This window comes from Crinia signifera, chromosome 5, assembly GCF_055691185.1.
Source record: "Crinia signifera chromosome 5, ASM5569118v1, whole genome shotgun sequence".
Lineage (NCBI taxonomy): Eukaryota > Metazoa > Chordata > Amphibia > Anura > Myobatrachidae > Crinia > Crinia signifera.
In genome coordinates this window covers 125,749,555-126,037,912 of record NC_139221.1, presented here as the reverse complement: position 1 = coordinate 126,037,912, position 288,358 = coordinate 125,749,555, and the positions used below count along the sequence as shown (strand labels likewise).

The window sequence follows — 288,358 nt, the reverse complement described above, 5'->3', positions numbered from 1 at the left end:
TGACCAGAGGGAAGAAGGCGAGGGTGTGCGAGGGGCCCTCCTAAGGCTGCGCCAGCACCTGCTCATCCTGGCAGCGGATGTGCAGGACCTCTGTGACCTGCTGCTTTAATTTTTTTAATTATTTTTATGTTGTATTTCAATAAATGTTTATATGAAAGTTAGAAGTGGTCTGTGTGTTTTTGTATAATTTTACAGTATAGGTATAAATAATGATGTTTATTTATGTAAGATGCAAAAGGTATATACAGTATATAGATGGGTTTATAGCATACAAGTGCTTGAAAGTGAAGGGTAATGTAAAGATGTACATAGTGTGTTGATGTGTACAGTATGTGTGTGTTTGCATTTGAAGAATAATTTTTGATGTAATATGCATACATAACACATGGGCGTAAAGGGGCAAGAAAGAATGTTTTGAACTTTGCATGACGTAAGGGTTAATCTAAAGTGGTAGTAAAGTGTTTAATTATCAATTTAAGAATTAATAGATGACCATTAAAAACAATCCCTTTTTAATGAGGTAGCCTAATTGCATAAGTGTGTCATGTGTGTGATGTATGAGTTCCGATGATAGTAGTATGTTTTGCGGAAATACACCGCATCGGTGCGTACGGGCAGGTTCCCATCCGTTCTGACGCGGTAAGACCGTGCAGACGCTGTAAGACCGTGCAGAATATGTGTGTGTCCACCGCACACGCAAGGTTTGGATGTCGTCCGTAAACACGCCCTCTTCTTAAAGTGTGAGTCCGTCCGAATGTGGAGGACCGGTCGGCGTTTCTTCGTACCATGTCCGCACAGCGTGGCGTGCGGACCGCTCCGAAAGAATTCGGACATTTATGCACCAACCAGAATAACCTCCTTGGGGTGGCAGTAGATGGATAATAAGCCACTGGAGGAGAATCAAGGACAGAGTTCCACTCGATGTGCTGATAGGTCCTCTCTAGTTTGCGATGTAAAGAAAGGCAATATCCAAATAGATATTGGTTAGTTCAACAGTATTCAAATTCAATGGTCCTGGGGGGAGGCAATAGCAACCTAACGTGCTTGACTACTGGCTGTAGCTTTCTCAAATGTAAATCCTTAAAAAACCTGTAAACAAAAGAAAAATAATTTTATGGACTGTGTCTTGTATGAGGTTTTATTTGGGAGGATCTAAAACATCCACAAAGAAAAAAGAAGTATTACCGCCGGGCAGGGCCGGCAACAGAAATCTTGGGGCCCTGTACAATGATATTTCTGGGGCCCTCCACCTAATCCCAAATCCACACAACACTCTTCTGCATGAGCCGCATTTAACCTTTTGCTGCTCCAGATCCTGCTTTCAGGTGCGGACTTCCCTCATTCTCAGTCCTGCTGGCATGGCTCCTGGCTGCTGCTTCCTGCTGGCTCTTGCTGCTGCTGACTGTCACTTTCACAAAAGAATGCTGAGCACTGAGCAGGGCAGGTCTTTCGCAGAGTGCGGAACAGACGATCTGTGCATGCGCAGTAAAAGTACTGGAGCCAGAGACTGAGGCGACAGTACCAGTGGCAGGTACGGCTGTGCGCCTGCGGCCGCAGGCCGTGCACACACACAGAGTAGATGGCTCTAAGCGCCAAGCTGCAGGATGCACACTCAGTAGACGGCAGTGGCACACCGTGAGTCAGTCAGACTCAGTCAAAAACAGATGTTGCACAGTAGACGGCCAGGCTGCAAGGGTCACTGACAGGCCAGCTAGTACAGGCAGTGGCCGTGCCGGGGTATGGAAACTCTGGGGCCCTTCAGATCTCTGGGGCCTGTCACACTTGTCCCCCTTGACCCCCCCCCTGTCGCCTGCCCTGCCGCCGGGACTGCTATGGCTATACCTTTAATAAGGTTCCTTTTAAATATCCATAGTCACATACTTGGTAGTGTTAAGATATCTATCCACTGAAGGATGTGATGGGTGCTTGATAAACTACAGAAATTAATCACGGTAGTCTCGGCGGTGAACCGCTTAATTCCGGGTATAGCAATAGGGAAACCTGTGTATGGATAGTACTATGACACTGTACTAGTACAAGTCATAGTATGTTGGTCGCACGTATATATAGACCTAATAAAGGCTGATTAACATAAAGATATAGCCATAGCAGTCCCGGCGGTAATACCGCTTATTTTCGGGCAGCAAGCTCTGGATTAGCAGATATGAGCTGTTATGTATCAGACCTTTAATAAATGGAAATAGTCCGAGAATATTTTTGTATGACTTACTAACCCTGCATTGTGAACGTAGCAGGGATCTGAATGTTTGGACGCATGAGAGTGATCTGTACGCATCCGGCGGATATACCGCTCAATTACGGATATACTACATACGTACAGGTCACTGAGTACACAAGAAAAATACATAATACTATATTAACAGAATACTCGCAGGGATATCGCTAAATGTTATATAGCGTGGATGAATACTGATTCTTTTTTGATACCTATAAAGTGTGGACCGTAGTAGATCTGCTGCGCATTTTAGGATACGTGTTGAAGCATATATTATTGAACCTGCCTGACTTTCACTACTCTTATAAGCACATCATACCAATGTGTGAAATTACTGGCACGCATCCAAGCATCTAAAAAGATTCTTATAAGGGCTAAGGCAACAGTGTAACATTTTAGTGGCACTGATACAGTTATAACAACTTTTCTTTTGAAAGCCACAAGGGAATTGCAATAATAGAACGCCCTCAATAATAGGCCTGAGAACCCCTTTGGATAAAAGCTGCCATTAAATCAATGACATTGAGGCAGCAGCTTTAGCAAACTTATTATAAAGGGCAACATTTGCCCACGACAATGTAAAATAAACTAAGCGAATACACACACATCTGTCCTTCTCTCTTTTTTAATACAATCACACAAATTTATTTCTCTTAATTCACATAACTATCATTTTAATTAATTAAGGTAGTTAGGTCTCTTGGTTGTGATAATAAGAGAGAAGGTCTCTTGGTTGTGATAATAAGGACAGCGCTGTCCCTGCTGTTTAGATAGGGCTTCGCCAGCCTACTGCTGGCAAAGCCAAAACCGGCAGCGGCTTCCGATCATTTAGATAGCAGCGCCGATATGGACAGGGGCGCATAGTGCCCTTCTCATTTACCACACGCTGGCTCCTTCTTACATGGGGGAGAAGCGGTATCAGTGCACATCACGTGCGCTGATACCCCTTCTCCCCCATAACAACACTTCCTACATCTGCCCCTGTGCCCCAAGGAGTAATCCTGCTTCAAATGGAAGGTAAACAATACCCAGGGGTGCCAGATGACTCACCGTCAGTCAGTATTCCGAAACAGTCATTTATCCAACATTGGAATCCCAACTGTCAGGGGCCGACAGTTGGAATCCTGATATACACAGGCTATTGTCCCTTGTGGTGGACCACAACCCCCATAGAGGGAGAATAGAATAAGTGGCAAACCCGCAGCATGTTGAGCGCAGCAAGTACGCAAGGGGCTTGAATGTGCTCCCCCCTGTTGAGCTCCTGACAGTAAGAATTCTGTGATGTCAGAGAAATGACCATTGAAATTCCGACTGTCGGTAAGTTAAACCACACCTGTACCCAAATAGCTTGTGTTACAGTATCTTGCAGACTGAAGTGTATTAGAAATGTCACACATAGACAGGAGAGGTGTTCATTCAGTAACTAGTGTTTCCTGAAAACAAGTGTTAACCCCTGCTCCTATAGGGCCTGGTAGTTTGAATCGGTCCCCGGTGTATTTGTCCGTTGGTGGGCAGCATTTATGGGCTGGCTAAGCAGCGAACAATTGCTGCTTAGGAAGCCATGCTAAATCAGGCCTATAGTTCCTGATTCAGCTTTTTAGCAAAAAATAGTAGCACACAAATGGGCAAAAACCATGTAGCACTGTAGTCGAGGCTGATGTAACATATGCTCACTAGGGTACACAACAAACATACTAAGAAATGCAATCTACTTCAAAAAACATAGCTGCAAAAAAAAAAGCCTCATGTGCAAATCTCCAGAGTGAACAACAGCTGCACCATGTGATGCATGAGACGAGAATGTTTGGAATCTGTAAAACTACAAGGAGAAAGAATGACTCTTTCAGAACACCTCCACATACTTGTGTTTGTAATGATCTGGTGTCTGAGAAACACATTCTTACCTTCTAAGTGTTTACTAGGCTTCCTCTGAAGTGCTATAGAAGATTGGTGCAGTAAACGGACTCTCAAAGCCTTAGTATCTGGCCGGCATCTCCTGCTGTTATCCAGGAACTTTGATTATGTCACGCTGGCATATGCCAATCTGCTGCATTTCACTGTCTCCTATAGCACTAACCATGTCACACAAGCACATGACATTTTTCCACATCCCTCTGTCACATCACCAACAGAGAGGACCATGTCATACTGGCACATAGTGCTACATTGCATATGGTTATTTTTGACAGTCCTCTGCAGGCTTAATCTCCATTGTAATAGTCACAAGCAACAGCATTGCAGCCAGCATGCCGCCTTTCCTGCCAATTCCCAAACATGGGCGCCACCATCAACCCTCCGGTCACATGTAGCTCTGCAGCCAACCTGGGAAACCCTTTGCTGATATCACTTTTCTCCAGACAATAAGCAACACCTTGTCCCTATATGGATGCTGAGAGAAAAATCTTCTGATAAGCAACAATGGGGACATTCTTTCTAACATAACCATAAGGGAGACATTATGGAACAGTGATCACAATATGATCATGTTTTATTTAAATTTTAACAAAAGTAATTATATTGGAGCAACTAGTTCCTTACATGTCAGAAAAGTAAACTTTGATAAGTAATTATTTAGAGGTATGGGTACTGTTAAAAGGAGGGCACTGATACATTTATTCCTAGGGTAAACAAAAGAACAAATGTCAAAAGGAAGCAGATGTGGCTTAACAGCAGTCAAATTTGAAATGGCAAAAAAAAGGGAAGGCATTCAAAGTGTATAAACAAGATGGAACACCCGAATCATTTGCCACATATAAAGAATGTAATAACAAAAGTAAATGCAAAAATACAATCAAGATGGCTAAATTAAAAACATAATAAAAAACTGCTGCAGATAGCAAATCTAATCCCCAAAAAAGGTTATATAAACAGGAAACTATTTTAATATTGGCCCAATAAAAAATGGAAGAATATTCAGAGATTTTCCCACAAATTGTATGCTCAGCTCTTGATTGCCCCCAAACTGTATGTTTGAGTGAGGAAATGGTCAAAATAGATTACAGGATCTCAATAAAGGTTGTTAATAAAACTCGGTAACTTAGGGATAGGAGATACAATTTGTAATTAAATTAAAAACAGGTTGCACAATCTGGGACAGAGTGGTGGTAAATGGCATACATTCCAGCTGAGGTAAGTTCCAAAGTGGAGTCCCGCAAGGTTCAATTTTGACACCCACCTTGTTTTATTTATTCATTAATGATATAGGTAGTGACATAGGGCCTTATTCTAGTTCACTCTTTCTGACAAAATCCTTCTTAGATGGACAAAACCATGTGCACTGCAGGGGGGCAGATATAACATGTGCAGAGAGAATTAGATTTGGGTGGGGTTTTACTTCAAAGTGAGCACTATATTGCAGTGTAAAAATAAAGCAGTCAGTATTTACCCTGCACAGAAACAAAATAACTCACCCAAATCTTATTCTCTCTGCACATATTACATCTGCCCCCCTGCAGTGAACATGGTTTTGTCCATCTAAGAAGGATTTTGTCAGAAAGAGTGAACTAGAATAAGGCCCATAGAGAGTAAGATTGCAATATATGCAGACGACACAAAATCGAGTAAGGAAATTAACACAGGACAGGATGTGGATACACTACAAAGCTAATTAAACTGGAAAGGTGGGCAGAAAGGTGGAAAATGTGGTTTAACGTTAAAACGTATTAAGTAATTCATAATGGGAACAAAAATGAACAAACTACTTATAGACTAAATGGAGTTAATATCGTCAATTCTGCAGTGGAGAAGGACTTAGGGGTCATCATAGATAATAAATTGAGTATTAGTGCACACTGCATGTACTGAGGCTCAAGGAAAATAAATTCCGTACTGAATTAAGAAGAGGATTCTTCACCATTAGGGGGAAGATAACAAGTTATCATTTGGGGTGCTGTATTGTGAGCTGTTTGGCCAAGCTGCAGCAAAAAAGGGTGGAGGGTCAGAAAGACCCACATACCATATAAAAGAATACAGAAAAAGGAGGGATATATAAATGAACAGTGTGCAGTGCTAAATTAAAAAATATATATTTATTTAAATAAAAGAAAAAAAGAAAAAATATACATCATGGCAATGGAAGTAGTGGAAGTAGTGTCCATTCCAAAGGTGCTTCTTAATAAGGTGGGGAGATTTTGTTATTCCACTTTGAGTAGATGGGGTACCTGAATAAGTTTCCAGTTTTAGAGAGGTGGCATTTCTCCCAAGATGGTAAGTTTCCAGGTAAGTTCCCTTGAATCCAATGGGGATTGATGAAATGTCCTCATCCAAACCCATGTCCTCCTCCTCCCACTATCACCCTGACCAGAAAGCTTAACAATTGTGGCCAAACCAGCTTCTTATTATCAATTTGGAGGAGGACATTTCATCAATCCCCATTGGATTCAAGGGATCTTATCCGGATACTGTTCTTACAGTGTACAGGGTACAGCTCTCACTCAGGCTTCTGTGCAATCTCCTGGCGCTGATGGTGCTCTGCAGTATGCTACCCTCACTCTGGGGGTTATTCTGGTTGAATCAGTCCGATACGTGCGTGGACGGAACGAGGTGTCAACACTCACACTTGCACAAAAACATACACTTCACATCATTAGATTACACACCTCTATAAGGTCTAACAACACCACTAATGTGTTTCTAACCCTCTTTTCCTTTTATTGTTTTAGAAATACAGTAGGTGCTTTTAATCTGTCCTACACATTATGGGACACAAGTACCAAGCTTACAAATTGTTCACTTGGACACTGATATTCAACCAGGCAATCTGCTCCTAACTGTCTTTTTCAGACTCTGTTTGTAACATGGCAGTTAGGACCTGATTGCCACCTCCTATCTCTGGTAAAGGCTTCCTACATCTGCCCACCACTCTGTAACATAGAATTTGGTAGTTTTTTAGCTGACTGTTTACCACTCTCCATTTTTACACTTTTGGAGGAAACACACATCTGGCCCTCTACCACTCACTCTCACCATCAATCACTGCTGTTTGCGAACTATGCACACATCTTTATTCCTCTCTTACAAATGTCACATAAATCCATCACTTCATCCACTTCAAGACCGTACACAATATGTGTGTGACACATACACACAAATAATTAATACATGTTCAACACTGCACACAAAATATTTCACAACAAACTGAGGAAGACCTGGCAAGGTTGAAACGCGTTGGTGGAGAGTCTGGGACATATTTGGAGACCTGTACTGCTGCATGCTCCTACTTCTATTTCAGGGGTATCAGTCCGGACCTGATCCCCTGAACAAAGTTAAGTGTTCATTTTTTCATCTGTACTGTGCAGTTTTGTACTGGCCCATTGTGATCCACATTTTAATTGTTCTTTCGAATAAATTGGTTATCTGTATTATACCGGCATTTTTTTACCTTCTTCTTTTGATATATAACTATTGACATAAGAAAAGGAGTTTGAATCAGAAGGAGATTATATTAAAGAAACCGAGATAGGATTGAAGTCGCACTGTGTTGTGTAAGTGGGGTACGTCCCCAGTCTTATTCTTTTTGACCTGCACCGGGTGGAGATTCATTCTGATCTTGGGGAAGGAGAGGAACTGATAGAAAAAAAAAGCCTTACCCATAGGCATGAAAAGAAACCTTTATGTGAGGAGCACATCCTTTTCTTGGTGTGAGTAGGGTACGCTACCCTTCTGGACTTATATATATATAAAAAACTTCCCACTTCTATTTAGGGTGGCGGCTACAAAATAATCCATTACCAGTTCTAGAATATACTACACTATATTCCTTCTTCTTTTTTGCTTCTCTTTCATACTCCCGCCACGGAGAGAGGAGGGGGGAAAGAAGGGAGAGAAAAGTAAAGAAAGAAGAAAAGACACTTCTTGGAAGAGGATTACATTATCCACCGAGGACTATCTCTTAGATACTAACACTAGTTTGTGAGCGCGGTGTGCGACAGGGGAAATTTTTCTTTGTATCACTTGGATAGGAGGAGACTTGGTGTGGAATTGTAGGTGTTGTAGTCTATCCAACGCATTTCGGCCATATGTCCTTTGTCAAGAAAGATCACATGTCGGCCGGAGACCATCACACCCACAGCCGGAGACCATCGCAACCGCGGCGGGCTCCCCACATGAACTGGACCTCCTCCATCCACCAGGCAGCAGCGGACCACAGGACAAGGGTAAGAGGTGAGCATTGGGACACCACTGCTTGCCCCATCACATACCCCACCAGCACTGCATGCACCCCACACCCCAGATGGCATCACCAACAGTGTGACCCACTCCGTAGAGGGCCTCCATTCCCACACCAGCTGCACACAGGGAGGACACATAAGTTGAAATCAACTTATGGTACAAGGGGATCTGTGGATACACCCATCCTTAACAAGGGCTCCCCCTGCACACAGCATAGGTTAAACATAGAGGGAATACCTCCAGGCACACACTTTGAACCACACAGAGAAGGACCCGTCCCCCACGGGGCCTATATTGTACCCAGCTGCACACAGGGAGGATACATAAGTTGACAGTTTGACTTCCCCAACTACAGATCAGGACCCCCGCCTCATACCCCAGCCCCCCAGTGAGCGACGTGGAGGTGTACTATTGCAGCCATCAGACCTACCCCACCCACCGACCCACAGGTACCCCACCACCAGTGGCAAACATCCTCTCATCACCCACATTCCCCACCATTGTATTCAAATAAAGGTATTCATCACCACTTTTGACATCTGCCATTATTCCAGCATCCCACGCATACAGCTATCACTATTTAACAAATATTACATTTGAGTGTGCAGTCCATCCCCCTCTATCTAGAACAAAATGTGCCATTAACTCAAACATCTGAGACACAACAATTGCGTGCTAAAATGAAAGTCCACCCCAACATAGGAGGGGGTGGACTCCACCCACTCCCCTGCCTCCATCCACTCCTCTACCCACCCCCACTCCTCTACCCACACCCACTCCCCTGCCCCCACCCACTCCCCTGCCCCCACCCACTCCCCACCCACCCCATTTCCAACCCCCCTACTACTCCCCACCACCCACCCCCAACCCCTACCAATCCCCATCACACCCCACAACCTTGATCCCACCTCCCATCTCTGCCTCATCCTTCCTTGGTCCCCCATCCCCAACCACCCCACCTCCAGGACCTGAAATGATGGATGTCGATGGCAGACATAAGTAAACAATGTGCCTAATGTTGACATACACATTTACATTCACAACACCCACATATGTGAACTCTAAAACATTGTTAGTTCCTCCACAACACTCCAGTCCCACCATGACCGGTGTCCTTCTCTAGGAACAATGGGTCCCATGGTGTAGTTTAATTTGGTTTGGAGTGTGGCCATGAATCACCCCTTCAGTGATTGACACACCTTACATCCATTGCAAGATCCTAGAGCAGTGGTGTTAAACTCATGGGCCTCCAGCTGTTGTGGAACTACACTTCCCAGCATGACCGGGCGTGCATTTCCACAACAGCTGGAGGCACATGAGTTTGACACCACTGTCCTACAGTTTGAGAAGGATAAACAGGTAAAGCATGAACAATGTATTGATCCTTACACTGCATACCTAAGTCCAGAGGTTTGACCTGTTTTCCACAGCACAAACCTCACCAATATAATGCTGCATACATTCAGCAAATTAGGCAAAGGGCAGTTATTTGAAGTCATGTCATATGTTTGCAGTGGTAAATGCAGGGGGGGTTTCTGAGTACACAGAAACCTCCGCAGGAGTCTAATGACCCTAGCCTGAAAGCTGAGGGTCCCCTATTTCCATGGGTACAAGAATTTTAAAAATCGGCCCTTGGGAACCGGAGATATCTGACTTCAAAACAGTGGTCTCCATCCAAGACTGTTAATTGCGCTTCCCAGTCAGATATTTCAGGTTCTGTCTGACTTAGAGTTTTTCTTAATATTCTAAAAGCTGAGACTCTCCTCCTTTGATGGACACTAGTAGCTTGTCTCTACTGTTCCCAGAACCAGAGATATCAGCCTTCCAGCAGCTGGTTACTGCTCCAGCTCCACACACCTGCTATGTAGTTTTATATAATCGTTGGCAGGTTGCTCTGCCCTGAACTCTGATCCCCTAGTACCATTTGGTAGGTGGGATTCTCTAGTTTTTAATTCCATTAAAATCTAAGAAATCTATTTCTGGGAACTGGAGATATCTGCAGTCAAGCAAGCTGTCCTCCCACCAGAAAATGATGAATAATAAGCCCACTCCACTATACACCCCTCCTCTGCGTATTAAACATCCTCTACCACCCTGCAAGTTATGTATCAGGGACCCTTTATTCAACCCAATGCCCCTTTCTCCCACCCCATCTCCCACCACCTGTGCAGTAAAGGAGTAATTAGTGGAAATTACTGATCTAGGCCCTACATGCTGAGCGGTTGATATAATACCCCCTACCACCCGCGGGACATCAAAGCTTCCCCCACCCCTACCGCTGGAGGATCGGTAGGGGCCCCAATCATAGGTGCTGATTCTTTGGGTGCTTGAGGGCCCGAGCACCCACGGAAATTGATGAGCACCCACCCGCTCAGCAGCGGCCCACTCGCCCATGTCCCACTGCACTCCCCCTCCCTCGTCGTTGGCACAGGTACTGTGTGGGCATTTATGTACGTGCACTGTGGGGGGCATTTCCGTATTTGGCACTGTGGGGGGGATTTTTGTACCTGCACTGTGTGGGCATTTATGTATTTGGCACTGTTAATTTGAATATTGGAGACAACTGTGCTGCGTAATATAAATCAGTATTATTTTGTGGCCACGCCTCTTTCCCATGAAGCCACTTCCCTATATTTTTGGCTTGAGCACCCAACAGCAAAAACATAAGTCGGCACCTATGGCCCCAATACATTGCTATGCCCAGGGAACCAATCCACTCCAGCATGAATACCAGCTCACCGCAACAACCAATCATTGTACACTGGCTGCTATAAAGCTGTTCAGAAAATTCCTGTCATGTTGACAGTGTTTTGTTGTTTTCAGACTAGCTGCATCTTTATTGTGAAGATCATGTGGATTTCACTCTTCTCTGAGTTAGGTGCATTCCATCCTGCTCCACCACCTGGCTTCCATTCAGCTCTAGTTGCACTATTGGTGTACCATTGTATCCTGACATCAATTTTCCAACATCGATACTCAAATTTTCAAGGTGCATCATTACTTTCCATCAGCTGAAGGGCTCACACTGATATGCTCATCTAGTGGTGTCGATGTTCACAATAAATTTTTGAGTCTTCCCATCACTCCTCAGTACATTCCTATTGGGATATCTCCTCAAGCATTGTGCTACAGTTCCCATTGCCGATCCTGCACATTATTGATTGTCTCTATAATTTGCTACCATATATATTCGTATTCTCCATTAGTTCTAGTGGACTCCAGAATTCTCTATAGGTTTCAGCATACTACAGAATTTTCCATCGGTCCAGCCAACTACAGCATTCTTTATCGATTCTAGACAACTGTACTGTCACTGCATTCTCCATTGTATCTTTTATTCCTGTATTCCTTTGTTTTTAAGGTGCCCATACACTAGGGCGATATACATACGATTTGGTCACTTTTTATGCAATTGTGGTGATCATTCACATAGAAAGCATCCAAATCTCATGTATTTGACAGCAGGTCCGATGCAATGCATGGACCCGGTTGCATCGCATTGGAGCCTGCGAGTAGCTCTGCCGACAAGAGAGAGAGATATATCGGATCGCTGGGATCACATGCAATATACAGTATGATATGCGATTCTGCCACCTGGGAAGGTCCCGGGAGACTCAAGGACTGATGGCAGATGACTTCTCTGTTCAGAGAAGTCACACCAGTGTATGGCCAGTTTTAACCACACCTTCAATTATTGTCCATTTACCCTCTGTGTGCATACCTGTATATGTGTAAGAACCCAATTAAACCTTCATATTTTCTTTACACTCCAGTCTCAGTGTCTGTTACCAGGCTCAACTCTCACTGCACTAGAAGACATTGTGTCAGGGAAAGCATAGTTTCACTGGAAGTTAATGTGGAACAGCAGGACTGATTAGGTCCAGTCCATGCTTTCTTAAGATCTGACGTGAATCATGGTTTGGCTAATTGACAACACCTGTGGTTTCCTGTTAATGTCTGTCCAGAGAAGAGGGTGAGGGTTCTCAATGCCAGTTAGTGGTTGGGCAATAGACTTGGGGTGTGGGGACTATGCTAGGGACCTCTGGGTTGTTGTACCCAACATTGGGCCTTATTCTGGTCTGTGCGTACTTTCGCGCACTCTTTCGGATGGCGTTTTTTAGCCGTCTGCGCATGCATGGGCAACACTATGCGCATGTGCCACGCATGGTCTCCGTACTTGTTCTCACTAATACCGTACAGAAATGTGCACCGCAATCACTCGGGAAATATGGGCGTCTTATGGGCGTCATTCGGAACTACACAGGGGCGTAGTTTAAAAGTGGGCTAAACTGGGTGTAAACATGGGTGTACACGAGGGAGTGCACTAATTCTGGTACGCGTACATTCGGACAGCACACCGAATGCACGCGAACCAAAAGGCTAGAAATATGCGGTGTCCATAAGCAAGTATTTCTTTGCGGACACCACTCGGTCATGCGCTAGGCAATCGGAACGCCCAATCACTACGGGCGCACCTCAACCAATGTCAGCTGAACACAATACAATCCACTCCTTTACTCATTACTCATTAATTACACGCTTGTCAGTGCTTCAATTGGAACCATTGCAGCTTAAATGGACCATTACTAAACACACAAATATATGCTGCAGTTTTGACACACATTTACACTGCAACCAATGGACAGAACTTACTATCACTAATATAAATAGACATGTCACTTCTACATTTACCAATTAAACCACACATTTGGGGATCAAAATATAAATTTATTACAATAACTTCAAACAGAAAATGGAAAAAGCATGTTTTTTGACACATGTAACAAATTAAAAGGTACCATGCCAGGAATGTACAAAAATAAAACAAAATAAAACAATGTATTTTTGACATACATAGCCACAGCAGCATCATTAGGAACACATCAGGTGGCTTCACAACAAAAGTATAGCACCAACACTTCAAGTACAGCAGACAGTAAAGGTAGCCGAAAGAGGGCAACAGGGGAACCAAACAAGACATTCGAACCGAGGGCAAATGTGGGTACCCTCGGGATTGGACACAGGAAGCTGACACACACAGCTAAATGAAAGATTTGGGAAGACATAAGGGTGGAGATTAATGCGGACACAAGGTCATTTTCGGGCACGTTTGGCCCTGGTAGGCTCCTTGCCATGTGCAGCAGCTCTTCGGCCACGTTGGGATGGTGGCCCAGGTGGAGCAGATGCTGGTGAAGGGAGGGATGGTGTTCCCCCTCTGCCAGCAGGGAGTGCTGGTGGTGGAAATGCACCAGAAACGGATGACAATCGGGCCCTATTGCTGGAAACTAGCTCCACCATAAGCTCATTATGGTGGAGGAGGAGTTCATTTTGGCGCAGGGCTTGATCTGCCAGCACCTGCAGGCTTGCAGCTATTGACTGCTGGGTGCCAGCCATGGCCTGCTGGGCCTCAGCAATAGCCTGCTGGCTCCCAGCTATTGCCTGCTGGGTGCTGACCAAACCCTGCATGACCTCCTCGGTCCTACGCATCCGCTCTGATGCTAACTCTCCCTGCTGGTGAATCTGCCCAAGCACCTGCACCCACCTGTGGTAATCCGGTTCGGCCGGTGGCTGCTGCTGCTGCACATGGCTGCCACTGGTGGCAGGTGGCACAGACTCCTCCACCTCCTCAAGAGATTCTTGACCAAGCGGTGGGGATGCTGGTGAAAGATCAAATTAAAATTACAACACATTCTAAGCAAATTAGTACCAACTACTTATGCCATGCCAAATAATTACCTTCAACAAAAGCAGCAAAGACTTCCGCTGGGGCCTCGCTATCCATGTTGCTGGACCTCCTCTACTGCAATACAGCACTCGGCCATCTCCTCTAGGGGGGTGAGCTTCAGGCGGCCTGGCATGGGGCCAGCCCCAGAGGTGTGGCTGTGTTCCCACCGTTTGGTCAGTTTCTTCTTGAGGTTGGTTTTGAAGTCGTGCCACCTGCAATCAAAGTTTACATATTACTACATGTCACTCCTGATGTTTGCTGTAGCAGCCATAGCAATCTGCAACAGATTACAACATGTGCTTCATTCAACATAACTTACATTATATTAAACTATAAAACCAACCCTTAGAAGATACATTCACACTCACCGTACAATAATTATCGACTAAATGACATGGCAATCATGTCTGTGGCTCCTAGCAATGTGACCAACCATTTACCAACTCCATCTAACATCTAATTAAAACATTACTGGTCTTGTACTGCTCAAATGTAACACACATGAACTTGCCTCTTCTTGACGTGCTCCGCCTCACGAACTTGTGGAGCTACCGCATTAATCTCCGCAGTTATGTCCTCCCAAATCTTCCATCTCCTTGTGTGTGTCAACCTGTCCTGTGGACACTCGAACCAATCCCGTGCACGGGGTACCAGTATGGCAAGCTCCTGCGGTTCGAATGCCATGTTCCTGCTGCTTGGTTCCTCTGTTGGCCTCTTTCGGCCACGGCCAACTGTCCCTGTACTTGAAGTGCTGGCCAGGCTACTCTCTTGGGAAGCCACCTGTTGTGTTCCCAATGATTCTGCTGAGGCAGAAGATGGCCCAGCTGCAGATTGGGCTGATGTTGATGGGCCAGCTGCCTGCTCTTCTCCCACTGGCTGGTCTGTGGTGAGGGGCACATAGGAGGTGCTGGAGTCCAGGCGATCAAAGAGTTCCTGGCACTCCTGGTCTCCCTCAGATTGAGATCCAGCCATGTTTGCAACAACTTTTTGGTTTTCTAGCACACCTTTATATACTATTTCTGTAATTGGCGTACATCAGCGACACCCTGTGTTCCGTGCGGCAGCGTTCCGTACGGCAGCGTAGACCGTGCGGCGCATAGGCCACGCCCATACCAGCGGACAAACAAAAGTCAGGCATACTTTCAAAGTCTGATTTTGTACTTATTGGCAGATTTTAACACCAAAAAACACCTAAAACTGTGGCCAGACATGAAATCTATATGTGAATGTTTATTTGTACTGTGCACTTGTTTGGTATGTACAACAAATGACACTAACCCATTCCATATGTTAATCCAGTCCACCACTCAGGCAATAGTAATTAGTGCTTGCATCCAAATCACATCTGAAAGGTCTCTCAATACTGCCTTGATGCTAGGTACATTTCATTCCACATCTCTAGTGTGGCCCGGTAGAAGGTAAGTGTTTACATGGCACTATGGCCTAATATTGGGAAAAGGTCTTGCACTATTTGCTATGTTTCTGGTGTATAGCTTTCACCTTAATATAGCTGTCTATTTTAGTACCTTGATGCACACTATTTCACCTGTTGTTTCCAGCCATGTTTGGTGAGTACAATGGTTTCCCAAATTCTTTCACCCTGTCTGTTTTGGAGATACTAAGTAATGCCAAGGTCAGCTCAGCGATGCGAAGCTACAGCAAGTGTTTGCGATGCAATGGTTTAGCCGTCTGTTGTGGCGCATACACGCTGTTAATGTAAAAATGAACAATAAAGTTAATACCACATATCACTCAGAACAACCAATTACAGGACATGATTGCTTGAATTGTGCCATTGCTAAGATGGCGGCCTATGGGAGAGCAGCCCCATTTTCGCCCGCGGAGCTCAGGGCACTGGTCTCCGTTATGGAGACCAGGCTGGGGCGTGCGGGCCCATTTATTACCAACCGCCAGAAGCGGCATGCTTATGCGGCGGCCCGCCGCCGCATATTCGCTCTCACCCAGGTGCGGAGGACCATCGCTCAGCTGGAGCGGCGATGGTCAGATCTGAGGCGACGACAGCCAGATTTGCTCCAGCAAATCAGGGCCAGCATTGCGCGATGTGAGTGTTTACACATTAAATGGCCAATTGTACATTATTGTTTACATGACCTTTTTTTAAGCCAATAAGGTAACCTGGCTGATCATGAGTTAAACATGGCATACACTATATGTGTGCTTCTTCCTGTTTGACATCCTGTAATGGGGATAAAATATGTAATTGTGTAGGATTATTGTTTGTGATGCATACAATGGGCCAAATGTCACATCATAACTGCCATGTTACAGGCTGTGTTTGTTAAAAGCCAGTAAGGAGCTGATTGGCTGGACATTTATCTCTACTTATCACCTTTGCATTTATTGCTTGTTAAGGCTTAATACATCTGTCCCAATGACCCCTAATTGGCACTAATGTTTTTTTTTCTCCAACACAGCACGGGATCGAGCACGACAGGCACGGGAGGAGGCAGAGGTGGCCCAGGCCCAGGAGGAGGGCACAGATGAGATGGCCGAGGAGGTGGTGCCAGAGGAAGGGGAGCAAGTGGAGGAGGAGGTGGTGGCAGCTGAGGAGGAGGTGGTGGCAGCTGAGGAGGAGGTGGTGGCAGCTGAGGAGGAGGTGGTGACAGCTGAGGAGGGCAGGGAAGAAGAGGAGGATGAGGAGGCCTGTGAGGTGGTGCAGGCGGCCGAAAGTGGTATGTATACATAAAGAATCATTATTCCTTTTGTCATTTACTATTTGCTATGTAGCACTGGTGATTCTATTGTGTTTTAAAATACTATAAAGTCATAAAACAAACTGGGTAGCAACAGACACACTTAGGGGTTAGATAGGGTGCCCAAACCATCCCTTTCATCCTGGACACATATTAATGACACAGGTTGTGGGGATGGCTTTCAGGTCGATTTTAAGTGCCACTGAACCTGTGTAGTTAATCAGTATCCTGGAAGAAAGGGATGACGTGCTCATCTAAGGGTTACATGTCCCTGCTGCAAGCGTACAATCTGTAGCCTTATATAGGTGAATAGAGTTTACAGGTGATTGATATTTCTAAACTAGATTAAGTATGGCATAAATGGAATATGGACAGGCGTGGCTTAGAATGGAGTCACAAGTGGTCAGTGCCCCTGGGCCCTCCTCTAGCTAACCACCCCCTGCGGTCTGCATGTATTGTTGCCACCATAATTGTTGGTTGATTTTGTCTTAATAATGATTTTGTGCATGGGAGTGGGTTAGTGCTGCAGCTTCACCTACCTGGCATTATGACAATGATTTATGGAGCAGACCATCAGCAGGCAAGCTATGCTTGATTGCACAAATGTACTGTGCATTCCTGAGAGTTGACTAAGTCCCATGCCACGTTGCATCATAGAACAGACACTGAGTGCTTTTTGATGAGTTGCTATTAGTGGAGCTTATGACATGCTTCTCAGAGCTTAGTCATGGGTGGGTTTGGATTCAGAAGGAGCACTATGACTGTGAGGTGTTCTACAGAGTAAAGGGTAGAGGGAAAAAAACAGGCTTTCCATCTAGTATGTATGCATGTATGTATAGATGTATGTGTCATATATATAGTTATATATGTCTCTATATACATATATATATATATATATATACACACACCTGTCACCTTGCATTTATTTAATGTATGTATGACTATGTTAAATGTATTCATGAATATCATTACTAATTGTACCCTTTTTAACATGCCCACAGATGAGCCAACCCAAGCAGATGAGGGTGTCCGTGGGGCCCTCCTGCGATTAAGGGCCCACATCCAGCTGGTCGTGGCAGATCTCCAGGACCTGACGTACCTGCTAATGTAATTTATTTTATTTTTTTTCATTTTCATTTTAAAAAAATTGTTAAATATTTAATAAATAGTTGTAAACAGTTAGAAGTTGTCTGTGTGTTTTTTTGACATTAAACAGTATATGTGTAAATTGTTTAGAATATTTTTAATTAGCAAAAGGTACATACTGTATATAGATGTATGTTATGTTCACATGATGTAAGGGTTAATGTCTGTAATGAATGTAGTAGTAATGTGTTTAAGTATGTATTAGGATTTAATTGATTCCAATAGGAAACAAGCACTTTTTAATGAGGTTGCCTAATTACATAAGTGGGTCATGTGATCGATTTCTGTGTTCAGATAATAGTGTTGAATTGTGCGTAAATACACCGCATCAGTGCGTACGGCCAGGTTCCCGTCCGTTCTGACGCGGTAAAACCGTGCAGACGCTGTTATGGGCCCCATACATCAGCAACCACAATTTATGGATTTTCAGATATAGGGATATTTTGGCCAGATAAATGGATTTTACAATCTATCTGACTTTGCCCACACATTACAGATTTATTTCAGTGATCGGCAGATTTATTGCATCTTCATATCTGGAAATTGCATCTTCATATCTGGAAATTGCCCCAATCGATTGTCATTTCAGCTGTTCTTAATGTAAATACATGAAGACGACGAATTGGGAATGCCCACACATATAAAAAAGACCCGCAGATAATACCAGATTATTAAGCATGTTTAAAAACCTGATTAAGCAATCGATTGGCGATTTTGATTGGGATTGCCAAAAGGGGGAGCCCACACATCTAAAATTAATTGTGGCAATCATCTCCATATCTGAAAATTGTCACAATTAATTGCTGATGTATGGGGCCCTTAAGATCGTGCAGAATATGTGTGTGTCCACCGCACACGCAAGGTTTGGATGTCGTCCGTAAACACGCCCTGTTCTTCCAGTGTGAGTCCGTCCGTATGCGGAGGTCCGGTGGGCGTTTCTTCGGACGATGTCCGCACAGCGTGGCGTGCGGCCCGCTCCGAAAGAATTCGGAAATGTACGCACCGACCAGAATAACCTCCATTGTGAAGCCTGTGTATTGCCTGCTGAAAAACCTTCTATGCTGTAACTTGTGAATTGCCAAGCTATCAACCTTGCATGCTTTCTAAATGCAACAAATAACTTATGTTCATCCAGTGTATCTGTCACAATATAAATATATACAAAATATAATATACTGTATAGATGTAGGCAGCACATTCGTCAAACATACAACAGCTCCCGGTGCCCTCCATAACTAACCCAAGCCAGGACCTCCAACATGACGATAAAATAAATAACCTACTGTACCTGTAGACTTTTTTCTTTTATTACCTGTGTTTTGTTGCATTAGAAATATGTGTGTGTATGTGAATGATGGGCAGCACTGCAGGACTTCAAGAGTTAATCAGTTTCTTTATTTCCTGTAACAACAATGCCAACATGCTCATCCCACTGTACCCCCATTACCAGTCCTCTGTGCCCACTCCGCATCATCTGTGTCTATGTCCCCTCAATACTTCTTAATACTAGACCTTATGTGGCCTCAATACGAGTCTTTGTGCCCTCTAAGAGACAGTTCCCTTTGCCCCTCAGTATCATTTACCTATGACCCTTTGGATCAGTCCCCTGTACCGGTCGACCTAAGAGAGCTGTGTGAGGCAAGATTGGCTGTGTGGCTGCGAGCAGGGAGAGCAGTGTGAGGAGGGGAGTGCTACAGTAAATTAGGGAAGAAAGTTGTGTAAGTGGGGGTAACTGCAATGCCTGAGGGTTTTGTCTGACCTGTTCTCACATGAGTGTATAGAGGAGATATTCTGGTTCACAAGCACTGCTGCAAATTTGACAGCGCTGCGTTTGGTTTTAACGTCGCTCACCACTTGCAATAGAGCTGCCCAACCCTTCGCTTTTCCAGGACCCCACAAGGCTGTGAATGGATGTTTTGCATAAACATCCATTCGCAGCCATGGGTGGGTGCATTAAATCATTTCATGGTCCATCAAATGACCATCAAATGATTTTGCGCGTACACGTTTTTAGTGTGCCCTGTACAGGAACAAGGCACCCGCTTCACTGCCTCATTTCCATGGGAACGCCCAGCGTTTTCATGGGAGCACCCATGAAACGCTGGGGGTTCCCATGGGCGTGTCCAACCGCCACGCCCTGTGTCCGCACTGGTGGGTGCAAATAATGCGAATTTGCAGTTCACCATGCCGATTCGCACCCGGCATCTTAACATGCGTAGAAATGTGCATGTGTAGACGCCAAACATTGCTCCCCCATGCAATAGCAGTGAGCGGACCTGAATAAGGCCCAGAATGTAAGCTCTCACAAGCAGGGCCCTCTTCCCTCATGTGCTTTTCCTTCTATTACTTAAACCATTTTTGATGGCACCAAAACCTCCAGTTTTCTGCCATGCTGATACAGTATGTATTCCAGTGTCATTTACTGATGTAGATATGTTTATGTACCCTGTCCATGTCCTCTAGTCTATTCAACTGTAAGTCACTGTTTTGCTTATGTACTCTGTAATTGGGCACTGCAGATCTCTTCTTGCACCATAAAAATAAAGGATAATAATAATAATGAGACTAGACAGCAAAGAGTTCAGTAGAGGGCAGGGAGGCCCACAGCAGGAGGTCACAGTGAGTGAGCAAAGTCCAATGGTCCACAAGGACTAGGGCTGAGTCTTTGAATCGTCTGGAACTGAAGAAAATACTGGAATCGGCTGGAAGCAAAGGTGATATTGGAATCTGCTGGAACCAATGGATATACTGGAATAGGATGGAACCAAAGGAAGTGAGTATATGATGTGTCCGATGATGACCATCAATGGCGAAACAGTACCAGTAGTGGAAGATGAGGCACTGATCACTTTCACCGTGCTGAGAAGAAGCTGTAATAAGTATTGCAGACACTGTAGGAGGACACCAGTGAAAACAGGTACCAATGGTGCACACCTATGGTGGCTGGAATCGAGGGTGATACACATATGATGAGTGGTAATGCAGAGGGAACACTAATAATGTATGGTGAGAGAGTACCTAGATGGTGATTGATAGTAATCGATGGTGGTTGATGATGACTGATGGTATTCAATTATAATTGATGGTGGTGTTCTTGAAATCACTGGGAACCGAAGGGACACAGAAATCAGCTAGGACTGAAGGGAGCCAGGCGATGTAGCAGGATGGAGACTTGCACCAGGATTCTCAGATGCAGAGAGAGATTTCCACAGGAGCTAGACTACAGTATGCAGATAGGCAGAGCAGGCCCGGTGACAGGGGGGGTCAAGGGGGACACCCGTGACGGGCCTCGAGGGTGAGAGGGGCCCCGGGGATTAGGCGTAGATTTAAAGGGAGTCAAATATAGTTCCTCGAAGTCTGCCTCCGGCAGCGGCACCACTGAACTGGGAGAAGGGGAGGTCCATGGCCGGAGGTGTATAACTATATACCTCCGCAATTGCGGCTGGGAGGAGGAGAGCCGGGGAGGTCCGGGGCGCGGGCTGGGCGTGATGCAGGGACGTTTGCGGCAGCCTCTTAAATTGGGTGGGAGGGAGGTGCGTGGTGGCTGTTGGGAGGGAGCAGCAGTTCTCAGCCGCCACTTACAAAGGAAATTAAGGTCACAGTGTTTGCTTTAGTTGTGTTTGCCCACAGCCTCCATATTACATCTAAGGATAGCCTTACTCCAGGATTTGGGGGATATCTCTGGACTCATAACCTGATACTAGCGGTGCAAATTTTCAAGCTACTGGCTCTTCCTCCTGACCATCCAGCATCTACAACTGGTTCACTGCAGTCACATCTGGGTGTACAAAATCCCACAGTCATTACAGATTGCATGATACATGTATTTATAATGATTCTTTACTAGAGGAGAATTCTTTTTTGCCAGATTATGGTTTAGTCTATGGGCGGTATTCAATGAGAATACCTGCGAGGTGCAGCGAATCCTTTTTAGGATTCGCTGCACATTCGCCACGTTCCGGAGCCGGCGGGCTCCGGTATTCAACGTGTCAGGGGCTCGCTGCCCCTGACTGGTGAATATGAGCTCCTGCGGCGTATGCCACAGGGAGCCTGAGGACGGTGCCAGGCAGAGAGATGGTAGTCTCTCTGCCTGCCCCAGAACTTTGTGGGGGGTAGGTGGGCTCCCCGGGTGCCAGGCAGCACAGGCTGCCCCCAGGGGGTGCCAGCAGGGGAGCGTATATTCATTACACACGATCGTAACGATCGGGTGCAGTGAATATATGAATATGTAATGAGCGGCTTGGCTCCGGCGCCCCCTGCTGGCTGCTGTGTAAAAAAAAATATATATATATTTTTTTTAAATTAAATATATATTCATGTGCTTACAGCACATGAATAAAAATAGCATGCCCCTCCTCAGAATAAAATTCCTGATTTTTTTACACCAAATGTAAAAAACAAAACACTTTATTTTAAAAGTTCACATTCCACTTCACCATAAAAAGATAGCGATTGCTACTCGGTGAATCATGGTGAAAAAATCCTTGAAATGTATTCGCCATGTGGTCATTGAATAGGGTGATTCACCGTTTTAGTCAGAAATTCGCCAAACAGCACAAATTCGCCATAAAAACATGGCGAATCAGGCTCATTGAATACCGCCCTATATATCTATGATCATGAGAATCCTCTCCTCTGGAACAATCGCAGGCTATATTGCATCATAACAAATGCCTGGATGCATATAAAACTGGTTTTCTTCCATTATTTCATAACCTAGAGTTCCAATGAGCCTTGCTGTGAATCCTTCTTTACTGTGGTCAGCTAGGAATATCAAATCTATTGGTTGTTTAGTTATTATAAACTTTAGGAGGCCACTGACATTCCGTCAGGTGGTCAAGTATGAAGTTTGGTCCCCTTTTCCTTTCAATTACTAACAGGCTCAGCATTACATACTGTAGGTCAAAATATTTCAAATGTCTCTAAACAAGATTTTGGCAGTACTCAGGATACATTTTTGTCTTATCCTCAGGTGCGGATTGGCAATAAAATCAATCGTAAAGAATCCCAGTGGGTCAGCGCACACGTAGGGTCACCAGTGGACAGGATAAGGTAGAAGGTGGCTTTTGGTGTATCCAGTTGTAGAAGGTGGCAAGCTGGTGATGAGGATGTTTAAGAGGACTTTAAGAGGACTTTTTAGACGCAGCAGCACTGTGAAAAATATGTTGATGCCACAAGAGGCACCTAAGAGAAAAATACACCTCCTGCCAACATCTCAGATCCAAGTGCTGCATCCTAAGAAGCAGCATTGGATTACTTGCAAGACTCTGAGAATACACAGATTGGTCCTCGCAGCTTTACACCTAAGGCCAGAAAGATGAAGGCCTGGTCTTGGTTCACCAATAAAAATGGAGTGACTCAGATCCGGGCACGCGGGCAAAACGTCATTGCCCAGCGTCGGATTCTCGTGAGATCACAGAACCTTTAAATTCCGCAACCCCACGCCGCCATCTTCACTCCGGGCTCAGAGCAGGGTGGCAAAGGGTGTGCTGCTGCTGTTGTGTATACTGTCTCTGCTGGGGCCTCTCTCCTCTATGCTCAGTGGGATCATCATCACCATTGCAAGGATGACTGCTGTGTACTGTCTCTCCTAGTCCTTTGTGCTAGGGCCTGCCTCTGCTCCTGTATAGTCCACTGGTGCTGCTAGTGCCTGCCCTGCACTGCCTAGTGGCTGCTGCCAGTACCACCTACCTACTTAACTACCTACTGCAGACTTCCAGTCTGCTGGTGCCCTGCCAACCAGTACCTTATACCTATTGCATGCAGTATACATAATATCAGTCTGCTCTTTGACAAAGCTGCATACCTCCTACCAGTACCTATTGCAGTATATAATTCCAGTGTGCTGTTGCCCTTGGCGACCAGTACCTAATGCAGTATTTTAAAATTCTTGTCTGCTGGTGCCCTGCCAACCATTACCTATTGCAGACAGTACATACTGTAATATACTATATAATTCCAGTCTTCTCTGCTGTTGCCACTGGCTACCAGTACCTATCGCAGTATATAATTCCAGTTTGCTGTTGTCACTGGCTAGTGGCTACCCATACCTATCGCAGTATATAATTCCAGTTTGCTGTTGCCCCTGGCGACCAGTACCTAACGCAGTATTTTATAATTCCAGTTTGCTGTTGCCACTGGCTAGTGGCTACCAGTACCTAACGCAGTATTTTATAATACCAGTCAGCTGCTGTCACTGGCTACCTGTACCTAACGCAGTATATAATTCCAGCTTGCTGTTGCCCCTGGCGACCAGTACCTAACGCAGTATTTTATAATTCCAGTCTGCTGGTGCCCTGACAACCAGTACCTATTGCAGACAGTATATAATATATTATATAATTCCAGTCTGCTCTGCTGTTGCCACTGGCTACCAGTACCTATCACAGTATATTATTCCAGTTTGCTGTTATCACTGGCTAGTGGCTACCAGTACCTATCGCAGTATATAATTCCAGCTTGCTGTTGCACCTGGCGACCAGTACCTAACGCAGTATTTTATCATTCCAGTCAGCTGTTGTCACTGGCTACCCGTACCTATCGCAGTATATAATTTCAGTTTGCTGTTACGATAACTCGCATATATCCAGAGAGCGCCACACACCGCTGCTTACTGACATAGCGGAGAAACGCGTCAAGCAATTAGACCAGCTTGCACTACTTACAGCTGACCCAGAGCAACCGCTAAAACAATCTGCCTTTAAAACCTCCAAGCCGTTCCTTCCTTTGCTGCTCCACAGTGACCTCCCCAGTGTTTTGCCATCTACAACAAACAGCCGGCTTCCGACTGGTAATTCAAGCTACTGCAACCTGGGTGAGTTTTGCACTGTGTTTAAACATCCGTGATTCCCGGCATTACAGCAACTTCCATCTGCGCTGCTTGACGGATATATATATATGATATACCCCCTACCACCCACGGGACATCAAAGCTTCCCCCACCCCTACTGCTGGAGGATCGGTAGGGGTCCCAATACATTGCTATGCCCAGGGGTCTACACTGCTGTTGACGCCCCTGTATGTTTATATATGTATATATATTGTAAGACTGTAGGGGAATTTGGATGCCTTTTCCTGGGGTAGAAGGCAGCCAAAAGCAGCTGAGTAATCACACCAGTCCAGTTTTTTTGGTACAACTGGCCGCAACCAGTTTTATTTCAGCAGAAAACAAAATAAACATAAAAAGAAAATACCTTGCCTGTCCGGCACTAACTATACACAGGATGCTCCTAACTGACACTAAAGAAAAATACCAAGTTTCCCAGTCAACACTGGGGACTCACTTGTAAAAGGCAGGTTTGCTTCTCACACAGAGACTCTGCAATCTCCCAGGCAATCCTCTCACACTGTTCACTCTGGCAGCCTTTTTACAGCTTGCTTGCTGATTAGCCCTCTGTGAGGCAAAACACCTGTTTCTAAAAGGTGTAGGACAAGAACCTGGGACAAATATACCTGCCCTCAAACACTACTCCAGTGTTCTTGTCCCCCTCCCCTGTTTTGACCTAGGGGCCGGAACACTTGTAGCCCCCAAACAGAAGGTGCGGGACAATGCATCTGCATTGGCCAACTGTGAACCTGGTCTATGTTCGACCTTAAACTTGAAATCCTGTAATGCTAGAAACCATCTGGTTACCCGAGCATTCTGACCTCTGTTTACATGCATCCAGTTTAAAGGGGCGTGATCTGTCACTAGCCTGAACTGTCTTCCTAAGAGGTAATACCTCAAGGTATCTAATGCCCATTTAATGACCAAAGCCTCCTTTTCCACAATGGCATACCTTTTTTCATGCTCATTGAGTTTCCTACTCAAATAGATGATAGGGTGTTCATCCCCATCTCTGGTTTGGGACAACACAGCCCCTATCCCTACCTCTGAGGCATCTGTCTGTACAACAAATTCTTTTGAAAAATCTGGCGTTATCAGTATAGGTTGTGAACACAAAGCCACTTTTAACGCTTGGAACGCTTTTTCTGCATCAGGGTTCCATTTCACCGTATTTGACTGCTTCCCCTTGGTAAGGTCTGACAACGGCCCTGCTGTGTCTGCAAAATTAGGAATAAATCGTCTGTAATACCCAGTTATTCACAAAAAAGCCCTGTTACTCACCGCCGTCCGGGATCTGCGGCACCCGGACGGACGGCAGCTGCGGCACGGAGGCTGGAGGCGGGGGGCGTTGCTAGGCAGCGTCCCAAGCCTCGCTCTAAGGACGGGCGTCGGGGCGTTGCCTAGCAACGTCCCAGAACTTCCGCCCGGCAGACGGGGAACACGCGCGCGCCTGAGTGACGTCAGGCGGCGCGATTTTCGGATAAATAGCCGGCGTCTGCTGGGCACAGACGCCGGTTATACAGGTTGCTTCCCCAGAAGCTTTCTCTGACCCGGTCCCTGGAGCTGTTTAATCAGCTCTGTTCTCACAGTCTGCTCTGCTCTCCTGGTTCCCTGCTGCTCAGCTAGCTCCAGTGGATTCCTGGCCTGAGCTAGTGCCTGCGTCTGATCCACAGTCTTCCATCTGCTTGTGGGTCATGTAAGTGCTCCGTTGGAGCCCGGTGTTTGCTATCTTTTGCTATTCTGTTGCCCTCCGTGGCATTCCCCCTCCGTGGGGCCCGTCTTTATTCTATTGTGTTATTTTCTCAGTTGCCCTTTCTGTCCAGTTATTCTCTGTCACCCTAGCTCCCCTCAGGCAGGGGTGTACCCCTCTTTGTCTGCACCCGGCTTTGGGGAATCACTTGCCTTGGTGTGCCCCCATTCTGAGATTCCCCTTTCGTATCTCTTGTGTCTGCGACTGGGTCGCGATCCCCGTCCTTGACCGGGTGTCGGTTAGTTAGGGGTCTCTCCCAGCTAGGCCCATTAGCCAGTCATCCTTTTGAGATACTCCCTGGCGATCGCTCACCCCTTGTCTTTACGTAACACCTGGCTGCATCGGGGTCAGAGCCGGCTTAACTGGCTCTGTCGAACGCGGCGGCTACAGGCGAAGCCTAGCACTTGCAGGGGTATTCCATCTGCCCGGGGGACTCAACAGAGTCAGTGTAGGTTTTGCTGTGGCCGTTCTAAACAGCGGTCCCAGCTGCGGGCTCACGCCTGACCTATTGTCTCTTGCCAGCTGTCATACTCCCCATTGCCCTGCCGAGTCCCGTAACATTATAACCGGCCATAACAGACAGCCTGGTAGGGTCATCTTTGTGTATTTGCATCCCTCCTGTTGTTTTTTGTAGTGGATATGAATCCGTCAGCACAAACTTTTGCTGATCAGGTCCAGGGGTTAACCCAGATGGTGCGAGAGCTCTCGTTGAAGGTGGCTTTTCAAGAGCAAAGGTCACGTCCTCTGGAGCCAGGGGTTTCCGAACCCAAGGTGAATTTGCCGGATCGGTTTTCAGGAGACCGCAAGACCTTCTATAACTTTCGTGAAAGCTGTAAGTTATATTTCCGGCTTCGCCCACGGTCGTCCGGGTCTGAGTCCCAGCGAGTAGGCCTGGTCATCTCGCTACTTCAGGGGGATCCTCAAACTTGGGCCTTTGGGTTACCCGCCGATAGTCCGGCTTTGTCCTCAGTGGACAATTTTTTCAGTTCCCTGGGTCTGTTATATGACGACCCTGATAGGGAGGCTTCCGCAGAGACTCATCTCCGGGCCCTTAAACAAGGGAAGGACCCGGCGGAGGTCTACTGCACAGAATTCCGTCGCTGGTCCAATGACTGCGGATGGAACGACCCTGCGTTACGCAGTCAATTCCGCTGCGGGTTGGCGGATGAGATTAAAGACTGCCTAATTCAGTACCCTGCTCCTACCTCCCTCGATAAGTTAATGGAGTTATCCATCCGGATTGACCGCCGTCTCCGTGAACGGAGGTCGGAGCGGAGTTCTATAACTCGGGCGGTTCCCTATGTCCCATCTGTTCCCGAGGAATGCGAGGAACGGATGCAGCTTGGAGCAGCCCGCATTTCTCCAGAGGAGAGAGCCCGGCGACTTGGCTCTGGCTTATGTCTGTACTGTGGCAACAAGGGGCATATTCTCCGTAACTGTCCCAACAGACCAGTAAAAGCCCGGGCCAAGTGAACGAGGAGAGGGTTCACTTAGGCCTCCAGCTTTTTTCCTCTCTTAACTCGTTATTAGTGTTGGGGTGTATTTCTTTTCGGGGCGCCAACTTTTCGGGGTCTGTCTTCGTTGATAGTGGCGCGGCCGGGAATTTTTTAGATTTCACGATAGCCCAGACCTTGGGCATTCCCCATATCAAACTTCCTGTACCTGTTACTTTACGTGGTTTAGACGGTAATGTCCTCTCCAACGGGGCTATTTCATTCCAAACTCCTCCCCTGCAGCTGTCTATCGGTCTATTTCATCAAGAAGAGATCTCCTTTCTGTTAACATCTTGTCCTGCAGTTCCCATTGTGCTGGGGTTCCCATGGCTGAAAAAACACAACCCCATCATTGATTGGAATCAAGGGGAGATTGCTCGGTGGAGTTCCACCTGTACTGAGCATTGTTTCAACACCTCACTCCCGCTTGCTTCTGTCTCCCTTTCCAAGATTCCGTATCCCTATCAGGACTTCTCAGATGTTTTTTCTAAGGGGAAAGCGGACGCTTTACCACCTCACCGTCCGTACGACTGTGCCATTCAATTAGTCCCGAATGCCCCCTTGCCCAAGGGGAGACTGTATGCCTTGTCCGTTCCGGAAACTAAAGCCATGGACGACTATATCCAAGAGAGTCTTTCTAAGGGGTTCATCAGGCCGTCCAAATCTCCTCTCAGTGCCGGATTCTTTTTCGTGGCCAAGAAGGACGGTTCATTGAGACCCTGTATCGATTTCCGGGCTCTCAACAAGATCACGGTAAAGAACACCTATCCTCTCCCCTTGATTGCGGTACTGTTTGACCAGCTATGGTCCGCAACCGTTCTTTTCAAGATTGACCTTCGGGGTGCATACAACCTCATAAGGATAAAAGAAGGAGATGAGTGGAAGACGGCTTTCAGTACACAGACAGGGCACTATGAGTACCTGGTAATGCCCTTTGGCCTCTCTAACGCCCCAGCCGTCTTTCAGGATTTGATTAACGATGTCCTCCGTGATTTCCTCGGCAAATTCGTGGTTGTCTATTTGGACGATATTTTAATTTTTTCTCAAGACTTAGACTCACATAGATCTCAAGTTCGTCATGTTCTGCAGAAGTTGCGAGAAAATCAGCTATTCGCTAAACTGGAGAAATGTGAGTTTGAAGTAACTCAGGTATCCTTTTTAGGGTACATTATTTCCTCCCAAGGATTCCAAATGGATCCTAAGAAACTGCAAGCCGTGGTGGATTGGGTCCGTCCCACTAATTTCAAAGCGGTCCAACGGTTTCTTGGTTTCGCCAACTATTATAGGCGGTTTATCCACTCATTTTCTTCCATTGTGGCACCTTTGGTGGCCTTGACCAAAAAGGGTGCTGACCCCTCGGTATGGACGCCTCCAGTGGAACAAGCTTTTAAAACACTCAAGCAAGCCTTTATCTCGGCCCCGGTCCTCAGGCATCTTAATCCTGATCTGCCTTTCATTGTTGAGGTAGACGCCTCCGAAGTTGGAGCCGGGGCCGTCCTGTCCCAAACGGATCCTGAGTCATTGGAGTTACACCCATGTGCCTATATGTCCAGGAAGTTTTCCCAGGCTAAGTCCAACTATGATGTTGGCAATAGAGAATTACTCGCAGTCAAGTAAGCGTTTGACGAATGGCGACATTGGTTGGAAGGAGCCTCACACCAGATTCTTGTCCTCACTGACCATAAGAATCTTCAGTATATTGAATCGGCCAAGAGGTTGAATACCCGACAAGCTCGGTGGGCCCTCTTTTTCACGCGCTTCAATTTTATCATTTCTTATAGACCAGGTTCGAAGAACATCAGAGCAGATGCTCTTTCTAGATGTTTCCTTCCTCAACATATCAATAGGTTCAGTAAAGGACCCATTGTCCCGGCATCGTGTATTCATGCGGGAGTAAGTCTAACTCTGGAAGGCCTCCTTCGCCAGGCTCAGGGTCAAGCTCCGGTCCAGACTCCCGAGAACAGGTTATTTGTGCCCCTGTCTCTTAGACGCAGAGTCCTTGCGGAGTCTCATGACTCCAAGATTGCTGGTCATCCTGGAGTAGGTAAAACCCTGGCGCTTCTCACTCGTGTTGTCTGGTGGCCGGGAATGTCTCGTGACACCAAGGATTTTGTCTTATCCTGTCCGGACTGTGCCAGGCATAAAGTTCCGCGGACACGACCGGTAGGGGAATTGATGCCTTTATCTATTCCTGGTAGACCTTGGTCTCACTTGGCCATGGACTTTGTCGTTGGACTACCTGTCTCGTCCCATTGTTAGGTCATCTGGGTGGTCATCGATAGGTTTTCTAAGATGGCACACTTTGTGGCCCTTAGACAATTACCTTCAGCCAGGGAGTTGGTTACCTTGTTTTTGCAGCATATTTTTAGACTGCATGGTTTACCCAGCGATATTGTTTCAGATCGTGGTCCACAATTTGTGGCACAATTTTGGAGATTGTTCTGTTCTGCGCTGAAAGTAAAGACCATTCTCACGTCTGCGTTTCATCCGCAGGCCAATGGGCAAACTGAACGGTTGAACCAATCCCTCAAGCAATATCTTAGGGTTTTTGTGTCCAAATTACAGGATGATTGGGTGAACCTTTTGCCACTCGCCGAATTTGCGTATAACAATGCATGTCATTCGGCTTCCAAGACCTCTCCCTTTTTCGCGGTCTATGGATTTCATCCGCGGGCCAACTCTTTGGGACCGGAAGCCCCCAGATCTACGTCTTCTGCTGCCTCCCGACTCAGGGTGATTTGGCGGAGTATCCACACGGCTCTCAAGGAAGCTTCTTTTAGAGAAAAGGTATTTTCAGACAAATTCAGACGTCCTTGCCGTTTTAAAGTGGGTGACTGGGTGTGGCTTTCTGCCCGGAATATCAAGCTTCACCAACCCTCGGCAAGGTTAGGACCTCGGTTCATCGGTCCGTTTCGAATTGTTAAGAGGGTTAATCCGGTAGCCTTTCGTGTCTCTCTACCTAAGTCCCTCAAGATCAATAATACCTTCCACGCTTCGCTTCTTAAACCTGTGTTTTTTTCGCGGAAATTTCCGCGTAAGGTTAGAAGTGGCTCCGCTCCGGTGATGGTGCAGGGTCAACAGGAATTCCGTGTGGAGAAGATTCTTGACTCCAAATTCGTGGGAAGGTCTCTGCAGTTTCTTGTGCATTGGAGAGGGTTTGGTCCCGAGGAGAGGTCTTGGGTTCCTGATCGGGACTTGCATTCACCCAACCTCAAGAGGTTGTTTTTCCGACGGTTCCCTGATAAACCTGGGGGTAAAGGGTTGTTAACCCTTCCTCAAGGGGGGGTACTGTTACTCACCGCCGTCCGGGATCTGCGGCACCCGGACGGACGGCAGCTGCGGCACGGAGGCTGGAGGCGGGGGGCGTTGCTAGGCAGCGTCCCAAGCCTCGCTCTAAGGACGGGCGTCGGGGCGTTGCCTAGCAACGTCCCCGAACTTCCGCCCGGCAGACGGGGAACACACGCGCGCCTGAGTGACGTCAGGCGGCGCGATTTTCGGATAAATAGCCAGCGTCTGCTGGGCACAGACGCCGGTTATACAGGTTGCTTCCCCAGAAGCTTTCTCTGACCCGGTCCCTGGAGCTGTTTAATCAGCTCTGTTCTCACAGTCTGCTCTGCTCTCCTGGTTCCCTGCTGCTCAGCTAGCTCCAGTGGATTCCTGGCCTGAGCTAGTGCCTGCGTCTGATCCACAGTCTTCCATCTGCTTGTGGGTCACGTAAGTGCTCCGTTGGAGCCCGGTGTTTGCTATCTTTTGCTATTCTGTTGCCCTCCGTGGCATTCCCCCTCCGTGGGGCCCGTCTTTATTCTATTGTGTTATTTTCTCAGTTGCCCTTTCTGTCCAGTTATTCTCTGTCGCCCTAGCTCCCCTCAGGCAGGGGTGTACCCCTCTTTGTCTGCACCCAACTTTGGGGAATCACTTGCCTTGGTGTGCCCCCATTCTGAGATTCCCCTTTCGTATCTCTTGTGTCTGCGACTGGGTCACGATCCCCGTCCTTGACCGGGTGTCGGTTAGTTAGGGGTCTCTCCCAGCTAGGCCCATTAGCCAGTCATCCTTTTGAGATACTCCCTGGCGATCGCTCACCCCTTGTCTTTACGTAACACCTGGCTGCATCGGGGTCAGAGCCGGCTTAACTGGCTCTGTCGAACGCGGCGGCTACAGGCGAAGCCTAGCACTTGCAGGGGTATTCCATCTGCCCGGGGGACTCAACAGAGTCAGTGTAGGTTTTGCTGTGGCCGTTCTAAACAGCGGTCCCAGCTGCGGGCTCACGCCTGACCTATTGTCTCTTGCCAGCTGTCATACTCCCCATTGCCCTGCCGAGTCCCGTAACAAGCCCTTACTTGTTTTTTATTCACTGGCCGAGGCCAGTTTTGAATAGCATCGATTTTATTTAATTGGGGCTTAATCAGACCTCTACCAATGGTGAAGCCCAAGTACTTAACCTCCTCCATTGCAAGGCAGCACTTATTTGGGTTAGCAGTAAACCCTGCTTCTCTGATTGAGTCCAGTACTGCTTGTACTTTAACCAAATGGGACCCCCAGTCCGTACTGTGAATTACCACATCATCCAAATATACAGCTGCATATTTTCTATGGGGCCTCAAAATTTTATCAATCGTCCGTTGAAAGGTTGCTGGAGCCCCATGCAACCCAAAAGGTAACATCTTATACTGAAACAGCCCCTCTGGAACCAAAAAGGCTGTTTTTTCTTTTGCGCTATCAGTTAGGGGTATCTGCCAGTAACCTTTAGTCAGGTCCAATGTGGTGAGAAACCTGGCTGTTCCCAGCCTTTCTATAAGCTCATCCACACAAGGCATGGGGTATGCGTCAAATTTGGACACCTCATTTAATTTACGAAAATCATTACAAAAGCGTATGCTACCATCTGGCTTCAGGATGAGAACTATAGGACTGGACCACTCACTGTTGGATTCCTCTATGACTCCTAGTTCTAACATGTTTTTAACTTCTTAAGAGACATCTTCTCTCTGAGCTTCAGGAATCCTATATGGCTTTAAATGAACCCTGACCCCTGGTTCAGTGACAATGTCATGTTTTATTATGGTCATTTGGCCAGGCAGCTCTGAAAATATCTCCCTATTTCGGTTGAGAAATTCTTTAACCTGATTGTTCTGTTCAGCTGACAATGTCTCTGACACCTTCACCGCCGGAAGCAAAAGAGGTGAAGACGCCAAAGAGCAAGGCTCCGCTGACAGAGACAACCTATCTTTCCAGGGTTTGATTAAGTTAACATGGTAGATTTGTTCAGGTTTTCTCTTACCTGGTTGGTATACTTTATAATTGACCTTATTAACTTTTTCCAAAATCTCAAATGGTCCCTGCCATTTAGCTAGGAACTTGCTTTCCACAGTGGGCACCAACACAAGAACTCTATCCCCAGAAGCAAATTCCCGTATCTTGGCACTCCGGTTATATACCCTCTGTTGAGCACTTTGGGCTTGTTCCATGTGCTCTCTGACAATAGGTACCATGGTTGCAATCCTATCCTGCATTTGTGATACATGTTCAACAACGCTTTTATAAGGGGTGGGTTGTCCTTCCCACGTCTCCTTAGCAATGTCCAACAGCCTTCTGGGGTATCTACCATACAACAAATCAATCGGGGAAAACCCAGTAGAGGACTGCGGAACTTCTCTGATGGCCATCAACAAGTAGGGCAACAAACAATCCCAATTTTTCCCATCTATGTCAACAACCTTTTTTAACATACTTTTTAACGTTTTATTAAATCTTTCACCAACCCATCAGTTTGGGGATGGTAGATAGACGTCCTGAGGTGGGTGACCTTAAACAATTTGCACAATTCTTTCATGACCCTTGACATAAATGGAGTACCTTGGTCAGTCAAAATTTCTTTTGGTATTCCCACTCTACTGAAAACCTGCACCAGTTCCCTAGCTATCGCTTTGGTTGTCATATTGCGTAAAGGGACAGCCTCAGGATATCGAGTGGCGTAGTCCATTATTACCAAAATATACTGATGGCCCGAGCGGATTTTAACAAGGGCCCCACGAGATCCATGGCTATTCTGTCAAATGGGACCTCTATAATAGGCATGGGAACTAGTGGGCTCCTGAAATGAGGTCTAGGGGCATGATACTGGCATTCAGGACAGGAAGAACAATATTCAGACACTTCTTTATACACCCCTGGCCAAAAGAACCTTTGTAAAACTCTTTCAGTGGTCTTTTCTGCCCCTAAATGTCCTGCTGTAACATGACTATGGGCTAAATCTAGTAACTTTCTCCTATAAGGTTGGGGAACTACCAGATGATCCACCACTTCCTCACCCTTTTTGACAACGTGGTACAAAAGCTCATTACAAATAGCCATGTGGGGATAAGAAATCTTGGCACCTGGTACCACGGGTTCCCCATTAACAACCTTAACATTTTCTCTAGCCTTCAATAAAGTAGGGTCCTTTAACTGTTCAGACATAAACAAATCCTTCTTTACCTCCAGATCGGGCACTACTACCTCTCCGTTTCCAGCAAGAGGGTCCTCACTCCATCTGTCCCCTCTCCAGTCAAACTAGCAAAAGGTAAAGGGTCAGAAGGTTCAAAGGACCCACATACATTCACAAAATCATTGGCATTAACTACTGGCTCTTCACTTCTCCCATCTGTGGCTAAACGTGATTCCCACAGCTTCCAAAATGAGGAAAATCCCTCCCTATTATGGCCTCATGCACCATAGAGGGGACCAGTCCTACTTTCACAATTGCTTACCCACAACAAGTTTCTATATGTACTTCAGCAGTGGCATAATGTTGGGTATCCCCATGTATACAAGTAACCCGAATAGGTATTTGCTGGACCTTTAAGGGATTCATTAATCCAGCTTTCACAAGGGTAACCAAACTTCCTGAGTCCAGCAAAGCCTCTACCCGGTTACCCTCTAAGAACACATCACACATTTGTCTTTCGAGTTTAGGAAAAGGCACCACAGTACAGGCTAATCTAGCAAAGAAAGACATTCTGCGATTTTCAAAGGCAGCACCACATTGCATGGGTTCCTGCGTAACTGGGCAATTAGCAATAATATGACCTGGCATACCACACCTGAAACATTTAATCACCCAATTATCAACCCGTTTGGGCAGCATAGACCTTTCTAGTCCCATTGGCCTGTCTCCAGGGCCACTGTTTACAGTCTCTCCAGCCTTGCGCTCTCTTAACCGCCCAGCAACATTTTCCCATGGAACAGTCTTACCAGTCTTCACTGAAGGGCGCTGTCGGGGATCTGTGGGGTGCTGGGTGGTCATCAGTAATTCCTCTGCCGCCAGATACCTCTCTACCATGTCCACTAACCGGTCAGCAGTATCCGGATTTCCATGGCTCACCCACTTGCGCAGGACCACAGGCAAGGATCTCAAATAGCGGTCCATGACGACTCTTTCCACCATCTGGGGACCAGTTAATGTCTCTGGCTGTAACCATTTTTTGGTTAGCTGAATAAGGTCGTGCATCTGTGAGCGAGGAGGCTTCTCCAGGGCATATACCCAGCGGTGCACCCGTTGGGCTCTTACAGACAGTGTGACTCCCAGGCGGGTTAGGATCTCAGTTTTTAACTTGTCATAGTCCAGAGCATCTGCAGGGCTTAAATCAAAGTATGCTTTTTGGGGCTCACCCGAGAGAAAAGGTGCTAGCAGACTGGCCCATTGTGCTTCCGGCCAGTTCTCACGCTCAGCAGTCCTTTCAAACGTGGTCAGATAGGCCTCCACATCATCAGTCTCTGTCATTTTATGCAGGAAGAGACTGGCCCGGATAGAACTAGAGCTGGCTGGAGCACTGACGGCCACATCACCGGTCCGTGTTGCCAAGCTTCGCACCACTGCAGTTAAGGCCTCTCTATCCTGATGCTGTTGCCTGCAAAGTTCATCCATTGCCACCTGCTGCTGCCTGGTGGCCTCCTGCTGAGCTGCTGTGGCCTCCCGCTGTACCGCTGTAGCTTGCAGCAAGGCTTTAAGCAGTTCCTCCATATTTAAAGATTTTTCAGGTGGCTTTGTAGCTGCTTTCACCCAGTACATATATAAAATCCTCAGGCAATTCTCAGCAACTTCACACTGGGCTGTATCTGCATAAACCACTGTTTTCTTCAGGGCTCACACAGCTGCGGCTCTCACTTATGCACAGAACGGAGTGCTAGCATTCTCCACCAAGTTGTAACACTGTAGGGGAATTTGGATGCCTTTTCCTGGGGTAGAAGGCAGCCAACAGCAGCTGAGTAATCACACCAGTCCAGTCTTTGTGGTACAACTGGCCGCAACCAGTTTTATTTCAGCAGAAAACAAAATAAACATAAAAAGAAAATACCTTGCCTGTCCGGCACTAACTATACACAGGATGCTCCTAACTGTCACTAAAGAAAAATACCAAGTTTCCCAGTCAACACTGGGGATTCATTTGTAAAAGGCAGGTTTGCTTCTCACACAGAGACTCTGCAATCTCCCAGGCAATCCTTCACACTGTTATAATTCCAGTAGGCTGTTGTCACTGGCTACCTGCACCTAACGCAGTATATAATTCCAGCTTGCGACCAGTATTTTATAATTCCAGTCTGCTGGTGCCCTGCCAACCAGTACCTATTGCAAACAGTATATAATATATTATATAATTCCAGTCTGCTCTGCTGTTGCCACTACCAGTACCTATCGCAGTATATTATTCCAGTTTGCTGTTATCACTGGCTAGTGGCTACCAGTACCTATCGCAGTATATAATTCCAGCTTGCTGTTGCCCCTGGCGACCAGTACCTAACACAGTATTTCTCATTCCAGTCAGCTGTTGTCACTGGCTAGTGGCTACCAGTACCTATCGCAGTATATAATTCCAGTTTGCTGTTGCCCCTGGCGACCAGTACCTATCGTAGTATATAATTCCAGTTTGCTGTTATCACTGGCTAGTGGCTACCCGTACCTAACGCAGTATATAATTCCAGTTTGCTGTTGCCCCTGGTGACCAGTACCTAATGCAGTATTTTATCATTCCAGTCGGCTGTTGTCACTGGCTACCTGTACCTATCGCAGTATATAATTCCAGTTTGCTGTTGCCCCTGGCGACCAGTACCTAACGCAGTATTTTATAATTCCAGTTTGCTGTTGCCACTGGCTAGTGGCTACCAGTACCTAACGCAGTATTTTATAATTCCAGTCGGCTATTGTCACTGGCTAGTGGCTACCAGTACCTATCGCAGTATATAATTCCAGTTTGCTGTTGCCCCTGGCGACCAGTACCTATCGCATTATATAATTCCAGTTTGCTGTTGTCACTGGCTAGTGGCTACCAGTACCTATCGCAGTATATAATTCCAGTTTGCTGTTGCCCCTGGCGACCAGTACCTATCGCATTATATAATTCCAGTTTGCTGTTATCACTGGCTAGTGGCTACCAGTACCTAACGCAGTATATAATTACAGTTTGCTGTTGCCCCTGGTGACCAGTACCTAATGCAGTATTTTATCATTCCAGTCGGCTGTTGTCACTGGCTACCTGTACCTATCGCAGTATATAATTCCAGTTTGCTGTTGCCCCTGGCGACCAGTACCTAACGCAGTATTTTATAATTCCAGTTTGCTGTTGCCACTGGCTAGTGGCTACCAGTACCTAACGCAGTATTTTATAATTCCAGTCGGCTATTGTCACTGGCTAGTGGCTACCAGTACCTATCGCAGTATATAATTCCAGTTTGCTGTTGCCCCTGGCGACCAGTACCTATCGCATTATATAATTCCAGTTTGCTGTTGTCACTGGCTAGTGGCTACCAGTACCTATCGCAGTATATAATTCCAGTTTGCTGTTGTCCCTGGCGACCAGTACCTATCTCAGTATATAATTCCAGTCGGCTGGAGCCTACCTACTAGTGGTGCTGTTCTGTGGCATAACTTCACAAAAATAATGGAGATCCAAAATATGGAGGATAAAAAAATAGGGAAAGATGAAGAGCCGCTTTCTCGTAGTTCTGAAGCTGCTGCCACTTGTCATGATGACATAGACGATGAAATGCCATCGACGTCGTCTGCCAAGGCCGATGCCCAGTGTCAAAGCAGGTGGCATGTAAAATCGAACCCAAAGTTCGGGAAAAGGATTTGAAAAAGTAAATGTAAATCGTTACAAGAGAAACATAAACTTGTCAATATGCAATTTACGACACAGAGTGGCAAGGAACGGCTAAGGCCATGGCCTAAGTGCATGACTAGTGGTTCAGCTTCACATGACGATCAAAGTACTCCTCCTCTCCGACAAAAACACAGCAAACAACTATGCCTTCTAAAGACATATCACAAATCCCCAAGGAGAGTCCAAGGGTGTCAGTGGTTGTGATGCCGGACCTTCCCGTTAGGAGATGGCTCCTTCCACCAATTGCAGTACGCCCTCTGCATATGCTGGAAGGATCACCCACAGTCTAGTTCCAGATTTTAATAATGAAGGTGATGTTGTGCACCAGGAGGAGGATTTTGATATAGCTGGTGCTGAGGAGGAACTTGACGAGGAGGATACTGACGTGGTTTGCTTAAATGAGGCATCAGGGGGAAATGAAGCACCAGGGAGGGAAACAATTGTTGTCCATGGTATGAAAAAGCCCATCGTCATGCCTGGGCAGAGGACCAATAAATCCACCTCTACGGTCTGGAATTTTTTTTATCTGAATCCGGACATTATATGTATTGCCATATGTAGCTTATGTAAAGCTCCAATAAGCAGGGGTAAGGATCTTGCCCACCTAGGGACATCCCCGCTTATACGTCACCTGAAGACCCTTCATAAATCAGTGTTTAGTTCAGGAACTGCGGCTAGCAGTCCAGGGACACCTAAATCCCTTGGTCCTCCTTTTGGAGCCAAGCACCTGAAAAGCACACCACCAATTCCCTCCTTGGTCCGGATCGGGGGGAGTCCTGTAGGCCATTTCACCAGCCTGACTGACTCCCCTTCTATCCGAGATTCCTCTGGAGGATCCTGCAGCGCTACGCCTACTACTGCTGCTGGGAGTCGATCATCATCCCAGAGGGGGAGTTGTAAGACCGCTAAGTCTTTCACTAAGCAATTGACCGTCCAACAGTCATTTTCCATGAGGACAAAATATGACAGCAGTCATCCTATGGCAAAGCGGATAACTGTGGCCTTCACAGATATGATGGTGTTAGATGTGTCTCCGGTGTCCGCCATCAGTGGAGTGGGATTTAGACGGTTGATGGAGGTATTGTGTCCCCGGTACCAAATCCCATCTAGATTCCTCTTCACTAGGCAGGCGATACCCGTGATGTACAGGGACGTCTGAAAAAGTGTCCTCAGTGCCCTGAAAAATGCAGCTGTACCCACTGTCCACTTAACTACGGACATGTGGACAAGTGAATCAGGGCAAACTAAGGACTATATGACTGTGACAGCCCACAGGGTAGATGTATCGCCTTCCATAGCAGCAGCATCTCCTGCACGCCAGCTCCTTCCAAGGCAGGCTACGCTGTGTATCACCGGTTTCAGGAAGAGGCACAATGCCGACAACCTCTTAGAGAAACTGAGGGAAATCATCTCCCAGTGGTTTATCCCCCTTAGACTCTCCTGGGGATTTGTGGTGTCGGACAATGCCAGTAACATTGTGCGGTCATTAAACATGGGCATTTCCAGCACGTGCCATGTTTTGCCCACACAATAAATTTTGTGGTGCAGCATTTCATCAGAAGTGACAGGAGCGTGCAGGAGATGCTTGCGGTGGCCCGAAAAATTTGATGACACCTTTTTGCCACTGCCTGCCGAAGGCTGGAGTGGCAGCAAAAACTCCTCAACCTGCACTGCCATCAGATTAAACAAGAGGTGGTGACGGGCTGGAACTCCACCCTCTATATGTTGCAGAGGATGGAGGAGCAGCAAAAGCCCATTCAAGCCTACATGGCCACCTACGACATAGGCAGAGGAGCGGGGCTGCACCTGACTCAAGCGCAGTGGAGGCTGATTTCCGTGTTGTGCAAGGTTATCCAGCCTTTTGATGTAGCCACACGTGAAGTCAGTTCCAACATAGCCAGCATTAGTCAGGTGATTCACCTGATCAGGCTGTTGCAGAAGCAGCTAGAGAAAGTGAAGGAGGAGCTAAAGCATGTCACTCTTGTGGATGAAGCCCTCCATACGCTTTGCCAGGATATGAGGGTGGTCAGTCTGTTAAAGTCAAAGGAATATATTCTGGCCACCGTGCTCGATCCTTGGTTTTAAAGCATATGTTGTGTCTCTGTTTCCGGAGGACACAAGTCTACAAAGGTGCAAAGACCCACTGGTCAAAAGATTGTCATCTGAAGGGGACCGTGACATGGCCCCAGCTCCTCCGGCATTTTCTCCAACACCTGTACCTGCGAGGAAACAGCTGCGATTTCCCACACAACCCGCTGGCGGGGATGCAGGGCAGGCATGAGGGAGTTTGGACATCTGGACCGGACTAAAGGACCTGGCAACAATTGCTGACATGTCTACTGTCGGTGCATTGGATGCTGTCACCATTGAAAAAATGGTGGAGGATTACTTTGGTGACAGCATCCAAGTAGACATGTCAGACAGTCCTTACCTGTACTGGCAGGGGAAAAAAAGGCAGTTTGGAAGCCTCTGTACAAACTGGCTCTATTTTACCTGAGTTGTCCCCCCTCCAGTGTGTACTCCGAAATAGTTTTTAGTGCAGTGGGGAACCTGGTCAGTGAGCGGCAAAGGAGGTTGCTTCCGCAAAATGTGGAGAAGATGATGTTTCTAAAAATTAATTATCAATTATTCAATGAAGACCAGGAATTGCCTCCAGAGATTATAACGGGACCTGTGATTGTGGAGTCCAGCGGGGACAAATTGATAATCTGTGAGGATGAGGAAGTACACACTGTAGGGGGTGAGGAATCAGAGGAGGAGGCGAGTGACGATGACATCTTGTTGCTGTAGAGTGAGTTTATATAGGGAGATCTTATGAATTGTTTTTTTTGTGTGGGGGCCCAAACAAACCAATCATTTCAGCAACAGTTTTGTAGGCCCTGTCGCTGAAATGTTTGGTTTGTTAAAGTGTGCATGTCCTATTTTCGCAACATAAGGGTGGGTGCGAGGGCCCAAGGACAATTCCATCTTGCTTCACCATTCATTAATGAGAGTCATTCATATGTGGGTCTTGTCTTGACAGTGATAAGTGGACTTGTCTTTAAATGCATACAACTGTTTGCATTCCACTAATGAGAGTAATTGTTTCCTGCACCAATCGCCCACTGCTCCTCGGCTGGTTGCCGCCTGTGCTCAGATAGGGTGTTACAGGTGTCTCTGGGAAGCCATTCTGCAGTGTCGTTAATGTAGGCACTGTACCTTAATCACAGATAACTGATACATGACTGTGTCACAGACACTGTAATGCAGATGGTATCCCCTATATTATTCTGGGAGTCTGCCACTGCCGCTCTCACCCTGCATTATTTCGGGAGTCTGCCACTGCCACTCTCACCCTGCATTATTCTGGGAGTCTGCCACTGCCGCTTTCACCCTGCATTATTCTTTGAGTCTGCCACTGCCGCTCTTACCCTGCATTATTCTGGGAGTCTGCCACTGCCGCTCTCATCCTGCATTATTCTGGGAGTCTGCCACTGCCGCTCTCACCCTGCATTATTCTTGGCGTCTGCCACTGCCGCTCTCACCCTGCATTATTCTGGGAGTCTGCCACTGCCACTCTCACCCTGCATTATTTCGGGAGTCTGCCACTGCCGCTCTCACCCTGCATTATTCTGGGAGTCTGCCACTGCCACTTTCAGTTTGCATTATTTTGGGAGTCTGCCACTGCCGCTCTCACCCTGCATTATTCTGGGAGTCTGCCACTGCCGCTCTCACCCTGCATTATTCTGGGAGTCCGTCGATGCCGCTCTCCCCCTGCATCACACAACCAGATGCCGTCGGAAGACGTCCTGAGTGACAGGAGCGTTTCAGCCACTGCCTGTAGAATGCTCCCAAATCACCCACTGCTCCTTGGCTGGTGGTAAACAACACGATCAAGCCAGATAGTGGTCTTATTAGATATTAAACTGATAAAAACAGATACACAGCACAGCACACTCGCAGACCAACTCAGTGCTGCAGGAAACGCCCACTGCTCCTTGGCTGCACATCGTAAACACGATCAAGCCATATAGGGGTCTTATTGGGTGTTAAACTGAACACATACTATTAGCCCCTGGTTTCTGAACAGGTATACAGCTCCAACCCAGGGGTAAAAGTGGTCCTAGAGAGGTGGGGCAACTCTTTTCCATCTGCCACCTAGTAATTACCCCCCTCCCCTCCACTCATTAGGCAATGTTTTGAGAGACGACTGGCAATAATCCAACAGTTGAGCAATCACATTATTATATGGATCACTTTTCATTATCATATGAATGATGCACTATTTTTTTTTTATCATTGCTTCTTTTATTGTGGGTGGACCCAGTGGCAATTCCATCTTGCACCTCTTTTGCCATTACTGTATGTGCTTTTTGGGGCCTAGATTAATATTTTTTAGCTGGCTCATTCGGTATTAAACTGATAAAAACAGTTACACACTTGCAGAACAAGTCAGTGCTGCACGAAACGCCCACTTCTCCTCGGCTGCACATCATAAACACGATCAAGCCAGATAGGGGTCTTATTGGGTGTTAAACTGAACATGTACGATTAGGAAGGAAGCCCCCGGTTTCTGAACAGGTATAGAGCTCCAACCCAGGGGTAAAAGTGGTCCTAGAGAGGTGGGGCAACTCCTTTCCATCTGCCACCTAGTAATTTACCTCCTCCCCTCCACCCATTAGGCAATGTTTTGAGAGACGACTGGTAATAATCCCACAGTTGAGCAATCATCTTATTATATGGATCGCTTTTCATTATTATATGAATGATGCACTATTTTTGGTACTTGTGTATTTTGGCAGCGCCCATCGCATTGCATACCATAACGCATACGATGGTATGCGATGCGACGCTATATCGTACGATAGTGCACGATGGCATACAATTTTCAAATTGTATGCCATTGTACATGGCATACAATGCCATACGATGCTATGCGATGCGATTAAACATTGTATAAGCACCCTAATGGGTGCTTATACAATGTTAAGCACCCTAATGGGTGCTTACAATGTTAAATGCACCCCCACGCCACCCCCCCACTATAAACGTGAACCCGAAGCGTGGTGAGCGCAGCGAGCCCGCGAGGGGCGGCGGTACGCGTCCTACGACCTTTTCATACCCCCTCTATACACGTCGGCGTGGAGTTGAGAATAGAAGCGTGGCGAGCGGACGCGGATACCTGTGAAGCCCGCGAAGGGACGCGTTTACCTGTGAAAGTATCCGCGTCCGCTCGCCACGCTTCGGGGCTCGGTGGCTCGCTGCGCTCGCCACACTATTCTATTCTAAACTCCACGCCGACGTGGATAGTGGGGGTATGAAAAGGTCGTAGGACGCGTACCACCGCCGCTCGCCATGCTTCGGGTTCACGTTTATAGTGGGGGGGTGGCGTGGGGGTGCATTTAACATTGTAAGCACCCATTAGGGTGCTCAAAAGCACCCTTTAGGGTGCTTATACGATTTTTTATCGTATAGGGGGTCAAAATCGCGTTGCATCGCATCGCATGCCATCGGGTACATGGCATGCGATGCGGTGCGATACGTTCATCGTACGATGGACATCGGGGGCGCCGCCAAAATACACAAGTACCCTATTTTTTTTTACCATTGCTTCTTTTATTGTGGGTGGGCCCAGTGGCTATTCCATCTTGCACCTCTTTTGCCATTATGTGCTTTTTGGGGCCTAGTTTATTTTTTTTAAGCTGGTTTATTGGGTATTAAACTGATAAAAACAGTTACACACTTGCAGAACAAGTCAGTGCTGCACGAAACGCACACTTCTCCTCGGCTGCACATTGTAAACACGATCAAGCCAGATAGTGGTCTTTTGTCTGCCGCTCTGTCTGCCGCTGCAGTGCCACTCCTAGATGAGCCACGTTTTTATGCCGCACACTTAGCAAAGTTATCCAGCTACCTCGATGCAACCTTTTGCCCTAAAAACAATATTGTGAGGTGTTCATAATACACTGGAAATTAGTGGAAATTTATGTTATTGAGGTTAATAATAGCTTAGGAGCAAAAAAAAAAAAAAAAATCAGAACCCAAAACGTTTAGGGGGTGTTTTGGCAAAACCCATGAGAACCCGAAACCTGAAGGTAATCAGAACCCAAAATGTGAAAAGTGGCCGGTGCACATCTCTAGCTATAATATACTTCCAGAAGTGCAATTTGACAAATAAACATAGGGCCCATCTAGTCTGCCTATGTACACACCCTTACACAATAGGGTTAATTTATGTCAACTTCTTGAATTGTGGGATAAAACCGGAGTACCTGGAATAAAGGGGTTATTCTGATTCACTCGGAAAGGCACAATCACTCTCTAATGGACAAAACCATATGCACTGCAGATGGGGCTGATGTAACACAGGCAGATAGAGTTAGATTTGGGTGTTTTATTGTTTCTGTGCAGGGTAAATGCTGGCTACTTTATTTTTACACTGCAATATAGATATCAGTTTGAAGTACACCCCCACCCAAATCTAACCCTCTCTGCACGTTACATCAGCCACACCTGCAGTGCATTGTTTTTTTCCATTAGAGAGAATAAGAATAACCCCCTAAATCCACACTAATACAAACACACATTTAGGACTATGGTGAGAATTGAACCCATGACCTCAGTGCTGTGAGGCAGTAATGCTAACCATTACACCACCTGTACTGTCCAAAAGTCATTCCAAAGTGATTCCTGCTCAAAAACAAGGCTTTGCAGAACACTCTTTTAGAATGACTGTTTTTGGATCAGTTAAGAAAAAAAAATCAAATGAAACTATTGAGTTTTTTTTTTATATAGGAGCAGAATTTCAAATGTAGAGTGTTTCAGGCCCTAAAAAAAACAACTAATTTCTGGACTAGAAGAAGCTTAGTAAATTTGGCGCCAGAACAGATAATTATGCAGATGAGAGACCAGTGGCGGTTTTTACCTATGGGCTGCAGGACTGCAGCCCCCCCAGGTAAAATCTGCCACTGTAGTGAAGCCAGATGCAGTCTGCGAGACTGCACTGGCTTCACTGTGACTAGCAGTGACTTGCCAGTCACAAAGGCAGTCCCATTGGGAGGTGTTCCCTCCCTCCGGGATGCCTTTGTGCAGGCTGCCATGCAAAAACGGTGATTGCACATGCGCAGTACCTATATCGGTACTGCACACACTCTGGTCCCGGTGCCTGTCATTTGTATTGTACAGGCGCCGGGACCAAGATGCTTCTATGGGCTGTTGCCCAAGCAGTTCATAGAAGCTGGTCGCATGCGCAGTACAGTGTCATCAAAGCACAGGCGCCGGGGACGGGAGGAGAGGAGGCAGCAGTGACAGGTGGAGGGGGTGCCTGAATTGCGGTACCCCCGCTGTGGCCAAAGACAGCCCCCTCCCCAATAAAGTACAAGCCACCACTGTGAGAGACCATCAAGAAATGCAACCTTCAAGTTCCTTGGCCTGCTGCGCAATTTGGTTACAGTGGTGCTAGGAATACCAACACCAAAATGAGACACATATTCTATGGCACATATTTATACATTTTGACAGTGGTAGACCTAGATTTTTGGGACCCTGAAGCCTGAACCCATTGCAACCAGTAACAATAGGGCAGGGGTGGCCAACCCGCGGCTTGCGAGCCGCATGCGGCTTGCCTCCTGTTGATCTGTGGCTCAGTGGCTCCAGCGTACACAGCACTGCAGGGACACATAAGTAGTCACCGGGCGCATGTGCTGTCCCTTTAGGAGGCCACAGTCAGCCGCGTCTCTGCACCAGCACCGTTCCATAGTTACTGCAGTGAGTGTACTCTGCTTCTGCCTCCCGCTTCCGTTCCTGCACCGCCTCCACCTCCCGCACTGCCTGTGCCTACCATGCTGAATTCAGTGGGGGACACCAAAGAGGCACATCGCACACCCCTCCTGGCCGCACCCTCGCCATTAGCATCCACACCATACCCCCCAGTCAGCTGTGTACGCATCTGCACCTCACCTCCCTGCCACTGGCAGCTTCTGCCAAAAGGGGGATGACAGAAGGCAGCACTATGGAGAAAGCTGGGGACAGTGAGAGTACCAAGTGGTGAGTCCTACAGGGGGCATTATACACACTGGGGGCACCACAGTGGCATTATATGTATTAGCACCACCACAGAGGGCATTGTTTGTATGACTGGCACCATGTATTACATGTGTAAAGGGCACCATGAGTATTATATGTATAAGTGGCACCATGAGGGCATAATATGTATTAGCAGCACCACAGGGGGCATTGTTTGTATCACCCCAGTAACACGAGGGGGGGGGGGGGTATTATATGTGTAAAGGGCACCATGAGTATTATATTTATAAGTAGCACCATGGGGGCATAATATGTATAAGCAGCACCACAGGGGGCATTATGGGCCTGATTCATGATCAATCATCTGTGATTGAGGTGTCAGAGGTTTCAAATGGTCCTTTATGAGATAAAAAAATAGATGAATTCACAGTAACATGCAGGTCAGCGTTTCAATGTCCGCAAGCCTTTTCGTAGGGACAGCAGCCTGTGTGAGTAGGAAAGTGTGGTCTTTTTTGCACTACACTTTCCTGCGCACACAGGCTGCTGTCCTGACAAAAAGGACTGCGGGCCCTGAAACGTTGACCATTTGAAAAATCAGTGTAGTGCCGCCTCTAAGTTCCTTGGGATGCTGGTAATTATATATATTTATCCAGAGTGCCAAGCTAATTGGATAAATTGTGTCTTTTTACTGTGCTTGTCTAGCCCCCATCTTAACTAAAAATAGGTTTGACACAAGGTCATTCTACAAATGTCATTCCAAAGGTGTGAACACAAAAATGAGACATGGCCTTGTGCCAGCAAGGCCAAAACCCATTTAAAAATTGGGTGTAGCCTTTTGGGATCTAGGCCATGCCCATTTTTGCATGGTGTCGACTCTTTGTCTTACCAGAACATACTTTTGCCTCTGATTGGTTGGCCACCCCTGCAATAGGGCAACATCCAACATGGTCCAAACGGCCTTTCTACCCTTACATGGACCTTGAGGCCCATATGGGGTGGTGAGGTGAAGTACTTAAAAATAGGCTATACAGTAAACCTCTTCCCACCATCAATGAGATCTGGTTAACCAATAGGGCTTGTTCCCTTACATTACTACATCTCAGAGTTTGATTGAAATTGATGTATTGGCCCCTTTAAGGTATACACAGTACTCCTTTCTTCAATAATTACCTAACAGCACCCCCTCAGTAATCCCCTCAAAGACCCCCCCCCCTTTAATAATCACCTCACAAAACTCCATTAATCATCTCACAGCACTATCTTTAGTAAACACCTGACAGCACACACTGCTCAGCACCAGCACTATTTACCTTAATACTATAGTTACCTCCTTGTCCTTGGCTCCTTCTTACCTTTCATTGCTCCCAGCCTCCTTTTATAGAACGAGCCCTCACAGAATCTACCATTCCCAAAAATGTCACAAAGATAAGTTCTGCAGGCTGTTGGATACACACTCCTGTGGCACTAAGTGACATGTATCCAAGTTATAATAGCAGCTATGCTGTACTAGAAGCATGGTCAGAGGCAGAACTACCAGTGTTGCAGCAGCTGAGGGGCCCCTGAGGACTAAGTGACCCACTGCTGTGTGGCATATAGTGAACTTGGCTTTGAGTGGAGGAGGGAGGCCCAATTCTATTTTTACATCTGGGCCTACCACTCAAGTTCCGCCACTGGTTGTCATTGTGTTAAGTGACAAGCTTTGACTATATTGTACATAAAAACGGGAAATGAAAAACTGATTTTTGGTGTTAAATAAAAAGGTAGAGATGGTTCTATCACTAGTATCACCTTATTTTAATAACACACAAATAACTCCATTGATTTTGTTTAGTTGAAAAATTCACATAATACTTCAGGGCCCCTCCTGGATAGGTGCCCTGTAGCTTATGCTTCAATAGTTTCATAGTAAAGCCATACCTTCATTTTTTTTTTGCCAGGAGTCCAAATGATTTAAAAGGAAATTCCAGAATAAATCATTATTATAATTCAATGAAGGTTTACTGCAATTCCACAAATGGATGCAGACAACATGTTGACATTCAAAATGTCAACAGCCATTGTTGACATATAGACATGGAACATGTTGACATCTGCAGAACATGACATTCTGCAGTAAGTGTTAAAAATAGATTAGGGATAGGCTGTGGGAGGGGAGAGTTATAGTTAGACACTAGGGCAATGGTTCCCAAACTGTGCGCCTAGGCTCCCTGGGGTGCCTCGGAGCACTTGCAGGGGTGCCTCAGGTTGGTGGTCCAGAACCAATTCAAATTATGTGTGTCCAATGAAATAGGCAAAATCAGTGCTTGTGGCTTCCAATTAAGAATATGTAGGTAAACAGCAATGAATCATGTTTCTCACAACATAACTGGACCTAAGGAAAACATTTTAATCACAATTTATGTAATATTTTTCCCTGAAATGAGTAATCAACTTTTGGCCTAGGGGTGCCGTGAAAAGTATTCTGATACTTTAGGGTGCCGTGATTCAAAAAGTTTGGGAACCCCTGCACTAGGGGGTAAATGTGGTTTGGGATTAGGGGTTAGTATTATTCACAGCCTAAACTGCTGGATGGCAGGCCACTGGAGACCTTCTACCACTACCTGCTAGCGAGATACTGTTTTGTCAACATTTTAACATTCTAATCGTGTTGATATTTCATCAGGTTTGACATGGTAAATTTTTACATTATTCCCATGTCAACAAAATATACCTACTCCTTCCATCAAATTCATTAGGATAGGTGAAGAATTACACATTTTTCCTGGTTTATCACTAATACCAAGAATTCTCAGTAAAAAAAAATTAAAAGAGAAACCAATATGATACAGAAGTAAGTCCTTCTGGCACACTAGTTTCAAAACTAAACAATATGTCAAAGGAAGAAATGTGCATCCTAAAGTAATGAAATCAGTAATATAGATGATGAATGGTTCAAGTGGAGAATGAACATTTTTATCTTCTTATGAATCTCTATTTACTGCAAGTGAGCAAATATAAAATCATCTATATATATTTGTCTAGTGTCCACATGACTCCGAAACACTGCCATCTGTTGAGAGCGAGTGAAACTACATATCCTAGCTTTCAAAGTATTTGCTTTGAGTGGGTTTACTAGTATAGAAATATATTGTTACAGAAATAGCAGGTGTACATAAACAATTCTTAACATTGTGACAAAAGAAAAAAATTGCAATTATTAGCTAGGTAAGGAAAAGTATAATAGGTTAGACTAAAAGAAAATGAATACACTCATATAAAGTTTAAAAATTTTTTTTTACAGAAAATCTGGAAAAAAATATACATTTTAATGGTCAATGGTGCCATACATAGTGATGTTCTGTATTTTCATAAAAATGCAAGCATTTCCACCATCTTAAGATGGTGGTAGCCCATTGCAGCCTATGGGCTACAGATTGTGGCTGTAGTTAGGATCCCTGGGACCCTCCTTTGAAAATGGCACAGCCCCGACACCCCACTGAGCATATCACAGGGATGGACTCCTTTCCGAGCCTGCGTCCTAACTGTGTTGGGTGATACATTCACCCAATGTGATTGCATTTTGCAATGTATTTGGGGGCAATACTGGCAAACATGATCAATGATAAATGGCTGCCTACGCCTGAGAAGTTAAATTTTGACTCTGGGATCTCAAGTGGCTACTGAATGGTATTACACACCATCCATTTGAACATTTGGAAGAAATATCAATAAGACATTCCAAAAGCAATTAACATCTTGCAAGACAGCACAGGAGACAATTGTTATATAAATAAAAGAGCCGCTTCTTTCCACTTCTTTTAATGAAAGAGGGTAAAGTTATTCTTTAACCTAGTACCGCCCTATCAGTTTAATTCAGTCTTACTGCATTATAGACAAGTAGACTTACCTTTTATTTAGTCTTACCCATGGAGATAAAGTTTACCACTGACTGACTGCCAATAGTTGTCTGATCCAGTAACTCAATTTTAACAAATTTCAGAAGGATGATTATTTAATGGTTCTCTTCCAAAGTATCACAGAATCTAAATACATTATTTCTAAATACAATAAATAGGCTATTGAATCTAGACAGATTTACTTATAAGACAATGAACATTCAACTAGTGCTTGGTTGGTGTCCTTTACTGAGAAAGTAAATACTGTATCAGCATAAAGATCTACTGAGGAGCCACCTGGTTGTAAATATACTGTAAATATGTAGAACTACTGAGTAAATGAATGAAGTACAGTACCTTAAAATCTGGCATTCAGTTACAAAAGTATCCAGGCTTTTATCCCCGATTAATGTTCGTTTGCCTTTTCTCTTGGCTTTGCTCTCTGGAGGTGACATTCCATAAATCTTTTAGGACAGTGGCCTATAAATATCTTAATCTAATAAATACATTGTTTCAAACAGTATTGAGTGTTGATTGCTCTGTGTGACTAAACTTATACCATGCAAATGTATTGGAGGCGTTTGTAATGAATGCTACTGTATAAATAGTTAGGAGTCTCTATTTATGTTATGGATGCTGCCTTGGAGGATTTATGGAAATAACATGATCAGTTTTTCTTTAAATGTATTTTGGACAGGTCATAAGATCTGTAAAATCTTACATATAGCTAAAATTTTGGGGGGAGATATTGTTTGTCAGTCTTCCATCCCCAAACCCAAGAAGCTCAGGTACTGTATTAGTAGTCATCCATTGTAAAAAGGTACATTATGTGAACATGATCAATTTATAACCATTTTATAATTAAACAGCAAATAGGTGACAAAATAGTTATAATGAGTTGACATATTTGAATGTTGAGAACTAACTCATAACAGCATATTGCTTCAATTGACACAGTTCCCTGCATATACTAAGATTAACTGTAAACACTTGCAAAAGCTGGGATTGACAGCTAAAATTGAGAGGTCTTTGAAAATACTTTCTCCACTTCTAAATGGAAAATGGTCCTTGTTACCATGTTTTAGCAATTTACAAAACACCTACTGTACTACTATATTGTAATCCGGAAATCAAAGTTCAGCTGCCATAGTGTACATTTGTTGAATGGTTTTGGAATAAGTGCCAGGATGGGAGCTGTCCTACTGCTAGCTTATGGCAGCACCACGGGCAACTCTGTAACAGGAGGTTTTAGGGTGTGTTTGGTGTGACAGACAAGGTCGCCCTCTGATTCACATCCTATGAGTTTCAATGTGTTCAGCAAGTCATTAGGCTGAGTGAGCAGTGTGCCAGTGGAGACAGTGTGGGCTTGGGGTGGCCACAGAAGAGTCCCCAACACTCATGCCAGCTCCCCAGCGGAGGGGAGGTGTGTATTAGACACGGGGGTGGGTGAGAGTTGGAAGGACAATGGGAGGGGTAGAAGGAGTGGAGTAACCAGCGACCTAGCGACTCCGACGAAGAGAGGAAGGAGGGAGGGGTGTAATAATGGAGGTGGGCGGTTCGGTGCTTGGTGCTGAAGGATACACTGAAGAAGAAGAAGCTCCCTGAGCTCGGATCGCGCTTCTACACCCGCCCTCTCCCCCCCTCCTCCTCCCTATCTGCGCTCGATTGTGGATCCTGTGGAGCGCCGGGGATCCGCCGCTGCTGTAGAACTGAGTGTGTGTACACGGACACATAGAGGCAGCAGCAGCAGCAGCAGCCGCGGCTCGGTGTGCCCGTGTGAGTGTGCCCGAGTGAGTGTGCGAGGCGGCTGCGCAGCTCCTGTGCGCACTCTACCACACTGGCATTCAGAGGAGGAGGCCAGGCACACAACTGAAAGAAAGTACTCTGCCCAGCCCGGCAGCGGCTCCCAGACCCCCGGCCCCCGCCAGCATGGCTTCGGAGGAACTCTATGAGGTACTGTAACCCGGGGAGACCGGCCGGGAGGACACCCCGCCGGGGGCGGTTGGGAGAAGGGTGGGGAGACACTGACCCCCTCCAGCCAGCTCCTCTTCCCCTTTCCTCCTCACTGCCCCCCCTCCTCTTGTTGTGCCCCCATATCCCGGGCGGCAGTTGTGTGTGCGGGTAAAAGCTCCCCAGTGCGGAGTTACTCCCGTCTCTGCTTCCTCCCACCGGCAGCTGCACCTTCATCTTCCTCCTCCTCCTCCTCTTCCTCATAGTAGTACTAGGCTGTAATAGCCCGTGTGCGGCTCATCAGCAAGCAGTTTGCTGGACAGAAATCCTAAGAGCAGCTAAGTGGTGGCCCGGCCTTCCTCTTCTTCCTCCTCTTCCTCCTCTTGTGCAGCCGTGATGAGGAAGATGAGGGGGAGTACAGGCAGCCGTGACAGTGACTTTGCTGTGTGTACTGGGGTGTCTGTGGGGAAAAGTGCTGTCAGAAGTCACAGCAGCTACTTGGTTATATTAGTACTTTTATAAACTCCTTCCCCAACGTAATGGCTGCAGGGACCGACTACAGTCCCAGATTGTGAGTAAAAGTCATCTTGGTGAATGTGCTGAGGCAGCAAGGCACGTAGCGTGTGGAGGGAGGGGGGAGACACGTGTGATGGGGCAGAGGGGCATGGACACGTGTGATGGGGCAGGGGGGCATCGAGAAGATTGGCAAACTATTTATCTCTTATAACTGTAGCTGATGACTTTTGGTGGACGTAGTTCATCTTGATTCTCTTGTCCCAACTCTCCCATGCTCAATCACCCACAGAGATATTCAGCACTGTAATTGGAAATATTTATCACCTTGGCTTTGCTTTAGAAAAGTATCATTCAAACGTGACAATGTAACAGAACGATGAACATATTGTGGTCAAGTAAACCCACTACTTAATGGGCATATATCTGGCAAGCCTTATTGAGGTAACTTTTTTGTTCAAAGTACCTACTTTTGGCTACGGTAGAGAGTTGGACAAGTCATGTCTGGGTGATGGCCAGTGGTGAAGGCTAGTTAATGAAATATAGTCTTATTTTTGTTTTGTTTATGTTTGCTTCACTAAGGAATAGTATAATTTCTTGTTTTTACATAATGACAGTGGTTAATACACCACATAATGGAAGAGTATATCAACTTATATACACAATAACTTCAAAGATTGTTTTACGATATATACTTGTGTGACGCACAAAAAAATAAAGTAACAATCTCTTACATTATTGTTAGCTTTTATAAATGGCAAGCTTTAAACTTGCTGTTTTTGCATCCTTAAGGTTTATGTTTTACTAAACTCTTATGTGAAGTGTTCTTTATTTTAGCAATAGTTTTGCTTTCCCTTCAAACACAAAGCAATTGTGCCATTTTCTAGGATTTTGTATAGAATGTAAATGAGTCACCTATGAGTATATTTCCCTTCATGGCTGTCAAAGACTGCAGTTACAAAGTAAATATTGTTAGTGGTGAAAAAAGTGTATAATTTGTTGATTAAATGGGCATTGTGCCACTGAGTTTGACCACTATGCGCCATACTGTACATTAAGTCTACTGATGTCTAGTATTGTGCAGGAGGGATGAGCAACATTCTCCCACTAAAAAGTAACTGAACCCAATGCTTTTTTTTTTGATGATGATGGAAAATGCAGAGGGCATTAATCCAGAATAATCCTTAAATGTTGTTTTTAATGCATATTTCTGATTTAAGTCATCATATTTGACTCTGCCCATCATACCGTTGGACATCAACACGTGCTTTGTAGATGGGGTATATTGATCCTGGAAGATTAGTCTCCTGAAAATAAATGCTACTACATTGGGTAAAAATGAATATCCCATGACATTAAGTGGAGATTGACAGAACCCTTTGCTATTGGAATCTAGCTTTTTCTTTTAAGATTGGTGCCATGTGTGCACTCATCTTTTGTCTAAAAGCCAATATCATTAATGATATCGCCGTTAAGCCTGCCCCACAGCTGCTGCATGCCTTGTTGGGTATATTGTCAACGTTAAGCTTAAGAAGGACAAAAATGAGCGCTATCGTTTAAAAAGTTGTCTAGTGTGTGTGTCTGTGGCTTAAAACCTGTTGAAAGATGATTTCAAGTATCTGACCAGTTACCTACCTCCAATGTTTGGTAATACATTGCCTGTGGTCCTCACCCCTATGAAGTCCAAAAAATACTTAATTGCTGTGATAACTGCATTGCAACCTATGATGTCCTGCTATGTGAAGATTTCTTTAGATAACTTTTGATGGAACTGGCTGCTCACACTCTCTTAAATTTGTTCATCTGAAGTTTCTACCCTGCTTTGCCTTGAGCTTAGAATTCATGGATGTTAAAATCTAGAGACAATGTTGCTCTTTCTCCCTAGAAGTTTTTATGCTATTAGACACAACATTGCTTATAAAATATTAGTAAGCTGAGCTTTCTTGGTTTATTAAAGCATTCCATGTGCTTCTCAACAACCCTTCCTTTTCAAAGTCTGAGATCTCTTCTTGCAGCTAGGCTAACAATAATTATAGGCAACCACTCAGTTCAGTAGATATCTATATGTCCCTTTATCATGCCTCTGTGTTATTTATTAAGTACATTAGTACACGAGCCATACCTGCATGGCACATCTTGTTGTATAATATGCATGGTTTTCTTAATTTATCTAGGCGTTTCCATTTGTATTTCTTTTGCCTTCTACTTATAGCTTAAGTACCATATATACTCGAGTATAAGTCAACCCGAATATAAGCCGAGGCACCTAATTTCACAACAAAAAACTGGGAAAAAACTTATTGACTCAAGTGGGACCCTCACTCGAGTATAAGCCGAGAGGGGCTTTTTCAGCATAAAAAATGTTCGGAAAAAGTTTTCTTATACTCAAGTATATAGTGTATATCCAGAAATTATACTGTAAAATCTAGAACATGTATTTATTTATAGAGTGATTACTTATTATCTAGTGCTGTACCTTGTGGTGGGCTTTGGACACAAAATAAAAGTTAAAGATGACCCTACCTGTATGAGCTTACAATATAAGATGTGAGGATAACTCATGAAACACAAGGTAGAAGAATAACATTGTATTTTCTGGTGGCCTTCAGCTGTGTACACATTAGGTGATACAGTGGGCCTTATACAATTGTCATCACACCTGATGTCCCGTCTAAAGTGACAAAAGATTGTGGGGCAATATGCAATTGATGTTTGTCTCGTTGATCACACTAATTAAGGTTGGGTTTATCCACGCATAGCAGCTAAAGCAGACCAAACAAATGGGTGGGTTGGCAAAAGTCCCATTTGACTGCTCAAACATGTGACTTCACAGAAATGTCAGCATCCGGACATGGCCTAATGGAGCTACATTTGAATAGTTTCATTGGGCGTTCTCTAGTGGCAAACAGATTAAGGCTTTAAAATTGTTTATATTGTCCAGTGTGTATGCACTGTGTGCTTCCATGGATTGTTCATTGTGTCTTCAGGTAAGTACTGAATGCAGATCAATCTGATGATCCCATTAGCAATTTTTAGCACATCACGCAGTGTGTTCGGTCTATCTACAAATTGAACCTAATCTCTCAAAAGCCAGAACGAAGCCCAATATATGGCTAGGTCAATTTGTCTGGCAGTTCAAGGACAATTGATGACATTGCGGCCTTTGCACATCATGTGATAGGTACCCACCTTTAGAGTTTGTTATAATAAGTGAACATTTACTCTAGACCTCTTACAACACTAAGCTGTTAGCACCATACATTTCCTTCACTATTTTTCATAAATGACCCTGTTGTAAGTATCTCCGTTTGAAGATTTTGTGCGTTACCCTTATGTTACTTGGTACCATGGTCTGCTGGAAAAATAGTGGAGATCACCAAAGGAGGAACAAAGTTGTCAACAACAATGAGAGTAGAACTCGCTGGCACTGAGATGGTATTCATTAGCTCTTATAATCAACAGTGGTTTTCAGTTCTGCCACTAGGAATTTTGGGACCCGTGACTGATTTCCAGTCTGGGTCCCACCTCCCTTCATCTCCCGACCTTAATGCAGCACCGGCTGGTGAGCCAATCAGAGCTTGTGTACCGGCAGCCGCTCTGATTGACTCAAAAGCCAGTGCAGCATTTTAATTGGCCACCGGCGTCCTGCATTGAAGAAGCCTGTGCTTCCTTCGGTGCACCGAGTGCAGTACAGCGGAGGGTTGCGGTGGGCACTGCCCAGGCCCTTCCAGAGGCCGGGGCCTGGGACAGCTGTACCCTCAGCACCCCCCTGTTGGCAGCCCTGGTGGTTTTGGTGTGATGATAATTGTTCACATCACCACATTTTGCCTCTGTCTTTTTAAAAAAATATATATTTTATGTTTGTGAGCAGATTATTTTGTAAGAGGTAGAGAAATCCATCTCTAACTGCAATTCACATGCCAACTATGCTATATGCCTCTTGCATTTTATATTTTGAAGAGCTTGTCTTGATGCGGACGTTCTAAAAATTCTAATTTTATTTTCTTAAAAATACTTAAAATACTTTCTTCTTAAACCTTAAATACTATAACTTCTTCTTATGCTGTAAAATACTCTGTTGGCTTTTCCTGAAGTTGAATTACATTACTGTACATCTTTATCTTACAATGTGACGCTACAGTAACATTGTTTTTGTGGTGTGTTGTAGACTGTTGCAACTACAAATGTTCTGAGTTTGCACCTTATTCTGGTCCACACGCAATGCTGGCAATTTCGCAGCATTGCTTGTTGACCAAACGCCACCCACCCCCCCTCGCACTGGCCGATCCCCAGCACGGCTGCAAATAGATGATTTACATAATTATTTACGGAGCTGTTACTGTGAACTGATCACTTAATGAACCTATAGAATCTCATGATGTTATTTGCTTAGGCTATGCTACATACCTCTACTACGGTGAACTGGTCTTTGTTTATTATGCGTTAATTTTGTGTCTCTTGCTGAATCTGTCTTTGATTGATCCCTGTGTTACTATGAACTGGTTCTTGTTTGTTGTACACCTCCATCATTGCATTGGTGCTCACTGTTTTTGGGGCTCTCGCTTTGTTTAATTATTGCATAGGACTATCAGTATTATAGAGGGTACACATTGTGAGATGTGCACTATTTTTATATTTGATTTTGCTTAGAAGCAAAATCGAATTGGAATCAAATGGTTTTTCTTCATTCTATGCAGATTAGATCCCAATGCGCACTCCCGAGTAGTGTAGATCGAATAGAAAAATAGTCTTGGCAGACAAGCCTATATAGTACAGATATGTACTACCTCACCGTGTGTATGCACCTTTAAGAAATCTTAAAGAGTCTAAATTTGCAATTGGTCCTGCTTGGCTGGTAACCTGTTGCATAATAACCTAGGCAAGCCTGGAAACAACCAGAAAAAAGGTTTCAGTTGTCCAAGAGATTTAAGTCCACTTTTCCCTTTGACCTGGTCAGTAGAAAAGTGTGGGAGGGGCCTTCAGTAGTGGATGCCTTGGTATCCAGATTATCCAAGAAGGTGGTACTCCCAGTTTCGGGGTCCGCCACTCTGAAAGATAGTTCAGATAAAAAGCTGGATACTACCCTAAAAGCCATATATACGGCCAGCGGGGCATCTTTGAGGCCAGTCCTCACCAGTTGCTGGGTGGCCATTCATACTTGGGCATCACAGATCCAGGAAGGCATGTTGGCAGATATGTCAACGGCACAAATTGCAGAAAAAATTACGCCATATACAAGACACTGCAAAAGTGCTTTGCGAGGCGCAAAAGGAGCTGGGGGCCATTATCGCCCGCTCATCAGACATGGCGGTATCGGGGTGCAGGTCCCTGTGGTTACGCCAGTGGGTGGCAGACGCTGATTCCAAGCGTTATGTGGAAAGCCTTCCCTTCCAGGGAGATAAGTGGTTTGGCAGTAAGTTAGATGACCTCATCTCAAAGGCAACGGCGGGGAAATCCTCATTTCTTCCGACCACGGCCACACAAACCAGACGGCCCTTTACTGGACCGTTGAATCAATCCTTTAGGCCTTCCAAGCCTAAACAGAGGATGAGAGGGGCTTCCTCTGTGGCCAGAGGTGGCAGAGGCAAATTCAGGAGGGCTCCAGCATCACAGGAGCGCGCCTCCAGTTCGGCTACTTTAAAGCCTGACTCTGGGTCCCCCACGCGAGACAGCCTCGAGGTGGGGGGTCGTTTGGCGCAGTTCAGCCAAGTATGGGATTCCTCTCACTTGGATTCATGGGTGAGGGATCTTATTTCCAACGGCTACAGGCTGGAGTTTGCCGGACTGCCCCCTCACAGGTTCTTTCAATCAGGATTACCAGCAGCTGCGGAGGATCAGGTAATACAATGCAAGCAGTGCACAAGCTGGTAAAATCACTGGTCATAGTCCCAGTCCCAGTGGTGGAACAGGGAAGGGGTTATTACTCCAACCTGTTCGTAGTGCCGAAACTGGATGGTTCGGTACGTCCCATACTGAAACTAAAGACTCTGAACCCTTATTTAAAGGTTTGCAAGTTCAGAATGGAGTCTTTAAGGGCAGTGATAGCAAGCCTGGAGGAGGGGGAATTCCTTGCGTCATTAGACGTGAAGGACACCTATCTCCACATTCCTATTTGGGGCCCGCACCAGGCGTTTCTGAGATTTGCTCTGAAAAATTAGCATTTCCAGTTCAGAGCCTTGCCATTCTGCCTATCGACGGCCCTGTGCATCTTTACCAAAGTAATGGCAGAGATGATGCTACTGCTAGGAAGGAAGGGGGTAAACATCATCCCTTACCTAGACGACCTGCTGATCAAGGCAGGATCAGAGCAGGTATTCTTACAGGATATTGTCACGACCAAACAAGTCCTGACATCCCATGGATGGATTCTCAATTTACAGAAATCCTCCTTGACACTGACAAGACGTCTTCTCTTTCTGGGAATGATACTGGACACAGAAAACCTAAAGGTGTTTCTTCCCCAGGAAGGGGGAGGCCATTCAGACTCTGGTCCTGGAGGTCCTAGCCAGGACTCGAGTGTCTGTTCACTAATGCATCCAGTTGCTGGGGAAAATGGTAGCCACATTTGAGGCAATCCAATTTGGGAGGTTTCACTCCAGACTTTCTAATTAAATGGTCAGTCTCCCACCTCCTGATGCACAAAAAGATATTCTTGTCACGTCAAGCTTGACAATCACTCCTCTGGTGGACCCATGCTCCAAACCTGTTGGCAGGAAGGAGATTCGGGATCCAGGATTGGATACTCCTGACAACAGACGCTAGTCTGTTGGGATGGGGAGAGGTGACAGAAGGCAGGTCCTTTCAGGGCCGATGGAACTTGTGGGAGTCAAAGCTGCACATCAATGTCTTGGAATTGAGGCAGTGTATTATATGATCCTGCAAGCTCAACCCCTACTCCATCACCAGGCTGTCCAGATACAGTCCGACAATGCCACAACTGTGGCATACATCAACCGCCAGGGAGGAACAAAGAGCAGGTCATGCATGAGGGAGGCCACAAAGATTCTGCTTTGGGCGGAGCTGAATGGATCAGCAATATCGGCCATCTTTATCCCGGGTGTGGACAATTGGGAGGCAGACTTTCTCAGTCGTCACGACCTCCATCCTGGGGAATGGAGCCTCAACCCCCAAGTCTTTGCAAGTATTGTGGTTCAATGAGGCTGCCTGCAAATCGACCTGATGGCATCCAAGTTCAACCACAAGGTGCCCAGGTATTGCTCGAGAACCAGGGATCCTCTAGCAGAAGCAGTGGATGCCCTGATGACTGCCTGTTCATACAACCTAGTGTACTTGTTCCCTCCTCTTCCGCTACTCAAAAGAGTATTATTCCATGTTTACCCCCAAGAGATCCCAACCGAGAAGAGATTGGTTATGGGTCATATACTCATAGCCGCACGAGCTAACGTAGCTCAAAAATGGAAGCAGCCTACCCCCCCCATCCCTCCTACAGGTGATTCTGAAGATGAACCATTACTTCCTGATGGAGAATGGCCCCCCATTTAACATGACACCATCCTCGCCTATCTCCTATCGCTGGCTATTATGTCACGCATATGTGACAGAAGGTGAGGGAGCCAGATTCTTCCCCCGCGCATCCACATCAGACCCCCGCCAGTTTAGCTTAAACGAGCCTGAAGAGTCATGATAGGGACAGCGACCGGAGGACACTACCTTCTCCCCCCCCCCAGCCTGTAAAACTGATATTATGCTCAGCAAAGATTAATCGGAAACCCTATTGCTCATTTACTATGCACATATGTTATGCCTGTACTACATTACTCGCTCTGCGTAGCGAAGTGTTTGATTTTCTATTTGTCTGCTACCCCCTCCCCTTCCCCACCCCCCCTGATAATGTCTCCCCTTTTCTAATTTCTGTACCCCATATTCTGAATATACTACAATAAAAATTTATTGAAGTAAAAAAAAAAAAAAAAGAGTAAGAAACCAAAGGGTGGAAGCCATAAGCCATCCTCGTAGCACCAGACTGGCCAAGACGGGCATGGTATGCAAATCTTCAGGCCCTTTTATTGAAGGAGCCGTGGGGTCTTCCTCTCACAAGCGATCTTCTCACTTAAGGTCCCTGCATTTACCAGGACTTACCAGGGCGGCTTCATTTAACGGTCTGGAGGTTGAGCGGCAAATCTTAGCCCACGAGGGCTTATATGCCTCAGTCATTTCCACCATGACTCAAGCCAGAAAACCAGTCACTACAACCATATTTGGAGGAAATATGTAGGGTGGTGGGAAAAATATGATTTTCTGCCTGCAAAATTTAACCTGAACAGTTTTTTCAGATTTTTACAGGAAGGACTGGATTTAGGCCTACGTTTGGATTCCTTAGAAGTCCAAATTTCAGCTCTATTGATATTTTTCCAAAATAAGTTGGCTGTATTACCAGAGGTACAGATGTTTTTACAGGGAGTTCTTCATATGCAGCCTCCTTGTGTGCCACCAACAGCACAATGGAGCTTGGATGGGGTCCTATTGTTTTTACAATCCTCTTGGTTTGAACCTTTGTCATCAGTGGACATGAAGTATCTCACGTGGAAGAATGGATACGTGCAACTGTACAACAGGCTTATGCGGTGGCTGGATTGGATACGCCTTCAAGATTGAAGGCACATTCTACTAGGTCAGTGGGCGCATCCTGGGCGGCTGCTCGGTGTGTCAGCTTTGCAGCTTTGTAGAGCTGCTACCTGGTCGGGCAGCATACATTTGTAAGATTTTACAAGTTTGACGCCCTGGCCAAAAAGGATACCCAGTTTGGGCGGGCGGTACTGCAGCAGTCTCCGCACATTCCCACCCATTATGGAAGCTTTGGGACTTCCCCAATGTCTTAAGACGATTCCCAGTATCCCATAAGGATGATAGTGAAAATAGGATTTTAATACCTACCGGTAAATCCTTTTCACGAGATTCTTATGGGATACTGGCCACCCCCTCAGTGTGGGGGTCTTGCTGCAGTTGGTTACTCCGTTGAGTATTCCATCCTGTTCCACTACGGAGGCTTTCTTGTTGTTGTTGTATGAACGGTGTGCTGTGCTGGTACAAATCTCACCACGTTTTACACATGTTTGGTTAAAAAAAAAAATAATATTTATATATATATATATATATATATATATATATATATATATATATATATATCTCCTCTCATATGTTTCATCCTCCTTCGGGCACAGTTTTTCCTTAACTGGTTCGTGGGAGGGGTTTCAGAGGGGAGGAGCCAGTACACCCAGATACCCTCTAATACCCCAATGTCTTAAGACAAATCTCAGTATCCCATAAGGACTTTGTGAAAAGGATTTACCAGTAGGTATTAAAATCCTATTTTAAACTTTACATACAACTAACTGTGGTTCTCAGTATACCATTAGCTTAGAATGTATAATCCCACAATTATCTGGTCTATGAAATAAATTTAATTTGCCTCAATATATTGTAGAAGCCCTGCAATTCTCAATCCATATGACATGTTTTCTGACATTTTGAAAAATAAAAATATATAAAGGTCCTGTTGATTGTATGCCTGGAGCCTTATAGTATTTACTTTTTATCTGAGCCTGAACTGTCCCCATTCAGAGGGAGGTTCAATTATCTGAGCCACCGGCAGCCAGTAGATGTATGCAAAAATAGCTATTCAATTGTTGCTCCATTTGGGCATGTTCAGCTGCTGGCACCAGCATTTCAACTCACACCCCATGGCTTTGGAAACCTGAGATGAGCAAAGAGCGACAAGCTTGCACTAATTTCTTTGGTCACATTTAGTTGCTTTACACTGTTAAACGGATTTAAAAATACTTAACGTTAGATAGGAGATTGAGTGTGATAACATTTGCCCAGAGTGTCTATTAAAACAAACCTTCTACCTTGCCTTAATTGATGAGTGCTAAATTATATTGCTATATTCAATAAGTGTCCTTGACCTTTAATTCCGTAGCTGTTTATGAATCTCCACCAAGATTAGTTTATGAAGGGTACAACTTATTGTGAATTCATCTGGGTGATGAAAGGAAGACTGCTTTACACGCCACATTAGTTATGGGCATTTTTAGGAGTTAGTACAGGTTGAGTATCCCTTATCCCTGGTTTGACAGCAGTCTTAATGAGCTAAAGAAAAGGGGCCGTCGAATTGAAAGACAATGGAGGAAGACTAACCTTTTGGAGGACAAGATAAAACTAACAAAGCATATTGAGGAATATCAATCAACAATAACCCATTAAGAAGTCAGAGTTCTGTCAACTGAGATCATGGCAGCAAACAATAGGCCTGCTCAACTTTTCCGCACAGTGGAAATGCTTTGCAAGCCAGCATGCCTGCAGCCTGATGAAACACTCTCCCAGGCAAGATGTAATGAGTTTGCAAAATTCTTCTCAGATAAAATATCCACCATCAGGGCTGGGATCTCCACCGTTCCTTCAGATGAGTGCCAAACTACCAAGCCTGACAATGTAAGCCACCTATCCTCATGGACCAGCTTTGACCCAATGGATGTAAAGGACATTGCTGAAATTGTCTAGATTTTTGCGTCCCACTACCTGTGATCTGGACCCTGCCCCAACCAAGCTCCTAATAGGGTGCATGGATATAATTGGCCCTATATTTGCAAAAATTGTTCAGTGCTCTTTGCAGACAGGAATTTTTCCTCAACCTCTAAAGAAAGCAATTGTTAGACCTCTTCTTAAAAAACCTAATTTAGATCCAGACTGCATGAGCAACTACAGACCAGTATCAAACCTTCCTTTTCTATTAGAAACCTGCCTGATATCTCATGATATGTATGATCCATTCCAATCAGGATTCAGGAGAAGACATAGCACTGAAACAGCCCTGGTATATGTTCTAAACGATCTAATGGCAAGAGACAGAGGTGACTGTTCAATCTTAATCCTTCTGGATCTCTCTGCAGCATTTGATACTGTGGACCATGGGCTTCTGATTGAGCGCCTAAAAAATTTCTGTGGACTGGATGGCACAGTACTAAGCTGGTTTAAATCATTTCTTGCTGGCAGGTCACAGAGTTTCATCTGGAGTATACTCCTCTTCATCCGTGCCATTGCCATGCGGTGTCCCACAAGGTTCTATATTATCCCCCATGCTTTTTGCAGTGTACATGCTGCCACTGGGTGAAATAATTAGGCGCCATAGCCTTGTCTACCACTGCTATGCAGATGACACACAGCTGTACTTGTCCTTTGCTCCCGGCACTGTAAACCCAATAGCAACCCTAAATGGCTGTCTAGCTGAGCTCCAGGAATGGATGAGTGCCAGTTGGCTGAGACTGAATCCTGATAATACAGAGGTCCTTATGATTGGACCTCAACATCAAAGGACAAGACTGCAGCACAGCCACCCAACTGGACTGACAGTTGGGGGTACAGAATTACAAAACTCTGATCATGTGCGGAATCTTGGTGTAGTACTAGATGGTGGATTGACACTTAAACATCAGATATCAGCCACAATCAAATCCTCATTCTTTCATCTGAGGAACATAGCCAGAATCAAACATTTAGGCCCTTATTCTGATCTGTGCGGCCAGATCAGAATATGCGGCCAGGACCGTGCAGGCGAATCCCCGCCTTCCATACGGATCGCCACCTCCGTCCGTACGCGGATATGTGGCGGTCCGCATGAAAGTGGACGGGGATACGCCTCCTCCATCTTGGGAGCAGCCCCTGCATTCGATGGTCGCCGAACATCGAATGCAGGGCCGCACGCTCCACCAGCGCCCGCCACCCTAGACCACACGGACACTTGTCCGTATGAAATCATGTATGGGGGCGGGCAGCTGACATCCGGCGATGTCAGATGCCCGCCCCCTACACATGCGTCACGGCTTCATTACCATGCATACGCCCTGCGTTTGCATGGGAACGCCCATGAAACGCGGGGCGTATGCATAGGGTAATGAGGCTAAGTAGCCCTTCACGCCCCTCTCCGCCCCCTGTGCGGCGTCTAAAGAATACGTACGGCGAAACCGCTTGCACATGCGCAGAGTGACCTCTGCACATGCGCAGTCGAAAACCATCGGCGGTACGACCGCATGCGGAAAAATCCGCACCGATCAGAATAAGGGCCTTAATCCCATCTGAAGACCTGCCAAAAGTCATACATGCATTTGTATCATCTCGTTTGGATTACTGCAATGCCCTTTACCTTGGTCTACCAGCAAAAGAACTGCACCGATAGCTGCCAGGCTGTTAACTAAACAGCCCCGCTCTAGCCACATTACTCCCATTCTCTACTCCCTTCACTGGCTGCCAATATAATGGCGAATAATTTTCAAGATCAATCCTATTGAGTTTCAAAGCCCTAAATGACCAAGGCCCAAGGTACCTGAAGCAGCTTCTGATTCCATACTGTCCCACCCGATTACTGCGGTCTGTAGATGAAGGAATTTTAGCAGTACCTTGGATCTCCCGTAATTCATCTGGGGGTCGAGCTTTTAGCCATTCAGCTCTGACTTTATGAAACTCACTTCCCCGCACAGTTCGAGAGACCCCCACTCTAGAATGCTTCAAAAACAGACTCAAGACTTTCCTATTTACTCAAGCGTTTCCTTCAGTCCCTTAAGTATTGTTTATGAAAAGCTTTTCTCTACTGTATTACATTCATTCTGTCTGTTAAGCGCCTTGAGTCCTATTGGAGAAAGAGCGCTATATAAATAAAATTATTATTATTATTATTATTATTATTATTGTTGTTCAAATATCCGTTATCCAAATTATTCCAAAAACCAAAGTCTCCAAAATGTACTTTGTTTTTTGCTGAAAACCTACTGGGCTCATATGTAACTGGCACTACTGGGGACATGATAATGTAACTAGCACTAAATATGTGCAAGAAAATAACTGCTTGCCATTCAAATTCAGTGTCTAAAATAGTACACAAACTTTGTTTGATACAATGTAAATGAAAGCTACCTAATTCAAATATAAAAATATTCCAAAATACGGGCTAATTTGTTATAAAAAATGCTTCTGGTCCCGAGTATTATGGATAAGGGATACTTAACCTGAATTGCATTTTGTCCTTCTAAATGCACTTGCCATCCATCATCATCATCAATCCTTGCCAGCATTTTTTTGCAATACACTTTGTGAGACACGTTACACCAGTGTTTGGACAAATAAGTCAAGAGCGCTAGGGATAGCTGTTGTGTGCAGTGTAAACCAGCGGCCACTGCGGTGGAGGGGCGCCACCCTCCAGAAGCAGAAAGAGAGAGTGGTACCCTCAGGCGCTCAGTGTATACACCAGAAACCATTAATAAAAATGGTATTCATTACAACAAATCAATTACTAATGATCAGACAGCATTAATATTTATAGTTGCATACATACAGATATCAAACATAAAGGCAAATAAAAAATATAAAAAGATTAATAGAAATGAAACAATGAACACCATCCTGTGGCTCTCCAGCTTTTGTGATACTACAAGTCCCTGCACACCTTGCCACAGTTTTGTTATTATAGCATGCTAAAACTGTGATAATGCATGCTGAGATGTGTAGTTTCACAACAGTTGGAAAACCACAGGTTGGCCAGGCCTGAACTAGTTGGTTGGACTGAAAATCTGTTATGTAACTGTATGACCATCACAGTTCACCTAGTGTAGGGCCAGCATAAGAAAAGTGTACCTTTTGGATTTGAGTCAGTTGACTTTATTGATTGATCGCATCATATTTGTCACTGGCATAAGACAGGATCTTGTAAGAAATGGACTATGACGATTGGCCTTTACGTAAAAATATCAGTGCTGTTCAATGCCTCATAGGTATATATGTGTGTGTGTGTATGTATGTATATATATATATATATATATATATATATATATATATATATATATATATATATATATATATATATATATATATATATATATATATATATATATATATATATATATAGATATAGATATCTATATCACAAAAGAATGACCCCACGTGCGCCCTGAAATTGTAAGCAGATACTCTATGGCCCCCCCTGTTAGTGGGAGGCGATGCTAGAAATGGGAAAAAAAGAGGTATACTGTAGAGAGCGCTTTTCACCACCAAATAGGAATTCCACCAGTTGTAGTCAAATAAATATAAAACAGTACAGGTATTTTATAAAACCAGAGTGCTTTTTATTAAATAATTTTTGAGAATCACATCTGGAAGTTACCCTTTTCGGAGATAAGAGTAACTCGACGCGTTTCGTCTTGAAAAATACTTCATCAGGGGTTTAATACTGCAGGTGGTAAAAATAATAATGATGGTACATTACATACTGATATTTCCAAAACATATACAGAAAATATACACATTTTATACATACATTTTATAAAAGCAAAGTTTTCTAAGCAGTGTTTGTTTAAAAGTTAATTATTAAGAACATGCGGACCTATTGGTCCTTAAAAATATATATGTAACTAAGAGAACGAGCACAGAAAATAGATGAAGTAGAGTGCATGACTGCATAAGGAGAGAACTTGATAGAAACTGTAATAGAGGATAATTTGGAGGGTATTGGACGTACCAATTGTAATCTTAAAGCGCTTATACCAGCGTGTATTTCCTCAAAATTGCGTAGATTGTAATGACCTCCCTCAGTGGGGCAGACTCCAGATATCTGAAGGAGGACCGTGTGAAACAATTTTTTTTACAAAAAATACGTTTCATACTTTATATATTAATGAAGTAGTAGTATAAATGGATAACATACCCAAAATATAGTGTCAAACACATATACTGACGTATAGTTTCTTTTATGGTGTGCGGGCTGTAGAAGCCTTCTCTTCAAAGGAATGATTTCCTAATAATTGTAGGAGAATTGCATAATGAGCAAGGTTTTAAGACAATTTTGGGTGGAAAATAAGAAATAAAGTATTTTAATTCACATACCAGAATTATCCCCTTATGGGGTCAAGGTAAATAAGGTGTGTCTCCAATCTTTATGAGTCACTCCCTTTAGGAGGAGATAGTGGGGGCCTTGATAAAGGTCTGGTGGCGGACCGAAACGTTGGCCCTTGGCCCACGGTCATGCACTTTGCACTTTATTCTGGTGAGATGGACTAAATAAAGAAAAAATTGTCTATTTTCAAGAAGACCGGTGAGTGTCCTCATTCTTTGTGGCTATATATATATATATTCCTAGGAGACATGGAATACAGGTGACCTGTACCCACTATAATGCATTAATATACTGGTGAGATTAAAATAAGCTTCAAGCAAGTCCGGTGAGTGTCTCCATTTTTCTCTGCATATGTTTGGAAGTGCCTGAATTTTTGGATGATGGCACCCCGGCAGATGTCGACACATTTGGAGAGTGCTATCTCCAATATATGGAATATATATATTCTAGTTTTCCCGATAGGCTGTTTTAGCGGGGCGTTGGGCCTTCCCGATTTTTAAAGAACAAAATGCGCCCTGCCCCTCTCGCAGCGCCCCGTTAAAACAGCCTCACGGGGAAGCCCAGCGTCGCCATAGACGGCGATGCCTGGCACTTCCCCGGCAGCACAGTGGCTTCGGAGGGGCCGGGCCCGCCCCCTCCCCCTTTGACGGTGGCAGCCGGGCCCGCCCCCTTTGATGACAATAGCGGCCCAAGCACGCCTCTTTCATGACAGCGGTGGCCCGGGCATGCCCCCTTCATGACGTCGGCGGCCCGGGCACGCCCCCAGCTGTGACGTCGGCGTGCTGGGTCCGCCCCCCAGCACCCTGCCCGCTGTCACTCCTAGAGTGAACACTATATATCTATATCCATTTTTATTGGTCTGCAGTTGTACAGGATGCAATATCTACCTGTTAAAAAAGTTGCCAATGGTGTTCTATTTCGATTCAACGGTTTTATACTGGAAGGGTATTCCTCTGCAACAGCTTGTTCTTCCTTTATCTTCAGAGTGTTATGTCAAGCAAAACAGGCTTATTTCTTTGGTGGTCGTAAACTTTTGATAGTCCTCCTGGATATAAGACCATAGCAACAAAGGCTAGAGGGTTTTTGAACTCTGCAGTAATCGATGAAATCTTGAATATTTAAGATCTGCCAACTGACTCGTCTTCCATCAGACAATTTGGGTTTTCTTTTTTTCTTCTTTTCTTTTGATTGTCCTGTATAGGCAATTATATTGCCTTATCCAATAACAACATCAGAATTAATAGCTGTTATTAATGTCACTTTGCAATAAGATATCAATTGCTACTAAGATATCTTATTGTGGGACAAGTTTAGTTAGTCATTGAATTAACCACTTCATCCTGGGTAAAGTGCCTAAGACCTGTTCAATGACAGAGCTGCATTTAGCACAAAGAACAATTTCATGCTCATTTCTGCTCATGCCTTTTTGTGAATTCAACATTTTATGCTATGGTCCTCTTCTATCCTGCTTATGGTAATCCTCTCTTTCACTTATCACACTTACTACCAAGACCTTTCCTGTGCGTCTCACCTTTGTATAAAGTTTACTGCCCTGTCCTAGAAGATTCTTCAGTTTGCAGATTTTCAATAATGCTCGTTCCTTTGATTTATAACACTGTTGTCTTCTGCCCTTTTAACCAAACCTTTATCAATTATACTATGTTACAGTACATTTTAAGCATTTACATTTTCTGGCTTAATATGTTGTTGTGTAATGTTATAAACCGCTTTGCTAAAACCTTAATATGTTATAACTAACGATCCATCCCAGCCTATCACTTTAGTGGCCAAGTAAAACAAAAAGAAAAGTACACTTACTTTGACAACTACAAGGAACACGTGTTTGTTTACTGAACTCTTGCATTTTTCTTTAACTCTAGCAGTCAACACATTTTAATCAAGCAGTCAACAATTTTTTGTGTATCAATTGATTTGCATGCCATTTATGTGATCCTCCCAAGTCTAATGTGGGCAAATTATTACCAAATTGATATTAAGGTGCATGTACCAATCCATTATATTTAGGATCAAGGGTTAAGGGTCTGTGGAAAAGCCATTGGCATTCTCCTTTACCTTAGAATGTCCAATATCTGCAGTGACTGGTTAAATATTTGGTTTATTGCACAACAAAAATTGTTATGATTTCTCTACAAATTAGCAGAGAAGCGATCAGGTGTAACTAATGGGCCCCATACATCAGCAATTTAATTGTGACAATCCTGAGATCTGGAGATGATTGCAACAATTAATTTTAGATGTGTGGACTCCCCATTTTGGCAATCCCAATCAAAAATTAATAGGGATCGCCAATCGATTGCTTAATCAGATTTTTAAGCATGCTTAATAATCTGGTATTATCTGCGGATCTTTTTTATATGTGTGGGCATTCTTAATTCGTCTTCTTCATCTATTTACATTATGAACAGCTGAAATGACAATCAATTGGGCAATTTCCAGATATGAAGATGCAATCTTTAGATGGAAAAATCTGCCGATCATCTGTAATGTGTGGGCAAGTTAGATAGATTGTAGAAACCATTTATCTGACCAAAAAATCACTGGATCTGGAAATCCATTAATTGTGATTGCTGATGTATGAGGCCCATTACTCTGTAAACTAAATGACTTTTTATACTAATTTTGAGAGCTTTAGCCACACCTCTTCATGGGGATTATTCCAGTGCATTAGAGTATTTCTTTCCAATCTTCAATTATTTGCTTTATCTTCTTTTCACTTATTTAACTAATATGTGTTCATCTTTTTTTATGGATAGTGCAGTCTTTTGTTATACTTGTGCTTTAGCATCATGTTCTAGTTATTAACAGAAAGGTGTTTAGTTTGCTGCCCTGAGGAGAGATGGGGGAAGGTCTGTAAAATAAGTATTGTTATGAATTCATTCTTTGTGTTAATTAGGCCAACTGGTGTTCATTTAAAGAGGCATTCACACATTTACACTGGCTTTTCTTTTTTTCCCATTACATGGTCCGAATAATCACACCTAGGTGTGCTTTCTGAAGGGCAGCTTGTGTATTTTCCTTAAAAATCAGTCAGTACATCTATTGTACACTGTCATCAACAAAGTACCTTTTTAAATGAGCTGAACACATTTCCATGGGAATGATTTTCAGTCTTCTTGATCCGTCAGGAATGTTATCAGTGTTGAAAAAATATTTAGTTTTTTTTTGCTTAAATTATAATCAATGCCCATGCATAGTTATCCCTTACATTTGTGCTACATTATTGTAGCACAAATGTATCCTATTTTCATCTGTTGCATATGAAATGTGTATACACAATTGTATTTTGTATTTTTAGTTAACAAAAAGTTTTATTTTTTCCTTTGTAACCTTTTTCATTGTTTCTCTCCAGTTGAAATATAAAATTGGCTTTCGCGATATATCACAGATTCATTAGAATGCTTGATTTCAGATAATGCACTAACTTTTATAATATGTCTTGGCTTAAAAAATCCCAAACAATAATAAATTAAAATGAAGGTGCATTAAGCAAACAATCTAATTAAGATCATAGGTTCAGGGACTTGGAAACCTGAAAAAAGAGGGTATTTCCAGTGTAGAGGAACATCCACAATTGAATTTAAAGAGATCTAGAGCAGTACCATTTGAGCCTGTTACAGAGTGAATTTGCCATTTAGTGCAACGTATCTTAAGTGAAACTCCATTTGCACCCGTGTGTTTGGGCACTATTGCCGGCTGCTTCGCATCAACTATTATTTATTTTTATTGAATAACTTCATGTCATCCTAGACTAATATATTAAATCCTACTTCATAACATAGGGCCTGATTCAGACCCCTTTGCTGATCTCTTTAAAATCACTCCTGGGCAATTTCTGAAGAGATCTGTGCATGCGTGAGCACTTGACCGCAGTTTAAGTTGTGAAAGGGTGAGCCGACGACTGACCATGTGGGTGGGTTCTGGCGATGGACTGTTTAGTGGGAGAGTCCTAGATGATGCAAGTGTGTCTGGACTGCTCAGGGGGAGGGCCGTGGTGGATGCTTGATGTCACATGCTGCCGCTGCATCGCAAAACATGGCTGGACTGCGCCTAGCTTCGCAGCCATGGGGCAGCCGGTACTTGCAGATTAGTAATGTGCCGGCAAAATGTTGCTCTCACATCTCTGGGTGAGACACAGCACATGGGGCAGCCTTGCCCTGTGCTAGGTGGCCACTTGCAGCATGCCACCACAGGCTATAGCAGGGCTGGGCAACACCGGCCCTCCAGATGTTAATGAACTACACATCCCAGGATGCTTTGCATTAGTTTTGCTATGTGGCCATGCTGAAACTGATGCAAGGCATGCTGGGATGTGTAGTTCATCAACATCTGGAGGGCCGGTGTTGCCCAGCCCTGGGCTATAGTTTAGCGAGTCACAAATTAGATCCCATTTTGAATCAGGCCCATAGCTTGGGGCTAAAAATTAAAATGCCCCAAGCTGCCTATGAAAAATATAAACACAAGTTCATCAAAGTAAAGGAATTATAAGGCAAAACTATGTTTCTAATGTTTCAGACTCCATGACAGGCCAGACTAATGGCATGCAACAAAACGTAAGCGTAAGAATCAAGTGTGCACTGAACATACCGGTGTCTTCATTATTTCTTATCTAAAGGCTTGAACAATCTTTTTTAAATATTGTGTATCTCAAGAATCCAACATGCAGCTATCTTAGGGCGGTATTCAATGTGGATTTTGGCGATGTGCAGCGAATCCTGTTTAGGATTCGCTGCACATTCGCCACTGCTCGCTGCGTTCTGGAGCCTCGCCGGCTCCGGTATTCAACGAGTCAGGGGCTCGCTGCCCCTGACCGTCGAATTTGAGCTCCTGCGGGGAACGCCGCAGGGAGCCTGAGGACGGTGGCAGGCAGGGAGATGGAAGTCTCCCTGCCTGCCCCAGAATGTTTGTGGGGGGGAGGTGGGCTCCCCGGGTGCCATGCAGCACAGGCTGCCCCCCGGGGGTGCCAGCAGGGGACCGGGTATATTCACTACACCCGATCATGCATATGTAATGATCGGGTGAAGTGAATATATGAATATCTAATGAGCGGCTCGGTTCCCGGCCCCCTGCTGGCTGCTCTGTGTAAAAAAAAAAATAATAATATTTTTTTTTTTTATTAAATATATATTCATGTGCTTACAGCACATGAATAAAAATAGCATGCCCCTCCTCAGAATAAAAATCCTGATTTTTTTTTTACACCAAATGTAAAAAACAAAACATGGTACTTATGTAGTAACTGGGCTGCCGATTTTGAAATCGGGTCCATCGCATCGCATCGCACCCGACCATATCGCATGCGATGCGATGGACCCGATTTTTCCATAGGATTCAATGTTAAAATGGACTGAGTCCATTTCAACATGGAATTCAATGGGAAAAGGGGTCCTTTTCATACCACTACTATCCAAGTGGGCATGGAGTTGGATATAAACCTGTGGCGAACGTAGCGAGCCACCGAGCCCGAAGCGTGGCGAGCGTAGCGAGCCCCGCGAGGGGACACAGAATACCGTCCCCTCGCTTCGCTCGCCACGCTTCGGGCTCGGTGGCTCGCTACGCTCGCCACAGGTTTATATCCAACTCCATGCCCACTTGGATAGTAGGGGTATGAAAAGGACCCCTTTTTCCCATTGAATTCCATGTTAAAATGGACTCAGTCCATTTTAACATTTAATCCTATGGAAAAATCGGGTCATCGCATCGCATCCGATGGTCGCATGCGATGCGATATCGCATCGCATCGCATCTGATTGTATGCCTTAACTTAAGGCATACAATCAAAAAATCGGCAGCCCAGATACTACATAAGTACCCAAAACACTTTATTTTAAAAGTTCACCTTCCACTTCACCATAAAAAGATAGCGATTGCTACTCCGTGAATCATGGCGAAAAAAACCTTGAAATGTATTCGCCATCTGGTCATTGAATAGGGTGATTCACCGTTTGTCAGAAATTCGCCTTACAGCACAAAATCGCCATAAAAACCTGGCAAATCAGCCTCGATGAATACCGCCCTTATTATCAAACCGTGGCAAAAAGTCCCCTTTGGCAAGCCATCCAACATTTTCTTGAAATATGCAAATTAATCTGTTACTTTATGCCAATACTCTTGCAAGTACTTAGCTCTATACTTATAAACATAGTGAAACAGCTACTGGAAAATATTACAATACTGTTTATCATATTGATGTTCTTACTAATATGTTGTACCCATTCAGGAAAGCTTAATTGTCCAGCAATGCAATCTGACAAATGATCCCTCAGCGATTCTAGCGTGGCGAGCGTAGCGAGCCCCGTGAGGGGACGCGCAACACGCTCCCGAAGCGTGGCGAGCCCCGCGAGGGGACACGGATTACTTAACATGTATTCCATGTCCGCTCACCACGCTTCGGGCTCGGTGGCTCGCTGCGCTTGCCACACTTTCTATTCTCAGCTCCACGCCGACGTGGATAGTGGGGGTATGAAAAGGTCGGAGGACACGTACTGCCGCCTTAATCACTTCTCCTCCCTTGTCACTGCTTCATAAATCTGCCCCATAATGCTTTGAAAAATTATGACTAGAAAATCCAACTATTGCCTTGCATATGTCTTCAGTTTGGACCCAAGATGTTGCGAATGATCTTGTTGAATGAATCTTCTTTTGGATCTTCAATGTCTTTCCTCACGCAGGCCTGAGCAATGATTTCTCTTTTACCATCTTCCAAGGTTACTTTTGCTTTCATTCAGTGGCAAATTTTTCACAAGGCACGTAAGGCACTTCAATGCTTGTTTTGATACTGTTAGCCCTAAAGGTACCAGTAACTGCAAAGTGTTTTCCACTCTACTGTGCCATATGCCATTTTGCATGGAGTGAAAATATGTGCACAATAAAGTGGCCATGGGTACTTTAAAATGAAATGAAAATGAATGCACCTCATATATATTGAAACACCACATCTACCACAGTGTCTGTTCCTATGTTGCCACTGAACCATTTAGGATGTATATAGGAAGTATTGGGCAGCGTGGACGGTGTAATGGTTTAGCGTTACTGCCTCACAGTACTGAGGTCATGGGTTTAATTTCCACCATGGCCCTAACTGTGCAGAGTTTGTATATTCTCCCCATGCTCTCATGGGTTTACTCAGGGTAATCCGGTTTCCCCCACTATCCAAAAATATACTGGTACGTTAATTGGACCCAACAAAATAAACCATAGGATTCTGTGTATGCGTGTACATGTGGTAGGGAATATAGATTGTAAGCTCCACTGGGGCAGGGACTGATGTGAATGTTCAAATATTTTCTGTAAAGTGCTGCAGAATATGTGTGAACTATTAAATTAACTGCTAATAAGTATTCTCAATATGTGGCTAATTTATCAGAATCTGATGATCATAGTAAAAGCCTGCTTGAGGGATACAGAGAGAGTGGAATCCGGTCTATATAGTCCTCTGTCAATATGCAGGATGGGCTGAAGAAGAAATCCCTTTCTCCAACATGGGTGTCACGTTTCGTGAAGCACCAGCTGGAGTGTAACGGAGGCTGGGTGCTTTGACATAAGATTGTTGCATTAACGACAGAAGGGAGTGAAGCAATGAGATGAAGTAAAACCTTATTTAATGAAGATACTACGATACAGGTTGTAAATGGTGGCACAATAATATACTGTAGGTTATGGAATGATAAAAGTCAATAATACAATACTTTATTGAAGAGGATGGAGATGCTTGATTATTTGGAAGAAGTATTGGAGGATTGGTTGAAGAATTGGATGATTGGTTTTAGGATTGGATGATTAGATGAAGAATTGGATGATTGAATGAAGAGTTGAATGCTTGAATGAGGATTGGATGAAGTATTGGATGATTGAAAGAACACTTGGATGATTGGATGAAGAATTGGATGATTGAAAGAACAATTGGATGAGGATGGGATGGTTGGAAGAACAATTGGTTGAAGGTGAAGTTTGAATGTCCTTGCTGGATTGGATCGTGGCTGCAGAACCGGGAGTGACCATGGAGAATAACCGTCAGGAGTGAGGAGAAAGATAGAACCCCTTTGGGGGGCTAACCTTGTCCAGTCCGTATTGGCGGCAGCAGGTTCCGTGGTACCCAGGTGTAGTAGTGAGACGATCAGCAGGAATAGGAAGGGAACTTCACCAAAGGCGCAAGAACTGTAGTAACCACTACAGACAGCCACTGCAGAGGCCTTTTTGTCTATTTAGACTTATGGCAGCTACATTTGAGGGCGTGGCTGTTGAGAGAGCAAGGTTACGGAAAGATGGAATCCGAAAGTAGTTGTTCAAACTATGATTCACGTTCATCTTCTGCAATCTAGTGTTGGAGGTTTTGCAGTCCTTATTGTTCGAACCATTGGAGTCAACGGATCTCAAATATCTGAATTTCAAGACTGTTTTGGGCCCTATCTTTTGGCTAGTTGCTTGTCTGAGTTGGGAGCTATCTCCTGTTGCTCTCCATATCTCGTCTTCCAATGCTGACGGAGCAGAACTTGGTACTCTTGTGGCCTTTTTGAAAAAAGTGATTTTTGCATTCCACAGAAAACAACCTATTGTGTTTCAGCTTTCCCTGGAGATTCTCCAGTTTTCCAGTCCTTGGATATGGTATGGGTGCTTAGCATTTATGTAGAGGGAATGGCTGCCATGTGGAATTTGGACACCCCGTTTGTCCTGTATGATGCGCGTAAGCAAGGTTGGCCTGCTTCCAAACCATCCTTGGCTCACTGGATTTGCTTGGCTTTCCACCAGGCATATTTGGATTCTGCTTGGACAATACCATCTTCTGTTTCAGCTCATTTCACCCATCTGGAGGGTTTTTGGGTGACTGCTATGGGATATCTGCTTTGCAATTATGAAATGCCGCTACATGGCCGAGTTGACATACTTTTTGTTTTATAGTTATGATATGTTTGCAACCTCTGAGAGTCAGTTTGGCTGTGCTGTTTTGCAGGGATCAAAGTGCTCACCCACAGTGATGAGAGCTCTGAGACCTAGCCAATGTAAATGGTTCTTCCAGTGTCCCCTATAAATGAAAAAGAACTGGATTTTGGTACACACCAATAAATCCCTTTCTCTGATTCCATTAGGGGACACTGGGCTCCCATCTTTGCAAAGTTCTCTGCATCCAGGTTTTCTGTGTGCATTTTGTTTTTGGCTACAACATTATTGCCTTTGTTTGAGTGGCTAATTTTCAGTTTTGCTGTTCTGTTGCTTTTCTGTGTACTTTATCTACTCTTATGTAGTGTGTGTGATTTTTCCATCTCCTCGAGAACAGTTTCTTAACTGTTCTGGGCAAGGGGCATAGAGGGGTAGGAGCCAGTCACACTTTCACATTTAAAGTGCCGGCTCAACTTAGTACCCATCTATACCCTAATGGGAATGGCTCTTCCAGTGTCCCCTATGGAATCAAAGAAAACTATCTGGTAAGTACCAAAATTTTAGTTTTAATAGGATCCTGACTTGTCGACCATCAGGAAACTTTTTATCTAATGTGCTTAGTCTTTGATAGAGATACTGTATAGGAATTGTCCTTACTAATTTCAGAGTGAGTGAACATGAAAATCTGGTAGGACAATTTACCCTTTTAAAAGAAATTGAGGGCTTGTAGCATTCTTTATAAATATTTAAAAAAAAGTATTTTTTTTTTTATGCCTAGGGTTCGTAGCTCTCCTATTGTTCTGGCAGACATTATTGTGACTAGCAAAAGTATTGTACCTTCATTGTAAGAATTTTAAAACCATCCATTGCGAGGTTTTTCTGTTAGGTCCTCAATTATGAGGTCCCCTAGCCATACAAATGGCTTCACATATGAATTCTTGCAACATGAAAGAAATATATTTATTACATCAGCAGAGACTTTTTTTTCACTTCAAGGAATATACATAAAGCCGACACCTGTACATTCAGTGATTGGACTTTTTGTAATCCATCTTGCAGCGCAAAGTGCCTTTTTATGTAGGTTTTTAATTCACATGAACGTGTGAACTTTCTCAATTGTTTGATGATGTTTTGACTCTTGTCTGTGCAGCATGATGTAAATGATAAACTTTCACATGCACTTTCAAATGACACGCTTTCAGTACGTTTTTTTTAGACACAGATGTATTATGAGCCCTTGGTGTAAAATCTCAGAATACATAGAGGCCATGACTTTACTGACTCATAAGCTTCGCTATTACAAACTATGGTCTTCAAGATCAAAATAGCAGAATTGCTGTGACTGGAGATCCCTTCTGATGTTTTTTTTTTTTTTTTTTTTTATAGCATTCTTGCGATCAGAGAAAATTGTGTAAATAAATATCCATGCTTATTACCCATTTTATTGGCATATATTCAATGCCGTGGGCGAGCGGTGACTGCGAGCAGGACTTTTTGCTCGCAGTCACCGCTCACCCTGTCAGTATTCAACTGACCCCCCCTCATATGCAAATTCCCCCTCGCTCCGTTTTTTGAGCGAGGGAGAATTGGCGCATGTGCCTCCAAAAGCTGCGATAATTGAGGCTAATTACAGCGAGTTTGCTGCACTAGCCTCGGCTCTCGCAGTTTAGGGGAATCCTCCCCGTTCTGTGACGGCGAGGATTCCCCCGGAACGTTGCATAGTACGTGCGGCCGGCGCGGGGGTTAAACTGCGAGGATCACTGGTTTTCTGTGATCCTGGCAGTTTAACCCCCTCGCCGGCCGCTCGCACAGGCATTGAATACATGCCTTTGAGTTATAAGGATGTGTATTTGCCTATTCTGTGAAGTATTAATAATAGGAGTATTTCACTTAATTTTTTTTATTATTGCACCAGATCTATCTATGGGTTTCCAAATTTTAGAAAATTTGCTGAAATTCTTCTTCATTCAGCTCCCACTCATCTTGGTTAGTTATTTTGTGAATGGGGAAAGTCTGCAGAGCTGCAGTTTTTGCTTGCCACATGAAGTACTTTCTCCTTTTTGATCCTCCCTGTTTATTCAATAGTATTATCACTCTACAGGTGTCTGAAAAAAACATTTAGATGGTTCATTGTTACCAGTGGTACAAACTTTCAGATTGTTGCCTAGTTGGGCTTCCCAGCTGTATAGGTTTGAATCTGAAGTCAGTACTCTCCACTATGGTTCTAATATCCTAATTCCCTCCTAGTGCAATTTTCGAAGTTGCTTCCAGGTATTCCATGATTACTGTATCACATGATCCAGGCTTCATTGTTTGTTATATCAAAGTTTGAGCATTTCTTTCTGCATTTCCTTAGATGCCAGCCTACCTACAGTAGGGCCACATGCTAGTTTTTCTAGATTTCTCTAAGGAAAGTGCCTACTAATAGATTTTTAGACCCAACTGGCTTTGGTGAAGATTGGTTATCCACCAATGGTTATGTAGAAAAATATCACCTACTGAGTGTTGATTCTTAAAGGTTTATCTGGAGTTTGCTATTATAATGTCCAAACATGGCCAGGTGGCCATTCCCTATTTCTTCCAATGCTGCAATCAAGATGACTAATTTTTTTGTAAATGTGGAATCTGGCGAGGAGCAATCGGTATATGCAGATGTGTCATTGAAGAATAATGGATGTTATGCAATCTCTTTTCTCTATCACCTTCGAGATTGGTTGCTGCCTCCATTATGAAATGCTGTCTATTAAAAATTGTAAGGCTTATGACATCTAAGAGGCAGATGTACTAAGATTTGGAGAGTGATAAAGTACTAATCAATCAGATTATCTCTACACTTTGACACCATGGCATAGTACATCTGCCCTACCTATTATCTTACTAAGAAGAGTCTTAACATCCGATAAGCAAGATGTTTAATTTATTTAACCATTGATATCACCTATTTGTGTTGATTCCCTTTTTCAATAGTTTTTGATTTTCCAAATCAATTTTGGTTTGGAATTGAAATAAATTATAGCTTGTAACTTATGATAACCTGCACCTGCTGCTCTTGAGTGGAAAGCCCTATATCCGTAAATATTCTGATTTTGTCATCTACAGGAATAGTGGGATGCTGTATCTTTAGATATTAATTTTTATGTTCCCTCTCTTTGTAAAGGACAAAAAGGTAATTGAGCTACGTTGCTATGGTATGTTCTGGTTCCTTGTCTTGCAAGGCTTTATACTGTATATTAGCCTCTTTAATTTATGTTCTTGAAGAGTAAAATGAAGGACATTTTTGAATGTTGCTGTTACTTTTTTCTAAATCCCCTTTTTTCCCCCGTCTGGTTCATCTCTTCTAGTGTTTCCCCAAAATACCATCCATCCTGAAAAGAACTCAGACTATGCATGACGTGTTTAGCTACTAGAATTCTTGTATCTTTGAATGTCTTACTCTTGATTGATTGCCCCCACTAATGATTTCCATGTCTTTGTCTTCTTACAGTTTTTGTTTGTCAAAATATATTTTCATACAGATCAAACTGCAGTGGAAACAGTGGTTTTTGTTGTATTTTTTTTTAAATACTGCAGAACCTATGTAATTATATGGTAATGTAAAGCCGTGCAGCTGTTTAAAGTATTTCTCCATTTTCATCAGTCCGCCATCCTCTAATGGAACACCTTTTATTAGATAATAAATCAGCAAAAGTTGAATTAACTGATGGAAAGCTGATAACTCCACTTTTTAGCCAACAGTTTCTTCAAAGATAATTATTTTATGGGACTTTTCAACAGAATCTTCCATTGCCTCCAAACGTTGGCAGATCCTGAATCCCCCATAGTGTTATTAATGAGTTTATTAATGAGGTTTTCCCACATTATTGGGGTTAAACTCTGTAATATTTTCCTTGATTTCACCAACCTGACTTTGTGAGATTCATAGTCAAAATGCGAAGACACTTGAAGAAATCTGAGGAGAACCTCTTCTAAATCCTAGCCATATAGGACAGTGACCAAACCCAGTGGGCTGCCTCAGGGATAGTGAAATTGGGAGAAGTCAGGACTTGATATCTTGATTAATGAGCAGACTAATTGAAGACAAGAAAAGTAGGCAGGAGTGTTAGACACTTTTCATGTGGAAGGGTGTGTGTGTGAATGTTTTGTTTAAATTACAGTTAATCTCTGTAGGTAAGCTTAACCCTAAAGTCTGAGTTACATGGTATCTAAAAAGGAAATTGATCTTCCATATCTCCTGATGGTTTAGGAATCTATAAACAAATTGAATAAAATCAGAAAAGCATGCTTAAAATCCTGATTAGCAGCCTCTTAGTGGCTTCCATTGAAGAAGCAAGGTTGATGAAAAATTTCTCTGAACCAATTTGAGTTTCTCCTTCATCCTCTGGGGACACTGAAGTACTACGCTGGGGATAGTGTGGTGTTATGGAGGAGTTGGCACTTTAAGAACTTGAAGTGTGGTGTGGCTCCTCCCCCTCTATCCCCCCCTCAGACTCCAGTCTTAGTTTAGTGCCCGGAGGAGTAGGATCCCTGGGCAAGAGGCTCCCGCAGGGGTCTCTGGTTGTCCGTTTTTTGTTTTATATAGAAGTGTGCAGGCAGCCTGAGTGTTAGACTGGCTGCCTGCAGTGTGTATAAAGCTCTCTGGGAGGTCAGAGCGGCACTGCGTGCGGTGCACGCTGCTGACCTCAGCCGCCTGCACTCTAGGTGTGGGGAAGCAGCCACAGCCGCTCGCGGCTTGTGTTACTGCTCCGTTGGCTAGTCACCCGCCGGAGAGATCAGGACTGGGGCGCTGGGCGCCGGGTGACTGCTGGATCAGAGTCACGCGCTGGTCCAGCTGAGGGGCAGACTGTGTCTCAGCGTCGCTGTCCTCAGCGCGCGCTGGGACGGAGGAAGGAGGAGGCGTGTCATGGGCGTCTCCTCCAGGTTAAAAATCCTCAGTGCGGCAAACGCTGCCTTCCTAAAGCCCACGCTGCCTTCCTCTGTTTGTTGTGCCTCTTCAGAGCCCTTCTGCTTCAGGACAGCAAAGCGTTTTTCATCCCAGACTGGACAGACTGTGTCACTGCGCTGGGTGAGTGAAGGGGTTCTCCTTTTTAGGAGTCCCCGCTTGGAGTATTCAGGTGGGCTAATTCGGGGAAGGTGAGCTCCTCTCCCCCTATTGTATTTCCTTCTTTTACACTGCTGGGTTTACACTGCTATCTGTGTGGCTGTGTTAGAGTGTGCTGAGTGAAGGAAGTGTTTGTATTGGATTGCATTATGGCAACAAAAGCTTCTGGCTCTAAGGCTTCTCAGAAGCTGTTCACCTGCACTCAGTGTAATCAGCAATTTACACAACATGTGAAAGGTGTGTCACTGTGTAAGGATTGCTATAAAGGAGGGGCTGTTCAACAGCAAGCTGCTCTCCTTAATGCTGAAGGGGTTACAAGTGTGTTAGCTACCTTAGCTTCTGAGCTGGCAGCGTCTCGTAGGGACAGGGAGATTTTACATTCTCATCTGTCTACTATGTCTTCTGCTGAGCCTTCATGGGCCAGAGAGTTGATTAGGTCAGTGGATTCGCTGGTACAATCCACCGTTATGCCTACACAGTCCAGCGCCCCCCCTCCACCTAAAAAAAGGGGTGCTCCTTTGGTTTTGAGGATTGATACCTCTGATGAGGAGGAAGTTAACCCTCTAGAGGAGGGGGAGTGTCTGGTGTTGGATGATACCTTTGCACCTGTGGATGAAGAGCAGGGTGTTCAGGATGAGGCTCAAGGTTTAGAGGCCTTGATTCAGGCTATTAAGGTGACTCTTAATGTTGCTGAGCAAGAACCTCCTGCTCCGGTTTCTATTTTTGGCCGTCCTGTTAAAGCTGCGGTAACTTTTCCTGAGTCCATAGAGTTGGAGAAGCCTCTGTTGGACATTTGGAAAGTGCCTGAGAAAAAGTTTCAGTTATCCAGGCGCTTTAAGGCGTCTTACCCTTTTGCCCCGGAAGCCAGGGCGAAATGGGAGAACCCGCCGTTAGCGGACGCTTCCGTCTCTAAGCTTTCAAAGAAGGCAGCGCTTCCCATTCCGGGAGCGGTGGCCCTGAAGGAGGCGCCAGATAGGCGTTTGGAGCCGGGGCTTAAGCACATCTTTTCTACGGCTGGGGTCTCTTTGCGTCCTATTTTTGTTATCTCCTGGGTCAGCAGGGCCATGGAGAAATGGGCAGAGGATTTGTCCAGGGGCTTGGAGGAGCAGAGGCCTCCTGAGGAGTTAGCTCAGTTGGCTGATCAAATGCGGGAATCCGCGGCATATATTGGAGAGGCGGCCAGGGATTCGGCTTCACTGGTGGCAAGGATCTCGGCTCTGTCTATTACAGCCAGACGGTCTTTGTGGCTTAAGTCTTGGCAGGCGGAGGCGGATATAAAAAAAGCAGTGGAAGCTCTTCCCTTTACGGGGGATGTTCTTTTTGGCCCAGAGCTGGATAGATTAATTGCTCAGGCGACAGGGGGTAAATCTACCTTCCTCCCTTCCTCAGCGCCTCCTCCGAAAAAACCTTACCAGGGTCCGGCTTTTCGCTCCTTTCGAGGGGCCCCGAAATTTAGAGGTAAGTCCAGAGGTTCCTTTACCTCGGGCCGTGGTAGAGGTAGAGGCTTTGGCGCTGCCACCTCCGCCGCGAACCCTGGCTCCCGGCGTGCAGACGCCAAGCAGCCAGAAAAGCCCGCGGCATGACGCCCTCCCCTCCTACCTGGGGGATCCCAGAGTAGGAGCGCGGCTTCTGGATTTCCGGCAGGTCTGGGAAGAATCCTGCAAGGACAAGTGGGTTCTCTCAGTCGTGTCTCGGGGATAAAAACTAGAGTTTGCCGGTTCTCCTCCTCAACAGTTTTTTACGATGGGTCTTCCGCATGCGGAAAAAGACTCCCAGTTACTACTCCAAGCAGTTCAGCGGTTGTTATCAGCCGGCGTGGTAATGCATGTCCCAACCGATCAACGCAAAGAGGGGTTTTATTCTCCTCTTTTCCTGGTTCCAAAACCAGACGGGTCGGTAAGGCCGATCTTAAATTTAAAGAAGCTGAACGAGTACATTATGTACCACAGATTCAAAATGGAGTCGCTTCGCTCGGTGGTGGCAGGTCTGGAACCGGGGGAATATTTGGCATCCTTGGACGTCAAGGATGCCTATCTACATATTCCCATTTACGACTTACACCAGAGGTTCCTTCGGTTCGCAATCAAGGACCAACATTTTCAATTTCGGGCTCTGCCCTTTGGCCTGTCATCGGCGCCTCGCCTTTTCACCAAGGTAATGGCAGTCATGGTTGCCTTTCTCCACACACTAGGAGTCAAGATTGTTCCGTATCTGGACGATTTGTTGATAAAAGCCGGATCCAGGAGTCAGCTGGAACAGGATCTTCACGTGACTTGTCAGACCTTGATTCGGCATGGCTGGATTCTAAACTATGGCAAATCCCAGATGGTACCTTCCCAAAGGATTTTGTTTCTTGGACTGATTCTGGACACAGAAGTACAGCGGGTCTTCCTTCCCTTGGAGAAAATTGCCTCGATTCAGGACTTGGTGAAGCAGGTGCTTCGTCCTCGGAGGGTGTCGGTGCACCTTTGCATTCGGTTGCTTGGCAAGATGGTCGCCTCCTTCGAGGCTCTGCCTTTCGGCCGTTTCCACTCCAGGACTTTTCAACTCGATCTGTTGAGACAGTGGTCGGGTTCGCATGTCCACATGCACAGGATGGTAATTCTTTCACCCTGCAGTCGGCTGTCCCTTCACTGGTGGCTTCACACGGCCAATCTGTTGGAGGGGCGTCGGTTCGGAGTCTGGGAGTGGACTATCATCACGACGGATGCCAGCCTGAGGGGCTGGGGGGCGGTTGTGATGGGACGTCACTTTCAGGGCCGTTGGTCTCCGCAGGAATCAAGGCTGCCGATAAATATTCTGGAGATTCGGGCTATCCGTCTGGCTCTTCTCAAGGCGGACCTGTTCATCAGAGGGAAGCCGATCCGAATTCAGTCGGACAATGCCACGGCTGTGGCATATATCAACAGACAGGGTGGAACGCGCAGTCGGGCAGCTATGCAGGAGGTACGCCCGATCCTTCAATGCGCGGAGAGGAATTCTCTGGCCTTCTCGGCGGTGTTCATTCCAGGGGTGGACAATTGGGAAGCGGACTACTTAAGTCGCCAGGATGTGCACCCAGGGGAGTGGGCACTGCATCCGGAGGTGTTTGGCCAGATTGTCAATCGTTGGGGGTTACCTCAGATAGACATGATGGCATCCAAACGGAATTGCAAGGTGGCTCAGTATTGTTCCAGGTCACGAGATCCGGAGGCAGTGGCGACGGATGCTCTGACCGCAGAGTGGAATTACCATCTAATCTATGTGTTCCCTCCGTTACCCTTGATTCAGTTAGTACTCAAACGGATCAAGCGCGAGAAGGCAACGGTGATTTTCATAGCTCCAAATTGGCCTCGTCGGCCTTGGTTTGCCGATCTTCAGGGGCTCCTGATAGATCAACCCTGGCTACTGCCTCAAAGAGAGGATCTATTGCAACAGGGACCATTCGTCTACCAAGAATTAAGGCAGCTGCGTTTGACGGCGTGGCTGTTGAGGCCGAGCTGCTGAGTAGCCGTGGGGTACCTAAAGAGGTCATTCCCACAATGATGAGAGCCAGGAAGGAGGTTACTTCCCGGCATTATTACAGGATTTGGAAGGCTTATGTGTCGTGGTGTGAACGACACAAGTGCCCTACAGCTGTTTTTTCTTTGTCCCGATTGTTGAGGTTTCTGCAATCAGGGTTTGAGGCGGGCCTTCGTTTAGGGTCCCTTAAGGTCCAGGTGTCCGCCTTGTCGGTTTTCTTTCATAGGCGATTAGCCTTGATGCCGGAAATACAAACATTTTTGAATGGGGTTCTAAGGCTGCAGCCTCCGGTAAGACCTCCGGAAGAACCTTGGGATCTTCCTTTGGTGCTGGACTATCTCAAGTCGGAGGTGTTTGAGCCTTTAGAATCTATTGATTTACGTTTACTTACCTGGAAGACGGTGATCTTACTGGCTTTGGCATCGGCTAGACGAGTGTCTGACCTCAGTGCTCTCTCATGTCGTTCTCCGTATTTGGTGTTCCACTCAGATAGGGCGGAACTCCGGACTAGATTGGATTACTTGCCAAAGGTGGTGACGGCTTATCATCTTAATCAGCCAATCGTGGTTCCGGCCTTGACAGGAGAGTTCGCTTCACTGGATGTGGTCAGAACTTTGCAGGTTTATGTGGACAGAACCAAGGATCTCAGGAAGTCGGATTCTCTGTTTGTCCTATACTGTTCCGCAAAACGTGGTTGGCCGGCTACCAAGCAAACTTTGGCCAGGTGGATTTGTCTAACCATTAAACAAGCTTATGTTCAGGCCTCCCGGCCTCCGCCTACTAGAGTTTCGGCTCATTCCACCCGTTCGGTGGGACCTTCTTGGGCGGCGGCCAGGGGGGTGTCTCTTTCTCAGGTATGTAGGGCAGCCACTTGGTCTGGGCCCAATACCTTTATTAAGTTTTATAGGTTTGACACCTTCGCGGCATCCTCTACTAGGTTTGGCCGCACGGTGCTTCAGGATGCCCAGCGCCTTCCCGCCCGTGGGGATGGCTTTGGGACGTCCCCAGCGTAGTACTTCAGTGTCCCCAGAGGATGAAGGAGAAAATAGGAATTTGGTACTCACCGATAATTCCCTTTCTCCGAATCCGAAGGGGACACTGAGCGCCCTCCCGGCACTGGTCTTCTGGTAAGGGAGGGGTTTTTACAGGTCGCATGTGGCCAGGTTGTGTTGCATGCGATGGTCTGTATGTAAGTTCTTTTGACTTATTTTTGTTTCGGTGTCTTGTTTTCATTCTCTCTCTCTCTCTCTCTGTCAGAGGTTTCCTGGTCTCTTTTCTCCTCTCGGGCACAGTAACTAAGACTGGAGTCTGAGGGGGGGATAGAGGGGGAGGAGCCACACCACACTTCAAGTTCTTAAAGTGCCAACTCCTCCATAACACCACACTATCCCCAGCGTAGTACTTCAGTGTCCCCTTCGGATTCGGAGAAAGGGAATTATCGGTGAGTACCAAATTCCTATTTTCATCTGATATACACAATAAAGATATTTGAAACAAAGCAACCTAGCTGACTCAGGTCCTTGATTTGTAAAGGTGCATATTTCAATTCGTACTTGCAAGTTCTTTTTGGCACTTGTTTCCTAGCACGGCGCCTGCGATTTTGATTGTATCCATCGGGTCCCAAAAAATTGTGTTGATCGCATCGCATGCAACCAAATCGCATGCGATTTTTACATCGGAACCAATGTAAAATGGTCCCTGAGACCCGATTTTACATTGGGCCCAATGTTAAATGCCCCCCAGACCCCAATTTTCATTGTATACCCACCCTGATGGGTCAAATGCCCCCCATTGTTAACGCCACCCCACGATGAACACCAACCCGAAGCGTGGCGAGCGGCGGTGGTACGCGTCCTCCGACCTTTTCATACCCCCACTATCCACGTCGGCGTGGAGTTGATTTTATATAGTGTGGCGAGCCACCGAGCCCGAAGCATGGCGAGGGGACGCGTATTACTTCACAGGTATTATGCGTACCCTCACTGCGCTCGCCACGCTCCGGGCTCGGTGGGTCGCTGCACTTGCCGCACTATATAAAATCAACTCCACACCGACGTGGATAGTGGGGGTATGAAAAGGTCGGAGGACGCGTACCGCCGCCCCTCGTGGGCTCGCTGCGCTCTCCACGCTTCAGGTTGGCGTTCATCGTGGGGTGGCGTTAACAATGGGGGGGGGGGGGGAATTTCACCTGTAAAATACCCATAAGGGTGGGTATACAATGAAAAATCGGGTCCATTGGCCCATTTAACATTGTTCCCTATGTAAAATTGCGTCCATCGCATCGGTCGCATCGCATGCCTTAACTTCACGCATGCGATGGACGCGATTTTTTAATTGTCGGGGAAAAGGCTAAAAATAGCTCTGAAATCGCGACGGTCGTGTCCATCGCATACCTTAAGTTAAGGTATGCGATCACCTGCGACGGGCGCCATGCTAGGAAACAGGTACCTTCTTTTTATCAAAGGAAAGGATGGGTAGGTACACTGTCAAGCATAAGAGTTCCTTAAACAGTCATGCCAATCAAAAAAAAAATGATGGATAAATTAGGTGTTCTATATCAGTAAAGATCATGTGGTATTCTGGAATATAATGAAGCAAAAATTGCAGTTTTTCAGACTTTGCTATCGGAATCCAAAAAGACAGAGCTAAATATGCAGTGGTTAAAAAAAGATTATGTGAAAAAGGTGTAATATATTCCATGTTATACCCCACTAAATTGAAAGTTGTGGTAGAGGGTAAAACAATCTTTTTTTCAGAAACCTAACTATGCAGCAATTTGGATAGGTAAGTTAGCTCCAAAGACTGGTCAGCTCGCAGTTAACGAGGCATAAAAGAAAATATGTATGGATGACTTTGGTGGGTCAAAGTAAAAGCTCCACTCAATTGGGTTTAAGGGAAGGGAATTAAGGTTGGGAGGAGGGGGTTATCTTTGTATGTTGGTATTTGTTCAGAAGTGCCCGGTAACTATCAATGGTTAGATAAGGTAAGAATGTGGTTATATAGCGTGTTGGTTCAGTACTCAATGAAAAAAAGGCCTGTAAAATGGTGGTAGTTATGTCCTGTAGGGGCATAAATGATAAAATTAAGAGGTCATTCTGGGCAATAAATAGAGGCTCAGCCTCAGGCGCAGTTGTGTGGGATACTTTTAAAGCATTTGTGTGGGGTGTATAAAACAAGGGCATTAGTGAGCTAAAAAAGTTATAAAATAATAAAAAAAAATAAGTAGAGGAAAAGTAATCGTGTTAGAAAATTAAATGTGGACTACTGGAAAAATTATATATAGAAATTATATATAGAAATGAACTCTGCGTCTAGAGACGCAGAAAAGTTGGCTTGCCTGTATAAACCAAGAGAACTCCAAAGTGATGCTACATAACTCACATACTAGATATGCGTCCCTACCTCCAGAAAGTATCCTGGATATGGAGGCACCACTTAACCTACAAGAAATAAGAGAAGCCATAAGTTCTCTCCCAGGTGGTAAGTCACCAGGATTGGATGGTATACCAGGCAAAATCTATAAAAGGTACTCTGACATTTTAGCACCTATGCGATTGGAGACATTCAATGCTAGTTTTGAGGATAATGCCATCCCCCGATATATGCTGGAGGCAAAAGTTATTTGAAAATCGGAGAAAAAAACCTTTTATTACTAGTCTTCTAGACCAGTGGTTCCCAACCTTTTTTCTCTCCTGAATTGCTGGTTGGGCAAAAAGCACGAGGAGACGCTGATGACGCTGCAGATGGAACTGGAAATGACACAACGTGGCTTGTTTCCATGTCAATGGTAGACTTCTTTTGCCACTGGGAGACTTTTTCTTCTTTCGCCATTACCAATATTATTTCCAAGTACCCCCAACTGGTCTGCAGAGTACCCCAGGTTGGGAACCACTGTTCTAGATGAATCTCTTAAATTTCCTCTGAAGCTAAGATCATAGTTAAGGTTCTAACATTCAGATTAAATATGCATATAGGGAAGATAATCTATATGGACCAGACTGACTTTATGCCAGGGAAATCCACCTCAATACACCTGCATAAACTACATACACACACGCACTTACTGATTCTTCGTACTGATGACCCATTCCAAGTGGTGATGACGCTCAACGCTGTGAAGGCGCCTGACGCCGACGAGTGGCATTACCTCTGGGAAGCGAAGAGACTATTTGGAATAGGACCAATGTTCATCAAATGGATCCAATTGTTGCAGCCCCCAGTACCAGGATGGCCATAAATGGGAGGGTCTCCCAACCATTTCCCCTTTTACAGGGGAACGAGGCAAGGCTGTCCCCTCCCACCTAGCCTGTTTGCAATGGCAATAAATCCACTAGTGTGTATTCTACGTGAGCACCCAGAAATAAGTGGACTTAAGTTGGGCCCAGGATTGGATGTAGTGGCACTATATGCTGATGACCTTCTAATATTTTATCCAATGGTACTAAAATGGCCCCTATAGTGTTAAGAGATCGAGAGATTTGGCGATTACTCTGGATTTAAAGTCAATTGGAAAAAATCAAATATCTTCTTAATCATGCCTAAAGACCTAGGGACTCCCCAAGTGGATACACCTATTAAATGGATGAAACCTTTAAGTATCTTTGGCATATGGATCTCTCGATCCTACATTATATTAAATATGCATCGACTAGTGATTATATTTAAGCTACAAAAAAAAATTATGGCGTAAAATACCTTTGACTAAAATGGGTAGAGTCAATTTGCTAAATATGATAGTTCTTCCCAAGTTTTTATATGTGCTACAACAATCTCCATATTACATACTGAACCAGACATCATCTTTAGGAAGATTAACAATATGTTCTCTTTGTTTGTATGGAACAATGTGCGCCCTAAATTCCAACTTCAGGTTTCTTTTTTTTTTTTTAAACATCAATACATTTTAATTGAGAATTATCATAGAAATGGGGTACAGAAAAAAAGAAATAGGGAAACAAAACATAGGAGGAAAAAGGAGTCACACAAAGTCAATCAGTTTACATGAAAAGGTAAGTTAACACATCAGGCATTATACATTGTATCTTAACAGGGATATCCCAATATAACAACTATAGTTATGAACCATCTGGGATAGTAATAGCAGTTTAAGAAACAGTATCCATCTCAATTAGACAAAATTGTGAAGGGCTTACTCGAGAGGGATCGGGAAAGTACTGCGCTCCCTTGCCCTTAGTGACATGTGTGCCAGTAAGACCATTGTACTATTGTTGAAGATGCTGAACAAGCATAGAGCATAAATTCTGTCTCCATAATAAAGTTGAAATTAGTTTTAGGGGGGGACAGCCTGTTTCTAAAGTTGGGGTAGGGCTGCCCGAGCTGCAATTAATATATGTCCCGAAACATAACGTTTGTAGGTAGGGATAGAGTCGGGGATTACGTTCAGCAGCGCTAAGGAGGGGGAAGGGGATAGTTGTAGAGCTAATACATTATTAAGTAGATCAAAAACGTCTGACCAATATTTGGATAGTGCTGGGCATGTCCAAAACACATGACATATGTTTCCCATCTCCCCACATAGGGGACAACAAAATTTGGAGCATGATGGCCAAAATGTGTGCAACCTGTCTGGTGTTAAGTAGAGTCAATTTGATATGTGTTTCGGTATGGTTTAAGCATTTGGACATAGTATGATGAGAGGAATATTTTGCTCCATTGTGCTGCAGTTAAATCCATGCCTAATTCAGCTTCCCATTTCCTCTGGGCATTTGATTTAGTGGGGGGCATCAAGTCTTGTAGGGACTCAAACCAGAAGGAACTGTCATGTTTAGAAATAAACTACAACAATCTGGAGATAACAGCCGATAGTAGTGGTGTGGCAGGTTTGCTGTCCTTAGGGATGGACTGCTACCAATCTGGAAATAGTGTAAAAGTTTGTTATTTGGGAGAGAGAAAATTTCTGGTGGAGACTTGAAAAATACATTAGTGTAGGGCATGCTCCATCTTTGCAGGCTGGTGATTCTATCGCCAGCTGTTGCCAGGGGGCACGCGCATGAGACGCTTGTGAGTGCCCAGTAGATACGGAGCTCGCCATCCGCCGCCTTCTCCGACTCCATCGCTGGTCCCCACCGCCGCCCCGAACCCCCCCTAACCCTACCCAGCTGCCGAGAGACTGGTGTGTGTGCATCCCAGTCTGATGGAGTCCCTCTCTTCTGGCTCTTGCCAGCGGGGCGGTCTGGCGAGAGCCAGGCAAAGAAGAGAGGGGCATCTGTAGGTCTGCCAGCCTTGCCACTCCACATGCAGACCATCTTGCTAGACTTAAATTCGGGATAAGAGTTGACAGGGTTTGAAGGGAGATATTAGTGTGTGGAAAGAAAGAGGAAGTCTAGATATTAACCTGTCCCAAACCATTAAGGAGGCCTTCATGGATGGCAGAATAGAGGTGGGGGTGGGTCTTAGGTGGTTAGGGAGTAATAAAGCGTCTTTAAAAGGGTACTGAGTGCTTGCGGAGTGCTTGCGGAGGTTTCAAGGAGAGCCCAGCTAATATTGGAGTCTGCTCGATAATAGTTCTTTACTTGAGCTAGAATAGATGCTTCATGGTAAAGAGTCAGATCAGGCAGATTGAATCCGCCTTTGACTTTAGGGGGAGTCATTTTAGAATGGGCTAGTTTAGGGGGGTTAGAGGACCAAACATTTAGTCATAACCTTTGTGCATTCTTTCAGGATCTTCTTTGGGATAACATATGGAATTATACGGAATAGGTACATCAACTTTGGTAACCAAGTAATTTTAAAAGAAGCAGGCCTAGCCAGGAAATATCAAATGAGAGCAAGGATTTAGTTAAAGCGGTAATGGACGCAATAAGGGGAGGGAAATTTTACTTAAAGACATTAGAAGGGTCAGCTGGAATATTTATACCTACAGACCGCCAATTATATGGATATATAGAGCAGTGAGTCGAGAGGGAATCCGAGAGATTGATCAGAAGTGCGTCTGTCTTTTGTAGTGTTCAATTTGTAATCTGAAGCCGCACTACTATTGATTTAAAATCTCAAGTAGAGTTAGGAGAGTCTCCTTGGGGTTCGTGATAAAGAGGAGGACATCTTACGCAAAAAAAGCATAGTTTGTGGGTAGAAGCACCAATCGTCAGACCTGGGAGTTGGTCAGTATTGCGTATTTTCGCAGCTAGGAGCTCAATAGCCAGTACAAAAATCAGTTGGGAAAGGGGACACCCTTGTCTTGTTCCGTTGGATATAACCAACTTCAGGTTTTGATGAGATATGCCCAACCTTTAATTGTCTTTTTCAAGCCAATTAGCATTAATGGCGGATTATATGGGCAGCGTCATCGGCAATGAGGGGGCGAAGGAACTGGTAGCAAGATTGCGATTACCCCACTGCAGATATTTTGAAGGGACAGATTGTTAGAAAAGATATCCCTTTGGTAGCTCAAGCATTAAGAATTTGGAAAGAAACTAGAGCTGCGGTTCTCAACCTCCGTACTCAAGTCCCCCGAACAGTGCCCCCTCCCCCCATTCTAAAATTTGAGTGGATCTGGAACATGACCTCGTTCAAGGTTTCCCCCTACTTTAACATTATAGGTTCTTAAGCATCTGACTAATTTTGATTTTAGAAGAAAAGGGAATTGTTTCTTAGTGCGCACAGAATAATTTAAAGGCAGCTATATATACAACACCCACAGAGAATGCAGAGGTAAAATGGTATACACAGATATTCATCGATTTGAGGGTTCCAAAATAGTACTTAAATACCACCACTTGTGGGAGCAGAAATAAATAGTGCCACTAAGTTCCACAGAATGATGGTCACAGTAGATATAATCCTGATGTATATAAAATTCATAGTCAATGTACGCCTTTCTCCTCCTCCAATGCTCAATGTCATTTACATAAAGAGGGAATATAAAGAAATGGGACATAGTGCATCACTTTAAAAAGACTGTTTTAATAAAGATTTGCACTTACAATAAAAGGTAGATAACAAGCATGTATCAAGTAGACCCAGGGAAAAATGGGTAACGTGGATGTCCAAATAGCCGGGGTAAGCAGCTCCAGTTCTGGATTTGGTCATAGTCATCCACTAGTTCCACCAGCCTGGAGTTGTGTCAGTTCCAAAAACCAATAGCAAGACATGCTTAAATCATTTCGTATCGTAGATCCTTCATCAATTTTGATTTTACCCTTCCCACTTGGAATGTTTTTCTACAGGCATTAGAAAGATCAGTGCTTCATCTCCACATGTCTTATTGGGTACGCTTAGGTATTGAGTATCTAGCAGATATCTTTTTTCTCAATTTTAATTTAGGTCCCCCAGCTTGGTTCTATTATACTTAAACATTGAGTTAACAGATATATGCTAGTCCGTTCGCATTTTTTACTTCCCACGGTTCATATTTTATAAGGTAGATTAACTAGATCCTCCCACCATCTTTTGTGGTATTGTTGACTACCACCTCCCAGCTTGACAAATAAGTCTTCTGCCCAGCTTAACTGGAAGACTGAACTTCGATGTACAGGGGTGTACACACGGAGAACTTTTTAACAGGAGATTTTGACTAGTAGTCAAAATCTCCTAGAAGGTTAGCCAAAATCTTCCTATTTTTCTCCTGCTTAGTCAATATTGTCTAGCAGAAATTTCTTAGCATAGATTGACTGTTAAACTGCGAGGGTCTCTAGTTTTTGCAATCTCTGCCGTTTTACCCCCTCATCGTCTGCGTTAAATACGGCCCTTTGTCCCGTGTCAAGATGCTTTTGGGAGTATCATTTAGAGTGAAAAGTTTGAAGTATGTCTAAGAGATCCTACCCGTCACAGTGTAAAGTGTCAGTTAGTGCTAAAATATCTGAGCTGGTTCTGCCTCCATGCCATTAGTTAGACAAAAGTTTACAATTTTTGTTTCCTTGGTTTTTTTTTTTTTTTACATTTTTAGAGGATGCCAAAGATGAAAAAAACCCCACAATTTATAGTTTCCCATATAAACTGTAGAAATCAGTAGTGATTAATACCCCTTTCACACCAGAAAATGGAGGCACCCACTTAGGAATATGGCCAAGGGATCATGCCGGGACATTTCTGGGTTGGCCCCTTTCTCACCAGAAAATTCCCTGCATTTTCTGGTGTAAGGAGGAGGCGGGGAGGAAGCGGGCAGGTGGCGGGATAATTGTGGGAGAGGCGGGCAGGAGGTGGAGAGTACTCACCCCGGGTTGCTGCTTCTTGGTGTAGGCCCGGAATCCACAACGGCAGCTAGCCGGCTGAGGGTGCCAAAGAGCGGTGTCATCTACATACGCCGCCTGTCCTGTCATCTGCGCGAGCCTCCTTCGTGGATCCCCGGCCTGACAACAGGCACCGAGGCAACCGGGGTGAGTACCCCTTTCATACCAGCCAGGACCCCGGGTTGAACTCTGGAACAACCCTGCTCCATATAACAAAAAAATCTGACCATTCACTCTGACTTCTGAAAGGCCTGCTTTTAAAACTTTGATAAAATACTGTTAAATGTTTCATTGATCTGTTGTGCTCATTATTTGTAATGGTCATTGGGGGGGGGGGGATGTTTCAGTGATTTTGGGCACTATCTGAGCAACAGCTTATCTGCCTGGAGCCTATTTAATTAGGACCTTAATAAACAAATTTGGTGTCTTAAGGCCCCCATACATTTGACAAGTCGGACCCAATTCTCCTGCGAGCCGCCCGGCAGCTCCCCGGGAGGCTCACATACAATTTGACACTTGATGAGCCAATTTTTACATGTGATAAATCGCTTGCGATTTATCACATGTAAAACAAATGGGGAGCAGCAGTGGGGCGGGCAGCGGCGATGCCAATGAGGAGCAAGGCAACGGCAGTAGTGGGGGTGGGCGGCGGCTCTCAAATGAGTTCCCGGCGGGTGCCGGGTGTGGCGAGTGCTGCTGACCTGGCCGGGCATGTGATCACAAATAGCAGCGCTGCGGGACGGGCAGTGCAGTGGCAGCTAATAGATTTTCAAAATACCTGTCAAATGACCGGCCGGCTAGAGAGCTCTCAGCCAATCAGAGAACGGCCTGTCATTTGACAGGTATTATAAAAATCTAATAGCCGCCACTGCACTGCCCGTCCCGCAGCGCTGCTATTTGTGATCACATGCCCGGCCAGGTAAGTGTGTGCTAGTGCTCAGGGACCTGCTGCCTGCCGTGCTGCTCCCGGTCAGTCTGCATGCATATATGCCTGTCAGGTGGGCAGGCATATGCATAGCATACAGGGAGGTCGGACGTGATCTTATGTGCTGACCGTCCGACCTCCCTGATCTGGTCCGATTCGCATGGGACCGCGCATCGGATCGGATCAGATGTCACACAACTGCGATTTTAGGCAGATTTCACCCGGTTATCGGCCCAAAGTCGCATAGTGTATGGGGGCCTTTAAACTGACGTAATATGAGAACATGCAGCTTTCCTGGAGAAGAACCATTAAGAACATGCAGTGAAAACTGCATGTTTCTCCTGTTTGATATGATATGCTGCTGGCATTTTGTGACATTTCTGCATTATGCAGAGGAGGTCATGTGGAAGTTGGCTGCTTAATAATAATAATAATAATAATACTAATAATGTGAATATTAAAATGAGCGTCCCTCTTGTTTTATGATTTGCCATGCTTCATCTACTGGCCCAGCTTTTATTGAGTGAAGTTCAACTTGGTGGGTCATAAGACAGAAATTAACCTTTGGTTAATATAGAACAGGGGTCCTCAAAACTATTTTGCTCTGGGACCCCATCAGACAATAAAAATAATTATAGGACCCCAGCAAGGTCCTGCCAAAGGTCATCACATCATGCAGACAGCCCATACATGGCAGCATTGTGGAGGCACAAAATTATGGGAGGAGTCTAACATAATAACAGACAATTCAAAAGAAACTGTTTGTTAAATATTATTAGATCTGGGAGGGCTTATCAGTTGAGGAATAGGCCAAATACCACCTCCTTAAGATTCAAATTTCTTGGGAGAAATTCTCAATGCAGAGAACTAAATATTATTATTGCTTAATTTGCATTTCTGTATGCTACTGGGTCTATGAATCTACATATCTCCACATATTTTTTTTTCCTATGTAAGGGCTGTTCTGCTCCATATGCAGACTCTTTTTCTAACAAATTCTACAAGCGTAATATATCCAATTAATCAGCACAACTTGTGCATTTTTGGCAGACAGAGATGTCTGAGGTTAGCAAAGTTGCACTCTTAACATGTCATGCTTCATGGCATATTGATGCTATGTATATGTGGGCACATCTGAATTACTTTTTTCTCAAATACAGTAGTCGCAGAAACAGGAAAATTGTGGAAGCAGTGGTAATTATGGTGTTGCAGGAAGCAGCCCTCAATGGTTGGGATAAATGGACCAATCCATATATTTGTCTTGGCAGGACAAACGTTGACTGTAGATATTCAATGTAAAGCTAGCTGTCCCCAAAACTTCATAAAAGTGATTCTGGTTGATAGGTCAAAAGTCATTAGGCCAGTGGTTCCCAAACATTTTCAGTCCTTTGTCACCATTTGGGTCTTACATTACTTCAAGGCACCCTTAAGCCTAAATAATTACCGAACTGTCCCTTTCACACCAAAGAAATACCTGTGTTAAGGGGCCTAGTGTTGCCATAGTGTTGCTGAAGCATTCTGATTGATGCTAGATCACTCAGAATGCTTGAGCATGATCGCTCAAGCACACAGCGATCTGTCAGTTATACCCCTTTTACATTGCAAAAGTCAGGTTGCACCTGGGATTTGGACGCTGGTCTGTACCAGGAGTGACCCAGCATTTGCAATATTTGGGGCTCACAGTGACCCGGCTTATTGCCGGGAAAGGCGGAGCGGCAGTGCATCAGGCGGGGGAGGCAACACAGAGGTGACGCTGCTGCCTCCTCCTTTGAAGTGAACGGGACCCATGTAGCTCAACCCAGGTTACCTGTTCAGACTGCCAAGCAACCCGCGTTCGACCCGAAAATAACACTGCTTATACCCTGGGTCAGATTGCTGGGTTGCTGGACATACAACATGGCCCTTTCACAACGCAGGTCCACCCCTCCTACAGATTTCTCTATGGAGCATCTCACACATAACACACATTTTTTACGCACTTTCACAGCCAGCTCCTCTGTGACAGTGGCCAGGACTTCAATCCGCTGTCAGGATCCTTGCCCAGCACATTAATTGGCCACTCCAGCGCACTTCAGCCTGCTTGTTACCCTGCTCTAGTCCCAGGTTACAACCCCTGCACTGTCCCACGCAACATCCAACCCTGCTGGCTGATTACCGTCCACGGGAACATCTCGCACCACCCTTGCATCCGAGACTCGGCACAGGTTACTGCCGCAAGCCAGGTGTACTCACATCCCACAGCGCCAACTAGCGCTGTGCACACTGCCCAGCAAGCCGATCTGCTCCCAATAGTCACCCTGCATGGCGCCGGCTAGTGCCGCACAAACTGCCCAGCGAGACGCTCTGTACAGACTGCCCGGCCTGCTCGCATTAAAAAAAGACAACACCCCAGGGAGCCGCAGCACACCGTTTGGGAACCACTGCAATAGGCCAACCACTATTGGTTGACAGGCCGTAGGTCGACAAATTAATGACAATTAGCTGCAGGCTGTAAAAATTTCACATTTGAAGTGCATATCCGAGAGACTAGAGAGGAGGAACATGTATATCAAAGACCCTATGAAGTTACAGAAAGTAATACAAAATGATGATATGGGTAATATGCATGGCCTGTTCAATAAATTAGAAAATTTATGTATTGACGAAACTAAGCACTGGTGGGACCAGATTACACTGCAAAAGTACCTAGATCTTAACCTCATACCGAGGGGTCTCAGGATCCTCAAAACCTCCACATTTAAGGACGATAAAAGCTTTACAGAAGAGTGGGACACTTTGTTAGATAACTTCTCCAAAAACCTGATGAGGCTACTCATCAGGTTCAGGGAGAAAAAAGTACAAGAAATACAAAAGGAAATAGAATCTGCTTAAGAAGCCTTAAAGAAACATACTGGGGATCCAGATTTCTTTAAACGAGACCAACAGGTCAATAAAAATGTGGAGGATTTTGAGAACTCTCTGATCCACCGTAAAAATAATAAAATGGACAGAGATAGAGTAGATTATGAACAGGGTAATGTACACTCATATAATAGACCAAGAGGGAGGGGATGGGATACAAGATACCCCCCTAAAAATGACTACGATAGGAGACCCTATGGTAATAACCAGGAGCCTAGAAATAGGAAGTCTAATGGTCAAAAATTCCAACAGAGAAATAGAGGAGAAGAGAGGGAGAAGTACCCCCTTGTGACCAGAAATCGATACGAACCCCTGTCAGACTATGAAACACCAAAGAGTCAGGAAAAGGGATACAACCATAGGGGATTAGAAAGATCCTATGAGGAGAGTAGGGGAGGAGCTAGGAATAAAGAGGGAACAAATTATACCCCATACAGAAGAGGTGAACCAGTTTTTTTAGGAGGGACCCCAAGATCAAAATATGCACAGTACAGAATAGAAGGGCAAACGGGACCCCTAAAAAGAGCAAGAGAATACGATCAAGGGGAAAACGAGGAGGAAGGAAACGGAAGAGGAAAGAGACAATAAAAGGGAAAGGAATTTTTAATTTATCCAATAAAGTATTGACAGAGGAGGAGATAAGCTTGCTACAGAAAGGGCTAAACTTTGCCCCTGCTAGCAAGCCAAACCTGTTTGAACTATTTATAGATTTAAATAGGTTTGTAAGAACATTAAGTCAAAAAAGATACTTTGCCCTTAAGAAAGAGAAATATACAGTGAATGACGACCTGTCGATAACTCTAAATCAGGAAGATGCAGAAATAATTGAGATTTTAGAATCACTTTCAGAGGAAAATAATGGTCCAGAAGTGATTAGTGTTCAGAAATTATATAGCCTCAATGAGGGTACCTTGAGGATGAGGTTTAAAAAGAAATCTGAGTTCTATCCTCTACAGAGGGCCCTTCATAGAAAGCGTCTACAAAAATACCTTGGAGGAGCTTAGAGAATTATGTATTAAAACAGATAAGATCAAAGTAAAAGATAATCTCACTAAACAAGAGAGGGAGGCAATGAAGGCAATGTGTGATGATCCGAACCTGACAATAAAACAAGCAGATAAAGGAGGGGGGGTAGTCCTAATGGAAACAGAGGACTACCTGAAGGAGGCCCACAGACAATTGAACAATGAAAGTTATTATATAAAATTATCAGAGAACCCTACGACCAAATTTCAGGAACAATATAAACATCTGTTGGATGAAGGTATGACAGTGGGAGCGATATCCAGAGAAACCAGCACTTTTTTGTTTATTCCGCACCCGGTCACACCCACATATTATTTTCTGCCAAAAATCCATAAGACCTTAATTAACCCCCCGGGCAGACCAATTATTGCCGGGGTGGGGTCAATGACCAATAATTTATCATTATTTGTAGACAGTCATCTTCAAAAATATGTATTAGAATTGAAATCGCACATTAAAGACACTACTCACTTTTTAAGTAAAATTAATAATGTGGTGTGGAAACAGGGTTATTATTTTATCACGAGCGATGTTGAATCACTCTATTCAAATATTGATCACAATTTGGGTATAATGGCAGTGGAATATTATTTATGTAATGATACGGATATGACACCACACCTCCGCACATTTATTTTACAGGCTATTAATTTTATATTAACACATAATTACTTTATTTTTGATTCACGGTATTATTTACAGTCACGGGGGACTGCCATGGGGACCAGGTTCGCCCCCAGTTTCGCCAACCTCTTTATGGGTCGCTTCGAGGAGCGGCACATTTGGGGGGGCGAACTGGGGGGGAGCCTGGTCCTCTATGGCAGGTATATAGATTACCTTATTTTCATTTGGGATGGGATTTGGAGTCCGTCACAAATAGTTTAAACACTAATTTATTTGGTCTCAAATTCACTAGCACATTTCACAGGGAGAAGGTAAACTTTCTGGATATCGCTCTCACTGTCAAGGAGGGGATTGTAACCACAGAGACATATGTAAAGAGTGTCGACCAAAATCGCTACCTGAACTATGGTAGTAATCATTACATAAAATGGAAAAATAATATCCCCAAAAGCCAATTTATGCGTATAAAAAGGAACTGTTCATCACACATTGCCTTCAGGACTCAGAGTGAAAATATATATAATGCATTTTCTGAACAGGGATATCCTGATAAATTATTAAGAGAATCCCTGGAAGCAGTAGAAAAGATGGAGAGGGAGGATCTACTAAAACCCAACCCACGAAAACAACAAAAACAACAAGGGAGGGAGGGTGGGGCCTTCTTCGTAACACAATTCAATACACAGGCTAATAAAATAAAAAAGATTGTCAAAAAGAATCTGCATCTTCTTGAATTGGATTAGTACATTAAACCAGAGATTAACATCAATAACATGGTAGTCTTTAGAAAGTCAAAGAACTTAAAGAGTAAATTGGCCCCTAGCATGTATAAAGATAAAAAGAACAATAAAGGGTCCAAACCATCTTGGTTACCAGAAAAAACAGATGGTTACCACGTGTGTGGTAAGGAGAAATGTCTCTCATGTAAAAATTTGGACAGGAAGTATACAAACTTCAGATCCTTTGTAACTAATGAAATATTCCCAATTAAGAATTTTATAAACTGTAAAACAGAATATGTGGTATACGTACTGACCTGCGGCTGCGGGCTTCAATACGTCGGAAGAACTATAAGGAACCTACATGTAAGGTTCATGGAACACAGAAGACAGATTATAGGAATGTCTAGAAATAACAGTTTATATAAACATATGTCGAATTGCCAGAGAGGTGAAATGAGGAACATCACAATGGTGGGGATCGAACATGTGAAATATACAGCGAGGGGGGAGACAGATATACCCAGTTGTGTAGAAAGGAGGCATACTGGATATTCTGTCTAAGAACTCTAACCCCGCATGGCCTGAACGATACAGTAGAGATGAACGGTATATAATAACGAGTAAAGATGGGGCCCGGTTCCTACATTAGGATTTGAACTTTGTCAGACAGGGGGCCAATTAATTGGGTTCCTTCTTTCTTTCTTTCTTCTTTTCTTTTTTCCATTCCTTGTTGATGTTTTACTAGGTGTGGAGAACATGGGGAGAGTATCCTAGCCATGTCTCCACCCTAGCCCTAGAGCTCCAGTCTCCCATTCCTCATATTGGGTGGTACTGACGGAGTCCGGTCCTTAGGAAAAGTAATATAATAAATTAATGATAAAAGACTGAGGGAATGACATGTGGGGTAGAATGTATAATAAATGTGGATATTTGATCCTCTACTTTGAAGAATAGAAGAATAATAATATAATAAGATCCCCTGATGTCATTGATACCATTTGATATAAATTTGATATATTATTAAGAAGACCAGGAACGCTAATGATGTAATAGCAACAATGTGTTAAGTAATGAGAGTGTAATATTGTGATAACAGTGATGTAAGGACATATGGGATGTAATAGAACATAAACTAATGTGGATTTGTGATCCCATATTAAGAATAATAAAACACCCATGTGTCACTGATATCATTGACTGTCATAAATATTGAAAATATCAGGAACGGTAATGTTGAGATAGCAACAACCATGGCACTACTACCTTATGTACTATTTTATATATATTTTTTAAATATTGATATTAATATTATTTATGGTATGAAATATTTGTTGTATGGCTAGACACTAGGCTGATATGAAGGCATGAAACAATAAATGAGCAAATAGGTTTTGGGCTGAGCGGCTAAGAAAGAGGCAAAAGTGGCTGAATAATGTACTTGTAAAATTAAAGAATGAGACAAAAGATGTAAAATAATGTGTTTATAATATGAAATAAAGACTGCATATATATGTGGTAAAAATTTGGTCTACATTGTTGTACTGAAGCACAAAAAGGATCCCTACAATATAAAATAATGGCTGCTAACATAATATCAAACCGATAAGATGGCGTCGGAGAGAGCTAATAAGGGATATATACGCTAATGAAGGCTAACAGCACAATAATAACCAACCAAAAAAATGGCCGCCGGGCAATGTATACGACAGAATACCGTTTCCAGGGAGACCGCTGCTGGTCGTAACAACAATGAAATGGCCGCTATGAGGTATGCAAATAAGATCTGTCACATGATCGTGTGGCAAATAGGAGGACGAGATGTGACCCGCAAAATGCGGAAGCTACTGAAAGGGATGGCCGCCATAATGGTTCCCGAAACGAGGCGTGACCCGAGAAAAGCCGGAAGTCACGTAGATCAGTGAAGTGACTAGGAGGTGGTGTTAGGAACCGCATAATGTGGATGATGTCCACCAGGAAGTATTAGCGGAAACGAGGCGCGACACGCAGAATGCGGAAGTCCGCGACAACAGCATTGGTGAAAACGAGGCGTGACACGCAGAATGCGGAAGTCGCGGAAGCCCGCGAAAGTACACTGTATATAAATCGGCAGAGAGGGAGGCAGAGCATCCAGCTGAGGAAGCCGCTGAACGAAATAGAGGCGGAGAAACGCGTTCTGGAGCCTGCTCTGCCCAGACTATTGCCAGTCAGTACCACTGTGGATTACAAATATCCCAATTGGGATTGGACAGTCTAATAAAAAGGGACGTTACCAGTACCTGGAGCTGAACCCCTCCAACAAGGGAGTGGACATCCACTGCAATACATTTGGCAGTTCTTGCTCAGATATAGGATCTGGATCATGTACCCTGAGACACAAGTGGGACCATACACTGTAGACTGGTAACTATTTGCTCATAGTACATATTGTCTCATAAAGCAATATATGCAGCCTAAAAGCCTCATAGCCAGCCCGTGTCAAGCCTATTATATGTTAAATGTTGTTTGTCCTGTATGTCCTATTTGAGTGTAATATTTATATGTTAAATGCGCATTTTTTATTTTATTATGCATACCATGGTTTATTATAAAAAAATCACAAGTGCAAGTAGATCTCTAAAGTGTCTTATTAGAAAAATTTGTTTGAGTGTGACAGCGCCATCTGGTGGGAATCCAGTATTTCCACACCAACCTCTTTTTTGACAAATTAATGATCCACATTGACAAAATGTCGACACAAGCAACATGTCAACATGCTACTGGTCGACAAGTTTTTCATGTTTTTCACCCCGATAAAAGTAGGATGATGCAAAGGGGCAATGAGACCAAGCACAAAAGTAAATGAACAACTCTGGTTTCAAAAGAAGACACATCACCTTCTGGAATGGCTCAGGCAATGTCTTGACCTCAATATGATTGAGACTATGAAGAAATCATTTTTACACTAGACATTTCAAGAGCATTCTTGAAATATACACGTTTGAAAGGAAGAATAGTCCTGTTATTCAGATCTCATCCATAGCTAAAGGAAATGTTTGGCCTTTATTGCTACCTAAGTACGGTCAGACCGTTATTAATTCCAATGGTTCACATACTTTTTTGACCCTGCATTGTAAATGTTCATACAGTGCATTCATTAAAGGCATCAATATGTATAATTGTTTGTATTAGCTGTAGCAGCATGTGATTGTGAATTATTGTTACTTTGAAGATCCAATCACAATTTTTTACTAATTTAAACAGATAATTTCAAAGGATTCACATACTTTTTCTTAACACTGTATTTTGCGCTCTAGATAGTAGAGCAAGGACCTTGGACTCTTCTAGCTAACATTAGTTTTTTGTCTTTTGAGTGCAGTCTTTCTTCCAAAAGTGAAATGTCTCTAGGAAGAGTTGTTGAATGAAGCTTGAAGTGTCTTTTGCTACTTTCATCATATGAAAACAGTCACATCTCAATTTTGTAGATCATTTTCAAACTTCAATAAAAGCTGGAATGCTGTCATAACAAACATGTTTGTAATATTTAAGTTTTTACAATCCAGGTTAAACCAGGGGATGTACATTGAAATTGCAAATATCAGCATTTGGTTCATTTTTGTGGTTCTAAACATTCTATATCTGTATTAAAAGATATTTAAAAAAAAATTCTCATTGGTACTGAAATAATGTAGCCATTGTCCATGGTAGACCGTGAACAAGGTTCTCTCTAGTTCCAATATTTGAGCCATCTATCAACTGTAGTTAACAGGTCTGCCTTGGTGATTGAGTCTGTAACAGTGTTGTGTGCATTTTTCAGTTACAAATTAACACAAAAACTTCTTATTTCCTTAATGTGAAATGATGCATACTTCATTATTACATTGCTAGATGCATAAAACTGATCCATCTATTCAAGCTATGCAGCAGTAGATAAATCACAATTTGAAATCAAAGAGCACAATGCTACAATCTTGTTATAACCTAGTGGAAGTAAAGATGTAGTGAACTGGATTAAAAAATCCTTTTATAGATGTTCCAAAAAATTTTAGAAAAATAAACTGCTTTAATTTCAAGTTTTTTTTTTTTATTTATCCACAATCCATGATCTGATCAATTTAGGAGGAGAATGACTGTGATGGAACTTTCGATAGTTAACTATACTGGTCACTATAGATGACTGGTCAGTTTCAGATCTGTGCAGACCTTGAATGCCGTATGAGCTTAGTTAATGGAAATATATTTCTAATGGTAATGAGTAATCTATTTTTTTAGTTAAGTGATGGAATGAGGAAATAAATTAATTTTACCCCTAAAACTATATTGTACTATAGATTGTTAAACATATGAAAGTATGCTAATAAAATGAAAGCCTTTAACCGGCTTCACTAGGGTTGGGTGTGGTATAGGGTTCCGACAGTCGCGATCCTGACATTATCATTATCAATTATCATTATCCCGACATCGGGATCCCGACTGGCCGGACCCAGACAGCATGGTGAGTGCAACAAAGCCCCTTGCGGGCTCGCCACGCTGCGGGCGAGGCGGCTTGCTACGCTTGCCACCTTATTCTCCCTCTATGGCTGGGGTACCCCCACGAGGGAGAATAGCCGATGGCCGCCAGGACCCCTTGTGTCTGGGTTTTGCCTGTCGGGATCCCGAAATAGGGTGCCGGGACCCCGTCTGGCACCCCTAGGGTTATAGGTCAGAGGCCCTGTGTAGGTATGGAATTTTAGATTCCATCTTGACACTTTAAAGTCACTCTTGGTTAGAATTCTCGCTAATGGCTTTCTGTCGTCTTTGTTCTTTTCGAATTATACCTGTCAATGATGTTTTCTTTCGACATTTATTTTTGCACTGGACATTGAACCTCTTGCTAAGTGGATTAGTTTCCACTTATATTCAGAAACCTTTTAATTCAGTTATTGCAACATAAAAAGAGTTTATTTTCTGATGATCTCCTCTTGCACTTTTACAGAGTCTTGGATGCTTAATTACTAATTTTTTAGAGATGAAATAATTCAAAACTGAGGCCCTGCACCCATTTTTTCATGTTGGCAAATTTTACTAGGTCATGAATACTGACATATGGAAAATTAGTGAATGCCACAAGGTCACTACTTAAATAAGATCTTGTTCTGCAGTCTAGAGTGCTATCAAATTTCTAGGTTGCTCAATGAAGCAGATTCTTGAACTTTAGTAATGTATGTCGAAGAGCTCTCCAGTCAAATATATATATTTTGGATTGCATTTTCTTGCAGAGTGACTGTCCAAAGCCATGTTAGTGATTTTTAAGTTCTTGGAATAAATTTATATACTGTTCTCTAATGAGGTAATTGCAGTCTTTCACTGGGGAATTGCATCGTCTAATGCAGTGATTCTCAACCTCTGTCCTCAAGGACCCCCAACAGTGCATGTTTTCCAGGTCACCCGGCAGGTGCACTTATTACTCACTGACACATTTTAAAAGATCACAGATGGCGCTAATTATTTCACCTGTGATTCTGTGTGGAGACATGGAAAACATGCACTCAGTCCTTGAGGACTGAGGTTGAGAACCACTGGTCTAATGCACCAATCCTGGAAGCAGCTCACCATAGAGGGCTTCGGAAGAAAATGCAGCATTGTAGTGAGCTGCTAAGCATTACAGATTATGGAACCACTTTGTAGCACACAATCGGTCGCAATTGGATTAGTTTATAGAGTGTTGAAAAATACATTTTTTACAACTCTATAACTTCCTAATGTAATTTCTCGTACACCTTAATATAATGTCAATTGTTTAGTAGTTTTTTATCTTAGTAGCGGTTTCAAAATGGTTTACTGGATCACCATCATATAAACATTTAAAAACCATCTGTACCATTTCAACCCTTGGAAAGTGTGGAGTTCATGTTTATTTACTTAAAAATGTTGTTTTTCTACAGATTTAATCTGCTGAAAGATGTCTTGAGTTGGTGGCCTTGTATTGCAAGTCTCCTTTTCTAATGATATCTTGATAGGACGTAGAGTGTATGCAAGATTGACCATTAACTAGCACTTTATGATGCTAAGAAGAGAGTTTGCCCAGCATCCAAGCAGGCAATCACTAGATCGAATACAGATAGATTTAAAATATAATATATAAAAACATAAGCCGCCTTATATAAAAGCAAAGCACTTGTACCTCAATAAGTAGTATACGAGCTCAGCTCCTTCACAGTTAATACTTTGGTATGAAAAATGCCAGCTGTGTAGTTTCATTCCAATATGATAATTGAAAGGTCCACAATTCTGTTGGTAATGAGTACAGTTTGTAGGCTTGCAATCCAGTGTATGGTTCAAAAAAAAAAAAAAAGTCCCAGTAAATTACCCAGCATGAGGTAGGTATTACCTGATAGAAGGTCGGTCCGTCTGGTTTTAGCCTGGTTTAGAGAAGAGTTCTCGCATGGGCTGAAATGAATGGAGACTGTGTGGTTTGATCTTCCTCCAAAGATGCTAGTCTGAAAGTGAGCGCTTTAAAGACTCAATAGGGATTTGGTACAATCTACACAATAGGGCAATTACATTGTCAGGTACAGGACAGTTGCGCACGTTTTAAAATATAAAGAGTTAAACCCAAACACAGGAAAGTTATTTAAAAAATATGGATGGAATGTTAAAGTGCTTTATTATTTTTTGGGATATCATATTTTTTTTTTAATCTCCTTTATAACACATCACATGATTTAGTTCACCAGCCTTTGTAAAGGAAATTTCAGCTTGATAATTTCCCCCAACGCCAAATAAAGAGCCGTCGTTGTTGTTGTGTTTTTTTTTTTTTTTATTATTGAAACCATTTGAGAAGGAGCTAAAATCAAACTTGTCAAACTTATAAAAACTCAGCTACACTATTTTTGTTAGTGTCAAGTATGGGACAAATATGTCTTTCATGGAATGGCCCAACAATTGTGTGTACATATAGAGGTACTGTATATTCAATTGCTGTCTAAGCTGCCATCTTGTCGGCCTAGTAAGCAGCGGCAGCCATTTCAGAAAGTCACATTTGGCTGCATTGAGTAGGGCATGATCCATTTTTACAAATGAATGTAGGAATGGATCAGTCATTAATTGGATATACCCCTTAGCCTGTTCCAAAAGTGGTACTGCAGCAGTTAATCTAAAGTATCTTCCATTAAATTGTTTTATTTATTCACAGAAAAGTTGTGGCACCTATGCAGATTTGTGATATTTTGACACTTAGGTCAACCTGTGCCTGTTGAGGGGAGGCGTGTTCTAATATAGTCAAAGTACATAAAGGGCAGCATAATTGGATACATGTGCAGATTGGGACACAGATGTGTGTGTGCTGGACAGACCTTTTATTTGCAGTTGGTTGAGTTTAGAAGCAAATAGAGTATAATGATTATGGTAATGGTCAAGAGAACTGTGAACCTCATGTCTGGCTGCTTGTAAATACACTTTTGAAATTGCTAGACACTTTGTTTTTTTGCTCAGCCATATATGTTTAAAGCAAAAAAAATTTTTATTCAAGATGGAGATTTTTCTATTCGGTTAGAGGTATTTGAGGTTAATTGAGGCTTAATACTGAATGCATATTTTTAAGATGAAACAAATGGTTATTAAAATGGGCATGTATTCCTTATGTCAGTGCTGTATCGGGGTGCTAATGTGGTCTGTACTGCCAGCACATGAGACATGATATCACATTAATGGTTTGGGTCCTACAGAACGGTTTGGGTCCTACAGAACAATAAGTAGATTAGCACATGGAGTTCCATGCAGCTCTATTGCGGTCGCACTATTCAAACACCGCTAGTATTTTCCCTGCCTTATGTCAAATGGAGGCACATGTTACTATTTTTGCAAGTGTTTCACCAAAGGAAAAAATTGGGAGCTTAGCTAAGTGGTTAGTCCAAGCAGCTACTAAACAATACAAATACCAAAAAGGAAAGTATTGTTGCATAAAAACACATATACAAAATACCAGATAATCCACTAAAATTTAGTTTAGAAGAGTATTATTTAATGTATTAATAATAATTTAACATGAATAAAAATTACCCATACAGTATATGAGGATAGAATTTGCATGGGATAATTAGACTGCTGGCTCATATTCATTAGACCTGACCATCATAATTGGACAATCGATGATATCTGACTCCTAGGATGTATATCATAGTCTGAGCATATAATAATGTCAATAAATCATTGCTGGAAGACTAAGCACGGTGATGTTCCTATGGTTAGGAAACAATTAGTCCACACCAGTTTGATGGTGTGCTTGAGCAGAGTTTAAATATCTAGTTGCAAAATGAAGTCCCAAAGGCAGATACTGTTCAAGATGGTCCCGATCTGGTCCAAGCAGAATCAAAAGTCCTCTTTCATAGGCAAAAGTGTGTCCATCTAATGCATTTTTTGTAGAATATACAACCTTTTCAAAGGTAATGCACTGTGCTATCAGTTAAAGCAGTGGTTCTCAACCCCGGTCCTCAAAGGCCACCAACAGTTCACATTTTCCAGGTCACCCTGCAGGTGCACAGGTGCACTCATTATTCACTGACACATTTTAAAAGATCACAGGTGGAGCTAATTATTTCACCTGTGAGTCTGTGTGGAGACCTGGAAAATGTGCACTGTTGGGGGAGGGGATGGGGGGGGGTCCCTGAGGACCGAGGTTGAGAACCACTTAGTTAAGGCATACCTGTCTAATGGAAGATCATTAACACCTGTGTTTGGATGATCCATTCAATTCTATCAAACACAATTTAAAATACATAATGCACATTCAATGGTTTATATAGATAGGAAGCAGACTTCTTGTGAAACCAGATTTTCATTTTATATCTAGAATGAACATAATTACATGATTTTAACCCTTTCAGTGCCAACATCTCTGTGGGAGATGTTCAAAATATCTGCTAAAAAGGCCAGCGTCACTCAGACGGTCATATAAAATTAAATAAAAATGTGAAAAAGAAAACCATCTATATAAACATAGTATTTTATATGCAGATACAGCTGCAGGAAAACACGAAAACTTATTTCACACTGTGCGGCGTCAAAGGGACTTTTGAAAAATACTGGGTCCAGTGACCCATCAATCCGACCTGGTTAAAAAAGGTTTCTACCCGGGTTGCTGTGCAGTGTGATCGGGTAACCCGGGTTGAGCTTTCCTGTAGTATGTTTGTATTTTGTGATCTATATTGTTTAAAGATAAAAATCATACACTCTAACTACTGCAACCAAGTATGATTGAATGCCTATAACACTTATGTTCAGTAGCCAATGATGGTTCCCATGTCTGTTGTGTTTTTTATAACCATGTTAAGGACCCAGTTAGACAAATATTGGCACCTTGTATAAAAGTAGTTTAAATAGTTTACTCAGTTAATGCATCCTTATTTCCTTTGTCTTTTTTTTTTTATTAAACTTGCCTAAAACCTTTAAAATGTATCTTTCTAAAATTGTGTTGCGCCATGAATGTTAAAAACTGTTTGATTTTTATTCCGCTGTATATAATTTTTTTTATGGGGATTGGTGGTGCTCCCTCTTCCTGGTTATGCCTATTCATGTGACTCATGAAAATGGCAATTCTCCCAATATGCCACACATGCTTTTCAAGGCTTGGGTGATGGTTGTACACATGTGTAACATGTATGACATTGAAAAATAGAAAATTATTGTTTTTTTAATTTTCTGAAAATATTCTAATAAAGTCATAATGAATGGGTGTATTCCTTATTGAGAAGAAAATAAGTATTCCTCAAGCAAACCTTTGCCGGTATGGACAAAATAGCATCTGTTCAGTTGTCTCTGCAAGTTTAATAAAAACTACCTCTTTTTTTTTGAAGATGTCAACATAATATCTATTTGAGGAGATTCAAACGTCTGTACTATTAGAATAAAATCGCATTTTCTTCTTCCCATTAGACAAATGTCGGTTCTTCCTTCAATATAGTCCTTTGATTCCTTGTACTACTTTGACAATTTATAAAGGTTGATGGGGGGGGGGGACCATAAGTTGTTTGAAAATGCTGACTCACATCCCAAACTGACCTCCTTTTTAGTATTTCACTAACGTCCTTGATGGGATACTGGGAATGGTCTTAAGACATTGGGTATTAGAGGGTATCCGCAGGAGACAGGCACATCTATAACTTTGAAGCTGGGTGTACTGGCTCCTCCCCTCTGATTCCCCTCCCAGGAACCAGTTTAGAAAAATGTGCCCTCAGGAGAGGATGCACACTGCTGGAGCTCCAGAGAGTTTGTCTTCAGTTTATTTTCTTTTATTATTTTGGGGTTACTGTGTTGGACTTCACAGTATCCCTGCTTCGAGGGAGTCAGTTGAGAAGGGTTCAGCTGCAGGCCTCTTAAGGTACCGAGCTGTCCCTGCTGCAGGACCACTGTCCTGAGTGGGTGTTTGTACTCACGGGCATTGCGCTGCAGTGATACTCACCCCCAGCATGCCGCACACTCCTGACACAGTCCGAAGACGTCTGTGGTGAGTAGAAACCGGGGTCCCCACAGTGGGGTACCCCGGCTCATTGTGCGGCAAGATGGCGGTGGCGGCAGGCGCGGTACCCTGCACAGGGGCTGCGCAGACCCCCTGTCACAAACTGGCTGCGGGTGACAGTCCCTGGGCTACCAGGGCAGATCCCACCTTTAAACGCTGTACAGTATAAAGGGCGCCATTAAAACTGACAGCCAGCACCAGTATAAAGATCAGTGAAGCCCCTGCGCCATCACAGGGGGCGGGGCTTCAGCGGAGCGAGGCCAGAGCTCTGAGCGCGCATACACTACTTCCTGCTTCTCCCTGGGCGCCATTACTGCCTCCAGATCACTCCTCAGCGGTGAGGTGTTGGACAGAGGAAATCTGCAGAAAACAGCAAGTGTATTTAGCGCTAAAATCGCTTAATTGATCACACTGTACTGTGTTTATGCGTGTTACCAACTCCTAAATAGGAGTTTAGGTTGTACAGGGTGTGCTGGTCTCCTCAGTGTAATCTGAGCGCTCCCCCACGTGCTTGTTAAGCTACACACTTCCAGTGATAGAGCTCACACATAGCTACTATACACTGCACATTGATTATATATATCTTTATTTCATTGTGATTGTGGTGTGTTTGTGGAAGCAAGGTTACTTATTCCTCCAACATGGTGAGGAAGTTAACCTGTCTCATTTGCAGCAGCAAGTTTGTGCCTAAGTCCACCTCACAGATTACCTGTGAGGAATGTATGTCCACTCAAACGAGTGGGGCAGGGGTTTCACCACAGATCAGTGGTACTCCTCAATCAGACTCACAAGAGCCTGAGTGGGCGGCAGGCATTAAAACCATGCTGCAGGCAGTGTCAACACAATTGGCTGCAAATACAGTGCAGACCAAACAGGTGCAGCAGGACTTAACAGTTCTAGCCGCACGGGTGGATAATATAAGCACCACCACGGGCCAGTCACGGAAGCGTGCTGCGACCGCCATGTTGCCTGATTCAGATGATGATCTACAGGCGGGTGACGACACAGATGATAATGTGGACGACGGGGCTCTGATCCCTGATTCACAGTCATCTCTTAGAGGCCCAGAACCTCTTATTACAGCAATAAGAGAAGTGTTAGACCTTCCCTTAGCAGACATGCAGGAAGGTGACCCGTTTTTTGGGTCCCAAAGGAAACAGCAAATTGTTTATCCTGAACAAGTTGACCTTGATGAGACGTTTAAGGAGGCATGGAAACAACCTGAAAAGCGTTTCCAACTGTCTAAAAGGTTTAAGTCCAACTTTCCCTTTGATCCCGCCACTAGAGCGGTGTGGGAAGAGCCTCCGGTTGTGGATGCATCAGTGTCCAGACTGTCCAAAAAGGTGGTTCTCCCTGTCCCAGGGGCAGCAACACTAAAGGATAGTACAGACAAAAAACTGGATACTACCCTTAAGTCCATGTACACGGCGAGTGGGGCGTCTCAGAGACCTGTCCTCGCCAGTTGTTGGATGGCTAAGTCCATTTATACATGGGCTTCTCAAATCCAGGAAGGCATGCTGGCCGATATGTCAATGGCGCATGTCGGAGAGAGACTTCGCCATATCCAGGATACTGCAAAGATCCTGTGTGACACTCAAAAGGAGCTTGGAGCTATAAATGCTCGCTCTTCCGCAATGGCGGTTTCGGGCCGCAGGGCCCTCTGGTTAAGACAATGGGTAGCTGATCCAGAGTCCAAACGTAGTGTTGAAAGTTTGCCTTTTAAGGGAGAAAAGTTATTTGGTAGCGAACTTGACGACCTTATATCCAAGGCTACAGCCGGCAAGTCGACTTTTCTGCCGACGGCTTCCACTCACGCTAAGCGTCCCTTTCAGGGCCATACGTCTCAGTCCTTTCGGCCTTCCAGGCCCAGGCAGAGGGCGAGAGGCTCCAGCTCGGCCGCCAGAGGGGGCCGTGGCAGGTTCAGGAAGCCCGCCAGCACAGGATCTCAGGATCGTGCCGCTAACGCCTCCGCCTCTAAGCCGGCAGCATGACTCGGGTCCCGACCCTGGAGTCACTTGCGAGGTGGGGGGTCGCCTGTCAGCTTTCAGCCAAGTATGGTCAGTCTCTCACCTGGATTCCTGGGTGAGAGATCTTATTACCAACGGCTACAGGTTGGAATTCGAAAAACCTCCCCCTCACAGGTTCTTCAAATCAGGTCTGCCGGCTCTACAAGCAGACCGAGTGAACCTGCAGCAGGCAATACAACTCCTACTGACGTCACAGGTTATCACACCTGTCCCATTGGAGGAACAAGGAAGGGGTTACATACTCCAATCTGTTCCTCGTGCCGAAGCCGGACGGCTCGGTGCGCCCCATTTTAAATTTAAAGTCACTAAACCCTTTTTTAAGGGTTTACAAATTCAAGATGGAGTCCCTCCGGGCAGTAATAGCAAGCCTGGAGGAGGGAGAGTTCTTAGCATCGCTGGATGTAAAGGACGCCTACCTCCACATACCAATTTGGGGTCCACATCAGGCTTTCCTGAGGTTTGCGCTGAAAGATCTGCACTTTCAATTCAGAGCGCTGCCATTCGGCCTGTCATCAGCGCCGCGTGTGTTCACGAAGGTGATGGCAGAAATGATGGTACTGCTCAGGAGGTCGGGTGTCAACATTATCCCTTACCTGGACGACTTGCTGATCAAAGCAAGGTCGAAACAGGTCCTGCTGCAGGATATAGCAAAGCCAGGCAGATTTTATCCGAGCATGGGTGGATCCTAAATATCCCCAAGTCCTCTCTGACGCCGTCGCGTCGTATCCTCTTTCTAGGAATGTTCCTGGATACAGAGTTGAAAAGGATTTTCCTCCCTCGGGAGAAGATGGAAGCCATACAATCCCTGGTGATGGTGATTTTGGCAAAGCCCCAGGTGTCGGTTCACCAGTGCATCCAGCTATTGGGCAGGATGGTGGCCACATTCGAGGCCATTCAGTTCGGACGCTTTCACACCAGGGTGTTCCAACTGGATCTGTTGGCAAAATGGTCGGGCTCTCATCTCCTGATGTATAAGAGGATTTCTCTGTCGCATCAGTCCCGGCAGTCCCTTCTATGGTGGACTCAGGAGTCGAACCTGCTTGCAGGTCGGAGATTTGGCATCCAGGATTGGGTGCGACTCACGACAGATGCGAGTCTGCAGGGATGGGGTGCTGTGACCATGGACAGAACCTTTCAAGGTCAGTGGACTCGGTGGGAAGCGAGACTCCACATCAATATCCTGGAGCTGAGAGCTGTACACTATGCAGTGTTACAAGCCCAGGACCTCCTCCAAGGTCGGGCGCTCCAGATACAGTCCGACAATGCCACAACTGTGGCCTACATAAATCGCCAGGGAGGCACGAAAAGCAGGTCTTGCATGAAGGAAGCTTCCAAGATCCTGGCGTGGGCGGAAATGTACGTGGTGGCTCTGTCGGCCATCTTTATCCCGGGTGTGGACAATTGGGAGGCGGACTTTTTGAGCCGTCACGCCCTCCACCCCGGGGAATGGAGCCTGCATCCACAGGTTTTTGCAGCAATTGTGGACCGTTGGGGCCAGCCATCGATAGATCTGATGGCATCCCGGTTAAACCACAAGGTTCCCAGGTACTGCACACGGACCAAGGATCCCGGCGCAGTGGCGATAGACGCCCTGACAATTCCATCGGTGTTTCCCTTGGTGTACCTGTTTCCACCCATACCACTACTGACAAGAGTTCTAAAAAGGGTTCGAAGTCAGGGAGTGGAAGCCATTCTTGTGGCTCCAGACTGGCCAAGAAGGGCTTGGTTCTCGGACCTACAGAGCCTGCTGATCGAGGATCCTTGGCCTCTGCCTCTAAGGAGAGATCTTCTCACACAGGGCCCTTGCGTCTTCCAAGATTTAGGGCGGCTACGTTTGTCGGCGTGGAGGCTGAGCGGAAAATCTTAGCTCAGAAGGGTCTGCATTCATCAGTTATCACCACGATGATTCAGGCCAGAAAGCCGGTAACAAACTCCCACTACTACAAGATCTGGAGAAAGTACGTGGGTTGGTGTGAAGAACAGAAGGTTCCCCCGGCGAAGTTTAACCTGAACAGGTTATTGTGCTTCTTACAAGCGGGATTGGATTTGGGTCTCCGTCTGGGCTCACTAAAAGTCCAGATTTCGGCCCTGTCCATATTCTTCCAAAGGAAATTGGCTACCATCCCGGAAGTACAAACATTCCTTCAGGGAGTGCTTCACATCCAGCCTCCCTTTGTACCTCCCACTCCTCCTTGGAGTTTGGACGTTGTTCTTAATTTTCTTCAATCCTCCTGGTTTGAACCGTTGGAGTCGATAGATTTGAGGTATATCACCTGGAAGGCGGTGGTCCTTTTGGCCCTAGCCTCGGCTAGAAGAGTGTCCGAATTGGGTGCCCTTTCCTGTAAGAGCCCCTATCTAATTTTTCACTCAGACAGAGCGGAGTTGAGAACAAACCCGCGATTTCTTCCTAAGGTGATCTCTTCATTTCACCTTAATCAGCCAATTGTAGTCCCGTCTGCGTCTAGTTCACCGGAGATTCCGGTATCCCTGGATGTGGTGCGTGTCTTGCGTGTATATGTCCAGAGGACGTCAAGAATCAGGAAGACAGATTGTCTATTCATTCTGTATGACGCACAAAAGAAAGGACACCCTGCATCTAAGCAATCCATTGCTAGATGGATTAGGACTACAATCCAACAAGCCTATGTGACGGCAGGCATGCCGACACCTCCGGTTTTAAAGGCTCATTCCACCAGATCGGTGGGCGCATCCTGGGCGGCTGCTCGGGGTGTGTCAGCTCTGCAACTCTGTAGAGCTGCTACATGGTCGGGGCAACACACCTTTGTAAAATTTTACAAGTTTGATGCCTTGGCCAATGAGGATACCCAGTTTGGGCAGGCAGTACTGCAGCAGTCTCCGCACGTACCCTCCCTTTCTGGAAGCTTTGGGACATCCCCAATGTCTTAAGACCATTCCCAGTATCCCATCAAGGACGTTAGTGAAAATAGGAATTTAATACCTACCGGTAATTCCTTTTCACGTAGTCCTTATGGGATACTGGGCGCCCGCCCTGTGCGGGGGTCTGGCTGCAGTTTTAATTCTGCTGATTAAAGTTCAGAAGTTCACTTTGTTGTCTTCTGGTTCTAAGGTCTAGTTCAGTGACCTTTGTTAAAGTAAATCCACCCAGTTGGTGGTATTATAGTTGTTATTTTTGATGAATGCGGGTGTGCTGGCATGAATCTCACCACACTATTCACACTTATGTTTACATAGGTGACATATAAAGTATTCCTCTCATATGTACATTCTCCTTCGGGCACAGTTTTTCCATTAACTGGTTCCTGGGAGGGGAATCAGAGGGGAGGAGCCAGTACACCCAGCTTCAAAGTTATAGATGTGCCTGTCTCCTGCGGATACCCTCTAATACCCAATGTCTTAAGACCATTCCCAGTATCCCATAAGGACTACGTGAAAAGGAATTACCGGTAGGTATTAAATTCCTATTTTTATTTCTAGAATCCCACTCCTCTCACCACTTCTATAAGTAGGCGATAGCCATAACATTATTTTTAGTTTTTGATCCCTTCGCCAACCAAGTTAAACTGTTAGTACACCAATTCAATTTATATCAAAAGATATAGAGAGGGCGCGCCGCTGTGAGCTGGTGTGCCAGAATAATGAGGGTAGTAACTCCCCCAGTCAAAAACATACAAGAAAAAGTGTAACCGTGCTGATCACCGGATTCAAATAGTTAATACTTTTAAGATTGATAATGCAAATGCATAAATAAAATTTGATAAAAATGTACAATCAATAAAAATTACAATAGCAAATGTCACGTTTTGTTAAGGTATATTAACCCACTGGTTCCACTTGGTAGCTGCAAATTGTCTCTGATGCAAATGTCCGTTCCTATAGGGCCCAATGGATATTTTATACAGTCCATGTCCAGGTTCATCTGTTCCTAGTATCGCCTCTGGGGGATAGCACACCCCTCTGTTCCTTTTAAGTCACAGGGGGAGAATCTCAACCCCTACCTCTGAAGACGTCTGTACGGAGGATTTCTGGCTGTGGAAGCTGCTGGTTCAAAGGATGAAAACCCGGGATGGTATATGACAGTCCCTCGTTTTGTGGAGGACTGGCAAAGTGGATGCAATTCAGAACTCTAGTGATGAAATAAAGCAGCTAAGGCTACTACCCCTGGGATCCACCATTGCTGCTTTATTTCATCACTAGAGTTCTGAATTGCATCCACTTTAGGATCCACCCAATAGGAACGGACATTTGCATCAGAGCCAATTTGCAGTTACCAAGTGGAACCAGTGGGTGAATTTACCTTAACAAAACATGACATTTGCTATTGTAATTTTTATTGATTGTACATTTTTATCCAATTTTATTTATGCAATTGCATTATCAATATTAAAAAGTATCACCTATTTGAATCCTGTGATCAGTGCTGTTACACTTTTTCTTTTTCTAGTCCCACCAATTCAGCTGGTACAGTTTTGCCAGTATGCTGTCATTTGGTCAACAGTGTCTAGGTTGACAGTTAAAAGGTTCACCACTATTGACCTACTTGGAAAAGATTGATGAGTTTTTCATGATCTTTAATAAAAAATTACTTTATCATACTTTACCATCCCAGTTAGGCATAGGGGGAGAATATAATAGTGTGCCAAGTGCAGTGAGCCATGCAGGGGGACGTGGTACACTAATACGGTGTCCATGTCGACCTAGGTCAACATAGACTCATCTTCTGATAAACACACAGGGTAGATTACCAAAGCTTCTGTAAATATGTAACTTAGTAGTGATGAAAATAGCAACCAATTATATTATACATACTATATAATTTTCTCTATTGCATCCTTAAAAATGATAGACCTAATCTGGTTCTTGCTATGGGCAACACCACCACGTTTTATTTTAACCCCTTCACGACAATTGACGTATATATACGTCATGGCCGGGAAGTACTTCCCGACCGTTGACGTATATATACGTCATGGCTTAAAACTGTCACTGCGTCTAGAGACGCAGTGACAGAGGGACGATGTCTGCTGTCCCTGACAGCAGACATGTCCCTGCATGCCCAGGGGGGGCTGCGATGCCGCCCCCCCGTCGGCGATCGCTGTGATTGGCTGTTCAGTGTGAACAGCCATTCACAGCGTTTTCCTGTGTCACCGGCGAATAACGTTCGCCGGTGACACGGGATCGGAGGTGATTGGTGCTGTAAAGTACAGCACCAATCACCGCGGGGTGTAAGGGTGACACTGGTGTCACCCCACCTCACCCCGCCCGCCCCCAAAGGCCGTGATTGGTCCGTCGGACCGACGGACCAATCACAGCCATGGAGGGGGGTTTAAACTAACGGTGACTGCACTGCAGACGCCATTCCGGTCTGGAATAGCGTGCAGTGCGGTCACCGTGCCCCACCTGCCGCCTATACTGACCAGAACCCTTACCTGATCATTGATATTGTGACATCTTGTGACATCCTGTGACATCTTGTGCTGCTGCGATTTATTAGATAGAGAGAGAGTTAGAGAGAGAGAGATAGAGAGAGATAGAGAGAGATAGAGAGAGATAGAGAGGCCTAGTGCTATATTTTGTGCTGCTGCAGTGTATATAACTGCTGCAGTGTCATAGAGTGATAGATAGTGAGAGATAGAGAGATAGAGAGAGATAGTGATAGAGAGTGCTAAATTTTGTGTCGGCTGCCCCCGCCTTTTGTGCTGATCACTATATCTGAGGTGATCAGCAACTTTTTGGGGGTACAGAGGTTTTTTTTTTTTATATATACCTGTCAGTACCACCAAAGGTTGTGCACCTGCTGCCCCTCACTGGTAATCAGTGTCGCATCACTGATCACCTTTTTTATTTTTTGTGAGTGCTGTGGGGTCTTTTTTACATTTTTTTTTTACACACACTGTGATTTTGTGTGTGTCCTGTGGCCACTGTGCACTGATCAGTGACGTACATCACTGATCAGCTTTTTCGGCACAGGGTTGATCTATTTTTTTTTTTTTTTTGATCAAATTCCTGTTGCCTTTGAGCGCTGTTCAGTGACGGACGTTACTGACCAACATCTGTGCTCAATTTTTGGCGCAGGACCTTTTTTTTTTTTTAACCCCTTCCATTTTTTTTTTTTTTAACCCCTTCCATTTTTTTTTTTTTTTTAACCCCTTCCATTTTTTTTTTTTTTGAACCCTTCAATTTTTTTTTTTTTGTATTTTTTTTTTCTGCACTACATACACACTACACACTACATACCCCCTGGGTTGAAATAAAGTTTGTACCCCCCCCTACACTATACACGTGTTGAAACATTTCACTACCAGTAACACAAAAATATAAATGGCATCCCAAATGTCATCCCAAATGTCGTCCCAGTCATCCAGGAGAATGTATTCGGTGGAGGAGGCATATGCCATGCTTGCATCTGACTCTGACACAGCCAGTGAGGCAAGCGGGGAATTTGAAGGATTTGTCTTAAGCTCCTCTTCCTCCTCTGATGATGAGGGACCCCCTCAAAGACGCCCCCGTAGAGCAGCTGAGACCCCCCCCCCAATAATTGATCTCGTATGGACCCCACCACCAGACAATTTTGAGCCCCAGGTTCCTGAGTTTTTGGCCATCCCAGGAATCCAATTTGATTCAACAGGTCTCAGAGAAATTGACTTTTTCAAATTATTTTTCTCTGATGATTTTATAAATTTAATGGTGGACCAAACTAATTTATATGCCCAGCAGTTTATTGCTCAAAACCCCACGTCATCATTTGCTAGGTGGACCCCTGTAGATGCAGTAGAGATGATGACGTTTTGGGGTCTGGTGTTACATATGGGCATAGTAAAAAAGCCACAAATTAGGCAATATTGGAGTACAGATGTTCTGTACAGCACCCCATTTCACCGTATGGCCATGCCCCGGGCTCGTTTTGAGGCAATCCATAAATTTATACATTACACCGATAATGCACAGTGCCCACCCAGAGATGATCCCACCTTTGACAGGCTATTCAAAGTCAGGCCGGTCATTGATCATTTCAGTGCCAAATTTGCAGAGCTATACATCCCTGATAAATGTATTAGTATCGACGAGTCCCTTATACATTTTAAAGGAAGGGTTAAATTCCGCCAGTACCTTCCCAGTAAGAGGGCAAGGTATGGCATAAAAATGTATAAGCTGTGTGAAAGCACCACAGGGTACACCCACAAGTTTAGGGTATATGAAGGGAAGGATTCAAGAATTGAACCACCAGAATGCCCCCCCTCCCTCGTAGGTGTTAGTGGAAAAATTGTCTGGGATTTAATGCACCCCTTCCTGGATAAGGGTTATCACCTCTATGTGGATAACTTTTACACCAGCATCCCCCTGTTTAAGGCCCTTGGTTCAAGAGGTACAGCAGCTTGCGGTACTGTGCGCAAGAACCAAAGAGGCCTCCCCAAAACGCACATTGCCCAAGTAATGAGAAGGGGTGAAAGCAGGGGAATATGCACCGAAAATATGTTGTTGGTCAAATATAAGGACAAGAGGGATGTCCTTATACTGACAACAATTCATGGAGACAGTACCACCTCCATCCCTGTACGAGGTACCAGTACCCACACCTCAAAACCAAATTGTATCCTAGATTACAATAAGTACATGGGCGGAGTGGATCTTTCAGATCAGGTACTGAAGCCGTACAGTGCCCTGCGGAAAACAAATATCTGGTACAAGAAGCTGGCCGTGTATATCATCCAGATGGCACTGTATAACGCTTACGTGCTATTCCGTTCTACCGGCCAGAGGGGGACATTTATGCACTTTCAAGAGGAAGTCATAAAGAGCCTAACATTTGGGAATCAGCAGGCAGAGGGCCCCAGTACTTCTAGTACTGGCCCCCGTATTGTACCAGGGCAGCATTTTCCCAACGAAATCCCCTCCACTGCAAGAAAGGGCAGGACACAAAAAAGGTGCAAAGTTTGCTATAAAAAGGGAATAAGAAAGGAAACTATTTTCCACTGTGAAACTTGCCCCGACAAACCCGGCCTATGTATAAAGGAGTGTTTCAAAATATACCACACATCTATGGATTATTAGGTTCATCATTTCACCGTGCTTCGGGGGTCTTGCTAATGCCACATAGCACCCACCATTCATTCCACCAGAATCTGAGCTGCAAAATCCAAAAATCACTCCTTCCCTTCTGAGTCCTGCCATGCACCCAACTGGTATTTTTTGGTCACATGTGAGGCATTGCCGTACTCTGGAGAAATGGGGGCACAGATTTTGGGGTGCTTTGTCTCCTTCATTCCTTGTGAAAATGAAAAATTTTGAGCCAGAAGTACATTTTTGTGTAAAAAAATGTATTTTTTTTCATTTTCACTGCCCAGTTGTACCAAAATTGGTGAAACCCCTGGGGGTTTGAAATGTACACTATACCCCTAGATGAATTCCCTGAGGGGTGTAGTTTGCAAAATGGTGTCACTTGTGGGGGGGTTCCACTGTATTGGTAATGCAACATAGCACCCACCATTCATTCCACCAAAATCTGTGCTCCAAAATCCAAAAATCACTCCTTCCCTTCTGAGTCCTGCCATGCACCCAACTGGTATTTTTTGGTCACATGTGAGGCATTGCCGTACTCTGGAGAAATGGGGGCACAGATTTTGGGGTGCTTTGTCTCCTTCATTCCTTGTGAAAATGAAAAATTTTGAGCCAGAAGTACATTTTTGTGTAAAAAAAATTATTTTTTTCATTTTCACATCCCAGTTATACCAAAATTGGTGAAACCCCTGGGGGTTTGAAATGTACACTATACCCCTAGATGAATTCCCTGAGGGGTGTAGTTTGCAAAATGGGGTCACTTGTGGGGGGGTTCCACTGTATTGGTAATGCAACATAGCACCCACCATTCATTCCACCAAAATCTGTGCTCCAAAATCCAAAAATCACTCCTTCCCTTCTGAGTCCTGCCATGCACCCAACTGGTATTTTTTGGTCACATGTGAGGCATTGCCGTACTCTGGAGAAATGGGGGCACAGATTTTGGGGTGCTTTGTCTCCTTCATTCCTTGTGAAAATGAAAAATTTTGAGCCAGAACTGCATGTTTGTGTAAAAAAATGTAATTTTCCATTTTCACTGCCCACTTGTATCAAAATTGGTGAAACCCCTGGGGGTTTGAAATGTACACTATACCCCTAGATGAATTCCCTGAGGGGTGTAGTTTGCAAAATGGGGTCACTTGTGGGGGGGTTCCACTGTATTGGTGCTTGGGGGGTCTTGCTAATGCGACATAGCACCCACCAAAATTCCACCAGAATCTGAGCTGCAAAATCCAAAAATCACTCCTTCCCTTCTAAGTCCTGCCATGCACCCAACTGGTATTTTTTGGTCACATGTGAGGCATTGCCGTACTCGGGAGAAATTGGGGCACAGATTTTGGGGTGCTTTGTCTCCTTCATTCCTTGTGAAAATGAAAAATTTTGAGCCAGAACTGCATGTTTGTGTAAAAAAATGTAATTTTCCATTTTCACATCCCAGTTGTACCAAAATTGGTGAAACCCCTGGGGGTTTGAAATGTACACTATACCCCTAGATGAATTCCCTGAGGGGTGTAGTTTGCAAAATGGGGTGACTTGTGGGGGGGTTCCACTGTATTGCTGCTTGGGGGGTCTTGCTAATGCGACATAGCACCCACCAAAATTCCACCAGAATCTGAGCTGCAAAATCCAAAAATCACTCCTTCCCTTCTAAGTCCTGCCATGCACCCAACTGGTATTTTTTGGTCACATGTGAGGCATTGCCGTACTCGGGAGAAATTGGGGCACAGATTTTGGGGTGCTTTGTCTCCTTCATTCCTTGTGAAAATGAAAATTGTTGAGCCAGAACTGCATGTTTGTGTAAAAAAATGTAATTTTCCATTTTCACATCCCAGTTGTCCCAAAATTGGTGAAACCCCTGGGGGTTTGAAATGTACACTATACCCCTAGATGAATTCCCTGAGGGGTGTAGTTTGCAAAATGGGGTCACTTGTGGGGGGGTTCCACTGTATTGGTGCTTGGGGGGTCTTGCTAATGCGACATAGCACCCACCAAAATTCCACCAGAATCTGAGCTGCAAAATCCAAAAATCACTCCTTCCCTTCTAAGTCCTGCCATGCACCCAACTGGTATTTTTTGGTCACATGTGAGGCATTGCCGTACTCGGGAGAAATTGGGGCACAGATTTTGGGGTGCTTTGTCTCCTTCATTCCTTGTGAAAATGAAAAATTTTGAGCCAGAACTGCATGTTTGTGTAAAAAAATGTAATTTTCCATTTTCACATCCCAGTTGTACCAAAATTGGTGAAACCCCTGGGGGTTTGAAATGTACACTATACCCCTAGATGAATTCCCTGAGGGGTGTACTTTGCAAAATGGGGTGACTTGTGGGGGGGTTCCACTGTATTGGTGCTTTGGGAGTCTTGCTAATGCAACATAGCACCCACCATTCATTCCACCAAAATCTTTGCTGCAAAATCTAAAAATCACTCCTTCCCTTCTGAGTCCTGCCATGCACCCAACTGGTATTTTTTGGTCACATGTGAGGCATTGCCGTACTCGGGAGAAATTGGGGCACAGATTTTGGGGTGCTTTGTCTCCTTCATTTCTTGTGAAAATGAAAAATTTTGAGCCAGAACTGCATGTTTGTGTAAAAAAATGTAATTTTCCATTTTCACATCCCAGTTGTACCAAAATTGGTGAAACCCCTGGGGGTTTGAAATGTACACTATACCCCTAGATGAATTCCCTGAGGGGTGTAGTTTGCAAAATGGGGTGACTTGTGGGGGGGTTCCACTGTATTGCTGCTTGGGGGGTCTTGCTAATGCGACATAGCACCCACCAAAATTCCACCAGAATCTGAGCTGCAAAATCCAAAAATCACTCCTTCCCTTCTAAGTCCTGCCATGCACCCAACTGGTATTTTTTGGTCACATGTGAGGCATTGCCGTACTCGGGAGAAATTGGGGCACAGATTTTGGGGTGCTTTGTCTCCTTCATTCCTTGTGAAAATGAAAATTTTTGAGCCAGAACTGCATGTTTGTGTAAAAAAATGTAATTTTCCATTTTCACATCCCAGTTGTCCCAAAATTGGTGAAACCCCTGGGGGTTTGAAATGTACACTATACCCCTAGATGAATTCCCTGAGGGGTGTAGATTGCAAAATGGGGTGACTTGTGGGGGAGGTTCCTAACTTTTAGCACTTATGGTGCCTAGAAACCTACATGGTGCCTAAAAAAAAATCTCATAAAAAGGAGGCTCCAAAATCAAGTAGGTGCTCCTTCTATTATGAAGCCTGTGGTTTGGTCAACGTGCACACTAGGGCCACATATAGGATATTTTTGAAAACAAAAGAATTGGGGGAATCAATTTTTAGTCACATTTCTCTAGTAAAATCTACTGTATTCGTTAGAAAAATGTATTAAAATTGAAACTCTGCAAAAAAAAAGAAATTTTGAAATTTCACCTACACTTTGTTTTAATTCCTGTGAAACACCTAAAGGGTTAACAAACTTCCAAAATGCTGTTTTGAATACTGTGAGGGGTGCAGTTTTTGAAATGGCATCATTTATGGGGGTGTCTCACATACAAGTCCCTCAAAGTCACATCAGAACTGAACTGGTCCCTAAAAAAATCAGTGTTTGAAATTTTCATGAAAATTTGAGAATTTGCTATTCATATTGTAAGCCTCCTAGTGTCCAAAAAAATGAAAAGGAAGTTGAAATAATGATGGAAACATAAAGTAGACATATGGTCTATGTTAGTTATTAACTATTTTGAGTGGTATGATTATTTGTCTCACAAGCAGAAAATTTAACATTTTGCAAATTGCTAAATTTTCCATTTTTTCACGATATTTTGGTATTTTTCACAAAAAAACACAGACTGTATCGACGAAAATTTACCACTAACTTGAAGTACAATGTGTCACGAGAAAACAATCTCAAAATCACTGGGATAAGTAAAAGCAAAAAAAAGTTATCCCCACTTAAGTGAGACATGTCAGATTTGAAAAAAAGGGCTCTGTCATGAAGGCACAAACTGGCTCTGTCATGAAGGGGTTAAGAAGCTCAATGATAAAATCTTCCCAGCAATATGCAATGGGCTACCAAAATACAATCCAGATTTCTTAGTTACACACATTTACAAACATATGATATGCCATGTCAAGATGTCTCTGCTCAAGTGGTCCCACAATACATGATAATAGCCCAACTTTGGGTCATAAAATAGTATTCCTGTACTTCTGAATTGATAGTCAGCTTTTTGTAGGCATCCTGGAATCCTCCAACATGACGATTCAAGGATCAGCATTTCCTCCAACTATTAATCTCATACATGCCTCCTTGAATGGTGATGCACAGAATGGAAGTTCCTCATAATTAATTTAATTATGGGGAACTTCCTCATAGTTTAAAGGCACACCACACATTATTTTAATTAGGAGAGTCTACTTGTGCATCTTTTGCACACAGCAATGCAAAGACGACACATTTTTGTTAAAAAATATGCCCAATACTAACTGAATTGCACTGCATCTGTAAGCTCACTCATGCCAGGAGTCTCCCGCTGCGTGGCATATTGAGGCAAGATGTGTGAAGATACATCTTAAAGGAGTATACTTAACCTACATCACTGGACACTGTTTCACTTTTATTTGATGTCCAGTAGTCCCCCAAATACTTTGCACTAAATAACAGAAACCATAAGTATTTATTAAGTTACTCAAAAAAAAAAAAAAAGTCTTCAAAGGTAAGATTTCCTGTACTAGGCACACACAGAATAAGAGGAAAAGAACACTTCTATGTGGTGCTTAATAATACATAACACCCAATTTAAATTCAACACATTTATAACACAATGACCTGTGTAAAGTAACGTCCACACTCAATAGCTGCTTAAATAGGCAGCTCACCAGAGGTACACAGTAAAAGCAAATATTTGGGTGTGACCTTTTGCGCTGTACCTTCGCTGAGGGATATATAGGAAAATGAGGGTCACCTTCCCTCACCAGACAAAAGACAATAGTGAAAAAAAGAGTTTACCAATTTATCCCCTTAGCGCTGGTACCAATAGGATCCTTTTTCTCTCAAATGGTATACCCAAAATAAAGAGAAAAGGAATACAATAGTGCATTACAGTTATACACAATTTTAGGAAAAAATAAAAATCCACAGGATTTGTTTTAGGATTTGACTCGTACCCTTTCTTTATGTCTACTATGATGTAGACAGTAGCGTTTTGTAAGGGGCCGGTCACGTCACCGAGGCATCAAGCTTGACTCTTGACCCATAAGGATAAGAAAAAAACTGGATGGTGCAATACAGTTTTATTCAATAAAAATTATACAAGTAAAAACAGCAGGAGGGACTCTCACCAGTTTGTGTGGTCCACACACGAAGATGCAGACAATAAGGTGTTATTACAAATGTGGAGGGTCCCAGGCGTCCCCGATAGTCTCCCAGGTTCCAGTCCCACCAGGCTGTGCTCTCCAATGGCCAACGCGTTTCGAAACACACTGTTTCTTTTTCAAGGCATATGGAGACCAAGTAACCAGACCTCTATTTAAACCCCTATGCATTAATCCTAATGCCAGACATGGAATCATCCTACTTGCTAACATAATACATTTCCCACATAAACTTTGTAGTCCATCAGCGCAATCCATGTCTTCTTTTGTTCATACTCGCGGTAAAATTACCGCTACTTCCGGGTTCTCGTAGACGCGATACCGGAAGTGACGTTTTGCGGTTCAACTCGCTGACTTCCGGTTCCGTCTTGCGTTCCAGACACCGGAAGTTCGGCTGCAAGGTGTATTTGTGCGTTCCAAGTGCCGTTTTTGCGTGTCAGCTTGTTTTTAAAGCTGTATTGTAGATTTTAAAGTCCCGCATGTTGTCGTATGATTCCAATTATCATATAAAGTGCAAATGCAAAAAAATGAAAAACAGGGGGAGGTATTAGTAATATGTTAAAATTTGCTAAAAACATATCATATAAAAATCATGATAAAAGTAGTTAAAAGTGGTTAAAAAGTGCTTTATATAATATACAATTTAATTGGAAAAAGATGTATAAAGCATAAATATGTGCGAAGAGTGGATTGGGGTTTACATGAACCATTTGAGCTCGAAGTCTTTATTAACCCCTTCATGACAGAGCCAGTTTGTGCCTTCATGACAGAGCCCTTTTTTTCAAATCTGACATGTCTCACTTAAGTGGGGATAACTTTTTTTTGCTTTTACTTATCCCAGTGATTTTGAGATTGTTTTTTCGTGACACATTGTACTTCAAATTAGTGGTAAATTTGGGTCGATACAGTCTGTGTTTTTTTGTGAAAAATACCAAAATGTCGTGAAAAAATGGAAAATTTAGCGATTTGCAAAATGTTAAATTTTCTGCTTGTGAGACAAATAATCATACCACTCAAAATAGTTAATAACTAACATAGACCATATGTCTACTTTATGTTGCCATCATTATTTCAACTTCCTTTTCATTTTTTTGGACACTAGGAGGCTTACAATATGAATAGCAAATTCTCAAATTTTCAAGAAAATTTCAAACACTGATTTTTTTAGGGACCAGTTCAGTTCTGATGTGACTTTGAGGGACTTGTATGTGAGACACCCCCATAAATGATGCCATTTCAAAAACTGCACCCCTCACAGTATTCAAAACAGCATTTTGGAAGTTTGTTAACCCTTTAGGTGTTTCACAGGAATTAAAACAAAGTGTAGGTGAAATTTCAAAATTTCTTTTTTTTTGCAGAGTTTCAATTTTAATACATTTTTCTAACGAATACAGTAGATTTTACTAGAGAAATGTGACTAAAAATTGATTCCCCCAATTCTTTTGTTTTCAAAAATATCCTATATGTGGCCCTAGTGTGCACGTTGACCAAACCACAGGCTTCATAATAGAAGGAGCACCTACTTGATTTTGGAGCCTCCTTTTTATGAGATTTTTTTTTAGGCACCATGTAGGTTTCTAGGCACCATAAGTGCTAAAAGTTAGGAACCTCCCCCACAAGTCACCCCATTTTGCAATCTACACCCCTCAGGGAATTCATCTAGGGGTATAGTGTACATTTCAAACCCCCAGGGGTTTCACCAATTTTGGTACAACTGGGATGTGAAAATGGAAAATTACATTTTTTTACACAAACATGCAGTTCTGGCTCAAAATTTTTCATTTTCACAAGGAATGAAGGAGACAAAGCACCCCAAAATCTGTGCCCCAATTTCTCCCGAGTACGGCAATGCCTCACATGTGACCAAAAAATACCAGTTGGGTGCATGGCAGGACTCAGAAGGGAAGGAGTGTTTTTTGGATTTTGCAGCACAGATTTTGGTGGAATGAATGGTGGGTGCTATGTTGCACCAATACAGTGGAACCCCCCCCACAAGTCACCCCATTTTGCAATCTACACCCCTCAGGGAATTCATCTAGGGGTATAGTGTACATTTCAAACCCCCAGGGGTTTCACCAATTTTGGTACAACTGGGATGTGAAAATGGAAAATTACATTTTTTTACACAAACATGCAGTTCTGGCTCAAAATTTTTCATTTTCACAAGGAATGAAGGAGACAAAGCACCCCAAAATCTGTGCCCCAATTTCTCCCGAGTACGGCAATGCCTCACATGTGACCAAAAAATACCAGTTGGGTGCATGGCAGGACTCAGAAGGGAAGGAGTGTTTTTTGGATTTTGCAGCACAGATTTTGGTGGAATGAATGGTGGGTGCTATGTTGCATTAGCAAGACTCCCAAAGCACCAATACAGTGGAACCCCCCCACAAGTGACCCCATTTTGCAATCTACACCCCTCAGGGAATTCATCTAGGGGTATAGTGTACATTTCAAACCCCCAGGGGTTTCACCAATTTTGGTACAACTGGGATGTGAAAATGGAAAATTACATTTTTTTACACAAACATGCAGTTCTGGCTCAAAATTTTTCATTTTCACAAGGAATGAAGCAAAGCACCCCAAAATCTGTGCCCCAATTTCTCCCGAGTACGGCAATGCCTCACATGTGACCAAAAAATACCAGTTGGGTGCATGGCAGGACTCAGAAGGGAAGGAGTGTTTTTTGGATTTTGCAGCACAGATTTTGGTGGAATGAATGGTGGGTGCTATGTTGCATTAGCAAGACTCCCAAAGCACCAATACAGTGGAACCCCCCCACAAGTGACCCCATTTTGCAATCTACACCCCTCAGGGAATTCATCTAGGGGTATAGTGTACATTTCAAACCCCCAGGGGTTTCACCAATTTTGGTACAACTGGGATGTGAAAATGGAAAATTACATTTTTTTACACAAACATGCAGTTCTGGCTCAAAATTTTTCATTTTCACAAGGAATGAAGGAGACAAAGCACCCCAAAATCTGTGCCCCAATTTCTCCCGAGTACGGCAATGCCTCACATGTGACCAAAAAATACCAGTTGGGCGCATGGCAGGACTCAGAAGGGAAGGAGTGATTTTTGGATTTTGGAGCACAGATTTTGGTGGAATGAATGGTGGGTGCTATGTTGCACCAATACAGTGGAACCCCCCCCCACAAGTCACCCCATTTTGCAAAGTACACCCCTCAGGGAATTCATCTAGGGGTATAGTGTACATTTCAAACCCCCAGGGGTTTCACCAATTTTGATACAACTGGGCTGTGAAAATGTAAAAATTTAATTTTTCATTTTCACAGCTCAGTTGTATCAAAATTGGTGAAACCCCTGGGGGTTTGAAATGTACACTATACCCCTTGATGAATTCCCTAAAGGGTGTAGTTTGCAAAATGGGGTCACTTGTGGGGGGGTTCCACTGTATGGGTGCTTCAGGGGTCTTGCTAATGCGACATAGCACCCACCATTCATTCCACCACCAAAAATCACTCCTTCCCTTCTGAGTCCTGCCATGCACCCAACTGGTATTTTTTGGTCACATATGAGGCATTGCCGTACTCGGGAGAAATTGGGGCACAGATTTTGGGGTGCTTTGTCTCCTTCATTCCTTGTGAAAACGAAAAATTTTGAGCCAGTACTGCATTTTTGTGTAAAAAATTAAATTTTTTTACACAAAAATGCAGATCTGGCTCAAAAGTTTTCATTTTCACAAGGAATGAAGGAGACAAAGCACCCCAAAATCTGTGCCCCAATTTCTCCCGAGTACGGCAATGCCTCATATGTGACCAAAAAATACCAGTTGGGTGCATGGCAGGACTCAGAAGGGAAGGAGTGATATTTGGTGGTGGAATGAATGGTGGGGGAGGGGGGCTGGCGCTGCGACTGGTGGGGGGTGGGAGGGGTGCTGGCGCTTCGGCTACCGGGTGGGAGGGAGGGGGGGCTGCCGGGTGGGAGGGGGGGGGCTGGCGATCGGTGGTGATCGGTGCTGTACTTAACAGCACCGATCACCACCGATCACTGTGTTACCGAGCGACTTAGCCGCCGGTAACACAGAAAACGCTGCAATTGGCTGTTCACATTTGAACAGCCAATCGCAGCGATCGGCGGCGAGGGGGGGATGTCTGCTGTCAGGGACAGCAGACATCTCCAAACTGTCACCGCGTCTATAGACGCGGTGACAGTTCAAAGCCATGACGTATATATACGTCAACGGTCGGGAAGTACCTCCCGACCATGACGTATATATACGTCATATGTCTGGAATATCTATCTGTCTATATATATATATATATATATATATATATATATATATATATATATATATATATATATATATATATATATATATATATATATATATATATATATATATATATATGTGTATATATATATATATATATATATATACATATATATATATGTGTATATATATATACATATATATATATATATACATACATACATATACATATACATATATATACATATATATATATATATATACATATATATACATATATATATATATATATATATATATATACATATATATATATATATACATATATATATATATATATATATATATATATACACATATACATATACATATATATACACATATACATATATATATATATGTGTATATATATATATATATGATTTCATTTTATTCCTTTTGAAGTTTTTTACATGCGGGGGGGGGTTTGAGCTGGGGGGGAGCGCTGCTGCTGCTCCTTGATGACAGTGACAGGGAGCGAGCCAGCGAGGTAGGGGGAGCTGCTGCCGGAGTGAGCGCAGCTGCCGGGCGGGTAGGAGGGAGGGCTAGAGCGGCTGCCGGGCGGGTGGGAGGGAGAGCTGCGGATCGGTGGTGATCGGTGCCAGCACCGATCACCGCCGATCCCTGTGTTACCGAGCGGCTTAGCCGCCGGTAACACAGGAAACGCTGAGATTGGCTGTTCAGATTTGAACAGCCAATCACAGCGATCGCCGACCGGGGGGGGGCACCCCTGCCCCCCCTGGGCGACGAGGGGGGATGTCTGCTGTCAGGGACAGCAGACATCACCTAACTGTCACTGCGTCTCTAGACGCAGTGACAGTTAGAAGCCATGACGTACATGTACGTCAAATGTCGGGAAGTACTTCCCGACCATGACGTACATGTACGTCAAATGTCGTGAAGGGGTTAAGACCTTCTGGTAGCAAAGTGTTGAAGTTAAAAATCATTGACATTTCGTTTTTTGCTAACTTTGAGCTCAAATCTCCCCCCCTCCTGTTTTGTTCTACTTTTTTTAGTATATAAAAGTTTTTTATGCCACTAACATCACAGTTATGGACTGATTTAAAATGAGACGAGAGTGCATGCACTTCTAAGCCTTTTTTGATGTTACGCACATGTTCACCCATTCTAATTTTGAAGGCTCTGCTTGTTTTTCCAATATAGAATTTAGAACATGTGCACTCAATCGCATAGATAACATTACAGGAATGGCATGTTAAGAAATCCCTGATTGTATGTTTTTTACCATTAATCATTATTTCTGTGATCTTTGAGCCAAAAGTATTTTTCACATTTTTACAGCCAATACAGGCCCCGCATCTATAAAAGCCCACCGAGGTAATAGATGATTTTTTCGGGGAAATTGGATGTAGGCTTTTTACTAGTTTGGTTTTGAGATTAGGTGCTCTTCTAAAGACACACTTAGGATTGTCAGGAATCTCTTTGCCTATAACTGGATCTTTTTTTAAAATATTCCAATGTTTACCAATTATTCTCTTCATCTCTTTGTGTTGAGATGAAAAATTAGTTATGAAGGACCATCTGAAGTCGTCATTATCATTGCATCGTTTTTCTTTCGGCTTCAGTAATGTATCTCTGTCGAGATCTTCTACTGTTGTCAATGATTGATTGACCTTTGCTACTTCATATCCACTTTTCTGCTCAAGTGGTCCCACAATACATGATAATAGCCCAACTTTGGGTCATAAAATAGTATTCCTGTACTTCTGAATTGATAGTCAGCTTTTTGTAGGCATCCTGGAATCCTCCAACATGACGATTCAAGGATCAGCATTTCCTCCAACTATTAATCTCATACATGCCTCCTTGAATGGTGATGCACAGAATGGAAGTTCCTCATAATTAATTTAATTATGGGGAACTTCCTCATAGTTTAAAGGCACACCACACATTATTTTAATTAGGAGAGTCTACTTGTGCATCTTTTGCACACAGCAATGCAAAGACGACACATTTTTGTTAAAAAATATGCCCAATACTAACTGAATTGCACTGCATCTGTAAGCTCACTCATGCCAGGAGTCTCCCGCTGCGTGGCATATTGAGGCAAGATGTGTGAAGATACATCTTAAAGGAGTATACTTAACCTACATCACTGGACACTGTTTCACTTTTATTTGATGTCCAGTAGTCCCCCAAATACTTTGCACTAAATAACAGAAACCATAAGTATTTATTAAGTTACTCAAAAAAAAAAAAAAAGTCTTCAAAGGTAAGATTTCCTGTACTAGGCACACACAGAATAAGAGGAAAAGAACACTTCTATGTGGTGCTTAATAATACATAACACCCAATTTAAATTCAACACATTTATAACACAATGACCTGTGTAAAGTAACGTCCACACTCAATAGCTGCTTAAATAGGCAGCTCACCAGAGGTAATTCGTCATGTACTCTGAAATAATGATGAGCAGTGTGTAGTGTTTATAGAAATAAAAAAAAACTTTATTTGTATATGGATGGATTATTCTAATCAAGGTTATCACAGAAAGGCACTGTTAATTTTTCTCATACACAGGCAGCTCTTAGTAGTTAGCACATACCAAACTCTGATTTCAGCTTCATTCATCCTACTCGAGATTTCCATTGTCCCAGATGGTAGCTTCTGGCTAAAGCCTACACCGCTCTGTGAAATTGTAAATTGAGAGATTTTCTCGGCTTATTGGATGTGTAGCTGCTATAATATAGCTGCTTTCCTGGCTTCAAGGGTGTGTAGCTGCGGTCACACAGAGTTCCGTTGTGCAGGGAGTAACCAAAGATCACACTTGGTTGCCCGTGTGCTGGACTCCTACACTAACCCGCTGGTGAATCACTCTTTGTATGCTGCTGTATGGCTTGGCAGAGCCGATAATATTTCCCAATGGGTGTGTGGCTGTCGTCGGTAGTTGGATAGGGAGACATCAATAGTCGTGGTCCCCAGTCTCACCTCCTTACTTTTGTGTTTCACAGCTCTCAGGGTGGCTTTTTCAAAAAAGCAGAAGACTCCATCCTTATGTTTATCCCTTATGCAAACTTTATTTCCTTTGCTCAGTTTCTCCTAGTCCCTTTCAGAATATCTGAGTGTGCTTGCTCCTCACTGGGTACAACCTGATTGAGTGCTAAAGTGTTCCACTACGCTCTGTGTACCTGCCATGATATGGTGATGTACTCATCCAATGCACCTTGTCTGTGTGGTCTCTAGTGTCCGTTTATTACTGCTTTTTGTTGCAAAGATATGTCCACCTATTCTACATTTATTGAACTATGGGCCAGATTCAGATCTAATCACTGCTGGGCGAATTGATGTTTTCTGCTAGTAAAGACTTCGCTGCCAAGCGATTATGTCAAATTCTATTAGTTAGGTTTTCCACTGGTCACCACTCTTTGCAAGCTCAATGTAGCTAGGGACTTACCTGATGGCTGAGATGAATACAGGCTGATCGTGGCCGGAGCTGACGTTACACACGCTTCCCTAAAATGCTTGGACACACCTGTGTTTTCATAGTCGCACCTAACATTTTTTTCTGGCACTCCTGCATTTTTTTAAAGCATTCCAACTAAATGGCTGGTTACCACCTTAGACGCCAGCTTCATGTCAATCACTTTGCAAATAGCTAGCGATTTATTTATTTTTTTTAAAAGTATCAGGTCATGTTTTTTAGCATGCGCGACGCACGCGCATTCCAGTCTATACGCATACACGTGTATTGATAATTGACCGCTGTGCGAATTTGCACAGGAGTGATCAGGTTGGAATTGGGACCTATGTCTGTTTCTTATTTGTATATTACCTGTACAGTGCTGCAAAAAATGTGGCACCTTTTGAAAGTTAAAAATAAGCTGCTTTGATAAGGTTGTAATTTTAAATTGGCAATTTTATTGTTTAGACCATTCTCTTTCCTCTTTTATTTCAAAAATCATTTATATAAAAACATATATTCATAATACCGGTTGAGTATCCTGTATCCAAAATGCTCGGGACCAAGAGAATTTTGGATAACGGATTATTCTGTATTTCGGAATATTTTAATATTTCAATGATGTATTTTGAAGTATCTTGCATTTATGCTGTATAAATACATCAAACACATGAAATGCACACAAATATATGTTAGTAGTTCAAAAAACAAGGTTTCAAAACATGAAACTAAATTTGTGTACTATCTCAGATATTGAATTTGAATGGCAAGCAATCATTTTCTTGTACATATATAGTGCCAGTTACTGTACATATCATGTCCTCAGTAGGGCTGTTACAAATGTCTCCAGTGACTTTTTAGCAAAAAAAAGTATTTTTTTTTTCACTTTCTGGAATGTATGGTTTTCAGAATTATTCGGGGACGGGATACTCAACCTGTAGTATCTTTCAAGTTAATATTTACCCTGGAAAAATAACTTTTTTAGGTAGGTAAGCGTTTATTTAACTGGCTGTATTATTGTTAAATTGAGTTGCATCTTTATGTTGAGCCTACATTTTTGGGTGTCTAATTTTTTATTTTTTTCCTTTCCAGGTAGAAAGAATAGTTGACAAAAGGAAAAATAAAAAAGGTAAAATTGAATATCTGGTGCATTGGAAAGGATATGACAGTGGTGATGATACCTGGGAACCAGAACAACACTTAGTAAACTGTGAAGAATATATTCATGAATTCAACAGAATGCACAATGAAAAGCCAAAAGACAACAACACAATAGCAAAATCAAACAGGACATCTCCCAATAATGCCAGAAAACAAATCTCCCGGTCAACTAATAGTTCTTTTTCAAAAATCTCTCCAAAATCATTGACTTTTAATAAAGACAGTGAATTAAAAAATACACCACTTTCTGCTAGTCCAAAATTGCGCAAAAGTCCTTCCCAAATAATTCCAGTCAGGAAAAATATGGACCTTTCTAGATCGGGTATTAAAATACTTGTTCCTAAAAGTCCAATGAAAAACAGGAGTTCAGTAGACGGATTTCAGAGTGAAACTGGAGAAAAGTTAAATCATATTGAACAGGAGCAGGATTCTGTTGCACCTGAGGTGACTGCTGAAAAACCAGTGGGTGCTTTACTGGGACCTGGTGCAGAAAGGGCTCGAATGGGAACCAGACCAAGACCACCCTCGCTAGTACCTCAGATTCCGCTTCCATTGACCATTACCGCAACATCAGCATTAGCAGTAAATGGAAAAGGTAAGAAACGTGTTTTTTTCCTTAACTTCATTACAGATTGTGCAGCAATAAGCAACCTGTGTACATGAATCTTAAACATTTAAAAATATGTAAAAGCCAGTTTTTCTTTCCATATTTATCCATGTCAAGCAAGCAAAATAATTGCTTTTAACACACACTCTAGTAATGTAAAAGTTGTGATGCTATGTTACATCACTCCACATATTTTTTTCTTGACCTTTTTATTTGTTTCAACTTTTCAATTCTTGTATCCTAAAGGGGATATTCAATCCTCCCACAGCCATTCCCAACGGGGGGGAGATAGCTGCAGGGCCCTATTCAATGCAGTCTTCCTCAGCAGCATTGAAAAGGGGATCTGGACAGAACAAGCCCAGCTTCACAAGCAGTCGGGCTCGTTCTGTTGAGAACGGCTGGAAATTGACGAGCTCCCTGCCGCAGCTCATGGCCACGCCCCCTTCACAACCTGCGGCAGGCGGGACATTGAATCCTGCATGCAAATTCTCAGTCGAGCAGACCGAGAACTGGACAGGGTCACGGCTGTCGGGACAGCCGTGACCCAACATTGAATACCCCCCTAAGAGTGTTTAGTCTTGAATATATGGTTATACAACTTCCCATATACAGTATAATAGAGTATATTTACTGGTTTCTGTTAATCAATATTTGAAAGTAATTGAAAAGTAGACTCCAGCACATAATGATTTTCAGCATAAAGATAATTTTCTCTTTCACCCTACTGTATCTGGAAATCACTGATTCTGAGATGTGGGAGGGGCTGTGGAGTAGGCACTAAACAATTAACTGCAACTTCCCCTTCCCTTCCCTTATTTGTTTTAGTGCAAGGCAGGAGCAGGCACTTAGAGAATACATAATTTTTTTTTTTTTTTGGGGGGGGGGGGTACAACGTAAATCTTATGGGATCAAGCCTGGAGAAGCTGGTATTATGAGAAATGGCGGTACTCACTTTCCCTCTATTTGAGCCAGAGGGTTCAGCTGTCACCGGTGCCACAGCTTACTATTTCAGTAATGTTGGATGGCACAGTGAAGAAACTGAAAATGGTGAAAATGGTGCTTACCTGGATATTAGAGGCAGCCCTGTATGGAGATTGTGAGAGAAAGTGTTAACGGCATTTGCAAAGGTTGTGGCTTAGTTCATAACGGATCTGGCTAAGTACATACAAGATGTTATTGTAAGCTTGCGAGCAGGGCCCTCCCACCTCCGTGTCTGTTTGTATCTACCCAGTTTGTTTAATCACTGTTGTTTCCAATTTTAAAGCGCAACAGAATATGCTGGGCTATATAAGAAACTGTAAATAATAATAATGTTAGTAGTTGGGCTAATTTTAGTGCATCAGTCTCTCTACCTCTGCAGCATGTTCCAACATCTCTGTTTCCTTAGTTAGTAACTCGATGAATGCAGAAATGTTTAGGTGGATAGACTTCCCAGGGTCTGTTTTTCTTTGAAAGCAGTTTTAGGCTCTGCTGGTGCAGATGCTTGTAAGTAAAGTGTACCCATACAGTGCTTGTCTTGGGGGAAAGGTAGTATTCAGAAGGAACTTTTTCTGAGGATGAACAGGAAAGAATAATTCTGCCAATAGTTCAGCCTTATCCAGACAATTTGCCAGACTTTATAGATTGTGGAGGAAAAGCCTTATGATGGGATTCAGTATGAAATCCCAACAAGGGGGGATGTGGATCGCCCCCCCTTGCGGGCTCGATGCGCTCGGCACGCTAATTTATTCTCCCTCCAGGGGTGTCGTGGACACCCACGGAGGGAGAAAGTGTCGGGATATCGGCTGTCGGGATTCTGAACGCCGGGATCCCGACCGCCGGGATTTAAACTGCATCCCTTATGATGAATCCACTTCTGCAGGGTTATTTAAAAGAAAGAAAAAACAGGTTTTCAAGTTTACTTAATTTATTTTTCTGATGTACTGGGGGAGTCTTGGGCTAAGCCAAATAAACATGTTAAGCTCCCAGCAGGATTTACCAAATTTTATCGGCACCACACATTTGTAGCTTAATATATGCCTAAAGCATTTTCTGTTCGTAATCCACCTTGCTTTGGGAAGTCTCAATGTCAGTGCTTCCCAGTTAGGATTCAAAAGGAAACCAGATACCAAGTAACTAACTGTAGAATCCATTCCTTTGAATCCATCTGGGAATCACTGAATTTCCTCCCTTTTTTGTATGATGTATTTTTATGGTAAGCCTTTATTCTCTATTTTTATCTTTTGGCTTTGCTGGTCAGATAACTGGAGAGCTAAGGGAAGGGGAGGGTATTATAAGAGAGGATAGGTTTCAGTCCATTAATTATTTTAGTTCCTACTCCTGGACCCCTCCCTCATATCTCAGCCTCCTTGATTCCCAAATGGACTACAAGCAATTGATTCTACGGTGAGTAGCTCAGCATCTTGTAACTATTGTTGGAATTTTTTTTCAATTTGTGTTTATTGGAATAAAGAAATTGTGGTTGCATACATGGTATATATCATAAATATAACATAATAAAACATGTAACGTCGTTGCCATTCTATCACAGTGGAATACAGGGTTGTAGGTAATGATATGGAATAAAAAAGAAAAATAGAAAAAAAAAAAAAATATATATATATATATATATATATATATATATATATATATATATATATATATATATATATATATATATTGCACACAGAAAAAAGCAGGAATAGGTGCGCTGGCACCTTTGCTCAAACAGAGCTGTTTTACACAGTTCACAGTCTATAGGCACGTGTCCTCAAATTCTGGACCGTCGCTCCTCTTCCTCGCTCCCAATTCCCAAGGGGAGATCACCAACACTTCTCTACAACAACAGAAGAAAAGGGCGCCCAATGGTGCAGTATCTTTGATGTTTTTATTTTACATAAAAATATTTAAAAGTGCTTAATTACCAGATATTTCATCTGCGGTGGGCTAAATTAACCACCTGGCAATACATAAATCCACACTGGCAAGCTGGATACAAATGGCGGGTATGCGACCCCCTGCTGTGCACTCACGGTTGCCGGCTGTGCAACCGTGAGTGCACAGCAGGGGGTCGCATACCCGCCATTTGTATCCAGCTTGCCAGTGTGGATTTATGTATTGCCAGGTGGTTAATTTAGCCCACCGCAGATGAAATATCTGGTAATTAAGCACTTTTAAATATTTTTATGTAAAATAAAAACATCAAAGATACTGCACCATTGGGCGCCCTTTTCTTCTGTTGTTGTAGATATATATATATATATATATATATATATATATATATATATATATATATATATATATATATATATATATATATATATATATATATATATATATATATATATATACATACATGCACGCACATTTCTATATTTTTATTTTAATTTTTAATTTTAAGAACTCTTTTAATGTATTCCATTATTTGCCCTACAACTATAGGCTATGCTTTTCTGCATGTTATTTGTTATATCAATTGTTATTTATTTCAGATAGCAAGAAATTGATCTAAATTGATGTGGTACTGGGCAAAAACACATTTACTAAAATTATCAAATTTACTTAAATTTAAAAATTGCTATACGTATGTTATTAAGTGTTTGTAACATCCCCTGAAACACAACATTGATTTAGATTGATTTTCATTGATAAAAATAACTGAAATTGAACTTTGGTAAATACCCATTGTTCTTAATGTCATTTTGGATAATTACCTCGGGTGCAACATTCCTATTGTGACTCATCTCCTAAATGTTAAACCCAAATCCTATTGACTATCCCCTATATTTTGAACTTATTGAAGTGGTCACTCAAAACTCCTCTTATAAAAGAACCTTACAATAACACCACTCATCATCCCCCATGTACCCTCCCTTTTAGATTTTTTTTTGTTTGTAATGTTAAGTGTCAGTTTGGACTTCTATAGGGCTGCATTGTTTAATGGTTTTAAATGAAGTTCCTATATCAGTAAAATGATTTAAAGCACATATGGCATGGTTTTACATTTTTTTTTCATTTAAATCCCTCGTCAATCTCTTATGTTACAGTATAAAGTAGCATAAGGTATTAAAAACAGGTTGCTATTGGCCAAACTTCAAAGAATCAGACACTTGGTTACTTAATTACATCATACATTTGTTTATACTGTAGGAACTTCTTACGTGAATTAAAACACTTACTTATGGCTACAAGAATTTTATATGCAATTTTAAATCCACTTTAATGTTGGTGCATATTACCACTTGTTTCAAATATAAAAATGCAGCAACCATGTCTCTAAACTTTTTGAATGCCATGGTAAAAACTATTTTTTTTTAATGAACTATTCATGTTTTGGTTAACCTATGGAATTCGCATGAGTGAGCCTTTAATGTGCTCTGACTATAATTGTGTGTGTGTACCTTGCATTGGCCTTTACTATTTTTCTTTGATTTATTAAACATGTTGAAATGGTCAAGACAAATATTTGTCTATTTTACTTAATGAGTATGCTTTATCTAGTGTTCCTTCTTCAGTAGTTTAATTTTAATCAGCTATTTCCATTTAAATCAATGTGTGTTTTGTTACAAGGGGGGAAATTTACTAAGGGAAATTTGTAAAAAATAGGTGTATTTATATCCAGAAATACACTTATTTTTTACATTTACTATCCTGAAAATACGGCAATTCGTAGTCATATTGATGTGCTATCAATACGAATACGACTTGCCGTATTTTCGGGATAGTAAATGTCAAAAATAAGTGTATTTCTGGATACAAATACACCTATTTTTTACAAATTTCCCTTAGTAAATTTCCCCCAAGGTGTCCTGTTTTCTTAGATGCCCCTGATTTCAGCTTATTTAAAAATAAACATTGTGTACATTTTAGAAGTAAATTGTTTTTTGTCCAAGTTCTCCAAAATAATTTGACAATATGTGCTTCGTGTGAAACCATTGTATTACTGTTTATGGATACTTTCATATTACCTTGACAATGTTGCTGCTCCCACTCATATGCATTATGTAAGTATGTTGAGAGTTATGGATGAAATAAAGTAAAACTTTCCTTTTACTAAACAAGATTTTGTATTTTGTAAATGTGTTTTTAATATTTATTTTATGACGTGGATACCCTTATTATAAAATTAGTTGTCAAATCTTAATGTATTTAGATAATGCATATACAGTAAGCTGATTTATTGTTTGTGAAGGCATCTTACATTGGAGATCACAATACATCGCTAAGCCAGGTTGGACCAGAGTCCAGCGCTTTTACACTAAACCTGGATTGCTCCCCAACCCGGCAATAACTTGGGTCCGAAGTACGATGTGAAAGGGGGTATTAGTCATATGGATGCAGACATTGAATTTATGTATACTGCTAATGCACATAAGCTTCTACGCATTTTTACTTATGCTGGTCCAATGCAGAGTTAAAGGCAACTTTGCCAGATCTGTCTTTCTGTGAATTAGAGCATTTTTGTGGTGTAAACTGGGCAGTATCACCATGACTTGTGGGAGTGTTACCGGGTATGTGATTGCATGAGTGGTGTGTATAGGGTTTCTGTGGTCCTCTTGCACTTAGCATGTGGGGCTGGTTTGACTGCCGATACTAAAGATGACTATTGGGGTTGGTCATCCTAAAATGAATGGGTATTGCTGAATTCTGCTATCACATGGACAAATCCTTCCATTAGTTAAATGGATACTTTAATTAGCATAAAAAGACTACCATGTCTGCCCGCAAATACAGCTGCTTGTGTATGACTCAGAATCAGACTTTGTGTAGGGATAAGTCCTGTTCTCTTGCAATGTCTGTATTTGTTTTTCTTTGAACACATATGTAGAAGAAGACTTTATTTTTAATTTTTTGTAGGATGTGTATTCACTGTTACAACATTACATTTAAGGTAAAGTAATTTGCTACTGTATATGGTTTTAGTCAGCCTGACAAAATAGTTTTTTTAAGCTGGCCATACATCTACAGATTGATTGTCAGATTGGGCTGGTTGGAACAAAATCCTGGAAATGGATGAGAGCGAATGAGTCATTTGCTTTGAAATGCTGGAAAACTGCCAAAAATTGTCATTCAGATATTACCAGGTTTTTGTTCCAACCAGCCCAATCTGACAATCGATCTATAAATGTATGGCCACCTTGTTGTTTCAATACAGTGCTAAGTGTATCTTGTTGAATAACCTGGCACTGTACTCCTACTAAACTGTCACTCTATAATTTGAAGACGTCTGCAATGCATAAGTAAGAGACAGGTCTAGCTCTCTGATTCAAAAAGCAAAAGTGCTCACTCTTTTACATCCTGGTAAATTGACCAAGCCATACTCTCATCACTGGTTCCAATGCTTGCAAAACCAGAGACTGTAGAAATGACTGGCTACTATCCAGGACTTTAAAAAAAATCTAGGCAAATACTAACTGGTAATGACTATATTTGTCAATCCTACTAATCGCTAATAATCATGGGAAAACAAAATACATTATTCAATAAAAAAAAAAAATATTACCTTGGTGATAGGCCACATTGTAAGTACAGGAAAATTGGGAGGGTATTAACACGGTTGCGCTGCTGGGTATTAAAAACACTCTGAGTAACGGCTTGTTGACCAAAAATCACACTGACACGCTCTATAAAGTTTGTTAATTTTTATAGAAATATAAAAAAGAAAAGCATATATAATTACACAGTACAATTATAAGAAGCACCTAAAAAAAATCTTAAAAACATATAGACTTATTTGTCAAAGAACAGGTGTGTCTCCAAGGGTTAATTGGTTTTTCAATAGCACAATTGCTCAAGTCAGGATAGTGGTATGTCCAGAATATATATTAAATTATTTCTTTATGAGTCCCAGTTAGCCTGCCCGCAAAAGATGTTATTATTGCCAATTAGCATGTACACGGGACATGCACTAGGTGAAAAGGCAGTTCATCAGTAGAAACAGTAAATGGTTTTAATTTTAAGGTTTCTCACCTATAGATGGTTGTGGTGGCGGGGAGCGTTACTTAGTTGTAGCTCTACCCTGATGCAGGATCTCCAGGTGTGTACTCCTGGGACGGGGTTTCACCGTTCCAATGTGCAGTGAATGGATTGCGCTTGTAGCGCTGCTGCTGGCGTCCCCAATATGGTATTCCGGGGGAGCGAGCTGATTGGTAGTGAAAGGTCTATCCTCACCCGCCGGGGCAAGATGGAACAAGCCTGCGCCGCTGAAGATAGTGTGTAGCCGGCAGGTATAGATGGAAGCGGCGGCTGTGGAGTCAGCAAAAGCCAGTGTCACGGCTGATGGTGAGCTGCGGCTGTAAGGTAGAAGCCGGTATCGCGGCTGACCATGAGCGGCGGCTGTGAGGTAGAAGCCGGTATCGCGGCTGACAGTGAGCGGCAGCTGTGAGGTAGAAGCCGGTATCGCGGCTGACAGTGAGCCGTGCCGTGGGCTTGAGGAGAAATTCCTGGGACCTTGGAGACACATCTGGAAGCTTGGTTTGATGTCAACGCGTTTCGTACCCACAATGGTTGGGAACTTTTTCAAGACAAGTGCCAGGAATGTGAATTGGTTGGTCCCAATTGGTATCAGTCCAAATTCACACCTTTTCTTGTTCTACACATTATAAGTACCACAAATTGTAATTTGACCTGATCTAAATCTGTACTTTGTTATATTTTCACCAAGGCCAAACTTGCTTTATACAGTAAATAAATATATACCCCTAGAGGATAGGGTGGTATTATAAATCTTCCTACCTACTGTACCTGTATATAAGCATCTGTGTCCTGACACCTGTCTAAGGTTTATTATATTCTAATATACCTTAGATAGTTGAACAACAGCATGATACCAGAGTGCATTCAAGGGCACACACTTAATTTCATTCATGCCAGAATGGACAAGGTTATTCAATGAATAAATAAAAAAACATTAAAATATAAACACAGATTCATAATCTGGAGTTGGCTGGAATTATTCTCAAGTACTGTACTATAGAAGTTTCCTTTACAAAATGGTGTTGGGCTTTGCTGTCAGCTTCCCAAACAGTTTAAAGATTTAATTGCCAGGTATAAAACTGACTTTTGCTACCATGAAGAATCCTTTATGCTGAACAACGGGTTCAAATACCAAGGTCTTTATCTGGAGCAGGTATGAATAATAGAGGGTCTCCCCAGAAATGTATTCCTGAACTGCTAATAACTAAGAAATTTAAGAAGCATCTAGAAAGTCTGGTTGGGACATGGGTTAAAGTGGGCCGGGAGCTCAAATTAGAGACGGAATGGTTCCGCCTCCGTCCGCCCACAGCACACACCAACAGCAATGTGCAGTCTCCAAATGAACTGTTGTACACCGCCACAATCTCCCTCCCTCTCCCCCAGACACTACAGCCTGCAGGACACTGCAGCATTAAATTCTGCCGCGCCCTTTCCCTTCCTTCAGCTGGGGAAAGTAATGTGCCTCGCCTCTTCCCCCCCCCCCACTTCATCCCAACAGCCTGGGGAAAGTCAAATTGTAGAAGCCTGGTGGTTCCACCCACACTGCTCATCAATCCTGCAGTTGGGGAAAGTAATATGCAGAGGCCTGGTGGCCACACCCCTCCCTATATGCAGCCGATGGAAGGCCATTAACAGTGGCCTGGCAATGCCACCCACGGCCCCCGTCTCCTGCAGATTACAGTTCCATGTAAGGAGCCCTGCCAGTCACCCTCCCCCGGCTGATTACTCTGCAGGAGAAGAAAGATGAGCACAGATGCCAGGAGAGGTACCGTAATTTGGGGTCCAAGTGTTCAGGCATCAACCTTGACACTAAAAAAGGGAAAAACTCATGTCATCCTTGTGTCATGTGTTAACCTTTTCCCATATCATCCTTTTGTGTATGTCAAACCTTGTGAATATCAACCTTTTTGGTTGACTTAGACATTGTCTATGAGCTAAACCAACCCCTTGCTACAAGAATATTTTAGTTAAGTCCCTAGACAGTAGATTCAGTCTAAATAAAATATGTCTATACTCCTATAGGAAGGCTCCTTTCTATTTAAAAAAATACGATTCCATTATACTGAAATCTTAACGGAGAAAGAGCTAACCGATTTCCGAGACGGATTTAGAATTAGATTTTTTTTTTTTTTAAACCATCCTTGTATCAGAAGTTAAATTATGCAAAACATTTATAATCCTGGAATAATGCAACAGGCATATACAGTTTTTTTTTTCCTTCTACCTCCAAACTGTTAGGATTAACCCCTGTTCTATAGGGATAGAACAGGGAACTATGGCTAATAAGGTACCTGGAGCAGTTGCTGGATTGGCACCTGCAGAACTAAGACTACACCTATAATAGCCACGTTTGAAGGGGCAAATTAGGTCTGACCCAACTTTGGTGCCACCAGGCCTTGCAGGAAGACAAGGTGCCCAACACCTCCAGAGTAGACAAGAGGAAAACTAACTTAACCCCGTAAAACTGGGACTCAAAACAAAATATGGCACCGCTGTCCTCCATGGGAGGAAATCATCCAGCAGTCTTAACATACACATATACAAGCACATATACAAGCATTTGATCCCCCTAAGCAGGTCTATACAGGAAGGTAGTGAAGTAGGAGATAATGATACGGTTTCCTACCAAACTACTGTAACAAACTACTGCAACAATGCATGAAGATGCTAAACATATACACAATCCTTTTAGCGCTAGACCCATAAATGCAACAATTAAAGAAGATATTAAAAAGAGAGAACCTATGCAGTGCGAATGATAACCTGAAGATGGGCAAAAGAGACAATATAACTCCACACAGATATACACTGCAGAAGAGACAACAGAGAAAATGCTAAAGATGGTAAAGAGCACTTATCTCTTGTTCAGACAGGGTCTGGGGGGAACCAGGAACCAGCAGAATACTCTCACCGTTTCCCCGGATGTGCCTCCGGTGTTTCCCCAGATGTGCCTTCGGCTTCCTCAGGAGCAGGCACATCCGGGGAAACGCGTTCAGCTGCCCTATTCATATCTGCTGACCCCATCCAGTTGAGTCTGCCATCCAGTCCACCAGTGACCTGTTCATCCCCCACCCACGTTCCTCCAACACCTGGATTCATCTATGGAAAATTTGCTTTGTTCCTAAAATTCCAGCTAAGGAGGAAGACCATACCAGTGGGAAGCCTGAGCCCTTGGAAATATAGAGCATACCTAGGACTACCGAGTCACCTGTTCTTGGATGTAACACCAACCAGGATGGTAATATAATATTTGTCAGGCGTTACATATGGGAATTTTCCATGAAAAATCACGCAAAATCTCCCTGTGATATCACCTTTAATTGTGCACATTGACTATATGCTCCATGATTCAGCTTTTATCATTAATTTAATAGATATTTTATTGTGTATTATAGTCTTTAATTGTATTCAATTTGTATAATTTTTTGAGAACCGTCTTGACTTATCATTGGTACAGCCAGCGCTGGCACATCCCCTTCTTTTTCCTATATTGTTGTTCTAGGGCTTGACAACTCTGTGTCAGCAGCTGCTGATTAGCGCACTCCACACTACATTCTTCTTCCTCCATAAGGTCATTTGTGGGCTTGTAGGACCCTAAATGTAGTACTTAATGCAATATCTTTGTCTCTCTACCTATGTTTCTATAATGATGGCAACCCATTGTAAGGAACTACCATATAATATACTGTATTTAACATATTATTTCTATAATCCACTGTTCTCATTAAAGGGCAGATCTATCAAGCTTCACAAAGTGATAAAATGGAGAGTGATAAACAACCAGCCAATCAGCTCCTACCTGCCATGTTACAGGCTGGATTTGAAAAATAACAGGTAAGAGCTAATTGGCTGGTTGTTTATCACTCTTCACTTTATCACTTTGTGAAACTTGATACATCTGGCCCTAAATCTTTAACCAAAAATTATCCCTATTGAAATGTATTTCTAATAAAAGTATTTAGAACTCTGGGATAAGTAATCAATGCTCTGAAGATATTAAATACATACCATTCACTAAATAAAACCTACAGTATGGGGGGAATTTTACTAACGTGAATATGTCTGAAATAGGCGTATTCATATGCAAATACGACTGCCTATACGTATTTTCTGCATTTACTATGCTGAAAATACGTCTATTCATATTCATGGAACTTTTGTATTCGTATTTACGAATGCATACGCCATCGAAAGAATAAGAGTAGGAATTGCCATCAGTAGAATGGTGATTCCTAATTTTCTAACCAGTCATATGCAATATACGGCCAGTAATTAGCAGGATACGGCTGGAAAATGCAGCGAAAATACGCCTGGGAAATACTAATTTTCCAGGTGTATTTGGCTTTAGCCTGCATGGATCAGTCAGATCCGTGCAGGCTTCAGTGAAAAAAAAAAAGCTAAAAATTAAATAAATAATTAAGAAAAATGGGGTCCCCCCACAGTCATACCCAGCCACGCTGGTTTAAAAAAAATCCTGGGGAACCCAAATAGGGATCCCCTGCAATTTTTTAAACCCGCACCAGGCTCAAGGGCCAGTCCTGGTTCCCACAATTTGGAGCACAAAACCAGTAGGGGTCCCCCGTGTTACAAATGCCAGCACCGGGCCCAACCAGCCTTTTTATACAAGTCCCAAAGTATTCACTCCCTGACCGGTCAGCCTGGGCAGGGATCCTGGGGAATTGGGGACCCTCCAAATGAAGCCCCCCCCCCCCCCACACTTCCAGAATTTACCTGCCCAGGCTGAAGGCTGGCGCTATCTCCGGTGCCCCTGTGCATAATGATTGTGTAAAAAATAGAAAAAACTATGTATTGTTGTGGAACCATGAGTCTCAGCAAGCCTGCACCACATTCAGGGACTTGGAGAACCACAAGTCCCAGCATGCGGGGCATTAGAGAGCCCACTGGAACTGGTAGTTCAACAACAGTACAACTAGTTAAATAAACACACACGCACCAGTAAAGAAAAACTTTATTTCATACATAGCTCATGCATACTGATACTTACATACATTGAAATGTAGATAGGTATCTGTCCGTCCACTGGTCCTGAATATAAGCCATATGGGTACTTGTGGAAGGAAACTACTGTATACTCTCCAGGGTCCTCCAGCGTAGATCACATCCTCTTCAATCTATTTGAGCATCCAGCATACTTGGCAAAAAAACCAAACCACTCTGTAATGATCCCTGCACTAAGGGGGTTATTCTAGTTCACTCTTTCTGACAAAATCCTTCTTAGATGGACAAATCCATGTGCACTGCAGGTGGGGCAGATGTTACTTGTGCAGAGAGAATTAGATTTGGGTGGGGTTTTACTTCAAAGTGAGAGCTATATTGCAGTGTAAAAAAAAAGCAGTCTGTATTTTCCCTGCACAGAAACAAAATAACTCGCCCAAATCTAATTCTCTCTGCACATTTTACATCTGCCCCACCTGCAGAGCACATGGTTTTGTCCATCTAAGAAGGATTTTGTCACAAAGAGTGAACTAGAATAAGGCCCTAACTGAGGAGAGCCACAGAATGTCTGTTTACAGAATATTGAATATGAATCCTGTGCAATATGCCCGGCTACGCCATCGGCAAATACAAATCAGTAAATAGGGCAGATGAGTAAATCTGCCCTATTTACGATTCGTTTTTCAGGAAAAGGACCTTATTCAGGTCCATTTGATAGTGCACATGCGTTCTCACTGGGGCAACGTTTAGCTTCTGCGCATGTGTAGACACTGGGCGCCTTGCGGGTGGGGGCATGAGTCATGGCCAGAGGTACTAGCCATGGGAACGTCCAGCATTTCATGGGTGTTCCCATTAAATCGCTGTGCTTTCCTATGATAATTGCCCAGTGACATGGGCACCGGGGGCGGGCAGCTGACATCACTGGATGTCAGCTGCCCGCCCCTTTCAACGAGAACATACACACATTTAAAAGTGACCTGAGAGTCACTTTATCTATGCAAATGGGGGTTCCCACTGGCATGCTAATGGATGTAGATGTAAATCATCCATTCACATGCCATACGGCAATCATCCATTCGCAGGGTGGATCCTGGTTGAATTCGCATCCAAATAAATTAACTAGAATAACCTACATACTATGACCAATGTCGGTCGTATTCATTCGTATTAAGAATACGAATACAACTGAGTCGTATTCTTAGTAAATTTCCCCCATTCTCTTATCTTGACCTGTGTGTTCTGTTACAGAATATGCTGTAGGCACCTACCCTTTAATTTTCTTTTCTAACCATCTATAAAATATGAAACATTTTTATAATATGTACAGTATATAAATACTTTAAACTATACATTGCTATATACTGCTTTTGCTGACCTTTCAGTATGTATTCTCAACTGAAATTTATGCATTCTTCAATCTACGTGTCACTACTAAAGTAGTGAATAACCTTTGTCCTATGCATGGTTTGTTTTGCATATTTACCAAGAGAACTATACAGTGCAGTAATCTTCAGATATATATTTAAGTATTTAAATACAATTGTATGTATCCACAAACTCTAAAGCTAGTTTTTCATTCCTAGCCACACTGGACAATTTCAAATTCACAGGGTCAGAAATGGGGGTCTTAGTGGCTGTGAATCTAGTCTGGACCCAATCAAGCCACCTTGCGTTTTGTTTTTTCCAAATTGGTTCAACAGTGTCTAAACGAATACTGGCCCCATGCTCATGGTGTGCCGAGCATACAACTCTACCAGATCTTAGCACATTGTTTTTCTTAAACCCCATGTCCTCTGCCCCCTCTTTTATGCAGCTTTGCCATATCTTGCTTCTTTAACCCACTTTGTGTAGTGGCTAGACCCCACGGGGTTGGGATTGGGGTTTTAGTGAACCTAATCTGGACCCAATCAAGTGTTAGTTTTATCTAAAATGGTCCAACAGTGTCTGAATGCATACCATACAAACAGGCAAATAACTGACAACAAATTTGTAAGAACTGCCAGTAATACCAATGTTTTGTGTTTATACACTATAATCAAGATGGAAACCTATACAAACCATTACTTCCTTATATGCTTACCCATGTGAAGCCACGTCAGCACAGGGTACCCAGTTGGCATCTGGTAGTGATGTCATTATATCTGGTGTCACATGACATGTGACACACTGTGACCCATTACCATAGCATCATAGAAGCATAAGACTTAATTTACATGCTGTTAAGCAATACAAAACCTAAAAAGCAAATATATGCCACATTACTATTCGCCATAAGTAAATTATCTGACTGCACTAAAAACCAATATAACAAGAATTAATATAGTGAAGCGGCAATCAGTGTGCCGGGAGCCGCTCTGATGAGAGCGCTCCATCTGTAGGCTTCACAATAATGCACACTCCAGCATAATCCCCACATTCCCCAGCCTATTTTCCAGTCGCTAAAAGGCTTTGGGAATACTGACCCTCTGCTCTGGATAAATGTATGACCAGAATGGACAGTGTAATGGTTAGCATAACTGCCTGACAGCGCTGAGGTCATGGGTTCAATTCCCACTAACTGTGCGGAGTTTGTATATGCTCATGCTTGCGTGGGTTTACTCTGGGTTTCCTCCCATAATCCAAAAATATACTGGTAGGTTAATTTCCCCCAACAAAATTAACCCTAGAATATCTGTGTGTGCATGTACATGTGGTAGTTTAATATAGGTTGTAAGCTCCTCTGGGGCAGGGACTGATGTGAATGTTCAAATATTGTCTGTAAAGCACTTTATAATAAATAATAATAAATAACAGGTGTTGTTAATTAGATAACAGTGATTTCACAATAGATCTTAGGAAAACACAAACTGGATATAATTAGTCCTGCTTGCTGCTGCTCTTAACCTGGATATTCCACATTTCACGCAGAGTTATGCTGTCTCTGCCACATGCCTTAGAACGGCATTCCATTGATACACAAACTGCATGACAATAGGTTCCTGAAATGGTGGTTTTTCCCACCCTTTTTTAACTGATCCAAAATCCTACTGGGTTGTCTTCCTTTAGAGGAGTTCAAAGGGACTAAACCCAACATCAAATAAGGTAAATTCCAGTCTGGCTGTTCTTGAGACACCACCTTCTATCATTTGTTTAAGGGTGGTAAACCTGTCTACCTTTAACAACATAAGTTTTTCATAAATTTAAAAACAAAATGAGCACCTTGGTCCATTAAGACCTCCTTCGGTATTCCCAGGCGGGTATTCAGGATTAGTAAATCTCTGGCAGTAGTGCCAAATTTCACATTACGCAGTGGTGTCGCCTCCGGGTATCTGGTGGCATAAACAACTGGACCATGTGTAGGCATTGCTAACGGTGTGTTTAAAAATACAGTGTTCTCAGTTTCTGCCACAAAATATGAATATGAATGCACATTATGTTTAACTCATGTACCCGAGAGATGGCAAGCTGTTTAGCATTCTAAATCCCATACTGAGTGGTCTGAATACAAAACAGCTGTCATCTTTGTCACATATAGACATCACTATTCATCAGATATAAAGATCTACCACTATGTGAGCCATCTGATTAAATTACAGGGGGTGCTTATGTCTCGTCTTCTCAGTATGACTGAAAAATGCCATGCTAGACACAGTTAGCGACCGCAGATGTACAAAGGAGTACAAGGTTTGATCTTCCTGTAGAAGTCTTCCTGTTATTATTGTACCTCAGAATCTACATTAAACCCTTAAAGTATTCACAGCGCTTTACTTTTTTTACATTTTGTTATGTCACAGCCAAAATGGAATATTTCTTCCCCCCCCCCCCCCCTCAACATTCTACACACAAATTCCCATAATGACCACATGAAAACCATATTTTTGAAATTTCGGCAAATGTATTAAAACATAAAAAAATCACAAGAAATCGCATGTACCTAAGTATTCACAGCCTTTGCCATAAAAGCTTGAAAATGAGCTCCGGTGCATCCTGTCTCCACTGATCATCCTTGAGATGGTACTACAGCTTCATTGGAGCCCACCTGTGGTAGAATGGACATGATTTGGAAAGGCACACACCTGTCTATATAAGGTCACACACTTGACTGTTCATGTCGGAGTGCAAACTAAGCTTGAAGTCAAAGGAATTGTCTATAGATCTCTGAGATAAGAATGTCTCCATGCACAAAATCTAGGCAAGGGTACAGAAAAATATCTGCTGCTTTGAAGGTCCCAATGAGCACAGAGGCCTCCATCATCCATAAATGGAAGAAGTTCAGAACCACCACAAATCTTCCTAAAGCTGGCCGGCCGTCTAAGCTGAGTGATCTGGGGAGAAGGGGCCTAGTCAGGGAGGGGACCAAGAATCCGATGGTCACTCTGTCAGTGCTACAGCATTCCTCTGTGGAGAGAGGAGAACCTGCCAGAAAGACAGCCATCTCTGCAGCAATCCAGCCACTCCTTCATAAAAAAATTCATGGCAGGCATCATGTTTGGAGGAAACCAGGCACCATGCATCAGCAGGCCAATACCATCCCTGCAGTGAAGCATGGTGGTGGACGCTTCATGCTGTGGGAAAAAAACAGTATTTAAGTGGCTCTCAATATCACACAACACACATAAAAATTTGAATTTTAAATATGTCTTAATATAGTTTTACAATAGACAAATATATCACAAACTCCCGGGATATTTATATCTTTAAAATGGCATGAATACACCTTATGCGATAGGAAGGGACTCCAGCTTTAATTGACCTGATATTCCATTCATCATAGAAGAGACTGAGCATACACCAGGTGATACAGACCCCGCCATCACTTCTGCGCTAACTACTGCAGACACCGGGACAATTGGGCTCCAGCTCTGTGAACCAGCCGCAGATCGAAAGTGCACACACCGGGAGCCTGGCACATATTTTGTGATCCACCATCTCTGCTGGCAGAGGGTGCACCCCAGCAATCCATCCAGCGGCTCAAGGCAGGAGATTGATTCTTTTTTTTCTTGTCTGGAGGCTGGCATACCTCCTCATAGTGGCATCTAATACACATCTTTTAGGTGCACTGTACACTCTTGCGCCAAAGACATTATCCAGTTATTTTTTCCTCTTCATGCTGTGGGATTGTTTTTCAGTAGCAGAAACTGGGAGACTAGGCAGGATAGAGGTAAAGATGACCTCAGACTGTGGTTACTGTTTTTTTAACAGGGCAACGACCAGAAGCACAGCCAAGATATCAAAGGATTGGCTGCAGAAAAAAATCTGTTAATGTCCTCGAGTGGCCCAGCCAGAGCCCAGACTTGAACCAGATTAAACATCTTTGGAGAGATTTGAATATCGCTGTGCACTGACGCTTCCCATCCAACCTGATGGAGCTTGAGAGGAATGGGTGAAACTTTTTTCACATTGTCATCTTGGGATATTGTGGGGGTATTCAATGCAGTGTCATGACTGTCTGGCTGTTCTCTGTGTGTACAATTTTTTTAGGGTAAAAAATACATTTATTCCATTTTGGAAATGGAACAAAATGTGGAAAAATTAAAGCGCTGTAAATACTTGCCAGATGCACTGTATTTTCCTGATGAATCTGGAGAACTTTACTCCTATGTAATTTTCCATAGAATCACTGCAGATGATGGGGCCAAGTCAGTTAACTTTAATTTATATCCCACATGCTTTTAACCCAAGAGCTACAGGACACACAGTTAAATTACAAGTTCCATGAGCTGAATTGGACCCTGGGCTTCAGAGATTGTCATTTCCATGCTTTGGCCTAGAGCGATCATTGATGCTCTGTGAGATACCACCTATTATGGTGGCGCTCTGTCCATTCTCTACTTTTTTCTGCTTGTTCTATTAGCATGAAAAGATGTGGCTATCCCTATATTAGGTCTCATATCCATGCTGTTCCCTTAAAACATTGGAAATACAGTGGTCATCACCATTATGGTATGTGGATAAATGCATACTGCTTATCTCGAACATGCAGCTGGACAGTTGGAACCAAAGATTATTGGGGTGACGCCTCCTCCTTCCATGCTCCTTTCTCTCTAGCCAGCAGAACTATGAAGCCTAAGAACTAGTGGATACACATATGCAGATATCTGGGAATATGGCATGGCTGATCTACTGTTCAAAATGTGATTTGTGCTCTTTTGCCAAAGAGGGAATCCAGAAAGTTAAGTATTGAAGAAATGGGTGTATTGTGTGTGCTGTACCTTTTAAAATACACCAGTGGCCATACCATATAGCACACTTGGGACTTTTCCAGCACAATCAAAGCAGTTGATAGACTTTTCTGCCATTCCCTACCTGTTCCTGCAGTTTTTACAACCTGGTGCTATTGGAGTCTTTATCTTAATTCCTAGAAATTTTGGTGTCGTGTTTGTAAAAAAAATGGCTATTGCCATCTCTTATAAAGCTAAACAATAAGTGACACACTAGCCCCACTACATACACACACACACACACACACACAATTTCCCCAATGATAAGGAAGTCTCTCCAACAAATACAGATGTAGCGCACGCTCATTGTTGCCACACTAATTTCCACATGCGACTCCCATGGTGATTGACAAGATCCTGTCACCATGGGCGTGCATCTAATTCGCTCACTGCTCTCACAAAGGTATTGACCGTCTATTCTGCAGCATGGTGATTCCGCACCATAGGTGCAAATTTGGTGCGAGAAACCAGCAGGAGTGGCCATATTGCCACAACGGTGATCAAGTCTACATCTGAACCATCAAATAAAAAGTGATATTTCCTTTTTAGTAAGTAAACGCGTTCACCTCCAATCACGCCAAAATTTTAAATGTTCTTTTTTTTTTAAATGGACCAATTCCCCACCTGTATTACCATTTAATAGGAAGAGAACTATGCCCCCACCAAGCTGTACACTGCAGTAGATCTTGATGCTGTGCCTTCCATGGTATTTAGTGTATAACTGCTGTTGCACTCCATAGAATAGCAAACTAAGGGGCAGATTTATTAAGCTTGGAGAAGAGATAAACTGGAGATAAAGCGGAGAAAAGGTAAAAGGAGATAAAGCACCAGCCAATCAACTCCCAACTGTATTTTTCAAACACAGCTGATTGGCTGTGCTTTATCTCCTTTTTACCTTTTCTCCGCTTTATCTCTTCTCCAAGCTTAATAAATCTGCCCCTAAGGGCCTTATTCACACGCATTGCAGATGTTCACATAGTTAACCAATCATTTCTGATAAACCCTGCATGCATAGTTACATAGGGGCAGATGTATTAAGCCTGGTGAAGAGATAAACTGGAGAAAAAGTGGAAGGAGATAACGCACCAGCCAATCAACTTCCAACGGTCATATTTCAAACACTGCTGATTGGCTGGTGCGTTACCTCCTTCCACTTTTTCTCCAGTTTATCTCTTCACCAGGCTTAATACATCTGCCCCAGTGTTACATAGTAGGTAAGGCTGAAAAAAGACTTGCGTCCATCTAGTTCAACCTGGTATAGATATCCATTGCTGATTTGGTAGGTTCTGATATTTTACAGACAGATTATATTTCTTATTTGTACCCATGGATGTTTTTCTCCAGTAAATGTTTGTCCAACTTTGCCTTGAACACATTTAATGAGCCAGCCGTTACCACCTCTCTGGGAAGAGCGTTCCAGAGTTTGACTGTTCTGACCGTAAAGAAATTCTTTCTACTAGCTGAATGAAATCTCTTTTCTTCTAATCTATACTCATGCCCTCATGTCCTAGATTCCTTTCTAGTAGAAAAGAGGGTGTGTGACAGTTCCTTATATTGGCCCTTGATATACTTGTACATGTTGAGCATGTCCCCCCTTAAACTTCTCTTTTCCAATGTAAATAGTCCCAAATTGCTTAATCTCTCCCCGTAGCTTAAATTCTCCATTCCCCTAATAAGCTTTGTTGCTCGCCTTTGGACTTTTTCTAATTCTATGATGTCTTTTTTATAGTGTGGGGCCCAGAACTGCACTCCGTACTCGTGGTGAGGTCTCACCAATGCTTTTACAGTGGCATAATTACCCTTGAGTCCCTAGTTTCCATTCCCCTCTTAATACATGCCAGAATTTTGTTGGCCTTTTTTGTAGCTACATTACAATGGGCACTACATCCCAGTTTGCTGTCTATTTGGACTCCTAGATCCTTTTCAAGTATGGAATTACCCAGTTCCTCTCCGCTAAGGTTGTAACTTGCACACTGGTTGTGTCTCCCAAGGTGCATAACCTTACATTTATCTACATTGAACCTCATCTTCCATTTTTTTGCCCACTCATCTAGAATTGCAAGATCATTTTGAAGCATGGTGACATCTTCTGATGATTTGATGACTTTGCTAAGTTTTGTATCGTCCGCAAAGATGGATACATTGCTGAGTAACCCTATCCCAATATTGTTAATAAAAATGTTAAACAAAATGGGCCCCAAAACCGAACCCTGGGGCACTCCACTTAGTACCAGTATCGTATCTGATACGGCACCATTCACAACCACTCTTTGTTCTATATTACATAGCCAATTCCCTACCCATCTGCAGATATTTTCACCCAATCCTAGGTTCTCCATTTTATTAATCAATCTCTTGTGTGGGACAGTATCAAATGCTTCAGCGAAATCTAGGAAAATCACATCTACAGCATTTCCATTATCGAGGTTTTTGCTAACCTCTTCATAGAACCCTAGTAGATTAGTTTGGCATGAACGATTTTTCACGAACCCATGTTGGTTAGTACTGAGTAGACGGTGATGGTCTAAATATTCCTGGATACCATCCCTTAAAAATCCTTCAAATAGTTTACCCACAATTGATGTTAAACGAACGGGTCTGTAATTAGCGGGATCTTCCTTTTTTCCTTTTTTGAATATTGGCACTACCTCTGCTATTCTCCAATCTTTTGGTACTATACCTGACGATAGTGACTTGCTAAAGATGAAGCTAGTTAATCCCTTAATTCCATTAATACCCTCGGATGAATCCCATCTGGCCCTGGTGATTTATTTGTTTTGAGTTAGCTTAGCCTCAGTATTATTTCTTTCGGTGTGAAATCCACAATGAGATCTGGTTTATTTGTCCCCTTTGTGGTAAATGTTCGTTCCACAGTCTGCTCTCCCTTAGTAAATACTGATGAGAATAACTCATTTAACAGTTTTGCTTTTCCTTTGTCCTCAGTAACACTTTTTCCACTAGTATCAGTTAGTGGGCCTATGTTTTCCTGAATTAAACGTTTACTATTAATGTATTTAAAAAACTTATTTCGGTTGGTTTTGCTTTCAGTGGCTATGCACTCTTCATATAATATTTTAGCTGCTTTGATTATCCCTTTACAAGTTTTGTTTTGATTCTTTGTATTTTGCGAACGCCTCCTCATTCAAGTTATTTTTATAGAATTTAAATGCTCTGGTTTTATTGTTGATAGCTGACCTTACTTTTTTGTCCAACCATGGTGGCTTTTTTTTTTGTTGAATGTACCTTTAGTTACTTTAGGAATGTATTCAATAGTTAGTGAATCAAGCACTTTTTTAGAGTATCCCACATTTCCTCTGCATTTTTTCCCTCATAACCGTTTCCCACCCAATTCCTGTTAGGGCTTCCCTGAATAATTCAAAGTTCGCTTTTCTGAAGTTTAGTATTTTTTGCAGATCCTTTTTGTAATTTACTGAAGTTGATTTCCAGTGAAACCATATTGTGATCACTGTTCCCTAATTGTTCAATTACTTTTGTGTTTGAAACTAAGTCTGTGTTATTTGTTAATACGAAGTCCAAGAGTGCCTCATCCCGAGTTGGAGTTTCTACCGTTTGTGTAATAAACTGGTCTTTAAGCAAGCTTAAAAACCCATTGCTTCTTGCTGATTGACCTGTTTCGTTTTCCCAATCAATGTCTGGTAAATTAAAATCCCCCATAATTAATACCTGACCCTGATTTGATGATTGTTTGATTTGGTTTAAAAGAAGAGACTCTTCCCTTTCGTTTATATTTGGTGGTCTATAGCATACCCCTATTATAATTTTGTTTTTTGTTTTTTTATTATTGTCGGTTATCTCTGCCCACACTGTCTCCGAGTTGTCTTCTTCCAGGTCTGTGCTCATATTTTTCTCACATGATGTTAAGTTATTATTTACATATAGGCACACACCCCCGCCCCTTCTATTTTCCCTGTCTTTCCTGTAGAGTGTTTATCCCTCCATGTTTAATGCCCAGTCATGCGACTCATTACACCATGTTTCTGTAATACCAATGATGTCGTAGTCGTCCCTACTGATCACCGTTTCTAGCTCCCCGATTTTACTCACTAAGCTTCTTGCATTAGCCAGTAAGCATTTTAATTTATGTTTATTTTTAGATATGGTTTTAATAGACTCTCTACAGCCCTCCCCACCATGCACACTGCCTGCCCTATTTATAGTTCTGGGAATTCTTCCTCTGTCCTTCCCTCCTTCCCGTATACTAAGATCATCTGTACCTAAGAACTGTAATGGGGTAACTTGACTGTTACAACATAACATTTTATTACATGACATTCCTGATGCACCCTGAGAGTTACCCCCGATTATACCCTTGTTATGTCCCAGGACTTTGTCTATGTCTCTGTCCCCCCCCCCCCCCCCCATCTCCTTCCCCCATATGATTCCTGATCCCAGTCCAAGTTCTCTCCCTGATGGTCCCATAATGTCTTGCTGCCCCCACCCCCCGTTGCCTAGTTTAAAATCTCCTCCAACCCTCTAACCATCCTTCCCCCCCCCCCCAGCACCGCAGCCCCCTCCTCGTTCAGGTGCAATCCATCACGGCAAAAAAGATGGCGCCTGACCGAGAAGTCCGCCCAGTGTTTCATGAACATGAATCCCTCTTTCCTACACAATCCTTAAGCCACACATTTACCACCCTGATCTCCCTCTGCCTCCCTGAGCTAGCGCGTGGCACTGGTAATATTTCCGAGAAAATTACCCAAGATGTCCTCGCCTTTAATTTCTTACCTAATTCCCTATGCTCTTTCTTGAGGACATCCCACCTACCATTGACTTTGTCTTTGGTGCCGATGTGCACCAAGACCGCCGGGTTGCTCCCAGCCCCTCCCAACAATCTGTCGACTCGGTCCGCGATGTGCCATACCCGAGCACCCGGGAGGCAACAGGCGATCGCGGTCCCGATGGCAGATTGCCCTGTCTGTTCTCCTAATGATGGAATCCCCTACCACCACTATCTGCCTTGGTACCTCACTAACTGTCATCCTGCAATACACAGAGGGAATACACAAAGGTGTTATTGCTATTGGAACAGACTTTTTTTTAGAAAGGTGTCAGAAAAGGAATTGACATTCCGAAGTGGTGATTTGAGAGGTAGCTAGTAGTCTACACAAAAAAAATGGGTTTGCTCATTGGCTTATTATAGGTGTTACTGATGGTAGTATATAAGAATGCACCAACAGCTATTATAGAATGCGTGAATAGTGAAAGTGGGCATATCCGTCCTTGCAGTCAGATGCACACAAGGGAAGGACTATAAAGTCACAGATGGGCAATGACCAGTACACTATGCTGGGTTTGCTTTTGCACAATAGAGAGTTCCTGTGTACACAATGACAGTAATAGAAACATCATTGATATTTTGAGGTGAAATCTAATCCATGATTATGCATCGGCATCAATTAAATGGCATCCTGGGGATCAATTAGCCCGCCACTTCATAATCTGTTAAACAAATTAAAATGATCATTATTATCCCTTGTTTGGTATCCTTTGTTAGTCATACACCTACACATCTATTTGCAAGTACCTAGAAGAATTGATTCTGATTTGAAGGATGGTCACACCAAATATTGTTTTAGATTTCAGTTCTGTTCATTCAGTTTGCATTTGTTGAAATTAATCCCATTTTGCAGCATTTTTTCCCATACCTGCCTAAAACTTTTGCGCAGTACTGTGTGTATGTATGCATGTGCAGTATGTATGTGTATATTTGTATGTGTGTGTATATGTGTGTGTGTGTGTATATGTGTGTGTGTGTGTGTTTGTGTATATATATATATATATATATGTATGTATATATATATATATATATATATGTATGTATATATATATATATATATATATATATATATATATATATATATATATATATATATATATATATATATATATATGCTGGCACTCAAAACAATAAGTCAAATACAGGTGCCTATCCCTAAAAAATTTATACAAAAATACAGCTGGTGGGAGGCACTCAGAAAAAAGAAATTACACAAAGCCAATGAAGTATAACGTGTATTAGCGACTAGCGCTTTCGGGGTTCTCCCCATCCTCAAGGCACATAACACAGGAGAGAAGCTTCTTTTTTTCTGAGTGCCTCCCACCAGCTTGTTTATACCTTTACTGAAGGCACCGGGCACGAGTTTATTTCTGGAGCTGAGTGCCAGCATTTTGCACATTTATTTATATATATATGTCAATCTTGAAGGTCGAATATGGGGGTCCCGGTCGTTTGATAGTAGAACCGATTCCAGATAGTGGCCGGTGACTAGTTGGTTGATTATGATGTTCACAGGGCAGTGAACATCATTCTCTGCTGAAGTTGCTGTTTTGTGATCATCAAAAAAATAGTGTGGTGTAGGACTTTGAAATCAGTGTGTGCACTTCCACTACAAGGCTACTTTACCACAATACAGTATATACATAGACACTATAAAATACAGTTTTCCTTTTTTGCTTTGAAGATCAGTCTTTAGCAGGGATGGTCTTATGCTGGGTACACACCAAAACGATTTTGGCACAATCCCATCAATCTGGATCCAATTCAGACTGATTGGATGCAGATTGGATGCAGATTTGGTCAAAATTGTTTGGTTGGATCTGAATTGGATCCAAATCCGATCCTACCTGCTGCAGGTAGGATCTGTAAAAGATCCATTCATCTGAATACAGAGGGGATCAGATCGTATGCAAATCGTAGGCAAATCGTATGCAAATCGTACGATCCGATTTGCATACGATATGCATCCAATCCAAATCGTTTTGGTGTGTACCCAGCATAAAAGTCTGCCAATCAATCACTGCTTGGAGGGGGAGAGACCAGGAGAAGGCAGAATATTAGCTTCCAGTTACAGCTAACCAGTTCTTCATGCAACAGTGTTGGGAAACCCAACCTTGTATTGTTGCATGAGATGCAACCATGCCAGGCAACACTTAAGTTATCATGTCAATGTGGATATGAAAGTGTATTTTAACCAGTTGTGTGTAATTAGTGATTCCTTAGGCTTATACTGTATGTGGACCCTCTTAACAGAATAAAATCCAGAGATCCATGGGTTAACTTACTGTTTGGATTGCATTAAAACTTTGTGTTGGTGTTTGAAACAAGTAATGTAACCTAAAACATCTTTGCAAAGATGGGGCCTGATGAGTGACACATTAGGTGTATTCACACAAATGGTTCGCGTTTTTTTTACTGAAAATGTGTTGAAATAGCTAGAAAGTCGTTGTTTGTTTGTATACATAATCGTAAGACCATATGAGATACAGGGACAGATTTATTAAGCTCGGTGAAGTGATAAAGTGTCTGGTTTTTATCACCGGCCAATCAGCTCCTAACTGTGATGTTACAGGCTTGGTTTGAAAAATTACAGGTAGGAGATGATTGGCCGGTGATAAAAAGCAGACACTTTATCACTTCACCGAGCTTAATAAAATGGTACTACAGTCTCAGAAATGTGTTGTAAATGTATAGAGTTCCTGGACTGTGGTTATTCAGTCTTATGGGTGTCTTGGGTCAGGTTTGTATACTAAGCCTGGAAATAAAGTAGATGGAGGTAAAGTATCAGCCAATAAGTTCCTAACTGCCATATTATAGGGTGTATTTGAAAAATTAGTTATGAGCTGGTCGGTTTGCAGTTTATCTACAGTATGTCCGCTTTATATCTCTGCAAGATTTAATACATACACCACTTAATTGCTTACATTGGAGGCCATATTCTGATGGAGAGTCTGTACCTAGCTGAGGGCTGTTAAGTTTCAGTGATGTATCCAATGATTTTGCCTAAAGATGCACACCAGGGAAGGGTTTATACTGCTATTAGCATAAAGTCGTAGATGCATCTGCGACAAAAGATTAAAACATTTAAGAATATGACTTCTAGTTCTGCCCATGAAGTGCAACCCTATTTTGGAAACAAGAACTGCTTGTTGAGACTCTTGAAATGGAGCATTGTGTTTGCCATCAATAATCACATTTTGTGTTGTCCAGATGAACATTTGTTTCCTTGGGAAGCAATAAAGCACCATACCATACGGTAAATCCTCCTATAGTGCAAGCAATACCTTGACTTATTTAGTGTCAGACTACTAGTGGGTAGGAATGTTTTTCTTTCCCACAATATCCAGTAACCCTGAATGCAATTGATCCTTACACTCATGTGGCTGCTGTAATGAAACAGGGTATGGATTGTATGGTCGACCTAAAGATGGTCTACAGTTATTAGGTTGACACCACTAGGTCGACATGCTGCAAAGTCGAGAGGGGTCTAGTTCGACATGGCACAAGGTCGATAGGTCGCTAGGTTGACACAATCATTAGGTTGACATGGTCCATATCGACAGTCAAAAGGTTGACATGGGGTTTTCACTGTTTTTTGACCCAGTCGACATGGACACACTTTTAAGTGCACTGCATGCCATGCCATGCATCGGGCACGGTGCCTCACTGCGGACTACGCAGTATTTTATTCTCCCCTCACACCCTAGTGGATGGGGCATGAAACACCGCATGTCGGCACGTGTCGGCTCAAAAACAGTGAAAAACCACATGTCAACCTTTTGACTGTGAACCTAGACCATGTTGAGCTAATGCTTGTGTCGACCTAATGACCTGTTGACCTTGTGCCAGATCAACCTAGACCCGTGTCGACCATCTTTAGGTCAACCAACTGACCATATCCAATGAAACATTAGGAATGCAAATACTGTACTTCAGTCAAACCTAGGAAATTTGCTATATGAAGTATAAACTTTTGGAACCTTCTTATTGAAACATAACCCCAGTATAACATTTTTTAACTATTTGCAGGCACGTCTACATTTATGCAGGCATTAACTGAAAATGGTACCAGCAATATACAGACATCAGTAGCAGGAGTAACAGGCAAGCGGAGGTATATTGATGAGAGAAGAGAACAATCTTTTGATAAAAGGCTACGATTCAGTGTAAGACAAACTGAAAGTGCTTACCGGTTCAGAGACATTGTTGTGCGAAAACAGGATGGATTCACACACATTTTACTTTCCACAAAATCATCTGAGAATAATTCACTGAATCCAGAGGTCAGTGTTATTGATAAATTGTTTAAGTTTAATAGTGGTCTTATAAAATATTGTGGATTTATTTTATTTCAAACTTATAGTTTGTGCATGCCCTTTGTTTACTACTCAAATAGGGGAATCTAATTTTTTTTTATATTTTAATTCCTATTCACTACCCTCCTCAATATGGATAAATGTAATTTCCTACTTATTTACTTTACCTATCAAGACCCACTTTTATTTTTTATTTGTTTACAATATTGCTTTAGAGTCAATACTACTTATCCACATCAAGGTGGTCAATAAGAAAACTAAAGTGTTTGTGACCTGTAGTGTCACGTTTAAACAGTTTTTGCTGGTTCAAAGTAAAGTTCTTTTATATGATGGCTATTGATTTTCTGTGGTTTCATCTTTGTTCTCAAAATATTTTACTAAATACTTGAACACTGAAATTATTTACATACGCTCTTATTAGAAATAAAATAACAATGCCTCACAATTTAATTTGTTTGTCAATAACAAATGCAGTCCTTTCATTATAAATAGTGGTAGTACATTTACTTGATAAGTATCTTTTGCCTAAGGGCTATTTCACACACTCAGGCTCCTGCCAGGTGGCGTAATTCCGTACGGCCAGGAAGCCGTGCCGCACTAAGAAGTTTAGAATGGAGGAGATGGCCACAGCCCGGCAGCCGTCCCTTACAGTGGTGGGATCCGGCTGCAACCGGGTGGCAGGGCCATGGCCATCCCGTGTGAATGGACACAATAGTGTCCTTTGACAACTACTGTGTGCGGCACAGCTTTTGGCCGTGCAGGATTTTGCCATCCGGCAGGAGCCGGAGTTCGTGAAATAGCCCTAACTGTACAGAAAAAGTACCTCTAGAGCAAGTCTGATTTTTCCTAAAACCGATGGGGCTTTTTCTAGGAACCTGGCAGCACCTCCAACCCCCTGAGGACTAATTAAGCAATTTTAAGTTTACATACCTTCTGAAGCAGTGACTTCTGCATCCAACATCAGGAGCTGGATCTTCTGCAGCAGCAGGGAGCATGTAGCGCAGGGCTGGGCAACATCGGCCCTCCAGATGTTAATGAACTACACATCCCAGGATGCTTTGCATTAGTTTTGCTATGTGGCCATGCTGAAACTGATGCAAGGCATGCTGGGATGTGTAGTTTATCAACATCTGGAGGGCCAGTGTTGCCCAGCCCTGATGTAGCGTGTGTGAGTGTTTGTATGTTAATGTGTGTGACCTCCAGTCCCTATGTAGTGTAGTTCCCCCTGGTACCAGGGTTTGGGAGAACTACATTTCCCAACAGACCCCTCAACAGTGGCAAGATTGAGGGGATACCACTGGGTTTACAGTGCTGAAAGCACAGTGACACAATTAAAAAATCAAACAAAATAAGCACCTTCCATGTGCTGTCATTTGGGTTATGGATGTCTTCTGTCCATCATGCCACTGAAGAAGGAGCTGTTGGGAGATGTAGTTCTCTCGGAATGGGATCATTCGTCAGACTGCATTTAGGTCTACAGTCATTAGGTCGACCCCACTAGGTCGACTGGCAGGAAGGTCGACCTGACTTAAGGTCGACATGGGCCAAGGTCGACATGACTTAAGGTCGAATTTGCATAAAGGTCGACATGAGGAAGGTCGACTGGTCATAAGGTCGACATGGGTTTTTCACTTTTTTTTATCCGAATGTCGACACAGTCGACATGGACACAGTTGGCAATGAGAATCGGACCCTCGCTTCGCTCGCAATGCTTCGGACACGGTGCCTCGCTGCGCTCGGCACACTATTTTATTCTCCCACCATGCCCTAGTGGATGGTAGGGCATGAAATACCGCCTGTCGGCACATGTCGGCTCAAAAAACAGTGAAAAACCCATGTTGACCTTATGACCAGTCGACCTTCCTCATGTCGACCTTTATGCAAATTCGACCTTAAGTCATGTCGACCTTGGCCCATGTCGACCTTAAGTCAGGTCGACCTTCCTGCCAGTCGACCTAGTGGGGTCGACCTAATGACTGTAGACCTAAGTTCATTCTAATAGATGACCGCATCCCGTTCTCTCACCAGCCAGCTCAGGGGGGTGGAAATACACTACATATGGGAGGGCCTCACACACACTATGGGATTTACTCACACACCTTTCATGTACTAAATCTGCTGCAGAAGACTTGTCTCCCATTGCTGGATAAAGAAGACACTGCTTAGAAAGCTGAGTAATTACGGACTAATTTAATTTCTCTACCGTCCAATGGGATACTGGGTTATACTATGGGGATAGAGATCCTCCGCAGGAGAGACAGGCACATTAAAGCTTTCAATGTGGGTGCACTGGCTCCTCCCCTCTATCTCCCTCCACTATTCAGTTTAGAAAAATGTGCCTCAGGAGAGGCAGTGCTTTCTGGATGCTCCAGACTTTTTCTTCAAACTTTATTTAGTTTATTATTTTGGGGCGCTGCTTTGACCAGGCAGCTGTCCTACTTCGAGGGTGTCAGGGGTAGGGTCAGTCCCCGACCTCTTAAGGTGCAGAGCTGACCCTGCTGCAGGATAATCTGTCCTGAGTGGGGCCTGTCACCGCACAGCATTGCGCTGTAGCGAGCAGGCCCCCCAGTTGCCGCACACCCCCTGACTGGTCCGAAGACGTCATTTCAATTATGTACTTTGAAGTATCTTGCATGTATGCTGTATAAACACATCAAACACACAGAGGCGTAGGGAGGGCGGAGCCACCGGAGCTCTTGCTCCGGGCGCTGATTGGTAGAATGGCGCCGCCGGCCCGCCCCCCTCCGCAAATGATCCCTGCATATATCATACTATAGTACTAACGGGCAGCGTGCGCCGTGGCTGCCCTGGCCTGGCCTGCGCAGCGCCTGCCTCCTGGCCTGTTCGCCCCCAGTCACGCATGTAGTGAAACCAGCAATACGCTACACAGCCCAGGCGAGAACACGCCGAGGAGTGAGAAGTCGGAGGTGACAGGAATGCTCCGCACCACTCTCAGCCTTTGCTGCGGTGCACCCGTTCTCCCCGCCCAGCCCATGAACTAATGAATATATCATTATCGTGCTTCATGAGCAGGTGGGCATTGGCTGTGTGGAGCTCATACCACACAGTAGTGAGGGCGGATCCTGTTTATCAAGACCACCGCCACTTCCGGCGCGCCTTCCTCACGCTGAACAGTGCAGTATCACCTGTGTGCAGTCCAAGACGCACTAGCAGCCTGACATTTGCCGGCGCCGCAGAAGGGAGGCTCTAGCCTAGCCTGCCCTCTTCTTCCTACAATACGGTAATAAAGTGGAGAGCTGCATTTAACTAAAACGCCAGACTCGGATCCCCCTGTCTGCTCTCCTGTACCTGCCTGTCCTGATCTGCTGTCTCAGCATGCCGGCTGCCAGACCCCAGCCCACCACCACTAGGAACACCGCATAAGATGCAGGGTAAGTACTGCCCCAACCCCCCCCCCCTAAACACTCTCTCCCCTAGTACAAACTATGCAAGTTGAGCACTCACATTCAACCCCCGCCCCAAATATGTGGTCTGACCACCCCACCTAATGAGTACTGACAACCCCCACCCACACTGCAGGGTAAGGAATGGAGTGAATCTATCTGGCTTCTGCTGCTGCCCTGCTGTGTTATATATATTCCGTTACAGCATCTTATATATCGCAGCAGGTTCCGTTACAGTGTCTTATATAGCGCAGCAGATTCCGTTACAGTGTCTGATATAGCGCAGCACATTCCGTTACAGTGTCTTATATAGCGCAGCAGATTCAGTTACAGTGTCTTATATAGCGCCACAGATTCCGTTACAGTGTCTTATATAGCGCAGCATATTCCGTTACAGTGTCTTATATAGTGCAGCAGATTCCATTAGTGTCTTATATAGCACAGCAGATTCCGTTACAGCGTGTTATATAGCGCAGCAGATTCCATTACAGCGTCTTATATAGCGCAGCAGATTCCGTTACAGTGTCTTATATAGCGCAGCAGATTCTGTTACAGTGTCTTATATAGCGCAGCAGATTCCATTACAGCGTCTTATATAGCGCAGCAGATTCCGTTACAGTGTCTTATATAGCGCAGCAGATTCCGTTACAGTGTCTTATATAGCGCAGCAGATTCCGTTACAGTGTCTTATATAGCGCAGCGGATTCCGTTAGTGTCTTATATAGCGCAGCGGATTCCGTTACAGTGTCTTCTATAGCGCAGCGGATTCCGTTACAGTGTCTTATATTGCGCAGCGGATTCCGTTACAGTGTCTTATATTGCGCAGCGGATTCCGTTACAGTGTCTTATATAGCGCAGCGGATTCCATTACAGTGTCTTATATATTTGAAATGTAACATGCCAACACATGTTAGCCACGCCCCCAATTCATTCCCGGGGGGGGGGGGGGGGGGGGTGCGAAATATGCCCTTGCTCCGGGCATCATGGCACCTAGCTACACCGCTGCAAACACATGAAATGCACACAAATATATTTTATTTGTTCAAAAAACAAGGTTTTAAAACATGAAACAAAATTTGTGTACTATCTCAGATATTGAATTTGAATGCCAAGCAATAATTTTCTTGTACATATATAGTGCCAGTTACATATCATGTCCTCAGTAGTGCTGTTACAAATGTCCCTAGTGAGTTTTTAGCCCAAAAAAAAAAAAAATTCCCACTTTCTGGAATGTATGGTTTTCGGAATAATTCGGATAAGGGATAGTTGGATACGGGATACTCAACCTGTATTATATCTGGTCCTGAAAACTCTTTATTGGTGCTTCCTGTACTAAGATATATACAATCTACACTAATGACAGCACTGTCCAAGTCATCACTGTAAACCATATTCACTTTTCTAGTTTCAGTTACTGCACATCCTCTTCAAAATGGAATGTAAGCTCTTATAAGTAGGGCCCTCTCTTCCCTGTGCTTTATGTCTGCATTTATATTTTGTGTACCTTATATGTCTAAAAATTTATGTTTGCACTGTTTTCTCTAATATTCAATGTGTTTGACACAGCAGTGTTTACAAATCAAAGATGATGATATTTTTTAGCTCTATTAGAGGAATTCAATTAAAAAACACGCGGTGGTGGGTTTTGCTATTCATTTATAGGACAGAAAATTGGACTCAGTGATTTTTATATAAAACACACGATCTCTTTTTTTTTCTCACACCTCTAGAGCAAGTCTGGTTATTCCTAAAAATAGGATTTTGGGTACCTACCTGTAAATCCTTTTCTCGTAGTCCAATGGGATACTGGGTTATACTATGGGGATAGAGATCCTCCGCAGGAGAGACAGGCACATTAAAGCTTTCAGTGTGGGTGCACTGGCTCCTCCCCTCTATCTCCCTCCACTATTCAGTTTAGAAAAATGTGCCTCAGGAGAGGCAGTGCTTTCTGGATGCTCCAGACTTTTTCTTCAAATTTTATTTAGTTTATTATTTTGGGGCGCTGCTTTGACCAGGCAGCTGTCCTACTTCGAGGGTGTCAGGGGTAGGGTCAGTCCCCGACCTCTTAAGGTGCAGAGCTGACCCTGCTGCAGGATAATCTGTCCTGAGTGGGGCCTGTCACCGCACAGCATTGCGCTGTAGCGAGCAGGCCCCCCAGTTGCCGCACACCCCCTGACTGGTCCGAAGACGTCTGTGGTGAGTACAGGTTACAATTTTATGTGAAAAGCGCTTCTTATGCCAGTTTAAATATACTGGAAGCGCCAGCTCTGTGTAAAAGGGGCGGGGCTTCGCTCAGAGCGGGACCAGGCTCTGCTGGGCGCGCCCTGTCTCTGCTTCCTGCTTTTTCACTCATCCAGAGGTCGCCATTACAGCTCCTCAGCGGCGTGGTGGATTTGATCCTTTGCAGCAGCGGCAGAGACAGCAAGTTATAAGAGCGCAGCAGTGTTGCTTAGCTGTGTTATTTACACTGTGTATGACATATCACTGTGTGTTTTGTGCGTTACCAGCTCACTCAAATCCGTGAGTTAAGGTTTAGGGTGTACTGGTCTCCTCATATTGCTCTGAGTCTACCCCACTGGCTAGTTAACCACTTGTACACACACCATAGTCTCTAATACAGAGGTGTATTACACTTATACTGTGTAGAGTTTACAGTACATCAGGTGTGGGTGTTGTGTGTGCGTGTGTGCGCTGCTGGGGGTGTCCTGTTGCTTCATCATGGTGAAAAAGTTAACATGCATGGTGTGCAGCACAAAGTTTATTCCAGCTTCACAGTCACAGGTTACCTGTAAGACGTGTATGCTGCCACAGCCCAGTGGTGTAACCACTCAGGTCAGTGGGGTGCCCCCACAACTTGTGGATGGGTCACAGGCTGATAGTCAAGAGCCTTCCTGGGTCAGCAGCATAAAAACGCTGATGGACTCTGTTGCTTCCCAGCTCTCTGCAAATACACAGCAGACGCAGAGGGTGCAAAGGGAATTACCCATGTTGTCTGCCAGGGTTGATATTCTCACCCCTCCCCCTGCTCAGCCTCCAAACTACTACTATTAGTACTACTGCAATGGCCCCTGACTCTGAGATGGGGCAAATGAACAGGATACTGTTCAGGAGCAGTCTTTAGTTCATGGTTCTGAGGCTTTAATTAAGGCCATTAGGGAAATGTTAGAGCTTCCTATGGAAGAACCCTTTGAGGGAGATTCCTTTTTCAGGACCCAGAGAAAACAGCCGGTGTATTTCCCAGAACAGGCTGAATTAGAAAGTATTTTTAAAGGTGCTTGGCAGAACCCTGAAAAGAGGTTCCAGCTTTCAAAGAGGTTCACAAATGCGTATCCCTTTGATCCTGTTGGTAGGAAGAAGTGGGAGGAACCGCCAGCGGTGGATTCCTCTGTTTCCCTACTTTCAAAGAAAGTGCTATTACCAGTTCCTGGGGTGTCTACCCTCCAGGATGGTGCAGATAGGAGACTTTAAGCAACACTTAAGTCTATGTTCACGGCCAGTGGGGCTTCACAACGCCCGGTATTGGCCAGTTGCTTGATGGCTAAGGCCATTTATACTTGGTCCACGCAGATCCAAGAGGGTTTGTTGGGGGACATGTCCGTGGCTCAGATAGGTGAAAACCTGCGTCACATTCAGGACACGACACGGGTGCTTTGTGAGGCACAGAAGGAATTGGGCGCTATAAACGCGCAGATTTCTGCAATGGCCGTGTCGGCTAGGCGGACTCTGTGGTTGCGCCAGTGGGTGGCTGATGTGGATTCCAAGAAGAGTGTGGAAAGCATACCTTTCACAGGGGAGAGGCTCTTTGGTAGTGAGCTGGACGACTAGATTTCTAAGGCTTCTGCACGTTCTTCCCATCAGCACCCACTCCGGCAAAACGCCCTTTCACTGGTCCCTCCCAGCAGTCCTTTCGTGGGTCCAAGTTCCGCCCTAAGGCCAGAGGCGCCTCTAATGCTAGCAGAGCCACTAGAGGGAAATTCAGGAAGCCAAACCCCTCAGGTCATCAGGACCGTTCCACCGCCCCTGCCGCTTCCAAGCCGGCAGTATGACGGGGTGCACCCACCACGAGATGGGGACCCGGCTGTTACACTTCAGCAAGGTGTGGGACGCCTCGTGCCTAGATTCCTGGGCCAGGAGTCTTATTTCGCTAGGTTACAGGTTGGAGTTTGCCAGGCCCCCTCCTCGACGCTACTTCAAGTCGGCCCTCCCAGCCTCAGTGGAGGATCAGCTGCTCCTTCAGGGAGCAATTCACAAGCTCCTCCTGTCCAAAGTAATCCTACCTGTACCAAGACAGGTGCAAGGCCAGGGTTACTATTCAAACCTGTTCCTTGTCCCCAAACCGGACGGTTAAGTAAGGCCCATTTTGAATCTGAAGTCGCTGAACCCCTTTCTGCAGGTGTTCAAATTCAAAATGGAGTCGCTCAGGTCGGTGATTGCCTCCCTGGAAAAAGGGGAATTTCTGGCCTCTGTAGACGTCAAGGACGCCTATTTACACGTCCCAATTTTGCCTCCCCATCAAGTCTTTCTAAGATTTGCGGTGCGAAACAGCCATTACCAGTTTCAGGCGCTACCCTTCGGGCTGTCAACTGCCCCGCGCGTCTTAACCAAGCTCATGGCAGAAATGATGGTGCTTCTCAGGCTCCAGCTGGTGAATGTCATACCCTACCTGGACGATCTGCTGATCAAGGCAGGATCGGAGGAGGCCCTGAGAAGTGCGTTAAATCTGACTATGCAGGTGTTGAGAGACCACGGGTGGATTTTAAACATACCAAAATCCTCGTTGCTCCCGAGCCGGAGAATGGGGTTCCTGGGTATGGCTCTGGACACGATGGAGCAGAAGGTGTTCCTGCTGGCCGAAAAGGCGTCAGCTTTACAGGAATTGGTAAGAGAGGTCCTATCAAACCCTTGGGTCTCGGTGCACCTCTGCCTGAGGCTCTTGGGCAAGATGGTTGCTTCATTCGAAGCCATCCAGTATGCCAGGTTCCACTCCAGGACTTTTCAGCTGGATATCCTCACGAAATGGTCAAATGGTCAGGATCCCCCTGGCAAATGCACAGGAGGATTTGCCTGTCTGCGCAGACCAAACTCTCCCTGAAGTGGTGGCTAGATTCGCCAAATCTATTGGCGGGTCGCTGCTTCCAGATACAGGACTGGCTTCTGATTACCACAGATGCCAGTCTCAGAGGCTGGGGAGCCGTGATACAGGGAGTCCGCCTGCAGGGCCGTTGGTCTCCGATGGAATCCATGCTGCATATAAACAACCTCGAACTGAGGGCTGTTCACTATGCCCTATTACAGGCGGAGCCTATGCTGCAGGGCAGGGCGGTACAAGTCCAGTCGGACAATGCAACTATGGTTGCCTACATCAACCGCCAAGGAGGGACAAGGAGCATGCCCTCTATGAGGGAAACCACCAGGATATTCTCCTGGGCGGAACGCCATGTAAAAGTCCTGTCGGCCAAATTTATACTAGGAGTCGACAACTGGGAGGCGGATTTCCTCAGTCGTCACGATCTCCACCCCGGGGAGTGGGGACTTCACCCTCAGGTGTTCCAGGACCTGGTAGATCTTTGGGGGCTCCCTCAGATCGACCTTATGGCCTCACGGTTGAACTACAAGCTGGACAGGTACTGTGCCCGGACCAGGGATCCAGGGGCAACAGCAGTAGATGCCCTGACTTGGACGTGGGATTTTCAGCTGGTGTATCTGTTCCCACCGCTCCCGTTGCTGGCACGGGTGCTAAAGAGGATTTGATACCAGAGAGTAGAAGCCATTCTAGTGGCTCCAGACTGGCCTCGAAGGGCCTGGTACGGGGACATTCAGACCATGCAGGTAGAAGACCCGTGGCGTCTTCCTCTAAGAAAAGATCTTCTCCAGGCACCGTTTGTCTTTCAGGACTTACCGCAGCTGCGTTTAACAGCCTGGAGGTTGAGCGGCAGATATTGGGCCTCAAGGGACTACATCCCTCTGTAATTACAACCATCACGCGTGCCAGGAAACCAGTCACGGCTTCTCACTACCATGTGATATGGAAGAAGTACATAGCCTGGTGTGAGAAAAATGCTTTGCCACCAGCAGTATTTCGTCTTAACAATCTGTTAAGATTCCTTCAAGCCGGTTTGGACTTGGGCCTCCGGTTGGGGTCCTTGAAGGTACAGATCTCGGCTCTGTCAGTATTTTTTCAGAAGAAACTGGCGCTAATGCCGGAGGTCCACACCTTCCTGCAAGGGGTGCTGAGGATTCAGCCTCCCTTTGTACCACCCACCGCGCCTTGGGACTTGGATGTGGTCCTCACCTTCCTTAAGTCCTCTTGGTTCGTTCCTTTGGAACAATCGGAGTTGAAACATCTTACTTGGAAGACTGTTGTCCTGCTGGCCTTAGCCTCAGCCAGGCGGGTGTCTGAGCTTGGGGCATTGTCTTTTAAAAGCCCTTACCTGGTATTCCACGAGGATCGGGCAGAGCTCAGGACCAGGCTGCAGTTTCTGCCAAAGGTTGTGTCCGCATTCCATCTGAACCAGCCTATTGTAGTTCCTTCCAGCGCGGTACATCCTGATATCCCTCTCTCTTTGGATGTGGTACATACCCTCAAGGCGTATGTTAAACGTACGGCTAGAATCCGGAAGTCTGATAGTTTGTTTGTATTGTATGATGCGCAAAAGAATGGCTCTCCTGCATCTACAAGGACCATAGCCCGGTGGATTTGATGCACGATACAACAGTCCTATGCATCGGCTGGGTTGTCCCTTCCTCCAGCGTTGAAGGCCCATTCCACAAGATCTGTTGGGACTTCTTGGGCGGCTGCCCGAGGGGTTTCGGCTCTGCAGCTGTGCAGGGCCGCAACTTGGTCAGGGAGTAACACGTTTGTCAAGTTTTACAGATTTGACACTCTGGCCAGGGAGGATTCCCAGTTCGGACAAGCGGTTCTACAGCAGACTCCGCACGTTCTGGTAGTTTTGGGACCTCCCCATATTATAACCCAGTATTCCATTGGACGGTAGAGAAAATAGGATTTTGGGTACCTACCGGTAAATCCTTTTCTCGTAGTCCATATGGGATACTGGGAGCCCGCCTCTGGGGCTTTCTGCTGTAACGACACTGTTACTAACACGGTTAGGGCTTGTTGCCTTGTTGTCATATATTGACCTTCTTCAAGGATTATGGTGAACTCAGAAGTTGTTATGATTCACCTCTTTGTTATTTTATGTTTATTATTTTGGTTTGGGTGTGCTGTGAGAATCTCACCACGTTATTGTTCACATACCTCCTCACATAGCTCTCCTTCGGCACAGTTTTTCATTAACTGACTAGTGTAGGGAGATAGAGGGGAGGAGCCAGTGCACCCACACTGAAAGCTTTAATGTGCCTGTCTCTCCTGCAGAGGATCTCTATCCCCATAGTATAACCCAGTATCCCATATGGACTACGAGAAAAGGATTTACAGGTAGGTACCCAAAATCCTATTTTTAGGAATAACCAGACTTGCTCTAGAGGTGTGAGAAAAAAAAAGAGATTGTGGGGGAAATTTACTAAAGGAAATTTGTAAAAAATAGGTGTATTTGTATCCAGAAATACACTTATTTTTGACATTTACTATCCCGAAAATATGGCAATTCGTATTCGTATTGATAGCAGATCAATACACGTACGAATTGCCGTATTTTCGGGATAGTAAATGTCAAAAATAAGTGTATTTCTGGATACAAATACACCTATTTTTTACAAATTTCCTTTAGTAAATTTCCCCCTGTGTGTTTTATATATAAATCACTGAGTCCAATTTTCTGTCCTATAAATGAATAGCAAAACCCACCACCGCGTGTTTTTTAATTGAATTCCTCTAATAGAGCTAAAAAATATCATCATCTTTGATTTGTAAACACTGCTGTGTCAAACACATTGAATATAAGAGAAAACAGTGCAAACATAAATTTTTAGACATATAAGGTACACAAAATATAAATGCAGACATAAAGCACAGGGAAGAGAGGGCCCTACTTATAAGAGCTTACATTCCATTTTGAAGAGGATGTGCAGTAACTGAAACTAGAAAAGTGAATATGGTTTACAGTGATGACTTGGACAGTGCTGTCATTAGTGTAGGTTGTATATATCTTAGTACAGGAAGCACCAATAAAGAGTTTTCAGGACCAGATATAATACAGGTTGAGTATCCCGTATCCAAATATCCCTTATCCGAATTATTCCGAAAACCATACATTCCAGAAAGTGGGAATTTTTTTTTTTTTTTTGGCTAAAAACTCACTAGGGACATTTGTAACAGCACTACTGAGGACATGATATGTAACTGGCACTATATATGTACAAGAAAATTATTGCTTGGCATTCAAATTCAATATCTGAGATAGTACACAAATTTTGTTTCATGTTTTAAAACCTTGTTTTTTGAACAAATAAAATATATTTGTGTGCATTTCATGTGTTTGATGTGTTTATACAGCATAAATGCAAGATACTTCAAAATACATAATTGAAATATTAAAATATTCCAAAATACGGAATAATCCGTTATCCAAAATTCTCCTGGTCCCGAGCATTTTGTATACGGGATACTCAACCTGTACCATATAACCAATAATATATCTGTATTCTATGCAAATTGTGAATGCTCTTTAACACTAGAGATATAGTTTATATTTGTACTAAAGTAACTTTGTATAATTATCATAGTTACAGAAAGTATACAAGATACAAAACATAGACATTTAATACAATGGAAATAATTGACAGTTTAGAAAACAACTAGACTATTGCTCATTTTACTGGTAGTATTAAGCCTTGGAGAGCAAGATTGTGGAATAGTTTCCCAAAGAAACCAATCGGCATCTGTAATGTAAAAGTTTACTGGATATATTGCTCCACTTTATCTATCTAATGCTTGACACTTCTCCTTAATAACTTTGCATTCAGATTAAAGTCACGGCATGCAGTCATAATTTTAAACATGTGACTTGTACTAGACAAATCAATGCTTTATTAGATTATTGAATTATTGTTCACTTTACAATCTGCTTATTGTTCACTTTACAATCTGCCTTTTAGGCAGTAGTGTCATTCACCTTAATTTTTCGACAAATGATCTATCGCTTGAGTTTTATATCTTTAGAACAGCCTCGATATATGTATTAGCTCATATATAATTATATAGAACCCTGTAATTATAGCAATAGGAAGAAACATTTGGTGACTGAACGTAAGGGCATGGGACTGCCACTCTGTTATTTACTTTCTAACTTTTTATTTTCCTTTTTCTTTGTTTTCTGTATTTTTCAGACAATTGGGTAGGTAAACTGGCTATTCTGATATATTTAAAGGGGCAATGCTTTTACTAGCAAGACTAGTTTAGTAAAATGATTACCCTTTTAAAAATTGGATATATTGTAACCAAGATCAAAAGAAATTGGTTTTAGAACTCAGTTTGGTAAATAATTTAAATGAGAAATGCAAAACCTTTTAGATGGAAACAAATCTATTTTGTAGTTTATTAAAAAATATATATTTTAACTAAAATTATTATTTTTTAAATATTTCTACAGAATAATATTTAAGGGGATATTCTATTATCCCCAAAGACTGAGTCCCTTAGCCCCGATACTCACTGATATCTGGCTTAATCCCTAAAAAGTAGCTGCCGGGACCCATGAAAACATATGGGATCGGGGATTTATCCCTGATCCCATGTGTTTTCTGATCCCAAAAATGGCTGCTAATTGGATACCACCTAAATTACCATTGGTCATTAAGTGTGATATCCTGATGTTTTTATTGGCGAAACTGAAACTCTGCTAATTGGACAGTTCCCATAGCCTGCTTTTCTTGGTTCTAGTTTTCACTAACGTCCTATGGGATACTGGGATCGTCTCAAGACATTGGGTATTAGAGGGTATCCGCAGGAGACAGGCACATCTATAACTTTGAACTGGGTGTACTGGCTCCTCCCCTTCTGATTCCCCGCCCATGAACCAGTTTAGAAAAATGTGCCCTCAGGAGAGGATGCACACTGCTGGAGCTCCAGAGAGTTTGTCGTCCTTATTATTTTGGGTTTGCTGTGTTGGACTTCCTGCTTCGAGGTAAGTCAGGAAAAGAGTTAATTTGCAGGCCTCTTAAGGTACCGAGCTGTCCCTGCTGCAGGACCACTGTCCTGTGAGGGTTGTTGTCATCGCGGGCATTGCGCTGCAGCGTTACACACCACCAGCATGCCACACACTCCTGACTCAGTCCGAAGAAGTCAGTGGTGAGTACATAACGGGGTCCCCACAGTGGGGTACCCCGGTGCATTGAGCAGCAAGATGGCGGCGGTCGTGGCGTCCCTAGCAGGGACCGCGCAGGCCCCCGTCACAGACTGGATGCTAGGGGCTAGCCACTGGACCACCAGGGCAGTTCCCCATAAAAACGCTGTTCCCTACAGCAAGCGCCAGTATAACTATTAGTATAAGTCCAGCGACATTACAGAGGAGAGGGCTGGGCTTTCTCAGAGCGGGACCAGAGAGCTCTGTGGGCGTCAACACTGCTTCCTGCTTCTCCCTGCTGAGCCATTACTGCCTGTCAGATGCTCTCCAGCGGTGAGGCATTGGAGAGGGAAATCTGCCTAGACACTTCACACTGATTTATATCTAGATTTCACTGCGATATTCTGTGTGTTTGTGGGAAGGTTACAATCTCCAGCATGGTGAGAAAAATAATGTGTCATATGCAGCACAAAGTTTATGCCTGGGTCCACCTCACAAATAACTTGTGAATGACGATGAGGAGCCATTACAGGACTCCCAGTCATCCCTGCGTGGCCCAGAACCTCTTATTATGGCAATAAGAGAGGTGTTCGATCTCCTCCTGGCGGAATCAGAAGAGGGGGACCCATTTTTTGTTTCACAGCGAAAACAAAACATTGTCTTTCCTGAACAGGCTGATTTAGATGACACATTTAAGGAAGCCTGGAAATAGCCAGAACAGCGTTTTCAGCTGTCTAAAAGGTTCAAATCCACCTTTTCCGTTTGACCCAGGCAGTAGGAAAGTGTGGGAGGAGCCACCGGTTGTTGATGCTTCAGTGTCCAGGTTATCCAAAAGGTGGTACTCCCTATCCTGGGGTCTGCCTCACTTAAGGATAGTTCAGATAAAAAGCTGGATACCACCCTGAAAGCCAAATACACAGCAAGTGGTGCGTCTCAGAGGCCAGTCCTCGCCAGCTGCTGGATGGCAAAGTCTATCCATACCTGGCCTTCACAAATCCAGGAGGGCTTGTTGGCAGACATGTCAGTGGCACAGGTCACTGAGAGATTGCACCATATCCAAGACACTGCAAAGGTGCTTTCTGCTGTTAAAAAAGAGCTGGGGGCCATTAACTCCCACACCTCTGCCATGGCAGTGTTGGGTCGTAGGGTCCTGTGGTTACACCAGTGGGTAGCAGATGCTGACTCCAAGCGTAGTGTAGAAAATCTTCCCTTTTAAAGGGGAGAAGCTGTTCGGCAGTGAATTAGATGACCTCATTTCCAAAGCAACAACAGGAAAATCCACATTTCTGCCGACAACGTCCACGCAGACCAGGCGTCCATTCTCTGGGCAGTCATATCAACCATTTCAGTCCTTTTGGCCTTCCAGGCCCAAGCAGCAGGCAAGAGGAGCTTCCTCTGCTGCCAGAGGTGGCAGGGGCAAGTTCAGAAAGGCAGTAGCCCCTTTGTCCCAGGACCGTACTCCTGGGACAGCCAACCCAAAACCCTCTGCATGACTCAGGGGTCCCTCCCGAGTCTCTGGTGAAGTGGGGGGCTGGTTGGCGCGGGGCTGGTTGGCGCATTTCGGCCACGTGTGGGATGCCTCTCACCTGGATTCCTGGGTGAGGGATCTTATTTGCAATGGCTACAGGCTGGAGTTTGCAGGACCTCCCCCACACAGGTTCTTCTGTTCAGGCTTACCAGCAGTTGCGGAGGAACAGGTAATCTTACGTTCGGCCAAGAAGGGCGTGGTACATGGATCTTCAGGCCCTGTTGCTGGAGGAACCATGGTGTCTGCCTCTCAGAAGCGATCGGCTCACTCAAGGCCCCTGCGTCTACCAGGACTTAGGGCGGCTTCGTTTAATGGCCTGGAGGTTGAGCAGCAGATTCTAGCTCGTAAAGGTCTTCACACATCCGTCATATCCACAATTACTCAGGCCAGGAAGCCGGTAACAGCGGCCCATTACCACCATACTATATTTGGAGAAAATATGTAGGGTGGTGTGAGGAAAAAGGATTTCCACCAGTAGAATTTAACCTAGATAAGTTTCTTAGATTCATGGGTACTTGTTTAGTTTCCGGCGGCAGCTCTACACTACGTTTTCAACGTAGCCTAAGCTACGTTGTCAGCGTAGCCGCCGCCGTGAAGCTACACTGGGAGCAGGGTGGTGGGTGCTTTGTTTTATACTTACCATCCTCCGGTCGGCGATTTCCCCCCCCATCCGACGGTCACTCCCCGGCGTCAGCTTTCGCTCCCCCTCCTCCGGCAGTCACTCCCCGGCACCAGTAATGTACGTAATTCAGCGTATTGCCACTGGGGGAGCATCACATAGTTTCCCTTCTCCCCCAGCGGCACTATGCTAATTGCATACTTTGTCCGCTGCCAGTGCCGGTGGAGGGTGACTGAACGGTGGCGCCCGGGGAGTGACTGCCGGAGGAGGGGGACTGAATGCTGCCCATCGGTGGACTTGATGGACGCGGTGGCTGGACCGGAGGAGGGCAAGTATAAAGCACAACACACACTTCCCCCACTATCCACGTCATTTCACCACGATCCACATCATACACCCAGTATCCACGTCTACGTGGAGTTGATATTATAAAGTGTAGCGAGCCACCGAGCCCGAAGCATGGCGAGGGGATGCGGATACGCGTCCCCTCGCGGGGCTCGCTACGCTTCGGGCTCGTAGAGTCTCTGAGTTAGGGGCTCTATCTTGTATGAGTCCCTACTTGATTTTTCAAGAGGACAAAGCACAGTTCCTCCCTAAGGTGATCTCCTCATTTCATCTGAACCAACCTCTTGTGGTTCCTTCTAGTTCAAATTCTCTGGATATTCCAGAGTCCTTGGACGTGGTTCGTGCTCTTCGTGTCTACGTTCAGAGAACGGCGAGAGTTCGCAAGATGGAATACCTCTTTGTGCTCTACAATGCACAGAAGAAGGAACGTCCGGCATCAAAGCAGTCCATTGCACGTTGGATCCGTGCAGTGGTGCAGCAGGCTTGTGTGGTAGCGGGCTTGCCTACTCCTTCAGGATTGAAGGCACATTCCACTAGTGGGCGCATCCGGGGCGGTTGCTCGGGGTGTTTCTGCCTTACAGCTCTGTAGAGCTGCAACTTGGTCGGGTCAGCATACTTTTGTAAAATTTTACAAATTTGACACCCTGGCCAAAGAGGATACCCAGTTTGGGCGGGCTGTACTGCAGCAGTCTCCGCACGTTCCCGCCCCTTCTGGAAGCTTTGGGACATCCCCAATGTCTTGAGACGATCCCAGTATCCCATAGGACGTTAGTGAAAATAGGAATTTAATACCTACCAGTAATTTCTTTTTCACTTAGTCCTTATGTGCGGGGTCTCGCTGCAGATTCTTACTCTGTTAAAGTTCCACCTTGTTTGATGGCTTCGCTGTTGAATTCAGTTTATTTTTTGGTTGTATGCGAGTTTGCTGGTATAAATCTCACCACATCTTTCACACATGTATTTACATAGTGACCTATATCATTCCTCTCATATGTTCATCCTCCTTCGGGCACAGTTTTACCTTAACTGGTTCGTGGGCGGGGAATCAGAGGGGAGGAGTCAGTACACCCAGTTCAAAGTTATAGATGTGCCTGTCTCCTGCGGATACCCTCTAATGCTCAATGTCTTGAGACGATCCCAGTATCCCATAAGGACTACGTGAAAAGGAATTACTGGTAGGTATTAAATTCCTATTTTTATTAAGATGGGTAAAGAAAGACTGAACAGTTATGAAGCAAATTTAATTTGTGCCGAGATTCATAATCTCACCAATTGATCACTAGTGTTTATTCTGATTCTCAACTTTGTACAAAAGTGCATTATAAAGTGAAACAGAAAATCATGATTGATGCCTCTCCATATGGCATTGGCCTGGGTCATGCTAATTATGCTATTTGTTTATTAATGATGATGAAAATTTGCTTAATAATGGCAGTGGGGAACAAAGGCAACAGTTGAAAAACTCAATGCTGCAGCCATAAATCAGTGTAAATATATAACCAGAAATTACAAACCTAAAAAATATTTTTTTTGTTGACTGTCCCATATTAAAAGGGTCATGCTGCTGTTGTATTCAGTTACTGTAGCTTGGCATACTTTTGACATTTGTTGTATATATTTTGTATCAGAAGTTATATCCTATTCATGATTGCCATATTTTGATCAGAAAAGCGGAAGAGCTAAAAAGCTTGGTTTATTTCATAAGTGTTATATTTGGTCTTTTTGATACCAAATTTCATTTATCTAGCATTTTCAATGCAATATTTTTTTCCTCTATAGTAACATTTGTTATTTTATTCTTTAAAAAAAAAAAAAAACCTAATGTGTGTAATTATAGGTTTACTCCTTTAAGTGGCAAAACTGTTTTAAAGAAAATTTGAAATTTGTTCTTATTGTTTCAGTAGGATATTTCTGTTCCTGTAAATAGAACATTCTCTCCTTTTTTAATGTTTTTAGGTAATGAGGGAAGTACAGACTGCACTAAGTACTGCAGCTGCAGATGACAGCAAGCTTGTTCTGTTCAGTGCAGTTGGGAGTGTGTTTTGCTGTGGTCTTGATTTTATTTATTTTATAAGACGTTTGACGGATGATCGAAAAAAGGAGAGTACCAAAATGGCTGATGCAATTAGGTATGTACGTTTTTTTTTTCCCCTCTTGCATTCCTCATCACTAGGAGTGAACAATGGTTGAAACAACAATCCAGCATTTGTTTTATTTTAATGTCAAATTAAGCTCCTCATCTGATAATGATTCATAGTGGGGAAAAAGGTCTTCTTGAGTTAATACAAGGAGATGGGAGGGTGTACAATAAAACAGAGTTCAGAGGGCCATTTCAATCATCTCTGCTCACTACATCGTATTCCAAGCTGACATAAGTCACCATGGTAGTCATAGCACAGGAAAATCTGAAAATGGGTCAATCATATAATTGCAGTCAAAAGAGAGAAAACATATATAAGTTACAGGCATAGTTTTGCTGTCCATGTAGACTTTGTTTTGATCTGGACAGTATGTGGTGGATTGTTTTCCTTCAACAGTAATATTGTCTGGCAGCACACTAAATTAAATATTACATTTTATGGACAATATATAAGGAATATGGGTGACCATAGTTCTGATTTCTTGTCCATTTTTATGAAAAAACAACATTTTAAGAAATTGCATTGCTTTAATTGCATGAACTTTTAAGCAGTTGGTTGTAAAATTGGGAAAACTATGTTTTAATTTAAGAAAAGGCATATGCAGTCTGTAAGATTTTTATAATATTTTTTCCAGTTGTTTTGACTATTACGTTTTTCTTTAGCTCAATGTCCACATTCTCTCAAAACCGGAATTATAGAATTAAACTTTCTATGAATAAATTATTTTAAACACAGATTTGCTATTTGATGTTTCTTACAACACTCTAGCCATTACATCACTCTTTCAATAGTGGTTATTATTTCATTGTATTATTATTATTATTATTATTATTATTATTATTATTTGTCTGTATTTACTCTATAGGATGTTTGTGAATACTTTTATTCAGTTTAAGAAACCAATTATCGTAGCCGTAAATGGACCTGCTATTGGACTTGGAGCATCCATATTGCCTCTTTGTGATGTTATCTGGGCAAATGAGAAAGCTTGGTTTCAAACACCTTACACTACTTTTGGACAAAGCCCGGATGGCTGTTCATCTTTGTTGTTTCCTAAAATAATGGGTCTTGCATCGGTAAGTTAAGTTTGGGCCCTTTGCGAGCTTTAAAGAAATAGGAATTTTATATCCCAAAAGCAGTCTCCGCATGTAGCACACTTTTCATGTGCATAGATATGACAAAAAATAAATGAATTACCACTTTTTTTCAAAATATATTTTATTGAACCTCCAATGTCATGTATAAGAGAAATCATACATTGAACAATAAAAGTGATACATATGAGGCACAAACAAGTTTTCAAACATTTTCCGACATCTCACATTATAGGCATTATTTGAAGAAATACATTGCATTTCTCCTAAAGAATCAGAAAAGTAAACCAGGTGTACGCTAAGATATTCTTTATCCCAGTAATTTTACATCCACTATCGACAGTGGGATATGTATGATAAGGGGATGGCAATATAGAGTACATCCCTGAATATTTTCTTATCTAAAGGAGGCAAATAGTATTAGAGTAACAAACAAATACAAAAAACAATTTACCAACAATCCAAAGCTGTAAATCCATGGACTGATCCAGTCAACCAGCAAGGGAGAGTAAAGAAAGGAAGCGTAGTAAAGATGGAGGGATAAAGCTAGAGGGTGATGGTGGTTTTATTTAGTAAAAGTTGGTACCTGTACCAAGAAGTAAAGTGGATTGGAAACCGGTTTTAACTGCCAGCTTAGTTTGCAAAAGGCAGAATCTGAATGTATTTTTCTCAGCATTTGAAAAGAGCCGGAGTCAGAGATTGTTTATGTAGTGTAGTTTCCAACCAGTCCATGGTAAATAAGAAAATAAATCTGGACAGAGCCATATGCTACATATAGGGTGCAGAATCCTTAATCCATTGCTGGAGAATCGCCTTTTCCCTACTGCTGATAGAAGTATAACAAGTTTCTTATGTTTTGGGATTGCAGATTGATCTGATATATAACCAAATAATGCCCAAGATGTAGTACAGCAAAAGGATAAGTTTAAATAAACAGTGACATAATTATGTAATTCAGACCATAAGGTTTGTACATAAAAACAGCTCCAAGGTCAAAGTAAAAGGTCTGCCTTCGGTGTGTGCCATTTAAAAGCAGTCATTTCTGTCAGAAAAGCCCATCAAGTCCCATATTTTGGGTGGAAAATAGGCTCTGTGAACATTTTTAAATAAGATCTCCTTTTAAGAACTAGCCAGGATAAGTATAAGGTTCAGCAAAAATGTGTCTAATAAAATAGGAGTGATAGTTGAGTCTTGTGAAGTCCACTTTATTAATTTAAGGGAATCAATTTCCGGGTTTAATTCTGTACGAATACGAGCATATATAGAGTAGATATAGAATGGGTTTTTGTTCATATAATTGAATCCAAAGGATTTGTAATGTCCTGTCCATTAAGCTTAGATAATATAGATAGTAAGAAATGTGTGGCCTGGAAGTAAAGGATGTAAGCAAAGTTATTTAGAAGACTGTTATAACGTGTCATGGGATCATCAACGGTAATCGGTATATTTAATACATTTTATAGACAAAGCATACCGGAGCAGAACCATATTGTGAAAAGAGATATCTAAGCCTTCTTAAAAATCAGGATTATCAACAAGTGGGAGAGACAATTAATAAAAATAATGTAGTTTGGGAGATTTTCAAGCCTGTCTCCAGTCATGAATAGTAGAGGATAAAAGGGGATGATCAAATTGAAGTAATTTTAATAGAGAAGGAAGCGTATACAAAAAATACCTCCAGTAAGTAAGACAGGAAAGCACAGCTGAAACTCCAAAGCCACATCCATGAATATACTAGGGTTTCCCACCCAGTCCACCACAAAGCGAAAAATGCAAGCCAACTTGTAATGTTTAATATTAAGTAAATTTACCCCTCCTGTCTTGGTGGAATGCAATATTTTATGTGGGCTGATCCTGGGTCTATTAAGGTTCCAAATAAACCTTGACAATTAGTGGAATCAAGCAAAGATTAATCTGATTTAGTGAGTAAAATGGGGGTAATTTGCAAAATATACAAAAGTTTTGGAAAGCTGGACATTTCAAAATAACTTACAGCAGCCTAGTTAACTTAGAACTAAATATTTGGTAAAATGTTCCTATGTTTGAATTTTACGAATAACTGAGGTTATATTATATGCATAAAAACTAAGGGGTAGATCAACGACAATGTTATGGTCAAAATAATGTTATGGCAAAATAAGATTGGGGCAACCCCAAGACAGTACCTTTTGTAAAAGGACAGCAAAAAATGAATTGGTAGGAGTAGTAGGTGCTTGTACATTCAACAAAGTGTAAGGGATATTGCCAATAGTCTAGCAAAATAAATCTACCCTCGGGATCTAAAAATTTCCTAGTGACTGAATATTGTAGCTTTTTATGAAATAGGATAGCTACTCCCCTAATCTTATTGGGAAATGGGGATGGAACTCATTCACCAGTCCAAGTGGCTGTAACAGTAGATTTAGGACTATCGTACAATGAGTCTCTTGTAAAAAAAAAAAAATATATAGGGTTACCTACAATTAAGGTGTGAGGACTTTCCCCGGTTTAACTGGGTGATTAAGACCTTCAACATTCCAAGAGATCACATTGAAAGAAAGAAGTGGCGTAACTCACTTAGCAACTATAGAAGAAGGAGGCTGGCCTGTCATATCAGCTGACTCCAGTGGACAGGATCAGTATGTGATGAAATAAAAGGGGCCCTCTCCATCCTAGCGAGCAAGAAAGGAACATAACATAATGGATTTGGGCCCAGGAGCAGGGCAGGCAAGAAACCTAAACAAAATAGAAATCATGAAGAATATAAGTAAAAGCAATACACAATGACTGGCATACATATATATGGTATGTCCAATAATCATACAGTGTGGCCTACATCAAAAAAGAAAGGCATTACACTGTAACAATAGCAAACAAATCAATGACTTATGTCTCCATAGTAGATTGAAAAGGAGGTTCATGTATCCAGAATGGAGAAATGTGTCTCTGCTGCAATAGGGTCATCAAAGAAGGGTCATCAAAAAATGGTTTTCCATTCTCAAAGATACTGAGGCGAGACTGATACAGTAGAGAGAATTACATTTTAGATTCAATTAAGTGTTTGCATATTGAAGCAAATTCCCTGCATTTTGTAGAAATGATATTAGAAAAGTTTTTGAAGAAAAAGAAGTCTGTCTCCCTTGCAGGTGAGGCTGGCAATTATTATTTTTTTTGGTAGTTTAGTATCCTCAAGATGACAGAAAGAGGATAGGCAGTAGGACTTATGAGAATGGGCAGTAGGAGTTAAATGTTCCAGGCAAATGCGATGGAACCCCTTTTGAGATCCAAGTAGATAAAAGATCTAACAGCTCATGGCCTTTACCATTCTGGAATGCCCACTACATGTTGATTATTTCGTGGACTCCTATTTTCAAAGTCATCGATTTTTCCCATTGAGGATAATATCTTTAGATTGAGACTCAACAGTATGCAATAATTAGGTCATCTTCCAAAGGCGGACCTTTTGTTCTACTGTGTCTAAACGATTGGACTGCTGGGTGAGTTGGGTTAGAGTAGATTAAATAGCATCTTTGAGGCCAGCCAATTTTTTAGTTCCTAAAACTCTTCCTAAAACTGCAGCAATGACAGTCTTTTTTCAGACCGAGGGGTCTGAGATAGAACTCTTCCTAAAAAAGATGACCGAGGGGTCATTGAGATAGTGATGCTGACAGCTAAAATGCTGAAAATTTAGCTGATCTTTTCAGGATCTCTGAAGACACTCAAAGGGTTATTACGTGGAGAGTCGGAGGGATAAATAACATTGGATAATTTGTCGATGTGTTGATCAAATAACCAATCACTTTCCAAGAGGCAACAGAAAGGTTTCCTATATTGCCTGCATATCCTGTAGTGTTCCTCTTGACTCAACATGATGTTAGTCTGACCATTTGACACTTTTCCAAAGCATATTTGTTGAATCCTGTTTCCACCTTTCTTCGGCAACTGCCAGATAGTAGGGAGGTGATTTATGTGGCTTATAGGTGTTTACAACTCCTTTTAGAATGCTCTATTTTCTAAGGGGGAACACATACTCGGATTTCCGTTACCTTCATTTAGCAGACTTTTTAAAGGCTCATGCTACTTTTTATCACATGCTTTCCTAAACTATGTAGACAGATGTGCTTGAACATATTACATAGACCATACATGTCTCCACATAGGAGATTTAGAATTGGTCTCTCAGCAACCAACTTTTGCTTTAAATGTGGCTATTCCACTGTTTGTGGTCATGTCCATTAATTCATAGATTGTGGGTACAAGTACGTAATTACTCCCAAGAACATTTTGTTATCATCAATATTTTTTTTAATTAAGATTTTGTTCCATGAACCATGGAAAGGGAAGGGGTACAGAAAAAGAGATTGGGTATGGGGGTGTAAGGGGAAACGGAGAGAGAGTCAGATTACATGTTTACAAAAACAACTATACATAAATTTAACACTGAATATGACAGACTGATGTACATTATATCCATAAAAAAAAGAGCAATATAAAGATTTGAAATGGTTAGGGACATAGAGGAGCAATGTAAACCTTTTAATATCCTACAATCAATCAGTTCCAAGTAATATATTTGCTCTGTTTCTTGGTGTTGAAAACTTGTGCCATCTATTCCATTTGGAATGGGGATTTGGCCTTGGGGAGTAGGGTAAACCTAAGGTTTTATTTTAAAGGCATGGTGGATTTTCCATCTGATTTTAGTAAAAGATGGGGGGGGGGGGGTTTACCATGCTTGTGCTATTTCAGCATGTGGCCTGGGATGTAGCGACATGAGTTAGATAAATTACTTAGGTAGATATGTAGTAGGGCTAGTGAGGGTGACATTGGAATAGGAACATGAAGAACCGTAGATGCAAGGAGAAAACAAAGAACATTTGTTTAATCATATTTTATTGACCCCTGTATGGGCATGATCTGGCATTTTCCCAAGAGGCTTTGCAGTCTCAAAGGGCAGTAGATGCCTACTCTTGGTAATCTACACAGCATCCCAAAAAGCCATTCTACATTTGTGTATACTTTGCAAGTCCCCTACCCTATCTTTTTTTAAAAACTAGACTGTTTGATCTCTACCGTATGGTATGGGTGGAAGTGGTACAGGATAAGAAGGCTAAGACAAATATTATTTGAGATGTGGAAGAGATTTATTGTAAACTTTTCAATAGCCGTACAAACCCAAATTCGTAACTTTGTTCAATACCTCCTGGTATCCTTTAGGAATGATTGTGGGCAATCCTCCAATTTCAGTATAAGCAATGGGGGAGGAGAACCCTTACTTATATTCCGTTAATCATACTTTTATTGTAACTTTTAGATTTCAGTGACTTACTTTCTGTTCTAGAAGCAAAGAATTGATTACACCTGCGCTGCTGAATATATACTGTTGAGCCTATGAGCTTTGCTGAAAAAGAGGACAACCGGAGACATTTATTAATAATGTATCAAAATTTTATATAAAAAAGATATGTAAAAAGATATATACTTTCAAATTCATACAAATATATGTCTTAAAAATAAATACAATAAAGCATGCTCAATAGGTACATATAGCAGAAGACGCTCTCCACTTGGATCATATATATATGCTTAGTAGCAAGGAGCAGAGATCAAACAGGAATTATAGCCAGTCTTGTTAGTTAGCAAAAAATTAGCTGTTAGATAGCAGGGGGGAGGAAAGTTTGCGGGGAACACAAGCCAGTAACGATGGAAGCAGGCAGATAGAATATGCACAAAGGACAAATAGCGTAGCACCCTTTTAGCGCATGTAGCGCAGATGGATAGTATTCAGGAGACGCACTAATGTCCTGGACCATATGCTCACCCTCCTTAGAATGGATGACTGGAGGGGACGGGGAGCATATGGTCCAGGACATTAGTGCGTCTCCTGAATACTATCCATCTGCGCTACATGCGCTAAAAGGGTGCTACGCTATTTGTCCTTTGTGCATTTTGTCCTTTGTGCATATTCTATCTGCCTGCTTCCATCGTTACTGGCTTGTGTTCCCCGCAAACTTTCCTCCCCCCTGCTATCTAACAGCTAATTTTTTGCTAACTAACAAGACTGGCTATAATTCCTGTTTGATCTCTGCTCCTTGCTACTAAGCATATATATATATGATCCAAGTGGAGAGCGTCTTCTGCTATATGTACCTATTGAGCATGCTTTATTGTATTTATTTTTAAGACATATATTTGTATGAATTTGAAAGTATATATCTTTTTACATATCTTTTTTATATAAAATTTTGATACATTATTAATGAGTGTCTCCGGTTGTCCTTTTGTTCAGCAAAGCTCATAGGCTCAACAGTATATATTCAGCAGCGCAGGTGTAATCAATTCTTTGCTTCTCTAACCCCTTAGTGAGACCTAGCACGCTCACTTACACTCTGCAGCAGCTATCTCTTTATATGGTTTTTTACTATATTGCATAATCCCTTTTGGTTAAGCCTTTTTGCTTTCCCTAAACAGCGCCAGGATCTGTGGACTGGAGAGGCTCTCCTTGGATCCTCTTACGTTCACAGAAAATCCCCTACCTCTTACTTTCTGTTCTACCCAACAACATCAGCTTTTGCACAAGATGGTTATATGTATATCCATGCTGTTTATATGTCCAATCAGTTCTGTGAATTACTTTTGATCTGAGATTTTAATATTTTGATTCATAACGCTATATTGTATACACTGTCAACTGATGTGTAAATTGCTTCAATACAAAATATATAAAAATAACATTAAATAACTATATAATATGTTACATAGAAGGGGTGTTTGGCATGACCGCAGCAATAGTGTATGAAGACACATGTGTAGGAAAACAATCCTCTTCAACAATTATAATAATAATGTTTTTCATTTTTTAAATGGGAAAATATGGCCAATAAAGACCTGACATTTTTCATGTCATTTTTGTGATGTGACATATTTGTGTCTAATGTTTTATTGATGGGTAAATGGTTGACCTTGCAAATGGGAATGGTGTTTTTCCATGTTTAAAAACCTTGCATATACAATAACAATAACTGTAAATATGTTGGAATGTACCCCCAAAATACTGTAGAGACTTTATTTGTTGATATGCACTTGTTGGCTATCCTTTTTCCATCATTTTTAAATGTTGAATACAATCTATAGTTGGACACCTTTTTAAGTGACTCCTATACTTTCCACTACTGCCTGCTATCTAATGTGCTTCTTTTTTAAAATTCAGTACGGTTTCCTCACTTTCTCATGCACTTCACATCTGTTACGCATTTCTGCAATTTCCATGGCTTTACACTTCCATTTGAATTGCTGTGGTTTAGAAGCATGCTTCATTAAAAACATGTGAAAAATGCATTAATATACAGTTAATATAATGCAGGACTTCATACTATGAAGCTCGCATCTATTTGAATTTGACAATAAATATACAGATAACAGTAGCTTAAATGTGCATGCACATGCAAACATTGGTTCTTCGTTCATTTTAAAATATTTGTAAACATTGTATTTTTAGTTTAATGGTGGAATCTTGTTTTTCAAACAATTTTAATTTCACTCTTTGATTTAGGCAAATGAGATGCTCCTCAGTGGAAGAAAGTTGACAGCACAAGAGGCATGCGCTAAGGGTCTGGTTTCTCAGGTCTTCTGGCCTGGGACATTCACACAAGAAGTTATGGTTCGCATTAAAGAACTTGTGACCTGCAATCCAGTAGTATGTTGGCTTGAACTTTTTTTTTGCATAATTGATTATTTATTTTATTAACCGTTTTTATATAGCGCACACATATTTTGCAGTGCTTTAACAGAGAATATTTGAACATTCACATCAGTCCCTGCCCCAGTGGAGCTTACAATCTATATTCCCTACCACATGTACACGCACACACATTCATTCTAGGGTTAATTTTGTTGGGAGACCATATATTTTGCCAGTATATTTTGAATTGTGTATATCTGCCAGTATATTTTTGAATTGTGGGAGGAAACTGGAGTACCTAGAGTAAATCCATGCAAGCATGGGGAGAATATACAAACTCCGCACAGTTAGGGCCATGCTGGGAATCAAAAAGAAGAAATTTGAATAAAAAAACAATCATAAGCGCTAAATTAACTATAAAACGTATTATGTGCAGTGCATATAATAAAATGTGCACCAAACAAATTGAAACAGGATACTTTCCTTCTATGTATCCAAAGAAGTCCTTAAATTCTTTTGTTGAGGTAAGTGATTCTCGAAGTGTAGGGTCAAATGATCCAGTGATTTTTCCAAAGTGAACCAAGAAAAATGTGAAAGAAAAAAACAATGTTTAATACAGTTTATAAATAAATTTGTCCAAAAAAAGTCTTTTTAGTCTAGCTGTGAAAAAGAGGGTGTACCCCACTCACACAAAAGAGGTGAATAAAATATGTTGAAAAGGTTTCTCTGTACTATGATTTTGCTTCACCCAAAATATATCTCAGAGGAGCATACCCTCACTCACATAAGTACTGAATAATGAAGCCCAAATTTTTTTATTTTGGTCCCCTTAAATGTTACAGGAAAATAACATACCCCACTCACTATTGGATAGGATGTTGAATTCCCATAAAGGTATCTTTCTTAAACCACCAAAGGTAAAATATTCTCAAAAAACAGTAATGTACATCTGTTTTAGGTCATTTTATTGGCACGTTAATAAGGCGACAAATTAGTGTACCCCCACTCACATCCAGAGGAAAGCCCAGAAAGGTATCTTTGTGTCTTTAAGAAAGGTCCCACAATAAGGGGCGTACCACACTCATGATGTCAAGGCTGGAAACATGCACATCAAGGTATCTTTACATTTGATTTCCCCTGTATTATAACAGGCTTGGGTCCCCGGATATATAAACCCCATGGAGTGTCCAAAAAAGAAGAGCATATGTATGTAGCCAAGAAATGTATTCACATATAGTCCATAGTTGGACATGGAAAGCCAATATGTACAAGAATAAAAAATGTTCAAGTTAAGATTAAAAAATAAAAATGCAAAATGAACCCAAACCCAGAGGCAACATGAAATATCGGTAACACAATCACTCAAAGATGGTAAAAAGGCCCGTACAAAGTTATAGGTAAAGGGTTTCCAATATTAGCTCCATGGCTTGTAAGGTCCAGAATGCAGCAAGTCCCCTGGATGGTGTCAACGCTTTTCGGCATGGGTCTTCAAAAATGCTCCAGGTGAGCTGAAACACATTGACACCATCCAGGGGAATTGCTGTATTCTGGACCTTACAAGCCACAGAGGTAACATTGGACACCCTTTACCTATCACTTTGTCCGGACCTTTTAACCATCTTTAAATTGATTGTGTTACTGATGTTTCATGTTGCCTCTGGGTTTGGGCTCATTTTGCATTTTTATTTTTTAATCTTAACTTGAACATTTTTGTTATTGTACATATTGTCTTTCCATGTCCAACTATGGACTATATGTGAATAAATTTCTTGGCTACATACATAATCTCTTCGTTTTTTTGGACACTCCATGGTTTATATAGCCGGGGACTCAAGCCTGTTATAATACAGAGGTAATCGAATTTAGATACCTTGATGTGCATGTTTCCAGCCTTGACATCTTTAGTGTGGTACGCCCCTTATTGTGGGACCTTTACGGTCTTAAAGACACAAAGATACCTTTCTGGGCTTTCCTCTTTCCTTGGATGTGAGTGGGGGTCCGCTGATTTGTGGCCTTATTCACGTGCCAATAAAATTACCTAAAACAGATATACATCACTGTGTTTTGAAAATATTTTACCTTTTGGTGGTTTAAGAAAGATATCTTTATGGGAATGCAACATCCTATCCAATAGTGAGTGTGGTACGCTATTTTCCTGTAACATTTGAGTGGACCTTTTGGGGCTTCATTTATTCAGTACTTATGTAAGGGTACGCTCTTCTCAGATATATTTTGGGTGAAGGAAAATCATAGTACAAAGAAACCTTTTCAACATATTTTATTCACCTCGTTTGTGTGAGTGGGGTATGTCCTTTTTTTCAAAGCTACACTTAAAAGAACAAGAGAGACATTTTTTGGACCAATTAATTTATAAACTGTATTACACATTGTGTAATACAGTTTACAATTTATAAACTGTATTACACACAGTGGATCACTTTGGAACAATCACTGGATAATTTGACCCTACACTTCGAAAATCACTTACCTCAACAAAAGAATTTAAGGACCTTTTTCTTCTTTGGATACATGCAAGGAAAGTATCCGGTTTCATTTTGTTTGGTGCACATTGGATTGTATTCACTGCACATAATGGAGGGAATTTACTAAAGGAAATTTGTAAAAAATAGGTGTAAAAATAGGTGTATTTGTATCCAGAAATACACTTATTTTTGACAGTTACTATCCCGAAAATACGGCTATTCGTATTGATGTTCTATCAATACGAATACGAATTGCCGTATTTTCGGGATAGTAAGGGGGAAACTTACCAAAGGAAATTTGTAAAAAAAAATAGGTGTATTTGTATCCAGAAATACACTTATTTTTGACATTTACTATGCCGAAAATATGGCAATTCGTATTCGTATTGATGTGCTATCAATACGAATACGAATTGCCATATTTTCGGGATAGTAAATGTCAAAAATAAGTGAATTTCTGAATACAAATACACCTATTTTTTACAAATTTCCTTTAGTAAATTTCCCCCTAAGTGTCAAAAATAAGTGTATTTCTGGATACAAATACACCTATTTTTTACTAATTTCCTTTAGTAAATTTCCCCCAATACGTTTTATGGTTAATTTAGCATTATGATTGTTTTTGTTATTCAATTTTCTTTTTTTTTTTCACACTATTGAGGCTTTCTGGTGTTAACCTTACCGAATTTCAAAAACTCCCTATAGCTGCTTTAGTGCAGATTTTCATTTACACATTCCACACAATTTTCGTTCATGGTGGGAATCAAACCCATGACCTCAGTGCTGTAAGGCAGCAATGTTAGCTATTACACCATCCATGCTGATTATGTTATGGATTGATGATTACAGATTAATTGCAAAGCATTTATTTTGTTTATTTGTTAGGTACTTGAAGAATCCAAAGCGTTAGTCCGAAATGTTATGCGTGGGGATTTGGAACAGACAAATGAAAAAGAGTGTGAAGTACTTAAGAAGATATGGGGCTCTGCTCAAGGAATGGACTCTATGCTGAAATACTTGCAAAGAAAAATTGATGAATTCTAAAAAATAAAAAAGACACAACAAAAAGAAAAACATTGCTTATTTTATGAAGTAGCCTTCAAACACTTAATGGGACATCTTGGTGGTGCCGTAAATTAAAGGATATTTTTTTTCCTTACAAATATCAACTAAAGCCGGCCATAAAATGTTCCCAGGCACAAGGCATGGAGTGTTCCTTCTAGATTCTTAGCAATCCACGTCTTGAACATTGGTATGTACCAAGAAGAGATCTATGAAAAACTTTGTGCGACAGGGAAGTCTGGAAAATGCTTATTTTTTTTGTTCATAATATATATATATATAGATATAAATATATATTTAAAATGAAAACGGGTAGCAGCAAGCCCTTACTTTCATTACCCACTGAGGTAGAACTGAGGCAATACTTGTTTCAGAAGAAGGTAAAATACCTCAGATATGAACTTTTTCTCTTCTCTTTCATTTTAATGGCTTCAGAAAACAATTCCCACGGGACTAAAAATGTTTACGAATGCATTTGAACACCCCCAACTTCCCAAAAAGTGTGTGTGTGTGTGTGTACTCAGGACATGCTAATAAAATGTAAAGGAAATCCTCTTCATGCTATAAGAAACATGTTCATTTTAACTTAGCATGATGAAACACTGTTAACATATTTTTCTGTGTGTGATGCAGTATTAACAAGTCACTTATTTTATCTTGTGTTACATTTGAGGTTATTTCACTCTTCAGAAGCAGTTTTATGTAACTTTTTAGTTCCTGGTGAATCTTCATAGTTGTTTGCAGGTAATGTATTACACCAAAAATAATTTTATGTTCATACTTGTATAAATTTTAGGTTTCACTAGAATATATTTTATTTAATAAGTTAATTTTTGGTACACTATTAAATTGCAAAATACCCACCCAAAACTACCTTACCGTTAGAAGTGCGCTATTCAATTCTTGCTTTTTTATCAATACACTATATAAATTGCAAATATATTTTACTTTTTTATGTATACTGTAGACAAGTCTGTCTTGTAAATATATGAAATGTGCCATTCTTTTCTGGAGTGTAAAATTTGTAATGGCAGATTTACTATTAATACTAAGATATCTGCTCTTGCAAATAGTTGAATGTATGAAGAAAGGTAATCAATCTTATTTTTGTACAGTTTTTACATTTTTACTTCAAACTGACCATCTCCCATTCTTCTCGGAGAGCTGCTCCCTGTGTAAATCTGCCTGTAGCTGTAGGATTGATACAGCAATTACAGCATCAATATGTCATTGGACCTGTGCTTTTGTTCTACAGATTAAAGATATAAAGTGTACAGCCTGTAAATTTTTTTTTTTTTTTTTTTAATATTCAGCAAAGAAATTGGCTAAAATAAAACTAATTTTTCTTAACATACTTAATACTGTCCTGGCAGATTTTGTGATTTATTATTCTGTGCCTTTAAAATAAAAATAAAAATATTTGAAACAACTGAATCATTCCTACTTGTGTTTTACAAGGTGAGGAATATGCACTTTTAATAGGGTCATGGGCAATGTTCCCTCTAATTTTACGAAGGCTATGTGCGGCAAAAGATTTTGGCTGTGCAACTTTGGAATGAAATTTAAATTTTTGTGCGTCACTTATATATAACTGGAAAATTACGTCCAGCATTTGTGTTAACTTTACTTCAAAATGATATTAAACATTTAAACATTCAAAACACAGCACACAATGTAGTTATTGGGTGAAACACACAGTAATTGAGTCCACAACTGCAAAAAGGGTCCACTGCTGCTTTGTGCGCTCTGTTGTAATGTCTGTGCGCACGCTCGTCGAGTTGTGTGCGCGCGCACGTGCGCACAGCTTAGAGGGAACACTGGTCATGGGTTAATAATGGGGTTGTGATTCCAAGAATTAAATGCACAAGCCCAATATTTTACACAGTTGACAGGTTTTATGTTGCCTCCAATATCTATATGGGTTGTTGTCTACAGATGCATCCTCATACATCTAGCCTCTGGGTCATTCCAAGCTAAATCATAAAAAAAAAAAGCCACTTTTCATCCCAAAAGTCTCAGATTTTCATGAAATTTGGTATGAATTTTGGATGATAGATGACAAAGTTACTTTCATGTGTAAAGTTTTAGCCCTCAGTGATAGTGTTCGCGCAACATGACAAACATTGTAAAAGTGTATGCTTGCAATGTCAACTGAAAAAATCTAAACTTTAGTTCTAATTGTGGTAGAATGTTCATGTTGGTCTTGTTTTAAAGCGCCTATACTTTTTAAAAAATCATTAAAGGTTTAAAAACTTCTACTTTTTAATGTCACATGATGTGACCTTTTGACCTTGAATGTCTAAAAATTGACTTTAGATTTTTTTGTACATAAAGTATGTTAGAAAGTTAAAAATCACATGACTAACCAGGAGCGCTTCTATTAATTCTAATACACATTCAAATGGAAAATGTATAAATATCAGACAATATACATATATAAAAAGTCATATACAGTATGTAGCGATGTGTGTAAAAAAAAGTGTGTGTACAGTATGTATATATGTGTGTGTGTGTGTGTGTGTGTGTGTGTATATATATATATATATATATATATATATATGTGTGTATATATATATATATATATATATATATATATATATATATATGTGTGTGTGTGGCTGGTCCCCGGCACTCTGGATACAGGGTTGCTTCGGACTGGTGCCTTCCCTTAGATCCCACTGCAAGCTGCAGTGCTGCAGTGGACATATGTAGTACAAGGCGCTGGCGGCACTCGGTCCCAAATAAACAAACACAGAGGCAGCTCAAATGTGCAACGTTTCAGTGCACGTGGCACTTTTATCAAGAACAGTTATAAAACTGTACACTCACCCGTTTTTATAGGAGCTCAGGACCGTGCAGTGCCGCTATTCCTCCAACTTCCGTCTTCCCGGCGTCAGCCTCGGTCGCCCGGAAGTGACGTCACGGCTCTGTCCACGGTTTCCCTGGCAACCTGTGTAACAACAATGGATAACATGGTTACCGTGTTCATAATAACAAACATTTGTGCAATACATAACAAATCAATACAATAAGAGGATGACCTGCATCCATATACATGTGCAAAAACTCAAACTTTAAAACGTGACAGTTTGTTAGCTACCTACACTGGTACCTTGTTACTCGTGCTAAATTGTGATCTAGTGTTAAAATCTTATGCTACTATACCCCGGGTGTTTCCCCCCATGAATTTATCTCATTAAAATCTGCCTCAGTTTCCTGAAGCTCCTGACTAAGATCACACCATTTTAATTATTCACTTTACTGATAACGATTATTTGATGCTAAACTTGTCCGGTGATCCCCAACCAACCTCCTCTGTGGCCCTCGACTTTTTGTTTACTCACAGATCCCAACATGGGTCTACCTTCTTTATTATAATGTCTTCCCTATTTGGGAGTTCTCATAGTGGGGCATAAATCTACTAGGCATTCTCCATCATTATGTGGTTCCTGATTTCCAATGGGTTGACTTCTCTGTGTTAACTAGTTTTATAGGAAACAACTGAGTCCCAGATACTTATTTAGGCCCCTGGGTGCCAGGGTGCCTAATCTGTGAATCCAGGCGCTCTCTTTCTGTAACAACTTTTTTCCCCTGTCACCACCCTTATTGGAGGGTGGGAAATGGTCTATAATGCGGTATCTGATGGTCGAGACACTGTGGCCAGCCATTGCAAAATGTTTGGCCACAGGTTGTTCACTGGTTCCCTTTAGAAGTGCAGCTTTTATTGAGGACCTGTGCATAGCCATTCGTTCGCGAAATTGTCGTTCTGTCTTACCGACATATTGTAGCGAACACGGGCAGGATATAATGTAAATCACGTACCTACTGGTACATGTCAATCTATAATTGATGTTATACTTCCTGCCTGAGAATGGATGGTGGAATGTTGGCCCTGTTTGCATGTATCCACATGTTACACAATTTGGGCATTTGTAACACCCATTCCTGCCCACGGGTATGAATGTGTGGGTTTTGGCATTCCCTCTCCCTGTTATGTCCGTGTGGACCAGACGGTCTCGCAAGCTGCTTCCCTTGCGGTAGCAAGGCATGAGGTTTATATTCTGTAATTTAAGCGATGTGTCAGCCTGAATTACTGGCCAATACTTTTTAGCCGTCTTTTTAATTTTAGGGGACATATGTGTGTATGTGTTAGGCCACATTATTACTGGTTTGTTGGTCTTCTTTTGTTTGATGTCTAGCAGCTGTTCTCGGGGGATTTTAAGTGCTTTCTTTTTGATGGTCTCTAATGTTACTGGGTCATACCCCCTCTCCAAAAATTTCTTCTGCATGATATCCACTTGTGTTATGGCTTCCTCCCTATTACTGGTGATCCTCAGTGCCCATAAGAACTGACTATATGGTAATGCCTTTTTAGTTTCTTGTGGATGTGCGCTGGATGCCAACAACAGGTTGTTTCTGTCTGTTGGCTTGGAGTAGACCTTGGTGGTCAATTTGCCCTGTGTTTTGGTAATATTCACATCCAGAAAGTTCACACTCTCCCTGTCTAGTGAAAATGTGAACTTTACTTGATGTTCTGTGGCATTGTGGGACCTAATGAGCTCTTTGAATGCTGCTGACGTGCCTGCCCATATAATGAGGGCATCAATGTATCGATGGTATGCTAAAATGTTCTCTGCAACCACCCTGTTGCTAAAGAATACATCCTGCTCAACGTCACACATGAATAAATTGGCTACTGACGGGGCCACGTTCGACCCCATGGCCACGATCCTTAGCTGTAAGTAAAATTTTCCATCACAGAAGAAATAATTGTTTGATAACACCATCTCCAACAACTGCATGAAGACATCAATGTCCGGGCCTACATAATGTCTGTTGTTCACCAATGATCTTCTGACAGACTGCAAACCCATGGTATGGGGTATGCAGGTGTACAGATTACTAACATCCAAAGATATTAGTGCCGCATGATCAGGTAATTCGACTATGTTTTCCAATCGAAGTAGAGAAGATGTGTCCTTAAGGAATGTTGGTTTTTCTTGGACAACCGGTTGTAGGTAACCATCCAGGAACACCGCGATAGGTTGATAAATCGACCCCCTGGCCGAAATGATGGGCCGTCCCGGTGGTCTAGAGGGGTTTTTGTGCACCTTCGGGATTGTATATAGGAGTGGTCTGATCGGATGTTCTACTATCAAACATGCACAGCATGCTTCTGTGATAAAATCATTGGCTACGAGGTATTTTAAATAACTGTCCAGTTCCTTTTTATACACCAAGGTTGGATCGCTTGGCAGGAGCCGGTATGTCTCGTGATCATTGAGGTGTCTATAAAGGTGGCCATACACACGCAGATTTATCTGCAGATCTGTCTAGTTGGAACAAAAACATGGTTATGGATGAAAGCAAATGACAGTTGACCATTTGCTTGGAAATGCTGGAAAACTGACAAACTGTCACTCATCCATAACCATGTTTTTGTTCCAACCAGCCAGATCTGCAGATAAATCTTAGTAGTGTATGGGCACCTTAAGTCTCTTCTCTATAGTCTGACCGATTTTGCACGACTTTTGAGCCGCCTTTATCAGACTATACAAAGAAGTGTGAATTAGTCCCAAGGCGCTAAGCCTGAATCCTGCAGCCTTACACTGGAAGAAGAGGATCACCAAAAGACCTCTAGTCGTCGAATTGTAGAAAAGGAATCAGTGTGTAGGGGACGCTGGATTCTTGTTGACCCAATATACAGTAGTAGCTGTCCGATGGCTCATACAGATTTTATGAGGGAAAAACACAAAAAAGAGACAGCAATCAATGGGGATCTGTGTATGGGTAATAGACAGAAGGTTTTTTTCTCTGAGGGGCACAGTAGGAAAAACTCCCAGGGGGATATCGTACCCTAACTCACACGAAACGGTGCGTGTACATCCACATCAAGGTATCTTTTGGGTGTTTTCAAAAAGGGGACACCTCCGTGTGAGGAAAATTTGAAACAGGTGCGTACCGTACTCACATATATACGGGTATTGGTACTCCTATAAAGGTATCTTTGGGTCCCAGATGATTCATGGAATTTTCAGTGATTATTTCCAATATTCTCAGTATAGGGTATGAAAAGAAAACAAAATCCTCACTCAGTAAAAACAGAAATGTACTGGACAATGATACACCACAAGGGTCTGTATACAAAGAGAATTCCCAAGGGGTTATAGTACCCGCACTCACACAAGGAAATGCGTTTACATCCACATCAGGGTATCTTTGATTTCAACAGGGCACCTCCGTGTAGGAAATGGGTTGATAATAGGTGCGTACCTTTACTCACATGTGTGTTAGTGATGGTACTCCTGTCTGGGTATCTTTTAAGTTCCAGTCAATAAGTCAGGTTTTCAATAATAAAACTCCACAATCCCCGATGTATCATAAAAGGAGACAAGGTTCTCTCTCAGTATAGATATTTATTGAACGGGGTAAAACAAGGATAGTGTGCACAAATACAAATGCACCAAAACATGTGCAAAAAAAAAGCAAGGGGAAACAATACCTGAAAGGCAATGTATGGCCATCCACTGTCAGCCAGGTAGTCCCCAGATGGTACAAGTAATATAGATGCACAGCTCCTCTCCACCAACGCGTTTCGACAGATTCCCTGTCTTTTTCAAGGCTGGAGAGGAGATGTGCCAAGTAGTGGTATTTATACCAGTGGTTAATCCTTCCTGATAACTCCCACAATGGGGAGGGGATAAAACCCGGAAGTCACTGTAATTACTATTAGGATGAGCTCCCACCTACAACCTAATACATACAGACATAGCGCTTTTCCTACTATGTTAAATTATATAGTTATCGCTAAAAAGATGTAAGCATAATCCCGTTTTATAAGGGATAATTGCATCCCAGGAAACGGTCTGTGACACGCAGGTGAAACGCAAATGTCACATCCGTTTTAGTTACAGGCCAATAATAAGGTCCTTGTAACCGGATGTGCGTGTCCGGAGTTAATGGACCACGCACAAATGATTCCCCAGTCATGTAGAAAAAACACATCAAAGCGGCGAGTGACACGCACGTATGCGCTCAACGTCACTTCCGCCGCTTGTGTGTATGGTACTAGCCGGCTCTGATAGATGCAGCTCCCGGAAGTGGCAGTCCTGGAACGCATATGAAGCGCATCCAGCACTTCCTCATTGCGGACGTCAGCATATGTATTGCTGGTCGGCGCTAGAGGGTTGGAACGCATGTGGAGCGCATAAAGCGCTTCCTGGTTCTTGAAACACATGAAAGGCGAGTATAGCGCTTCCTAACTGCGGTGACAAAGTGGGTAAATGGATATATAACAAGATCCTTATGGGCTCTAAATAAAGTGCATAAATCGTACAATTGGACGAGGTAGCTAATATAAAGTGCTCAGATAAGGTGCATTTTCCATATATCAGTGCAGAATGAGCATAAAAGTGCAAATAAGCAATTATAATAAATACAAACCACTAATAAATACCACTACTTTTACAATAATATACATATGAAAGAACAATAAAAGAATATTATACAGTTTAAAATGATTAAAAAACCTATAAAAACCATTTTAGTTCGAAATCAGAATTGAGACCAAGGGGTGAGAGGGTATTTATATCATAAATCCACCTCATTTCTTTCTTTGCTAATTGGATGTCTTTATTGTTGTGTCTCCAATTATCTCTAACCTGCTCTAAACCCCAGAAGCCCACAATGCCCTTGGGTGAACTCTGGTGGTGGGTTTTAAAGTGCATAGAAAATGGATGGTCCATATGTGCCCTTTTTATGTTACGGATATGCTCCGACCATCTTATCTTAAGGGTCCTAGTGGTTTTCCCTACATAGACCTTATTACATGCGCACATAATTGCATAAATAGCATACTTTGAATTGCAGGTTAAAAATTGTTTGATCTTAAAATTATAATTATTTAAAGTGAGATCCGTGGTTTTCTTTTCTGTCGTATTGCAGGCTTTGCACATAGAACAGTCACCACATCTATGGAAGCCCTGACTTCTAATTTGGCCTCCTATAGATTTACTTAGAAAGGCGCTAGAAACGACTTTATCTTTGACTGTCGGGGCTCTACGATAAATGAACCGTGGTCTCGGTGGCAGAATGGTAGTTAGGGCAGGGTCTTTTAAAAGAAGGTTCCAATTCTTCTGGAAAATCTGTTCCACATATTTATGATGACCTGAATATTGTAAAATCATGGGCATGTTAAGATTGGTCTCCCCTTGATCCCTTGATTCCTTCGGAGCTAGTAATTGTTCCCGAGGAAGTTTAGACACCTCTTCCAATGCATTCTCTAACATGTCATTCCTATACCCCTTATTAAGAAATTTTTGTTTCATGGTCATACTGCTGGTATCATATGACTCTTTTTTGAACAATTCCGTTTCAGGCGGATAAATTGGCTTTTAGGAACATTGGTAAGCCATCTTTTAAGATGGTTGCTCTTGGGGTCAATAAAAGTGTTAGAATCTTTATCAGACTGTCTGATTATGATGTCCTGATATGACTCTAGATTTTTTTAACGCTGTTCGTTCACTCTTAGATAAATTCCACTGTTGCGGATTAATGTTTTCCTTGCCCGTGGGAATGTCATTTTTTAGCATGTTGGTGAACACTTCAATGGCCGCATTGCGATTTAACCGATAGGTGTCTACTGTCCATTGAAATGTGCTAAATGGAACTGATGGAACAAATGACAATCCATATGCGAGGACCTTTTCTTCATCTTGGGTCAATGTCCTTGATGATAAATTGAAAATGGGGCTTAGCACCTCACTGGCACTATATGCGCCTGTAAGCCAGCTATACACCCTTTGCTTACAGGCGCATATAGCCAGGACGATAGGCGCCCGCTGTTTCGAAGGAGACTCCGCCCACCACGCAACTTGACTCCCAGACCACTGGCAGCAAAAGTGATAATTATGACATTTCAATGGACAGTAGACACCTATCGGTTAAATCGTAGTTTAAAACTAAAAGAACACTTTAAAGATAAAGACCAGAAGAAGCCTACAGTAAACACCATCCCGCAACACCTTGTAGGGTTCAAGCAGAAGTCCACATTTGAACCGTCCAGCAGCAATGCGGCCATTGAAGTGTTCACCAACATGCTAAAAAAATGACATTCCCACGGGCAAGGAAAACATTAATCCGCTACAGTGGAATTTATCTAAGAGTGAACGAACAGCGTTAAAAAATCTAGAGTCATATCAGGACATCATAATCAGACAGTCTGATAAAGGCGGCTCAATAGTCGTGCAAAATCTGTCAGACTATAGAGAAGAGACTTATAGACACCTCAATGATCACGAGACATACCGGCTCCTGCCAAGCGATCCAACCTTGGTGTATAAAAAGGAACTGGACAGTTATTTAAAATACCTCGTAGCCAATGATTTTATCACAGAAGCATGCTGTGCATGTTTTATGGTAGAACATCCGATCAGACCTGTCACGGCCTGGACTGTCTGTGTTCCCGGCACTGACCTGGGTGCGCCAGTGGAGGGCGCAGGGAACTGGAAGCGAGGAGGCTTGAGATAGCTGGAGCTCATGCACGGAGACAGGAGAGAGCTGAACTGCCGGGGACACAGAGGATTGGCTGAGACCTAAGGTAGAGGCGCGGGGTCTAAGCCGACAGTGGTATTCACCAGGGACCCCCGCAAGGGGATATGGACTTAGCTGCAACTGACGACCAGGTCGCGGCCCTCTGCCCAGGTTCCCCTGTGGCTTTGGCAGAGTTTGGATAACAAGAGTCTTTAATGGGGTACGAAAACCATCGATGGTGATCGATGGCACTGAATGCTATACAGCAACACGGAGGGTTCTTGAGAGTAGTGGGATGCGGCCTGGAAGCCGGGGATGACGTGAAGGTAATACAGGGGGACACTGGAGACAATGAGAAATACCGGAGCGGCTAGGGAGCCGATGCTTGAGATCACTGGGGATCGCTGGAGCGGCTAAGGAGCCGGTACTTGAGATCACTGGGGATCGCTGGAGCGGCTAAGGAGCCGGTACTTGAGATCACTGGGGATCGCTGGAATCACTGGGGCGGCTAGGGAGCCGATACTGGGGATCACTGGAGCGGCCTGAGAGCCGAGAGGAGACGGGCACGGAACCCACGGATAACCGGACACTGAGCAAGTAACCTGGGCTGCACGAGAAGACAGGATCACACGGCAGATGGAAACACGTGGAGACTTCTGGCAGGAGTAGTATGACCAGGACGCTGAGAGTAACACAGGTGACAGCGGACTCAGGAAAACCGGACCTCTGGAGCACGTGGGGAGTCTTGACAGGAGCTTAACGCTGGAGAACTCACAGGTAAACTGACGAGTTGTTCAAGACAAGGAGGAGACTGTGAGCTGGGTATTTATCCCTCCAGGTGATTAGAGAATCAGACGCAGGTGATGGAATTAGCCGCAGCAGCAGCACACAGACCAGGAAGTAAGGTGGAGTTTACCTGGATCATGTGACCCGCAACTTGATCAGGGAATACACCTGGAGCTTACAGTGACGCAGGGATGACTTGGAAGCAAAAAGACATCACGCCAGGGATTGCCGACTGTGCCGGCAGCTGACCTACGGAGGACACTACCCCAGCGTGCCGGTAAGGGGCGCATGCGAGCAGTGCGGGAACCGGGGTTCATGACAGTACCCCCCCCTTTAAGGGTGGGCACCGAACACCCTTTGGGCTTACTTGGATTGTCTTTATGAAAAGCTGCAATCAAACGGGGAGCATGCACATCTGCAGCATTGATCCAGCTTCTTTCTTCCGGGCCATAGCCCTTCCAATCGATGAGGTATTGGATATTTCCATATCTTTTGCGAGAATCCACCACCTTATCGACCTCGAATTCAACCCCTCGATGGGTATAAACTCTGGGGAGCTCAGGAGTGGTACTTTGGAACCGGTTGAGAACAAGAGGTCGCAGTAAGGATATGTGGAAGGAATTTGGGATCTTCAGGTATGGTGGTAGCTTCAGCTTATAAGCTACGGGATTGATCCTTTGGATCACAGGGAATGGCCCAATGAATCGGGGGGCGAACTTCATGGACGGGACTCGGAGGCGGAGATTTCGAGTGGAAAGCCATACTTTGTCGCCAGGCTTTAACTGAGGAACTGCTCTTCTTTTACGGTCAGCAAAGAACTTGTATCTCTTTGAGGCTTTCTTGAGAGAAACATGTACATTTTTCCAAACTTGCGAAAAATGTTTGAGGGTGGAAGATGCGGCAGGCACTTCCAAAACTGGTAAGGGCTCAAAGATCGGTGGTCGAGGGTGATGACCGTAGACTACGTAGAAAGGAGAGTAGCCAGTAGCTGTGTGGTATCTGAAGTTGTGGGCAAATTCAGCCCAAGGCAGCCAGTTGACCCAGTTGTCTTGTGACGAGGACACATACAGGCGCAGAAAGGCTTCTAGGTCTTGGTTAACTCTCTCTGTTTGCCCATTAGACTGCGGATGGTACGCTGTGGAAAAGTTCAATTTCACTTTCAGGGCAGAACAGAGAGCTCTCCAAAAGCGGGCTACAAATTGCACTCCACGATCGGAGACAATATCTGTGGGGAGTCCATGAGTTCGAAAGATGTGTTGGATGAAGATCTGGGCGAGCTTGGGAGCAGAGGGCAGGCCAGTCAATGGAATGAAATGTGCCATTTTGGAGAACCGGTCTACCACCACCCAGATGGTATTACATTCTTGAGACTTTGGGAGTTCAGAAATAAAGTCCATGGAAATGTGCGTCCAGGGACGCGTGGGAATGGGCAATGGAAGGAGAGTACCTGCAGGGGACTGACGATGGACTTTATGTTGGGCACAGATAGGACATGAGGCCACGAAATCCTGGACATCCTTTTTCATGTGAGGCCACCAATATGACCGGCGAAGAATTTCCAGGGTTTTGTGAACACCTGGGTGACCGGAGAAGGGCGAGGCGTGAGCCCAAGACAAGATTTTGGGCTGGAGCTCAGGTAAAACTAGCATCTTTCCTCGAGGTGGCACAGGTGACACATGGGTGGCCGCAAAAGCCGTAGGACTGATGATGGGATGTTGTTCTTGTAGCACTGTGTCATCTTCCATAGAGCGGGACAGTGCATCGGCTTTTACATTTTGGGACCCAGGACGATAGAAAATTTTAAAACTAAATCGTGAGAAGAATAAGGACCAGCGAGCTTGGCGGGAATTAAGACACTGGGCGGTCTGGACGTACAGTAAGTTCTTGTGATCTGTGAAGATGGACACGGGAAACTTGGCCCCTTCTAACAGATATCGCCATTCTTCCAGTGCAAGTTTAATTGCCAACAACTCCTGATCGCCAATGGAATAGTTTTTCTCGGCAGGGAGGAATTTCCGGGAGAAAAACCCACAGGGGTGCTGTTTGCCATCGTCTGTGACTTGAGAGAGCACAGCCCCAACACCCACATTAGAGGCGTCGACTTCCAAGAGGAATGGTTTGTCTGTATCTGGCTGCCGGAGAATGGGGGCAGAAATGAAGGCTTGTTTTAGCAGGTGGAATGCGGACAAGGCTTCTTCGGACCAGACAGCTGGATTGGCACCTTTTTGGGTGAGGGCTGTGATGGGGGCGATGAGGGTGGAGAATCCTTTGACAAATTTTCTGTAGTAGTTGGCAAAGCCAATGAAACGCTGGACTGCTTTGAGAGTGGTTGGTTGGGACCAACTATCGATGGCTTCAAGTTTTGCGGGATCCATTCGCAACTCTGAGCCGGATACGATATACCCTAGGAAGGGTATCTGGGGAACTTCGAATGTGCACTTGGAGAGTTTACCGTACAATTTATTAGCACGTAAACGGGACAGCACTTCTTTGACTTGAGACCGATGAGACTGGAGATCTGAAGAAAAAATCAAAATATCATCGAGATATACAACAAGATATTTGTATAGGACATCTCTAAAAATTTCATTGACGAATTCTTGAAAGACGGCAGGTGCATTACTGAGACCGAAGGGCATCACTAGATACTCGTAATGCCCATCTCTAGTGTTGAAGGCAGTCTTCCATTCGTCGCCTTGGCGAATTCTGATTAGGTTATACGCCCCTCGGAGGTCAAGCTTGGTAAAAATTTTTGCCCCTTTGATACGATCAAATAGTTCAGTGATCAAGGGAAGAGGATAACTGTTCTTGATGGTTATCTCATTGAGGCCTCTATAATCTATGCATGGGCGCAACCCTCCATCTTTTTTTTTCACGAAAAAGAATCCTGCACCAGCAGGGGAGGTAGAGGGTCGGATGAACCCTTTCTGGAGATTTTCTTGAATGTATTCAGACATCGCTTTGGTCTCAGGGATTGACAGGGGGTAGGTACGCCCCTTAGGAGGGGACTTCCCAGGGAGGAGATCGATGGGACAATCCCATCGGCGGTGTGGAGGCAGAACATCAGCGGCTTGTTCACTGAAGACATCACTGAAAGAATGATATGCTGATGGTAGCCCTGGAAGGCTTTTGACTGTGGAAGATCGGACTGGAGTTACTTCAGTCAAGCAATGTTTCTGGCAATAATCGCTCCATTCCACAATTTGGAGAGATCTCCAATCGATACGGGGGTTGTGGAGTTGTAGCCATGGTAATCCTAACACAAGATCATAAGAAGATTTAGGAATGACCAGGAAGTCCATACATTCTTGATGAAGTACCCCTACGTGGAATGAGACAGGGACTGTCCGATACATAATGTCACTTCCGCGGATCCTGCTTCCATCCACCGCTGTGAGGTAGTGAGGCTGGGGAAGAGGCAGGATTGGGATTTTGCACTTCTTTACCAGCTCGGCTGAGATAAAGTTCCCTGCAGCCCCGGAGTCTGCCAGGGCTGAGACTTTCAGGGTACCCACAGGGGACACAAGGGCAACAGGTAGAATTAAGTCATTGGTGGGAGGAGCTTTACTGAGACAACCTAACCTGACTCCCCCACTGCAGGTTAGGGCTTGGCGTTTCCCGGACGCTCGGGACAGGACCCAATGAAGTGACCGGGGGCGGCACAGTAGATACATAATTTTTCTCTTTGTCTCCTGGACCGTTCATCTGTAGATAACCTAGATCTACCTATTTGCATAGGTTCTTCTGTGAAGGTTGTCGCAGGACGGTGCTGAGACGGAGGCGGGACTCGGGGAACTACTTTCTTTGATTTTTCTAAACCTCGCTCTCTTAAGCGCAGGTCTATTTTGACACACAAGGAGATTAAATCTTCCAGCTGCTCGGGGAGATCTCGGGTGGCAAGTTCGTCTTTGATGCGCTCTGAGACGCCCAACCAGAAGGCGGCTGTTAGCGCCTCATTGTTCCATTTGAGCTCGGAGGCAAGGGTCTGAAACTGAACCACGAATTGACCCATGGAACGAGAGCCCTGTTTGATACGGAGAATTTCTGTAGAGGCTGACACAGGCCTTCCTGGCTCATCGAATATCCGTCGGAAGGTAGAGACGAATCTCTCATAATCGGTGAGAATTGGATCAGATCTTTCCCAGAGGGGTGATATCCAATCTAGGGCAGAACCTGACAGCAAGGAGACAATATATGCTATCTTGGTTCTGGCAGTCGGAAAGTTCTGTGGTAAAAGTTCAAAGTGAATGTCACATTGGTTTAGAAAGCCTCTACAGGCCTTGGGATTGCCATCATATTTATTAGGAGTAGGCAGCTGAAGACGAGGGAAATATGATGAAGCATGAGTGGCAGGCGGATTAGATACTGGTGACGGAGGTGGCCGAAGGGATTGCTGGAGAGAATCCAGACGAGTGGACACATCCTGGAGGTATGTAATCACCTGCTGCTGCGTCGCTTCTTGCGTCTCGATACGCGAGGTGACATCTTGAAGCGCCGCTGGCCCCACACTATGGTCGCGTGCCGAGTCCATCGGTCTTGAACAATCTGTCACGGCCTGGACTGTCTGTGTTCCCGGCACTGACCTGGGTGCGCCAGTGGAGGGCGCAGGGAACTGGAAGCGAGGAGGCTTGAGATAGCTGGAGCTCATGCACGGAGACAGGAGAGAGCTGAACTGCCGGGGACACAGAGGATTGGCTGAGACCTAAGGTAGAGGCGCGGGGTCTAAGCCGACAGTGGTATTCACCAGGGACCCCCGCAAGGGGATATGGACTTAGCTGCAACTGACGACCAGGTCGCGGCCCTCTGCCCAGGTTCCCCTGTGGCTTTGGCAGAGTTTGGATAACAAGAGTCTTTAATGGGGTACGAAAACCATCGATGGTGATCGATGGCACTGAATGCTATACAGCAACACGGAGGGTTCTTGAGAGTAGTGGGATGCGGCCTGGAAGCCGGGGATGACGTGAAGGTAATACAGGGGGACACTGGAGACAATGAGAAATACCGGAGCGGCTAGGGAGCCGATGCTTGAGATCACTGGGGATCGCTGGAGCGGCTAAGGAGCCGGTACTTGAGATCACTGGGGATCGCTGGAGCGGCTAAGGAGCCGGTACTTGAGATCACTGGGGATCGCTGGAATCACTGGGGCGGCTAGGGAGCCGATACTGGGGATCACTGGAGCGGCCTGAGAGCCGAGAGGAGACGGGCACGGAACCCACGGATAACCGGACACTGAGCAAGTAACCTGGGCTGCACGAGAAGACAGGATCACACGGCAGATGGAAACACGTGGAGACTTCTGGCAGGAGTAGTATGACCAGGACGCTGAGAGTAACACAGGTGACAGCGGACTCAGGAAAACCGGACCTCTGGAGCACGTGGGGAGTCTTGACAGGAGCTTAACGCTGGAGAACTCACAGGTAAACTGACGAGTTGTTCAAGACAAGGAGGAGACTGTGAGCTGGGTATTTATCCCTCCAGGTGATTAGAGAATCAGACGCAGGTGATGGAATTAGCCGCAGCAGCAGCACACAGACCAGGAAGTAAGGTGGAGTTTACCTGGATCATGTGACCCGCAACTTGATCAGGGAATACACCTGGAGCTTACAGTGACGCAGGGATGACTTGGAAGCAAAAAGACATCACGCCAGGGATTGCCGACTGTGCCGGCAGCTGACCTACGGAGGACACTACCCCAGCGTGCCGGTAAGGGGCGCATGCGAGCAGTGCGGGAACCGGGGTTCATGACAAGACCACTCCTATATACAATCCCGAAGGTGCACAAAAACCCCTCTAGACCACCGGGACTGCCCATCATTTCGGCCAGGGGGTCGATTTATCAACCTATCGCGGTGTTCCTGGATGGTTACCTACAACCAGTTGTCCAAGCAAAACCAACATTCCTTAAGGACACATCTTCTCTACTTCGAATATTAGAAAACATAGTCGAATTACCTGATCATGCGGCACTAATATCTTTGGATGTTAGTAATCTGTACACCTGCATACCCCATACCATGGGTTTGCAGTCTGTCAGAAGATCATTGGTGAACAGACATTATGTAGGCCCGGACATTGATGTCTTCATGCAGTTGTTGGAGATGGTGTTATCTAACAATTATTTCTTCTGTGATGGAAGATTTTTACAGCTAAGGATCGTGGCCATGGGGTCGAACGTGGCCCCGTCAGTAGCCAATTTATTCATGTGTGACGTTGAGCAGGATGTATTCTTTAGCAACAGGGTGGTTGCAGAGAACATTTTAGCATACCATCGATGACGCCCTCATTATATGGGCAGGCACGTCAGCAGCATTCAAAGAGCTCATTAGGTCCCACAATGCCACAGAACATCCAGTAAAGTTCACATTTTCACTAGACAGGGAGAGTGTGAACTTTCTGGATGTGAATATTACCAAAACACAGGGCAAATTGACCACCAAGGTCTACTCCAAGGCAACAGACAGAAACAACCTGTTGTTGGCATCCAGTACACATCCACAAGAAACTAAAAAGGCATTACCATATAGTCAGTTCTTACGGGCACTGAGGATCACCAGTAATAGGGAGGAAGCCATAACACAAGTGGATATCATGCAGAAGAAATTTTTGGAGAGGGGGTATGACCCAGTAACATTAGAGACCATCAAAAAGAAAGCACTTAAAATCCCCTGAGAACAGCTGCTAGACATCAAACAAAAGAAGACCAAAAAAACAGTAATAATGTGGCCTAACACATACACACATATGTCCCCTAAAATTAAAAAGACGGCCAAAAATTATTGGCCAGTAATTCAGGCAGATACATCGCTTAAATTAAAGAATACAAACCTCATGCCTTGCTACCGCAAGGGAAGCAGCTTGCGAGGCCGTCTGGTCCACACGGACATAACAGGGAGAGGGAATGCCAAAACCCACACATTCATACCCGTGGGCAGGAATGGGTGTTACAAATGCCCAAATTGTGTAACATGTGGATACATGCAAACAGGGCCAACATTCCACCATCCATTCTCAGGCAGGAAGTATAACATCAATTATAGATTGACATGTACCAGTAGGTACGTGATTTACATTATATCCTGCCCGTGTTCGCTACAATATGTCGGTAAGACAGAACGACAATTTCGCGAACGAATGACTATGCACAGGTCCTCAATAAAAGCTGCACTTCTAAAGGGAACCAGTGAACAACCTGTGGCCAAACATTTTGCAATGGCTGGCCACAGTGTCTCGACCATCAGATACCGCATTATAGACCATGTCCCACCCTCCAATAGGGGTGGTGACAGGGGAAAAAAGTTGTTACAGAAAGAGAGCGCCTGGATTCACAGATTAGGCACCCTGGCACCCAGGGGCCTGAATGAGTATCTGGGACTCAGTTGTTTCCTATAAAACTAGTTAACACAGAAGTCAACCCATTGGAAATCAGGAACCACATAATGATGGAGAATGCCTAGTAGATTTATGCCCCACTATGAGAACTCCCAAATAGGGAAGACATAATAAAGAAGGTAGACCCATGTTGGGATCTGTGAGTAAACAAAAAGTCGAGGGCCACAGAGGAGGTTGGTTGGGGATCACCGGACAATTTTAGCATCAAATAATCGTTATCAGTAAAGTGAATAATTAAAATGGTGTGATCTTAGTCAGGAGCTTCAGGAAACTGAGGCAGATTTTAATGAGATAAATTCATGGGGGGAAACACCCGGGGTATAGTAGCATAAGATTTTAACGCTAGATCACAATTTAGCACGAGTAACAAGGTACCAGTGTAGGTAGCTAACAAACCGTCACGTTTTAAAGTTTGAGTTTTTGCACATGTATATGGATGCAGGTCATCCTCTTATTGTATTGATTTGTTATGTATTGCACAAATGTTTGTTATTATGAACACGGTAACCATGTTATCCATTGTTGTTACACAGATTGCCAGGGAAACCGTGGACAGAGCCGTGACGTCACTTCCGGGCGGCCGATGCTGACGCCGGGAAGACGGAAGTTGGAGGAATAGCGGCACTGCACGGTCCTGAGCTCCTATAAAAATGGTGAGTGTATACTTTTATAACTGTTCTTGATAAAAGTGCCACGTGCACTGAAACGTTGCACATTTGAGCTGCCTCTGTGTTTGTTTATTTGGGACCGAGTGCCGCGTAATATATATATATATATATATATATATATATATATATTACAGATTACCTCCTGGCCCAATTGGACCTAGTAGGGAGAAGCGGCACTCCATGGGCTTTAAACAAATTTCGGGTTTATTCCATGTTAAAACAGCAAAATAGTACACATGTCAACGTTTCAAGACCTCTCGCTCTTTTCTTCAAGACTCGTACTGTGAAAATAAGGTGATGCTGTGCTCGTGGAAAAAGGCTGATACAGCCAATCTTACCTTATATAGCAGAAGTCCTTATATATATATATATATATATATATATATATATATATATATATATATATATCCACAACCAGTTATATTGCACTCACAGTTCATCCAGTTTATGTCATGGGGTGCTCCATTCTCCCAAAGAAAAACTTCCGTGGTACAAAATCCAAGCAAAGCAATCCAGAGCACTCACCACTTTTTGTAAATTCAAAGGTTCTTTATTTTTCCATCAGTGCCAATGCCGACGTTTCGGACCTATGGAGGCCCTTACTCATGGCTCTGCTTACACTTCCTGCAACAAACAGCATCTGACTACTGGTCTCCACCCTACCATTCTTATACCTTCAGTGATCATCAATCTATGTCACCTGTGTCACACTAATCAAACTGCAAATAACACTATAAACATGCTGTATCAAATTTTAAAAAACATCACTCTACTCACCGCCAGTATCTACATCTAATCCTTAGTGTACACCAGTCCAGCGCTCGTTGTTCCTACTATAACAGCGCAAATTACCGCCGTGCGTTCCACTGCCGTGGAACGCATCATGGCGTCTCTACTTCCGCTTCCTCAATGTTCGGCGGAAGTGACGTATCGGGCACTCGAGGGTGCTGACGCACTTCCTCGTTACCCGGCGTCTTCTAGTTACTATATCAACGCCTACATTGCGGTCCAGCTATTTACGCTGGAACGCACCGCCATGTTCTTTTGAGACTGAATCTATTAATAGCTCTGTCAGCTTCATAGTATCTGTTTGCGGTCCAGCTAATTACGCTGGAACGCACAGCCATCATTCTTAGATCACTGGATATGTATGAATGAATGGTGGAGCCAGCACCCCAGACGCTGCCCCGTGCAGATAACATTATACATCAAAAAAATTTTATATACACCACTCAATAAATCAAGACGTACAAACATATAAAAACATACAAGATAAAAATGTCACATCTATAAAGGTGAATATGTGAACCAAGCTATATAGATACAACTATCAAAAATTGATCAAAAAAATCAAAAAAAATAAAAAAAAAGCAAAAAATCACAACTTGAGAATCTCTGTGGTTGAGTTTAGTCACGTTGATAAAGTACATAAGATTGTATATCAGGACCTATGGCTCATAGAAAACATTTAAAGGAATTATATTCATTCAATCCCCTAGGATTGATCGTGTCCAATTTGGCAATCCAGCGGGACTCCTTTTGCAATAGAAGTCTCGCCCGATCTCCTCCTCTTGTTAGTTTTGGTACCTGGTCGATGACCATACTTTTCATTGAGGAAAGAGAATGTCTATTCAACAAAAAGTGACGAGCCACCGGTTTGTCTGTTTCGCCACTACTTAATGCATTACGGATACTCATGCGGTGGTTTGCCATTCGTTCTTTAAAGGAACAAATGGTCTTACCCACATATGTTAACCCACATGGGCATTTTAATAGGTATATCACGTATTCAGACGTGCAAGACAAACGATGTTTAATGTCTATTTTATGTCCTTTGTGGGGATGTGGGAAAAAAGATCCTGTGAGCATTGACTGACACGTAATGCACCCCGTGCATTTAAAGCATCCCAATTTGGGCTTTGTTAGCCAGGTCTCTTGCTTATCACCCTCGAAATTCAGCATCGGTCGCATTAGGTGATCCCGAATGGTTCTGCCTCTTTTGTATGAGAATAACGGTTTTTTCTCTTTGAGGCCCAATTTCGGGTCTGTAGAGACAATGTCCCAATGTTTCATTACGTTCTTTTTGAACGTGGTAGCTTTGGTGTCGAATGTGGTGGTAACAATCATTCGTGGTGGTAATTGGGTAATTTTTTCTTTCTTACCCTTTGTGCTCATTTTTCTTGCTTTACTTAGATTTGCCTGTACCACTTCTGCCGGGTATCCTCTCTCGTGGAACTTGGTTGCCATCTCTTTAAGTTGTAGTTCGGCTTTTTGAGGATCTGTATTGGTTCGTAACACACGAAGGAACTGTGATACCGGTAATCCATCTTTTAGAGGCCTTGGGTGGAAACTGGTATAGTACAATAATGAGTTTCTGTCTGTAGCCTTCTTATAGAGGGTTGTGCCCATACCTTTGCTCTCCTTATAGACCGTAACGTCCAAAAAATTAATGGTTGTGGATAAGTGTGTGTATACCCAGATGGGGATACATTATATATTGGCACCCGGACTTTATAAAATCAAGGAACTTTAAAATTATCCGTTAAATACATTGAACTGACATTATCCTGCAAAACTGGAATGATAAATTTTTATATGTCAAAACATCTGAACCAAAAATTGCACAGGAGGATAACTATTATATCCCTATAGAGAATCTCTGAAATAAATCAGCCTTATTGGTTTGTGGGTCAGCATTGCTCAGATTTATTCATAGATTGCATTGTGTGTAGCTACTAGAAGTGAATGTATATCTTCGCTATTTTTCAGTTTATTATTGCTTTGATTCCATTCTATTTGTTTTGTTGTTTTCTTTGGTCTGTTGTTTTCCTGAAGTGTACCTGATTTCAAAGTTCACTAAGGGGATGACACAGCCCTCAGCCCTAGATGATGTATTGCTCTATCAGGCAGAGAATGCACAGGTATCACTTACTGATGAGGATGCTAGCAAAGTTCTTTTTCAACAGGAAGACTTTGGGGACCTACCAGCTGAAGCCCCAGTAGATGCTTACCACAAACTCCTAAGACTAAGAAAAAAAGGAGGTTGATTTGGTGTTGCATGGCCAGTTCCTTTCCGACTACTTTAGAAACAAGAAGATCCCTCGGGGATTTCGTATCGCGAACACACCCACCATCGGGAGGACTAATCCAACGTTTTGCTCCCGCTGGTGTGGTGTGCTCAATAAATGTTCGCTTGATTTGATTTTGTTAGTAGTGGAGGAAGTCGGAAGGGAACTGGACCAGGTAAGACTGGAATTAAAGGATGTTAAAATAGCAGTTCATCCAGTTCTCATCGAGGACAAAACTGAAAAATGGATAGACAAACTGAACTCTAGCGTGGATCGATACAAAAATGAATTGATTTCTTTCAAAAGAAAAAAACTAGAGACTGTGAATCTAGATTATAAACAACACACAGTGTATAGATGGTTGTCTGGGGATAGTCAGCGCCCTATGCGTCGCAACTATCGGTCCAGACCAGTTTATTCAGTGGACACATATTCCTCACAGTCTTCTTCTGAAGCTGAGGGGAATAGACTCCCCCCTAGTGGATCAAATTCGGCCCTTTTTTTAGAGGAGGGCGGTCACAGGGGTACTTACCACAGGAGAAGAAACACCGCAGACCGCACACGCGGAGGGGCGGGTATAAGAAGGGCAGGGAGAAATCGCCCATGATTAACACTGTGATAAATATCTCGGACCACCAGTTGTCAGAGGGAGAGGAGTCATTACTGAACATGGGACTAGGTTTTGTGCCGATATTTACAAGAGATGATTTTGACAACACTGTAGATCAATACAGACTAGGTCGAAAACTACGTTTAAAAGACCATTTCAAGGAGGCCGATATGGTCAATGAAATTGAGAGACAACAAATTTTAAAAAAACCGAGCAGTTTTGACCCGAATTCTAACAATCCTAATATTAAGACATTTCTTCGTATGATCGACCATGACCACAAAACAAAAATAGCCCCCAAAAAGAACTTTGATAATTTAAACTACACTCAAAGGTTGGCTTTAAAATCTTTGAGAAATAATAAAAATATCGTGATACGCCCAGCCGACAAAGGCGGGGCGGTAGTGGTCATGAATTATAAAGATTACAACAATGAAATCTGTTCCCAGTTAAGTGATGACTCCGTATACACCCTAGTGACAAAAAGCCCTATGCTCAAGATTAAAAACAAGGTGGATGCATACATTGAACAAGCCAAAATGGCTGGTTGGATTGAAGACTCAATGGTTAATTTTTTAAGGGTAGATGATCCAATCTGCCCAATAATGTATACATTGCCGAAGGTGCATAAACGGCTGGACCAACCCCCTGGTCGACCTATTATATCGGCCAGGGGATCGGTCCTCCAGCCCATTGCACAATTTGTTGACCAAATATTGCAATCTACTGTGACCAAGATTCCTAGTTATATCAGGGACACTTTAGATTTCTTGTCCAAATTGAATGATGTTGAAACATTGGAGGATGAGACATTCTTTGCAACGCTAGATGTCTCATCACTCTATACAGTGATACCGCACCACGAGGGGATCAATGCTGTAAGAAAGAGGCTAACCGAGACAGATTATGTTGGCCCACCTATTGAATTTGTATGTGAATTGATTGAGTTAGTGCTGACCCAGAACCATTTCCAATATGGTAAAAACTATTACATACAACAGAAAGGGACCGCTATGGGCTCAAATCTAGCCCCAGTATATGCAAATATATTTATGGCGGAGTTCGAAGAAAAGTATATATACAGGACCTATGGCAAAGATATCATCAAATACTATCGATTCATTGATGACATCTTTCTAATTTGGCGAAACACACAAGAGGCTTTTGAGAGGATGGTGATGGAACTTAATTGTTTGGACACACCGATAAAACTCACACACTGTGTAAGTAACACATCGATTAATTTTTTGGACGTTACGGTCTATAAGGAGAGCAAAGGTATGGGCACAACCCTCTATAAGAAGGCTACAGACAGAAACTCATTATTGTACTATACCAGTTTCCACCCAAGGCCTCTAAAAGATGGATTACCGGTATCACAGTTCCTTCGTGTGTTACGAACCAATACAGATCCTCAAAAAGCCGAACTACAACTTAAAGAGATGGCAACCAAGTTCCACGAGAGAGGATACCCGGCAGAAGTGGTACAGGCAAATCTAAGTAAAGCAAGAAAAATGAGCACAAAGGGTAAGAAAGAAAAAATTACCCAATTACCACCACGAATGATTGTTACCACCACATTCGACACCAAAGCTACCACGTTCAAAAAGAACGTAATGAAACATTGGGACATTGTCTCTACAGACCCGAAATTGGGCCTCAAAGAGAAAAAACCGTTATTCTCATACAAAAGAGGCAGAACCATTCGGGATCACCTAATGCGACCGATGCTGAATTTCGAGGGTGATAAGCAAGAGACCTGGCTAACAAAGCCCAAATTGGGATGCTTTAAATGCACGGGGTGCATTACGTGTCAGTCAATGCTCACAGGATCTTTTTTCCCACATCCCCACAAAGGACATAAAATAGACATTAAACATCGTTTGTCTTGCACGTCTGAATACGTGATATACCTATTAAAATGCCCATGTGGGTTAACATATGTGGGTAAGACCATTTGTTCCTTTAAAGAACGAATGGCAAACCACCGCATGAGTATCCGTAATGCATTAAGTAGTGGCGAAACAGACAAACCGGTGGCTCGTCACTTTTTGTTGAATAGACATTCTCTTTCCTCAATGAAAAGTATGGTCATCGACCAGGTACCAAAACTAACAAGAGGAGGAGATCGGGCGAGACTTCTATTGCAAAAGGAGTCCCGCTGGATTGCCAAATTGGACACGATCAATCCTAGGGGATTGAATGAATATAATTCCTTTAAATGTTTTCTATGAGCCATAGGTCCTGATATACAATCTTATGTACTTTATCAACGTGACTAAACTCAACCACAGAGATTCTCAAGTTGTGATTTTTTGCTTTTTTTTGATTTTTTTTGATTTTTTTGATCAATTTTTGATAGTTGTATCTATATAGCTTGGTTCACATATTCACCTTTATAGATGTGACATTTTTATCTTGTATGTTTTTATATGTTTGTACGTCTTGATTTATTGAGTGGTGTATATAAAAAATTTTTGATGTATAATGTTATCTGCACGGGGCAGCGTCTGGGGTGCTGGCTCCACCATTCATTCATACATATCCAGTGATCTAAGAATGATGGCTGTGCGTTCCAGCGTAATTAGCTGGACCGCAAACAGATACTATGAAGCTGACAGAGCTATTAATAGATTCAGTCTCAAAAGAACATGGCGGTGCGTTCCAGCGTAAATAGCTGGACCGCAATGTAGGCGTTGATATAGTAACTAGAAGACGCCGGGTAACGAGGAAGTGCGTCAGCACCCTCGAGTGCCCGATACGTCACTTCCGCCGAACATTGAGGAAGCGGAAGTAGAGACGCCATGATGCGTTCCACGGCAGTGGAACGCACGGCGGTAATTTGCGCTGTTATAGTAGGAACAACGAGCGCTGGACTGGTGTACACTAAGGATTAGATGTAGATACTGGCGGTGAGTAGAGTGATGTTTTTTAAAATTTGATACAGCATGTTTATAGTGTTATTTGCAGTTTGATTAGTGTGACACAGGTGACATAGATTGATGATCACTGAAGGTATAAGAATGGTAGGGTGGAGACCAGTAGTCAGATGCTGTTTGTTGCAGGAAGTGTAAGCAGAGCCATGAGTAAGGGCCTCCATAGGTCCGAAACGTCGGCATTGGCACTGATGGAAAAATAAAGAACCTTTGAATTTACAAAAAGTGGTGAGTGCTCTGGATTGCTTTGCTTATATATATATATATATATATATATATAGAAGAAAACAGAGGAGCGCTCCATAGTGCAGTATCCAAAGTACGGTTTTTATTAGTAAAAAGGCTTTTAAGAACAGTGAAAAGCAATGGGTCACGTACCCCAGCTGACGGTTACCACAACTGCAGTGTGTTTCAGCATAGTTCTGTGGATCTCACAGATAGTTGGAGTGGTTACACTCAGACAGCAGGACGACGCTAGGCCATGGCCCAACGCATTTCGTCATCAGCGGACTTCGTCAGAGGGGGGTGGGGCAGCAGTTCAGACTACAGTATATCAAGACATGCATAATATGTCACTAATGACAGGTCTGCATGTGACTGGGACAGTGACATGATGTGAGAAGGGGAATGGAGATAGCACGGACCCACCCACTGAGAGTTGTAGTGTGTACAGTGGCAGTAGCAGGGTCCGCCAGCAGCACAGAATATATCAAAAGATGCATAATGTGGTGCACTCAAACGTAAATTAACCAACAACAAATGTTATTTATACTGTGTCTTTCATATTTAAAATGATTTTTATGATGTGTATATATATATATATATATATATATATATAGTATATATATATATATATATATATATATAGTATATATGAGAGAGCAGCTGGGTATCAGGGCGGCACACCAACAATGGTTATGATGATTCCGGTGCCTGGTCTATAAAGAAATTATAAAGTACATTTACCCCCCACAACGTGGAAGAATCCGGACTGGCACTGAAGAAGACTGACTTAGATCAGTCGAAACAGCTGTTGGGAGGGACAGCTGCTGCTACCTTTTATATTATGGAAAAAAACATTTTTTCTTCAAAGACTAGTGCCAGTCCAGATTCTACCACGTCGTGTACTTGAGTGCAGATACTGAAGTCTGCGCATCTCTTCCTGTGAATAGAGCGGACCATGCTATACTGAGCTCTTGTCAACCTGATTTCACATATGAAAGTTAAATCCATATGCAGCATTATGTCAAGACGTGAGAATTATAATCAGTCTAGGAGGTTGAACATATATGAATATTTGTTTTTTATATATATATTATATATATTTTTTATATATTTTTATATTTGTATATTATTGTCTGATATTTTCAATTTTCCATTTGAATGTGTATTAGAACAACAATCATTTAATAGAAGTGCTCCTTGTTAGTCATAAGATTTTAATTTCTGAGCAAACGATTGAATATTTCAGGATATTCCATAGGAGATGCTTATTCATTTAATTATAGTAAGTGTTTCAAGTGGTTGTAGATATACCATCATTTAATTGCGCCTGATTTTGTAGTGTTTTCGTATTAGGTTATAAAGTTAAATACAATCTCTCTTTGGTATACGTGTCATTTTAGGATTCCTTTGGGATCAGGAGTCCAAAGTCCCATTTATCACTAGTCCTCAATCCGCCTTTCCGCGATGGTAGGCAATTATGGTCTGAACTTGCCAGCTGCATGACTGGTTTAACTGCTGTACTTAATATTTTTTTTCTCCTGTTCCCAAATTTGCATCCCTTTTGTATGAACACGGTGTATCATTGAGGGCTAAAATTTTACATATGAAAGTAACTTTGTCATCTTAACACATTTCATGAAATTCTGAGCTGGTTAGGTTAGAACAGGTATGGCCAAATTATGGCCCTCCAGCTGTTGTGAAACTACAAGTCCCATCATGCCTTGCCACAATTTTGCTATTAGGGAATGCTAAAAGTATGGCAAGGCATGCTGGGATGTGTAGTTTCACAACAGCTGGAGGGCCAAAGTTTGGACATGCCTGGTTTAGAAGTTGTGATGATTTGGCATAGAATGACCCCCTCAATATGCCACGCAGTGTGAGATGCCTTGCATGAGTGAGTCGCCTAGTCATGTCCCTAGCTTTTGATGAAAATGCATCTTGTACACAATGCAATAGAACTAGAACATACGAAAACATTGTGCTGATTGCTTTGAAATGTGAAACTTGTATATTGTGAGTAATGAAGTCTGAATATCAGGTACAATGTAACTTGTATTGGAAAAAAGCTACACTAACACTTTGTATATAGATTCAGATACTTATTCACACACAGAAATAAATATGTGTCAAATATCAAATTAATCAGCAGAATCACTTAGTGCGTTTGGCCCTTGGGCCAAACATAAGATGTTTTTTTTAGCATGACCCTAGCAAATTGTTACTGGATATGGTGAACATGGGGGAGGGGAGGGGGAAGGGACAAGGTCCCCCTCAAACAATATTTATTCATAACAACAAAGTACAACAGGATGGCCAGCACACATAATGAAAAAATATTTTTGCTTTCAATTCTCCCTGTATCAGGAATCATTTTACTGCAAATCTCCAGTCACAAGAACATTTTGCTGGAGGGGGGGAGGGAAACCCGGAGGCGCTCCAGTTCTTCATAAGTTTGGTGACATGTATACAAAATTGCCCTACTTCTCCTAACACACGTGATTCAATGTTGGATACTCCCAGCCATCAAACTTCCAGTTTCATATATAGTATTTCACCATTTGCTCTAATTAGAGAGATAATTGCTGTAATGGTAGAAGTGCTGAGAAAGTCCTTGGTCGCAATCATTTATAAAATGTTAAAGAAAGCATCCCAGCCTTTCTCAATCTGGTTAGGGCACATTAATTCCCCATGCTAGAAAAAGTGCTTGGAGTCTTACATGAGGTGTTTTCTAAGAAGTTAGCCTTTCACCTTTGCGGTATCCGTCTCTGCTCTGTGTGTTCTTCTGGAAAAAAGAAATTGGCTTCAGAGGACTTAAATGTTTGGTTCTGTCAAGTAGTAACAATGTCACCAAATGTAATTTAGCTAGGCAGCCTGTGCGGGAGGTTTTCTAAATTATTTTTGTTATTTCCCTCCCGGTGTGAGGATTGTGATACTCTGATGGCTGCAGGATATTTCTAGATGGCCGGGACCTGCACTATGCAATCCATCAGTGGATGCACTGGTGGATTTCTTCTTCTTCTATGGCTGAACATTGGCTAGCAAGCATCGCTGATACTTGCCGGTGTCACTGTTTGGATAGCACCATCAACAGCTACTAGATCAGGTGGCTGAGCGCTATGATCTGGCGCACCATGTAAGTTCCCTTATCGGAGTTTGAGCTACTTATCCTTATAGGAGTAAAGCTACTTTGCTATTTCTCACAGATTACAAGGGAGGTCGAGCATAGAGCTCGTTATAGGATATTATGATAATTATAAAAAGTGTAAATAAAGGGACATTTAATCTATTGAATGCATTATGTTGAACCATCCTATGGATGCTCACCAGTTTGACCTATTAGAGACTGTTTATGCCCATTAGTTCCTTTTATTTTGTGTGTAACAAATGTATCATTTTATTCATTCCACTCTCTCTTTAACATTTACTTTTTTTTCCAGAAGTTATATCCAGATAAATAATTGGGAGCACCAAGAGTGTAGCATCTTTTTGCATTATATTATTAGCTATTGCGCCCGATACTGAGTTCTTTATATGTACAAACAAAGTGAACATTACATTTTGTTTTGCAAATTATTAACCAGAAGAGCCAGTGCAAAGTTGCATGTACTCCTATAGTAGCACTAGGTGAAGCAGTTGGATCAGTCCAAAGCAGGGTATGTCGCCTACATGCTTGACAAAGGTCTCCATTCCTCATGTGCTTTATTTCAGGTAAGCTAATTGGAGTGGGCAAAGTCTTGACTGTATGGCGACTGATCAAGCTCCTGGATGCATTCATGAGCCAGAAAATCATCCACTTTCCTGGACTGCTTCCTGCACTTGCATCAGGAATTGGTTGGCTTACCAGTTTCCAGTGATGGTGCGCTGCTGCACAAGTGATACGGTGGCTACATAACAAGTTTTGCACACATAAATGGGTACCATCTGCTTGTCCATGCTGCGCTCATGTTGTTCCTACTCTGGTAGTGCACCCCCAACTGGAGTCCACTGGGCCAACTGTTTGGTCACAGGGTCGAAGCTGTAGCTCCAGGATTCATCGCCACTGATCATCTCTTGGATAGAATTTAAGTGACTACTATAAAACAGTGGTATCAAATGGGGTTTTGGGGGGTCAGTTGCACAGGACCACAGTATCACTTTGTATTATTAGAAATTTGGCCCCCTGCTGTATATTTATTTATTTATTTATTTATTTATTAACAGTTTCTTATATAGCGCAGCATATTCCGTTGCGCTTTACAATAGATATATAGTACTGGATATTTACACTGTTCATGCAGGGGTGTGCTACCACAGGACAAAGATAAATTGATATTGAGTAAGGGTAGAGAGAGGTTTGTCACTGTCGTGGTGCACCAACAAAGAATAAATTGAGACTTAAAATTTACCTTTTAACGGGTTATATATTAAAAAGCTGTGAGATATGACAAACTACATAAAACATGAAACAAAGACAAGTGATTTAAAGTGCAAGTTAAAAACTTGGCTCATGCGGTGTCCCTTAGCGTTATTCCTTGAATATTAGTGATAATTCTTTTGTGTGTCTATCCCTTTAATATCAGCTCTGTGGCTTTAAATGATACGGGGGACACAATGTATATTCATTTTCAAATTATGAATAGTTCAAAATAATTCCCTTGACTCTTTGTGCAATTGTTGGATCTCGTATTGTAAATTAATGATGGGGGCTGTAAACAGTATGCGTAGTAAGTCCCAGTTCACAGCATGTGTTACAAAATGTTGCGGTATCCACTATAATTGTAATTTTATTGGCAGTAGGATCATGATTATTGTGTGGCATGCAAGTCCTTATGGCAGACAACCACAATAATCTTGCGAGTACTGTATATATCGTGCTTGGTAACAGTAGGCTGATATCTCCTGGTGTGTGTTGTTTGTTGGCTGCACTGTGCAATGTCTTATACTAATATTAGTCATGTAAATGGTGGACAGATTAAACACATTACAGTCCTAGAGAGGACTAGTAGAAAAACAGTTTAACACACGGTTGTCGGGTGGGCTGCTTGTTATGCAGTTCCCCGTGCGTATCGGCTTGTAGCTTTATTACACTCAGCATGTGTGTTTTCAAAAAAACTTGAACAGCATGTGTTGCCAAACATTACAGAATCCACTTGATTTGCAATTTTATTGGCTGTAAATTACCGATTATTGTATGACATGCACATCTTTTATGGCGGACATACACAACGATTCTGCAAGTGTCTATTGTGTTTGATAACAGTAGGCAGATATCTTCTGGTATGTATCATGTTAATTGGTTGATCTGCTGATGTTACAGACAACCAAATATCAGCACTCTCGCAGCGTGTGATAGCCATTTGTTAACTGCACTGTATAGTGTCTTATACTGATAGATAGTAATATTTAGGTGAATACAATGATATATTCCTAAATAGAACTAGTAGGAAAATACAGTTTGACCTGCGGATACCAGCTTGTCGGGCGGGCTGCTTAAACTGCAGTTCCCCATGTGTTAGCTGGTTGGCAATGATTAATTCTGTCACAGTGCCCCATGCATGAGCATATGTGGATGACAGAGATACACAATGCACAATATCAAAACAATAGAGTCCTTAAATGGACTAGAAATCAGAGTATGGGAGAGCTAATGGAGCGACCGCATGGCAGTGGAGGCTGGCGTATGCTTCGCAGGTCTTCTTCAGGGCAACCAGGTTGATTTGGAGACCGATTGAATGTGAGGAAGAAAGGACAGTTCAGAGTCGAGGATGACCCCTAAGCAACGAACTTGTGGGGTAGGGTAGATTGTTGAGTTGTCAACAGCAATGGAGATATCAGGATGGGTAACTGTTCTTAGTTGGTGAGAATTTAAGTAATTCCGCTTTGGAAATATTGAGTTTGAGTTTGCGAGAAGACATCCAAGATGAGATGGCAGAGAGACATTCCGAGACTCTGCCCAAAACCACTGGTGACAACTCTGGGGTTAATAGATAGATTTGAGTATCATCTGCATATAAGTGATACTGAAATCCGAAAGAGCTGATTAGTTTGCCAAGAGAGGAAGTATTGATTGAGAAAAGCAGAGGACCTTAAACTGAGCCTTGCGGAACTCCGACTGACAGAGGTAATGAAGAGGAAGTAGTCAGAGAAGCGAACACTGAAAGAGCGATCAGATAGGTAAGATGTGAACCAGGAAAGGGCTGTATCATTAAGACCTAGGGAGTGTTGTGTTTGTAAGAGAAGAGTGTGATCCACAGTGTCAAATGCAGCAGAAAGATCTAGAAGAATAAGTAGTGAGTAATGGCCTTTAGACTTGGCAGTTACCAGATCATTCACCACTTTAGTCAGTGCTGTCTCAGTAGAGTGTTGAGAGCGAATTCCTGACTGAAGCCCGTCTAATAGGGTGTGAGAGTTAAGAAAGTTTGTGAGGCGAGAGTAGACCAGTCTCTCCAGTAGCTTGGAGAGGCATGGGAGCTGAGAGATAGGACGATAGTTAGGGTCAGAATTGTGTTTTTTCAGAATGGGAGTAATCCCTGCATGTTTGAGCATAGAAAAAAAATTACCAGTAGCAAGAGAGAGATTGCAGATTTAAGTTAAGGTTGGAATAAGCACAGGAGATAGATTTTGAATGACGTGCAGGTATAGGATCAAGAGGAGAAGTAGTGGAGTAGGAGGATAAGAAGAGTGTGGATACTTCCTTTTTTAATTTGTAGGCTCAAATGAAGAGAAAGTGCCAGAGGGTTCAGGTGGGGAAGAAAGAGGGTTAGAGGTTGTGGAAGAGCATACCATTTCATCTCAGATGTTATCAATCTTGTCCTTAAAGTAGGAGGCAAGTTCTTGTGCATTTATTTTGTTTGTCTTTTTCAAATACTTTAGTTATGGTATATCTAATCTCTAGCTTTCCTAATGTTTTGACCTTGGTCTGCGCATTCATTTATTTGGTCTTTTTATTCATGGATTTTCTATTTAGCTTTGGGTGGCCCGCTTTGTTCTGGAATTTCACACAACTTAACTGCTTATTTTTTTGCTTATTCCTTTTTGCTTATAGATTTTTACTAAACCAATTTACCATATTTACTTAAACAGTGCTTTCCAGGAAGACACCAAAAGACTACACACTCCCACATAGCCAAATATTGCAACTAGTGTTTTGCCTGTGACCTGCACAATTATTGAAATGTATTACTGTGTTAGAAGAAAGCAATATAGATATTCATACAAAACAATCTGCATACATATATATTGTAAGCTTGCAGCAGGGTGCTCCAACTTCTATGTTTGTCTGTTTTACCCAGTGTTGTTATCAGTTGTAAAGCGCAATGGAATCTGTTGTGCTACAGTATATAAGTAACTGGAAATAAATAATAAATATATACAGAGTACAAGCATACAGTATAGTGCAGTGGTTCCTAAGCAGTGCCCTTAGGCTCCCTGGGGTGTTATAAATGTTTTTAATAAATGTTCTGTCATAGCTTTGGGAAGTGCTAACATTCCTGACTGGCCCACCTTTAAACATCCCATCTTCAGCACAATTTGCCAGCCTTCACTCCTTGGAGCCTACAGTCTCACCATGTCTAGAGTGAGTTGTTGGCGCAGTCCACACAGTTGTCAGCAGAGCACATTCTCCCACTAGCAAAAACAAAGTCTTAAACTCCTTATGGGTGATCTTTGCATACATGATATGACATAATGCTGAGGCTTTTCATTCAGCCTGCAAGTTAAACATAATGATGGCTCATTATGTAGACGCTATACAGTATTACCAACTACAGGAACCATCTACCTGCACTAGCATGAGCAAGAAATTGGCTGACAAGCTGAATGTTTTTTTCTTATTGTTTGTTAAGTCTGTCCAAGCCTGGAACCTCCTTCAACTTGCTCACCTTGCTGTTCCTGGATCATAGATCGTTTAGAGGATATGGAGCAGTGTGCAAGGATGAGAAAGTACTGATATAGTCCCTCATTCTAATTCCCTCAGGGGGGGATGGGGGCAGTGAGGTGGCATGGGAATGCCCAGCGTTCATGGGCATTCCCATGCTAATGTCATGACATGGGGGGGGGGCAGGCGGCTGGCATCACATGACGTCGGCTGCCCATCCTGTCTTTGGCCAGGCCCACACAAATATAAGTCAGTCTCTACTACAAATTTTTGTGTGGCCTGAAGAGACCATTAGATGGTCGCTGACCATCAAATGATTTCTCCACCAGCAGAACATGCAAGGAGATGCAATTCGATGGGGCAGTCAGGGGGGAGAGGGGGGCGGTAATTCAGCGGAGTGTGCCCTCTGAGACTCTGTAAGCTTACCGAGTCAACCAGAATGAGGGCCTTAGTGTAGTATGATTAGCACAGGGGTCTGTCAAGGATGTGGTTTCTCCACTTTTTTTATACAAATCACTGCACAACTGTTGATCCATCCTGTGTAAATCGCAGACAATACTATGATTATTGGCCTCATTGAAGATAGTGAGTAGTCCATGAAAAGTAGGTAGGCGAGCCATGTATAGTAGGTAGGTTGAGCAGTTGGCCCTTTAATGTAGGTGGAATAATTTGTAGTTAGGATGGTTGAGATGATTGTGGATTTTCAAAAGCATCCTCCTGCAGTGTCACCAAGTAATATCTGTAGTGGAGTCCTTCAAATTTCTGTGATCTATGATTTCCAAGTGGGTGCTACTGCAATGAAGACACAGCAGAGATTATACTTTTGGGTGCTTACAGGGTCCTGACAGCGAGATCCCGACAGTCATTTACCCAACGTAGGGATCCTGACTGTTAATGCACCGACAGACGGGTTCCCGACGGGCACCGGCTATTCTCCCTCGTGGGGGCCCACAAACCCCATAGAGGGAAAATAGAATAGGTGGCGAGCATAGCGAGCCACCATGCCCGCAGTGTGGCGAGCGCATGCTGTCTGAGTCCAGCCAGTCGGGATCCCGACATCGGGCTAATGACTGGCATCCCGACTGTCGGAACCCTATACCACACTGATACTTTTTACAGCAATTTAGGAAGTTGAATTAACCACTGGATTGTCGTTTTTTTCTCTCTCTGCTATAAAGCAGATGGTTCTTTGTTAATCATAGTGTGGTATGGATCAGCCACAGAATAAGAACAAACTCCAATGGGTGACTTAGAATAGCCAAAATAATATTGTTTTGAGTTTCTCGATTATGTATTTTATTGCAGATTGTTTTTTTATGTTTTGTGTCTTTTTGATGTGTTCTGGGAGATGTGGATCATTCCTTTCAAATTTTGGTACACTCAACCAATTAAGGCAAGGCTGGGCAACAACGGCCCTCCAGATGTTAATGAACTACACATCCCAGGATGCTTTGCATTAGTTTGGCTATGTGGCCATGCTGAAACTGATGCAAGGCATGCTGGGATGTGTAGTTCATCAACATCTGGAGGGCCGGTGTTGCCCAGCCCTGAATTAAGGGGATTCTGATCTGTGCCATCTGATCTTGAGGCTTTCTAATCTTATTACTTGATATCCAACTGATAGTTTTTCTATATTAAACCTCTCTTCATCACCCCCACACACTTTGCCATGGCTGATTTGAAAGATTTTATCTCTTTCTGTTGTTTGAACGACTCGACCATTAAAAACAAGGATTGCTGAGCATTTTAGGAATGTGAAAAAGGGAATTGAGACTCATCCACTTGCGGCACAATTTAAAAAATTCCATAATTGTTCAACTCAACATATCAATGGCTTTTGGGGAATCAAACTCATTCAAACAACAGAAAGAGCCAAACGGATTGAATAAAGACTTTGAAATTAAATGGTTTTTATAAATTGAAAAAAATCACTCTATTCTTAATCTCACTTTTTTAGAAAATTTTATGTATAAAATGTACATTAATTTCATATACAAGTGCTGCTACCGTTTTACCTTTTCATTTATAGTAAAATTATAAAGAAACACCATCCGGCCTCAAAATACCGATGGAAAAAGAAAAGAAAGATGGCCGAAATCAGACATTTAGAAGCATGCTATTTCTTTGGAGGATGTTGAAGATGGTCATTAACTGAAGGATATGCGGGAGTACAAAGATGGCCGCGAGATACACGGGACGAGCAAAGGAAGCCTAAAGATAATATCCAAGCAGGCTACATCCGGGAGCATAAAGATGGCAGTAAGAAGGATCCAGAGACGGGAGGACAAAGATGGCCGCGATATGAGGATGACATCCCGCCGGGCCACTTCCGGCGGCCGCGAGATCCCGCCAGGTCACTTCCGACGGAAACAAGATGCCCGCGATAAATGGAAGTAGAGAGAAAACGCTGGCGGATGGCAACCCCGTATAACTCATAACTGCATAGGAACAGGCAAAGGGGACGCTATTCATTATACATAGTACTTTAATCAAGACACACATGTAGAGGATGGATTAATTAGGAGGAGTATATAAACCCCATGCACTACTGGGATAAAGCACCTTGAAAAAGATCCTTATATAGGATCTAAACGCATTGGTGGACCCAGCACAAGGGGAGCAGCAGACCTCATCAAGTGGGATTCCAGGATTTACCAGGAGAATAATAAAACGGGGCCCCGTTTTTTTCCTATTACCATCTGGACAGCTGGAGATCCTGAACCCATGAGATGAGTACCCTAGCTCCTTTTTTATTGTATGCTATCACCCATTTGTAAAAAATCATCTTTTTATATATACCTGTAGTGCAGATCTACATTTATTACGATCAACAGGAGAATTAAAGAATCTTTTCTATGCGCTTGTCCACACTATTAGTGTGAGTACCCTGAAAGGGGAAACCCCCCGAATATATATCTCTGTTCACTAGCTATAATATTGACAGTGGTGAAACATTATTTACAAAGTTATCAGAATTACACAAGGTTGGAAGCCTTCTCTCTCTTATCTTTTACGTACTCATCAAGAGAAATCCAGAAGGAGTGCACCAGACCTTAACCCATACCAGGGAAGTAATGTATTATTAGCGCTTTGTACTAGGTGAAGGGCATTTTTTTCTCTATAAAAGCACCCCTTGAAAGGGCTGGTGATCCCTTTTCTGCTCATATTCACCTTATACTAGCTGCTTACGCTACGGAAATTCCATCTACCCCCTTTTTCTATTGTGCAGGAAAATGCAGCAGCCTCTCCTCTCCCATTTTGCATAAAGCAGCAGCTGCCTGATTTACCTTAAGCTCCACCCCCTGTCATCCTGCAAAGCCCTGCTCCCCCTGCACGTAGCCGAGGCCCGTGCAGCTCCTTCCTTACCCCGCCGGGTGTTCCAGGGGCTGAGTGTGGAAGGGAGACCAGTGGAGGTACTGAGCGGCAGGGGGCCCTGCTTTGGACAACCTCAGATCGGCAAGCCCCCCTTCCTCCTACTCCATTCACCTTATAACCAGCCCTCTCGCCCCTGCTGCCACTCACATCCGCCCGCCTGCCCATTGACCTGTGTTGAGCGTATAGCATCCAGCCCGCACAATACACAGTAAAATGTGGCTGGCTGCCAGCAGGATACCTCATTAGGACAGTCAGCTGAGGCTCCCCTGTGACCACACTGCAGCACCCCAGGGAGCTGCAGCGCACAGTTTGGGAACCACTGTCTTCGGGTATAATGAACGTTAAAAGGACCGAATTTGATTTCTTGTTTGCAGTCCCTAGTTATGTTTCCATATTGGAATTAATCTATTGATTACTGCTTTAGGTTATACCCTTGTGGGTTTCCTGGCTCTTAATATATTGCAATACCCTAGGCTTGATATTTTATTTTTCCCCTTATTACAATGTAAGATTACTATATACTTTATTTTTGTAGGAAGTGATAGTGGGCAATCTAGATTAACCCACATTCCATTTATAATTAATTGTCAGTCGCATAGTTTTGCTGACAAAGGGATGTTGCTATGGACAAAAAAATCTTCAAAATGACAGTTCTATAAATGAATTCCCAGCTAAGATGCTGGAAGCCCAAATAATCACAATACCCTAAACTGGTAAGAATCCATCTTTGTGTAAAAATTATGGCATTTAAATCTTTTAAATACAGATATAAATAGGTTAAATCCATTTATTACCACTTTGGTTCCCCATGACCAGGTTAGTTTTACTATGGGTAGACAAGCCCCAGATAACACTAGTGTCTTTCTTCTCTCTGTTGGAAACTTACTCTACCAATCCGGAGCCACTATTATTGCTGGGTCTTCATGTCTGAGGTTCTGACTAGGTTTGGCTTCTCAGGTCAGTTTTTACAAGCTATATTACACGTCTGTAATCTAATCCCACAGCACGGGTTTTCAGTAATGGTTTTCTCTCAAATTCCTTCCCAATCAGGAGCCCATCAAAAAGTTGCTCATTAACACCATTAATTTTTGCCCTAGCTATAGAACCCTTATTGGAAAAAATGTGAATCTTAACAACAATAGACAGGTTTACTATTTGTAGTGTAACTCATAATCTTTGTTCGCAGACTAGGTTCTCTTGTTTATAACAAATGCCAAGTCTTTCATTCCTGCTCTTCATGAATATGCTAATATACAGTACTATCATACTACAAATTAAAACACGTCTAAAACTGAAAAAGCACTTCCTCTCGGAATGGAACATTACAATCATGTTATAATTACTCTCGGCAAACCTCCTCCCAATATTGAGGGATAAAAAGCCCTTTAAATCTGTAAGAAGTGGTAATGTGTAACTATATACCTCTTCTTGCTTAGTTTACAAAGCAGTGGATGAATTATGATATACAGTATAAGATACCTTGGCTGGGTCATCTTCTATTAAAATGATGCTGCTTCTTGAAATTCTTTATTTGTTCACAGCCACTCTATATTTGATCCCTCTTAAATTACTTAAGTTTTATTCTATAATTTCCACCTTTCTTTGGAAGGTGTAAAGCAGTGTACACACAGTGCAATATCGCTGGCAATATGGTCGCTGAGTATAATCATGCATATGTACCCAGTATTTGGTTTGGGCCTCTTTTGCATTAAATACTGCCTCAATGTGACATGGCATGGATGATAGCAGCCTGTGGCACTGCTGAGGTGATATGGAAGACCAGGATGCTTTAATACAGGGCTGGGCAACACTGGCCCTACAGATGTTAGTGAACTACACATCCCAGCATGCCTTGCATCAGTTTCAGCATGGCCACATAGCAAAACTAATGCAAATCATCCTGGGATGTGTAGTTCACTAACATCTGGAGGGCCAGTGTTGCCCAGTCATCCATGCTACTTGTGCACCTTTTTCTTCCATACTTTTCCCTTCCACTTAACTTTCTATTAATAGGGCAGATGTATGACCAGTCATTATGGGGGAGAAGGGGTATCAGCGCACGTTATGTGCGCTGATACTGCTTCTCCCCCACGTATTAAGTAGCCAGCATGTGGTAAAGGACAGGGGAGCTAAGTGCCCCTTTCCATATCAGCGCTGCTATCTAAATGATAGCAGGCTGAATGTATGAACTGTCAGCATCGATGACCATTCCGCCTGCTGCTGCTTTTGGCCTTGCTGTTGGCTCTGGGCTGCACTGGGAATTTCTCATGAGTAGTGAGATCCTGCGCATGCCCAGTCCAGCAGGCCGGGGGAAAGCAGACATCAGTGTAAAGTGATGCGCTATCTCCAGGAGGGGACATCGCCGGAGGGTTACACTCCCCCGCTTCGGCAGATGTTAATACATCTTGTCGGTCTCCCCTCCTGCTTTGCCTCGGTAATGAGGCGAAGCAGGAAGTATTATAGCAGCATGATAAGCACTGCTATAATACCTCTGCCCTATTGTGCTTTGATAACATCCAACTTTATCAATTTCCTTTTGAGGCTTTCCATCCTTGTGGAAGAAGTCAATGATTGTTTTCTGCACAACTGTCAGGTCAGCAGTCCCCATGATTGTGAATTGTACTGTTCCAAAAGGAGAAACCATTGAAAGGCTCAGGAACCCTTTGCTGGTGTTTTGGATTGAGAAAAAGGTTATGGATATTTTGGACCTCTATGGCACTCTGCTGCCTGTGTAAACTGTACTGCACATGAAATTTCACCACAAACATATCTAAAATTTTAATAATCCACAAACATCAAGGTGCAAAATAAAAATACATAAAAACAATTGTGTATCTGTTGGATACCGATCCTTTCCGGTTGTAGTTTCAAGGCGGGGACCTGACGTGCTGGGCAACTGTCCATGTGGGTACTCAAACTATGCAAAACGAACAAAGTGCAACCAATGTGGCGTATTGTTTATACAAAAAAATGTGTGTATATTCTTTAATTTGAAGGCGTACCCAACTCACACAACTTTGTGGAACCGACACGCCTATCTCATGTTCTTTAAATCCTTGCGGAGTGAAAGTGAATTACTTCAGTGACATACCAAATTTACATTTTTTTCTGCTTGTGTGAAGTCTGTAACGGTTTCTTTGTGGGTGGTAGAAGAAACGACCAGACTTTTCCTGATCACACTAGTGTGCTCGGATTCACAGTGTGAAGAATATAAAAAGATCTGTGTTATTACTTCAAATTTTTCTTATACGTTTATTTTAGAAGACAGGGGTTGTGAAATGGTTCGGCGTACCCTCACTCACACAAAGTGGGGTTAGATGTAAGCTTAAAAAAGGTATCTTTATCCTAGATTTTGCAGGAATTGAACTCTTCACCCCCTCTGAATGAGCAACCCGGATGGAGTATGCGTACCCTACTCACATTGGAAATGTTTTTTGTTTTTTTTCCCAGGCATATGTGTGGTCAAATTGTTTGACTCCGAAAAAGACTTCATTAATAGATGTGCTCACCACATAGTTTGCTAAAATCGCCTATATGGGTATATTTTTTTGGACAAGGTAGGAACCTCCACCTTCTTTACGGATCACTTGTTCTGAATGTGCGTACTTTACTTACAATAAGCAAGGTTTCAAAAGCATATCATGGTTTCATTTAATCATAGTGGATTTTATATTGCATACCCAAACTCACTTTATCTGTGGATTATTCAAAGCTCATCAAGGTAGCTTTATGTGGTTGACTTTAGGGATGTTGACTTCCCAATTTTCCTCAAAAAGTAAAGTTGGAGTACACAATATAAGATCCACTATGATTAAAAGAAACTAAGATACCCATATAGGTGGTTTAGCAACTATATCCATGTGAGCTCAGGTATGCCCATCACCTTTCCATAAATTTCACCCTCACTAAGGTGTCAGAAATAAATGGTCATTGTACAAGTCTACATAAAACATTTTTATTTTTTTCCACACTATGTGGAGAGCACATCTATCAGTGAAGTCTTTCTGGAGTCAAAGAATTTGACCACACAAAGAGACCTTAATATGCCTGAAAAACGTGAGTAGGTACACCTACACCATCCGGGTTGCTTATTCAGAGGGGGTGAAGGGTTCCATTCCTGCAGAATCTAGGATAGTGATAGCTTTAAAAAATTTTACATCTAACCCCACTTTGTGTGAGTGAGGGTATGTGAGCTAGGCATGTCAGCTCCACAAAGTTGTGAGTTGGGTACGCCATTAAATTAAAGAATATACACAACATTGTATAAACAATACATCACATTGGTTGCACTTTGTTTCTTTTACATGGTTTGAGAACCCACATGGACAGCTGCCCAGCGTGTCAGGTCCCCACCTCAAAACTATAACTGGAAAGGAGTGGTATCTAACAAAAAGACACAGAATTATTATATATTTTTATTTTGCGCCTTGGTATTTGTGGATTGTTAAAATTTTAGACATCTGTTTTAAATTAATTAGCTGATTAGAGTGTGGCACTTTAAACCTACAATATTGAACCTTTTCACAATATTCAAATTTTGGATTTATAAACTGTAAACCGTAATCATCCAAATTCTAACAAATAAAGGCTTGAAATATCTCACTTTGCATGCAAGGAGTCTATATAATTAATTAACCTTTTAAGTAGAATTACTTAAATAAATGAACTTTTGTACGATATTCTGATACTAATTTTTTGAGTTTCACAATGTATATTTGCAATTCATACTTTTTTTATTTTGTATTTTTCTTCCCTTTTGTCTTTCTCTTTCCCCCTTTGTTCTAATATTGTTACAGATCGTAGGGAAGTTACTGTTGGCATGACACAGGACTGATGGTAGCGCTCACCTTTCCTTCTACAGAAAAGCATTTTTTATAAATTCAGCAAAAATTTTAAGGGTATAAAAAAAAAAAAATAATAATAATAATAATATTACATAACCCCAGTCCCTAGCAGTGCAATCCCTGTACCTTTTGCAGAATATCTCGGTTTGAGGGACTTTGCAATTCATCTGATCACTCTTTTTATGATATTCTGCAGTATATACAAATTGTCATCACGAAAACTGAGGCAAAGACTTTGAAATGTAATATTTGTGTAATTATCAAAACTATTAGCCATGCTGTCAAACATGCTGTGGCTAAGGAGGAAATGTGAGCACATGCAGAAAATGCGGTATGTGCATGCTCACATCAAAAAAGTTTTTTTATTAAATTTTTTTTAATGAAAATCAGGCCTTGCGTTCAAAAGGACTTTGACTTAAAGAAAAATCATAAAATTTTTTAAGTAAAAGCTTAATTTATGTACTCTTTATTAAATAATTTGTGCTACATTTTAATTTCTATTAATGAAAAAAAATTCAGTTCCATTCCAAATGGCATAGTAATCTACATAACATATTATTAATAAATTATGTTAAAAGTCTTAATTAAGGAGGGCAACCATCATGTGTTCCAACAGCCATATGCATCCAGTAGTCTTTATTGCTGAAGACAATAAAACTGTATAAATTTTCGCCACCTTTAAAGTAGCCATGTTCACATTCTCTCCAAGATACAGGACTGTCTGCAAATCCATGTACCATAACAGACACCCATTGATTGAACTTTGGTTCATCAAAATAATCACTACAATAAAAAAAAAAAAAGTTATAATATACAAACTGATGCAATTTAAAATATATACCCCATAAAGTTCAAAAACAGCAAAATAATATTTCTGCATTATTATGCAAACCCCTCCAGGATCTTTTCGCCAAGACTGGGATCAATTTGACAGAGTAGTGTACTGTATATGGAGTGTATTTACTATCGATTGTTTTTTTTCAATACTACTGATTCTTTGTGGTTTAGAGGATTGTGTTTAGAAAGTCGAGTAGTAATACCAGAAAGGGCTTGTTTTAACCCTTTGAGTGACAAGTGAATTTGTCAAAATGTGTTAAAATTGACATGCAAACAGTTTTAAACATCATAATGACCTGTAAGGTTTACCTTATATAGGAATTAGTCTTTTTACACAACATTTTTTATTTGAATTTATAGAACATGTGGCATTTTTACAGGATATTTTTATAATCTCACAGCGAAATTGCCACTTAAAGGGTTAAGAGTAGTATTATTCCCCTTTTAAATCCAGCCCTCCAAGCCGAAAATCAGTATCTTTGAAATATACTCTTTTGGAGATGGAACGGTTGACACAGGGTTGAGTATCCAATACTATTTTTTGGAGTGCGATTGAGATTGTGACATCTTTGCTTTCGGATGGTTCACTGTACAAAGCTTTGTTTAGAGCACAAGATTATAAAATATATCCCCATGGTATCAGAATCTGCTTTATTATACTTTGTATACTAGGAACAATGCAACTGCCAAGAGACAGCATAACAGGGGGAGAGTATAAAATATAAATAGACAAAGTAGAGCACAGTGTGTATCACTTTACAGTTATTAATTTGGAGCCATGCTAGAATTGTTCAGTAGGTGGACTGCTTGGGGAAAGTAGCTTTATAAGCTTCCTGTAGACTTTACAGGGATGGCTATGAAGAGTCTGCTAGATGGAAGCATTTTGAGTAGGTCGTGGCCAGGATGCAGATGGTCTTCTACTATTTTACTGGTACGTTTCTTGACTGTGGACAAGTACAAGTCCTGAACAGGAGGTAGGTCGGTACCTATGATCTTTTCAGCTTTCCTCACCACCTGTTGTAGTTTGTGTCTGTCCCCCTCACTGGTGGACCCATACTAGACCATGATAGAGGAGCTTAGCACAGACCTAACAATTGAGTAAAAGAGGAGCAACAGCTTCTGAGGGACGATGAACTTCCTCATTATGGTATGCAAATATTCCAAATATAGAAAACCTCTCATATATAAAATACTTCTGATCCCAAGCATTTTGGAAATGGAAGACTCAATTTCTATTGATTTATTGACATTTATGTATTATTTTGGGGGTGGTATGACAGCAAGTTATATAATATACCAGAATAACACTATTAAAACAAAATGTAACATTGCCTCTAACGGGATGCAGTTTAAATCTTGGCGTTCAGAATCCAGACACCGGAATCCCGACAGTTTCTCCCTCCGTGGGTGTCCACGACACCCCTGGAGGGAGAATAAATTAGCGTAGCGAGGCACCAGGCCTGCTGCGTGGCGAGCGCAGCGAGCCCGCAAGGGGGGGCGATCCACGTGCCCCCCTTATCGGGATTTTGAATGCCAGGATTTCATACTGAATCCCCTCTAACAGTATGCCCACTGGAGGCTTTAAGTAAATGCTTCACAAAAATTCTTATTTTCAAAAGCTTGGAAAGTGATTAATTTTTTTATACAGTATAAAGCTACTGCACATTTAATTAAAAACAAACATGCTTTTTAAGTATAAATTCCAATGCTGTGAAAGGGAGTCTGTCAACAACATTAAAAAAGGTTTAATGCAGATGTAGCCACGGTCACCCCTACCGTGATCCGGATGCGCATGGTTGTTTGTCTCGCCAAAATAGCAGCCACAGAATGGAATAGGCAATTATGTGACATCACCGCTCAATGCCTTTCTGGGAGCAAAAGGAGCGAATTGGACAAACATGCATGGAAACAGGATTGCAACAATCGCCATGGAAGTCAGATATGGCTATTTGGGCTGCAATTATGACCGTGGCTACATCTGTGTAAGAAACAGGAGGTACAGTAGGTGGCACTAACCCAAATGTAGGAAAATGGTGCACACAAGCTGCTGGTCCCAAAAATACTGATATGATATAATGCAGTAGACACCCTCTGCACATTGAGACTACATCTGTATAAAACTGAAAATAAGTGCAACTCCTATGCCCGAAGAATATTTAGGAAAGTAGGGACATATGTATTGGTGGAACAGCGTTACTAATGTATACTGCAGCTGAAAATATACAATTTGCCATTCCAAGAGAACAGAGCGGAATTAAGGTTCAATAATGATTTGCCTATAAGGAACATACTTTCCATAAATTGAGGTCTATCAGAAGTGTGACTTACAAAATGTAAGCCATTAGAGTTCACGTACACCAGTGATGGCTAACCTCAACACTCCAGCTGTTGTTGAACTACACATCCCAGCATGCTCTACATCATTTTTACCATGGCCAAATAGCAAAACTGTAGCAGACCATGCTAGGATGAGTAGTTCAACAACAACTGGAGTGTCGAGGTTAGCCATCACTGGCATACACAAACGATTGCCCTTCATTTATAATCCATTTAGCAACATGCACTTATAATTGATATACATGTCTATACATCTTACCACAGATGCTGTATCAGCTGCTGTATCTTCACCGGAGTTAGGAATCCAGTAATCGTGCATAAATGTGCTTGGTCGACTATGTTGTTAGGCTCTGGACAGCAAAAGCTTGATGTGAAGTTAGATGAATCATTATTGCTTGAACAATATGAATAAAGCAAACCATGTAAGTTAGAAAAGGGTTTAAAATGCAAGTGAAGCTAAAATATCACTTCAGACAGGTACAAGATATTTTCACTCTGCAGGAAATTATTCTGTCACTTAAAAAAACTTGGTTTTGAGTGTAATGTACAAAGTTGCACCAAATTCTAAACCTGGTATCTGACAGGTTCATAAAGTCCACAAAGAAAACTACTGGGAGCGACAAAACTACCTGAAAAGATTACACTGGCCATTTGTGTGTGCAGTATCTGTGTGGACACAGTGGTCCGTGGCTTGATTGCTTGCCTAATTCCCCTGCAGCTAAAGTACACTTACAGAGGTGTTAACTACATCTGCAACATGTAAAGAAACACAGATGGGAGTGTTATCATGTTTATACACAATACCCCTCCTGCTGTTAAATTCACAAGGGGAACAGCAGATGTTTGTGGCTAATTCTGTAAAGACCAATTTCCTACTGCACCTACCTAAACCCTTTTCCTATTAATATATAAAATTGGTTAAGCGGAAAACACTCATATGGTATTTAATACTAATAACGTATGATACAGCAGTTGTTCCACACCAGTTTGTATATCTTTTTCTACTAGGATACCACTCTTTTTCCACTTTGTATCTACCTTGAAAGACAGTGTTCACTAAAAACCTGATGAAGGATCAGTCTAAAAATATTAATGCACACTATAAATACTTCATGGCAAGGTGATTACATAAATGGTCCGGATACGCATAAAGAGTGTCCTCATCTAAGGATTATTTGAAATCCACAATACATGTAAAATATAATGATTTACTAAAATTACTTTGCCTGACTGACGATCACAGAACCAGCTCATTGAAGTTAATTTGATATTGATTTTTGAAGGACAACTGCGTGGGAATTGATTACACTGGATGTACACTATGTTATTTTGTGTTTTATATGTAGTTTTTGTCTATTTTATTATGCTAAATTAAATTATTTGAATATTTGTGAAGTGCCCTGACAAAATTAGCTTCTTTTCTATCAACTTCTCGGTCTAAGAAAAAATAGTAAAAGGTACAACACACCTTTCAGGGGCATCTCAGTCACACTGGGCGTCTCACGCCAAAGGGCATATAAATGATAGGTATAGGAGGACAAATTTTTACGTAAGAACACATCTTTGGGTAAGATCAAAATGTTTTAGCACTATTATATAGACCATATTCAAACTGTACTAAAACAATGGTCCTTGAGAATCAAAACAACGGTACAGCTGCACCGAGGACTTACTGTACCAACAAAGGCAGTGCATGAAATGTGAATGAAGAGAGACTACCAAACATTTTAAAAGGGGAGTACAACACTGGCATAGGCAAGGTGATTTTGACTATGCAGATTTGAACTAAGCCCATGGCCCATTTGGGCTATGCCCTAGACAGTCCTTTTTGGCAGGTGATAGTGATGCCACACATCACTCTCGGCCGCAGTGGAAATGCTGTGTACACAAGGTGCAATTCTAGCTAACTTGCTAGCCAATTTTTACTATATAGTCAAAATTGCATAGCTCATTGCAAGTCATATTTTTACTATTAGAAGATGGCATAAATCAGCAAGTACTGTGGCAGAAAAAATAAAATCACTGACATAATATACAGTAGATGTAACTAAATATAGAAGCTTTAATGTTACTGGCAAGGATAGTGGGTGTTTTTGTTTTATAGTGAGGATTTTTGTATCTGACATTAATTGTTATAAAAGAGGACAAAGTGTTACCGCAGGAAGTATAGTACACTTAATAAATGCCATTTCCCATCAGTCATGTTTTAGACTGTACGGAAAGTATGTACAGCAAAGACTGTCCCATAGTCGATGAAGTTACAAGAAATTTGTAGACATATCTTTCATGACATAGTAAAGATGTTATTTGAGGGGAGGGAGTTTGGGGATAAAATAGAATGCCAAGCATGTCTAAATGGGTGTGGTCATGTAAATATCCTATTGTACGAGATTCATAAAGCCACCCATAAGGGTATACAGTCTCTAGGTTGACAAGCATTAGGCCAACATGACTGATGGTCAGCATGGGTTAGGTCGACAGTCAAAAGGTTGACATGGGGTTTTTCACTTTTTTTGCGCCGACAGACAGTATTTCATGCCCTACCATCCACTAGAACGTGGCGGGAGAATAAAATAGTGTGCCAAGCATAGAGAGGCACCGTGCCCAAAGCATGGCGAGCGCATGCTTACATACACTAGTAGATCTTCAGAAATCGCTACATATGTCGATTATCCTGGCCTGACTTAATGAAGTTTCATTCAATCTTCATAAACATACGTCTACAGCATAGGGCCCAATTCTGAATGGGGAATAAAGTAAGAAATGTTGTACCATGGTAGATTAAAAATGTGCAGGGATTTAGATTTGAGGTGTATGTCAAAAAAATTGTAGTGTAACAAAGCCATCCAGTATTAAGCTACATATAAAAGCAGATTGTGTATATACTCTGTATGCAAAAATAAAGATATTTACACCCCTTACATTGTTTGTTCAGGTAGTTCAGAATCAGGCCCATAGGATATATTTTCTTAGTTGCTTCTATAATTTAGACAATAATGAAAATTCTCAGCACAGGTGTGTACCTACCAGTCAATATTATTGCTTACAGCACCCAACCATTCAAAAAGCTCCACAGCACTACAGGATTCTTCCTCTTTCCCATGTAATTCTCCACTCTTTAACACCGGGCAATGTAAATCCCTAAAAACACTAGAACTAATCTCAAGCGGACACTTCTTGACAGTGTATTTTGAAAAGTAAGATATAATAGATGGTGAATCTGAAAAACAAACATGTAATTATTTACATTCATAAGTCCACCAAGTAACAGTAGGCCCATGTTGTGATTCCACCACAGACATGGTCATGTCAACATGCTTTGGACATAATTATAATTAAATGAATTATATATTTGTAAGAGAACAAACGAATGAGCACCAGCAGACTGAATATTGTATGAATATTTAAAAAAAAATTTATGGTCACTTACAATTTGGAATATAAAAAGTAGGATAAAAAGCAAGAAAGTTCAATATTTAGAACTTGAATGGTGTATTTGAACCTTTGAGTGCCAACATCTGTGTGAGTTGTGCAAAATAACTGATAAAAATGCCAGCATCACTCACATCTGTTATATAAATTCAAGATAAAAAAAAATTATATTTTCTATATAAAAAGGTAAACCTTAGCGGTCAATATGATGAATAAATGTTTGCTTGGCAATTTTCACCCCTATTTTGACAATTTCACAAAGGGTAAAAAAAGGACTTAAAAAAGGCTTTCACCATTTATATAGTGCAGCGAGCCACCGAGCCCGAAGCGTGTCGAGCGTACGTGGAAAACTAAGCAAATAGCTTAGTGGGCACCCAACATATAAGTACCTTGTATTTCTTATACATCTCCCTCTGTGTCATACAAATAATGTAATAATATAAATTAAATTTTGTTCCAAAGCTGTTGTCCCCACAAAATGCCATAGTGCCCTTACCCTATTTGCGCTGGCACAAAGCCAGTACTCTACAAAAATACCAATAGCATATGAGCCATGGCACCAACTTACTAAAAGTATACAAAATAGTCTTACAGAACCATGAAAAACAATATTGTAGTTGACGGACTATCATTAAATAAAAAAAGTTAAAATGAAGTTGGACATTCCATGCTTAAGTCAGGTTACCTAACAATAGTAGTTTATTTACCTGTATTATCCCATGCAACAAGAAAATCAAATGCCAAAGGTTTTTTCTCCGTTAAGGCCCATCGCATGCGCTGGAATTTCTTGCCATCAGGAGAGAGAACATCGGTCAGGTCAATAGTAACAACTGTAATGTGAAATGTTAAAGTTCTCTTTGAATTATGGGTAAATTAACCTAGGTCCTCGAGTACGCAAAACACCAACACTGGTTAAACTTACTATATCGCATGGCATTTTTTCCAGCGTAGAGAGAAGGTTTGCCCTGTAGACCCAACTCCTCATAGGTGTCTTTGTCTACAGATACAATAAGTTTTCCTGGGAACAATACAAACAATAAAACAAAGTGAAACCAACCTCAAATGTGCTTTTATTAAAGTCAACATCTATATAATAAACGTTGAAGAGTGTGTGTGTCGCATTGCTGACACACCATGGTACTCAGAGCTGCCAAATTCCACAACAAGGTACCTCTGGATACAGTGGCGTGCACCTCAAAGCCAATTTTTTGGGGAATATTTCACTTCGAAATAAAAAAAAACACCAGAGGTTAAATTTACCAAGATTGATTATCTGGAAAAAAGATAAACGATCTGGGACAGATGACGAAGGAAAAACACCACGCCTGATTTTATTGCTGTCATTGAGTATGAATGCAAACACAGTCTAACATTATGGAGGAGGCTTTAAACAATTATAAATAATTGGGGATATACATATACCACACAACGCACACACGTTGTGCACCACACACACACACACACACACACACACACAAAATAAACGCATCATACTGTAGGTGCTAAATCTAACGAGTGGATGTGGAATTCATAAACACACACAAGCTATCAAGTCAGGAGCGGTGTATTTCATAGGGCTGTATTCAATGCGGTCGGCGAGGGGGTTAAACAGCGGGCCTCGCCGTTTAACCTGCGTGCCGGCCGCTCACCCTATTCGATGTTCCGAGGGAAACCTCGCTGTCCGAGGACAGCGTGGATTCCCACAAACAGCAAGACTCGCGGCTAATACCTAGAGCCTGCTGCATTTAGCCGCGAGCCTCACTGTTTTAGCAACCACACATGCTGTTTCCCAGTTGCTACAAAAACCTAGCGAGGTGTAAACGGCATGTGCAGAGGGGGGGGGGGGGTCAGTTAAATACTGACCGTGCGAGCTATGACAGCGAGCACAGCTCACAAAAGTCATTGAATACACCCTATAGATGGAAGCCACTATCTGTCAAATAATTTGGACAACATAAATTTCTACCTATAACTACTTTTCACCCATTAATGATTACCTTTGCTACATTTTGATTGTTTGGCTCAACAAGTTCATTTGTCGTAGCCCCCAATTTGTGGCAAGCTGGTCTTCATTTTCAAACCTTACAACTGTAAATCTAGCAACTAACTTGGCCAGAATTGTGCGACTCACTCAAATCACAGGATATTGCATTTGGCCTAAAGTCTTTAAATGTTATTTTATTGAGTTTTCAGATTGAATACATTTATTTTATGTATTTGCATGTAAAACAGGATTACCATTTATGTGATGCATTCTCACCTCTCTTACTACAATGTTAAATTCCCATTTAGTTTAAAATATCACAACATTGTATTATTTATTCATGAAACGTCACTTTCATTATCAATAGAACTTGCAAAATGTACACAAAAGATACCTGTTGGAAGCAAAGCTGCAACATTATCTTGATCAATCCTTGTGTTGTATGACAATGCATAAAACAAGCCTATAGAAAAAAAAAAATGCATGAAATGGTCATCTAAACATTAAGTGATGAAGCTTATATTCCTATTGTCAGTACTGTATACCACGCCTTACCTAGCCAGCATTATTATTTGATGAACAGCTAGACACATTCAGTGGTTTGTTTGCCTAGCAACAGAATACATTTCTCTACAATGACATTACTATACATTGGTGAGACATAGGCATGTATTCAATGCCGGTGCGAGCGGCCGGCGAGGGGGTTAAACTGCGAGGATCACAGAAAACCAGTGATCCTCGCAGTTTAACCCCCGCGCCGGCCGCTCGCACTATGCAACGTTCCGGGGGAATCCTCGCCGTCACAGAACGGCGAGGATTCCCCTAAACTGCAAGAGCCGAGGCTAGTGCAGCAAACTCGCTGTAATTAGCCTCGATTCTCGCAGCTTTTGGAGGCACATTCGCAAATTCCCCCTCGCTCAAAAAACGGAGCGAGGGGGAATTTGCGTATGAGGGGGGGTCAGTTGAATACTGACAGGGTGAGCGGTGACTGCCAGCAAAAAGTCCTGCTCGCAGTCACCGCTCGCCCACGGCATTGAATATATGCCATAGTATCCCATTTTAGCAATTGGACAGGTTTAAAATTATGTTTTTCATTAAAGGACAGATTAGGTGCTATACACACATTACAACAAGAGTATAGGAAAGTGATAGATAATGAAATTTAATTACAATCCTATAGTTTCCAGCCAGTCAAAATGATGAAACAATTAATACATATAAATCAGGCGCATCAGTACGACTAAAAGTAAATAATTGATTAATGAACAATTCAACTGTAATGAGTGTGATATTACCACACTAATCAGAACACACCTTAATTAGGATTACCTTAAAATGATGAAACATAGAATTAATGTCAGTGCTGGCAGCTGTGCGTGCCGGAATAGAGCATCTTTTGAATTGCTCCATGGGGCGGCATCTAGTGGCTGCAGGCACGCAAAACACTGGAATTCTCTCAATGAAGTGAGGATAGTCTTATATAGGAGAAACTAACCAGTCTATATCTATAAATTTTTGATGAATGTGGTCTATCAATTTATGTAAATAAAATGTATTCTGGCAAATTCAAACTCCCTCACAGCCCGCCTCCGTTACTCACTGCCTCCATGTACCTCAGCTCTACTCCTGTCACTATTTCCCAGCCGTGCCTCTGGGTTGTGTGAGTGTCCCGAACAGGAGAAGTATAACCCCAGTCCTGCTCCACCCCACAGCCTGGCTTATCAGTCAGTCAGTCTCGTATCCAACTAGCCTATCTCAGCCACACCTCAGGACCCTGCCACTTCCCAATAAGGCCACAGGGAAAGGCAGGCACTAAACCACAGCCCTGCCTGCATCCGCATGGGTCCACCTCAGCTGTGCCTCCAGTTTCCTCCTCTATCTAGATCAGGGGTTTCCAAACTTTTTGCGACGAGGGCCAGATTTTGTGAGGTGAAAATGTGGGGGGCCGACCATTCAGCATGACATTCTTTGAATCATTAATCACATCAGAAGGATTCCCCACTCTGCCCCCATTCACTGTATGTCCCCCACTCTGCCCCCATTCACTCTGTCCCCTAGCCTGCCCCCCTTCTTTTAATGTCCATCAGTGCCTTTCATTGTTTGTCCCCAAGCCTGAACCTCCTTCACTGTATGACTCCCATTCACTATGTACCCCACTCTGCCCCCATTCACTGTATGTCCCCCAGCCTGCTCCCCCTTCTCTGAATGGCCATCACTGCCTCCATTCACTGTATGTCCCCCAGCCTGACCCTCCTTCACTGTATGTTTCCCAGCCCCTTGTGTGAGCCAGAGGAAAGAGGCAAACTAGGCACTGCAAGGACAGTAGATGCTTGTGCTCCCGCCCTCCTCCAATCTGCATGTTACGGGAGCAAGCTTCCCCCTTGCTGCCCCCCTCCCAAACACTGCTATCACTGTGATTATGGAGTAGGGTGATATACGATTGCAGCAGCAGGGGTAGGATGCCAAAACATCTGACTGTGGCGGCCGGCACCTCCCCACTGCAGCAGACAGCAAGGTAAAGGCACGCTCGCCGGGCCCCACCTTTAGTGTCCTGTGCTGTGCTTCCCACATCTGATGCTCTGCCCGCTTCCAGCTGGAGGCTGCGGGCCAATTGAAATGACAGCACGGGCCGCAATTGGCCCCCGGGCCTGACTTTGGGCATGCCTGATCTAGATAGTCACTACGGGAAGGCCGTCTCCCATCGCTCAGTCCCGTCTGCTGCCAGTTACCTCAGCAAGCCGCGCCTCTGGTGCCGACAGGGTACGAACAGGTGTTCCTCCAACCAATGTCACTCTTCCAAGCGGCCGCATATCCAAAATGTCCTTCAGCCAGAACACTTGCTCTCAGGGACTGACAGGCATCCGGTCCGAACAGCACTGGGTCACAACAAGTGCTTACTCTGCCATGTTCATTTGTTTTCTTTTAGCGTGGCTCAGACTCTCCTCGCACACACTGCATTGGCCCCGCCTCTCTGTAAAGGGATGTCTGTGGCCAACCTCACCAGAGCTTTATGGGCCCTCCCTTTATCCTCATCTGATACCGCTGATCTTCTCACTAACAGGTGCTCTGCTCATAGTAGTTGCTCTCCCCTCTCTCACACACACTAAGCACAGCCCTTGGTTTAGTCTGACAGTGCAGAGGTCTCTCTCAGCACCGCTCCTATACTCAGCCATCAGTCTCTTCAGCTCACTCCCTTAATGGTCAGTGTCGCCCCTATTTGATGTTCTCCCTCTCTCATGTATGTGTCCCGTGCACTGAGCCCTCCACTGGGTCCCAATGGCCCCCTTTCTAAACTGCAGTGTGTGGGTAACTACCCAATATAGTTTGTTGTGCAGTGTGTGGATAACACCACCCTCCTTTTAGAGATTTAAGTCTGCTATTCTAACTCATGTCCCGATTCAAAGTTGATGGCAAATGCAAAATCTCTCTCAAAATGGGCAAAACCATGTTCACTGCAGGTGTGAAGAATGTAACATGTGCAGAGTGAGATTTGGGCGAGTTATTTGGTTTCTGTGCAGGATACTGGCTTCTTTATTTTTACACTGTAATTTAGATGTCAGTTTAAAATATAAAATGATCTTTCCAATCTGGCTGGCTGGAATGAAAATCACTAATTTCTTTTTTTAGGAACAAATGACAATCAAGCATTTGCTCCCAAAACTTAGGGAATGGTTAAAATCTGCATAAATTGATTGAACCAATTTGTCTGAATGACCATTGTTGTCCGTTTTCCACATTTAGGAGCAAATGGTCAATTGTCATTTGTTCCCAAATATTTCCAGGATTTTCATTCCAGCCAAATTGGAAAGATATTCTTGTAGTGTGTATGGGCCTTTACTCTGCACATGTTACATTTGCCTGACCTGCAGTGTGCAAGGTTTTGCCCATCTGAAAAAGATGTTGCATTTGTGATAAACTCTGAATCAGGCCCTCAATTAGCATGACAAAGTGATATCAGCCTTGTCCTGGTCTACACTCTGACCTGTGTTAATGAAAGAAAGAATCACTACCATGGTTTTAGTTGGTCCATTTGTAGCAGGGCTGAAATCCAGTGGAATTTTTGGGGGATTAAGTTTATGGTCATGGCAAAAAAGGATTTAGAAATTAAATCCAATTGATCTGATCACTCTTCGTGATATTCTGCAGTAAAGGCAAATTGCCATCATAAAAACTGAGGAAACAGACTGTAACCCAAATACTAATTTTCACATTCTCAAAATTCTCAAAGTCCAGACATTACTTTTTTTTTTTCCCCCAGAAACCATTAGTTATGTGCATCCATTCACATCAATTGACAGGATTTCCATGTATGGCATCAGTTGTCATTTTTTAGGTTAATTTGCCTACAATCTCCTGCAATTTATACAGCCTTACATCAAAGCATAATGTATATTTGTGAATGTTACGAGTAGCTAATTAGTTCTTTAAAAGCATACAAAAGATCATTTAACATTACGTAAACATCAATTCCAAAATTATTATCATTGTTTATTTATATGGCACCACAAGGGTTCCGCAGTGCCTGACAATACATAGATGAGCAAAGAACAATACAAGAAAAATAGTGATTTACAGTACAAATGCAAATTAAGTAAATGGTAAATAAAAAAAAGACAGGTTGCATCAGTGGACACATGCAATTATAACAGTGGCAGAGATATATTCTAAGAAAAGCACATGAGGAGAGAAGGTCCTGCTCGTTAGAGCTTACATTTATATTACCTTTCTTCAGAAACTTGTCATTAAACTCTTGTGTTGTGAACTCATGCAGTGGTAAACTCTTCACCAGGTAATATTCCCCAAACCCATCAATAGTATTCTTTAGTTTTTCTGGTAAACGCCCACATTCAGGTAACAAAATAGATACCTAATGCATTTAAAAATACAATTATGAGTGCAAAAAAAAAAAAAAAGTTTTCCTTTAACTATGCTAGGGTGCTGATTCGGTCAGTCATTTGGCAGTAAAATGGATAAACACAATAGTAAAAGACCAAGTAGCTACGAGTCAGTAAAAATAAATGTTTACAGGGTACTTATGTAATATCTGGACTCCCGTTTTTCTTATGAGACCACGTCCCCTCGCCACGCTTCGGGCACGGTGGCTCGCTGCGCTCACCACACTATATAAAATCAACTCCATGCGTAGTTGGATAGTAGGGGTATGAAAAAATGGGGTGCATTTAACATGGGAGTCCAGATAATACATAAGTACCGTTTCCAGTACCGTTTCCAGTCTAATATACTACAGTATATCTGCATATACCTACAGCCTTCTCTCACTGAGCTCCTCTGTCCAAGGTACTGACAAAAACATATGTAAGATAGAACATGGTTAATGGAGACCGAGGGTCATGCAGAATATGGCATGTAATAAAATTATGTATGTTGGCATTTTATTTTTGGGGTTAATAGAACATCAAGTACATTATTTAGTCAACTGACGAAACCCAAAAAAGGAAATAAATGCACTGAACAATACAAAAACTTGATTGCACAGTAAAATATATTATTATTGTAATGCGCAACGGAATATGCTGCGCTATATAAGAAACTGCAAATAAATCATTTATTATTATTATTTCTGTAGAATGTGTGCAGATAATTGGCATTTCTTATAACTGGCATTCCAAATCCTGTATAATCAAGTGAGAGATTTAGCACAGAAAAACAACAACAAAGAAATGGTATTTTCTGGTTTAGGGACACTAGTGCCCTTAAACCAGAGAGTACCATTTATTTCTGTTTTACCCATGTTACAGTTTTGTGAATTGCTAAAAACCTACAAATGTAAGATTACTCCCCACTTACAAAAGTACACTGCTAGGGATGGCCATCAACGGTTCACTATTGATGTGAGAGGTCCAATGCTTCATGATAAATGGGGACTATGTAAAAACCGGACCTGGACTAAACCCCGGACCGGACATTAATATCTGCAGTCCGGCGCTTGTAGTGTCCAGTCCGGGGGTTACTTGTCAGGGGGTTCCCTGTGATAGCTATCATCACGGACATGGGTAAGGGGATTGCTTCCTCCCTGTGTAGTCCGGACCGTCCGGTTTTTGCTACATGCCTGGACCATACAGGGAGGCTTTATTCTCCCCCTCCTCCACTCCCTGGTGACAGGTGTCACAGGCAGCCCCCCAGACAGGACACCCCCCGGACCGGACGGTACAAGCTCCGGACTGCAGAATTTGATGTCCAGTGGTCTTGTCCTGGTCCGGTTTTTACCCATACCCTGATAAACGCACGTGTGGCCAAAAACCTTACCTAGTTATTGGTGTATGACCTGGACCATCTATGGTTAGTTCCCCCCATGAATCATGAATTGCGAACCCACTGGTCCCTCTCCTGCGGACAGTTAAAACTGCACATTTCCACCATCACCACCCTAGGTCTTCCTCCTATGCAATAATGATATGGGATACCACCAGACATGATACGAATTACTGGACCACACTGATGACAGCAGTCACAGACTAGAGTTTGAAATGGGCTTCTGAATTAGAAGGACAGCTGCAGGCAGCACATTAGAGGGTGCACACAGCTCCTGTTTAATCAGGTGCTATATTTACTTCGCCCATATGCATAATTACACCCACATCCAAGGGCAGGTTCTCACAATGCATTACACCCACAACCAGGGGAAGGGGACACGCACCAGCACTTGCAGATACTTACTGTAACATGCAAAATGTGGCAGTGTCGAAGTACTATTGGCACAGTATATACACACGCTGCAGGTGTCACCATGTACAGTGTGCACGTGGAACCGCAGTAGTACTGTACATCCTGAAGGACAGGTAACGTAGCAGGGCACAGCCGGTACTCACGGAGTAGTTGTAGTAGTGTGTCTCCACGTGTGCTGCGTGCCGCGACTTCTCCTGCAGGAAGCTAGACTTCTCACATACCAACAAGTGCCGGGGACACGTCTGTATCGCAGGCAACATGCTGGCTCCCAAGTCCGCAGGGAGCTTTATGTGTGCTGCAGGTTTCTTACAGTTTCATTACTAAATTAAAAAAAACAGGCGAGGAAGAGGAGGGAACACACGACATTTCCTGCCAGATGCACGTCGGTTTCAGGGGCACCATGAACATCATGCACTGGGTAATACGGCCATCTAGCGTGCAGAGTGCTCACTACAACATTTCTCCAAACCGGAGTCCTGTGTTAAAAAAACGAGGCTGAAGTTGGCTTCTTATTCGGCCAGCTTCTTATTCGAGCTCCAGCTTCTTATTCGAGCTCCAGCTTCTTATTCAGAACAATCACTATTACAAGGGTTAATGAATCATGGACCACAAATTTGACTGCAGAAATCAACACAGGGGGGTTGCCTACATATGATCCACTTGCAATTTCTTTTGACCAACAATGATTTGGGCAGAAAATGGGCACAAAAATGGGCATGGGTCCCAGATATCATTTTGAATAAGTAGCTGGTGTCCTGCAAGGGTTAAACAGCGTTGGTCAAAACATATTACACTGGAAACCCGCACAGGGGGGTCACTTACATATGAACCACTTGCCATTTATTTTGACCAACAAGGATTTGGGCAGAAATAGGGCACTAAAGTGGGCATGGGTCCCAGAATCATCATTTTGAATAAGTAGCTGGTGTTCTGCAAGGGTTAAACAGCGTTGGTCAACAAATATTACACTGGAAACCCGCACAGGGGGGTCACTTACATATGACCCACTTGCCATTTCTTTTGACCAACAAGGATTTGGGCAGAAATAGGGCACTAAAGTGGGCATGGGTCCCAGAATCATCATTTTGAATAAGTAGCTGGTGTTCTGCAAGGGTTAAACAGCGTTGGTCAAAAAATATTACACTGGAAACCCGCACAGGGGGGTCACTTACATATGATCCACTTGCCATTTCTTTTGACCAACAAGGATTTGGGCAGAAATAGGGCAGTAAAGTGGGCATGGGTCCCAGAATCATCATTTTGAATAAGTAGCTGGTGTTCTGCAAGGGTTAAACAGCGTTGGTCAACAAAAATTACACTGGAAACCTGCACAGGGGGGTCACTTACATATGACCCACTTGCCATTTCTTTTGACCAACAAGGATTTGGGCAGTAATAGGGCAGTAAAGTGGGCATAGGTCCCAAATGTCATCATTTTGAATAAGTAGCTGGTGTCCTGCAAGGGTTAAACAGCGTTGGTCAAAAAATGTTACACTGGAAACCCGCACAGGGGGGTCACTTACATATGACCCACTTGCCATTTCTTTTGACCAACAAGGATTTGGGCAGTAATAGGGCAGTAAAGTGGGCATGGGTCACAGATGTCATTATTTTGAATAAGTAGCTGGTGTCCTGCAAGGGTTAAACAGCGTTGGTCAAAACATATTACACTTGAAACCCACACAGGGGGGTTGCCTACATATGACCCACTTGCAATTTCTTTTGACCAACAATGATTTGGGCAGAAAATGGGCACAAAAATGGGCATGGGTCCCAGAATCATCATTTTGAATAAGTAGCTGGTGTTCTGCAAGGGTTAAACAGCGTTGGTCAACAAATATTACACTGAAAACCCGCACTAGGGGGTCACTTACATATCACCCACTTGCCATTTCTTTTGACCAACAAGGATTTGGGCAGAAATAGGGCACTTAAGTGGGCATGGGTCCCAGAATCATCATTTTGAATAAGTAGCTGGTGTTCTGCAAGGGTTAAACAGCGTTGGTCAAAAAATGTTACACTGGAAACCCGCACATGGGGGTCACTTACATATGACCCACTTGCCATTTCTTTTGACCAACAAGGATTTGGGCAGTAATAGGGCACTAAAGTGGGCATGGGTCACAGATGTCATTATTTTGAATAAGTAGCTGGTGTCCTGCAAGGGTTAAACAGTGTTGGTCAAAACATATTACACTTGAAACCCACACAAGGGGGTTGCCTACATATGACCCACTTGCAATTTCTTTTGACCAACAATGATTTGGGCAGAAAATGGGCACAAAAATGGGCATGGGTCCCAGAATCATCATTTTGAATAAGTAGCTGGTGTTCTGCAAGGGTTAAACAGCGTTGGTCAACAAATATTACACTGAAAACCCGCACTAGGGGGTCACTTACATATCACCCACTTGTCATTTCTTTTGACCAACAAGGATTTGGGCAGAAATAGGGCACTTAAGTGGGCATGGGTCCCAGAATCATCATTTTGAATAAGTAGCTGGTGTTCTGCAAGGGTTAAACAGCGTTGGTCAAAAAATGTTACACTGGAAACCCGCACATGGGGGTCACTTACATATGACCCACTTGCCATTTCTTTTGACCAACAAGGATTTGGGCAGTAATAGGGCACTAAAGTGGGCATGGGTCACAGATGTCATTATTTTGAATAAGTAGCTGGTGTCCTGCAAGGGTTAAACAGTGTTGGTCAAAACATATTACACTTGAAACCCACACAAGGGGGTTGCCTACATATGACCCACTTGCAATTTCTTTTGACCAACAATGATTTGGGCAGAAAATGGGCACAAAAATGGGCATGGGTCCCAGAATCATCATTTTGAATAAGTAGCTGGTGTTCTGCAAGGGTTAAACAGCGTTGGTCAACAAATATTACACTGAAAACCCGCACTAGGGGGTCACTTACATATCACCCACTTGTCATTTCTTTTGACCAACAAGGATTTGGGCAGAAATAGGGCACTAAAGTGGGCATGGGTCCCAGAATCATCATTTTGAATAAGTAGCTGGTGTTCTGCAAGGGTTAAACAGCGTTGGTCAACAAATATTACACTGGAAACCCGCACAGGGGGGTCACTTACATATGACCCACTTGCCATTTCTTTTGACCAACAAGGATTTGGGCAGAAATAGGGCACTAAAGTGGGCATAGGTCCCAGATGTCATCATTTTGAATAAGAAGCTGGTGTTCTGCAAGGGTTAAACAGCGTTGGTCAAAAAATGTTACACTGGAAACCCGCACAGGGTGGTCACTTACATATGACCCACTTGCCATTTCTTTTGACCAACAAGGATTTGGGCAGTAATAGGGCAGTAAAGTGGGCATGGGTCACAGATGTCATTATTTTGAATAAGTAGCTGGTGTCCTGCAAGGGTTAAACAGCGTTGGTCAAAAAATGTTACACTGGAAACCCGCACAGGGGGGTCACTTACATATGACCCACTTGCCATTTCTTTTGACCAACAAGGATTTGGGCAGTAATAGGGCAGTAAAGTGGGCATGGGTCACAGATGTCATTATTTTGAATAAGTAGCTGGTGTCCTGCAAGGGTTAAACAGCGTTGGTCAAAACATATTACACTTGAAACCCACACAGGGGGGTTGCCTACATATGACCCACTTGCAATTTCTTTTGACCAACAATGATTTGGGCAGAAAATGGGCACAAAAATGGGCATGGGTCCCAGAATCATCATTTTGAATAAGTAGCTGGTGTTCTGCAAGGGTTAAACAGCGTTGGTCAACAAATATTACACTGAAAACCCGCACTAGGGGGTCACTAATATCACCCACTTGCCATTTCTTTTGACCAACAAGGATTTGGGCAGAAATAGGGCACTTAAGTGGGCATGGGTCCCAGAATCATCATTTTGAATAAGTAGCTGGTGTTCTGCAAGGGTTAAACAGCGTTGGTCAACAAATATTACACTGGAAACCCGCACAGGGGGGTCACTTACATATGACCCACTTGCCATTTCTTTTGACCAACAAGGATTTGGGCAGAAATAGGGCACTAAAGTGGGCATAGGTCCCAGATGTCATCATTTTGAATAAGAAGCTGGTGTTCTGCAAGGGTTAAACAGCGTTGGTCAAAAAATGTTACACTGGAAACCCGCACAGGGTGGTCACTTACATATGACCCACTTGCCATTTCTTTTGACCAACAAGGATTTGGGCAGTAATAGGGCAGTAAAGTGGGCATGGGTCACAGATGTCATTATTTTGAATAAGTAGCTGGTGTCCTGCAAGGGTTAAACAGCGTTGGTCAAAAAATGTTACACTGGAAACCCGCACAGGGGGGTCACTTACATATGACCCACTTGCCATTTCTTTTGACCAACAAGGATTTGGGCAGTAATAGGGCAGTAAAGTGGGCATGGGTCACAGATGTCATTATTTTGAATAAGTAGCTGGTGTCCTGCAAGGGTTAAACAGCGTTGGTCAAAACATATTACACTTGAAACCCACACAGGGGGGTTGCCTACATATGACCCACTTGCAATTTCTTTTGACCAACAATGATTTGGGCAGAAAATGGGCACAAAAATGGGCATGGGTCCCAGAATCATCATTTTGAATAAGTAGCTGGTGTTCTGCAAGGGTTAAACAGCGTTGGTCAACAAATATTACACTGAAAACCCGCACTAGGGGGTCACTTACATATCACCCACTTGTCATTTCTTTTGACCAACAAGGATTTGGGCAGAAATAGGGCACTTAAGTGGGCATGGGTCCCAGAATCATCATTTTGAATAAGTAGCTGGTGTTCTGCAAGGGTTAAACAGCGTTGGTCAAAAAATGTTACACTGGAAACCCGCACATGGGGGTCACTTACATATGACCCACTTGCCATTTCTTTTGACCAACAAGGATTTGGGCAGTAATAGGGCACTAAAGTGGGCATGGGTCACAGATGTCATTATTTTGAATAAGTAGCTGGTGTCCTGCAAGGGTTAAACAGTGTTGGTCAAAACATATTACACTTGAAACCCACACAAGGGGGTTGCCTACATATGACCCACTTGCAATTTCTTTTGACCAACAATGATTTGGGCAGAAAATGGGCACAAAAATGGGCATGGGTCCCAGAATCATCATTTTGAATAAGTAGCTGGTGTTCTGCAAGGGTTAAACAGCGTTGGTCAACAAATATTACACTGAAAACCCGCACTAGGGGGTCACTTACATATCACCCACTTGTCATTTCTTTTGACCAACAAGGATTTGGGCAGAAATAGGGCACTAAAGTGGGCATGGGTCCCAGAATCATCATTTTGAATAAGTAGCTGGTGTTCTGCAAGGGTTAAACAGCGTTGGTCAACAAATATTACACTGGAAACCCGCACAGGGGGGTCACTTACATATGACCCACTTGCCATTTCTTTTGACCAACAAGGATTTGGGCAGAAATAGGGCACTAAAGTGGGCATAGGTCCCAGATGTCATCATTTTGAATAAGAAGCTGGTGTTCTGCAAGGGTTAAACAGCGTTGGTCAAAAAATGTTACACTGGAAACCCGCACAGGGTGGTCACTTACATATGATCCACTTGCCATTTCTTTTGACCAACAAGGATTTGGGCAGTAATAGGGCAGTAAAGTGGGCATGGGTCACAGATGTCATTATTTTGAATAAGTAGCTGGTGTCCTGCAAGGGTTAAACAGCGTTGGTCAAAAAATGTTACACTGGAAACCCGCACAGGGGGGTCACTTACATATGACCCACTTGCCATTTCTTTTGACCAACAAGGATTTGGGCAGTAATAGGGCAGTAAAGTGGGCATGGGTCACAGATGTCATTATTTTGAATAAGTAGCTGGTGTCCTGCAAGGGTTAAACAGCGTTGGTCAAAACATATTACACTTGAAACCCACACAGGGGGGTTGCCTACATATGACCCACTTGCAATTTCTTTTGACCAACAATGATTTGGGCAGAAAATGGGCACAAAAATGGGCATGGGTCCCAGAATCATCATTTTGAATAAGTAGCTGGTGTTCTGCAAGGGTTAAACAGCGTTGGTCAACAAATATTACACTGAAAACCCGCACTAGGGGGTCACTAATATCACCCACTTGCCATTTCTTTTGACCAACAAGGATTTGGGCAGAAATAGGGCACTTAAGTGGGCATGGGTCCCAGAATCATCATTTTGAATAAGTAGCTGGTGTTCTGCAAGGGTTAAACAGCGTTGGTCAACAAATATTACACTGGAAACCCGCACAGGGGGGTCACTTACATATGACCCACTTGCCATTTCTTTTGACCAACAAGGATTTGGGCAGAAATAGGGCACTAAAGTGGGCATAGGTCCCAGATGTCATCATTTTGAATAAGAAGCTGGTGTTCTGCAAGGGTTAAACAGCGTTGGTCAAAAAATGTTACACTGGAAACCCGCACAGGGTGGTCACTTACATATGACCCACTTGCCATTTCTTTTGACCAACAAGGATTTGGGCAGTAATAGGGCAGTAAAGTGGGCATGGGTCACAGATGTCATTATTTTGAATAAGTAGCTGGTGTCCTGCAAGGGTTAAACAGCGTTGGTCAAAAAATGTTACACTGGAAACCCGCACAGGGGGGTCACTTACATATGACCCACTTGCCATTTCTTTTGACCAACAAGGATTTGGGCAGTAATAGGGCAGTAAAGTGGGCATGGGTCACAGATGTCATTATTTTGAATAAGTAGCTGGTGTCCTGCAAGGGTTAAACAGCGTTGGTCAAAACATATTATACTTGAAAACCACACAGGGGGGTTGCCTACATATGACCCACTTGCAATTTCTTTTGACCAACAATGATTTGGGCAGAAAATGGGCACAAAAATGGGCATGGGTCCCAGAATCATCATTTTGAATAAGTAGCTGGTGTTCTGCAAGGGTTAAACAGCGTTGGTCAACAAATATTACACTGAAAACCCGCACTAGGGGGTCACTAATATCACCCACTTGCCATTTCTTTTGACCAACAAGGATTTGGGCAGAAATAGGGCACTTAAGTGGGCATGGGTCCCAGAATCATCATTTTGAATAAGTAGCTGGTGTTCTGCAAGGGTTAAACAGCGTTGGTCAAAAAATGTTACACTGGAAACCCGCACATGGGGGTCACTTACATATGACCCACTTGCCATTTCTTTTGACCAACAAGGATTTGGGCAGAAATAGGGCACTTAAGTGGGCATGGGTCCCAGAATCATCATTTTGAATAAGTAGCTGGTGTTCTGCAAGGGTTAAACAGCGTTGGTCAACAAATATTACACTGAAAACCCGCACTAGGGGGTCACTTACATATCACCCACTTGCCATTTCTTTTGACCAACAAGGATTTGGGCAGAAATAGGGCACTTAAGTGGGCATGGGTCCCAGAATCATCATTTTGAATAAGTAGCTGGTGTTCTGCAAGGGTTAAACAGCGTTGGTCAAAAAATGTTACACTGGAAACCCGCACATGGGGGTCACTTACATATGACCCACTTGCCATTTCTTTTGACCAACAAGGATTTGGGCAGTAATAGGGCACTAAAGTGGGCATGGGTCACAGATGTCATTATTTTGAATAAGTAGCTGGTGTCCTGCAAGGGTTAAACAGTGTTGGTCAAAACATATTACACTTGAAACCCACACAAGGGGGTTGCCTACATATGACCCACTTGCAATTTCTTTTGACCAACAATGATTTGGGCAGAAAATGGGCACAAAAATGGGCATGGGTCCCAGAATCATCATTTTGAATAAGTAGCTGGTGTTCTGCAAGGGTTAAACAGCGTTGGTCAACAAATATTACACTGAAAACCCGCACTAGGGGGTCACTTACATATCACCCACTTGTCATTTCTTTTGACCAACAAGGATTTGGGCAGAAATAGGGCACTAAAGTGGGCATGGGTCCCAGAATCATCATTTTGAATAAGTAGCTGGTGTTCTGCAAGGGTTAAACAGCGTTGGTCAACAAATATTACACTGGAAACCCGCACAGGGGGGTCACTTACATATGACCCACTTGCCATTTCTTTTGACCAACAAGGATTTGGGCAGAAATAGGGCACTAAAGTGGGCATAGGTCCCAGATGTCATCATTTTGAATAAGAAGCTGGTGTTCTGCAAGGGTTAAACAGCGTTGGTCAAAAAATGTTACACTGGAAACCCGCACAGGGTGGTCACTTACATATGACCCACTTGCCATTTCTTTTGACCAACAAGGATTTGGGCAGTAATAGGGCAGTAAAGTGGGCATGGGTCACAGATGTCATTATTTTGAATAAGTAGCTGGTGTCCTGCAAGGGTTAAACAGCGTTGGTCAAAAAATGTTACACTGGAAACCCGCACAGGGGGGTCACTTACATATGACCCACTTGCCATTTCTTTTGACCAACAAGGATTTGGGCAGTAATAGGGCAGTAAAGTGGGCATGGGTCACAGATGTCATTATTTTGAATAAGTAGCTGGTGTCCTGCAAGGGTTAAACAGCGTTGGTCAAAACATATTACACTTGAAACCCACACAGGGGGGTTGCCTACATATGACCCACTTGCAATTTCTTTTGACCAACAATGATTTGGGCAGAAAATGGGCACAAAAATGGGCATGGGTCCCAGAATCATCATTTTGAATAAGTAGCTGGTGTTCTGCAAGGGTTAAACAGCGTTGGTCAACAAATATTACACTGAAAACCCGCACTAGGGGGTCACTAATATCACCCACTTGCCATTTCTTTTGACCAACAAGGATTTGGGCAGAAATAGGGCACTTAAGTGGGCATGGGTCCCAGAATCATCATTTTGAATAAGTAGCTGGTGTTCTGCAAGGGTTAAACAGCGTTGGTCAAAAAATGTTACACTGGAAACCCGCACATGGGGGTCACTTACATATGACCCACTTGCCATTTCTTTTGACCAACAAGGATTTGGGCAGTAATAGGGCACTAAAGTGGGCATGGGTCACAGATGTCATTATTTTGAATAAGTAGCTGGTGTCCTGCAAGGGTTAAACAGTGTTGGTCAAAACATATTACACTTGAAACCCACACAGGGGGGTTGCCTACATATGACCCACTTGCAATTTCTTTTGACCAACAATGATTTGGGCAGAAAATGGGCACAAAAATGGGCATGGGTCCCAGAATCATCATTTTGAATAAGTAGCTGGTGTTCTGCAAGGGTTAAACAGCGTTGGTCAACAAATATTACACTGAAAACCCGCACTAGGGGGTCACTTACATATCACCCACTTGTCATTTCTTTTGACCAACAAGGATTTGGGCAGAAATAGGGCACTAAAGTGGGCATGGGTCCCAGAATCATCATTTTGAATAAGTAGCTGGTGTTCTGCAAGGGTTAAACAGTGTTGGTCAACAAATATTACACTGGAAACCCGCACAGGGGTGTCACTTACATATGACCCACTTGCCATTTCTTGTGACCAACAAGGATTTGGGCAGAAATAGGGCACTAAAGTGGGCATAGGTCCCAGATGTCATCATTTTGAATAAGAAGCTGGTGTCCTGCAAGGGTTAAACAGCGTTGGTCAAAAAATGTTACACTGGAAACCCGCACAGGGTGGTCACTTACATATGACCCACTTGCCATTTCTTTTGACCAACAAGGATTTGGGCAGTAAAGTGGGCATGGGTCACAGATGTCATTATTTTGAATAAGTAGCTGGTGTCCTGCAAGGGTTAAACAGCGTTGGTCAAAAAATATAACACTGGAAACCCGCACAGGGGGGTAACTTACATATGATCCACTTGCCATTTCTTTTGACCAACAAGGATTTGGGAAGTAATAGGGCAGTAAAGTGGGCATGGGTCACAGATTTAATTATTTTGAATAAGTAGCTGGTGTCCTGCAAGGGTTAAACAGTGTTGGTCAAAACATATTACACTTGAAACCCACACAGGGGGGTTGCCTACATATGACCCACTTGCAATTTCTTTTGACCAACAATGATTTGGGCAGAAAATGGGCACAAAAATGGGCATGGGTCCCAGAATCATCATTTTGAATAAGTAGCTGGTGTTCTGCAAGGGTGAAACAGCGTTGGTCAACAAATATTACACTGAAAACCCGCACTAGGGGGTCACTTACATATCACCCACTTGTCATTTCTTTTGACCAACAAGGATTTGGGCAGAAATAGGGCACTAAAGTGGGCATGGGTCCCAGAATCATCATTTTGAATAAGTAGCTGGTGTTCTGCAAGGGTTAAACAGCGTTGGTCAACAAATATTACACTGGAAACCCGCACAGGGGGGTCACTTACATATGGCCCACTTGCCATTTCTTTTGACCAACAAGGATTTGGGCAGAAATAGGGCACTAAAGTGGGCATGGGTACCAGAATCATCATTTTGAATAAGTAGCTGGTGTTCTGCAAGGGTTAAACAGCGTTGGTCAACAAATATTACACTGGAAACCCGCACAGGGGGGTCACTTACATATGACCCACTTGCCATTTCTTTTGACCAACAAGGATTTGGGCAGAAATAGTGCAGTAAAGTGGGCATGGGTCCCAGAATCATCATTTTGAATAAGTAGCTGGTGTTCTGCAAGGGTTAAACAGCGTTGGTCAACAAAAATTACACTGGAAACCTGCACAGGGGGGTCACTTACATATGACCCACTTGCCATTTCTTTTGACTAACAAGGATTTGGGCAGAAATAGGGCAGTAAAGTGGGCATGGGTCCCAGAATCATCATTTTGAATAAGTAGCTGGTGTCCTGCAAGGGTTAAACAGCGTTGGTCAAAAAATATTACACTGGAAACCCGCACAGGGGGGTCACTTACATATGACCCACTTGCCAAGGATTTGGGCAGTAATAGGGCAGTAAAGTGGGCATGGGTCACAGATGTCATTATTTTGAATAAGTAGCTGGTGTCCTGCAAGGGTTAAACAGTGTTGGTCAAAAAATATTAAACTTGAAGCCCACACAGGGGGGTTGCCTACATATGACCCACTTGCAATTTCTTTTGACCAACAATGATTTGGGCAGAAAATGGGCACAAAAATGGGCATGGGTCCCAGAATCATCATTTGGGACCCATTGCCTACATATGACCCACTTGCAATTTCTTTTGACCAACAATGATTTGGGCAGAAAATGGGCATGGGTCCCAGATATCATTTTGAATAAGTAGCTGGTGTCCTGCAAGGGTTAAACAGCGTTGGTCAAAACATATTACACTGGAAACCCGACCAGGGGGGTCACTTACATATGACCCACTTGCCATTTCTTTTGAGCAACGCTGTTTAACCCTTGCAGGACACCAGCTACTTATTCAAAATGATGAAATCTGTGACCCATGCCCACTTCACTGCCCTATTACTGCCCAAATCCTTGTTGGTCAAAAGAAATTGCAAGTGAGTCATATGTAAGTGACCCCCCTGTATGGATTCCAAGTGTAACATTTTTTGACCAACGCTGTTTAACCCTTGCAGGACACGAGCTACTTATTCAAAATGATGACATCTGGGACCTATGCCCACTTTACTGCCCTATTTCTGCCCAAATCCTTGTTGGTCAAAAGAAATGGCAAGTGGGTGATATGTAAGTGACCCCCCTGTGTGGGTTTCCAGTGTAATATTTGTTGACCAACGCTGTTTAACCCTTGCAGAACACCAGCTACTTATTCAAAATGATGATTCTGGGACCCATGCCCATTTTTGTGCCCATTTTCTGCCCAAATCATTGTTGGTCAAAAGAAATTGCAAGTGGGTCATATGTAGGCAACCCCCCTTTGTGGGTTTCAAGTGTAGTATGTTTTGACCAACACTGTTTAACCCTTGCAGGACACCAGCTACTTATTCAAAATAATGACATCTGTGACCCATGCCCACTTTACTGCCCTATTACTGCCCAAATCCTTGTTGGTCAAAAGAAATGGCAAGTGGGTCATATGTATCTGACCCCCCTGTGTGGATTCCAAGTGTAACATTTTTTGATCAACGCTCTTTAACCCTTGTAGGACACCAGCTACTTATTCAAAACGATGATTCTGGGACCCATGCCCACTTTACTGCCCTATTTGTGCCCAAATCCTCGTTGGTCAAAAGAAATGGCAAGTGGGTCATATTTAAGTGACCCCCCTGTGTGGGTTTCCAGTGTAACATTTTTTGACCAACGCTGTTTAACCCTTGCAGGACACCAGCTACTTATTCAAAATGATGACATCTGGGACCTATGCCCATTTTACTGCCCTATTTCTGCCCAAATCCTTGTTGGTCAAAAGAAATGGCAAGTGGGTGATATGTAAGTGACCCCCTAGTGCGGGTTTTCAGTGTAATATTTGTTGACCAACGCTGTTTAACCCTTGCAGAACACCAGCTACTTATTCAAAATGATGATTCTGGGACCCATGCCCATTTTTGTGCCCATTTTCTGCCCAAATCATTGTTGGTCAAAAGAAATTGCAAGTGGGTCATATGTAGGCAACCTCCCTGTGTGGGTTTCAAGTGTAATATGTTTTGACCAACGCTGTTTAACCCTTGCAGGACACCAGTTACTTATTCAAAATGATGACATCTGGGACCTATGCCCACTTTACTGCCCTATTTCTGCCCAAATCCTTGTTGGTCAAAAGAAATGGCAAGTGGGTCATATGTATCTGACCGCCCTGTGTGGATTCCAAGTGTAAGATTTTTTGACCAACGCTGTTTAACCCTTGCAGAACACCAGCTACTTATTCAAAATGATGATTCTGGGACCCATGCCCATTTTTGTGCCCATTTTCTGCCCAAATCATTGTTGGTAAAAAGAAATTGCAAGTGGGTCATATGTAGGCAACCCCCCTGTGTGGGTTTTAAGTGTAATATGTTTTGACCAACACTGTTTAACCCTTGCAGGACACCAGCTACTTATTCAAAATGATGATTCTGGGACCGATGCCCACTTTACTGCCCTATTTCTGCCGAAATCCTTGTTGGTCAAAAGAAATGGCAAGTGGGTCATATGTAAGTGACCCCCCTGTGCGGGTTTCTAGTGTAACATTTTTTGACCAACGCTGTTTAACCCTTGCAGGACACCAGCTACTTATTCAAAATGATGACATCTGGGACCTATGCCCACTTTACTGCCCTATTTCTGCCCAAATCCTTGTTGGTCAAAAGAAATGGCAAGTGGGTCATATGTAAGTGACCCCCCTGTGCGGGTTTCTAGTGTAACATTTTTTGACCAACGCTGTTTAACCCTTGCAGGACACCAGCTACTTATTCATAATGATGACATCTGGGACCTATGCCCACTTTACTGCCCTATTTCTGCCCAAATCCTTGTTGGTCAAAAGAAATGGCAAGTGGGTCATATGTAAGTGACCCCCCTGTGCGGGTTTCCAGTGTAATATTTGTTGACCAACGCTGTTTAACCCTTGCAGAACACCAGCTACTTATTCAAAATGATGATTCTGGGACCCATGCCCATTTTTGTGCCCATTTTCTGCCCAAATCATTGTTGGTCAAAAGAAATTGCAAGTAGGTCATATGTAGGCAACCCCCCTGTGTGGGTTTCAAGTGTAATATGTTTTGACCAACACTGTTTAACCCTTGCAGGACACCAGCTACTTATTCAAAATAATGACATCTGTGACCCATGCCCACTTTACTGCCCTATTACTGCCCAAATCCTTGTTGGTCAAAAGAAATGGCAAGTGGGTCATATGTATCTGACCCCCCTGTGTGGATTCCAAGTGTAAGATTTTTTGACCAACGCTGTTTAACCCTTGCAGAACACCAGCTACTTATTCAAAATGATGACATCTGGGACCTATGCCCACTTTACTGCCCAAATCCTTGTTGGTCAAAAGAAATGGCAAGTGGGTGATATGTAAGTGACCCCCCTGTGCGGGTTTCCAGTGTAATATTTGTTGACCAACGCTGTTTAACCCTTGCAGGACACCAGCTACTTATTCAAAATCATTATTCTGGGACCCATGCCCACTTTACTGCCCTATTTCTGCCCAAATCCTTGTTGGTCAAAAGAAATGGCAAGTGGGTCATATGTAGGCAACCTCCCTGTGTGGGTTTCAAGTGTAATATGTTTTGACCAACGCTGTTTAACCCTTGCAGGACACCAGCTACTTATTCAAAATGATGACATCTGGGAACTATGCCCACTTTACTGCCCTATTTCTGCCCAAATCCTTGTTGGTCAAAAGAAATGGCAAGTGGGTCATATGTATCTGACCCCCCTGTGTGGATTCCAAGTGTAAGATTTTTTGACCAACGCTGTTTAACCCTTGCAGAACACCAGCTACTTATTCAAAATGATGACATCTGGGACCTATGCCCACTTTACTGCCCAAATCCTTGTTGGTCAAAAGAAATGGCAAGTGGGTGATATGTAAGTGACCCCCCTGTGCGGGTTTCCAGTGAAATATTTGTGGACCAACGCTCTTTAACCCTTGCAGGACACCAGCTACTTATTCAAAATGATGATTCTGGGACCCATGCCCATTTTTGTGCCCATTTTCTGCCCAAATCCTTGTTGGTCAAAAGAAATTGCAAGTGGGTCATATGTAGGCAACCCCCCTGTGTGGGTTTCAAGTGTAATATGTTTTGACCAACACTGTTTAACCCTTGCAGGACACCAGCTACTTATTCAAAATAATGACATCTGTGACCCATGCCCACTTTACTGCCCTATTACTGCCCAAATCCTTGTTGGACAAAAGAAATGGCAAGTGGGTCATATGTAAGTGACCCCCCTGTGCGGGTTTCCAGTGTAATATTTTTTGACCAATGCTGTTTAACCCTTGCAGGACACCAGCTACTTATTCAAAATCATGATTCTGGGACCCATGCCCACTTTACTGCCCTATTTCTGCCCAAATCCTTGTTGGTCAAAAGAAATGGCAAGTGGGTCATATGTAAGTGACCCCCCTGTGCGGGTTTCCAGTGTAACATTTTTTGACCAACGCTGTTTAACCCTTGCAGGACACCAGCTACTTATTCAAAATGATGACATCTGGGACCCATGCCCACTTTACTGCCCTATTTCTGCCCAAATCCTTGTTGGTCAAAAGAAATGGCAAGTGGGTCATATGTATCTGACCCCCCTGTGTGGATTTCAAGTGTAACATTTTTTGACCAACGCTGTTTAACCCTTGCAGGACACCAGCTACTTATTCAAAATGATGACATCTGGGACCTATGCCCACTTTACTGCCCTATTTCTGCCCAAATCCTTGTTGGTCAAAAGAAATGGCAAGTGGGTGATATGTAAGTGACCCCCCTGTGTGGGTTTCAAGTGTAATATGTTTTGATCAACACTGTTTAACCCTTGCAGGACACCAGCTACTTATTCAAAATAATGACACCTGTGACCCATGCCACTTTACTGCAATATTACTTCCCAAATCCTTGTTGGTCAAAAGAAATGGCAAGTGGGTGATATGTAAGTGACCCCCCTGTGCGGGTTTCCAGTGTAATATTTGTTGACCAACGCTGTTTAACCCTTGCAGGACACCAGCTACTTATTCAAAATCATTATTCTGGGACCCATGCCCACTTTACTGCCCTATTTCTGCCCAAATCCTTGTTGGTCAAAAGAAATGGCAAGTGGGTCATATGTAGGCAACCTCCCTGTGTGGGTTTCAAGTGTAATATGTTTTGACCAACGCTGTTTAACCCTTGCAGGACACCAGCTACTTATTCAAAATGATGACATCTGGGAACTATGCCCACTTTACTGCCCTATTTCTGCCCAAATCCTTGTTGGTCAAAAGAAATGGCAAGTGGGTCATATGTATCTGACCCCCCTGTGTGGATTCCAAGTGTAAGATTTTTTGACCAACGCTGTTTAACCCTTGCAGAACACCAGCTACTTATTCAAAATGATGACATCTGGGACCTATGCCCACTTTACTGCCCAAATCCTTGTTGGTCAAAAGAAATGGCAAGTGGGTGATATGTAAGTGACCCCCCTGTGCGGGTTTCCAGTGAAATATTTGTGGACCAACGCTCTTTAACCCTTGCAGGACACCAGCTACTTATTCAAAATGATGATTCTGGGACCCATGCCCATTTTTGTGCCCATTTTCTGCCCAAATCCTTGTTGGTCAAAAGAAATTGCAAGTGGGTCATATGTAGGCAACCCCCCTGTGTGGGTTTCAAGTGTAATATGTTTTGACCAACACTGTTTAACCCTTGCAGGACACCAGCTACTTATTCAAAATAATGACATCTGTGACCCATGCCCACTTTACTGCCCTATTACTGCCCAAATCCTTGTTGGACAAAAGAAATGGCAAGTGGGTCATATGTAAGTGACCCCCCTGTGCGGGTTTCCAGTGTAATATTTTTTGACCAATGCTGTTTAACCCTTGCAGGACACCATGATTCTGGGACCCATGCCCACTTTACTGCCCTATTTCTGCCCAAATCCTTGTTGGTCAAAAGAAATGGCAAGTGGGTCATATGTAAGTGACCCCCCTGTGCGGGTTTCCAGTGTAACATTTTTTGACCAACGCTGTTTAACCCTTGCAGGACACCAGCTACTTATTCAAAATGATGACATCTGGGACCCATGCCCACTTTACTGCCCTATTTCTGCCCAAATCCTTGTTGGTCAAAAGAAATGGCAAGTGGGTCATATGTATCTGACCCCCCTGTGTGGATTTCAAGTGTAACATTTTTTGACCAACGCTGTTTAACCCTTGCAGGACACCAGCTACTTATTCAAAATGATGACATCTGGGACCTATGCCCACTTTACTGCCCTATTTCTGCCCAAATCCTTGTTGGTCAAAAGAAATGGCAAGTGGGTGATATGTAAGTGACCCCCCTGTGTGGGTTTCAAGTGTAATATGTTTTGACCAACACTGTTTAACCCTTGCAGGACACCAGCTACTTATTCAAAATAATGACATCTGTGACCCATGCCACTTTACTGCAATATTACTTCCCAAATCCTTGTTGGTCAAAAGAAATGGCAAGTGGGTCATATGTATCTGACCCCCCTGTGTGGATTCCAAGTGTAAAATTTTTTGACCAACGCGGTTTAACCCTTGCAGGACACCAGCTACTTATTCAAAATGATGACATCTGGGACCTATGCCCACTTTACTGCCCTATTTCTGCCCAAATCCTTGTTGGTCAAAAGAAATGGCAAGTGGGTCATATGTAAGTGACCCCCCTGTGCGGGTTTCCAGTGTAATATGTTTTGACCAATGCTGTTTAACCCTTGCAGGACATCAGCTACTTATTCAAAATGATATCTGGGACCCATGCCCATTTTTGTGCCCATTTTTTGCCCAAATCATTGTTGGTCAAAATAAATTGCAAGTGGGTCATATGTAGGCAACCCCCCTGTGTTTATTTTCTGCAGTGAAATTTGTGGTCCATGATTCATTAACCCTTGTAAAAGTGATTTTTCTGAATAAGAAGCTGGAGCTCGAATAAGAAGCTGGAGCTCGAATAAGAAGCTGGCCGAATAAGAAGCCAACTTCAGCCTCGTTTAAAAAAAGAAAAGGTATCGGTGAAAATGCCTGGTGACCATAACATACTTGGCTACCTGACCCTCTCAATGAGGGAGAAAAATGCTCTGTTCCTGGACTTCCCTGGTAATGTATGATTGCCATCACCTGTGGGGAGCTAGGTAATTGATAAAAAAAAAAAGGCATTTCACCACAGGTGATGGCAATTATACATTACCAGGGAAGTCCAGGAACAGAACATTTGCTTCCTCATGAAGAGGGTCAGGTAGGCAAGTATGCATAAATAGAACAAGCTGCATTATAGTCAGAGCTGACCCTAGGCATAGGCAAACTGGGCAAATGCCTAGGGCGTTTGGAATGCCTATGGGCACCAGCAGCTTCTGCTGTTTAAAATGATATGCAGCATGCCTATATTCTGTGTGTATTCATGGAAATCACTGTAACATAGCAACCCGTATGCAGGTACAGACACAGTGGCACACAGAATATAGGTATGCCGCATATCATTTTAATAATCGGAAGCCCCTTGTGTGTCCCCGTCATATAACAATGCAAATAAGACGACTTTTCAGCAAAAAAGGCACCCAACGTTAGCAGAACTGGCCAGGAGCTGCATGACCTATTGAGGCAAGATGTATGAGGAAACATCTGTATCCAAGCAGAGGCAGAGGTCACAGTGTTAGCGGCTGTGCGAGTGCTGTCTGCGGGTGGTTTGGTTTTGCAATAGTGTTCGGCATATATGTAAGGGGCATTATGTGTGTCATGTGTATAAGGGCATTAATAATGTGCAACATATGTGTAATGGGCATTATGTGTGTCATGTGCATAAGGGCATTTATAATGTGCACATAATGTGTGTCATTATGTGTATGAAGGGCATTAATAAAGGTTGGCATAATGTGTAAGGGGCATTATGTTTATAAGGACATTAATAATGTGTGTCATATGTAAGGAGCATTACTGTGTGGTATTATAAGGGGTGCCGAGAGAAAGGGGTAGGGGGTACAAATTACCCAGGCCAAAGTCTGATGGAAGGGCCAAGTGGGCACCCCGGGCACCCTCCCCTTAAGTGACAGCAGCAGCTGCAGCTCTTCTCCTCTGCCCAGCACACACTGCTTTGTGCATGGGTTGCAGTGTGGCCATGGAGGTGTTTAAAATACAATATTTTCTCAGGATTTTTGGTACTTGTTTCCTAGCACGGCGCCCCTGATTTTGATTGTATACAATCGCATCGCATGCAATATAGCTGCATGCGATGCGATACAATTTTTAATTGTACAAGCACCCTGATGGGTGCTTACAATGTTAAATGCAGCCCCATTGTCAACGCCACCACCACTATCAACGCCAACCTGAAGCATGGGGAGCGGCGACGGTACGTGTCCTCCAACCTTTTCATACCCCCACTATCCACGTCAGTGTGGAGTTGATTTTAGATAGTGTGGCAAGCATAGCGAGGCGAGCAGACACGGATTACTTTACATGTATTCCGCTTACCCTCGCAGGGCTTGCTGCGTTCGCCATGCTTCAGGCTCGGTGTCTCGCTACACTCGCCACACTATCTGAAATCGACTCCACACCGATATGGATAGTGGGGGTGGCGTTGACAATGGGGGTGCATTTAACATTGTAAGCACCCATCAGGGTGCTTGTACAATTAAAATTCGCATTGCATGCCATTTGCTGGCATGCAATGCTATGCGATATTTCATTGTACAAGCACTCCTGTTAATTTAACGGGAATATCGCATCGCATCGCACACCACTAAATACGGTATGCGATGGGCGCCGTGCTAGGAAACAAGTACCAGATTTTTTGTCTAAGGGTATAATGTGTGTAATGTATAAGGTAAAGTGTGATGTGTGATGTAACGTGAATAAGGGACACCATCGCATGATATAATGTGAATAAAGTTGCACTACTGTGTGGCATAATTTGATTTGGGGGTACTATTGTGTGGCCATACCCCTTCCCAGCAAGAACACACCCCTGTTTGGGCTGCGCACCGAATGTGTGCACTGTTTCTATTTAAAATATTGCAGGTAGGAGCACCAAAATGATGACTGCTATGATGAGGGTTTATGGTGCTGTGAAAGGGGAGCAGGGTTAGAGGCAGAACTAGTGGCGGTGCTAGGGGGCACCAGCCAAAATCTTGCCTAGGGCGTCATTTAGGCTAGGGCCAGCTCTGCTCGCACAGCCGCTAACACTGTGACCTCTGCTTGGATACAGAAGTTTCCTCATACATCTTGACTCAATAAGCCATGCAGCTCATGGCCAGTTCTGCTAACGTTGGGTGCATTTTTTGCAGAAAATTTGTCTTATTTGCATTGTTATGACCAGCACACACAAGGAGCTTCCGACAATTAAAATGATATGTGGCATGGCTATATTCTGTGTACGACTGTGGCTGTACCTGCATACAGAATGCTATGTTACAGTGATTTCCATGAATACACTAATTCATATGCAGATACAGCCTCACTCACACACAAAATATAGGCATGCTGCATATTATTTTAATCAGCAGGAGCTGCTGCTGATGCCCCTAGGCATTCCAAATGCCCCAGGCAATTGCCTAGTTTGCCTATGCCTAAGGACGGCTCTGTGTGCGAGTGCTGTCTGTGGGTGGGTTGGTTGTGCAATAGAGTTTGGCATATGTGTAAGGGGCATTATGTGTGTCATGTATAAATGCATTAATAATGTGCGACATATGTGTAACAGGCATTATGTGTGTCATGTGTATAAGGGCATTAATAATGTGCAACATATGTGTAATGGGCATTATGTGTGTCATGTGTATAAGGGCATTCATAATGTGCAAAATATGTGTAAGGGGCATTATGTGTGTCACTATGTGTATGAAGGGCATTAATAAAGGTTGGCATAATGTGTAAGGGGCATTATGATTATAAGGACATTAATAATGTGTGTCATGTGTAAGGGGAATTACTGTGTGGTATTATCAGGGGTGCAGAGAGAAAGGGCAAGGGGGTACAAATTACCCAGGCCAAAGTCTGATGGAAGGGCCCAGTGGGGGCCCTGGGCCCCCTCCCCTTAAGTGACAGCAGCAGCTGTAGCTCTTCTCCTCTGCCCAGCACACACTGCTTTGTGCATGGGTTGCAGTGTGGCCATGGAGGTGCTTAAAATTCAATATTTTCTCAGGATTTTTTTCTAAGGGTATAATGTGAATAATGTTATGGAGTAATGTACATAAGGTAAAGTGGTACTACTGTGTGATGTAACGTATTGGGTGGCCATGCCCCTTCCCAGCAAGAACACACCCCTGTTTGGGCTGCGCACCGAATGTGTGCACTGTTTCTATTTAAAATATTGCGGGTAGGAGCATCAAAATGATGACTGCTATGATAAGGGTTGGTGGTGCTGGGAAAGGGGAGCAGGGTCAGAGGTGGAACTAGTGGCGGTGCTAGGGGGCACCAGACAAAATCTTGCCTTAGGCTAGGGCCGGCTCTGGTCACTAGCACTGCTTTTACCTCTCACTTTGATCATGAATAATTTGTTTTTGTCCTGTACCACCCACCCAAGGCACCCCTTTCAGAGCCTTGTCTCCCTGAAGGGTCTAGGAATCTCCCTAATTGTACCTTACCCATATGATGCAGCTGTTACATTTTATGGGGGGAGAAATCTACGATCTATACATCCAAATGGAGTCATCAGTGGCATTCCCCTGCATTGGTTATAAGGCACAAGGAGCCCTATGACTACATACATTTAAAATATGGTTTCTTATGGACACTTAAATGGTACCACTTGTAAACACAATACATGAATAAGCCCTGACATGTATCTTTGCTTCAACAAATACAGTAGATCCTACTGACGGCTTTGGGGCTCATCTATATTTGCATATAAGACATTTTAAGATGCGCCTCTCAGATGTAGCAGTACATGTCCGCGCTTCTAGGTGTCCTCTTCATAATCTCTGTTACATGCTTTTTCAAAAGTAGGCAAGTATGGCCTTGGCACACAGTTTGCTAACTGCTGTTCTAATATATCCCACTGATACCATAAAGTACTTTATTTTTGCTCAATTATTATATTCTCATGTTCTTAATCCAGAAAATTTGTATAGTTATTGCCCTTATTTACTCCCAGTGAGTCTAAATTAATTAAAGCTGTTGTCAGAAAATTCCACTTTTTAGCAGTTCTTTCCTATCATTTCCACCTGTGATCCTCAGTTGTACTGTTTTCATTATAAAGCTTCTTGGGTTATTTGAGTCTCCACTGTGTACTATATGACCTGCTTTGAAAACTAGCCATTAGAACTAGTTAGTTTCTATAATATCTGCACCATCCATACATACTGTATATATACAATTGATATTCAGAGATACTATTTGTATCTTTTCCTGTATTGTGATTGAAGTTGTCACCTCTTTTACATATATCTTGCAGTATAATATTCGCCAGTAGAGTGCACCACTGGTTTAGATTTGGAAACAATGCTCCCCCTTCTGTGTCTATATATTTTATGTTGCTATTGGTGAGCAGGATAGCGCAGTGACAAAATGCCAGTGTAACTAGATCATGTAACTCCCTATTTCTGTGGCTACTCTATTCCTACGCCTTCTTTTCACTGAGAAATGTACAAAACTAGAACTCTCTTTTGTTACAACCAATTGAACAAATGTTCTGTATTGTAATGTCTTATATGGTTTCTGCTTCCACGTTCATTGCTCTCTTCCCCCTCGTTTTTCCCTGTATATGATTACTTAAAGGAAGGTGGTCAGATGAGTTGCAGTGTGGAACAATGGTGTTTGGCTTGGGTGTGTATTTTACTAGAAGTATTTAACAAAACACATTATTATGTGTTTAGTGGGTAACAAAGGCATTGAAATATCCATTACATGGATTATTTCCATAGTATGGAAAAAATATAGAGCACTTATATATTACTTCTTAAAATAAAAAACAGTGGTCATGGCTGAGATCAGGGCAAACATCTATCAACAGAGGTCAAGGTCCAAGCAGAGGTGTAAGCAGCCAGAGAACAATGGAGATGCAAAATAAAATGGTGGAGCACAGAGTAAAGCAAAAAGAGCAAGAAATTGTGCAAGTTGGTAAGACCATATTTGCACCGCAGGTGTGGAAGATGTCAAATGTGTAGATAGATAAAAATTTGGGAGGGGCTGTAAATTGCTAAATAAAATAATGGGATCCAATATTTGTGGGCTACATGCATAAGCATCAAGTCTTCAGTATTCAGCATGTCAAAAAATATAATGCATTTGCACCCCTTGCACTGCAACATTTTTTGTTCTATATGCAAAAATACTTATGAGACCACTATTTAGCTATTGTGAGTACTCCCAGGAAGTGTAACTCCTATGATGTATGATGCCATTTGATAAAATGTGGGTTCTGCATCTAGAAGTGCGTAGCCTATCATGTATGTTTTTGAATTCTACATGCACCAGAGTAAAGTGTATGCAATTATGGGCAATGCTTACTCAAATAAGTGTTGTGGATGTGGAGGTGCAGTTGGTCCAGGGTGCCCACATGGCACACTCTGCATCATCTTCTATAGTACTCACCACCCTGAAGATTGGCATTCGCTGCGTAAGCCATGCAAAAGAGAGTACAATGGGCCTGGACGAAGACTGCACATGGGCTTCCTCCTCACTTCAGTGGCATCACTCGTCACGGAAAAGGGGTGTGTTTTTACAAGGTGGATGTGACCTCACAGCCCAAACCCCCGTTTTACATCTCTTCGGGGTCCCATGGCTGTAGGATGCAACTGGATAGTGCTGTTTGCACTGCTAATGAAAATGATGGGTATTGCATCAAGCTAAAGAATAGGGCCACAAGGATGTGTACTTTATATGTGAATTTATATGTTTTGTTCTCTGCAAAAAATATGGCAGCAATTATGGGCGAATTGTGGTCAACTTGGCATTAGCTCCCAACTGTAGCCTCTGTAGTCCCTTGCATGTTGATGCACCTATCAGTTAAATTTGTGTTACTTTTTTCTATTTTTTTATCAGGTGGTGGGTACTTGCAGCTTGCATGACAACTAAGGTTCACGCAGGATACCCCTACCTGACCGCAATCACTTGCATGAACACATACATTGCAGGTAGGGAATGCAGTTATAATCCCGGCGGTCGGAATCCCGGCATTCAAAATCCCGACGCCGGAATCCCCACACTCTCCCTCTATGGGTGTCCACGACACCCATAGAGGGAGAATAAATTAGTTCGCCGAGCGTAGCAAGGCACCAGGCCCGCTGCGTGGTGAGCACAGTGAGCCCACAAGGGGGGTGCGATCCATGTCCCCCGCTTGTCGGGATTCCGGCGTCAGGATTTTGAACACCGGGATCTCGACCACCAGGGATTTCATATCAAACCCGCAGGTAGAATGGAAAAGCCACTTAACGCATTTATTATGATAATGGTCTAGTAACCTATATACTGACGCCTGCCAAATATGGGTTGTGGTCTTGTTCTGCAGTCAGAGGCAGATTTTCCACAAGGTAAACCAGGTGCCTGCCTAGAGCCCCCCCCCCAAAAAAATTAATCAGTTTTGCGGGCAGCGTCTCCCCCCCCCCGGAGCCTGGACTATCTGAAGGTGGGAGCAGGACAGGAGCCGCAGGACTGGAGCAGCAACACTCACCGCAGGACAGGCAGCGTCTCTGTCCGGCGATACAGCCAGACGCTGGAGGTATGGACAGGGGGGGGGGGGATCCTACCTCGGCAGTGCAGCGCAGGGGGTCCCTACAGTATATGTTATATCAGTGGCAGGGTCCCTGCAGTGTATGGGAACTAGTAGCAGCAGGGACCCCGGCACTGATATAACTGCCCAGGGGGGAGGGGTGGGGAATCCCGTTTCAGATCCGTTTTGACACCAAAAAAAAACGGGTCTGAAACGGGTAGGACCCTGCTTTTAGGGGGGGGGGGGGGGGGATCTGGAAATCAGTCCCGGGCCCCAAAATTCCTAGTGGCAGCCCTGAATCTACCTCTGGCTGCAATAACCTAGGTTTTATAGTTGATGTGTCTTCCACAGCAGTAGAACCCTGCTTTTATTTGCTTGCAGTTCTTGTTTGTATAGCTACCTTATTTTAAATATGGCACATTCCAAACTGCATGGTTTATTGAGTAAGAAGCTTGTTATTTAATTGCTCATGTGCAGTACTAGACAATGTTGTCCTAAAGTGTTTTTGAACTTTTAGTTGACAGTGTACTCTGTGATGCAGTCATTCCAGTCCTCAAGGACCCACAACAGGTCATATGTAGGATTAGGGTGGGTAATTCCAGGGAACTTTTTTTGGTACTTGTGTAGTTTCACAGCGGCAGTTACGTCGTCAGCGTAGCGTCCCTGTCAGAATCGGCGTTGTGTTCCCGCGGCCGCTTAGCATAGCGCGGCAGTTATGACGTCAGCGTAGGGTCCCTGTCAGAATCAGCGTAGTGTTCCTTACAGAATCAGCATAGTCAGTCAACGCATGCGTAGTTAGCGTAGTCAGTCAGAAGTAGCGTAGTGTTCACGCGGCCCCTTGTCAGAATCAGCGTAGTGTTCACGTGGCCGCTTGTCAGAATCAGCGTAGTGTTCCTTACAGAATCAGCACAGTCAGTCAGTGCCATCATAGTTAGCATAGTCAGTCAGAAGCAGAGTAGTGTTCATGTGGCCGCATAACGTAGCCAGTGTCCCTGTCAGATCCAGCGTAGTGTTTCTGCAGCCAGCATAGTCAGTCAGTGGTACGCAGTTAGCGTATTCATTCAGCAGTACATTGTGTTAGTTATGGCTGCCAAAAAATTAACAATATTTAACCTGCCACAGACGGAGGAGGAGTCGGTGAATTTCTTGCAGCATCTCCTCTTTCTCCCTGAGACCAAGACATGTCCAAATGGCCATCCAATGCGACTCAATGTGAAGGAGCGGATGTGGCGCTGCCACATAAGAAGCTACTGCAAAAAGGTTAGCGCCTGGGCCGCACAGTGGTTTCATGGATGCCATCTTACATTCATGACGCTCATACGCTTTGTGTTTTGTTGGGCGGAAGAGATAACCAGCATCACATTTTGTGAGCGTCATCTCCCCATTATGAAAAAAACCACCGTGCAGTATAACAATCTTATGCGGGATGCCTGCACCGTGGACCTATTGTCACAGCCCCAACGCTGTATTGGCGGCCCAGGAAAAATAGTTGAGGTGAATGAGAGCCTCTTTGTACAGAGGAAAATTCATGTGGGACACATGTTGCCTCAACAGTGGCTGTTTGGAGGCATTTTCAGAGACACCGGTGAGTGTTTTGTGACACCTGTGGAAAGACGTGACGCCAGCACCCTGATGGCCGCCATCAACAAATACATCGAACCGGGGACAACTATGTATTTGGATTGCTGGCGTGCATATAACACCGAACAGCTGGAGCAGGCAGGGTACCACCATGCACGGGTGAACCACTGCTTCAATTTAGTTGATCCGGAAACTAGGGTTCACACCCAAAATATTGAACGCCTTTGGGGATTGTGTAAGTTGCACAACAAAAGGCAAAGGGGCACTGCATGCCAGAATCTGGACTCCTACCTGCAGGAATTCATTTGGCGAAAGACTGCATTCTTTATGCCTTAACTCTGCTCCCAAACGCTGACAAAGCAGACAACACAGATGGAGACACAACTGCATCCACTTCAGCTGCAGTTTCTGTGAATGCAGAATTAGAAGAATAACTGTTTCATTTATTTTCTTTTTTCTTGATAATTTCGATATTGTATTGTACTTTAAGTTGCTTTCTTTTTCTTCTTATAAACTAAAATCCAGTTACCAGTTAACACATGTCGTCATTACTGTCTCAGATGTATGATATATCAGGTGTGAATGTGTTCCTGAAACACCCCCACTATCCACTCCAGCCCCACTATCCACGCGTTACACGTCCTCCCTACCTTTTCATACCTACTTTACCTACCTTTTCATACCCCCACTATCCATGTCGGCGCGGGTTTTTTTTATATAAAGTGTGGCGAGCGCAGCATGTAATCCGCGTCCCCTCGCGGCGCTCGCCATGCTTCGAACTGGTGTTGATGGGTTGGGATCATACGGTTGACAAGAGTTATATCGATGATAGGTTGATTAATCAAGGTCGACAGCTGTTAGGTCGACAAGTGTAATGGTCGACAGGTAAATAGTATTTTTAATGCTGCATCCCTATGTACCCACATAACCGACTTAATCTAGATGCCCCGAGCCTCCCCATAGCACTCCACATACTGTCTACACTTAGACGCCCCCTTTGTCAGTGGTTTGCCGCTCTTTGTATTTTTGACTAATACTGCACCCCTATACCTGACTAAATCCAGACGCAAGAGTGTCTACATTTAGATGCCCCTTTCTTCGCGGTTTGCCGGTCTGTATTTTTAGCATCCACATACTCACCCCGGAGACTGTCTACATTTAGACGCCCCCTTTGTTAGCGGTTTGCCAGGCTGTCTAACGCTGCAACCCCTATTACACCCTCACCTATGATGGTCATGAGCTGTAGCTCCCGGGGACAGTACAGTGACTACGCTAACTACGCAGGCACTATGCTTACAACGTAGTTTAAGCGTCTGCCGTGAAACTACACAAGTAAGGCAGCCGTTGGGCTATGCTGATAATGTAGCTTCAAATGCACTACAGAAGTAAGGCAGCCGTTGGGCTACGCTGATAACGTAGCTTCAAGCGTAGCGTAGGCTGCCGCCGTGAAACTACACAAATTCCTTTTTTTCAATCCCAGGTTCGAAAAATGCTTAATCCTGGGATCCCCGGGATACCTTTGGATTGAGTTTGTCATTGTAATGATTATTATAATTTTATTTATAAGGCGCCACAAGTGTTTCGCAGCGCCGTACAAAGGAACAATACAGGGAAACAAAACTTGGCATAACATTGAATAAATAACAAAAATACAGTACAAATAAAGAGCGCCACAGATCAATACACATTACAGCTTGGATATAAGTAGTGAGGACTCAATCAACATACAACTAGAGGCTTGAGGCCAATGATGGAGAGGAGTATGCAGATGAAGATGGTCACTGAGTGTTGGAGTAAAGGAGAGCTGTGAGTGAAATGTGAAGAGAAGTGGTCTTTGACAACAGGAGGGAAGAGGGCCCTACTCGGAGGAGCTTACAATCTAGTAATGATGAACTTTAATCCCCCCATACCCCCCTCCCCCACCCCCGGAAAAAACTGCAACCTTGCAGTGTTACTTGAATGGGTCTGGCCGGTGGAGGCAGATAGCAGCAAAACCCAGAGCAGTGCAGTGGGTAGGTGGCAAACAGTGCAGTATGCTCAGCGCTGCCCGAAATTAGATTTCATCTGCGCAGGCTAATCCCGAAATACTGGGATTGGAAGCTTCAATCCCAGGATTAAAATGGATTGTAGGGACAAATACTGGGGTCCAGCTGATCCCAATATTGCCAACTCTATATTGGATTTCTATCTGTGAAATCAGGTGGGATAAATACTGTCCCAGCAAAATAGATTAACTCACCTGTTTATGATATCCATAAAACATGGCCTGGTGATAATTGAGGACTGGATTTGGGAACTATTGTTGTAATGAAATATACTTTCTCTGTATTTGTTGTGGCCTTTTTTTTCCTTATTTTAAAGACGTTTTGCCTTCAGTTTGGTTTTGTGTGAACAAGCCTGGTCACTTATGAACTGTGGACATGCTGTACATTTTCTATTTGAACTGTTTTTTGATGCTTTAACACATGTAATCTCAAACACAGGGGTAGATGTATGAAGCAGTGATAAGTGAGAAGTGATAAAATGCCTGGTACTTGATCACCGGCCAATCAGCTCCTGACTGTTAAGTTACAGGCTGGGTTTCAAAATCGACAATTAGGAGCTGATTGGACGGTGATAATGTACCAGGCACTGTATCACTTCTCATCCCTTATTACTGCTTCATACATCTACCCCACAGTCTCTGTACAGTTCCTCCTCATTCCTGAATTGTCCTCGTGGTATGCTGCTAACCATATACTGGGATGGTGATTGCTGGTAAACAAGTTGTAGCATGTTTTGGTCAAAGAGACCCCTGATATTCTCCATTCCCCATTTCATAATGAAGCACCTACTGTATGAGAAGCTGGAAAGATCTACAGTATCTACCAATAGCTTCCAGGAAATTAAAAAATATTATTGACCTTGAAATCCAAGAATCCAACAGAGAAGCAAGATTTGAAAGTTGCAGCTCTGTTTGATTAGAGATACTGTACACAAATCATAACTTTCTTTCTCCTGAAAATCTACAGTTAGAATATTTGACATGAGGTCACATTTTTAAAATATTTGTTGTCTCCTTAGCACAATGGGGCGATTTAATTCCTAAGTTGGAATTTATCTCCTGGGCAAAGTGCAAGGGAGCTTTTCAACTACTCCCCACGATGGCCACTACAATAATGCAGGGTAAGCCGCATTAAGCTGCAGCTCCAGCGCTAAGTTCCAAGCACAATGAATCTGTCATGTTGTGACTAGCCCCAGAGCCCTGCTTATCGTGGAAATCCACGATAAGTGCCGTCTCTGGGCTAGTCATAGGTATTTACTAAATAGCTACCAGCTAGTCCGGGGACTAAGGGCCTTATTCTGGTTAGGTCGGTGAAACGTACGTACGGTCCATTTCACGGTACGTTTCCCGTACGCTCGCGGTGAGCGAAAGTCCGCCCACAGAACAGCTGCACACGGACGGTCAAAAACACCGACAATGGGGAGTGGCGTACACTTGAGCGTACGCCACCGTGTACGGACGGATCTCCCTCTTAGCCACCGATACCTGGCGTACATCAGAGCGTACGCCACCGTGTACGGATGGATGTTGTCCGTTTTCACACCGACTACTTCCGTATATCTGTGCGTACGCCACAGTGCAAGTAGAAATTGAGACCAAAAACATCCTTGTTGCTCTTAGATGTGGTTTATGTGTCTTTTTCCATATAAAAAACTGTTATGTTTGTGTTACAGTGAAAAATGTTGACTTCTGTGAATTGAGTGTCCTGCTTTTTAAAGTATACCAAAACACTTTCTGAATGGGTGTAGATGGTTATAAAATAACTACCTTGACATATATAAGCAGGTCTTAGAATGAATCTTACCTAAAATTAAACCAACCATTACATGTAGAGAAGTGTAGAAAGATATGCTTCCCAGGGCCGGCCTTAGGCATAGGAAAACTAGGCAATTGCCTAGGGCGTTTGGAATGCCTAGGGGCATCAGCAGCTTCTGCTGATTAAAATGATATGCAGCATGCCTATATTCTGTGTGTGAGTGAGGCTGTATCTGCATATAAAAATAGTGTATTCATGGAAATCACTGTAACATAGCATTCTGTATGCAGGTACAGCTCCTTGTGTGTGCTGGTCATAACAATGCAAATAAGACGAATTGTCAGCAAAAAAAGGCACCCAACGTTAGCAGAACTGGCCAGGAGCTGCATGGCCTATTGAGACAAGATTTATGAGGAAACATCTGTATCCAAGCAGAGGCAGAGGTCACAGTGTTAGCGGCTGTGCGAGTGCTTTCTGCGGGTGGGTTGGTTGTGCAATAGTGTTCGGCATATGTGTAAGGGGCATTATGTGTGTCATGTATAAATGCATTAATAATGTGCGACATGTGTTACAGGCATTATGTGTGTCATGTGTATAAGGGCATTAATAATGTGCAACATATGTGTAATGGGCATTATGTGTGTCATGTGTATAAGGGCATTAATAATGTGCAACATATGTGTAAGGGGCATTATGTGTGTCATTATGTGTATGAAGGGCATTAATAAAGATTGGCATAATGTGTAAGGGGCATTATGGTTATAAGGACATTGATAATGTGTGTCATGTGTAAGGGGCATTACTGTTTGATATTAATAGCGGTGCCGAGAGAAAGGGGTAGGGGGTACAAATTACCCAGGCTAGAGTCTGATGGGAGGGCCAACCCCCTCCCCTTAAGTGACAGCAGCAGCTGCAGCTCTTCTCCTCTGCCCAGTACACACTGCTTTGTGCTGGGTTGCAGTGTGGCCATGGAGGTGGTTAAAATACAATATTTTCTCAGGATTTTTTTCTAAGGGTATAATGTGAATAATGTGAGGAGTAATGTATATAAGGTAAAGTGGTACTACTGTGTGATGTAACGTGAATAAGGGACACCATCGCATGATATAATGTGAATAAAGTTGCACTACTGTGTGGCATAATTTGAATTGGGGGTAAAATTGTGTGGCCATGCCCCTTCCCAGCAAGAACACACCCCTGTTTGGGCTGTGCACCAAATGTGTGCACTGTTTCTATTTAAAATATTGCTGGTAGGAGCACCAAAATGATGACTGCTATGATGAGGGTTGATGGTACTGGGAAAGGGGAGCAGGGTCAGAGGCAGAACTAGTGGCGGTGCTAGGGGGCACCAGCCAAAATCTTGCCTATGGCGTAATTTAGGCAAGGGCCGGCTCTGATGCTTCCAATGTGTTTGAGGGCTGTGTGTGGCTTGCAGGTAGTGAAATCATGGTTTTCACTTAATAGGCTGCAGCATTGCTTATTACATTCAGGTGTAGTAATCAGCGTTAATTAGCAGACCCAGGCATCCGCTCTCATACGGTATCTCTAGGGGTGGTCTGGAGCTATCTTTGGCGTCCTCCTGTTTTTGGTCCAAAATGCACGGTGCATTTGCCGATCGAGGCGGTTGTGGCACCGTACATTTTGTGTGCACACCCCTGTGTACGCCCATGTTTATGCCCAGTTTTCCTCATTATTCCGGCCGCTCCAATAAAAACGCACACATGCCGCCCACAATGACCGTACTCTTGAGGACAGGTTTTTTCGCACAGAGAGACCCGTCCGTGAGCGGTGTGCGGTCGCCGCACATGCGCATTGCGAAAGCTACGCATGCGCAGATGAAAAAAAAACCTGATCTGCCTGTATACGGTCCCACTGTACCAAGCAGAATAACCCCCTAAATTCCCATATAAGAATTATATCACCCATGGATGAGCACATAAAATATTCAAGTCATGTTTTCAAGATATAGGAGTATAGATTGTTTTTAATTTATAATACCTAAGAATTGAAATCAATTCTTGGTAAGAATTATGTAAACAACCACTTTATTATTGTTGTTGGTTGTTGTAACTGTACAATAATAAGACCATTCATGTACCATTTGAAGATTTTCAGTTAGTGCAAAATAAAGGAAAAACATATTTGAAAGTTTACAGTGAGATAAGCTTTATATACAGATATATAATATACAGATATATTATTTTGATATGGGGAAAAAAACTGCCAAGTTGTCAGAAACTGAAAGCCATATTGGACAATTCTCATCCACTTATTAGGTTAGAATAACAGAGCACCCCTTGTCAATCTCTGTTTAAGTTAGGCCCACTGTAGGGATCGCTATAACCATTGTAAATATTTACCAGAAGGTATCCCACCATTGATAGTAGCTGCATGCCAGATGTTTTCTCTGCCCCCCTCCCCCAATATCCAATGTTTTCAGAGCTACTGCTGCTGCACAGGGATGCTACAATGTGATGCAATGTTAGCCAGGAACCCCACTGTGTATTAGAGTCAGGAATGGGATGTCCCAACTCTTTCACAGGCTGAGCTGTCATTCCCAGCTCAGTTCTATTCCCGGATCTCACATTGAAGCAGCATGAGATGGGCCACATACACAGACAGAACAATATTTAAACCATCAAGGAGAGCACACAGAATAGTTACATGCCACTGATGGTTTGTGGCACCATCGATGGCAGGGACATCAACAGAAATCACAGGCCCTATATGACAATTTTTTTAAGGACCTCTCCTCTTCAAGTCCCATCATCATTCATCCAGCTCCCATAGTATCGCCCCAGCTGCCTCAAGCCTGACATTTCCTTCTATGTTGTCTACTGCCCACCATGGCTTTTCTGCTGTCTGTTAGCCTTGTGACATAATGCTTGCTGCACCTTGCTGCAATAAACTGAAAAATGTATTGCGATGGCCGATCACAAAAATGCTACAGCTACACCTCGATGGGCCCAGTAACTTACTGTGTGGTGATGAACAAGCAGCAGCCCAGTCGGTGGTGAGAAAGAACTTGGATCATCACTGAGCCCCATTGGACCACTCTGTAACAATGGGGCCCAGTAAAGTGGTGCCTTTAGTACCACCCTGTTGCCAGGCCTGATCGATGGAGGCACCACGATGACTATTCCTAGCCCAGTGTCAGAGAGAGGAGTTACAATTTGTATCAGTAATCACTAAAATGTTTCCATGTGTACAGGGCAGTACAGATCCTGGCTAGGCCCAGGTATGTTTCGGGGGGGGCATCAGTGTTGGACTGGGAGGGCAAGGGCCCCCTGGGGGGTTTCCGATGCGTGATGTCATGACGGAGTGGACGTCATGATGTCAGTCCGTCCGTCCTGTACGAACCTTGGGTGCTCTTCTCCCCCTACTCCCAGCAATTGTGCTGCTGCTTCTCCCTGCTCCCTCACTCTGGCTCCCGGTCAGGTGCCTGCGTCTGCTCCCGACTCAGCATGTGTGCTCCAGTCACCTGGCGGGGGACCAGGCGACCAATTTTCAGCCAGACCCCACCCACCTCAAAAAGTGGTTGAGTTAAAAAATTACCGGGGTCTGCCAGGGGGTCCCCCGCTGGGCTAGGATGAGCCTGGGGGTCATGGCCTAATTGCATGAGGTGTGATCATGCACACTTACAATAAAATACAGAGAAAATAGTATTTAACCACCTCCATGGCCACGCTGCAGCCAGCACACAGCAGCATGTGCTGGGTTGATAAGAACTGCTGCGGTTGCTACTGCCAGGTTACAGGGGCCCACTGGACCCCTCCATCAGACCTGCACCCAGGTAAATAGTACCCCCCTTCCCCCTCTCTTGGCACCGATGCATATGCATGTTTGTGTTCTATGGAATATTTTTATTTTAAGTCATGTTTTGGCTTCCTGTGACTTCTTTAAATACCTTCTCCAACAATTGTTTTATTGAACCGTCCTCCGTTTTGTGCATTCCCCACCTTCCCACAATCATGTAAATATATGGGTTAGCACTGCAGTTAAAAGCTGAACACAGAGATGTGACAAAGAAAAATGCAACAAGAAATGTTTTTGACTGGAGCACATTAAAGTATAGGAGAAGGCCCAGTATCCGTGCAGGGATGACAGAAATGAGGAAAATGCTGACGCTAATGACAATAACAATGTACAGTTTAGGGGGATGGTGGCTCATTGAGGCTCTTTGGAAAGTAATCAGAAGTGTTACACTAGATACTACCATTATAAGTACAATAATGAGATATAAACTCGAAGAAAAAAAGTAGACGTTAGTGCAGTTTTGTGAGCCCGGGGAAAGATACTGCTGTCCACTGTTGCAAATAATATTTTCCAGTACAGTCACCAGCAGAGACAGCAACCAGAACATGATACACAAGTAGGTTGACAAGTTTTCAGGACGTTGGCATTGATACCAGAAGGGATATACAACAGCAACACATCTCTCCAGGCCAATGACCATTAGAAGATATATGCTAGCATTAAAGCCAAAATTATACAGCAAACTAGTGAAGAAGGCTATATAGTCCTGCTCAAGATCTGATGGCCTTAACCCATTTAAATAACAGAATGTGTACAACATCCACACCCATAATCCAAACAGAAAGGTAAAATCAGCAGCTGAAAGATTGATGATATAGATTGTAAAATGGTTTCTCTTAAACCTGAAACAGAGAAACCAAAAAACAATCCCATTTCCCAGAAGCCCCATGACACACACAGCTAGAGAGAAAACGGTCAGGGGCAGAATGTAAGTGTTCCTTTCAGATAAAGATTGATTATCTTCAGTTCCATTCACGTCTTCTATTGACACATTGCTGAAATCATTCTGGGATTCATTCATCACCATGTCCTGCAAATAGTTGAATAACACATATTAATATATTTAGTGGAGTACAATATATTTGTTTTCAAATAATTATTAGTATAGTAGTAGTAAAAATAGTAGAAATAATAGTATTATTAGTATTATTAATCTATATAATGTATATTTAACTGATTATAATGGATTTGAGAGAGTTGGCTGTGGTTCATGTAGATGAGAGGTGGGCTGGTGTTCATTCTAGCATCCTGCATCTTTCAAAAAAAAAAAAACCTAGGCCAAGAGAGCCAATCGGGTGCAAATATTACAAAATCACCCTTGGATTAAAGCAATTAGTATTAATCAAGTAGGACTAATGGCTGCTCTCAAATAGCAAACTGGAAACTTGCTTGATAGGACACCAAAGATAATATGTACAGAGGTTGACTCCTCTGTATATATCCAGAGAGCGCCACACAATTGGAAAAATTAATATCCTAATAAAATTAATTTATTAGTAAATTCATATAGACAATATAAAACTGTACCAACGTTACATATATTAAAAAATGTTTAGAAATGAAAAATGGACATACACATACATATATTCCTTTGGAGTTGGAAATTCAATTTGTGGTTGTTATAGTAACAAATAGTTCTGATTAAAAAATTAAGTGGTCCCTCGCTGTGCAATAAATGTAAGTTTTTTAGATCACTCTCTTTGGATGGATTCCACAAAAGAATGGTGCAATGTAGAGAGGTGCACTTGGAGGTATATTGGGAATTAGGTTTAGCAGGTGACCGTAAATAACTCTGTCCGCAGACAGCTCCAGCTACCCCGCCAGCGGTCGCCGCCCGTTGACGAACTGCTGATGCCACAGTATGCAGGGAGCGAGCCGTCCGCCATGTGCAGTTCCTCTTCCTTGCCCGAGGTGTTGCTCTTTGCTGTGGTGCTTCTAGCACAAGTCTTGTCTTTATATCAGTACTGAAATACAGATCACATTGTGCTAGAAGCCTCAAAGACGAGTGCAACACTCCAGGGAGGGAAGAGGAACTGCACAGGTTTCAGAACCAGGGTGCTAAAAAAAAAACCACTACTGGCTATACTGTTCTTTCTTCCATATGGGTCCCCAGCCCAGGACATGAAATGGGGAATCTACAGTAGAAGCAAAGCCTAAAGATATCAGTACAGGAAGTTTAAAATATTATGCAGAAAAACCTTGTTTGCTTATTTTGCTTCACTCCATTATATAGTGCATACAATTGGCCCTGATTCTGATTGGCCCGCAAAGCAGCGTTAGTTCACTGCTTTGCGAGCCATGTAATGCCGCCCGAATGAACACTCACCCCCCCCCCCACCTCTGCACTAATCGTCGAAATTCCCCGCACCACTGCGAATAGATATTTTGCATAAACATACTATTAAAACCATTATTTTAATAAACCATAATGTAGTAGTTACTTTCTAAACCATGCAACCGGTTACCCCTGGCAACTGCAGCCTGACCCTGTGGTTTTAGCAATCAATTGCTCAGAGTAGAGCTTCTCCATTCACTGACAATGTGTATGGCTGTGAAACACATTAGCATATGACTAGATGCTCCTGAATCCATTGTAAAGTGTCCTAACAGGTTTAACATATTCACTGGCTTTATAAGAAATAAAGCTGTACCCTTTATATACTGTATGTCTAATGCAGCTGCACAGCTATTTAAATGTGCCACTCAGACGCATCAGCGTATGAGACTCTCTTGCTTTCATAACAAGTATATATCATTATAGCCTTAGGTTTACCATCGATAGACTAACTATACCAATCGATAGACAAATTGATTATGATCAAAGCTGATGCTGCGTCTGAGATGCGCTTATACTTATAAAGAAATAATACAAGTAAACACTGGTTATATGGAGATCACGGATCCGATCCGGTCTCCTAATATATTGAAGTCCAAAGTGGACGCAGATGATTAAAAGTTAACAAACAGCATGAACTATAGAGGTATGCAGTACAGCTTATACATAAAAATAAACAGTATTACAAAGAGTACAAATGTAGGTACAGTTAACATGTAACAACTAACACATATAAGGATAACAATTACCGTCAAAAGAAGCAGAGACCACGATATGGTTCCCCCAGGATCCTGGGAATGTGTTATGATTAGATCACATCTGGGTGCAGCAATCCCGGGACCAGACTTTTAAAGCAAGGGGGAGTGGGGACAAACTGGATTATCATTGGAAAGAAATTGTTTTTGGATTAACCTTGCGCTATAATCGCTGCTCTAGATTATTATCAGATCGTATGTATCACCTCACATACAAGAAACAATTTGTGGAAAAAGGGGGTACCGACAATGTTCTTGAGCGCTGATCCTATATGTGTCTCTCAGCAGGTAGATACCCAAAACACAAAAGAAATAATACCACAATAGTGCATTATCATCAGAGATATGAAATACAACAATACACAGGTTTTTCTTTTTAAGTAAAATACAGGCGGACTCGTACCCTATGATTTGGTCTACTAGTAGGTAGACCAAACAGGCTTTGGGGGGAGCGGTTCTTTTTGCCGTCAGATCCACAGGTATTCAATTTCGCTTCCACATGCAAAACAATTAACACACTGGTATGGTATGATATCGCTTTTATACAATGTAATGGCTTTTCTATACCAAATAACAAGCAGCCTCGTACCGTGTGTTTTGGTCTACTTTTCACGGTAGACCTCAATTGCTTTGGGGGGAGCGGTTAGTCACCGTCGGATCTCCTCCGAATCCCACAACCAGTGGTGTATATAAAAGAGAAGAAAAGCTGGTATGGTGTAATACCGCTTTATTTACGAATAACAATAAAAACAACAGTGTGAGGGGGGTCAAATCAGCAGACTCTCACCGATTCCAAATGTCCACAGAGCATGCAGACAAAGTAGGCAGATGGTTAAACCAGGCGTCCCTGTAGCCTCTCCCGGTGAAGGTCTTGTGTATGTCCCCCTCTAGCTCCACGGCCAACGCGTTTTAAGACCACAATGGTCTCTTTTTCAAGGCATGTGGAGCAATGAATGAATGCACATATTTATACCCCCTTTCGGGGGAGCCTATTTCCAGACATGGATTACCTAACAGCTAAATCCCTGTGTGATCCGCTGGATCAGAATGTCCGTATTTTTCTCCTTCTCCCTCCGGTCTTATGTCACAATCAGCTGACGCTTGTTACAGCTGAGTTTCACTGAGATGCTGGGCGGATGTGACGTACATTCCCGTCTGACTTGGAACGCAGGACTAGTTCTCCGGCGTCGGCGGAAGTGACGGTTTTCTCTCCTAGTTCCCCGGAGAACTAGTCCTGCGTTCCAAGTCAGGCGGGAATAAGTGTACGTCACATCCACCCAGCATCTCAGTGAAACTCAGCTGTAACAAGCGTCAGCTGATTGTGACATAAGACCGGAGGGAGAAGGAGAAAAATACGGACATTCTGATCCAGCGGATCACACAGGGATTTAGCTGTTAGGTAATCCATGTCTGGAAATAGGCTCCCCCGAAAGGGGGTATAAATATGTTCATTCATTCATTGCTCCACATGCCTTGAAAAAGAGACCACTGTGGTCTTGAAACGCGTTGGCCGTGGAGCTAGAGGGGGACATACACAAGACCTTCACCGGGAGAGGCTACAGGGACGCCTGGTTTAACCATCTGCCTACTTTGTCTGCATGCTCTGTGGACATTTGGAATCGGTGAGAGTCTGCTGATTTGACCCCCCTCACACTGTTGTTTTTATTGTTATTCGTAATTAAAGCGGTATTACACCATACCAGCTTTTCTTCTCTTTTATATACACCACTGGTTGTGGAATTCGGAGGAGATCCGACGGTGACTAACCGCTCCCCCCAAAGCAATTGAGGTCTACCGTGAAAAGTAGACCAAAACACACGGTACGAGGCTGCTTGTTATTTGGTATAGAAAAGCCATTACATTGTATAAAAGCGATATCATACCATACCAGTGTGTTAATTGTTTTGCATGTGGAAGCGAAATTGAATAC

General features: G+C 43.0%; 2 protein-coding genes across 3 annotated transcripts; one reads left to right on the top strand and one right to left on the bottom strand.

The window, feature by feature from the left end:
- The first annotated feature begins 51,594 nt into the window (after positions 1–51,594).
- Positions 51,595–194,816, top strand: CDYL (chromodomain Y like). Its single transcript, XM_083188003.1, has 7 exons — positions 51,595–52,029; positions 134,986–135,649; positions 162,599–162,852; positions 180,982–181,154; positions 182,032–182,242; positions 189,789–189,932; positions 193,286–194,816. The coding sequence occupies exons 1-7, from the start codon at positions 52,006–52,008 to the stop codon at positions 193,442–193,444; spliced, it is 1,629 nt and encodes a 542-aa protein (XP_083044129.1). The 5' UTR covers positions 51,595–52,005; the 3' UTR covers positions 193,445–194,816.
- A 40,383-nt stretch (positions 194,817–235,199) lies between these two features.
- On the bottom strand, positions 235,200–250,477 carry RPP40 (ribonuclease P/MRP subunit p40). Of its 2 annotated transcripts, none has more exons than XM_083188001.1 (8): positions 250,170–250,477; positions 248,062–248,206; positions 243,734–243,802; positions 242,278–242,373; positions 242,063–242,185; positions 240,951–241,143; positions 238,183–238,317; positions 235,200–235,532 (listed from the first exon to the last, which is right to left on the bottom strand). In XM_083188001.1, the coding sequence occupies exons 1-8, from the start codon at positions 250,284–250,286 to the stop codon at positions 235,334–235,336; spliced, it is 1,077 nt and encodes a 358-aa protein (XP_083044127.1). In that variant the 5' UTR covers positions 250,287–250,477; the 3' UTR covers positions 235,200–235,333. The 2 variants fall into 2 exon arrangements, with proteins under 2 accessions (XP_083044127.1, XP_083044128.1); XM_083188002.1 differs by lacking the exon at positions 250,170–250,477 and adding an exon at positions 250,018–250,159.
- Positions 250,478–288,358: the final 37,881 nt, after the last annotated feature.

Coding starts and splice junctions, on each gene's coding strand:
- CDYL (XM_083188003.1), top strand. CDS start 52,006: ATGGCTTCGGAGGAACTCTATGAG. Junction 135,650..162,598: donor ATTAGCAGTAAATGGAAAAG/GTAAGAAACGTG, acceptor AACTATTTGCAG/GCACGTCTACATTTATGCAG. Junction 162,853..180,981: donor ATAATTCACTGAATCCAGAG/GTCAGTGTTATT, acceptor TAATGTTTTTAG/GTAATGAGGGAAGTACAGAC.
- RPP40 (XM_083188001.1), bottom strand. CDS start 250,286: ATGTTGCCTGCGATACAGACGTGTCCCCGGCACTTGTTGGTATGTGAG. Junction 242,374..243,733: donor TGCAGCTTTGCTTCCAACAG/GTATCTTTTGTG, acceptor TATTGTTCCCAG/GAAAACTTATTGTATCTGTA. Junction 235,533..238,182: donor CAGCTGATACAGCATCTGTG/GTAAGATGTATA, acceptor TTTTTATTGTAG/TGATTATTTTGATGAACCAA.